Here is a 266,372-nt window from a genome sequence, read left to right on the forward strand (position 1 = left end):
TTTAAGTACCTCCTTAAGAATGAGAATCTTGTCCGCCTTGTCAATGAATTGAAGCTGATGGGTGACAAGGATCACAGCTTTGTCCCTCATTTCATGGAGAATGCACCTATTGGAAAAACAAATACAAAAGTTGCCATCTCTTGAAATGAGACGTTTCTGGAAAGATAAGTACAATTTGTTTTTATCCATCGTAGGTTCTCACTTTTCAAAGAGGTGTCTACCAACTGCTGGATCTACTGCACTCAGAGGATCATCAAGTAGATACACATCGACATCGCTGTACAGGGCCCTGGCGAGGCTAACCCTTGCCCTCTGACCTCCACTAAGGGTCACACCACGCTCACCAACCAGCGTCAGGTCACCTTCAGGAAGCAGTTCGATATCCTGTAAATAGGAGCTCAGGGTTACACAATTATTCTGCATACAGAAAAAGTGTCGAGTTTTCATCCGTGGCTTAAGAATTATCAAAAGGGTCAAGACAACATAGGATTTTCTTTATTTTGTTTGCCGGGATAACATAGTTCAATGTCTTCCCAAGCAAAACGCGGCCTGACATTAAGTCAAAGTCTCTCAAATCCTTTAAGTAAGGGCCCCCAAATTCTTTTAGAACAGAGTCTGTGGACGAAGTCAAGATTTTTAAAACCCAAGAAGTGTCATGCAAAGATCACCAGCGATTGAACAGCGCCACTTTCAATGGTCCCCACAAACTTACCCTGGTTAGCGCACACTGTGTGATGATTCGTTGGTACTTGGCCGGCTGGTATTCGTTGCCGAAGAGGATGTTGTCCCTTAGCGAGCCAGAAAGGATCCAGGGCTGTTGAGCCGTGTAGCCAACCCGACCATTCAAGACGTTAACTCCTGATACAGTAGGCATCTCTCCCAGAAGGGACATCAGAAGCGAAGACTGTTAAGAAGTAAACATCAAACACCTGAGATTGTGACGCCTTCATCATTGTGGGTATAAATTCACGTATTTCATGCGGGGACTCACACAAAGAGATCAATGATATCTATCGAATAAGTCTTTGACTGACTGTACCAGTCAAGAGAAATTGTAGAGAAGATGGAGAACAGGAGAACATGTCAAGCATCCCAAATTAAACCAATCCTTCAGGATGTAAACGGTAAGCCGCCCGGCTTACCTCGTGTATAAATATTGAAAGATGAACTACACACACTAATATGAAGGGGCAGAAAAATATGAACCTCTATATTGTAGCGAAAGTGCAACCCACGTGTTGACTTGTTTCATAGGAGACTAGCGCAATTAATTGTTGATTCAATAAGCTATATTGTTATTGCTGTGGCCAAAACAAGGTGTCCTACGGTGCTTATTTGACTTATTTGGGCCGAGTTACCTAATCAATTCATTCGGCGGTACATTTCTACCAAAACGAATTTGCATCCCTTAAACATTGCTTGCAACGTCTCGGGTCTGAGAAATGGTCTCATCAGGAGAATCCGCCACAATATGTCAAAGGAAGGATTCACCGGATTCTAATCATTTGGTTTACTCACCTTGCCACACCCAACGGGCCCAATGACGGCAAGCAACTCCCCTGGTTGAATTCGGAAAGTGACGTCTTGTAGCACTGTGTTCCTGATGTCCTTTTGATTGAGTAAAAACAATTCTATCTGATTGTGTTTTATACGATATTTCTACTTCGAATCAAATATAGAAGTCATGGAAAAACAAACAATGACACAATATTACTTCAATCGTTCCATTGGGTAATTATGTAGGTTGTGGGTTCGAGTCCAGCCTGCGGCCATGGTGCTTGTGACCTTGGGCAAGTCACTTTGTCACTCATTGCTTCTATTAATCCAGGAGTAAATGGGTATTTGTGAGGTCAGAGATGGTTATTATGGTAGATTTTAGCTGCTATGCGCCGAAATGGCATTATCGAGCTGTATACACCCCATGGAGCTGAGATGGTATTTTGAATGTTTTATTGGTCGCATGAGCAGGATGACAATAATGTAACGCCTTGAGCACCAACAATGGTGGATACGTACTTTTTATGAATAAGCATTATGGTCATAAACATTTTCTTGGTTAGGTCGACTAGTAGTACTGTCGCCCTATTCTTAAGGCCGCCATTTTGTCAAAGGCTAGAGCTACGTACGGTTTAAGTTTTTGGTTGCATGGCATGTATGTGCATGACGTCTCATATGCACGTCTTCTTAGTTTCGGTCACAAGTCTATGAAGTGTCAAACTGTGGTTGTTATTTATACTATCGCAAATGTTACCATTTGGGACACACTTTAGCCTGTGAGGTTTCCCATTGGGTAGACATGCGTAATTTGAGAGACGTTTCAATGTCTCCCTAATGCCTCAGCCGCCTTTTTAGAGGCGACATTTCATTGTCGCAAATACGCTAGATCGATCGTTCATGTTCCAATTAGCAAAAATACCGAAATTCATGGGCTAGGATGAGGAAAATTGGGTTTAGAAAAAAACGGATAATCGCGTGTGTGTGTGTGGGCGTGTACAACCACTGCCTTGTGGGGTACCGGAACAATGGGAGGTACCCCACAAGGAATGCCCACCAACTTGCGGGGTACCGTTTTGGTACCCCACAAGTTATTAACGAAATAGATATATAGATTTTACTCAAAAATTAGGAATTTCCAAGGTGGGTTGATAAGTCGCAAATAAAAGAGTTTTAGAAAAGGGATATTAAGTCCGAATTTCAGCCCAGGAAATTAACTATGGTTACAATAAGAGCATTTAAAAAAAAGTGTGCGACGTTGCGAAATTTTAGTACACTAGAACAAATGAAGTACCCCACTTCTATGCCTATGTAAGCGTCAGTGTGTGTGTGTGGGTGCTCTTGTATGGCATTACGATTGAGGACAGACCCACAAAGGATTACAAAAGATCCTTTCAATTCCTCGAACGACGGTGCTTTTTTCGAAATTGTCCTCGATCGCACGATTGCGTGCTTAGTGTAAGGGGAAGTGTTATAATACAAGGACAAATGAAACACAAAGCATTGTCCTCGGGCGTATAGAAATTCGCGACGGGGTGACTACAAATTCGTATCCTTGTGGAGACACACACACAATAGGGAACAAAACATTGTAAAGGTCTCCACAGGGCAATTTCTATAGATGAATAGGTCTCCACAAGGTTTTCACGAAATAGATATATGGGTTTTACTCAAAAACTAGGAATTTCCAAGGTGGGTTGATCTGTCGCAAATGAAAGAGTTTTAGAAAAGGGATATTAAGTCCAAATTTCAGCCAAGGAAACTAATTCTGGTTAAAATAAGAGCATTTTGAATCTTCACTTTCAAAATTGAACACTTTACTACATGAGAACAAAGGAATGTCTCCACAAGGATACAAATTTGAGAATGGGTGTGTGTGTGTGTGTACGCACAAATCTATGTGAATGTCTTCCCTGTATATGATTATCAATTATATTATTATTATTATTATTAATATGGGCAACTCTACCTTGTTCCAAGATCCGTGCATGTTCTCCACAACAATTCGTGCCCCATCTTCTTTCTCAGTATCGAGCTCGTTCGTATCAAGGTTAGTCTCGTCTGGTTCCTTTTCCTTGTTTACGGCAGTTCTAAGGTAGTCAACCAACTCACCATTGTCCACAGACTCATTAGACTACTCGTTCTCTCTGTTTGCGCGCTCTCTGAATGCTCTGAGATGTCCAATTCGTTCCCAAGAAAACCATCTGTTTTGATCTTTTCCAATAAGGCCGTTTGCTCTTCCAGGAAAATATTATCAATGATGTCCGTATTAGGCTCATTTGCCTGTCTCTGCAGCTCCTCCATCAGCAAAAACATCTGGTCAGAAGAACAAAGAAGTACCATCAAAGACAATATGAAAGACACCTTCGTCTGTGTACAGCATACCCAGCCAGACCTAGCAGAAACGAGTGTAGTGCTGGTCCTATTCAGTGAGCAGATAATAATTACCAGCCGGGACAAAGGATTTATTTTTATTATATCCATAATTTGTTTGTATTACAAAGTGTACTCTAATTATATTTGAGTGTACCCTTTCACCACGGTCTTTATCACCCGAAGTCTTTGAATAGAGTAAAGTACTCTGAAAAATTGGAAGCCAACAACCATTTATGATAGTGAACACTTAGGAAGACGATCTTCACAAATCGAGGATACATATAATCTTAACTTTGTCGGCCTGAGGATTTTCTGTTTGCAATTCTCACCTGAATCCTTCGAATGGAGACGAGTCCCTCTGACAAGTACATGACCCCGCTTGGGAAATTTTTGGACAGGCAAGTCCTGGCGCTGTAGAACAGTGCGAGGACGGGGAAGACCTTAGAAGGCGTGACGGGATTTCCCAGAGAGGCGTAGACGATGAATGTGATGAATGTCGTCAATAGAGGGACGTCGAACCGGAGGGCTCCAATTATTGCGCGCAAATAGGCACTGTGCAAAATTTTCCGTACCTCCTTTCTGTAGACAGGAAGAAACAAAACTGTCTACAAAAAAACTTATTTTTTTTTATTCAGCAGACTGCTTACTTAGATAAACTGGTTTATTTGCCGACCATCTCACCATCGCAACTTTGTAGACCTACTCACTGCACGGTACCAGGGCCCAATTTCACGGTGCTGCTAAGCAAACCAATTTGCTTAGCACAAGAAAGTCTGGCTTATAAAAGCAGCCTATCAGCCAAAACTCCGCGTGGTTTTCATGCTATAGCAAACAACAGCTAAATACTAATCAAGAGTAATATACATACATGGAGTTTTTGCTGGTAACCTGCTTTTATAAACCAGACTTTTTTGTGCTAAGCAAAGCCAAAAAATAGGCCCCAGTTGTCGATAATCACCTGAACAGACTGGAATTGCCAAAGGTCGGAAGGGCTCCACACAGCAGCCATCGGCCCCAGACAGCTGACAACAAGTCCGGTCAGCAGGTAAGCTCATTACACAAACCCTTTAGTTTTAAATTACACTATGGCAATAGCGTGCGATACTTCATACACTGCATTCCCTCCCCTTCAAGAAATAATAATACTCGAGCCATCTTCACCCCCCCCCCCCGAGAATCAAGTTCTGTATCCGCCCTTGCTCTGGGCAGATATATTGTATGAGGGAAGTCAACTTACTCTCGGCTTTCGGCGACAAGTTTTCCAAACGAGTGTTCCCACGCGTATATTTTGATGACGCGTATGCCAGATATCACTTCATTCATGATGCGGATCCTTGCATCCGACAACAAGGCCGTTTTGGATCTGAAAAAAGGAAAACGGCAAATGGGAAATTTTACAACAAAGATCTTGAGGTTGTTTAAAGTTGCATTACTTTAGAGTGAAGACAATTTAAAACAAAACACTCCTCACCTCGGAAATTAGTGTAGTATAATGTTAACCTACCTTTTTGGTTTTATAACGAAACATCTCACATTGCACAGGGTTTGTCTAACACAATATGCACATATGCATACCAGACAATTGTATATTTAGACGACATTGGTACCACGGGGTCTGCTCATAAGTCCGACGCCTATAAGTCCGACATTTCGGACTTATGAGGAGTCAGAAGTTCGTGAAAACAAAAACTGACGTGTTTTGGGAGAGTGCGCGCACACACTGCGCATGCGTGCGCGCACTCTCCAAAAACACGTCAATTTTCGTTTTCACGAACTGACACTCCCTAACGCTATTGCATGCGCACACTCTAAAAAAACACGTAAATGTTTGTTTTTGACGAACTGACACCCTGTGCAGGGTCACTTCGTGGTAACAAAAAAGACCAGAATTGACCAATTTCTTGAAAATTCATTAGTAAAATTTGCTTATTTTAGATGATTTCAGCAATTTAATCTTCGTCATGTTAAACTTCATGATACAAACTGCTAATATCGGCCAAAAAAAAGGAAATTTGAATTTTTAAATTTTTGTGTACACATGTGATGCAGAGGGTGTCAGTTCGTGGTGCCGGTGACGGTATGAGGCGTAGGATCTATGAGGCTGAATAAATGAATTTTGTGCCTCATAAGTCCGAAATTGTGCACTTATGGGGCGTCGGACCTATGAGGCGTCGGACTAATGATACAGCCCCGGTACCACAGTGTACCGAAAGCTGTAGCCCAGTGTTGTGGTAGTATAGTAGTTGTTGCACCAAGTGGTCATTATTATTGTACTGTGCACGTAATAGAGAGCAATCCCATGTCAACATTCAACACAGCTAAAGGCCTACTGCCTGTTGGTACAGGGGTCAAAACTGTCTTTAGTTATCTGATCGACAGTTTGCCAAAGAATAAGTCAAAACGGATATCACCATGTGTTTCTTAATGCATCCAGGATTACCTAAATTTGGAACATAGTTTCGCCATGTAACCTTGCAGGGGTGCCATGAAGATCAAAATGGAGATCCCGGCGAGGCAAGACACTCCGATCTCTCTCCATGCTAGGGCGACCACAGCAGTCAGCTGTAGAGGAGCTATCCAGAGGTAGTGGATGAACACGGCGACCTATTAAAAAAGAGACGATGCAGTTTGGTTCATTATTAAGCAACTCCTGACATACGAAATGTGGAAAGGATGTGGGATCGATGGGGGTATATATAGCTGCTACTACAGCTGGTGCACCATGACACAATGACACAAAGTTAACAGCCAGTCAAACGTAGTCTCAACATTGTGAAGAACCCATCGTGAGAATAAGGAGCATTAACCACGTCCATCAATTATGTTTTCAGGAGTGTCTTTTTTTATGACAAGTTTCTTTTTTTAAACGACACGCAATTGTTGGCATTGTTCCGCCAGGAAGAGCACCACCTTTTGTCGGACAGTACCCATGATTTGCCGCTTTTGGTCTGGATGCAAGACAGTTTTGCCAAAACCAAAAGATTCTGACTATTTCTGATGAATCTAAGGTCATGTAGCCGTCAGTGTCACGTGACCAAAACGGGAGTATTTTCGAATGCGTTTCGTCAACACTATCGGATAGCGCCTGGGTAGTTTTGGGTATAAAATAGGTTTTCTTTACCTGCCCTGCTTATTAACATTAAATAATGAACGTAATTGAACGTAAAATAAAACCCTTGTAATTCATTGACGACTTGATGTATCAAGAATGCACTCGGATCGCAAGAGGGGTAAGCTTTTCTGCTTCACTACGCATCACTTTTGTTGCAAAAAAAAATGTTCTTGAAGGTAACAAGTTGGTATATTGGTCAGACGCTGTCAATTTTTTTTTTAATAATTATCAGAGGATTTAGTACGTCAACAGCAATCGGTCAGGGTTGTTTTTTACATACTGCTCAATTTGTCACCACATTTTGAGTATCGTGTAATTGTAAGTCCCACTGGCAGTCACACGTGATCTCTTTTTGGCGCGTACCAAATCGAATCTGTTGACGTCATTGGATAAGATGTTGACCAGTTGACCGATTGTCGTTTCTCCCAAAGCTAGGTTGCTGAGTCTTAAGGCCTGCAATATTGAGAACAAAACAAGAATTAGCTAGATTCCTTACAATGTCATTTGTAAGGACATTTTGTAAATTTTGTGAAGATTCCTTTACCAATATCATATCGTGTTTAAACTAGCTGTGCTGAGATTACTCATGAATGATTAAATGATTAAATACACATCGTTGGAGTAATCATGTACTCTGCGTTTGCTACGCATTGATGGGTTTATTTATACTGTAATGGCGTTGTACTGACAACATGGTAGGGATTGGTCTTTTAATATCACATTATTTTTTGTTATAATTCAACAGTTGTGTAACCAGTTGTGTAAAAAACTGAACAAGTTGTGTACTATTTTACACAAGTTGTGTAAACAACAGTTTACACAAAAGGTTGCTAGGTTCATATAGTACACAATCGTTTGATTTTTACACAACCGAAATAACAATGAATAGCTTATACTGGTTGGTCGGAATTGGACCGTGCGGGGATAACACTAAGCTGGATTAACTCAATGAAGGGTTCACTCCATACTGAATTTTCCTATTTGGATCTTGAATCACCTTTCTGAAGATGAGACCTGAGCAGGACGTCCTTAGCCTCATTCCTGTGATCCCATAGCTGAAGTAGCAGGCATGGTGGGTGATAACCATGAGGAGGGAAGACAAGGACATGCCCAATGCTTGCAAGTAGGCTTCCGTGGTCGACACGAGATCCGTGGAGAAATACAGAACCAGACGACTCAGCATCACTGGCTGCGCCATCTTCAAGACGACCTCCTGTTGACAATGTCCACATCCAAAATACATGTTTGAAAATTAAGAAGAACATCTGAATAAACAAAACACTGATATAATAACGTATTTACGATTGGTTGAAGTTATATATTATGTAAACAGCATGGACCCTTTGTGGTTATTTTCCACAGTGAATTTTGTTCAATTATTTACAAACACGAGACCCACTCCAAATTACAAGTTGTAGGCGAAGATTATTTTTTGCATCAGAATCCCCGCTGCCGTTTTTGAGAAAATTATCGTTGATTATCAATCGGCCCTTTGGCCTCGATATCGATCCCCTGATCAGCAGCGATCCCCACCTTAAGGTAAATCAAGCCCATTAATTGCTGTAGAAAGTGCTCTCCGTCGTTTTTCAACATAAATCTGGTGTTGAATGTTTACCATTTAAAAGATGCGTTTTATTTAAAATGTTGTGAATAACCTAGGATTACATAACCCAGAATAACGATTTCGACTTTAGGTGACTAACTTCGAATCGGATGTCTTATTCATGTAATCAATGTCTAGCGTTTCAATTGCCAAGTATTTGAAAAATGTCTCCCTACATCTCTTTTGTGGAAGGTAGTAAACTTATTCACATCATACAGCTGGTTTTCGTTACCTCAATGAATGCAGGAAAGCCGTGTGTTGTGGAATACCAGCCAAAAGCTCTAACCAACGCCCATCGAAGAGACGGAGCCTTTCCAGTGGCTTCACTTTTCTTAATTTCTTTATTCCACTCCCTGCGTGGAGAAATGAAATTCAAAAGACCATACTCGACCTACCACCGATAACATACAATAAAGATTTACAACTGTAATATAGTCATTGTTTTCCCTCTCCATGGGTAGTCAGATGTAAATGTATTTGTTCGTGTTATTGTCATTGATCTGAAAGCTTATAGTGTGCTCAAATGCTATTGACACTTTGTTTTCATTTACACATTTCGTTTTGGGATAGGGTTTTGCATTAGCACATATTTTACCTCTCGAGTTTACCGACCACAAAAACAGCGGAGTCGTCAGGCAGAACGTCATACAAGTCTGTTTCAACAAGAGGTCTCTTGTAGCCCCGACGGAAGAAATTAAACATCCAGCTTCAAGAAGAAAACGATAATTTATTGTATTAAGGAGAAAAAAATTAAGGAGGAAATGTAGATAACAATACAGGGAGTATAAACAGGCGCGGTTCTACGGGGGGGGGGGGCTAGGGGGGCTGTAGCCCCCAAAAATTGTGTCTAGCCCCAAAAAATAAGTTCCGTAAAAAAAAAAAAACATTAGCAAAAAGAAGGATTGTGATGTACATGCGAACGGTCTCCCGCTAAAGAAGAAATAGCCCTGACAAGGGTGCATTAGTTCATTTAGTGTGAATGATTTTAGGATTTTATTGACGCTCCCCATTGAAAATATGGCATGAGCTCCCTATTGATTTTCGGAGGCCTTAGTGTCTGGAAAAAATAACCAGTCAACATTTCAGCACGCCTCCCTGAACAAAATTCTGGATCCACCGTGCTAGCCCCCCAAAAATATTGGTTCTAGAACCGCGCCTGATTATAAAGTAAGTATGGGTAAATGTGCAGGTATGGTGTATAGTTATCTTACATGAAAAATAGTTTAGAGAAGAGACCAGCTGTCTTAATAGGATGTGGCGGTCTTCTGACTCCGGAGGGTGCTTTGACGGGTTCGTCCTCAGTCTGCGTCGAATCTGGAACTTGGTTAGGGTTGCTGTCGTGACCCGACGTTTTGGACAATCCGCCGTCATTATGGGCCGCCATGACGGTTCTGGAAATATAATATGGAGTGAATAAATTATTGTCTATCGTGTCAGAATATAGGTGCTTGTTCTTACAGCTATTTTGTTGCAGTGACACGTACTTGCCGAACGATAAGGTCACCGATGCGTGTACACGTGTGTTTCCCAAAATACAAAGTTCGAGTGTGTCCATTGGACCAAAGAACAATAGAGTATATATGATTTGGGTCCAGGGTACAAAATCAGTAATGAAATGGACATTACGGCCTGAAATTCCCAGCATGTATTGGCATACCCATCTTGTGGCATAACCACAGACGTATGTCAAGTCGTGTCTAATCAAGGCCCGGCACGGCACACGTTGTGTATGTGGTACATAATACACACATTACCAATACACAAATGTTGTTTCTCACCGCTCTGCGGCTGGATCACAGCTCGATTTTTCGGAGACAAAACTGTGACCACCGAAATTCGTTCTTGCATGGTTTTCGCAAGAATCAAACAGAAACGCCCAGCTTTTAAAGGTTGGTGATTATTATTTCAAAACGATATTTCTAGTAAATATAATAAGGGAATAAATGTGTGCTCCGGAGGTTTTTATCACTCTGTTTAATACCACTTAGAGTCTGGGTGCTGATAATTACCCGAGCCGGAGGCGAGGGTAATTATCAGCACCCAGACTCTAAGTGGTTTTAAACAGAGTGATAAATACCGACGGAGTACATATTTATTCCCATTCATAAATACCTTTTCGGTAAAAAAAATCTATAATTCGTTCAAAACATCCCGATTTTGTTCAAAAAATTCACTTTATGCTTTTTGAAACATCCCTCCTGCAAAATAATGGAGTGTTCAGCTGGCGAGTAGGATGAAAACAACCCTTTTATGGAGATTGACGCGCGCGTATCATGTTCTACGCGATGTCGCGCAGAACGCACCTGGCGCGTTGCGTTTTGAATTTAGAACTATAAAATTCTAACTCCCTGGTAGTGTTGCGCATGCCTACGTGAGGATTGTGAACGTTCAACCAATGAAACGATAAGAGGCACTGGATTTTTAGGAGTCCACATTTTATTGTGACACTGGAAAAGTGTTTAGGACCAGCTAGCCATGTCTTTATCATCCGTTTAATACCGGCCACGTGACGGGCTCTCGACCAATAGACCGCTTGCAGACGCGTTCGATAATCGACGCGCGAAGGCGCGCGACGCCATGTTGTGGGACAGGCGTATATCTATCCACGCACATTTTGTCCCATAACATGGCGTCGCTCACCTGAGCGCGTCAATTATCGAACGCGTCTGCAAGCGGTCTATAGGAATGGCTAAACTGTCTGAGGTATTTATGAATTTCGTTTAAAAGGGTACTGCGTCCTGAAATCCCCAAAAATGTCATGCTTTGAATTGTTTGAATATCATATTTCAAACATTGAAAAGGAAAGTTGAACAAGGTTGAAAAGGAAACCAACTAATAATGTCTTACCGTTCCCAAGAAAAAAACCAACAAACACAAACTACGGTTTTTTTACATCGGACAAGACGGAGTATAAAACGTGTTTCCTGTCGTTTTCATACAATGTACGATACACGTTTGGTGTGTCTGGTATTCCACACTTACCCAACGCCGTGCTTACGAACAGCAGTGACCAATCACCAATGCACGGCACGGTATGTGATTTCTTACACATCCGCAAAACGCAAACCCTTCCGGATGGAATCACAACTAGCACGAACAGCCCGACTTTTTGGGGTCGCAAAAGAGGACCCGAAAGTCACAATAACACAATAAGACTACAACAGCGCCCAGTTTTTTTTAAAGGATAGTTGTGTGGTTGTTTTACTTTTAAATCTCGGTATTAGACACCCTTAATCATAAGGAAGAGCTTGAATTTTGCGATAAAAGAATCCAACCCAAATAATTGTATCTCAGAAATTGATAAAAATAAATATATATAACCATTACATTTAATCAACGCGATTCAGAAAACCGAATGATAAATTTTCTGGATTCGTAAATTAAATGATTTGGAATGCCACAACTTGTGTTGTTTAGTCTTTCAGCTTGTTGAAAAGCGCCACCAAGATAGAATCATCAATATCTACCAAATAGAATCATCAATCACTACCAAACTTATGAGACACGACGCGTAACAGACCGAAATGGACTTCTATATCCCATGTAGAAAAATAACTGATCTGATAAAAAGAGCTTATAATACTTCTGAAAAGGATGGTTGAGAAAGATGATCACATGCAACTTTCTGCACAGCTCAAAGCAAGTTGCGTCGATGCATAAGCTTTTGCGGCTGAAGGCCAATCCGAGCACGTTATAGCAATGGTATCACGAATGCCCCCCCTTCCGTGGCAAAATCGTGTGATAGCTGTTCAAGTAATCCATCACAGAGCAATTGCTGAGTACAATAGCGTGCACAATGGTTTTTCCATTGTAGGTGCCCTCATGAGTGTACAGCTACTGATCACGTGCAAGAATTCGTCGAAAAATTCTTTAAAGAAGTCGTAATTAAGTTTCGTTTGAAAACAACAGGGGGCGCAATTCATATTCAAAGGTGAGTCACATAAGTGACTTCCCGCCTCGAAACCATACCAACATCATTGGCTGGTACCAGGGGCTGATGGGGGCGCTGTTCAGAACCGACAGTTATGCACAACTACCAAAGTTTTGCCTTTCTCGGGAACGGTAAGACATAAAGCTTTGTTTCCTTTTCAACCATACGTTTTAAAAATAGTTGAAGTTAACTTTCCGGAACATGAAATATTCGGGGATTTCAGGCCGTAATGTCCCTTTAATTATCAATTTTATACTCTGGACCAAAGTCCTGGATACATCATTGTGCATATGTCAACTGTATTACACTTGAACTCTGTATTATGGGAAACGTAAGTGTACACGTATTGGTTACCTTATCTTTGTGCAATAACACCAAGGGAACGTACGTTTCACTGCAAAGAATAACTGTTACCAACAAGCCCACTACTGCTACAATATACAATAATAATTATTCGCATGTCATATTGCAAGCACCGTCATGGCGGCCCATAACGTCGACGTTTCGTCCAAAACATCGGGTTACGACATCAAACCTAGACATGTTTCAGATTTCGCGCAGACTGAGGATGAGCCCGTCAAAGCCCCCTCCGGAGTCAGAAGACCGCCACACCCCATGAAGACAGCTGGTCTCTTCTCAAAATTAGTATTCTTGTAAGATAAGTTATGCACCCTTTTATACCTGCACATACACCACATCAGGCCATCAGCCTGGGGGTTTGGTCGGTATCAAATCAGGACATAAATTATTATAGTGAGCATGCGCAAGGTGTACCGCCCTTAGAGTGGTAACAAGCATTTTGATGGACATTTTGAGAAAAAAGGTGATAACACCCAAAAGCTGCCACCGCTGCAATGCTATCACATATTTTTCAACTCCGGAGGTGTATACATTGCCAAAAATCGCTATGACGATTATTCCCCTCATTTGATACCGGTGGCCAAAACAATGGACCGAGGCTGATGGCCTACGTATCCCGTAGGCCTGCACAATGACGCGCCACTTCATTTCGTACAGTGTTTTTCTGTTACCGTAAACTGTAACCTTTAGTCAGTTAGTGAATGTGATTCTGAAGTGGAGTTTGTTTCTACCGATTTGCTTTAACATACTGGGGCATTTTGTGTTTTGTTGAAAATCTTAAGCGTATTTTTTTTAAGTTAAAAACCTTTTCAGCAATTTTCTGGTATAAAATACATATTTATAAGCAAATTATACATAACAATTTTTTGACGATATATCTTCTGATCTGTATCTGTATGGTTACGTTGCAGAAACCTATTCAGGCATTATCGCAATGGAGTATAGGTACTCAAGGCACTAGGAGTTATGTATATTATTAGATGAATGAAGTACATGAGAAATATGAGACCCATTATGTAGCACCTTATAAGGGTTTACAAGGCGCTGCGGCCACTGTCAGGACGGGGCGAACCCCTTCTCTTAGTGACAAGTTTTAATGGGTTCTTTAACGTGCATTACACAACACACGGGACCTACGGCTTTATGTCCCATCCGAAGGATGAAGCAGGAATGGTTAAGTGCCTTGCTTAAGGGCAAAAGTGTCCGCCGGCGGGCTTGACCCACGTCACTGTTGCCTCTGAAACACCAGAATATGAGTCCGGTGTTCTTAACCGCTAGGCCATGACACTCCACTGATTTTTGTTTCTGTCTAAAACCATCATAACTGTAAGTCTTCGACAATCCGCCAGGAACAATTACCCTTCCGTTTTGATATATGCTAGTTGCTGCTGCCTTGATTTGCATTTCACTGAGAAAAAAAAAACGATTCAGTAATTCTACATGGAAAGTAAGCAAATACTAAATCAAACACAAAGTGCGCATTAAATACTGACACAATCACGTATTGTAATGTTCATAACCTCCTTTGCTTTCAATTCCATACATAATCATTTTCTTCTTGAAGCTGGATGTTTAATTTCTTCCGTCGAGGCTACAAGAGACCTCTTGTTGAAACAGACTTGTATGACGTTCTGCCTGACGACTCCGCTGTTATTGTGGTCGGTAAACTCGAGAGGTAAAGTATGTGCCAGTGCAATACCCTATCACAAAATAAAATGTATGCAACAAAGTGTCAATAGTCTTTGAGCACACTAAGGGCTTTCAGATCAATGACAATAATATGAACAAGTACATCTACATCTGACTAACTATGGAGAGTGAAAACAATATGATATTTTACTATTGTAAATCTTAATTGTATGTTATCGTGGGTATGTCAAGTATGATCTTTGGAATCCCTTCTCCATGCAGGGAGTGGAATAAAGAAATTAAGAAAAGTGAAGCCACGGGAAAGCCTTCGTCTCTTCGATGGGCGTTGCTAAGAGCTTTTGGCTGGCATTACATGATACATGGCTTGCCTGCATTCATTGAGGTAACCAAAACCATCTGTTTAGTGTGAATTATTGCACTAGAGATCTGTGGAACTTTTTCAAAAGAAAATAAATGAATATAAAACCGACTCGAAAACGGTCACCAGAAAGTAGAAGTTGTTTTCCTGGACGTCGCCAGGATTTTTTTCCTAGAGGGAGGTGGGGGGGGGGGAGTATTTTTCCCCAAAACTTCTTTCGTTTTCTCGACATATTCTTTTTACCGAGCGCGGTCAAGGGAACATTCACCCTAACAGCCCCCATGAAATTAACAGCAACATTTTTATGCCCCGCGGCGAAGCCGAAGGGGCATACTGTTTCCGCCTTGTCCTTCCGTGGGTGGGTGGGTGGGTGGGTGGGTGGGTGGGTGGGTGGGGTGGGTGGGTGGGTGGTGGGTGGGTGGGTGGGTGGGTGTGTGTGTCCGGACAAATCTTGTCAGCGCGATAACTTGAGAAATACTTAACATATGAACTTCAAATTTGGTTTGTGGATTGTTCTTGGTAATCCTAAGAAGCCTTTCGCATTTGGGGCCAAAAGGCCAAAGGTCAAGTTCACAGTGGCTAAAACAATAGAAATCTTGTCAGCGCGATAACTTGAGAAATACTTTACATGTGAACTTCAAATTTGGTTTGTGGATTGTTTTTGACAATCCTAAGAAGCCTTTCGCATTTGGGGCCAAAAGGCCAAAGGTCAAGTTCACAGTGGCTAAAACAATAGAAATCTTGTCAGCGCGATAACTTGAGAAATACTTTACATGTGAACTTCAAATTTGGTTTGTGGATTGTTTTTGGCAATCCTAAGAAGCCTTTTGCATTTGGGGCCAAAAGGCCAAAGGTCAAGTTCACAGTGGCTAAAACAATAGAAATCTTGTCAGCGCAATAACTTGAGAAATACTTTACATGTGAACTTCAAATTTGGTTTGTGGATTGTTCTTGGCAATCCTAAGAAGCCTATTGCATTTGGGGTCAAAAGGTCAAGTGTCAAGTTCACAGTGGCTAAAACAATAGAAATCTTGTCAGCGCGATAACTTGAGAAATACTTAACATATGAACTTCAAATTTGGTTTGTGGATTGTTCTTGGTAATCCTAAGAAGCCTATTGAATTTGGGGCCAAAGGTCAAGGGTCAAGTTCACAGTGGCTAAAACAATATAAATCTTTTTTTATTCTGAGATTATAGGGATTAGGGATTAATTCATATAAAACCTACAGAAGACACTAATGCTGTCAATGAATGTTCCATGTGACCAAGGTACATGTAAGTTGATGTTAAAGAGTGGTGTTATGTCATGGGAACAGTCACGGTTGCGGGGCATTTGTGTTTGTAAACACACCTGACTTGTTGTTCTTGTTTCCTTGTCCCCTCTTTCATCACTTATTGCTTAACAGACGGCATATTTTGCCCGTTTCAAAGCTGACCTGTCCACACTCAAATGCCTTGTCCCTGGAGCAGTGTGCCGAGTCCACTGAACGGTCAAACCAAGGTTTGTCGTTTGGATATCGAGTCACTTTTTTCTTTGAAATGCACAGCTCCTCACACAACTTGATGTAGTCCATTGTGAACTCTGCACATTCATCCAAATCAGCTGCACTTTCTGTAAATAAGACCGATTCAGTTCAAGCAAAACATGCATGCAGTCGCTGAATACCCTCATATGTCCACCTTGGAACAAGGCATTCATCTGGTTTCTGGCGTTTAAGCTGTTGCTTATGTGCTGGAACCAGGAGTTCCACATTATAGTCTGAGTTGCCAAAAGGGGCTCGCTTCAGCGATCTGCAGGCTCCCTTAATTGTTGTACAACAATGGTCCAGGATTATATTTTGGCAAGTTGCACAATCCACATGTTAATAGTACTTGGGTAAACCCTTCTTAAGGTTACAATGATTGGAATCCCCGGGGACAATGAAAATGATAAAGCACAATTTCTACAGCGATTTATGAACTGTATTCACTCTGAGGTAGGTATCGCTGCTAATACGATGATGGTTGCCGTGGTCAAAGGGCCGATGGATAATCAACGATATTTTCCTTAAAAATGGCAGCGGGGATTCCGCAAAAAAAGAAGAAGTTATAATCCACCCCTACAATTTGTTGTCAGGAATGGGTCTAGTGTTTGTACATGTTTGAATACAAATCACTACGGACAATATTAAATGCTGTTTACATTATAAGAAACTTTTAAAAGGTTGTTTCAACAATAAATCGTAAATTCGTATATTCAACCCGTGTTTCGTTTATTCTGATATCTGTCTTACTTCTCATACATGTATTTTGGATGTGGATATTATCAACATTAGGTCGTCTTGAAGATGGCCCAGCCAGTGATGCTGAGTCGTCTTGTTCTGTACTTCTCCACGGACCTCGTGTCGACCACGGAAGCCTACTTGCAAGCATTGGGCATGTCCTTGTCTTCCCTGCTCATACTTATAGCCAGCCATTTTTGCTACTTCGGCTATTGGATCACAGGAATGAGGCTAAGGACGGCCTGCTCGGGTCTCATCTTCAGAAAGGTGATTCAAGATTTCAAGTAGGAAATTGGAGCATGGGGTGAAACCAACATGGAGTAAATCCAGCATGGTGTAATACCCTATAAGGCCTACCGTTCAATCAGTATAAGGTACTAATCCTCCTGCTATTTAAGAGGTCACAAACGGTCAAAATGTTTCTATCTCACCTCCTGGCATACTGTGTACAGACCAACGGGGGTTGACTAAAATTGACCCAAGTAATAGCAAGGTTCACAATGCATGTTTTCATTGGAGGGCTAAGGTGACAATACAAACCAAAACCCCATCATGTTGTCAAATACAAAAGATGACAGCACCAGTAACAAAAAACGCGCCCATACGTAGCAAACTCAGAGCACAGGATTACTCCAGCGATGCGTATTCATTCAATTAGTAATCTCAGCAAGGATATCTTAAGCACGATATGATATTGGTAAGAGGATCCTCGCAGTATTCTCACATTTTTATGTCCTTATAAAGTACAAGTGTTATAGCTAATACTTTTTTCCCTTCTCAATATTGCAGGCCTTAAGACTCAGCAACCTAGCTTTAGGAGAAACGACAATCGGTCAACTGGTCAACATCTTATCCAATGACGTCAACAGATTCGATTTGGTAGGTGCCCCCCCCCCAAAAAAAAAAAAAAAATCAAAAAAACGCGTGTGACTGCCAGTGGGACTTACAATTATCCACGATACTCCATAGTGGAAACTGTTTGTGTTGTAAAACTGTGGTGACAAATTGAGCAGAAATTGAATCCTCTGATAATTATTTGGGTGTGACCAATATATCAACTTGATACTGTAAAGAACACTTTACTAAAACACACTTTGGAACCAATGTGATGCGAAGTGATGCAGCGAAGCTCGTCCGTCGTGCAATACTTGATTCACAGAGTATTCATTGAATTACATTTTTTGTTTCATGCAAGTAATGAATTTTAATTATCAACTCATTTGCGTATTCTCTTTAATGAGCAGTGCAGGCAAAGAAAACCTATTTTATACCCAAAATTACCCAGGTGCTATCCGAGAGTGTCGACGAAATGTATTCGAAAATCCTCCCGTTTCGGTCAAGTGACACTAACGGCTACGTACTACCCCTTATATTCATCAGAAATAGTCAGAATATTTTGGTCTGGTAAGCAGACTAAAAGCCGTCGATCATAGGTACTATCGGACTATAGGTGTTGCTCTTCATGGCATAACAATGCCGACAATCGCGCGACGTTCAAAAAACACTCGTGAAAAAAATGTTGTTGGACAGGATAAATTATCCTTACTTGTTGGCTACACCACTTCGATGAGACATTGTGTGAGCATTTAATGTAACATTCTGACTGTTAACCAGGTACTGTGTCATCGTGCACCAGATGTAATAGCAACTCTAAAGTCAAAACGGATATCAATCGATCAACCCCAATCGATCCCACATACTTTCCCCATTTCGTATGTCAGAAGTTGCTTAATAATGAATCAAGCTGCCTCGTCTCCTTCTTGTTAGGCTTTCCGGCTCCTCCACTACCTCTGGATAGCTCCTCTACAGCTGACTATCGTGGTCGCCCTAGCCTGGAGAGAGATCGGAGTGTCTTGCCTTGCCGGGACTTCCATTTTGATCTTCATGGCACCCCTCCAAATTTACATTGGGAAACTAGCTTCCAAATTTAGGTAATCCTGGGTGCATTCAGAAACCTATCGTGATATTCCTTTTGACTTATTCTTGGGTAAACTGTCGATCAGATAACCATTGGGATAATGTTTGCTTATAAACGGCAGTTTTAGACCCCCCGTTTCAATTGGTATTTTAGCAGTGTCAAATATTGCCTTGAGAATGCTCGCTATTACTAGCATAGTACCATTAATCACCACTCGGTGCAACAGCTATTACACTACCACTACACCTGACTACACCTTTCAGTATAATATGGTACCAATGTCTTCGAAGTAAGCAATTGTCTGGTATGTGCATATTTTGTTATACAAACCCTATACATAGTGAAATGTTTTGTTACAGAAACCAATAACTTCATACTCTACTAACCTCCAATGCATGAAGAGTGTTTCTTTTTTTCATTTGAAACTGCAAACGACCTCAATAAAGTCCCCAGATCTTTGCAGAAAAGTTTATATTGTGCTTTCTCCCTTTCAGATCCAAAACGGCCTTGTTGTCGGATGCAAGGATCCGCATCATGAATGAAGTGATATCTGGCATACGCGTCATCAAGATATACGCGTGGGAACATTCGTTTGGAAAACTGGTCGCCGAAAGCCGAGCGTAAGTTGAATTCCCTCTTCCAAGATTTGCTCAGAGCAATGGCAGATCCACAACCAAATTTCGGGGGCAAAGAGGTGTGCGTAACTGGTGGCTTGCGAGGAAGATTTTAGTTCATTTCCTCAAAAATAAGATGGATATGAGGGATTAAAGTCAATGAGCTTACCTGTTGACAAGGCTTGTTTTCAACTGTCTGTGGCCTCTGGCTGCTGTGAGGAGCCCTTTCGGCCTTTGCCAATTCCTGTCAGTTCAGGTGATTATTTAGAACTGGCAGACCTACCGAGTACACACTCGGTAGGTGTTCAAATTCACGATGGTCAGACGATTGGCAAATAAACCGGTTTTCCCAAATGAGTACTCTGCAGAATAAAAAGCATGGTTTTTCGTACATAGTTTTGCTTCTTTCTGTCTACAGAAAGGAGGTACGAAAGATTTTACACAGTGCCTATTTGCACGCAATAATTGGAGCCCTCCGGTTCGATGGCGCTCTGTTGACGACATTCATCACATTCATCGTCTACGCCTCTCTGGGAAATCCTGTCACGCCCTCTAAGGTCTTCCCCGTGCTCGCACTGTTCTACAGCGCCAGGATTTGCCTGTCCAACCATTTCCCATTCGCGATCATGCACGGGTCGGAGGGACTCGTCTCCATTCGAAGGATTCAGGTGAGAATTGCAAAGAGAAAATCCTCACGCCGGCGAATTAAGACTATAATGAACCGAGTCTCAATAAATGAAGCTCACCTTTCTAAATTGTCGAGTTCCCAAAGTGTTCCCCGTCATTGGTGGTTGTTGGCTTCCAACCGTTCAGAGTACTTGACTCCATTCAAAGACTTCGGGTGATAAAGACCTTGATGAACAGTTACACTTGAGATAATTACAGTAGACTCTTAATAAAAACAATGTTAATACAGATTCATGTTATACATGTGTTACAACCATAAGCCTTTGGTCGCGGCTGTTAAAATTATCTGCACGGTGAACAGGACCCGCATTCTAGTAAATACAACACTCTGAATTACATGTGACACACCCTAGGTCCGGCGTGGTATGCTGTATACAAAAGAAGGTGTCTTTCATAGTGTCTATAGTTATACTTGTTTGCTTCTGACCAGATGTTTTTGCTGATGGATGAGCTGCAGAGACACGTAAACGAGCCTAATACGGACGTCATGGATGATATTTTCCTGGAAGAGCAAACGGCCCTATTGGACGAGATCAAAGCAGATGATACCTTAAAGAATGATAAGTTGGACATTTCAGAGCATCCAGAGAGCGCACAAACAAACAGAACGAATAGTGTGATTGAGTCTGCGGACAATGGTGAGTTGCTTGACTACCTTAGAACTGCCGTAAGCGAGGAAGAGGAACCAGTCGAGACTAATCCTCATGCGAACAAGCTCAATACTGAGACAGACGTACGGGCCCGGATTGTCGTGGAGAATATGTACGGATCTTGGAACAAGGTAGAGTTGCCTTTAGTAATAATTATAATATTGTCGATAATCATACACGTCGGGAAACATTCATATAGACTTGTGCACTGAAAAATAATTCGCTTTTTCCCACCCCTAACCCCAATTTCCCTCATAGTAACGCCTTTTTTGTATTTTTTTACTAATTGGAACATGAGCAATCGATCCAGCGTGTTTGCGACACTGAAATATTGCCTCTCAATAGGAGCTGAGGCATTTAAAAGACGTTGAAATTCCACACGTCTCCTAATGGTAAACCTCCCACGCTGAAGTGTGGACCTAAATGGTATAATTGCGATAGTATTACTAGCAACCCCAATAGGTGGACACTTCATAGACTTGTGCACAAAATTACCCTAGCCCTAACCTTAGCCCTAACCTTAAACCCTCAACCTTAAACCATAAACCCTATCCCTAGCACTGGTCCAAATGGCGATTTTAGGGAATAGGGCGACAGTACTTGATCTGTCGCCCTTATTAGTTTCATCGCCCTATTATACAAAAAAGTCGACCCAACCAAGAAAATGTCCATATCACCATAACGGGTATTTATAAAGCGCACGTATCCACCAGTAAGCGCTACATCATTATTATCCTGCTCGTTTGGCCAATGAAATATTCCAAATACCATAAGAGCTCCATGTGGAGTATACAGCTCGATGCTGCCATTTAGGCGCAAAGCAGCCAAAATCTACCACTATAACAATCTCTACCCTCAAAAGTACCCATTTACTCCGGGATGGAAAAAAGCAATAATTGACAAAGTGCCTTGCCCAAGGGCACAAGCACCATAGCTGCAGGCTGGACTCGAACCCACAACATGCAGAAGTACCCGCAGACCACAAATTCAATGTCTCAGGCCAGGTGGAGACCACGGCACTGCAGTATCGCCATAACATTGTCCGATGGAACGATGGAAGTAAAATTCGTGTCATCGTTGTTTTTCCACGAATTCTTTATTCGATTCAAAGTAAAAATGTCGTGTAAAACACAGTCAGATATAAAATTGTTTTTAACTCAATCAAAAGGACACCAGGAACACAGTGCTACAAGACGTCAGTTTCCGAATTCAACCAGGGGAGTTGCTTGCAGTCATTGGGCCTGTTGGGTGTGGCAAGGTGAGTAAACCAAATGATTCGAATCCGGTGAATCCTTTCTTAGACATATTGTGGTGGATTCTCCTCGAACCGGAGACCTACAAGCAGTCTAAAGGCTAAGGGATGCAAGTTCGTTTTGGTGAAAGTTTACCACCGAAAGAACTGATTGGCTAACTCTGCCTAAATAAGTCAAATAGGCACTGCATGACACCTGGATTCGGACCACAACAATGGAAATATAGTTAATTGAATCAACAATTGCCTTTTCGGATAATGGATAATGAATTTCACATGACCTGATTGAGCTTCTTGGATAAATCAATTTATTACTCCGACGTCCCGTTGATCCGACGTCCCAGTGGTCCGACGTCCCAGTGGTCCGACGTCCCATTGGTCCGACGTCCCATTGGTCCGACGTCCCATTGGTCCGACGTCCCATTGGTCCGTTGAAACATTACTGTGTAGTTCCACTGGTTCAGGTTGACTGACCCTAACCTAAACCCTTACCCTAACCCTAACCCTATGGGGCGTCGGACCAATGGGGCGTCGGGCCAATGGGACGTCGGACCAATAGGACGTCGGACCAATTGGACGTCAGACTATAGAGATGTCCCCTTTGCTCCACCCTGTGACATTGCTCACTGGGGAAAATTTCCCTACATTGCGCTAGTCTCCTAACCAGTCTACATGTGTGTCGCACTTTTGCCACATATTTACTTTACTCTTCATTTTGGTGTGTGTAGTTCAACTTTCAATTTTTACAGGTGAGGTAAGCCGCTCACATCCTGTTTAAGTGGTTATGAGATGCTCGAAGTGTTCTCCTGTTCTCCAGATTCTCCACAATTTCTCTTGACTGGTAGAGTCAGTCAAAGACCGATTAGATAGTTATGATTGCACTCTTGTGTTAGGCCCCCGCTTGTAAAACGTCAATGAATACACGAAATGAACAGATATAGGCGTCACAATCTCAAGTGTTTATTGTTTTCTTCCTGACAGTCTTCGCTTCTGGCTGCCTTACTGGGAGAGATACCTACTGTATCAGGAGTTAACACCCTGAATGGTCGGGTTGGCTACACGGCTCAACAGCCCTGGATCCTTTCTGGCTCGCTAAGAGACAACATCCTCTTCGGCAGCAAATACAAGCAGGCCAAGTACCAGCGAATCATTAAACATTGTGCACTAACCAGAGTAAGTATGTTGGGAGCATTGAAAGTGGCGCTGTTCAATCGCTGGTGATGTTTGCATGACACTTCTTTGGTTTTCCAAATCTTGACTTCGTCTACAGTCTCTGTTCTAGGAGATTTGGGGGCAATTTCTTGAGAGATTTGAGAGACTTTATATTATGCCGCGTTTTGCTTGGGACAACATTGAACTATGTCATCCCGGGACAAAGGTTAAAGAAAACTCTCACGTTGTCTTGACAATTCAGGTTTATTGATAATTCCTAAGCCACAGATGAAAACTCGAGGCTGATACCAAAACTTGAGCTTCTTTTTTTACAGGATATCGAACTGCTTCCTGAAGGTGACCTGACGCTGGTTGGTGAGCGTGGTGTGACCCTTAGTGGAGGTCAGAGGGCAAGGGTTAGCCTCGCCAGGGCCTTGTACAGTGATGTCGATGTGTATCTACTAGATGATCCTCTGAGTGCAGTGGATCCGGCAGTTGGTAGACACCTCTTTGAAAAGTGAGAATATCTACAATAAAAAAAACACACCAAATCTACTTATTTTTAAAGAAACATTTCATTATCTTGAGACGTAACGACCCTTTGTCTCCCATAGGTGCATTCTCCATGAAATGAGGGACAAAGCTGTGATCATTGTCACCCATCAGCTTCAATTCATTGACAAGGCTGACAAGATTCTCATCCTTCAGGAGGTAATTAAATAAAACGACCTCTAAAATATATATTTTTTGGCAGCCGCCTTCATTTCGCAGCGTTTCCGGAGATAATCCTACATTAACTTAGTTCACATTATTTGAGGATATCCTCTTTGAGTAGCTGTATAAAGTGATAGTACATGCTGCAAAGCTGTATTGAGAATTATTATTTTATAGAATCAGTTCACTGCACGTTAATAACGTCAGTCTTGAAAGAAAAGAAATGACAACATTATTTTCTTCTGAAAGGTGGTTATTGTTTTAAGACATTTGTCTCTTGTCTGAAAGGGCAAGGTGGCTGGATACGGAACCTACAAAGAGCTGCAGGAAGACGGCATGGACTTTGCATCCCTTTTGAAGAAGAAATCTGAAGATGGTGATTACGATGGAGAGGATAAGCAGGATGTAAATCCGGAACGACTTGACGACAAGGTGTCCATCTGTTCAGATGACTCGGATGGGGTGCGTTTCTTTGGTTCATGCTCAAAAACTATTCGCAAGTGGATTCCTTCTAAGCATACAATCTAAATGGAATTCATTGATATGATATTACATAAAATGATGCATTATCTAATTGCTTAGGTTGAGACACCTGTTGGTATCGTCCCGGAGGAGATGGCGGCCGGCACTGTGGAGTGGATGGTGTACATCCGGTTCCTCGTAGCGGCTGCAGGGGTCCCCTTTGCGCTCGTCTGGGTCATTGTCGTAGTCGGTGCACAGGTAGATTCTAAATCGCCAGGATAAAAAAAGAAGAGCCTGCTTCTGCCGCCCCAAACTCAATACTAGTCGTGAGGTTTTTTTGTATAATCTGTTTACTTACTTTCATAAAGGAAGTCATTCTAAATCATAAGTAAGCTTGGAAATAATCTGTTGGCTTACTATGGTACACCGTTGATGGACAACATGGTTACCATTGATACTGTGGCGGGGATCTCCCCGGGCCAAACCTAAGTTCGTTGGTACCAAGTCTGACACCTATTAGAGTGTAGCTGATCTTCCCGAACGCAAGCTTTCCCAAGACGAGAGACCACTCAGAGCGACCTCAAGGCCTAGGGAGCAGGTCCGTTTTGGAGGAAATATACCGCCGATTATGATGATTGTGATTACCCACTGTTAATTGCACAATAAACCAACAACAAATACACCTGGACAACAGGATTGTCGGCACAACAAATATGAACGTAATTTATTATACAATAATCAAGAAATAGGCAGTAGTGATTGAGTTTTGATGGGGTTGTTAATTATCAGGGTCACTTAATTACACTTGGGAGTTAACTGACAGCTCAACTAAGCAGCAACGCGCACAGCTTGAACAATGCGCCCAATGTAAACAAGGCACTGCTAAGTCAACAATGTACACTACGGTAAACAATGCACACCAAGTCAGCAACGTTCACTCAGTAAACAATGTACACTAAGTAAACAATGCACACCAAGTTAGCAACGTTCACTCAGTAAACAATGTACCTAAGTAAACAATGCACACCAATGTAAATAACACACGCCAATGTAAATAACACACGCCAATGTAAGCAATGCACGCCAATGTAAGTAATACACGCTGTCAGCCTTAACCTGATTTACGCCTTACCCATGCAAGATAGCGTCAGCATCGTTCCGTACATTCACTTGTACGGCTGCGCGTCAGCATAACACAGCGTAACTTCAGCACAGTCAGGGCCAGCGCCTTACACAGTGCGCGTCAGCATTACCTAAAACACAGAACGCGAGCAATACACGACCGTACCGTCCGCTGTCCACAGCACAACACCTTCGCGCGATCACGTGAATAGCCCTCACGTGAACAAGCATACGCCGTACAAACACATATGCATGTACTAAACCTATGGGCCTTAGGCAACCAATAGCGTACGCACATTCAGCCACTAGGCTCTTACGCTCCGCCCAGTCACCAACACACAGTGAATTTACGTTAGTGCAATAGGGATGACGTTGTAAATAAACTAGCTATAAGTCCCTACACTTTCCGTTACAATACTGTGTTTGTTTGAAAATAACAAACATAAACGGCATTCTATAGAATTGGCTCATCTAGGCTACAGTTTCTGCTTCTCTGCTTTTGGTTTAAGGCATTGCTCTCTTACGCGGATGTCTGGCTAGCGATGTGGACAAACGAAGAAGAGAACGATCTGGTGGACAGAAATATTACCAGTCAGGTTGGTTGACGGTTAGGATCAGTATCAGGAAAGGTATGGCGTACCTAGGCATTTACTAAAGTGCACTTGATCAGTCCAGTCCAGTCCAGTCCAGTCCAGTCCAGTTCACTTCACTTCACTTCAATTCAATATTACATTTATTTCCATACTAAAAAATAACATAATAGAAAGCAGAATACAATATTGTGGAGGCACAATCCTAATAAGCCAAGGCTTGTAGCGGAGTGCCTTTAGAAACGAGAACAAAGACATGAACTAATCAAATAGTTAGTTAATTAAGTCAAAGACAAAGATAAACAAGGGGACAAAGTATTCTGACCAGAACTTAGATCAAGAAAAATGACTGGGGAAAAAACCCCATAAAAATAGCGAAAAGAGATGGCAACGCTGGAGAACAAACCAAAGGAGGAAAAAAAACAATCTATGCTTCATATTGGGAGATAAGATACTCTTTGAAGGAGTTCTTAAAAGAGCCCATGGAGGTTTTGGACTTGATTGGTCAATGCTATTCAAAAGACTGGGACCGTAGAAGCGAAGTGTGTTCTTGTACTGAGATGTGCGCGTGAAAGGTATGTATAGGTTGGTGTGTGATCTACTCAAGATACGTGCAGTTACATTGAAAAGGACAGGAGTTTTGAAAGCTAGCGAGTAGGCGCAAACTTTAATTCTGGGTTTTTGTGTTTTTTTTAACTTGATCCCCCAAGAGTTCAACTGTCTGTGTAGACTACTCACGAGAGCAAGGGCGCCTCGAAGAACGTAGCGATGACATTGAATGCAATTCCAATCAGGCCTGAAAAAGTGATTATTGTAACAAACGATTACTCAAATGTTAGTAATGTGACAGGTAACACCTCCAAAAACGCTTGGCCTAGCTTACTGTGTTTTTTTTTTCATTTTGTCCTCTTTGCAGTATTATCAGGACGGTACGGAGTACGGCAACCGGTCATACTACATCAGGATATACGCCATCTTGTGTGGAGCTACCACCGCCGCCTCGTTTCTTCGGGCCTTTCTGTTCTATCATGTCTTTGTTACGGCATCAAAGGCTCTTCACAACCAGATGTTTGACGCTATCATCAGAGCGCCCATGCAGTTTTTTGATACAAATCCCGTGGGTGAGACACTGTCATAATCAATCACCGCGTTGGTCAAGTGCAATCGGTATCCTTGGAGGCAATGAGAGGTTCATGTTTTTGTAGTTTACATTTAAACAAAGAATTTTGTGCGTTATATATGTACATCATCGAGGCCCTGAGTTTGTTCAATCATACTGCAGGGCCTGCACACATACCCACATCACAGTTGGATGGATCATTATTAGACATTCGTGTGCACCGAATGGGCACGTGATCTGATTCGGGCTCTACGCCAACCTCGAAGGGGTTCATGGGAGATCTTTGATACCACATATTGCCTGCACGGTGGCAAAATGTAAACATCCTGCCACTAATGCATGGACCCGATGGATGTATATTTTGGTTTCAGGTCGGATTCTGAATCGCTTTGCTAAGGATATCGGCTACATGGATGACGTTTTGCCATCCACATTCACCGAATTCCTTGAGGTAAAGTACACATTACACAAACAATATTATCTGTATATTAAAAAAAAAAAAGTTGCCTTCTAATGACAATTTCTAACCAATTGTATTTACTTAAATATTGATTCTCTGAGTATCTTGAAAAGTCAATCAAAATACCTGATGGTCAATGCCTCCATTTCCTGTTGTTAATTAATGTCATTGTTTCATCTTCTTCTCCAGCTTTCTTTAGGTGCGATTGCAACTGTCATCGTGATCTCCATCTTCAATCCTTTTTGCCTCGCTTTCACATTGCCGATCGGAGTCGTCTTTCACTTCACAAGGAAGTACTACCTAGCCTCCTCTCGAGACGTTAAAAGATTAGAAGGAAAAGGTAGGCCAGTCTTGAACGTTGAAATGCATGATCACAAAACCACATGTAAAATGATGTACAATGGAGAAAATACCTCTGTCACAGTTAGTAACGTATCCAGCAGGGGGAAGAAGGCGCAGGAAAGAGCAGGAAGGAGCATTTCCCTTTGAACTTTTGCTTACTTTTTAAAGAAAAAAATACCATATTTACGCTCCAATTTAAATTTCCAGATAATTTTGAGCTTGGTTTTCAGCAAAATTATGTACGCCCCTTTAGATTAAATATACCATTTGCTCCTTTAAACAAAATTGGGGCCGTTAATTATTTTCTTTTCAGAAACATTACCTGTTTTGTCCCATGGACCCAAACCTGTTTGTTACGGCAATAGTTACTCACAGTTCTTGATGTAGCTTGTCACTAAACCTGATATTCTTTCCTGATGAACTCGTGAGGACTTCAGACATCAAACAAATTTTCAGTTGCGTCTTGTTAATGCGATATTTTGACGGTTAGTTATCATGTGCACCTGTTTCAGCTCGCAGTCCGGTATTCTCCCACCTGTCAGCCACCCTGACTGGTCTGAGTACCGTCCGCGCCTTCAAGGCTCAGCAGCGATTCACTGCGGACTTTGACGGGTACCTGGACGGCCACACTAGGGCATGGTTCCTATTCCTGTCCGCGACTCGATGGTTCGGTATTCAGCTGGATTTCTTGTGTGTATTAGTTATCACCGGAGTCAGTTTGACCTGCATCCTTGCCGCAGATCGTAAGTTAGTAACTACACCTATTATATCAGCCCAGTAAACAGAAGATAATGACATTTAATAATGAGTACACAAGTTTTGCCCGACTATATCGTGAACTTACAGTGCCTCAATCGTTTGTTGATTCGGATAACAATTTACGAACTTTTAAGAGGAATTCATTCAAGTGTGTAGGCAATTGGTATGTTGGCTAACATTTGAGAGTAAATCCGACTTTATAGGACAAGTTAACCTGGTATAAATCAAGACAATACAGCAGTTGAGGACAATTTCAATATTCATTCTTTTTTAGACTCTTTTGGGGTAAAACTAAACAAAAATGCTTCAAATGTGCTAAGGATTTGCATATACATGTACAATGGCTATTATACACATGTGTATGTACACTGCTCATGTGGATGCGTGTTTGCACAAGTGACACGTGTACAAATACCGACACTGTCACCCAAATAAGCACATTTGAAGAAAAAAAAATACTGTTACCAGGTAAACCCATTATTGTTCGGAATGTAGGGCTTAGACCAATCTACTAACTATTAGGGACAAAGTAATTAAAGAGATGTTAGTCCTTACTTCGTCTTCAAGCTTTGCGCATCCTTTTAATTACAAGAGGTACCATCTAAGAATTGAGCTGACCGCCATCTTGGATTCACCTATAACAGCTTTAGGTAATTAGTAATGATCAAAAGAGAGGGCTATTTCACTTTAGAAGGCGTAGCAGATATGCTACAAACAGCCACATGTGATGAATTTGGTATATTATTGGTTTGAACAAATTGCCAAAGTCCGTGTAGCGGATAACCTGGTTAAAGGAGTACATTCGATATGTTTTTCCCAAAGTTCTTGATCTCAACTCTGGCATTGTCGGTCTCTCCTTGATCTATGCCATGAGTCTCATGGGGGAGTTCCAGTGGGCGGTGCGACAGAGTGCAGAGTTAGAAAACCAGGTACGTCCGTACAGTATTCCCTCTTCCCAACGCCATTCTTCTGGCTATGGCTTTTTTCACCCTGTCTCTTTGCCAGCGCTAAAGCTGTCGACACAAAGTTTATCCCGTGCATTTGGACAAGACCCAAGTCGGATGCGAGACGATCAGCAATCATGGTGATATCATGGTCAGCTATCATGGTCAGCAGAGAGATGTCAGAGGAGGTGATAAACTACAATATTAATCTGGCGACCAACGTTTAGTTTGATTTAGTGGCAAGATTTCATTTCAAAGCGGGACACTTCCAAAGTCGATGCATGCAATTGGGACGGGCTCAAGTGCGTCTATGCAGGACTCGACGACAACATTCGAGCGTTTCATCAAAATTCAGTCTGCTTTGACGTCACAATATTTTGTCGACAGTACAAGCTGAATTTTTTTTAAAGCTATCTGTGTCATCATACACTGACACTCTGTCATTTATGTACATTCAGATGACTTCAGTGGAGCGTGTTTGCCAGTATATCGATATCAAACCGGAGGCACAGTTGCAAACCGATCACATGCCACCTCCAGACTGGCCACAAGATGGCGGCATTACGCTCCAAGACGTCTCTCTGAGATACAGTGATGATGGGCCATTGGTACTACGCGAAATTAACTGCGCCATCAGGCCAACAGAAAAGGTGAGACTACATGTCCATGTATGCAAACGAAGGTTCCACTTTACATGCAAACAAAATGTGAGTCAGAATCAGGCATCAGCCGAGGGATTGGAAGAAGGAAGCGTCTACATGAACTTTCCGATGTGATCGATAACCTCAGTCCTATCAATCTTCTTTTTTGTTTTTTTATTGTGTTATTATTAAATAAGGATAAGAACGTGTACCAGCATGAATTTTCAAGGAAGGTTGGATAAATTATCTCTCAGGATGACTCAAGACCTCCATCAACTGTAGCTTAGTTTAAGATTAACTGGTTGGAACACATTTGTGTAGAGTGAATTCGACCAAGTTATACCAAGAACAATTTCGAAGGCTTAAAAAAAATCGTCCTTTCACCCATCATATCGCGGCTTTCAGGTGGGCATCGTAGGCCGGACAGGAGCCGGCAAGAGTTCCCTGATGACAGTGTTGATGAGATTGGCTGAGCCCACAGGTACCATAATGATAGACGGTATCAACACAGCCCTGATAGGACTGCATGACCTCCGCAAGAAAGTCTCATTCATCCCACAGGTAATTAAGCCCTTTAACTTAGCAAACTGTACACAATTATGTTAAAGCTATAGTCCATCATTTGCAGCCATCCGAAAAGTAACTGGCGTAATTACTGTTGAAAAACAAACTTGGTTGAAAGATAGTAAGGGAACTAAACTCCCTGTGAAATTATTCTTTCTGGGAAGCTGTCATTTTGAAGTAATCAACGAAAGAAGGCATTTCCAACAGTGATTCTTAAGAAGCACCGTAGGAAATTTAAATTAGTAGTTCGTTTTGTTATTCAGCGCAGCGCGCACAAGTATTGGAACGACGCACACGCGCGCGCGGTTGTTATAATTCGTCGGATCAGTGCGCGACGCCGCGTATAGCTGCAATTCAAAAGAATTCAAAACATGATTCAGTAACTTTTGATTTGAAATTGAGATCTTAGAATGCTGCTTTTTCGGAATGTACAGCTGAAGCTTAGCTGAAACTTCATCAGGTTAGTTGCTCAGTATCCTTCACTAGATTTTGAATACTTTTGTTGCTTCAAACGAACAAAATGCACTAATTACAAATGATGGACTATAGCTTTAACAAAAGTGAAATAATCTTCTCGAGTAGGCAGCAGCATGTGTTTTGCTAGTTTTCTGGAACATGTTGAAGATTAGTTCTTTGTTAACGTCAAACATAATGTGTACCTATAAACATTATAGAATAGTTCGTGATATCGTAGATATCATTTTTCGTGTAACCTTGTTTTGTTTCTCTATGCCCAAAAGGACCCAGTTCTATTCAGTGGAACACTTCGCAAGAACCTGGATCCTTTCAGTGGGCACTTTGATTCTGATATATGGAGGGCTGTTGAAGAGGTATGTTATGTGTTCTGCTGTCGACTATACTCTGTTTATTCATTCAGACTTGTGAGATGACACAAAACATATAATTGCAGCTGTACAATGTTCCTTCTTCTCGCACATGGCTGTCGCTTGGTATCAATTTCAGCAGTTGATAGTCTAAAAACGTAAACCTACTAATTCATTATTCCAAGGTTTCCATCGTTGATGGTTTTACACGCATCGGGGCTTAAACGCTGTTACAAATCTTGCAACAGACAAATCTCTGGAAGATTGGGAATCTAAGAAAACTAGAAGTGGCTACATCTGGATATGATATCCACTCTTACGAGCGCCTTTTTGTGTCCCATATTAAAGGTTGAGTTGAAACCAGCGATTGAGGAGCTACCGGACAAGTTGGAGGCAGTCTTGACCGAGGGAGGCACTAATTTCAGTGTGGGTCAGAGGCAGCTACTCTGTCTGGCTAGGGCTATCCTACGCAAGAACAAGATCCTCATAGTGGACGAAGCCACAGCCAATGTGGACATCAGGTGAGTGTACATGCTTAGAAATTATCGAGCAACAGCAACTCCCGCTTTAATTAAATAAATGGTATTATCCACATGGTTAATTATACAGACAATCCGATAACCCGTACATAAACCACTGGAGCTTTACTCTAACCCTGAAACAAATCTAGGAAAGACCACTTCATTACCGTGTTCCTATCTTGCACCAGCACCTGTTTTACAGGGTACATGTTGAGTTGAAGAGCTGAGTCATTTTTCTCTGCGGGTATAGACGCATACCATTTATGGTCAAAGTGATATAATCTGCGGTTGTTTTAGTTCTGATGGAAAATTAAAGACGGCAAAACCCTCAGTCATATTTGGCAGCAGTTTGAAGTGATCTTAATATTGTCATATAAATAATGAAGTTTCTATTATATTATTTATTTCATTCAATCAAACAGAACTGACCGTTTGATTCAAGCAACCATCAGACGGCGGTTCAAACACTGCACAGTTCTGACAATAGCTCATCGTCTCAACACAATCATGGATTCGGACAAAGTTATGGTAAGATTAAATGTTATGTAAGATTTTATTATAATCGAGTTCTGATTGACCAAGTACAAAAAGTGTTCTTACATTAGTAATTCATTGTGAGGTGATGTGTCGTATTTATCTATCCTAAATATTTTCTTAAATCATTAATACATTCAGAAAGTGATGTATTTTAATTCCCCAGGTGATCATTCAGTCTTGTTGCTGTTTTTCAGGTGCTTGACGCAGGGCAGCTCATCGAGTTTGACGAGCCTTACGTTCTGCTCCAGAAGGAAGACGGTATCTTCAGCAAGATGGTGCAAGAGACCGGCAAGGCAGAGGCAGCCAAACTCCTGCAGATCGCCAGAAAGACATCAACGACCCTGAAGACTTAGACAAACCCATGTATCCCTTGACAAATTTGACATCAACAAACAATTAATGTTAGATTCACAGTGAAACTGAAAAAAAAACACGAGATGTGAACGAATTTGATCGGCGAGAAGATTGTATTGTCTTTAATAAGGAAGTTTGTCGTATTTGAACTTCTGGATTGTAGTAGAGTTTGGAAGAGGTGTTTGAGAATGAACGATCCCCCATTGGCGATAGTTCCAGAGAATAGTCAACTGTGTTGTTTAGCTCAACGAGTGATGCGTGATAGTCTGTACTGTTGTCTGTATGTACTGAACACCCTAGGACATAACAGAAAACAACGCCCCCCCCCGGGCTGACCTAAAAGCCACATCCAATCCCTCTGGTGGTGAAATAAACAATAAGTGGTTGTAAATAGCAGCTTGTAAAACCAAGGGCAATAAGAAAAACAGTATGAATCAATCAATCGAAAAATCATTAAGTAAAAAAAAAGTAATTCAAAAACTAGGGTAAACAGTTCTATAAGAAAGCACACAAATATCAAAGTAGAAACAGAAAAAAAAACATTTGCACTAAAGATACAGAAAGATGAACTACCCCCACCCCCCACCCCTAACCAGACCAGCAAGTGGCAGCAACCCACGACAATATGCAAGAAGAAATTAAGATATCAGCTACAAATTGCCAGCAAGCACAGCTTGTAAAAGTAAAAAATACATACATGTTTATATACTGAAAACATGTACATGGATGCGAAAATTTCAAGAGGGCCCAATGTCTGAACCCCATCAGATATACCTCTCGAGACTACATTTGGTGCCCGAGAAAGACTCCAATGGGATTGAAAACGCCAAATTATGTAATTCTTCAGCGTGTTTTTTACGACATTGTTGTAATTTTATCTTTGTACTTTAATTGTGTTATTTGATCCCACATCGCTACCCTTTGTATTGATGTGTTAATCATGTAATTCAGCCTGTGCATTGCCACATCGATGTCTGTGAAACAACCATTATCAATTAAATTCAATTCAACATTTTAATATTATTATTATTGATTTTGTTACTAAATAAGATATGAATAAAATAATGTCATCCTCGCATTGCCAACATCGGCCGGCTGTGGTGCGTCTCTGCATATCACTGATGATTATTCACGGTATCCTAATAGAAAGATAACCTACAAACAAATCATACAATACTCTCTTGAAGGCACTCCTTAGGTCATGCATCATTGAGCATCACTGTCTTAAAATTGTATGTAAGAACCCAATATAAGAAGAGTATCGTATGTCCAAGATGCTGCAAGACAAGTTTAGATGTGGTCTAAGAGGTGCGTGGGGTAGGACGCCCTCACCCAAAGTACGACCAAAGCGTGCTCCGTGCCGAGGGATTTTGATGGCATTCAACCAGGAAGTCACGTGCGTGTTCCAATTTCTTCCCCCTATTCCTGGTTATCACATAAAATCAGTTCAGTAGCTGTATATTGAAGGTCGTTGCCAGCCATCAGAAATCGACAAACAGCTCCAGCACTTTTTAAGTTCAAATGTACCTAGGGTTCTGAACCATTGTACTCTGCACAGTGTGTATCACATGTAAAAATAGTCTCAATGCACATTTAAACTTATTTGCTTTCAGTACAAAACCAATGGAGAAAAAGTTGGTCAAAGCCTGAAAATGTAAACCCTGTCAACCCCCCCCCCCCACAGCCTTTTATATCGCTGGTTAGATTCAACCGATCGTGGTCAGCACTGAACTATGATTGAAATAATGGAGATATTTCAGTAATTTGTAAAAAGGCAATTATACTTGTTTATTTTTGTTATGACAATCTTGCGATGCATATTTCGATTGTAGGCCTACCTTTGCAATTGTAACCTTGGACGTGGGTAATCATGTAAATGAAACTTTCGCATTGCTATTAGACCTGCCAATTACTTTTGATGGCACAAACGTGTATATCAGAAGTTTAATTAAATATAAAAAAAGAACGAAGATGTTTACATTAATTACTGAAATACAGATAACATGCAGTTAAGGCTAAAAAGCATTGTCTATAAACAATTTGAAATATTAAGATAAAACAATTTGAAATAACAAAACACTGATGATTTTGTTCATCAATATTGAGTCCACATTTTTTTAATTTCTATAATGCCATAATAATAATGGCGACTGAGTAATGAGACGCACAACTGAGAGGGTCTAACAACTCAGCAACCAGCACAGTATAATCATACACTAAATTCCTCCTGTTACTAGGTAAGTTCCACGTCTAAACGTCAAGGCTGTTTTGCTTTTTCTCTGTGATCAATCTGAAGGAGTTTCATTTCAGTCATGCCGAGAAAAATCAGGCGACAGTGCCTACAGTGCAACTTTGAGGAATCCCTGGTATCATTACGAGAAGTGATTAATAATAATGCCTTAAGCCACGCCCACTAATGGCGCTGGCCAATTGGATGCTAATATTCCAGCATGAGTTGCTTAGCACAAAGAATTGTTACTACACAATTTATGTTAATGTATACAACATATAGTTGATGACTCATCTCGTAATTATTGCTATTACATCTGTCATGTATGGTTTGGCTGCACCTGGAAAAACCGAAGAAACAGTCTGTTGCATTTAAACAATTAAGAATCCAGTAATTGTGTATCAAGTGACAAATGAGCTTCAGGAGCAGGTGCCGTTGTAAACATTATCTTCTCTGAAGAGCAACACCAGAATATAGTCTGCGAATTAAATCAATTTTATGCCAACATAACTTACAATATTATTGGCTTTAACAATTTGATGATTTAAGAACTTCAAATTACCCTTGCTATTCGAATAGATCCCTCAAAGGAGGTGGTAGGCCAGGAGAAATAGTAACGCACTCACTGGTAATTCTAATGGTTCTTTGCGGCTTAGTACCCTGTGTTCTAGCGCCGCCCAGACCTACAATACCCGCCCCGTCATCGTAGCTGTCCGTTCGCGTTACGGCCCGCCTGGCTTCCCGTAGTCAATCAAGCACACTGTTCAGCTAAAGCTAGATAACCACGGTCCTGTCGTAACCATTTATATATACACAGAGGCGTGGGGGCGTTAAGAGGGTATTTACCCCCGAATATTTTGTAACGACTGCCCTTTTCCATTCAAGTACCTTTTTTTCTTTTCCATTCAAGTGCCCTGTTTTTCAACATTGTTCCCTCCCCTCATATGTTTGAAGAGTGCCCTTTTGGAACAAGTGCCTTTGTTTAATAAACAAGTGCCCTTTCAAAAACAAATTGCCCCTTTTGACCACCAGCCTCCTGCGAGTGCCCCTTTTTGTATTTAGGGCGAGCCACGGCAATTTTGCCGTCCTGAGAAGCGCCATCTATTGCATATCGTCGGATTTAATCAGCGCCCCCATTACAAGGTGGAACAACAACCCCACCCCACCCCCAACTATTTGATTTTACGGGGGCCACGTGTTTTTTGTACGACAAACTTGAAGGCAACCATTGGACGCCATTTGATTGAATTGGAATATAACTGATCCTCTATTTCATGGAAATAGGACCAACAGAGGTTTTTTTTATTTTTCATCACTCGTCTACACGTTGAAAGCAAAATCAGCTGCTGGCATACGCTCAGTTTTTTCTGAATTGTTTTATTTCACTGGCAAGAAAATGCTATACGCATCATACGCAGGTTGTATACGGAATAAAAGGAAGTTCCTGTGTCAGCGTCTATTTTTTTCTCGGTAACCGTCATTTCAATCCATGGTTACGTTCACTCACTCCTCTATGTTTTGTACCTAGCAGCAGTTATAAGTTGAGTGCGTATACTACTCTGGTATTTTTTCAGACATTATCTTTTCTTCTGTATTATTTTGTCTTTTGTTCTGAAATGTTAAACTTTTTTTCTGCAATTGAACATTTTATCAAATGTATATAAGGATGTACATCTTCAACCCCCCCCCTCTACATTCTGCCCACCCCACCCCAACCAACTCCCACACTTTTAACCATATTGACGATAAAAAGATGAAATCTAAATCAGGGTCACTTTTTTTACAAATAACCCATTTTGTACCCCTCCACCCAAATCCTGGGTACGCCATTGCGTACGGATTACCGAACTGTGCTTAACTCTCTATCATGGCAAACACACGTGTTGGCGCATGTGTAACCTTGTCGTCATTAGAGACACACTCTTGGAAGAAATGGTCCGGTTAACATTGTTAACTTATTTCTTATGATGGGACTGCGGTTTGGCCGAAGTCAATTGAGCTGACTGATAAGGTTTACGTACAAAACCCCGAGCCAACGAGGTTTTTGTATAGAAAGCTGCCGGCCACTTTGCGCGAGTGTGTCCGTAATGGTCACTGGTGCGTGCTATTCCAACAATAGCACGTTTCTCACTGGCAAAGAATAGCTGTTACGAACACGCACTACTACTGCCACAATATACAATACTTCATATATTCATTCCATATATATTTCAAGCACCGTCATGGCGGTCCATAACGTCGACGGTTCGTCCAAAATATCGCGTAACGACAACAAACCTAGACATGTTTCAGATTCGACGCAGACTGAGGATGAGCCCGTCAAAGCCCCCTCCGGAGTCAGAAGACCGCCACATCCCATGAAGACAGCTGGTCTCTTCTCCAAACTATTTTTCATGTAAGATAAGTTGTTCACCATATTATACGCAAGGACATAGACCATTGTGCTATTCTCCTGTAAGCTTACAATAACATGCCACCTCTTTTTGTACTGTAGTTATTTGTGCTGCCGTATTTTTACACAAACATTAATTATTCATAAGATGGAATTTGCGTCAAGGTGATGTAAATCAAAATGGGGTTTTGCCCTTCACCGACGTATAAACAATGTGTAATTAGTGTGTTCACAGTGTATATACGTCAGTGAAGAACAAAATCCAATATTGTTTTACATCACCCCGACTCAAATTCCATCTCATGAATAGTTTAATTGCGATACCCGCTGCTACATGTACATCAGATTCAAACCAGATAACCGATCCTGCAAGCTCGGTGGTCGAGTACGAGGGGTAATGCATTTGCATAGAAATCAGGAGGTCGTGGATTCAAGTCCCACCCGAGTGATTTTTCCCAACTTTCACTCAGGAGGTAACACACTGAGTGTACATTGTATATACGTCGGTGAAGGGCAAAACCCAACATTGACCAACTTCAGTTAGTCTGTGAATTGTTTTTTTTTCGATTTGCTTCAAACTATTGAGGCATCTTTTGTTTCGGTGAGCATCTTAGGCATCTTAATTTTCGAGGGAAAAATACAATTTACATCAACTGTCCAGTACATAATTGTTAGCAGCCTATAGGTAAAAATTGTTAATGATATATATTCTTATACATTTTTTTGTATGATACAACATCATCAAAATTGTTTTAAAACCCACCAGGAACAACCCTTCCGTTTTGATATGCTAGTTGCTGTTGCTTTTACTCGCATTGTATTGCAAAAACACCATAATAATTAGGTTATTCAACCAGGAAATTAAACAAATACTGAATCAGTTACTTAGCACATCTTACCATTCTTCCCAAACTATGTTCCGTATAATCCTTGACTTACATATAGTGCACATAAAACATTGACACAATAACGTGACTTGAACATCACTGTATAACCACCCCATGTCATTTTGTTTCCTCCTCTTTTTTGTTGTTTACATGTACAATACATTTCCTTTTGTGAAGTTGGATGTTTGACTTCTTCCGTCGGGGCTACAAGAGACCTCTTGTTGAAACAGACTTGTATGACGTTCTGCCTGACGACTCCGCTGGAGTCGTGGTTGGTAAACTCGAGAGGTAATGTATGTGCCCATGCCCCCCCCCTTTCCAAATACGAAATGTGTAAACAAAATCAAGTCTAAAAACCCTTGAGCACACTTAAAGCTTCCAGATCAGTGAAAAAAAAATACAAACTAATACATTTATATCTGACTACCCATGGAGAGGGAAAACAACGATTATTTACAATTGTAAATCTTAATTTTATGTTATTGGTGGTAGGTCGAGTATGATCTTTTGAATTTCATTTTTCCATGCAGGGAGTGGAATAAAGAAATTAAGAAAAGCGAAGCCACAGGAAGGCCTCCGTCTCTTCGATGGGCGTTGGTTAGAGCTTTTGGCTGGCATTACATGATACACGGCTTGCCTGCATTCATTGAGGTAACCAAAAACCATCTGTATATTGTGAATATCGTACTACTTTTTATTACTAGAGATCTAAGGAAACATTTTCAAGGACTTGACAATCGAAACGCCAGAAAGCATTTACATGAATATAAAAACCGACTCGATGTCAGTCACTAGAAGTTATTATTAACATGTTAAGTGAAATGCAGCGTGTAAAAGAAACAAATTCCGCAGCAAATTACACAATGTTTTGATCTACATGACGCCCCCCCCATGAAATATTCCAGCCCCTCCCCCCCCAGCGGCCCCCCCCCCCAAACTGAAAAATTCCTGGCTATGCCACTGCTACGACTACCATTTCATTTATCAGGAGAAGGGCTATTGATTGTAAATTGTTTATTAAAGTTCTCTGCGGAACATTTCAAACCGCAAAGGGTGCATGCTGTTTGTGTATAAGAAACTACTAAAAGGCTGTTTCAAATACTCTTAATTTCGTCTATTATATCAGTGTTTCGTTTATTCGGATATCCGTCTTAATTCTCATACATGTATTTTGGATATGGACATTGTCAACAGGAGGTCGTCTTGAAGATGGCCCAGCCAGTGATGCTGAGTCGTCTGGTTCTGTACTTCTCCACGGACCTCGTGTCGACCACGGAAGCATACTTGCAAGCATTGGGCATGTCCTTGTCTTCCCTTCTCGTACTCATTACCCACCATGCCTGCTTCTTCGGTTTTGCTATCACGGGAATGAGGCTTAGGACGGCCTGCTCGGGTATCATCTTTAGAAAGGTGATTCAAGATTTCCAGTAGGAAATTGCAGTACGGTCAGTGGCGGTTCTAGGGTGGCTAGGGATGCTTAAGGCCCCCCCCCCAAAAAAAAAAAAATAAATAAATAAATAAATACATTCCATAATGAAAACGAAAGGCACTACCAAAATGTAAGAATGTGACGTACGTACATGCGAACGGGTCTTGCCCCAAATAAATAGTCGTGAGAAGGGTGCATTTTGTACACTTAGTGTGAATGATTGTAGGATATTATCAGCGCTCCCCATTGAAAATATGGCACAAGCCACCCCCTCTCCTTCCCCCATTGAGTTTTGTAGGCCTAAGTGTCTGGAGAAAAGAACCGGTCTTCATTTCAGCCCGCCTCCCTGAAAAAAAAATCTGGATCCACCCTGCTAGCCTCCCCTCCCCCCCCCCCCAAAAAAAAAAAAAAAAAAAATATATATATTGGCTCTAGAACCGCGCCTGAGTACAGTGTAATCCCGGAACGGCTGAATGCCAACTTGGGGCCTATCTGTATTTCAGTATAAGTTACTTTTTGAATTATAATAACTAAATAATCATTAGATTCCCAACATATTTGTATAAACACCGTGTACTCGATGTTTAAATTATGTAGCATATGAAAGTGAATAAGTGTGACATTGAAAACCAAAACCTCATCATGTTGTCATTAGAACACGATTTCAGCAAAAAAAAATATAACTTGCATGTAGCATGATTATTTCCTCTTTGCGAGTTTCAGAATTTCGTAATTAAAGCACGGACAACATAAGGATGATGATAATAGTAAGGGAATTCCCTTAGACACTAAAGTGATACAAATGTTTTCAATTTTGCAGGCCTTGAGACTCAGCAACCTAGCTTTAGGAGAAACGACAATCGGTCAACTGGTCAACATCTTATCCAATGACGTCAACAGATTCGATTTGGTACGTGCCAAAAATACACCGAGTGTTACTGCCAGTTGGAAATGATTCTGGAAAATAATGGTGTCATCAAACTGTGTTGTATATTAAGCAGTATCTAAATAACATCTGACCGATAGCTTGTGACGTTCTGAATTATCTGATAATTAGGCCTATGTCGAAACAATTATTGACGGTGTGTGACCAAAGTACCTACCTGTTACTGTCAAGAACAATGTTTATTTTGCGGCAACCATGTATTGTATCATCGGGCACAAGCCGTAATAGCAGCTCTAAGCTCCCAGCCATCCCAAATCCTTTTTGAATCTCATTTAACCTTCCTACAAAATTGGTTGTATGTATGTAAAGAATTGCTTAATTATGAACCCAGCTGCGTCTCTCTTTTTGATAGGCCGTTAGGTTCCTCCACTACTTCTGGATAGCTCCTCTTCAGCTTATTATTGTCGTAGCTCTAGCTTGGAGGGTAATAGGAGTGTCTTGCCTCGCTGGGATCTCCATTTTGATCTTCATGGCACCCCTGCAAGGATACATGGGGAAACTATCTTGCAAACTGAGGTGAGCATGGATGCTGTGAGAAACCTCATGGTCAGGAAAGAACGTTGCACCCTGATTCCACCTTTTTCTTCCTAGGTCATCTCATGATAGATCATTCATTGCAAATATGGTGAATAGACATGAATCTGGGAAAAAGAAACATTTCCAATTTTGTTAGGAAATACTTAGAAAGTGTTCTTGACTCTCCGTAGACTTTGTACGCAACTGCTGAAGTAGAGTCTTGAAAATACATTCTTTTCCATGGTTTATTTTATTTCTTGCTTATTCTTGAGCAAACTGTCAATCAGATATGCAATGGAATAATCTATGTTTTTAAGCGGCATTCACCCCCCCCCCCCTCGTTGTTCTAACGCGTAATAGGCCTATAATCAGAAATAGCAACAGTTGCTTTTGCTGTAGTTTTCAGAAATGGATGGATTTGGGGGTTCGTATCTTGAAGACAATAATTTATTGTTATACTGACCTGTTTGAAGGATGTGTTCGTGATGCAGGAAAAACCAAGAAAACAATCATGTTCTTGTAGTCTGGTTCCCTGACCCCACTTCAGATGAAACGGAAAAGTAAAACTAATCACCACACGGTGCAACAACAACTATCACAACACCTGGCTACAGCTTTCAGTATATTGTGGTGCCAAGCTCTTATAAGTGTGATATTGTCTGGTATGCATATCTGCATACTTTGTAATACGAATCACATACAATGTAGGATGTTTCGTTATAAAAACCCATTACATAGTTTAACAAAATACTCTACCAACTGAGGTGAGGAGTGATTTTTCTCTACTTCATTGTCTTCATTCTACATGTATAGTAATAATTCTAACAATCTTAAGCAAGCCCATAGATTTTTGTAGTCAAGTTTCCAAAGCGCTTTCTCTTTTCAGATCCAAAACGGCCTTGTTGTCGGATGCAAGGATCCGCGTCATGAATGAAGTGATATCTGGCATGCGCGTCATCAAGATATACGCGTGGGAACACTCGTTTGGAAAACTTGTCGCCGAAAGCCGAGCGTAAGTTGACTTTCCTCATTCAAGACGAAAAGAGGAAGGGGATTAAATATATTGTATTTCCCGAAACTAATCAGACGAGACTTGTTATCTATAGTGGGTGTCTGTTAGCTGATGTGAGGAGCTCTTACGGCCTTTGACAATTCTTGTCAGTACATGTGTAGATGTACCACTGGCACTATAACTCAGTCGGCCTGCAACTTTCCGATGGTCCGGTGATTGGCAAATAAACCTGTTCATTCAAGTGAGCAGCAGCACGGTTTATCGTACATAGGAAATAAAATAGGAGATTATACCAATATAATTGTTTTTTTTTACCTATCTGCAGAAAGGAGGTACGGAAGATATTACAAAGTGCATATTTGCGCGCGCTGATAGAAGCCCTACTGTTCGACGGCCCTCTGTTGACGACATTCATCTCATTTATCGTCTACGCCTCTCTGGGAAATCCTGTCACGCCCTCTAAGGTCTTCCCCGTCCTCGCACTGTTCTTCAGCGCCAGGATTTGCCTGTCCATCTTTTTCCCACTCTCGGTCATGCACGGGTCGGAGGGACTTGTCTCCATCCAAAGGATTCAGGTGAGGATGAGAATAAACCTCTGATCGACGATGTTTAGATTACAGGTGTCCTGTAATCTAAAGTCTTCCTCGTCAATGATGGTTTTCGGCTTCCAACTGTTCGGATTACTTGACTCCTTTCAAAGAATTCGATTGAGAAAGTCCGTATTGAAAGTTGCAAAAAAAAATAGCTGGTGTACAGAAACAAATGAATCTTGAAGTTTGTCTGTAGTCATACATTTTTTTCATCTTACCAGAATTTTTTGCTGATGGAGGAGCTTCAGAGACACGCAAACGAGCCTCACAAGAACGTCATTGATGATGCGTTCCTTGAAGAACCCACGATTATATTGGACGAGATCAAAACACATGGTATCCCTCAGAATGATGAGTCGCACATCTCTGAGCATCCAAACAGTGCTCAAGCAAAAAACACCAATTGTCTGATTGAGTCTGTGGACAATGGTGAGTTGGGAGGCTACCTAGGACCTGCCGCAAACGAGGAAGAAGAGGAACCGTACGAGCCTAATCTTCATGCGAACGACCCTGATACTGAGACAGAAGATGGGGCCCGGATTGTCGTGGAGAACATGTACGGATCTTGGAACAAGGTAGAGTTGCCCATAGTCATTCATTTGTCAATTGGTTTTCTTGAGCAGGAACGACAGAAGTAATTTCGTGTCATCGTTTGTTTTCCCACAAATTCTTTATTTGATTATGTCACAGTAAAAAATGTTGTTTCAAACAAATCCATCACTGTTTGTCTGTTTTGTGTTTACCTCAATCAAAAGGACACCAGCAACACTATGCTCCAAGACGTCAGTTTTTGCATACAGGCAGGTGAGCTGCTTGCAGTCATTGGGCCTGTTGGGTGTGGCAAGGTGAGTAAATCAAATGATTATAAGTCTGGGAATCCTTCCGTCTACAGGTTAATGCTCGTATTTACATGTCTTTGGTGTGTGTACTTTGAGTCCCAATAGGTATGCATGAGGTAAGCCGCATGCTGCCGCCCTCTCCGCACGCATCCTTACGAATGGGTTATGGGATGCTTGAAATGTTCTCATATTCTCCATTTTCTTTAGAATTTCTCTTGCCTGATTCGGTAAGTCAAAGACCGATTCGAGAGGTATCAAAACTCTTTTTGAGTGAGTCCCCCGCATGTAAAACGCCAATGCATACACAAAATGAGCAGATGAAGGCGTCACAATCTCAGGTGTTTGATGTTTACTTCTTGACAGTCTTCGCTTCTGATGTCCCTTCTGGGAGAGATGCCTACTGTATCAGGAGTTAACGTCTTGAATGGTCGGGTTGGCTACACGGCTCAACAGCCCTGGATCCTTTCTGGCTCGCTAAGGGACAACATCCTCTTCGGCAGCGAATACCAGCAGACCAAATACCAGCGAATCATCAAACAGTGTGCGCTAACCAGAGTAAGTATCTGGGGACCATTGAAAGTGGCGTTGTGCAATCGCTGGTGATGTTTGCATGACACTTCTTTGGCTTTCCAAATATTAGCATCGTACACTGGCTCTGTTTCAGGATGTTTTGGGGCCCCTAATTTGGGGGACTTTGACTTTATATCAGGCCATTTGCTGCATGGAAAAAACAGTGAATTATGTTATCCCAGGACATTTCTCATGTACTTTGGACACGACAGGCTTGTTGATAATTCCAAAGCCACAAATATGAAACAGAGGCCAATAAGCTATTTTTTTAATAACCCTAAGTTGTCTAAACTTGTAGTTATATATTTACAGGATATCGAACTGCTTCCTGATGACGACCTGACGCTGGTTGGTGAGCGTGGTGTGACCCTTAGTGGAGGTCAAAGGGCAAGGGTTAGCCTGGCCAGGGCCTTGTACAGTGATGTCGATGTGTATCTACTAGATGATCCTCTGAGTGCAGTAGATCCAGCAGTTGGTAGACACCTCTTTGAAATGTGAGAAGACAAACCATTAAAAACACAAAAACAAATCTACTAATTTTAAGAAACATTTCATTATTTGAAACATAACAACCTTTTGTCTCTCATAGGTGCATTCTCCATGAAATGAGGGACAAAGCTGTGATCCTTGTCACCCATCAGCTTCAATTCATTGACAAGGCTGACAAGATTCTCATCCTTAAGGAGGTACTTATTAATAGAAATACATCAAAAATATGTATATTTCGCACTCGTCTTCGTTTCACAGCATTGCCTGAGATAAACTTACATCAAGTTAGTTGGCGTTTTTTTAGGATACCCTCTTAAGTAGATATATGAAGTGATAGTACATTTTTCTTTTAGAGAAGCAGTCAAATGCACGTTAAAAGCTCTGTACAGTCTCGATAGAGAAGAGAGAGTAACATTATTTTCATTTGAAAGATGGTTATTATTGTCAGATATTTGTCTGATGTTCGAAAGGGCAAGGTGGCTGGATACGGAACCTACCAAGAGCTGCAGGAAGACGGCATGGACTTCGCTGCCCTCTTGAAGAAGAAGTCTGAAGATGGTGATTACGATGGAGCGAATGAGCAGGATGTAAATCCTGAACGACTTGACGACACGTTGTCCATCTGTTCAGATGTCTCGTTTTACCCAGACAGACATGGGGTACGTTTCTTTGGTTCATGCTCAAAACGACTCGCAAAGTTCATTGTTAGAAATAACTACAAGTGGAATTTATTCAGTTGATTTTACATACACCAATCCATTATGTAATTGTCTCTAGGTTGAGACACCTGTTGATATCGCCCCGGAGGAGATGGCGGCCGGCACTGTGGATTGGATGGTGTACATCCGGTTCTTCAGAGCTGCTGCAGGTGTCATCTTTCTGCTCGTCTGGGTCATTGTCGTAGTCGGTGCACAGGTAGATGCTAATCGCCACGATAACGAAAGCCTGCCCCTGCCTGTCTATCCTCAATACTAGTTTGGAGGTTTTTGTTATTATTTTGTGACTATGAACTTAAAGTAGGAAGTCACGTTAAGTCATAAGTAAGCTTGGAAGTAATCTGTTGGCTTACTATATGGTACACCGTTGATGGGCACTATGGTTACCTTTGATATTATGTTTGTTTGAAAGTAAACAAAAAATAAACAGCATTTTAGATATAGATATTTATCGAGACAAACTAAGCTACAGTTTATGTTTCTCTGCCTTCGATTTAAGGCATTGCTTTCTTACGCGGATGTCTGGCTAGCGATGTGGGCAAACGAAGAAGAGAAGGATCTAGTGGACAGGAATATTACAAGTCAGGTTGGTTTACGCTTAGTATCAGTACCAGAAGAGGGGTGGCGTACCCAGAATTTGCTTACGTACACTTGATCAAATCGTCAAGATACCGGCAGTTGCCTTGAAAAGGAGGGACGTTTTGAAAGCTAGCGAGTAGGAGCAAACTTTAGTTCTGGTTTAATCCATTGTTCAGTTGATCCCTCACGAGTTCAACGGTCAGTGCTGACTACTCACAAGAGAAAGGACGCCTCGAAGAACGTAGCGATGACGTTTGCGTGTAATTCCAATCAGACATCTGGAAAAGGTGATCCTTGCGATCTGCAAACGATTACTCAAATGTAAGTTATGTGGCAGGTAAAACCTCCAGAAACGCTTGTCCTATCTTACTTCTTTCATTTTGTCCTCTGTGCAGTATAATCAGGACGGTATGGAGTACGAGAACCGGTCATACTACATCAGGATATACGCCATCTTGTGTGGAGCTACCACCGCCACCTTGTTTCTTCGCGCCTTCCTGTTTTTCCATGTGTTTGTAACAGCCTCAAAGACCCTTCACAAACAGATGTTTGGCTCAATCATCAGAGCGCCCATGCAGTTTTTTGATACAAATCCTGTGGGTGAGACACGGGTCAATCAATTACTACGTTGTTCGATGGTAATTGGTGCCCTTAGAGGCAAGGAGAGGGGCTTGTTTTGTTTTAATCTACAATAAAGACTATTATGCGTTGTGCATGTGCATCATCGTGGGCGTGAGGTTGTTTAATCATACTGCATGGCCTGCACGCATGGCATGCCCAAAGTTTGATGGATTATTGTTGGACCATTTTGTGCACCGAATGTGCGCGTGACCTGATACGGGCTCTCTACCTTAAGGTTCATTGGAGATCTTTGATTCCGCATGTTGCCTGCAAGATGGCAAAATGTAAACGTCCTGCCAGAAATGCAAAGACCTGACAAATGTATATTTTGGTTCCAGGTCGGATTCTGAATCGCTTTGCTAAAGATATTGGCTACATGGATGACGTTTTGCCATCTACATTCACTGATTTTCTTCAGGTAAAGTACACAATACACAAACAGTTAAATATGTATATTGCATACTGCAGTTGAGTCACCTTCTCATTACATTTTCTAACAAATTTGTAACATGTTGAAAACATGAAGATCTAGAAAATCAAATCAAAATGCTTCACCATCAATGACTTCATTAATATTTTTTTTTTACTATTTATGTCATTGTTTAATTTTCTTTTCAAGATCACTTTGAGTACCATTGCTATTGTCATCCTGATCTCCATCTTCAATCCTTTTTGCCTCGCTTTCACATTGCCGATTGGCATCGTCTTTCACTTCACGAGGAGGTACTACCTAGCCTCCTCTCGCGACGTTAAAAGATTAGAAGGAATAGGTAGGCCAATCTTCAACATTGAAATGTATATCACATTAAAATAACACGTAAAATGATGTACAGCACCTTTGTCATAGTCGGTAACCTATCCAGCAGGGGGAGTCGATGAGGGAAACTGGCCCCTTGAGCACATTTTACTTTAAGGAAATGAAGGACAAATAAAGCTCCGATTAAAATACATTTTGAGCTTGTTTTTCATCAGATTTAGGTAGTAATATATACCCTTTCTCTCTTTTAACAAAATCGGAGCCTCTTTGCTTAAGAAAAATACCTAAATTGCTCCCTTATCCAAGCCTGGATAGGGTACTGGTCACAAATAACTCTTGGTGTAGCTTGTCACTTTACCTGATATTCAGTTGTGATGAACTCGTGAGGATTTCAGATACTGCTGAGCAAACATTTTCTAGTCCGTCATTTTTATGGGATGGTTTGACCGATAATTATGTTATCATGTGCACCTGTATTCAGCTCGCAGTCCGGTATTCTCCCACCTGTCAGCCACCCTGACTGGTCTGAGTACCGTCCGCGCCTTCAAGGCTCAGCAGCGATTCACTGCGGACTTTGACGGGTACCTGGACGGCCACACTAGGGCCTGGTTCCTCTTCCTGTCCACGACTAACTGGTTCGGTGTACAGCTGGATTTCTTCAATGTGTTATTTATTTCCGGAGTCAGTTTGACCTGTATCCTGGCCGCAGATCGTAAGTCCGTAAATATACCTTGCAACTCAGCCCGGTAAAAAAAGAAGATAATCACATGTATTGTGGATGAAATGGCCTTGTACCTTTAAACCATTTCATAATATGATACAAAACCTCACACTTAAAAAATAGCAGAGGTAATGTTATTTGCCCAACAATAGCATGAAATTACAGTACCTCAAGTGTTGTTGGGAAGTTTCATTTGGAGATTCAGGCCAAAATAGGGCCACTTCATTACTTAATCATATCTCTTGGTGTTCCGACTTCCATAATTGTTGAACTAAGATGGTACCAGCATGCAGATTTCACAGCAGTAATGCTCTTTTCAAATCTGTAAAAAAAAATTGACCAGGGTCGACAAACGACTCATTTAGCGGGATCGCATCACATATAAGTACAACACCTCAAATTCAAAACCATTGGTAATGTTATTTGCCAACATTAGCATGAAATAACAGTATCTCAAGTGTTCGTTGATTGGGGCAATAATTGACCGACTTTTAGGAGGAATTCACCCATGAGTTTAGGCAATTGGTATGTTTAGCAACATGCGGCCAGTATTGGGTAAGCACATTTAACTTTATTGGATAAGTTAAGCGATTACATTCGATTTCCCCCTATAGTTCTTGATCTGAGCTCTGGCATTGTCGGTCTCTCCTTGACGTATGCGATGGGTCTCATGGGGGAGTTCCAGTGGGCGGTGCGACAGAGTGCAGAGTTAGAAAACCAGGTAAGCTCTGACACTAAACCCTCTCCTAAAGAAACGCTTGTGGCTATGTTTTTTTCACCGTGTCGCCTTGCAAAAGCAGTACATGTAGCCACAAACTGCCTCGTGCATTTGGACACGACGGAAGCCGGATGCAAGGGATACGACTATGCCGGTGATCGGCAGAGTGATGTTAGAGGAAGTGATAAACTACACTATTGATTTTGTGAGCAACCGTGAATATGAGATTTGAAACTTTGTATAGTGGCCATATGAAGTAGTGAAGGTTTGCGGTAAAAACATGTGGAAAGGTGTAAGGTTCTGATAAGAACCGGTTGGTTGTAAGATTCGACGTTCCGATCAGTATGCAGTGTTGTAGTGCTTGTACTCAGTACTTTTTTCGAGTACTTTTTTTGGAGTACTCGTACTCGTACTCGTACTCGAATGTCAAAGTACTCGTACTCCAGATGACGATACTCGTACTCGGGCAGCAAAGTACTCGCACTCGACATGTTGAAATTGTGCTCGATCATCAAAGTACTCATACTCGAATAGCAGTACTCGGGGGAAAATGATGTAGCTTGACTATCTATCACGGCCTTATTTTATCGATACTTTCAATTTGAATGATTGATTGGCTTGTAGAGAAATCGAATTTCCTGATTTTCCTCTGTGCACGTCCAGACAAACACATTGAACAGCCAGCCGTGAGTGGGTCAATTACGTACAACGAACCATTTCCCGTATGGCCGTATTCGGAAATACAAGTCATTTGTACTCGTATACTCGTACTCGGAGACCCGTTCTTGTACTCGGAGGTACAAGTACTCGTACTCGTATTTGTACTCGGCAACCTAAGTTCTCGGCAGTACTCGGTACTCGGAAAAAAAGTACTTGACTACAACACTGTCAGTATGATCTGTTTAATATGATTTGGATGCAATATTTCAATTTTAGTAGGGCAACAGGTGTCAACAGTACAACTAATTATAATGCACTTGAAGGCGGTCTGTTTCAACAGGGACACTCTGTCATTTTATGTACGTTCAGATGACGTCAGTGGAACGTGTTTGCCAGTATATCGATATCAAACCGGAGGCACCATTGCAAACCGATCACAAGCCACCTCCAGACTGGCCACAAGATGGCGCCATTACGCTCCAAGATGTCTCTCTGAGATACAGTGATAACGGGCCACTGGTACTACACGAAATTACCTGCGCCATCAGGCCAAATGAAAAGGTGAGACTACATTTTGTAAAACATGTTTTTCCTTTACTTGTTATAGTTACTTCTTGCCAAAAAAAGAGTAAGAATCAGGCCTCAGTCAAGGATTTGAAGAAGGAATAGTTTACATGTACCTTCCGATGTGCTCCACGACCTCAGTTCTATCAATCTTGTTTTTATTATTTCAAATGAGGATTATTACGTGTAACAGCATGAGTTTTATAAATAGAGCTTGAATAAATTATCTCTCGGGATGACTGGATACTTCCATCAGCTAAAGTTTGGTTTAAAATGAAATGCCTAGAAAATATTCGTCTTTGGTGAAAGCGTTTAAGTTATATCTGGTACAACATCCGAAATCTTGTTAAAAATATATCTTTTCACCCATCATATTGCGGCTTTCAGGTGGGCATCGTAGGCCGGACAGGAGCCGGCAAGAGTTCCCTGATGACAGTGTTGATGAGACTGGCTGAGCCCACAGGTACCGTAATGATAGACGGTATCAACACAGGCCTGATAGGACTGCATGACCTCCGCAAGAAAGTCTCATTCATCCCACAGGTAATTAAAGCCCTTTAACTTAGCAAACTGTACACAGTTTTGTTAACAACAGCGAAATATTTTTTTTCGAGTAGGCTACAACATGTGTTTTTGCTACTTTTCTGGAACATTATAAAGCTGATTCAATATGATAGAGTTGATAAGTTCTTTGTTAACATCAAACATATGTCCAGGTATCTGCTTTTGAAAAAGTTTGTGTTATCGCTGAACTTTATTTTGTGTAACCTCTTTTGGTTCTCCTTGTCTGAAGGACCCAGTTTTATTCAGCGGAACACTTCGCAAGAACCTGGATCCTTTCAGTGAACACTCGGATTCTGATATATGGAGGGCTGTTGAAGAGGTATGTTAGGTGTTCTGCTGTCGTCTATGCTCTGTTTGTTCATTCAGGCCTCTGAGATAATGACAAAAAAATGTACAATTGCAGCTGTACGATTTCCTTCTTCTCACACCTGTTGTCGCTTGGTATATCAATTTCAGCAGTTGATAATCTAAACTGTGAACCGATTTTTTAATCCAAGGTTTCTATCGTTGGGACTTAAATGCAATGACAAATCTTGCGACAGAAATCTCTGTAAGATGGGGAATCTTAGAAAACTAGACGAGGCTACTTGTGGATATGATATCCACTCTTACGAGCGCCTTTTTGTGACCCAAATTAAAGGTTGAGTTGAAACCAGCGATTGAGGAGCTACCGGACAAGTTGGAGGCAGTCTTGACCGAGGGAGGCACTAATTTCAGTGTGGGTCAGAGACAGCTACTGTGCCTGGCTAGGGCTATCCTACGCAAGAACAAGATCCTCATAGTGGACGAAGCCACAGCCAACGTGGACATCAGGTGAGTGTTTGTGCTTAAGAATTATCCAGCAACACCTACCTCCGCTTAAATTAAATCAACTGTATCATCCACCTATTTAATTTCTCGTACAGGCAATCAGATAACCCGAAAGAAACCCGCTTAAGCTTTACTCTAACCCCACTTCATAACTGTCTGCCCCTGTTCCACCTGCTCCTGTTGTAACAGGAAGAATGTTGAGTCGAAGATCTTCTCGACGAGAGGCTTATATAATACCGCTTATGGTCAGAGTGATATAATATACAGTTGCTTTCGTTCTGATACAAATACAATATAGGGAAATCGTCAGTCATATTTGACTGTATTTTGGTGTGAACTTATTAATCGTTTTCAAAATAATCAGTTCATGTTTCCTATACATTTGATTCCTACAGAACTGACCGCTTGATTCAGGCAACCATCAGACGGCGGTTCAAACACTGCACAGTTCTGACAATAGCTCATCGTCTCAACACAATCATGGACTCGGACAAAGTTATGGTAAGACTTCAGGGCATGCGAGATTTAACAATCGGATGTTGATTTACCAAAAGAAAAGAGTGTTCGGACTAATTACTCTGTGAGGTGATGTGTCTCATTTATCTATCCAAAATATTTTTCTTTAATCAATAATACAATTATAAGATGATATGTATTTTAATTTCCGAAGTGATCCTTAAGTCTTGTTGTTGTTGTTGTTTTTCAGGTGCTTGACGCAGGGCAGCTCATCGAGTTTGACGAGCCTTACGTTCTGCTTCAGAAGGAAGACAGTATCTTCAGCAAGATGGTGCAAGAGACCGGCAAGGCAGAGGCAGTCAAACTCCTGCAGATCGCCAGAAAGACATCATCGACCCTGAAGACGTTGACAAACCCGTCTACTTCTAAACCTTAATCAAGGTGTATCTTTTCGGCTGAGACGGGAGACAAATTTCCAAAGTATTATATTCAGAACAAAACGGATTTAACTGGAACCATGTAGTGCATTTTAATTAATTAAATAATTCATTAATAATTATGAAACCTTAAGAAAACTTATATAGCGCCGGTATCAGCCAATTTAACGATCATGGCGCATTCTACATCAATAAACAATAACTGTACGATTTGCACAACCAAAATAAGTGAAACTCCAACTGAAAAACCAAAGGTGAACATATTTGATTGGTGAGAAGATTTAAATGCTACAATGAGGAAGTTTGTCGTGGTTGAACTGGTTGCTTGTTCCGGAGTTCGGGGTGGCGTGAGAGAATGAACGATCCACCAATAAGTGATAGGTCCAGGGAACAGTCAACTGTGTTGTTTTAGCTCAACGAAAGCTACGTGATGGTCTGTATTGTTGGCTGAAATCTGACATGTAAACTGGTGCGGGTCCATGGATGGTTTGAAGACAAGGAGGAGAATCTTGAAAGCGACGGGAAAATTAATAGGTAGCCAGAGGAGTGATTTCAATGCAGGTGCTATAATTAACTATGCATAAACACGTGAGGCAGTTTACCATTCCAATAGGCCTTTATTAGGGTATGTCATCTCAAAAATCAAAGCAAGGCATATAACACTATCAATCAATCATTCATTCATTCATTCATTCATTCATTCATTCATTCATTCATTCATTCATTCATTCATTCATTCATTCATTCATTCATTCATTCATTCATTAAGTTACAATTACATCACATACACATACATAAACAACATACACATTACTACAAGGGATATCAACATTAAGATTAAACCCGTTATACAAAATGAATTGATAAGTAGTTATTCAGAAAGTGAGCTCTATATTTGTATCCAATAAATGATTGACTGTAAACATTTTTTAAAGAAGTATCCAGTGAATTCCACAGTTTGGGACACTAATGTTAAGGTTGGCGTAGTGGTACTTTCCTCGCCTTCCACCGCTGTGACCCGGGTTCGAATCCCGCCTAGCTGGGCCAATATGTGGATTGGGTTTTCAGTCCCTACCTGATTCCGTGGGTTTTCCTCAGAATATTCCTCTGGGCTTTTCCTCCCACCTCTGAAACTGTAATTTCTTTTCATTGTCTTCTCTCTACAGGTTTCTTCAGGCTTTCGGGTTACAGTGCATAGGGCACTTTTGAGGGATCCTTGGTTTCATTACCAGACAGAAATAAAATAAATAAATAAATAATAAATAAATTAAATGGTGATGAATATGTATATTTTTGGTGTCATTGAACATTGGGTAGTTTAGAATGATTAAATTGATACATGAAGATAACAAGTTGGAAACAATAAATATCATTTACTGGTAACACTTTACATGTATGAAAAAGAGGATCACTGTGTTCCTGTAAAGTTGTGGAGTTGATTATTCTCAAAACCCCTTTTTTTAAGTCTTAGTATCCTATTTATCAGACCAGTACCGCAGTGACCCCATGCAAGTATACCATACCTTAAATAGGATAAAACTAATGTTTTTATATAAAGTCGTTAAAATATCAAATTGGAAATAATGCTCTCAATTTGCAAAAAAAAAGTGTATGTTCCTTGATATAATATAACAAATATGAAATTTTTATCTATATGAAGTCAAAAAACTTGACAGAGTCAGTCTGTCTGATTTATTTTTTATCAATAAATATATCAGTAATCAATCGGTTTTTCTTTTTGCTTAATATCATAACATGTGTTTTCCATTATTTTGACAGTTAACTTATTTGCTTTGATCCATGTAGAGACCTTACTAAGTTCAGAATTAGTTACATCAAAAAGTACCTTATGATCACTGTGACTATAAAATAAGTTGCCGTCATCGGCATGTGCAAAGCCAATCAGCAACACTGACCTTTAGCTTCTCACTGGATGTAACTGGTGTCTTAGACAACGTGGTGTGGAGTCAAAGAGGAACTACTATTGCTGACTTTCTCGGTGGAGTCCAGACACCTTATTCCGGCAATGAATGTTCGGAACTTGGATAATTATGTTGCTATCAAGGGATGATTCAATGAGTACTCTGACACTAGCACGTACTCAATGTTCTGCTGGTGATGGATAATATAGCTGTAGGGTAATATAAACAGCACGTTATAATGATCCTGAAAGCACATCAACCAGTCTTTAAGTTGTTAATGATAAGTTGAATTTAAAATTTGGATATTCTGTTGATGGTAGATGTACAAATACTGTCTTACTCTTACTGCATGCGCCTATAGATATCAGTATGCCTATGATTTAATACGGACCAACTGTTCATGGGAACAAAATGTCGAGGTGGAAAGGAACCGATGGCCCAATTGACAGAGAGTTATGAGGGAATATCTCGACTGTCATACAATGTTCATCCTTTCCCATTCGTTTTAATGTCAAAATTGCATTGCTGCAGCGGTTCAATACGTCCCATTCGGATAGCACTCGTTTCCATTAATAGATCCCAATTCTTATATTTCTTTTGACTGCTAAGGTCGAGTTGAGTTCATTCTTTTCAAAACCAGTTGCTGGTGTGATACTAACAATACGATCGCTTTGTAAAGTATTTTTTTCATATTTGTGTTCATTTCGAAAGCCCGGTTGTTTGAAGCATCAGCAGTCAGCACTCCCGTTCCATCCAGGGTAGTTTTAAGGGAATTAAACCAGGTAGTCACATTTTACTCTATGACCATGCGCTGCCTGGTTGTCACTTTAGTTTGTTGTTGTAATGAAGGCCGTCGTCACCGGAGATCGAGAAAAGAAGTCCTTGCCTGGAGTTGTACATGCGTGTTGGTCATGCAAAAAGTGTGAACAGAACTTGGAGGATAAACAAGAAACCTAATTGTTATCACAATTGGGCTGCATCTCCGTATTACGCGCGGAAATGGCTGCGTCTCTAGTCCAGAATGTTTGTCTTCTCTTCTTACTGATGTTGGCCTTGAGAGATAAGCGGAGAATAACCTAATTGTTTTACCCCAAAAAATAGACTTTTAATACTTGCACAAATTAAATCCCGAAAATTATACTGGAAAGAGAGGGATGTGATTGATAATTATTAATAAATAAAGTAGGAAACAACGTTTTTTTTCCAGCAATTTAAATCAATCACTATTTTTTAATTTTATAATGTGAATTCGTTTCCATTGGAGCATATTTAGAATATTCCTGCTTCCCCACTTAATATGCCTGATTGAAGTCAATGAATTAATATAAAGTTGGTTCCTAAATCTTGCTCAAGGCTTGAACAAATTAAGGAATTGCATATTACTTCTTCTGCCACTAATTTCAACGATCCATATCACGTGCAGGCAGTGGGCATCTTATTTACCTATAAATGTCCCTTCCTTCTTTATGTATTTTGAACATGCAAATCCAATTAATTAATAACCTCCCTTTAAAAACCCTGATTGTAAGATATTTCTTTTTTATTAGAAGTTTGTAATGCCCAACCAACAGTTTCCAGCGCCCCTTGGGTGGATGTCAATGAAACAGCACTACTGACCTGCGTGCCTGATGGAACGGCTCGTGAGGTCAATTGGAGGAAATATGGATTGGATGAAACGTCTTGTGATTACTCAACAACCTGCCTCGCTATCGTTCGATTTCTCCCCGGTGAATTGTATTGGGAATCTTCAAGTGATCGAAACCGATTCCTTCAGATGAGACTCGGTGCGATAATCATCTAACAATCACTTCAGTGTCTTTAATTGAGAAATTCCTTTAGATAGCATTTCTAAAGTTCAAGGTTATAAATGGAGATGTTTACTCCGAGCGTTAAGTGCAATTTAATATTGTGAATTCAAGGCCTCTGTTGCCGGAAATATACAACAATACAGTATAGGTGAACACCGGGCCGCAACTTGAATAGCACAAAACAAAACCACATGGGTATTGCTACTTTATATTTAGGGCCTCACACTTTCAACACATTTGGAAATGGCAGCGTTCTGGATGTCCCGTGCCTCCGCTCAACGCATTACTGTTGCCTTACTGCTTGTAATTCTAGGTAAGACATTTCGAAGAACGTTTATGGTGATTTATAAGATTAGTTGAGATATCCAGGTTCCCCTTAGCTGTTTGACGTCATTGCGGAGATTGTCAGTACACTGTTGTTGTCTATAATGTTTGTGCTCACTGAATACTTCATTGCCCATCATGGGTAATTGAGGGATTATGTCCATCAAAATGGACATTGTGTACGTCGAATATGTTGAAGAAGCACCTTATTCAAGTTTAGAAAATTAGACTTTTGATACCATAATGCTTCCAAAGGCAGAGAGTATGCGGTCTTTACCCTAATTTGGAAGAAAATACTTTTCAGAAAAAATATTTACCCTTCTGTAATGTGTGGAACGCATTCAGGAAACGTTGCATACAAATTAGAAATACTTTTTTGTCATTATTTTTCCCGACTCTAGCTTTACTTCTGACAAGCTATGCGTCGTGTACGCAGATACGTGCTTTGGTGATCTCAATGCATATCCCGGGTTACCTGCCTGTATGACAAGATATAAAAATGTTTTGCAGCAAAGTCGCCAACGACACCACGTGCCCCTTACCAGTTACCACCAATGCACACATTCCAAGCAAGTCGAATGTATTCGTTGACCACAAACTTTCCTTCTCAAAATAATGAATTAGAATCTGCATGCACTTTCAATTCTGCAACTTTTTTAAACTCACCCCTGTCCTTTGTAGATGATTTCTTTTTTTGTTTTACATCTTTTGATCTGCCAATGAGTGTTGTCCGTTTAAATGTCCAACAGATGATCTTTATGTAAGTTGTATTGTCACCTGCACTTTCAGGTTATTTTCCAAGAAATTTCAGTGATTAAATCTACACTATTAAAAAAAATGAAACTATTCAATAAAAACAAAAGGCCTTGCTGATGTGTATATCATTGTTAAATTCAGGACAAGACGTAAGATATGTATGAATGAATGCATATGCGCCAGGGAAACCTGTACGTACCTGGTTTACGATTGTTATTCAGTTATAGAAATCTAGGGTTCAAGTATATCACAAGTGCCACTGTGTATTTCTTTCCGAGACCAATGGCAGTGAATTGACAAATTATTTAAGTGCAAGGTCATGAAGCACATCTGCATCCTGGTTCAAAGTTTCAAAAAACTATTCGAATTGACCTAAAAATTAATGTATTGGAACGTTTATTTAAACAAAATGATATTATAGTAATAATATAATTGATATACTAAATGTTTCTATAACACTCTCCATTGGATAAAATCTGCGCTGCTCCTTTGAAATCAAACGGAAACATCTTCATCGAAGTCCCCCTCCAAAATGTGTCAAAGAAAAAATGGCTTTATTAAACTAAAGTTACTAAACTGCGTGGTATGTACCCGTTTGCTGCGTTTTGCCATTTTAACTTCACACTTTACTTCCTTGCTTTATCACAACATTAACTGTCCTCTGATTTAGGTAATTCTGCACGAACAATAATCGTTGGGATGAGCCTTTAACCCCCCCCCCTCCCGTCAAACATGTGTGGTGTGACGCATGTCATATTCATCACTGTCACACGAGGGCGCATTTGTCTTTATATTGAATATTCAAAAGCATTTCAATTTCATTTCACACGTATTCATTGCCAGTTTTGAGACCATGCACAAAAGAAAAAAAAAAAATCGAAGTTCACTTTAAGTATATTAAGAAAAACTCACAGCCAAGTAGGCTGCAGTCAATATACATAACGCGCAGGTAGATCTGATGTGAAATTAAGAAAAATATGCAAATATGCATTAAGAGTGACTCTGTTTCGTGACGAGTTATGCGGTACTTGTGTTTTGTGTTGATTCGTTTTCATTCAAAATATAGTGTATTTATTAAACTACAGATGCATTCATGGGCGTCGCCAGGATGTTTTTTTCGGGGGGGGGGGGGCACAGCACATTTTACCCCCAAAATCCTTGCACTTTCGCTAGCCTCTTCTCAATTTATCATTTTGTTTTCGAGGGATGGCAGGGGACGTTTGCCCCCCCCCCCCCCCTGATTGACACCCATGCAGACGCCCATTTAGTTAAAAGCAATTAAATTAATAGCAACATTGACTTCACACCTCCTTTTCCTTTTTTTCTCATGCTCTTTTTTGTGTGGCTTTTTCCGGAGGCGGGGGACAAGCGCCCTACCCCCTTGCCCCCCCCCCCCCGCGACGCCCATGGACGTATTCACTAAAGTTACTCGTATCAATCATTTAAAGAACCATGTCGTTATCAACTACCCAGCGAAACCAGGTCAAAAGAGAGGAATGCATCAAATGTTCAAACATAAGTCGGAATACTATTTTTATTGCGTTATGCAGTATGTATTTTCCCGCTGACAATCAATGTTTGCTCTATTTATACAAATTAGTTGAAAAATAACCATCGTGGCACATCACAAGCCAAGCAATTTTAAAGCTACCAGTCTTTTGATTAAAAAGAAGAAAAGTAAACTTTGTAAAGAAGAATTTTTTTTCAGATTTCAAACAAATGAAAGGCAAGGAAGCACTTTAAATAACTAACTAGAATGAAAATGTGCATACGTTTTCGCAGCAAAAACTGTCATCACACACATTTTCTACACGGGTATATGTACAGTCAAAACAGAAGGTGTTGATCAATCAATTATTAATTTTGAAGTGCGACAATTAAAGCCACGATCCCTATTAACCCTAAAGGGGCCGGGTTATTTTGACCATCTCTCAGGCGGGGGGGAGGGGGGGGGGCGGATTCCGCCCCCCCCCCTAAGATCTCGGCCATCGAGTAACGAAAAATTTTGAAACTCGGCACATGTATAGAGCAACTCTTCCTAAACATACCCAAGAAATTTCATGACTATAGGTCAAAGGGTTTTGGAATTATGGCTAATTATTTATTCATATGTACAAATAGCAATTCTGCTCTGTGTACACGACGTATATGCGAAAATTCAGTTTTCACGGCGCGTAGCGCCGGAAAATGTTTCGCTTCGCGGCAACCCGTGGTCCGATTTTTATGTTTTTGGTATCAAAAGATGCGCAAAGCTCGAGGCTAAAAAGTCATAACAGCTCGGGTCGCGAAAAATTTTTTTTAGAGGCTATCACGGAAAATGTTGAGTGGGGGGGGGGGCGGATTCCGCCCCCCCCGGCCCCTTTAGGGTTAAGGCCTCCTTAAATATAGTCTGGTCTTTGAATAATCCTTTGTTCTTCAGTTTCCCTGTTCACCCTTGATTTGAATTCCATCTCATTGCTTGATACTGGGTGGTAATGGACGATAATAATAACACTCATTATTGTTATAATTATTGTCATTTTAAAAGCGCACGTATCCACCAACACATTAGTGCTAAAGGCGCTACATTATACCTTGTAGTTGAAGAAAATATACATAGTAATTACTCGTCGGATTCCAACAGAAAAAAAAAACATCAGCAAAGCAGCAACATTAAAATACTTACAGCATATATACATTTATATTGAAATAAACTTGTTCATTTTTTGATATTTCTTCAATAATGGGCAATTCACGGTGCAGTGCGCCACTTGGAAATAATTGCGGGCATGTTAAGTATTCAACGGGCTGCGTTTTGTCCTTGCACACGCATGGTTCCAGGTTCATTCTATCTGTGAATAACGAGTTTTCACAATGCTTCCAAAAGCATTGTGACTTAATAAGTACCGCGCTTGAATAATGGTATACAAACAATGAATGTTAGTGAGTGCAATGGTAAGAATAATTTCATGAGGTGAGAGATGAATGTTCCATTCTACGAGGCGAAGGCGCGTGGAATGCAACATACATCTGTCACCGAATGAAATTATTTTTTCCATTGCACGAATTTGAAACATGTATTATTTGTTTTATATAACACCTGCATAAATCCTTGTTATCTGATTGTTTGGTAAACTGGTACCTACATCAATGTTCTACTTTTTCAGATGGCAATAACTGGCGGTTCACTTCCAATATCCGATTTATTAAAAATCTGTTCAAGACGTTCTGAACTAGCCTATCATTATTCAATTTATCTCGGTTAAAAAAGTTTCACAACTAAGTTCAGAACTTTCATATCCAATTTGTGTATTTTAGAAACTGTTCTCGAAAAGTTCAGAACTTCCCCATTTCTATTCTAATCGTTTGGCAGCATATCTTATGTGCTTGTTTGTGTTAGCAGCGTCAGAATCACCTACGATTGAGTTCTGATATTTCCTCTTCTATTTGGAAACCACACCGAGATTCTCGCGTATCTTCCGCCAATTTACCACTCTGAAAATTGGATTCGTGTTACAGCGCCACCGCCGACAGTAATGAAATCGTGCAATGTAAGTTCAATTCACCGTGCTGTAGAACTTGTATTTTTGCTTTGCGGCCGCGCAGTGCGTGGGGACGAATAATTCAACGACATGTGATCAACGATCCACCAATCGGATGACGGGGATTTGCTCAGGTTTTGTATAAAAACAAATGATCAACCAAATGGTAATATTTTCATAACGGTGTCGATCGTAAAGTTGAAAAGGGGGCGGTAAGTGGCGTCTTATTAAAAGGCGGCCCACTGTATGTGAATTGCTTTTATACAGAAACTTGTGCTTATCGACCCTATTGGTTATATAGGTAAACATAATGTATAAACCGAAATTAAGTTGTCTCAAGACCATCTCTGTAAGGCACCAACTTCCGACTGCTCGCACTGTGGCTGTGAGAGAAACAAATTAAGAATTAAGGTGAGGAATGACTGAATAATTTGTTTATGCGTAATTTTCATTTCAGCTGACGGTTGTTGTTACTGGGGCTAGTGCTTGGCTAGGAAAGTGTGGGTTAAAGGTTCAACCAATTTTAATTGGGCTTGCACGTGTAATAAACTCATGTTTGAATGGGGAAATTGTGTGCGAACTTTTGCCTCACAAATTGCAGAGTAATTAAGAAAATACGTAAATAAATTTCACATAATAGTACGGTATCTTTATCGAGGGTTTGAAAACAAAGTATTCTAGCTTTAACTTGTTGAGTGGATTGTGTTGGATTGGAATAAATTTGTAGGAGTCTTGTAGGCCAAGACATCTGCAACTATGTTTGGTGCGTCAGGAACTTTGAGTTATTTCAGTATGATGCATTTGTTTGCTTGGTTTGGCTTAGTTTGCTGGAGTTTGGCAGGGCTTATTAGATCTACTGGGCTGGCCTTGGGCTGGACTAGCCAAAAAAAATAGTCTGGAGTCCGGTCGCGAGACTGGGCTGGACTTGGCTGGGCTGGGCTGATTGTTTGCGTTGGTGAGCTGGATTGGGTCGATGAGGGCTTGTTTAAACTAGGCATGGTCAGCGGCGTAGCCAGCATTCTCACAATAGGGGCGAGTGTGGGGGCTGGATTACAGTTGGGGGGGGGGGGGCTTATTTGTGTAGCATCCGTGCTGAAAGGTAGACAGGCTTTTTCATCAGTCACCCGGCCGAAGTGTTTGGGGATGTCTCGCTGGACAACATTTTCCTACGGGGGCGCCCTGCAATGCGGACACTATAGGACAATGAGTGGCGGTCTTCGTGGCGATACAATTAAACACAATCGCGCGACTTTAAAAAGAGGCACTCGTGAAAAAAAGGCCGGTCGTACACAAAAGGGGGTGGAGGGAACTGTCCTTGGCAGCTGTCCTGGACAGGGCACCTCTGTGGGCTGGGTTTGGTTGGGTATGCTTGGTTGGTTCGGGACTATAGGTTCAATGCTGAGGGGTGTACATCCAGTATCAATAATCGTACTCACTTGAACCACGTTGAGTTTATCATTCCTTAACTGATATTGTGCCCGAGTCCACTGTCGTGTGTAACTTCGTAGCAACCTGCATTGTAACGAAGGAACGAGGTTTGAACTGTATGGAATATTTAGGAAAAACACACAGCGGAATGTATCACCTCAAGTTGTTGTTTTCTTTTCACTTGTTTCCAGGGGAGTTAATGTTTGTTTTTGTTTGTTTTATTTTCCATTTTTTTTTTGGCGAGAAAGCAGCTGAGGAAATTCAAACCTACGTCTTCTTCCAAGTAAGATTTGTCTTCTTCCAACAAACTGGTGTAAAACACGAAGAAAGCCTGTAAGAGTAAAAACGTTGTTTTTAGTATAAGAAAGAAAATTAAAGTGTCACTATGAATTAACTTCCTGCAATATGAGCGTCCAATCAGCTTCTTCATTTCATTGCCTCTATTGAATAGACTGTTTTCAACCATTTATGTCTTATTTACTATTCTAGTATTGTTAAAGTGCATTAGCCGAAATTATTTGAATTCTGAAAGTTGCATGGTGTTGCACTACTCCTCTTTTTGCATCAAAAATATGTAATTTGAGTAAAATTTTAGTAAAAATGAAAATATTTGACTTTTTAATGAATTATAACGACCAATGGTGTAGAGGATGTAAACATCAGCATGAAAATCAAATACTGTCAGATCGACAGAATACGTGCTAAAATACGCAAAATGCTTCATAAACCGTAAAAGCCTACCTGCAGGCTATTCAAGGTCACGAATGCATTGGCGAAAAATAAGTTGCCATCAGGGAGATAGGAATGTCCCAGTATCCACAACAAGCAAACCAACGGCTCAAGTACAGAGGCCACCTGTAGTCCAGATCTGTAAACAGGTACGTTCGGGAAATCATAACACATTAAATGACATTTCAATAGTTTGAATTTGGGAAACATTTTCTCCACAAATTGCAGGTTAGCCGTATTATCTGCACGATATATGTATACAGGGTGACCCACAAAAAATGCAACCCTAAAACATATGCTTTAAAAAAGAAGATCGGTGGATTTTATGTTTTGGGTACCAGATTAAAGCTGAGAGATTTTTCTTTCAAATACTGACAAAACCATAAAAATAGCACTTTGGGTTGCTGAGAAATGCCAATTACGTAAAAGTAGTCATTTTTCATGCTGTACACAACACTTTACCACATGGATTTTCACTGTACTTATTTGTGCATGTCCTAATCCTTACAAGCAAAATGGCACATAATATGAGAAAAATACATATGAATTTGATTGAAATACCTTTCATTTCCCACCTGAACAGGTATCTCATCCCTTTTAGTCCTTTTTAAAACCCTTTCAGCATCATAAATTTGTTAAAATACTAAAACTAATTGCACAAATGAAGGATAATTGCACACTAGGCTTACAGTAAAATGATGTACTGCTTGAAGTACTTGTGCACAGAGTGGAAAAAAATGACTACTTTTACATAATTGGCATTTTTTTGATAACCCAAAGTGCTATTTCCATGTTTTTTTCACTATTCAAAAGACAACGCTCTCAGCTTTAATCTGACACCCAAAACGTAAAATTCCATCAATTCCTTTTTTTTTAAGGCAAAGTTTTAGGGTTGCATTTTGTTGTATATGTAGAAAGAAGATTTGGCAATTTTGTTTCTGGACCCTTTCTTGGCTCAATTGTTACTTTGGCATAGAGTGAGCGATATCAAACATATATTGCCAACGTACAGCACGTGTTTGGTTCACTTCATAGTTGCTCAGTGGGTTTTTGGTTGCTAGCTTTTGATGACAGCATGGAGATAGCTTTAGATAAGTTGTTTAATTTTGCAATTTAGTTTCCAAATTTTGATTTCAAGAAAGATAGCATTTAAAATATTCTGACAGGTGACGTCCTTCACGATGACAAGAAAAAACGAAATCATTTCGGAAAATCAATGGGAAACTAATCGAACTACAGACATTGACACATAGCATTTTAAGAACGATGTACACAAAGCTTTTCCAATTGCAGTTTACAATCTCGTTATGAAGCTTGAAACAAAACTAAATCGGTGCATTTATTGAGAATGTGTGACGTGTGGATAAAGTTTATGCAGTCTGAAAACCTGACGATTCATGCGAATCTTAGTCCAATCTCAGTCCAACTCTGACTTTATTTTTCTTACCTTATTTTGATCGTCTCCTGATTGTTAAGTTTTTTCTCTTGCAATCCTCCCCACCTGGTCAACCGACAAGTTATCAAAGTTTTGATCTGAACAGCATATGAAACATAAAACAAACAGATGCGATAGTAGTTTTCTTTAAATATGAATTGCTGAATATTACACCACGCTGTTATAGTGGTATACAATAGATAATCATGGATGTTAGAATATTGGTTATTGTGTACAAACAAGACGTCTAAAATGCGTTTACCTATAATGTTTCTACTACATATTATTAAGGTGGAAATCCATCCAGTACATGTTCAGACTAACAAGGACAAGTAAGCCTGGTAAAGCTGGTCCAAGAGCGCGCAGAAGTATTTTCAATCAATTCCGAATGGCTATTCACTGGAGTCTTTCCATGCATCTAGCCTACACAATGGGCCAGATTTAGCCCATGCAATTGCATAACCGATACTCCTATTTTAAACCTTGGGGTTTTGCTGATATTTCAACAAGTTTAATTCACAATTGATAGTAATTGAGTTGGTTAGTCACGTACAAAGATGTCTGGTCCATCTCGAACCAGCAAACAATTATTGATACTTACAACAAGCATATATACAATGGGACCCATGAGTTCCCAGACGAAGGCCTCACCACTAGACAACCAGCAGCTTTAAAAGAAGAACATAAATAAAAGAACCTTGATATGTTTCTTATTAAACTAAAGATGGTGAAAAAGGCGTTGAGTTCATTGGTACAAATAATGTTATGAGGAACACAGAGGGCGCTATGACATGGAATAATTAGAAATTATGTTACACCAATTCCTACGAGTTGGGGGATATAATTATGTGCATCGCACATAATTAAAGGGAATATACATCATTTGCTTTTGCTGTAATTTTCAGAAATGGATGGAATTGGGGGGTTGGAAATATATAGCAAATAAGTATAGTTACACTGACTTTTTTGAGGTTTTGGGTTCGAAAATGCTATAAGAACCAAGAAACAGAGCAGTTTACATACATTGGGGAATCGTAAGGTCAGGGAACCAGTCTAGCTGGCTCGTACCCGTTCATAGGTTTGTAATCGATTGCAAACAAGTGTGATGGTCAATTGGGGCCAGTATTTGAAAAAAAGCCAGTTGTTTCCAACGCTGGTCGGCCGATCAGCGTTGGAAATTGATACAACAATACCACTTTTCTTGAAAATGACAGTATACCCGGTGCCATGATTTTACAGGATGCTTTACACTGTCATTCACTAACAGTCCAGCAAGGTATTTCAAAATGATTTGGTAGTTTAATTTTTTGATGTTTGCAAATGTTGTATTTTCCCTTTAAGCAAAAACAGTCCACGGTACAATAAACTGTCTTTGCTGGATTGCTCCTATTGTATTTTGCATTTTGTAAGGCCAATGAGCAATCCAGCCAATGGTCATGAGATGTATCTCTCTTGATAACTGTTGCAGAGAATGACATGAAATACTGTAATAGCACATGATATAAAGCCCAGTACAGCTGGTAATAGACCACACACAATTTCACTCAATTCATTCAGAATGGATTTTAACTGAAATTCCGTGCATGCATCTGGTCTACACACTGGACCAGATTAGGCCCATTACTAGGTAATCCTATGCAATAGCACTGCCCAGCACTCTTCACTAGTCTACAACCAGGTTGAGTCTCAAGTTATGTACATGTAGTTAGTCAGTCACTGTGTCATTCTGCGGGATAGATACGAAGAGGAAATTAGGCTTGCTTTTAAGAAAAACCAAACTAGCCTGAGTGACAGTTTCCAAGTCCTTGTGAATATTGCACATTACCTTCCTGTGCTTGTTGCGCAACCACAAAGACCACTTGCGAATGAAGCCACCATCCCTACTACAGCGAACCCTGCATTCAAAAAAAAATGGCAACGAAATAATTGGCCAGGTATTAATATTAGGCAGCATTTGGATAAGTCGAATGTTTCGTAATGGGAGTGCCTTTTGTTTGCCCGCAGGAAATTTTGGTGGCGATATGTGGCTAGGCTTCGCGTTCACTTACGAGTTAACAAAGGACGTGTGGAGGAGAATTTATAAAAACACGCGACTAATTGTATAGTCTCCGTGCCACACTTAACTCATAAACAAGATCGGTTTGCGCGGTGTTCTCTTCACTTAAAGGGAAAAGTGATAGACTTCACTTCACCCACATCTATCGACCAGCCACGCCACAACATTCCTTGTAGGTAAAATTAAGCAGATTTGCTCCGTGCACTCAGCGTGATAACTTACTTTTGTATAGCCACTAAACATGTTTTGTTCTCGTGTTGTATGCCATGCAGATATGTAACATTTGAAAGCAGTTTGTTATGTGGTTAATAGTATCACTCGTGCATCAGGGGGAAATGCCTAAGTTACTCCTATGTAATTGATAGTGTACGGTAATATGCTAATGAGCTGATTGTAATATGCAGATGTATTGACAGGATCCAGAGATGGGGGTGGTAATATGAACAATTGACCTATCGCGGTAGAATTGCTTCAACGCAGCTTGTAAAAAATATTGTCAAATTACATGATATACAAATGGACGCGGAACGCGCAACATCTGAGACAAACAAAACTCAGCGTACAAACATTCCATGGGGTTGTCTAAGGGGCGTTGCCAACTCGCAAACGGTGATTGGTCAATATCCTTCAAATCTCTCAACTTTTCATCATGTATTGTTTATAGCTTATTCACAACTTTAAACAAAAATAGGTTAACAATATAACAGTATTTTAATAAGGTAATTGTTAAATGACTTGTATATACTTGTTTTTATTAAGTGCTGTTGTTGTTTTTTCTTTCTAATGAACTGTACAGCGCTTATGTCTTAGTAACATGTAAAGCATTTTTAAATAATATTTATTATTATTATGGCAAAAAAAGTCTCCGGTTTCTGGTTTGCGCGCGCGTCGTCGTAGCCATGCGCGTCGGCAAAATTATTATTGTTTTTTCAATGTAAGATGATGTCTCAAAACTGCCAAACTCACTGGTTTGACTGGAATCATGCTGCTGCACAATTTTAACGTGCTTTTAAATGGGGTAGCGATGAATATAAGCTTTATGTGGCCTCTCTGGGCTCCCGTATATTTTGCACTAAATTTAGTTGGGCAGCATTTGCAGACGATGAGAACTAGTGTATTATTCAATTTCTTCTTCTAATTATTATTATTAGAAGTAGTATTCATCATTTCTGGTAATGAATCCGAGGATTCCTCAAAAGCGCCCTAAGCACTGTGCTCGCCCGCAAGCCTGAAGAAACCTGTAGAGAGAAGACAATGACATATCACTAACAGATAATGTAGCAAAAATTGGCTGAGAGTGTAGTAAAATTAGTATCCGATAATGTATCACGTGTCGACGGATAATGTAATTACCCCAAAAAAATGTATCCGATAATGTATCACCACGGAACGGATACTGTATCAACCGATAACGTATCAAAAATCAACCGATAATGTATCAGTATGAGAAAAGGTGGAAATGTTTCAGATTAATTGAGTGCACGGTCGGGCACGATTACCCAACAAGTGTTAAGAATTGTTGATAAATCTGTCTTTATTTCTTTTTCGAACAAAACGGTTAGTGGAAAAAGTGGGACCCAAAAATTATGGCATGGGGTTCGGGGCCCGTTTAAGGGCCCCGAAAAAAAGTTCTGGATTTTCTAGATGCTCTGTGTTGTGATTTGAGGCTATTTCTGACCACTTTAACCAAATCTTTTGGAGGAAAAGATGGTGGTAAAGGCAGTGCCTGCCTTTATTGCGACGCCACATAAAAGGAAAATAGTGTGTGTTTTTTTTTTTTTTTTTTTGGGGGGGGATGGCCCCCGTTGCCCCCCGGATCCGCCCATGGCTCATTATCAAAGCCACTTGGTGGGAAATACAGGTACCTTAAAAGCAGCGGTACCGCTACCATCGCCAGGGGTTTAATAAAGATGATAGTTTACCCCAGCCTGTCAGCAATAATGCACGTGGTCGGATCCGTGAAGTAGATGTGTGCTCATCGTGTGACGTCAGGTAGAAAAGAGCGCCTGCTAGTGCCATCCAAATGAAAGTAGCTTGCATGAAGAAGTGAAACAAAATGGCGACGGTGGTGCAGATAACCTGCAGAAAACAAAAACATTCATGAAAAAGAAGCAATTTTTGTATTGCTGATATATTATAACATTACAATGTGGCGACTTAAAACATAATAATAATAGTGCATTTCTTTTCCTGGAGTTCTCCTCCTTTGGATGCGATAATTTGCACTTATTTAGTATTTTTAAATGACTTGAGCTCCAAAACTCTATTGATTTTCTTTTATTCTTTTTTTTTTATAACGATTTTCCTTGTTTCGTGCGCAGTTCCGTTAGCGAACTAATGGATGTTAAAGCGTCACGTTTTCTTTCCTTACCGGCTTTTCATCGTCCCGGAAAAAGACCGTTGAGTATAAAGCCACCATTGCCAACGATAGACTTGCGTGGGTCACGGTACGAGAGCTGGTTAATCTGTAGAAAAGGTAAGGGTTTTTCCCATAAGAAACACAGTATTGCAAATTCGGTTTTGCCCTTCACCGACGTATTTTACAAACACTGTACGCTCAGTGTTGTCCTGAGCGATTGTTAGAACACAAAAAAATCGCAAACTATTCGGTGGGACTATGGTGGGGAACCGGAAGAAGATACAGAAATGTCCCCTCGTATCCACCATCCACGCAGTCCATGGGTAAAGACCCCGTTTTATTAACGTCTTATTAAACTTGTAAATCAGTTTCTGTATCACTTGACGAGCTAGAAAATTTGAAGGTATTTTGCGTCAAGTAAAATCCTGAACTATCGCTATCTGACATGACGTACTGATTTTTTTGCAGTGGGACATGACCCTGACTATACCGACGACTTCCATTCGTTGTACATTGACTAAATATGTACGCATGAGTAATTTTACGAATCTATACTTATTCACAAACACGGAGAGTGGGGGCCGGTGATGTGTGGGACTCATTTGAATAAACCTTTGTTGTTTGGAAAAACAAGGGAGAGAATAGACTCGGAACTGTAGGGTGTATTCGAAACTCCGTTCTCGGGTGACCCGCGAACAGTGTCCTCGGGTTGCGGATAACGCCAAATACCCAAAGGCGTGTGGAGTGCAGCTGGCCTTGCATTCAAGATGGCAGCCGCCGTATTAAAACGCCGAATGAAAAGAAGAGACAATTAATTGAAATAAAACTAACATAATTGAAATTTCGAAACAGCTATACAAATTGGCAAAGACAATAGGCTGACAAGCCCTATCTATGAACACTACATTTGTTGGTATCATTACTGCTCCTGCATTAAATTGAGTGCTTTCAATGTTATACACAAATAGAACCAGTAGGGGCCTAAGTCCGCCATCTTTGTTCTTGACGTTCTTCATCTACTCCCCAATAAGTGAAGAGTGAGAATCATGTTCGCGATCACCCTTCGCGTGTTGGTTATTGTCATATTTTGAAACCCTGTTCTCGTGTTCATTCAATACGAGAACGGGGTTTCGAATACGCCCCCTGAGTCGGGCAAAAACAGAAGAGGGTCCTATTTCCATCGGCCTTTGGCCTCGGGAAATATAAACCTCTTCTGGTCACTCACAGTCCCTTGGGGCGCATAGATGTGCACTAGTTACCTCATTGCCAGTCTATATGTGTATAATAGTGTACAGATGTACATATGTGTATAATAGTGTACCTCAGCTGGCTCTGTCCGAGTGTTGTGCACAGGCGGACATTTTTACCAGTATAATTGTCATAATTGTTTTTGGGTGTCAGAACGGGGGGGGGGTCGGATTACTTTCAAATATATTTCTATGACAAGAAAATTGAGTCGTTCCTGGGGGGGGGGGTTCAAATGTTGACCAATTACGTTTCAAATCAGAAATTATTTGCTACAGACACACATTTAGTACTCGCAGGGTCGACTTGTTCCCTCTCCTATCAGATCCGATAATGAAGGGCCGTCTACTTGCAAGGCGGATCCGATTGGGCGCAAAAGCAACCAAAAACAAGAAGCCTATTTTCAGAGGATTCAAGACTCCCAAAATAGAAAACATGTATGCCTAAACGTAGTATTTTTTATTTTTTTTTGGCAGAAAAAAAGGTTAACTGTAGGCCATGATTAACATATTTTATTAAGGAAACAATCCACAGAGCATATTACAAAGAGAAACCGCGCAGCACTTCGTAATATGTGCTAGACAGTTTCCATTACCAAACATTGTCTAATTAATTTAGGTCATACAAATTGAGTTGCATAACGACAACATTATGAATAAAGGTTACAATAGAAGTGCATTTCCCTTCGTTCCTGATAAATTATTTGAAAGATTTTAGAACATGTATACTAATACATCACATGCAAACATAGACGGTTGGGCATTAAGAGAAATAAACCAATGGCGATCATGGTCATTTGCTTTCCTCTACGTAATTGACCGATGCCAATGCGACGCTTGGCTTATAAATCGGCATGATGTGAAATACAAATTGAAACTCACCTAGAGTACTTGTAAGCCAGCAGAACTATGCAGAGAGATGCAACGGTCACAGTCATGTTGACGGATGTTAGAAGGTTCATACTGCGAGAGTTAGTCATTTCCACCTATAATCACGAACATGATTACCATAATAAACACTTGTTTATTTCAACGTTTACAATATTGCAGGTTCGAAGCACATGCAACCATGCCAGACGAGCCTCCAACTATCCGCTCTGTTTACCAGTACCCCCTCACCGGCAAAGAAAGTACAGGTGGGGGGGACCGACCGATGCCATCTTGCCTGACTGCAATTTTGCCGCGACTTGACGCGCTGCATTACCACTGCGTGTACATACACATCCACATGGTGTACGTACGGTGTAGCGTGAATATCCGACTCCATGAAATGTGGACTCATTGGTAGTATTGCGCATGCGTAAGGACGAGAATATGCTAGTTTATGATCACATACGGGAGAGTGACCTGTCACGTGCTAGGGATTAACCAATAATAGGGAAAAGGGGTCCGATTTTCATAGGAGTTGGATTTTCATATGACAACGGCACACACACAATGAACGGTACGCGTCAACCAGCTAAGTGTCCAGCCCATGGGACGTCGTTGCTAGGTAAAATGGCGCCCTCTCTGTTGACACACGGAGCCAATAGACCAAAACAGACACGCTTTGAGTTTTATCCCGTAGGCCCATTCAACGGCGAAACCATTATTTTTTTAGGATAATCTGTCATGCAATAGTTGCTCTGTACAATAGCCATTCAAGAGGCCCTCTTGCCCAGATTCGTCTAAACTCGGGTATCGACTGTCATCAGCCAAACAAATAACAATTTCCACGCAAGTCGATCTCCACACAATTTCCACGTGTGTGCTTTCCTATGGTGCTCAGTAGACCGTGGGCCCCCACTGGCTCCATTGGAAAGTGCACATGTAAACAAAGTGTGACGTCATCAGAACAGAGGTTTATTGGTCGGCCTGGTGTAGTCTCCGCTCAATCTGCTAGCTGCAGTCTGTATTTGTCACAGTCAAGTTTTCACCTTTAATCTAAAAGTGCAATCCATCCACAATTTACCGCCCACAATACCGTAACTACAAACAGAAGTTGATACAAGTTCTAAATATGCAAAAACAAACCCCACCATTTTCACAGAAACCTCTTTCGCTAAAACTTGTTTCCATGTACAATAAAGAAATACAAACATGGTTGGATTTTTAAAAAAAAAATAGCATGGGCGTCACCAGGATATTTTCTGGGGGGGGGGGGCAGGCAAAGCCAATTTTCCCCGAAGATCCTTGTACTTTCACTAGCATATTCTCAATTTATCTTTTTTTTCTTCCGAGGGTAGGCGGGAGACATTTGCCCATCCCACCGCCATTAAACAGCCATGCAGACGCCCGTTTCGTTAAATGTGTATTAAAGTAATAGCAAATATGACTTCACACCTCTTTTTGTTTTCTTTATGTTCTTTTTGTTTTCTCTTTTTTTCTTTTCCAGGGGGTTCCTTGCCCAATCCTGGCAACACCCATGAAGATGAGCAAATCTTGACGCACCTTATATGGTTGCAATAGCAGGGCATAATTCGCTAGGAAACCACAGCTACAGGTGACGTCATCTTTCGTGACGCTAGACACTCGACATCCATTGGCATACCATTGCCTGCAAACAAAAGTATAAGCAATATGTTGTGAATGGTCACTCTGACGTCATGCCGACAAGCAACCGCCCAAAAAATAAGCAATTATTTTCTTCTTCTTAGGCCAAAAAAAAAATATTCGGTCTCTGGTCAGACCAAAGTTCCGGAATTGACGCGGCCACGCGGCTTTCTTTTTTTTCTTCAAGCTTAAATGTACAGACAAGGTGGGGTACTATTTTGCTTTTTTGGTGTCCTCATGTACATTGGTGTCCTCCATAATTTGCCTTGGTGCTTTCGATCATTTGCCTTGGTGCAATTTCCCATTCCTTGGTGCTCTTTGGTAAACAAAATTGAGGAGGTGCGGAAATAGAGGGCGCTGTTGGAGCTACCGCGGAACATTTTGTGAAAAAAAAGATCGACGCGCATGATTAAAATCGACGCGCGCGCTGACCAGAGACCGACTTATTTTTTTTTTTGGCCTTATCTGACCAGATTTAATATGAAAACTAACAATATTTAAAGATATATTTTTAAGGACTCTGCAAAAACACTATATTGCCATCAGTTTATAAACATGATATACTATAGGTTTTTTCGGTCAATTTCGGCAAATGAGCAGCCAATTTAATTTTCGTGCGTTCGAATTGAAGCTATTTTGCCTCTCCAGTTGTTACTGCGTTTCAAATTCAGAATTCGGCCATTCAATTTCGTTTTGAGGCATTCAAATTCCTTTAGCACTTTGTTCAATTTAGCATATCATCATTCTTTTTTGTGACACACAATCATCATTCAATTTAGCAAAGCTGGTTCGACTGGAGATTTTACTGATTTAATTTTTTTCAATTTCGTAAAGAGGCAATCAATTTCGCTTAAAGAGAATTCAAATAAGTACGACTAAAGAAATACGAATAAACAGATAAACTGTACTAGGCAACTGTTTCGTATCTTCACTTTAATTCAGGCAAACCTTGTTTTCTTTATTTATGCTTCCAGTAGACTTTACATGGGGCCAATGAGGTTTTTTCTTCTTCTTTGTTTTCTTCTTCATTCTTTTTTTTTTGGGGGGGGGGGATCTTTATTGGTTTACTGACCAAGACCTAATTTTGTATTGTGTTTGAAGGGGTGTTTCTTTATGTTTTTCCTGGTTTTTTATTGTTTATGTTGTTTCTTCCTCAACCATCAATCTGTTGGCGTGCCAGACATCTTGGCATATATGTTTGGGTATGGTTGTACCACTGCATGCACTTCACTTGGGTGATGACATCAACGCTCTGGATGGCTGCTTGTTGAAGGAGATCGCACCTCCACTGCTGCATGTTCATTCCTGCTTGCTGGGCAGCCTGTCTGTCTCCGACACGTTGTTGCCACTCAGGTAACCCAAGGATGCGTTTAACTGCAGCCTTGAATGCAGAGTGTGCCATTTCCGTGCTGTTCAGGAATGGGGAGTAGGGAGGGAGGCGCTTCAGCTGGATCGTTGGGTTGGCACCTTCAGGGAGTTGGGCTCGCACGTGAGGCCTCGCATTGTCGTATATGAGGTAAATGGGTTCGTCGTCTGGGAAAACTGCATCACACTCTTGAATTGTGTCCGCAAGAAACTCCTCGAATCTCTCTCGCGTCACAGTTTCGAATGCGATTCGGTGGTGCACCAAGCCTACTTCACTAGAAACAGCGAAGGTGACATTGCAATTTCTCCCTCGTTGTCTGTCGACGACTCGTCTTGCAGCGATCCCTCGTGGAGCTCTACCTTGGGAGCGTCGAGTCCAGACGTTATAACCTGTCTCGTCAATGAAGACTAGATGCGCCAGAACACCATGCTGCAGGAACCACTCACCTTACTGGACGCGTTGATCAAGAACTTCAGGGGAATTTCTTGCATCAGGGACGTCCTCCACTAGTTTCAGTGTAATCACCATCCCATCCAAGGCCCTGGCTATGGTGGCAGTAGAAACCTGGGGCTTCTCTGGCAGATGCTCACTCAAACTAGCCTTCATTTGTTGAAGTGTCAAGACGGGATTAGCGTCAAGGATGCCTTGCAGATGGTTTCGCATGTCATCATCCATCTTGCTGTGGGTTGCTCCTCCTCTTGCCAGCATCTCTCGCCTTCCAGTCCTCAAATATGTTGCAACAATTGATCTGGCTGTGGACTTGTTGATGTTCAAATTGACCGCAAGCTGAAGGTAGTCTTGCTCGTTTCCCTCGAAGGCCTCAATCAACCTTTCTCGATCTACCTGGGCCACTCTAGCGTAGCGACCACGAGCTGCCATTTCTAGAAATATGCGTGTAAAACTGTAGCGAAAGCTCGTCTTCGAAGTACATCGGCAAAGTGACTCAAGTGCCAAAAAGTGAACCGTATTTATGCCTTCAACATTCTTAAGGAAACAACAATTTAACAAAGCGTTTTTTAGATTGCACAAATTCCAGAAATGACTGCCCAAAAATGAATTTGAATGACTAAACACACGCCTCAAAAAGCTCCTGCGAATTTGAATGCTGCTTTGTTGAATTGTTAAATTGCATGATTATTTTGTTAAATCGAATGACGCAACAGTACATTTGACTGGTCATAAAACGAAATCGAATGACCCTTTTCAGTAGCATTTGATTTCGCGCGAAATAGAATAGCGTAGTGGTTAAATTGGCTGCTCATTTGCCAAAATTGACCGAGAAAACCTATAGTATTGATTGGTGGTGTTTAGCAATTCACATTGATGTTTAGGCATTGGACACTATGTTTAGCTTCTAAACTTGTGTTCACACTGACAGCAAGATTGTGTTTAATTGCTAAACACAATTTTTAGAATGTGGAGCAGTTTGCTGAAAATCAGGATCACGTGACTACACAATAAGCCTACATTTGTGTAGCAAGTAGGCCTATGGCAAAGTCTTTAACGAGGTTTTAGAATTCAAAAAGGGTCATTCACAAAAATAAACATTGAATGATATATCTCCATCTCAGGCCAGCATGTACAGCATTTTCTCAAGAAAACTCATCTCCAATTGTCCCTCAAAAAAATAAGGTTCGTGGTGATTGGAAACGTTGCCGAAGTACGCGTACATGTGCAAACATTATCACATCGTCGGATCCTAATAAGCAGTGCTGTTAATATACGTACGTACTACGTAATATATCCAAATGATACCCAAACGTTCGCTGACTTTTGCTTTCAAATTCCAAGTCTATAAGTTTCTTCAGGGGAGACACTCGTTTTGTTGCAAAGATGCGTTTTTCACGTCATGTTACAAAGAATCCATTGAAGCGTAACAGTTACATTATTGATTGCTTTCTCATGAAATTAAGTGGGAGAAAATTAGAGAATGGAATCCATCAACAAATAACTTCACTAAACAGTGAATCAATGAATAAATGGAAGATGGATACTACATGTTTTTTTTTTCTGCTGTCCAATTAAAAATCATACATGGAGGTACCGCGTTTGTTGAGTGAATGTAAGTCACTTCGGCACCTAGCCAACTCGGCCCCACCAACTCGGCCCCTCGCCAACTCGGCATCTAGTCGGCACCCAGTTGGCACCTAGCCAACTCGGGACCTTTCCAACTCAGCACCTTACTTTTGCGTCCTGCTCGCGACTTGCTATACGGCACCTGAATGACCCGGCACCTAACCAACTCGACACTTGACCTCCCCAACTGAATAACCCCAAAACCATGATCCTTGCCCAAACCATCCAAACACAAAGTGCAGTGGTAGTTACAGATCTCTAATGGTACACTCTAAAAATTAATTCGTCATTGAGGCCTCTTTGTTTGTCAAAATGAATAACTTTGTTTAGTAATTGCTGAATGACTAATTATCTGTTATGGAAGACTAATATACCGTCAGTGATGACTAAAATAAGTTGTCATTTTGACTAATGTACATTAGTTACGTGTATAAAAATGTCATTGACTAACCCAAATTAGCCATCAGTGGTGGTTTTGACAAATGATGCGCAGTCAATGTCTCTGAAGAAAGATCGAATACTTGTCAAAATTAGTCATATATTCCTTCTGACTAATGAATTTTGTTATTTTCCCGCCGTTGATGTGTTTAAAAAAAGCGGGACTTATCAATGATGCTATTTTAGGCGTACGTGTATACGGATATGTTACACTCAGTTCGTCAGGCAGCCATTAAACGGACATCTTCCTTCCTCCATTTCAACCATGACGAAGGTAGGCAAACTATGATTTCGTAAGAAGTTGTTAATTGACATGAGTTATGAAATGAGAGTACGGTTGTGAGGGACGTAGGTTGAATCAGTAAGAATAAGCTGTAGCCTATAGCTACCGAGTGAGACTCTTACAAAATGTTATGCTTGTACTTAGACACATCTTTATGCTGCAAAAACGTGTGCGGTAGGCCTAATAGATACGTATCAGCCATGTCGTTGTGCAATTTCCTTGCAACACACTAGTGAGTTTGTTGTGCCAAACAATACATGTACCAATTCCTAAACTAAATATACTAAAGATAGGAGGGAAACTATAACATGATTTAGAACATTCCACGATTTTGTTGATTTGAAATATGGACATTAAATTTTGAGTAACAAAAAAAAAGAGGAGAAAAATAAATAATTTGCAACAAATAAAGAAAGATTTTCTCTGTGTGTTTCTTTTGCAGGTGTGATCATGATCATGCAGTGGTAGATGCAAAGAGCTAAACACTGGCCCTATGATCCAATTGCACAACGAATGAGATGCAAGTCAGCTGTGACCCGGAGATGTACACACTATGGTGTACCATTAAGGACACTAGAACGGACACAAAAAAATGCTAATCAGTGGATATTATCCGGACTAAAGTGTGATTAGTCAGCAATTCAGTTACAAATCGCGCAAGTCGCTTGACTACAGATTAGTCGTATCAAGCAGGTTTCTATTCTTGTCATATGACTATATTTTCTAGTCTGAGTCTGACTCTTGACTAATCTATAGTCATTAGTCATCACTACTCTGTGACTAATTTAGGTAAGTCGTACGAGACATATCACTGGACAATTTTTTTTTAGTCAAAATGACAAATTAATTTTTAGAGTGTAGTTATTTCATGAAAATCAGTAGTTCGTAGAATACAAATACAGCATTGTTTGAGGGGAAGTAGTGGGAATAACTGGTCCCGAGGTTCGCGTCGGGAGGTAGTCAAGCTGACCTACACCGAGGGACCAGTAATTCCAACTATTTTCCAGAAATAAACTATGCTTTACTACACCTCATACATATTTAGCAGCTTCACTGTCTTTTTAGTAGCCTCACTGCCTCGTCGATAACGGCCTTCGTAGATTTTGCATCTTTATTCAGCACAATTCAAGTTCTACGTCACAGTACATGAAATAGTCTGATGCCAACACTCCGTAAAGATTCCGTAAAGATTACATGCTGTAGACTACATGTCTACGAAGCGGGTTCCAGAGGGAATTTTTGGTGCTACCAGAAAAACTACCGCACAGCAGCAAGCGGGATACTCACCGGGATGACATCACCTGGGCGCGTATCATTTTTACTTCCCGGACGCGCGGTGGATTCGGCCAATGACGCGCTCCAATTTGATCATGAATATTTATGAGATGTAGTAAAAACGTTTACAGCCGGACATGTTGGCCGGCAACGGGTAGCGAATAATTTTTTTCCCAACAACATCTGCATTACATGGTTGTTGAGCGCCCTCTACGATACATTTATGATACGCACGCAGGTATATATTACCATGAATTTCCAGAATTAGTCGAGCAGTTCGATAACTCAGTTGGATAGGATCGTGATTTTGTACCGCGAAACCTCGCGGTACCATTTTCCTGATTTGTTTTTCGTTTCTAATCTGAGGCTTTGGATGAACCAAACGTTTTAATATAGGTTTTCCCAGCCAATTCCCGATTTTTTCTAATCATTTTCATTATCAGCCATTCTATTTCGCGTGATCTTTGCACGTGGGATCAAATTGGGGTTTCTTTTCATTTTAGGGGCATTCACTTTCCTTTTTAGGCAGCCAAGATTTTGCTCTGAATGTTCGTTTTCGTTTTTGGACATTTTATTTCGTTTTGGTGCTTTCAAGACTTAATTTGTAGCATTCTTAAATTAAGTCTTTAATTTAAGACGATTGAGGCATTCAAATTAGCGAACGTGAGTGCGCTTATAACGTATTACCATGCTTTTCGTTTCTTATTCGTTGATGGGAAGTCATCTTTCATCGGTTTTCCCGGCCAATTTGACAATAAACGCATTCAAATTAATCTTGATAGTGGCCGATTTGAAGCGAACTAGCTCCCTGCTGTCATTCCCGTGGCTCGTATTTTTTTTCAGACGTTCAATTTCGTTGTCAGACTTGACATTTTCATGTTTAACTTATCCTCAGTTGAAGTTATGTCATTCGGTTTAAATGATCATTCAATTTAGTCGTCTGTTTGGTTTAGGGTTATTTGCATAACAATCATATTTTCGTTTTCATCTCTGCGCATTCTATTTAGTACTTTCTTCATTTAAAATAATATGAAACGAAGGCAAGGTTTGACCAAAAATGGTATTTTTCACAAGTTCTTTTTTTTTGGTTTTATCCTAGTTTCATGTTCAAAGTGTCCGTTATCTGCCTTTAATCTAAAGAGGTAAAAATATAAACTGATGAGAGAAAATTAAAGATGATACATGAAAGTCGACATATAAACAATAAACGTAGGCAACATTCAAGCTATAGTCCATAATTTGCAGCCATCCGAAAAGTAACTGGCGTAATTACTGTTGAAAAACAAACTTGGTTGAAAGATAGTAAGGGAACTAAACTCCCTGTGAAATTATTCTTTCTGGGAAGCTGTCATTTTGAAGTAATCAACGAAAGAAGGAATTTCCAACGGTGATTCTTAAGAAGCACCGTAGGAAAATTTTAATTAGTAGTTGTTTTGTTATTCAGCGCAGCGCGCACAAGTATTGGAACGACGCACACGCGCGCGCGGTTGTTATAATTCGTCGGATCAGTGCGCGACGCCGCGTATAGCTGCAATTCAAAACAATTCAAAACATGATTCAGTAACTTTTGATTTGAAATTGAGATCTTAGAATGCTGCTTTTCTCGGAATGTACAGCTGAAGCTTAGCTGAAACTTCATCAGGTTAGTTGCTCAGTATCCTTCATTAGATTTTGAACACTTTTGTTGCTTCAAACGAACAAAATGCACTAATTACAAATGATGGACTATAGCTTTAAACTCAACGGATACTTGCCCCTTTTTTCCGCGTTCACAATATACATGTATATTTTTTGTTAAAATTATGTTCGTAAAGTATTTCCCTTTGCTCTTTTTCAGTGAGCTTTATCGAAAACATGCTTTATTTCAGTAACATCTGCTTTCTGTTTATGTAAAAAAGTGATTGATGAACATAATTATTTTTTGACTGCTGCTTTGTAGCCGAATCTTGTGGGAAACAGCTGTCATGTATTTTCAAATTGGAAAAAGGCAATTTATTGAATTCTGGCTCACTGCTATCTGCCTTTAATCTAAAGAGGTAAAAATATAAACTGATGAGAGAAAATTAAAGATGATACATGAAAGTCGACATATAAACAATAAACGTAGGCAACATTCAAGCTATAGTCCATAATTTGCAGCCATCCGAAAAGTAACTGGCGTAATTACTGTTGAAAAACAAACTTGGTTGAAAGATAGTAAGGGAACTAAACTCCCTGTGAAATTATTCTTTCTGGGAAGCTGTCATTTTGAAGTAATCAACGAAAGAAGGAATTTCCAACGGTGATTCTTAAGAAGCACCGTAGGAAAATTTTAATTAGTAGTTGTTTTGTTATTCAGCGCAGCGCGCACAAGTATTGGAACGACGCACACGCGCGCGCGGTTGTTATAATTCGTCGGATCAGTGCGCGACGCCGCGTATAGCTGCAATTCAAAACAATTCAAAACATGATTCAGTAACTTTTGATTTGAAATTGAGATCTTAGAATGCTGCTTTTCTCGGAATGTACAGCTGAAGCTTAGCTGAAACTTCATCAGGTTAGTTGCTCAGTATCCTTCATTAGATTTTGAACACTTTTGTTGCTTCAAACGAACAAAATGCACTAATTACAAATGATGGACTATAGCTTTAAACTCAACGGATACTTGCCCCTTTTTTCCGCGTTCACAATATACATGTATATTTTTTGTTAAAATTATGTTCGTAAAGTATTTCCCTTTGCTCTTTTTCAGTGAGCTTTATCGAAAACATGCTTTATTTCAGTAACATCTGCTTTCTGTTTATGTAAAAAAGTGATCGATGAACATAATTATTTTTTGACTGCTGCTTTGTAGCCGAATCTTGTGGGAAACAGCTGTCATGTATTTTCAAATTGGAAAAAGGCAATTTATTGAATTCTGGCGAACAAATTAATCACATGAACTGGTCTCGAATTCATTTGCTTATTATTCACAAATGCTTACTTCATGGCGAATTAGAACGACCAAACTGACGCAACGTGAAGCTGCGGTGAATTTGCATGACCCAATATAACATTGTAATTTGAATGCATTATTTTTGAAAGTGAATCGTTGAAAAGTGGAATCGCATGTTTTTAGATTTAAATTGACCGATCTGTTTAGTTAATTGAATGTTGATCTAAACGTGCATCCAAATTCGTGCAAAAATGGGTGATTCGTCATCAACCTGGCTGCCAAATCTATTAAACTGAGCGGGAAGACCTTTATTTTATTTGATATATTTTCCTATTTTCCTCAGAGGTTAATTTTCCCAAACAATTCTTGGTGACAGTAAAATGTACAATGTAAAAAATAAACTGATATGAGGGATACAATATGTACCAAAGTAATGAAATGGAAAGGGATAAGATCATTTCTTGTTCACTGTTGATATTTTCTGCTTGTTTAAACGTTTAAGCAAGGGGCATCTTCACGTGGATGATTTCATGACGTGCAGGACATCGGGGCATGTATGTTTGGCAATAGTTGTACCATCGGGGACACTTCTCTTGGGTAATTTCTTAATTTTTGTCTTGCATATGTCTGACCGAACACTTATTTAAAGGGCCCATGCAAAGTACTTTTCCATGCAAACCTTGAAAATGCATCTTTGAGTCACATTAAACCTTATTTACAAGTTTTCTTTTTCCATTTTGATGGTGTTTTTGGTTGTGCCTTTTCCGTTTTTATGCTAATGCAAAGTTACATATATTCATGAGCAAAACTTTGCCGGGTAGATTAATGTTACATGGCTATTTCAGCACACAAGGGTGCAAGATTTTTGAATATTTGAAAGTCATAAATTTCTTTTCTTTGGTGATTTATTTTGTTGTGTCATTACGTGGCAGTAAGCAAATGAGCAACCCTTTCTCACAAATATTTTCAATTCGCACATTTTGGGTGAATAATTTGAAAGAAACCCCCTAAACTAAATAGTATCTTCCTGTAATGACATCACAGCAACAGCGCGCTCGGTAGTCCGGAAAAGCATGGAAACTTTTAAGTGTTTAAAGAAGTGCACTTTGCAATAAGATTACCCAAAAAAGGATGTCAAATGTGTAGTTTTCACACATTTCAGAGCAGTAGAAAGTTGCACAAAATTAATTGCACGGACCTTATAATTTAGAAAGAGATGTGCGCATTTACGGATTGAAGTCATCACATATGATTTACGCCGAGAAAATTCAAGCGTCAGGCATGACTAGTTTAAATGAAAGCCGGTCCCATTCCTATTAGGTTGGGCATCTGTGTAACCGCAGCAGGAACCCTGATATTTGTTAAGGAAAAGAAAAGAATGCTAGCAACGTCAATGAAACGTTTCAATTTAAAAAAAATAACCTTTACGGGAAAGGTACTAACATTTGCCCCTTTTAAAAGTTCGAATAAAACTCTTTATTCTGGCTAGCATAAACAACCTTGCCACTATTGCCATGGCCGAGGTTCGTTGCTTTTTGGGTCAATAATTCACCTTGGTGTAACTCCACTGGCGCCATGATATTGCGGAAGCTGATAATATCATGGACATGTCATGATTTTTGAAATATCGATTCTGCACTGCCTGAAGATTTAAACTAACTTAAACGTTCGCTACGATCAACAAGTGTCCTTTGAAATATTTCTGTCCAGCAGAAGCAGTTTTTTTTCTGACTATTAGAAAGCACATAATATGAACTTAGGTGGCAATACACTGTACTTTAAAAGTGAAAGCAAACACAATTGGATTCATTACTGCACCATTCCCATTTTCGCTTTGATAAACTCTGCGAGGTTTTCTTCATAAAAACTAGACTGATAGAGCAACCTACACTCGCCTCAAACTTGCCATCTACCGATCATGAAGATGACTATGGTCCTTCAGCCTTTTATATTTGCCATTCTCTGTATCAAACAAGAAACACTGCAAATATAACTAGAGAACATCGAAAATACCTTTTTTTTGTTTATATAATTTTTGCATTATTCCCCTCAATTCGCTTGAGAAAACTTACAACCTGAATCGACAGTAGCAATTATCAATACCTAGAGTTCCCTACATAAAATATGTATAGTGGAATGTATCGGACCCCAAAAAGGTGGCACCGTGAAGGCGCGGCAACAACCATTGAATAACCATTAAAACAAATCGAAAACCGAATTCCAACAAACACCAACAAATATAAATTAGAAGTATGTCTGTTTGTTTTGAAACAGAAAACAAGGCTTTTCCGCATTTTTTTTGTTAAATGCATCTCAGAAATATTATGTATTGATGATGACGTTTTTAACAATCATGAATCTGTAGTGTATTGGGGTGATTGGGTATGGGTCGACCCGATGTTCCTTAATACCTATCAGTGTTGTAGGTCTCGAGACCGGTCTCGGTCTCGGTCTCGGTCTCGAGACCACTTTTTGCCGGTCTCGGTCTCGGTCTCGGTCTTGGTCTCGGTCTCGGTCCCCTTTGGTCTCGATATTTTGGCTGGTCTCGAGTCGAGACCAGCCAAAAAGTGAGGGGGTTGGATTCCGCCTCGGCCCTTTTAGGGTTAGGCCTAAGTAAAGAATCAGTTTAGGGCAAATGTGACTGCAGTGTGATGCTAATGGACATGTCTCTCTTCACTTTCTAGTGAGTGAGGCATAGTCCAATAACCATTGCTCCTCTTCTTATATTTCTCGTTTTTATTGTGGGATGATCTGTTGAAACAAGCACTTTATAGCCATCCTCATTAATTCCAAATACAACTGAGATTTTAATCTTATGAATCAAGACTGAAACATTATTTTTACCGTCAGATTTTGTATTTTGAATATGGGGAACAATTCAACTCTTTTTCACTAGAAATATTGGTGATATTTTTCTATTTTTCTTTTCAATTTTTCCTTTATTCGTGGAGGCGGGAACACGTTTTTTTTCCCCATTATATTTATTAATGGATATTCATCAATTCGTAGACCGTTAAATTGGTATTAGTGGTGGACAGCTGAATTTTGTGGTATCTTTATTAAAATAGACACGACTTGGGAATAGAGTATGCAAATTACGTGAAATGTTCACAGTTAATACTCAATAACATGTTCTTTATCCCAATTATATTTTCTACAAAATGGAGCGTGCCATTTTTTTTTCATACGGTCACTTTCTTTTTGACTCGCCATGTATTCATCTTTTCATCTGTGATAAACACAAATTAAGCTACTGCCATGTACACACAAAAATAGAGTCTAATTGCCTGCCTTGTCTCCTTCCTAAATGTCAATTGCATTTGCATGAGTCGAGAAGAATTGTGTTCCATTAATCGCTATATGCTGTTTACGGCCATCACAATGAACTATTAATAAATTGGCAACATGTCGTACTTATTAATCACTAAAATATTCAAGTAAATTTCCCAGCAAAGTAGCTGATGCAGGAGATACGCTGGCACGGTACAAAACACAGAGAGGCGTGCGCACTGAGCCATGAATCCCAAAAGTACATCTCATCCATCCTAAAAGTACATCTCACCCACCACATTCAGTTTGTGACAGCGCCCTTCTATTGTGTCGGCCATATTCTCAAATAGGCTAATGACGATGATGACGGCGGGCAGAAGATAGATCAGGCAAATATGGTTCATCAATAGTATATGTTACGTTATTGACATTAAACAAAAATAAAGTGGCATTACATTTCAGCCTTAGCCAGGCCTTCTTCAGAGGTAAATGACAGAGGAACAAGAAACAAACATGTAGGGGACACACAAACATGCAGGGTTGGAAGGAGAATCACAAAGAGGGATGGGGGGGGGCACACCAATCCATATCTGGCTAACATCTCTCAATTTTTTGGTCTACATGTACAAATCTATATTCCATGACTGAAATTTTAAAAAATAAATCAATATTTTCTTGCTCCAATTTTTTTTCGAATCAGGTTTACAAGGAGGTCCAATGTAATATTAAAGTTGCATTCAAATATCCGTTAGTGGTCATTGCTGAAACCAAGGGGTGGCTGTGGAGTTTAGGGTCCGAGTTCCTATAACGGATGAAACATCCACCTTTAACTTTTTACTTTTGTCAAGTTTCAACATGTTTAAGTTTTGTAAAAACTAGTACAAATTGTCGTACTCCTAAGTTAGAGTTTTTTCATCAGATTTACACTTTATAGTAGTCAAACAATATTTAAAAAAATATATATTTTTTAAAAAGTGGCAAAAATATATGGAGTTCATCAAATAAGGTTTCCCCCTTCTTTAAATTAGGTTGTTTCCAATTTTTTTAATTGATTGTGACAATAACAAATTCTGTTGCCATGTTGTAATTTATGGCATGAAGCAAACACGAAGAGCACTCGCATGACACAATTAAGCAGGTACAAGTGATTCCTATCTTTCAATCACTTCTTTCACATCCCCATGATCATCAACATCATAAGGACAGACTGTTCAGCTGTAATTAGTGTCTTATTGTTTATTTAGATTATTGTTATTTATTATCCGCGGTATCGGTCTCGGTCTCGGTCTCGGACCATTTCGGTCTCGGTCTCGGTCCGCCTTGAAGGGGCTGGTCTCGGTCTCGGTCTCGGTCTCGGTCTCGGTCTCGCAACTTCAGGTCTCGGTCTTGGTCTCGGTCTCGGACTATCCGGTCTCGACTACAACACTGATACCTATGTTCCCCAATACCTATATTCCCCAAACTCCCCAGGGTTAGGGTAAGGGTTGGGGGTTGGGGGTTGGGGTTAGGGTTATGGTTAAGGTTAGAGTTAGGGTTGGGGAACATAGGTATTGGGGAACTTAGGTATGCACAAAATCCGGTACGAGGGCTTTTTAGCTGTTCCCGATTTCAATCGGGTGGGTTAGGTTTTCAAAGTGGGTTAGGATTTCAAAGAGCGTAATTTTTCTTAGAGTTGTCAGAATAGTGATTTGACGTACTTTGGTTGTGATTATGGAACCTGCAGCTAAATCCTGTCCTTGCTCATTGAGCATAAAAACAATATCAAGTTGTTCTCCGGTGTTTTGATTACCGTATCGCATTACAAGGGCCAAAAGACGCATATAATATTGCATTTACTATGAACGTGGAGACCCTCGAGGTGTCATTGCTCCTTCGGATTTGACCTCCATCATTAACCATGATCGACTAGCATACATGTACACGTAAACACATACAATGTATTCATTTATGTATATTCTTATTACATCTCTTTACCCAGGGTTTTGCACGAACAGTTTAAAACTGGTAATTTTCATTGGGGCCCTGCATACATTACAACTGACTACATACACATACATATGTACGGCGCTTCATGAGTGCCATCCACTTCTTTATTTACTCACATAATTTATCACGTCATGCTGACATATCGCCGAGAGTAAGGCGATTTAATCACATAATTGTATCGCCAAGTCGACTTACCGAAGTCGACTTGACGACTTGTCCAGATGAATTATCTCGCCAAGTCGACTTAATAAAGACGACTTGGTGACTTGTCCAGATGCATTATCTCTCCAAGTCGACTTCCATAAGTCGACATGACGACTTGTCCAGATGTATTATCTCGTCAAGTCGACTTTCCGAAGTCGAGATGACGACTTGTCCAGATGAAATATCTCGCTAAGTCGACTTCCTGAAGTCGAGATGACACTTGTCGAGATAAATTATCTCGCCAAGTCGACTTACGATGTGGAGATGATGACATGCAAAAATCGCGTTCTGCATGGATATCCCGTTTTTTAAGCACTGTCGTGGATTCTTTCTTGTTCGTCGGTGCATTTGAGGTTTTCCCCACCCGTTGTTATATGAACAATAAACTGGCAGAGGAACAAGAGATAAACTGTAGGGTATTGATTTGATCTGGGTCGAAGTTGATTTGTGGTTTTTTTTTTATTTTCAACTTGTTTTAAATTACTCCCCCAAGCTTCCTAGGAAATCACACCTCTGCCTTGTTTTTCCCTATTTATCCCGTTGAAAAGTAATTCACTTCACGTTAAATATTAACAATCATAAATTCACAAAAATGTCTTTATTGGCAGGTTGCATAAAACTTGTTGCTTTCTTAAATGACACTAACAAATTCAAGATTTGATTTAAATCATTTTGAGATCATATTTAAGATTAAATGACACTCACGATATATTTCTCTGATATATTACGAGAAATTATTTGATAAAAAATCACTATAAAAGCTCTTATTGCCAACATTAAATCTGGGGCACTGAAGACAAAGACAAATTTGTGTTCATTTCAAGATTTCAAATGGGGAGCGCCGGGGGGGGGGGTATTTGTTGCAAGACATTATATTCTTTTACATTTCGTTTTTTTTTGAAAAAGCACGTATATAATTATACCAACAATAACCTTTCAAATTCCCAAAACAAAACAATCATGCGTTGCATGTTCGTCAAACTTAACAGCTTCTCCATAGATGATGATATCCAAACGCTTTGCAACAAAGCAAGGATACCTTTTCAATGAAAACAACACTAATGAGATCATTGATCATCATTCTCTATGCCACTTCATGTGTAGAAAGGAAATAGACGAGCAGACGTTTTGCATATTTTATGAACATCAACAAAAGAGACACAACCATTAGTTGCCTTTGCGCACCGCATTTTGATCAAATTTCCAGTCTCGGTGTCGTCGGGTATTAGTTTTTAGGAATGCTATTTAATAATTAAGATTATCAAGTCCGTTTGCGAAAATAATTTACACGTTTCAAAATGTACCACAATCGTATTGACACTCAACTTTCCTTTAGTTCTACTTTTACATGTCTTTGTGTGTGTTTACTCGACTAAACCACAGATGTCCCCGCTTCGATGCCCCACGAGCTTGTAAGCTGTATAAACACAATCTACAAGGAAATCAATCTCGTCGAATGTTTTGGTTTGTTGTTTTATATTTTGATAACATCATAATGATGTAAATAATAGTTGATGACTTATTTTGAGGTAAAATTAAATGTTCTTGTGGCAATACAAAAGACAAGTCTAGCCTAGCCAAGCTTTTCCCAAATCATAAAAAAATTATATTCAACTGGTTCCGAATGGCTATTCAATTGAGGCCTTTGCATGCATCTGTGTACACAATAGCCCATTGAACAGCGACCGCTTTGAAAGTATGGTACGAGCCCCCCCCCCTCCCCCCCCCCCCTATTGATTTTAAGGAGCCAAGTGTCCGGACAAAAAACCCTGTCTACATTTCAGCATTGATTTGCTGATGAACCCCCCCCCCCACACACACACACACACACACACACACACACCCACACACACACACACATACTTGTTTCACATGACTAGTGTGGACTTTCCATTGCTTTCGTGTAGTTAAGAAAAACCAGTGAAAAAACTAATTTTTCTCAAACTGTGAAAACTCTTTCAACCCAATTTTTTTTCTATGATTCCCTTTAGTGTTTCTCTTCATTCTGCTACAGATAAACCTAACCCAAAAATGCCTCTAAACCTGTTTTCCAGAAATGGGGAAACACTGTGTGGACGTGGGCAAGTCCACACAACGTCGGTGCTACCTACATTATGTGGACGTCTTTTGTTCGGAAGTCCACACTGCGTATGTAAGACAAGCTCACCCACACAGACATTCTGGAATTTGTATTCCTGTGGAGACATTTCTTTGTTCTCGTGTAGTAAAGTTTTCGAGTTTGAAATTGAAGTTTCAAAATGCTCTTATTTTAACCAGAATTAATTTCCTGGGCTGAAATTTGGACTGAATATCCCTTTTCCAAAACTCTTCCATTTGCGACAAATCAACCCACCTTGGAAATTCCTTGTTTTTGAGTAAAATCCATATATCTATTTCGTGAAATTCTTGTGGAGACGTATTCATCTATAGAAACTGTCATGTGGAGACGTATACAATCTGTTGTTCCCTATTGTGTGCATGTCTCCGTAAGGTAGTAAATTCCAGCACACACCCACACACACACAAATTCCTGGTTCCGCCCCCGATTGTTGATGTGCATATTCGGCAATTACTATCGTCTACAAGTTGATTCAAAATGCAATCAAATTTGATACACAAATTTGATACAATGAAGTATGTCTAATAGCATCTTAATCTACTCATCTGGAAAAAAAAGCAGTTACTGATATTGATCTATGCCAACAGAAGTTATGCATGTTTTACTTAAAGAAACCATTTTTATAGCTGTCCTTGGAGTGCCATTGAGCGTAGTGATAATACACGCAAGCATTCATTAAAATGAGATATTAATAATTGAAATCAAGACCACTGTTTTTACTGTCAGTTGTAATGATTTGCATACGAGGAACAAGTCAACTCTCATTCTTCTGAAATGTTGTTAGCGATATAAAAATCCTTTGCAAATTGTCGTTCATTCATCGAGGTGGGAAAACGTCCATGTTTCATAATACTCAATGTGTATTAACCAGTTCGTTGAATTATCAGGGATGGTCAGCCGAGTTTGTGATCTTTTTATTCAAATAGACATAACGTGAGATTTGAAGGTTTGCATGGTGGAAAGATACTAAGACAAGAAAAGTTTGCGGTAGCACCATGTAAATACCATTCTCCAGACGACGGGCAGAGCATACTTTTCGAAACGTTGAGTCCCTCGGTTCTTTTCAGAACCACACATACTCACAAAAGAGATTTATTCACATGGTGCTACCGCAAACTTAATCTTGCTTTAAACATAACGCGGGAATAAAGTATGCAAATGACGTGCAATTTTCACAGTTAAAAGTCAATAAGATGTACTTTATATTTTTTTAATAATGAAATTAAGTAAGCCGAATATTTTTAAATATTTTCAAATTCAGTCATTTTCTTTTTTGACACCCCTGCAAGGAGAAGCCGGTAGAAAGCCTTGCGAATCGGTATCGATTAAGCACCGCATGCATGGTTGTATACACGGTAGCCTCATCAGTAACCTCTACTCCGAACCGACCACTCGCATGGCGGTTTTCATCATGTCCTATTAGCCAATATATTCGGCTTTTCCAAAAAAGAGAGACTGACAACAACATTCCAAAGGGAAAACGTTCCTTTTGTGCAACTCACAGGCAGATGTGATAAAAGTATAATATTGTCGAATTAGCCGGTTATGCTGTGAAATATGGCCACCGTTTGCATGGTGATAAAGGAAGGATATTAACAAACATGCTGACATATATTTACAGTTATAATTCTTTTTCATTTCTTAAAAAAAGGTTAAAACATACAGGTATTATCAGTGGCGTAACTGGGTTGCCATACCAATTGGGAAGCCCACTCCAGCTGTCATTTAAAGTGCATGCCCTCTACTTCATGATTTTTTAATAATTTATATTTTAATTTAAATTTAAATAACATGTTTATACGTTTCTTTTGTTGTGCGTTTTCAACCACGTTTGTGTAATTTTTGTTTGGTTTTGTATCACTGTTTGTAATTCTTTGTTGAGGTCGAATAAATAATAATAATAATAATAATAATAATAATAATAATAAATACCCCCCCCCCGCGCTCCCCGTTTAAAATCTTGAAATGAACAAAAATTAGTCATGTGCCTTCAGTGCCCCATTACAAATTGTGTGCACCCATGTGCCCCTCCCCCCACCCACCCACCCACCCACCGGAATTAGGTTAAACCTCACGCGACTGACTGTTAATACTGTTACGAACCCAGAATGCTTGATTATGGAAATCTAGCGCCCTCTGGATTCACTCTGTCCATGAAGTACACAATCTTATTGTTGTCTTTTGCTGTTCCCTTATTTTACCTAATTATCGTAAATTGCCAACTTGCACTTTTATTCCCAGGGTCTCTTACCAAGCACAGCGCATGATGCAATACCACGCGCGCTACTGTATGCATTATCCATGTAGCGATGTACATGTGCGCGACTGACCACACCTCCCTTCGCCCCAGCGAGCTAAGTTCCTTTCCCCATAGCATGCGTGCTTTGGCGTTCTCCGAGAGACTGCTCAGCGGCATGAAGCATTTCTCTCCCCCGTGTGTTACCCATGAACACTAACCGGAGTTCTCGGTCCAGTTTTGTAGTCCCGTACTTAGCTCGAGGGAATGGAATGTTACCCTTGCGTGGTCGCGTAGCTGTGCGTGGTAAGACATCCTGCGGTGTCAATAACCTGTACACAGTAACCTTTTAGCTTGTCACTCACTCCATCAAGGTTGCTCGAGATGTTGTGTAAACACTTTTGCACTCTGATCTAACTATTTGCACACATCTCTCTCTGTATTTGTACACTTCTCTCTCCATGTTTTCCCTCATGTAAATGCACACGTTTCTAGTCTCTTGCACTAGGCACTCTTAGTAAATCATGTGACTAGTCATGTGACCCTTAGACATGGAAGATTACTATTGGTTACTTCCTAAATCAGTGCTCATGCATTATTTAATCCCGAGACTTCTACTGCCTATAAATACCGGAGGTTTTCCTCACTTTCGGCAGTGCGGTGAACCACGAAACCAATGTAGTGCGAACAAACTCTAAACCTAAACTTGTGCGGCGAACTTATATGTTGTGCGGCGAACTTAAATGTTGTGCGGTAACTCGTATGATGTGCGACGAACTCGACTCTGACAGACCCGGTGTTGTGCGACTCTAGTCACTACGAAGCATCGGCCTCCCTCGGTAGTTGAGGCGCGGTGAAGTAATAGTGCAATCACTAGTACTAGTGTTATTATGAAGCATCCTTCTCCTAGATCCCTCGAGGAGTGTGTAGAAGCTGGTGAAATAGTAATACACTAGTCCCAATGGTGCTGTGCGGTTTCGAATGGCCTTTGGACTGCTAGTCTTAGCTTGAACATGTTGTGCGGTTGTCTGGTGTTCTAGCCCAGCCAGAGCTAGTTCATCCCCGTCACCACAGCGGACCGCTCCCGCTGTGGCCAGCCGGCTCCCCGTAGCCTTTCCCCCCGTAGTTCTGCTATACTAGCCCGGTCTTGTCATACACACTATCCTTGGTGCATAGTGTCTCGATTGACCTTGGATACCCGATACGCCACATGAACACTTTGGTTCGAACTGTAGTGCGGCCTGGTACACTTGCTGGCCCCGTCCAGTTGCCGTTGCCTCCCCGGTCACCGTAGCGGACCGCTCCCGCTTCGGTCTGACCGTCGATAACCCGTACCGTGCCGGTGCCCACTCAGTTCGTATTGGTTGACATGGTTTTGCCATAGTACATAGTACATGTATAGACTTTGTAGACGCCAACCTATTATCTCTATAACGCTACCAAAAACTACCAAAAGGAGAAACCCTATAGGTTGATGAAATCTAACAAAGTTATGTAAAGTGAAGAGATGAATAAATCAGTGTATTGACATGTGTGACTGTCACCCCAAAGCTCTGTTTCCCTCCAACTTATTGAATTATTGTTGACTCTAATAAATGTTTCATGAACTGCTAATAGGGAACGCAACAATATCTATGAACAAAAAAGTACTCTCTTTTAACGTCTTCCACCTGGTGTCTTTCGTCGAGGAGGAAAGTATCATTAACTTATTAATAGGGAAATTGTTTAGGTTCTTGGGAATTTGAATGACATGTTTGACAAAATGTCATTCTTCCCGAGGGATTTTCTCAGCCTTAACGATTTAGGTCGATTTGGGATCTAAAATCGCTTGTAATTTCATACTTCATGACATCAGAATAACGTCACAGAATAACGTCACAGCGATATTGAGGGAGTCCGACGCCTCATAGGTCCGATGCCTCATAAGTCCGACAAAATCGCATCCCCTAACCAAATAAAGGCCCATAAGTCCGACGGCTCATAGGTCTGACGCCTTATAAGTCCGACGCCTCATAGCTCCGACGTCTCGTAAGTCCGACAAATGAAACGCGTCGTTTTTGCGACGTCGGACTTATGAGGCGTCGGACCTATGAGGTGGAATAAATAATTGTTATGCCTCATATGTCCGACGCCTCATCAGTCCGAAATGTCGGACTTATGAGGCGTCGGACCTATGAGGCGTCGGACTTAAGATACGGCCCCATATTGAGGCCGATGTCTCATTCAAAAGTGAACAACTTCTATATTGCTAGGAACAGAACTTTATCATATAATGTGATGATCACAGTGTGATTTTAGTGTGCAAAGGCTCATCATAAGCCAATGTCCTTTATAAAACATTGATTGAGTGTTGACAATAAGAGTTTTTATAGTGATATCTTTACCAAATCATTTCTCGTACAAGAAAGAATCCAGGACAGTGCTTCAAAACGGGATATCCATGCAGAACGAGATTTTTGCATGTCATCATCTCCACATCGTAAGTCGACTTGGCGAGATAATTTATCTCGACAAGTTGTCATCTCGATTTCAGGAAGTCGACTTAGCGAGATATTTCATCTGGAGAAGTCGTCATCTCGACTTCGAGAAGTCAACTTGGCGAGATAATACATCTGGACAAGTCACCAAGTCGACTTCGGTAAGTCGACTAGGCGATACAATTATGTGATTAAGTCGCCTTACTCTCGGCGATATGTCAACATGACGTGTTAAATTATCTGAGTAAATAAAGAAGTGGATGGCACTCATGGAGCGCCGTACATATGCAATAAAATACAAATACAATACAAAAAAAATCACATGGAATCAATGCATAACTATAAAACAGTTATAATAACTGTTTAATAAACAACATCGCTTGATTTCAGTCGGCTAGGGTTAATTTTTAAATTGAACTTTAGAATCCAGATCCAAACATTTGCAATGTTCAAAAGCTAAGCTGTTGAAATTTCAGCTCAATAGATATTACACTTTCCTAGAAAACACTGTAAACCATTTACAACCTTTTGATAATGAAACACGGTTTCGTACATTGCCGCTCTCTCTGTATTTCCAAAAATTGCCCTTAGATATTGCTTGGACAACCGCAAATGACTTTGAAAAGCTTCAGAATCAAGTCGTCATAATGCCAAAAGCTATATTACGTAGGGGAGTTTGACAAAAAATCAATTTCGTTTTTTTTAAAGTTCAAATCCGACATTAGATTCGTGTCTAATGTGTGTCCGTAGCAATAATGGTATCCAGTTCAATCTTGACCTTGGGCTGCCAAATGCTGTGACGTCAGCAAACCGCGGATTGGATAAACAGTTTTTAATGTTTATACATTTTGTGCAATTCAACCAAATTAAGCCTAACGATTCGCTGATTAGGGGGAGGGGCGAAAACCCAGCGAAAAACCCTGTGGGAGAAAACACGGCTAAATGTCCGTCCGCCTCCTTATTTCTATGGCAACCAAGTATGTCCAGTGTCCACTAAGTAGATCAGCACAGATTTAGATCTAATTAATGAAGACAATGGAAGTGCTGACACACTCAAAGGGAACACTGACACATTTACATGGAACATGAACTTGACATGATTGCTGCTTTGCACCTATGGTGATAAATTCGGTCTTGAGCCAGCTATTAGTCAACCAAGAACGTACGTCATCTATGCGTGCGTCCATCTACTGGATTGCTAAATCGACCTGATGTTGTTGAGGGTCTACTGACAGATATAGTTGGGTATTATCTGCATAACAATGATATGATAGACCATGCTTTCGAATGATTTCACCAAGTGGCATTGTATATAGAGAGAACAAGATGGGCCCTAGGACTGATCCTTGAGGTAGCCTAAGATCAAGAGAGACAATTGACGAACTTGAATCATTGACACGGACAAATTGAGATCGGTCATTACTAGGTAGGATTTAAACCAGTCCAATACAACTCCATCTATCCCAATACGAGTCTTGAGGCGGCTGAATAATGAGGCGTGGTCAACTGTATTAAAAGCTGCTGATAAGTCGAGCAACACGAGCAATGATATTTTGCGCTTGTCCATAGTGTGCAGCAGGTCATTTGGGATTTTGAGGGTGGCAGACTCGACGCAGTGGTCAGCACGGAAGGCGAATGATGCTGATCATGTAGATTGTTCTCAATTAAGAAAGATTAGAGTTATACAAGTTTCAGTATTATAGGTCCTAATAATCAATTGAGATATAATTTCCGATGCTTATCTGTATCGCCATATTCAAACTTTAAAGCGCATATAACGTAAAATACATGCTTTCAAAGACAATATCCGCGTCCAGGCCCCCAGACAGCTTTAAACGTACTTGTTTAAAACCGGTAAAGCACATATTTATTCGTATTCATCAATACCTTTCGATCAAAGAAGTGAGGAAACGAAATCACAAATTGCGATCGGTTTTGTGAAACGCCCCTATGGCCATGTCTATCGTATGTGCCTCGTGAGCGTGGTGCTAAACAAATCCTTATATGGAGCTTGACGCGCGCACGGTGCGCAATGTGCGTTTCCTTAGCAGAATACATCGGGGTTTTTTTACCGGCCGTTTAAAACCACCCAGGGCTGAACCAACATGAATCGGTAAACAGTGTCAGGTATTTATGAACAAAGCATCAATACAAACAAAAGAACCTAAGGGGCTGATGTTGTAGAAGCCCAGAAATTCTAAAGCAAAACATGTTTACAACCCATCCCATGTGAATATGTAGTTTTGTGAGTGGTTCTTATAACGAATATACTCCTTCCCCTCCCCCCCTCCAAAAAAAAAAACAGTCTTAAAATTTCCGGCTAAATTCCCAAACTCAAAGATTCATGAAAACTAAACTCACTTGTTTTCAGCTGGTTGGTGGGCACACACAATAGTTTCCTCGGAGAGACACTGTAGAAAAAGAGGGGGATAGTAAATTGCGACCTTGTTGAAAATAAGCTTTATGATTATTATTATCTTTTTTTTTAATTCTCAATCGTTTCACCACAATATTATTGACCTTAATACGCGTGTCCCCAAGGCAGGTATATTGCTGATTAGTCAACATTTCAAGGAGCCAACTACAAAAAAAACTTAAAAAAAAAAAAACACCAGCAGATGGACATCAATCCCACAGAGATGGACAAAGCGACAAAAAACTTTCAAGGCAGACATTTCAGTGTAAAATAAACGCCTTGCGTGCACTACTTCCAGCACCAATACCCGCGTGTTACATGTTTTTTTTTATTAAGTATTTTCAAAGGAACATGTGCAACTGGACTGTTGCCCCTTGAAAGTCGCTGTCGCAGGACTAACACAAAACGGGCAATGCTTAATCAATTGGTATCATTTCGTGAAGAACGCTTTTGTAGCCAAATTGAGCTCTTCCCAGGACGCAGTGCCCCTTTAACTTGACAAACATTATCAGATCTCAACTTTGAAACGTGTCTTTTATCGATACTGACAAAGCCGACATCTCGATATTGATTTAATCGATACTGCCATTAACCGACCTCTTGACGTGGAAAGATGACTTCAATGGGTGTCTCGTCAAAGTCCGCCGAAATCTTCTCTCCACTTGCGGTGATCACGTCTAAACCGATTACTGGACTGCCAAATCGAGTCGGTTCATCGGAATCGCTGTCAGGGATAATCGCCGTCTCCTCGCTTGGCGCGTCAGTGACGTTCATGACAACAAGCACTGCAGGAAACAGTTATTTATTTCAGTGTACATTATGCTGTTCCATTAAGGTCACTAATGCAGCGCGATGTCCGTCCATAACCGGCGCGGTGTGTGTGTATCGCGGCGCGATGTCCGTCCATTACACGGCATGATTGGTCAATACATGATTGGGCGGGGCTTAGTAGATAGGTCTTTTGAATTCATCTGTATCATCATTAGTAGTTTTAGCAAATACATTTAAGACTCAATTATGTAATATCAATATATCTCAGAGACGAAGAGTACCAAAGTGCGCCGCGTTTTCTGGTTCACACGCTGAGCGTAGGTGTAGACAGCACACAAACCAGCGCTTGAAGCAGAAAAAAAAAACACATCTGACGTCAGAAGTTGGTACTTTATTCTGGAAAGATGGATCATTTTGGAATTTCAAGTGTGCATGCGCAAATTAATATACTATTGTGATTGAATAGAAATAAACAATCATTTGATTGAGGGTGGGTCATATATGCTAGCGCGCTATCAACAAAAAAACGAAAAAGAAACGACAAGGAAATCGGTCTCAGAGCGCTAGTAGTGGAGGTAGACTTCTTAGTACGGTTTGACCTTGGGCCTAGAAATATGTAAAGGTCACATAAATATGTAAATATGGAAATATGTAGATATAAATATGAATTAAGGGATGTGGAAATTGTTAACACAGTTTGACCTAATGAATGGATGGGATGAATAGGGAATAGGTGTGGGTATAAGGGACTGGGTACAGTTTGACCAATTCTATGGGAAAGATTGCATAAGGTATGGAAAAAAATATATATATTTTTATGGTACATTTGGATCTTAGCCCGAATATGAGTTTCATACGTTAGTCCCTGTGAACGACCAGCTGGTCGGATCTTTAATCCCCCAACAATAGACGGGAGAGGGCGCGTGCCAAGTCAGCGCACTAGTATTGTTACGAAGTTAATCCGATCGATACAAAAAGTAATTGGATTTCCGAACGCTCGAAAGCAGAAAGCAGCGACAGATGGCAAAAATGAACTTTGCGTTGATCAGACTGAAACGAGTACGATTGTCTATTTGAAGAATTATTTTAAAGTCATTTTTATTGGGTTTATGGGTATTGTGCAACGTTGCGTTTTCCAAGGTATAAACAAACACTCACCGCAGCATACTTGCAGGGTACAGCCTGTGTCGGCCATGGGGGTATATGATAAATCCACGATCCATAATCCATGCGTCTGTACGGAGACCGGTGGTCGATCACCCCTCGATGATCGTACCGATCCTGGAGCAAATAAATAACTCCGTCCGTGCGCCTAGATTCCTCTTGTTAATCGATACAATACCAATTACACTCTTCTACACTGCCACCAGAATCATCCAAGTAAAAATATATGTCTGTGCGCGGTGATCGTAGAAAAGGGAAGGTTTTGGCATCAGCCAGAGCAAATGCTAGTACACATGCACACTACTGTATACATTACGGCCGTCCGATCAGATAGCGCTCAAGTTTTCTTAATCCGTGACGGCTAAATTATCGATTAGGCTCTATTGCAGAGGCGCGTACAATAAGGAATGGATTCAGTGGTTTAAAGCCATAACAAAACGTGAGGGTATGTGGTTTTTAAAGGGAACTACGGCCTGGAAAGTGCCCGATTGAGTGTATCGGAATAACACAATCATCATTGTGCATTTTGTAATATTTCGTACTAGAACGACCCCAAAACCAAGCTAAAGCCTATCCATAGTTAAAAATTCAGTCGTAACGTGGTAAAAATGGTGCCCCTTTAACGCTGTCTGTATAGGAAAGCACCGAACACTAGTTGTACCTCCGTGCCGGATTTGTTTACAAAATCGAGGATGACTGGGTTTTATCTACGAGTATTTTACGGGGGTTATTTAGAGGGCGTGTCCAAGCGCTAATTTTATGACTGAGAGTAGGCTTTTCCGATTGATAAGACAACACAAACAAAGAAAAATACAACTGCAGAAAGTATATACGTTATGACATTATTACTTTATTGACTTTATTATTGCTTTATTAAATCTCTAGTGTTTTTATTTGTCTGTCCCAATGTATTTCTTCGCAATTATATCGTCATTGTAATGTTGACTAGTCTTTAATCGTCACTGTCTTCCTCGCTGACGTCTTCTTCATCTTGATGGAACAATCCGTCAAATTTCATCTGGTGTTTAGGCATAATTCTGCCGAGAGCCTTTTGTACGCTAATGCCCTTATATATTTTTTCTTCGAGATTGTCCACAATATCTTGATGAGTATCGTTATCTTTCAGATGTAGGTAGCTTGACAGAAAATCCCTGTACTTGTCAAAAAAGATTTGCTTGACTGCCCAGAGGGTCTTCCTATCGGCCTTTTCCTTGGCCTGATCTTCACCCATACCCTCGTTGATGTACTTTTCATGTTTTTCACTCCACATTTCACGAGTCGCTTCTTTGGACTCTTCCAACCAGTCTTGGAAAGTAGCATTGTCTTCTAATTCAGAACTAGACTCATCTTCATCGTCATCTTCTACCTCCGAGTCCGTTTCCGAGCCCGATTCATCCACGTCAGGATGATCAGATTGAATAACCTCAATTTCAGAATCATCGTTAACCCCATTCATTTCAGATTCATCTTCAGCATGAGCGTTTTCGGTATGTCGCCAGAGATTATATCTCCGTCCAAAGCTTTTATCACACTGGTTACAAGCATGGGGTTTGACTGCAGAAAAAGTATTCATGTTGAAGTTATAAAGGCTGATTCACGAATGACAAGAAACGGATGAATTGGTTTAATATATATTGTGCCGAGACCTGTCTGTTTGAGCTCATCCTGCTCTTTACCCTGCTCATCCTACTCTTTACCCTGCTCATCCTGCTCTTTACCCTGCTCATCCTGCTCTTTTCCCTGCTCATCCTGCTCTTTACCCGGCTCATCCTGCTCTTTACCCTGCTCATCCTGCTCTTTACCCTGCTCATCCTGCTCTTTACCCTGCTCATCCTGCTCTTTTCCCTGCTCATCCTGCTCTTTACCCTGCTCATCCTGCTCTTTACCCTGCTCATCCTGCTCTTTACCCTGCTCATCCTGCTCTTTACCCTGCTCATCCTACTCTTTTCCCTGCTCATCCTACTCTATGCTGTAGAGTAGGATGAGCAGGGTAAAGAGCAGGATGAGCAGGGTAAAGAGCAGGATGAGCAGGGTAAAGAGCAGGATGAGCAGGGTAAAGAGCAGGATGAGCAGGGTAAAGAGCAGGATGAGCAGGGTAAAGAGCAGGAAGAGCAGGGTAAAGAGCAGGATGAGCAGGGTAAAGAGCAGGATGAGCAGGGTAAAGAGCAGGATGAGCAGGGAAAAGAGCAGGATGAGCAGGGTACAGAGCAGGATGAGCAGGGTAAAGAGCAGGATGAGCAGGGAAAAGAGCAGGATGAGCAGGGTAAAGAGCAGGATGAGCAGGGTAAAGAGCAGGATGAGCAGGGTAAAGAGCAGGATGAGCAGGGAAAAGAGCAGGATGAGCAGGGTAAAGAGCAGGATGAACAGGGTAAAGAGCAGGATGAGCAGGGAAAAGAGCAGGATGAGCAGGGTAAAGAGCAGGATGAGCAGGGTAAAGAGCAGGATGAGCAGGGTAAAGAGCAGGATGAGCAGGGAAAAGAGCAGGATGAGCAGGGTAAAGAGCAGGATGAGCAGGGTAAATAGCAGGATGAGCAGGGTAAAGAGCAGGATGAGCAGGGTAAAGAGCAGGATGAGCAGGGAAAAGAGCAGGATGAGCTCAAACAGACAGGTCTCGGCACAATATATATTAAACCAATTCATCCGTTTCTTGTCATTCGTGAATCAGCCTTTATAACTTCAACATGAATACTTTTTCTGCAGTCAAACCCCATGCTTGTAACCAGTGTGATAAAAGCTTTGGACGGAGATATAATCTCTGGCGACATACCGAAAACGCTCATGCTGAAGATGAATCTGAAATGAATGGGGTTAACGATGATTCTGAAATTGAGGTTATTCAATCTGATCATCCTGACGTGGATGAATCGGGCTCGGAAACGGACTCGGAGGTAGAAGATGACGATGAAGATGAGTCTAGTTCTGAATTAGAAGACAATGCTACTTTCCAAGACTGGTTGGAAGAGTCCAAAGAAGCGACTCGTGAAATGTGGAGTGAAAAACATGAAAAGTACATCAACGAGGGTATGGGTGAAGATCAGGCCAAGGAAAAGGCCGATAGGAAGACCCTCTGGGCAGTCAAGCAAATCTTTTTTGACAAGTACAGGGATTTTCTGTCAAGCTACCTACATCTGAAAGATAACGATACTCATCAAGATATTGTGGACAATCTCGAAGAAAAAATATATAAGGGCATTAGCGTACAAAAGGCTCTCGGCAGAATTATGCCTAAACACCAGATGAAATTTGACGGATTGTTCCATCAAGATGAAGAAGACGTCAGCGAGGAAGACAGTGACGATTAAAGACTAGTCAACATTACAATGACGATATAATTGCGAAGAAATACATTGGGACAGACAAATAAAAACACTAGAGATTTAATAAAGCAATAATAAAGTCAATAAAGTAATAATGTCATAACGTATATACTTTCTGCAGTTGTATTTTTCTTTGTTTGTGTTGTCTTATCAATCGGAAAAGCCTACTCTCAGTCATAAAATTAGCGCTTGGACACGCCCTCTAAATAACCCCCGTAAAATACTCGTAGATAAAACCCAGTCATCCTCGATTTTGTAAACAAATCCGGCACGGAGGTACAACTAGTGTTCGGTGCTTTCCTATACAGACAGCGTTAAAGGGGCACCATTTTTACCACGTTACGACTGAATTTTTAACTATGGATAGGCTTTAGCTTGGTTTTGGGGTCGTTCTAGTACGAAATATTACAAAATGCACAATGATGATTGTGTTATTCCGATACACTCAATCGGGCACTTTCCAGGCCGTAGTTCCCTTTAAAAACCACATGCCCGCACGTTTTGTTATGGCTTTAAACCACTGAATCCATTCCTTATTGTACGCGCCTCTGCAATAGAGCCTAATCGATAATTTAGCCGTCACGGATTAAGAAAACTTGAGCGCTATCTGATCGGACGGCCGTAATGTATACAGTAGTGTGCATGTGTACTAGCATTTGCTCTGGCTGATGCCAAAACCTTCCCTTTTCTACGATCACCGCGCACAGACATATATTTTTACTTGGATGATTCTGGTGGCAGTGTAGAAGAGTGTAATTGGTATTGTATCGATTAACAAGAGGAATCTAGGCGCACGGACGGAGTTATTTATTTGCTCCAGGATCGGTACGATCATCGAGGGGTGATCGACCACCGGTCTCCGTACAGACGCATGGATTATGGATCGTGGATTTATCATATACCCCCATGGCCGACACAGGCTGTACCCTGCAAGTATGCTGCGTTGAGTGTTTGTTTATACCTTGGAAAACGCAACGTTGTACAATACCCATAAACCCAATAAAAATGACTTTAAAATAATTCTTCAAATAGACAATCGTACTCGTTTCAGTCTGATCAACGCAAAGTTCATTTTTGCCATCTGTCGCTGCTTTCTGCTTTCGAGCGTTCGGAAATCCAATTACTTTTTGTATCGATCGGATTAACTTCGTAACAATACTAGTGCGCTGACTTGGCACGCGCCCTCTCCCGTCTATTGTTGGGGGATTAAAGATCCGACCAGCTGGTCGTTCACAGGGACTAACGTATGAAACTCATATTCGGGCTAAGATCCAAATGTACCATAAAAATATATATATTTTTTTCCATACCTTATGCAATCTTTCCCATAGAATTGGTCAAACTGTACCCAGTCCCTTATACCCACACCTATTCCCTATTCATCCCATCCATTCATTAGGTCAAACTGTGTTAACAATTTCCACATCCCTTAATTCATATTTATATCTACATATTTCCATATTTACATATTTATGTGACTGTGTTAACAATTTCCACATCCCTTAATTCATATTTATATCTACATATTTCCATATTTACATATTTATGTGACCTTTACATATTTCTAGGCCCAAGGTCAAACCGTACTAAGAAGTCTACCTCCACTACTAGCGCTAAAAACCCGTTGATTTGATTCAGAAGGCTATTCACAGGAGATGTTGTTCATGGTCTACACTTTAAACTAATCCCAAGATCATTGTCGCAACAGGGTAATCATATACAATACCACTGCCCGGCTCACGAGTGACAGTCACTCAGTGAGTCAGTCAGTGAGTCCGACACAAAGAGGGCTACAGGTGGCCCTCTGGGACCAGCATTAATGTGTTCTTGATCTGAAACAAATGGGGGATTCAGATTCACCGTGTTTTACAGTCATAGAGCTTCAATGAGTTGTAAGGGAACTATTATTCTTGTATTTTGATAACATCACAAATTGAAGATTGCCGCATCGCTTAAATACTATAAACTGTCCGAATTGTGACTTTCCATCATTTGCTTCGTCTTCTTTATTTATCTCGAAGTGAAAATCGTCGAATTCTGATGTCCAGGAAGGCCTTGTGATGTTATTCTCTAAGACGCACGTTCAATTAAATTCCCTTTTTTCCTCGTAAAATGACATTTATGGAACTTCTCTCTCAATGCTTACACAGCCAGATCAGTTGTTTTCAAAGAAAATAACTGGCCGATTATTTTGAATTCAATTTCTTTAACGTCCTTGAAAAAAAACGGTAGAATACAAACCTGTTTCTGCGGTCGGTGCCCACACATTGGGGATATTTGCCTCGTATACCGTTCCGTCAAAGGTTGCATACACCTTGTTAAATCGACCAGTGCTGGCGGTTAAGGGCAGAATCACCATACGCGCTAGAAAGGAAGAAAATACCATATGCACTCTCAAAAACATAAAGTGGTTGGGTAAAATAAATGATTATGGATTAAAACCCCAAAACGCATCACTTGTGTACTAATAAATGCCTGTGATACCCATTCACAAGGTAAAAATTGCTCAATAATACGTAGCCTGTGGATCTTACTTTGAAAGGTTTACTCCGAGTTGGGCAGACATTTACGCTGAGTGATGTACATGTACATGACACTATAATGCGCGTGCACGTTGTGCGGATGTTCAAGATGGAGAACGTCTGCGGGACTTTGACGGCGTGGGGATTGGCAAAACTCATCCCATTTTTGAAGGAAAGTTTGAACTTCGGGAATGTTCACTCACACAACATGTAGGCTTCTACATATCGTAGACTATTCCGGTGTGGCGAACGATCATCATGGTGTTTTTTGTTCATGCTTATTTCCCATGTTTTCATGTTCATTGCTCTTAAAGGGAATATACAACGTCTGCTTTTCCAGTTATTTTCAGAAATCGATGGATTTGAGTGTTAGTATTTTATGACAAATATTAGTACACTGGCTTGTATGAGGTTTTGGGGTCGTAGATGCTGGAAAGGCAAGAAAAGTAATCACGTTATTGTAGTCTGGTTCCCTGACCCCTCTTTATATGAAACAGGGCAATAAATAATAACAATAATAATAATGAATAATAATAATAACGGGTTCTTATATAACGCTTTTAACTAATATCAAAGCACTTTACATTATTATTACCCCTAATCATTGGGCCAATTAAACATTCCAAACAATCTCAGCTCCCTGGGGAGTATACAGCTCGATGCTGCCTGTTAGGCGCAAGGCAGCTAGAATCAATCACAATAACCATCTCTGCCCTCACAGGTACCCATTTACTCCTTGGTTGGGAGAAGTAATAAGTGTTTTAAGATGGAATTTTTGCGTCGGGGTGATATCAATCAAATTAGGTTTTGCCCTTCACCGACGTTTAAACACTGTATACTCAGTGTGTTATTTCCCGAATGAAAGTTGGAAAAAAATCACTCGGCTGGGACTCGAGCCCACGACCTCCTGCCAAGGGTGGATCGGGGGGGGGGGGCAAAGGGGGGCCATGGCGCCCCCCCCCCCAAAAAAAAAAAAGCGGGCCCCGAACTCCACGCCGTAACTTTTTTTGATCTACTTTTTGGGGGACCAATTTTTTTGCCCCGGCCCCCCCCCCCAAAAAAAAATGTGTTCTGGATTCGCCCTTGAGTTTGCATGCGTATTTGTAAGCGCAATATCTGCCGCTGACCTTTTAGTGGCCTCTACTTTCGGTATTTGGCAAGCCTTTGTTGAGCATCGGGCTGTTTTCGTCGGTCTGTGAACAACTAACTTTTGTTAGGCCAAAAAAAAAAGTCTCTGGTTTCTGGTATGGAGCTTGCCCCAAAAGTGGTGTGGCGACGAGTTTTTTTATTTTTTTAAACCCAACTTTTTTTCACTTCAAGGCCATAAGTCTTGAGAAGTATATTGAGCTGATTAAAAAGCGTTTACAGGTTCGAAATACACGACCATCGCTCCGTCAGTCTGTCAGATGGCTGTATCGGCAATGACGGCAATGACGCAGTTTTTGTAACCCTGTGATTCCCGACTTGTGTACCCTTGCAATGAAAATATGTATGATCACAGTCATTGATTGTATTATCCACTTCTATATTCCATTATATAGAACAGTAGTTCAGTCTGGATCCGCCCTTGCCTCCTGAGTGAAAGTTGGGAAAAAAATCACTCGGATGGAAAAATCACTCCTATAGTAATAAAGTTAGCCTACATTCAAGACATTTGGCTTAGATTTTATGAATGTTGAACCAGTTATGATACAGCAGCTCAAAAATGTGTTTACAAAACTACAATCTCCTTAAAATACCAGTTATGGTCAAATGGTCAATGGTTTGAAGACTAGTTGTAACGGCCGCCACCCTCTGCATGGCACGGCATCAGCGTGCGTTGTCCGCCATGTGGACCGGCCACCGCGTGCGTACATCGGCGCGATACTACGGAAAATCACGCTAATTCGCCCGATCGCTACAAACATGCATTAGACATCGAAATACATTGATAAAAACGGACCCTATACAGAAAGAGGGAGCCATATTCATTAAAAATGTCAATAGATTCGATCGTTTCTAATGCTGTTTTTGTGACATATTTTGCGTTGCCGAATTATGTTCAATGGTTCGAGCATGCTCCGCGTTGGCTAGGCTTCTGCCCCTTTCATTGTTCTTGCTGTTTTAGGGGCCATTCAGAATTTTCAATGATTTAAAATTTCGACTTTTTTTCCAAATTATTTTGACCCACCCACCCATAATTTCGATTAATAAAAAACTGAACATGTACATGTACATGCAAGTCTAGTTCAGTGACGGCGTGAAGTTGTCGGTCTTCCTCTTTTGCACTGGTGACCTTCAGTTTTTTTGTGTTTTGCCAGCTGATATGCTGTTGGGATTGACAGGTTGCAGTTTTGGAAGCCACAAAGATGACCGTGGTTTTGTCGTTTTCTGGATGAGGTGGATGACATGTGACATACGAGGTTGTGCCTATCACGTGAGTCCAGTGGTTGAATAGTCCAGTTTGATAGCGATTGGATACACGTAGGCCTTCATGACGTACATGTACAGTACACAGTGGCGTAGCCCCGGGGGGGGGGGGGGGGACAGCCCCCCCATGAAACCTTGTCCCCCCCCCCAGTCGCCCCCCCCCCCACTGAGATTTTGAGTTTCTAAAAAAATTATCATTGATCTACATGACGCCCCCCCCCCATGAAATGTTCCAGCCCCCCCCCCCCCCCAGCGCCCCCCACTGAAAAATTCCTGGCTACGCCACTGGCCCCGGTTGACTATGCACACCATGGTCATCGTTGGAGGGAAAAATCACCTAAAAGTCATAGGTCAACCCCCCCCAAAAAAAAAAAGATTTCTAAAAAGGTAAAGAGGATTAATTCAGCTTTCATTTGATGTATGTTTTGATCACCTGTGAGGGTTCAGAGTATGTTCCCCGATTTGTTTAAATTGGGATATTTATCTTTGGTGCCTATGGGAATTTATGTATTGGTGTGCACTTACAAACTTTTCATCTGGAAGGCTCATGTCACGGAATGTCCCATTAAATTGTTTAGAAATTATGTTGAAAATAACATCTTCATGGATTCCCAGCACAACTCCTCACAATAAGCCCAGTGTTAACAATATTTCTCGTTGTGGGTCTGAAAATGAAAATTGTCGGTTTGTGTATATGATCAAGTGAAATTATTTATGCAGTATTTTGCCCATTTCCCTCAAAATTGCATATTGTAATATTGTACATTTTTATCAATTTGCTAGAATATGTGATACCTCACCAACAAGTATCTTTTAACGAAATTCAATCAGAATATTTATCAATTTTTAAAAAGAAAATTAGTTGTGTTACTTGTTGGTGTCCCTGCCACACTGTACGAAGGTGTAGCCGTGCGTTATGCAAGTGGATTGTTTACTTTCGTTTTGACGGGGACTTTACTGAATAGAGTCTGGTGACTGTACATAGAAATTTCTTTGAATAAAAGTCGAATCGTTCATTCATGTGCACTTGTTATGCAAAGCAGGGGCAGTGGTTCAAGGATATCTATGTCGACATGAAGAAAGTGTGCAAGAACGCGACTTGAATGCTTTTATGTGTTCACAATACAACGACGCTGTTTAGTTATTTCACTGTGTGACACAGTGAGAAATTTTGGAATCATAATGGCGTCAGCGATACTTGCTGGGGAGCTCTTGCGTACACTTTCTGTACTTTGGGACTGTTGTTTCCAGGACAATTGTGTGTACGGTAACCCGACGTACCCAGATTTTTAAAGACGAAATTGCCGACCTCAAACTTGTTAGTGCCATATTTGGCAACTATATGTGCGTTATTAGTTTAATTAACCAAATGAACAGGTTAATTAAACATAGTACCATTGAAGGTACCTAAAAGTAAGCATAACAGCATAGAAGACCGACAGACGAACATAAAATGTTACAAAATAAACATATTTGTCTGGATAATTGTTTAGGGCGTTACCGGCAAGTTAACACAAACTTGGTGTCAAATAGATCATGGGAGTTACATTTCTTTGACATTTCATACAAGTTTACATAAACTTTAACTGTATGACCTGCAGTGGCGTAGCCACGGGGGGGGGGGGGGTGCGTGGGGGGCGACAGCCCCCCCCCATGAAACCTTGTCGCCCCCCCCCATTCGCCTCCCCCACTGAGATTTTGAGTTTCTAAAAAAAATATAATTGATCTACATGACGCCCCCTCGCCCCCCCCATGAAATGTTCCAGCCCCCCAGCGCCCCCCCCCCTCCCCCACTGACAGTACATATAGGGGACGAAGTTGGAAAAGAAACACGCATCGCGATATCGGAATGCTTGCGCGTAGTTCAGGCAAGTCAAAAGATATATCTTTCTTTGTTTTTTTTTTATCTTTTTTCCATGGAAAGTGAATTTCGATTTTCAGTTATTTAGCTTGACCCACCCACCCACAATTTGGAAAAAAGATCGAAATTTTAAAACATTGAAAATTCTGAATGGCCCCTTATAGCGGTGAAAACCAGTGTATGAATATTGCATAGTGGGGTCTACCCGATGTTCCCCAATACCTATGTTCCCCAATCCCGATGTTCCCCGAAATCCTTAAGATTAGGGTGTTAGGTTTAGGGTGAGGATTTCAGGGAACATCGGTATTGGGGAACATGGGTATTTGGGAACATATGTGTGTGCACCCTATTCATGGATGCCGTATGTTCTTTCACTAGACTCGCTGCGCCATGCGAAGAAAAACCTGCTTATCGTCTTGGAAAACGGAGTCATTTGTAGATTCGATGAGAATTTGTTTCAAAACACACTTTCTTGGAAAATAAATACACTTTTAGAAAACATTTACTATTGTGGTCTTGGTTTGTGCCAAGTTTGGAGTCGATCTGATAAAAAAAAGTGTCAAATTTGTTCGGCAAGTTGCCGAAACAGCAACAAAATCTTAACGAAAACAAAGGCTGTTTCATCAGCAAGTTGCCGAAACAGCCAATAAGAATTAAAAAAAAAACTAACAAACTATAATATTTTATATTGCATGTTTAGTAAAAGTTTATAATCACCACAGTACATTGAATTGAACAAATCAGCCTGGCAAATTAAAATAAAAATCCATACACTAGGATAAAAGAAGCGAATGGTGTTCATAGAATAAGAGGTGCGAGTGAATAGAACATATAGACTGGTCGGGATCTTGTGGAGTGCCTGTGTATGCCTCGAACTGAAGTAAAGAATGAAAAGATGACTCGAGGAAGAAGATTTAGGGATCAGTCATTGGCCCCCAAGCATTTTCCATGTATATCAGCCCGGTCTGTGATATCCTGAGGCAGCATAACATTACATGCCACATGTACGCTGATGACATTAAGTTTTATCTGGAGTTCGATCCCATCGTTCCCAATCCAGAGGAAAACACTCCACTAGAGAGAGTGACCCGAATTCCACTGCCTTTTCACTATTGACTTTTCACTATTGACTTTTCAACACCTTTCCCAGCTTTTTATCTTTTAAGTCCCTTCGACAAACAACTGCCTGTTATCCTTCACCAAACCCGTAGCTATACCTAGCCTTGACCACTGGATCCTGCGAGGGGGATCGAAAGAAGATCTTATCCCGCAGGGGGGGGGGGGGGGGGGATCGACGACAAGTGTAAAGGCGAGGTGGATCGAAGTCAGATCCGGATTTGATCTCCCGTTCTCAACCCCCCTTTCGGGAAGGATCAGATGCGGGTCTGATCCATCAATGCTGGATCATACCCCGCAATTTGACAACAACATCCGGTATGCGTGCCGCAGTTGAGTTTGGAGGTCCGAAAGTCCGCGAAAAACTTCTGTTCATTTGAGGGACGGCGTACGCTGCTATATATAGTGTGCCCGCCATTCTTTTTGGTTTGGTTCACGGCACTCACCCCAAAACTATCTGAAAAGTTCCTCTTGGTCGGTGTTCGAAGCCATGTCGTCCGATACGGGCAGTGATCTAGCAAGTATTTCGCATACAGGCAAGCGTGGAGCGATAATGCCATGATAAGTGCATGTATTAAATATTCGTGGACATTTTCGGCACGGCATCGGCAAGAAATAAGAGCAACAATAATTGGCAATCATCCATTTCGATGTGCCGTATAGTAACGGTGACGAAGTTGTAACGAAATCGTAAGCGAAGCAAGTAAAGGGCTCAGCGATTGTACAGCGCGCGAAAAATGACCCCAAATACGGTAATAGCGCATAATCAGTTGTAAAAGGTGGATCGAAGCAGGATCGGATCCAGTGTAAACGAGGAAGTGCAGGGGCGGCGGAACGTTTTTCAAACTGGGGGAAACACAAAAAAAAATGGGCAGTTGCTCAGAAAAAGGGGCACCTTCCGTCGGTGTGACAGTGGAGGAAAGGCATATTTTCCCGTTCATTTCGCTAAGAAACCATATGACGAGGTGCAAACTTAATTATGAATACGTTGTCCATATTGCTCGTTGTGTTTCTTTTACCTAGTGATGTAGAGAGACCTTTTTGATGGCCAGTTCAGTGACCATTTTTTTTCGCGTGAAAAGCTTTATTGTTTCTTTTAAGAAGCCACTTTTCCATCTTGAGAGGGGGCACGATTTTAATGTTGCGAGCGGGGCACAGTGCACTCGAGGGGTAGTTTTCCATCTAGAGAAGTTAGGCCAAAAAAGGTCTCCGGTTTCTGGTATGCGCGCGCGTCGCCGTAGCCATGCGCGTTGGCAAAATGAAAAAGTTTTTTCTTCAATGAAAGATGATGTCTCAAAACCGCCAAACTTACTGGTTTGACTGGAATCCTGCTACTGCACATTTTTAACGTATTTTTAGATTGGGTTATGGTCGAGAATAGGCTTTATGTGGCCTCTCTGGACTCCCATATATTTGCACTAAGTTTAGTCGGGCACCATTTGCAGTCATCAGCTGACATTTGAAGCAAAAAACATCAGGTAAAAAAAAAAAGCCGCGTCGCCGCACCACTTTTTGGGCAAGCTCCATACCAGAAACCGGAGACTTTTTTTGGCCTTATCGCGATCGGAGCACTATTGTTTTGGATGGCCAAAGTTTCATCTCGAGAGGGGAAAGGTGCAGAATCTCGTTAATGCGACAGGGGTACTTGTGTTTTTGAGGGGCAGTTCTGCATTACAAGAGAGGAGACAATTTTATTTGTAGCGCTTTCATATATATGCTTTCATAAGTGTGCAATGAAGGGGCAGTTCTGTTTTCATCGTGATAGGTGTTCAAAGTGAAAACAATATTTGTATTGCAAAATGACGAAATAGTTTTGCGACGTAACGCCATACATTTCCGAAATAACGCAATAGTTTTGCGAAATAACGCAATAGCTTTGCGAGTTAAATCATTATGACTTAAACATGACTTAAACATTATAGTTGGGGCTGTGGTGCCAATGTGATCACTTGCTGACTAACAGTATAGCAAAATACGTGCATCCATCCGCGTATTCAACAGTACATGTGCATGCATGAGTCACATATGCACAGTATATTTGTACCCCTGCGATTATAGTTCTCAGCTTTGCGATGATCATTTTTCATGATTAAAAGTTTGCAAAGTGGTAATACAGGAAAGAAATCCTGAACTAAGGCAGTTTTGCGATAAACACGAAGAGTTCTTTCAAATATTTTTCTGTAAATCTAACTCCTGTGTAAAAGAATTCAGACTAGGGCTTTGTGTTTGTATTAACTCGCTGGCAAAACCAACCAACAAAAGCAGCTCAAGCTAAAAAGGGTCAGCTTCATTGGTGGCCTTCGCGCGCATTGTGTAGTGGAATTTTGTTTTTGAAAATGCCGTGTACATGTACTCCTTTCACTGAAACGGCAGTTTTTTGGGGTCCAAGGCCGCCATACTTCATTGACATGTTAAACAGGTTAACATCATTGTTTGCCTTCGCACGCAATGCGCTGCGTACGGAAGCGTAGAAGGGCCGCGGTTAAAATACTATCTCGCCGCGGCGAGTTACTATTTCGCCGCGGCGAATTACTATTTTGTATTGGTGAACGTCGGGCACGACAATCGCGATCCCTCCGGGTCCTATGGAGCGCCATAGCCAGGGTTTTTATCCTAGGGGACGTGGGGGGGGGGGGGGGGGGGCTTGACGATACAATGGAGGGGGCCCCAAAATTTCATCCGTGCTGAAAGCACGTGAGACAGGTTTCTTCATCGGATACCCGCCATATAGTCTAGCGTCCCACATACTTCTCGGCCGGGCCAGTCTAGACGCACTACACTATTCCGTGTTCCATCTGCACTCGCGGGAAACTAATAATAACTACCGCTATTCAATGTTCAATAAACGTTACAATAAACAGCCACTCGCGAAAAAAAATGCGCGCAAAAAATGACCTATATAGCCTACTTCTAGCTAATCTCGGTAACTCATTGAGGGTTTTTTTTTCTACGGATGCCAAATTTTTCTGTGTGTTGGGGGGGACTGGGGTGCCAACTTTTTTATGGGGGGGGGGCGTGATAGGCTTTTGCGATCGGTGTTGAAATATCGCAATCGATGATGGATTTTCGCGATCGGTGATGAACTTTGCAATCGGTGATGGACTTTCACGGTGCAGAAACGTCAATACTGGTCACCGGTTTAGCTGACCTAAATTGCGCGCCTGGGGAAAATCCGCGTTCTAAAGGTTCCCCAATCTTTTTTTCTAGGAATCCCAACAAGTTGTTATTTCACGAGTAGTTGAACACTAATGATGTGACGATTTTAAGCTAAATACGTTGCAGACGCTTGTGTTACACCTCCTATCACCGAGGTCAAGCTCGGATTTTGCCGAGCAAGAAAACATGGTCAACCGGCACGCTATACCCTGGCCGGTTTTGCCGCAACGTTGACGTATGACGTGCGCGTTATTAGCATTAGCGTGACTCTGCGTGACTTCGCGTGGGCCTGGGTATAGACCAATCAAAACCAACCAAAACGAATTATATGTTATTGGTGGAAAACTCGTGAAGGAGGGAGTCGTAAACTTGGTAATTGCATCCATATGGCAAGAACTTTATCAATATTCGTGCCGCTTGACAATATGGAAAAATGACGAACTCAAAGCCTATTTTTTTTTTAATTGTAATGAAAAATATGGAACATATCGAAACGATTTTTAGCACATAATAGGATGATGATAGGGAAACAAACTCCGAAAGTATTTTTGAGATACGGTCTTCAAAAGGGAGAAATTCATGTACAAAGATTTTTGCCTGCAAACATCAAAATGTCTTTGTAACGGTAATTTGAGCTTGTTTCATTCAAAAATCGGTCGTAGCAATCGCAAGACGGTAATTACAGTATTTACTTTCCCGCACTCTGAGAGACGCAATTATAATGTTGAATAGTTGGCTGGTTCATCCTCATTCCGTACGCTACTCCTGTACTCCATGAACCTGACAAGTCGTTAATGTACCTTTTGCCGCGTATTGAACTTCGTTTTCTTTCTTAATTCATTCTTAACAAAAGAGAAAGGACAACTTAATTATTTCATAAATTATTTTATTTACCGGACGTGCTAAAGCAATTAGAACCCAGCCGTGTATTTGTGATTAGGGTGTTAGTTTTGCTAGAAGTTTATCACAGATCGCGAAACTCCATCCACACTCGCGAAAATCTATCACCGATTGTGACAGTCCATCACCGATTGCAAAACTCCACTACCTATCGAGAAAGTGCATCACCGATTCGATGATCACATTAATTGCCTCTTTGGCGTTCCATGGGATCCAAATAGTATCGCTACTCGTCGTGCCCGACGCTCGCCTATGCAAGATAGTAATTCGCCGCGGCCCGCGGCAAGATAGTAATTCGCCGCGGCGAAATAGTAACTCGCCGCGGCAAGATAGTAATTCGCCGCTGCGAAATAGTAACTCGCCGCGGCAAGATAGTAATTCGCCGCTGCGAAATAGTAACTCGCCGCGGCGAGATAGTAATTCGCCGCGGCGAAATAGGAACTAAATTTTTCCTAATTTCTTTTGGCCCTTCTACGCTTCCGTAGTTGCGCTATTATGTTATTGAAAATGTCATGTACATAGTGGTATGCATAGGCCTACGTGGGTAATCCACTCACTGAAACGGTAGGTTTTTGTGGAAAAGTACACTGACAGTGAAGTAAGGATTCAAAGCCGCCATACTTCAATGACATGTAAGACATGTCAATGAAGTATGGCGAACAAACATGTTCGCGCAGCACATTACGGTCAACCGCAATGTGCTGTGCAAATTATACGTGCAAACTCATACAGTTGTTGTGAAGCATTATTGTGTTTCCTTTGAATGTAGTCTCCGGCTGCAGGGCCGATTGGAATTTAAGTAATGTATTTGTCATGATCAGTCGAGTTGAGTTCTGTGCAGCGCCGGTCCCAAAAGGGACAGTTAAGTGAAAAGTGTACTTCTCTCCTTTTTTTCGTCCATTCTAAATATGGTATTGGATTTTCCTCCTTGAGGCTTTGATCTGACTTGCCGTGTGGCTTTTGAAACCGTATTCTCACATCAATAATGACTGGCCTTAGAATACGAAACTCTGTTAATATTTGAAGTGTTTATTTGCCAAATTCGATATACGCCATTGTTTTCCCTTTTAGAACCATCATCCTCTCCTGACTGCCCAAAAGCAACTTCGACGGCTGTTACATACCTAAACACGACTTAAGAATACAATAAGGCGAAATAACGTAGTTTACAAAACAGCCGTTGTACTGTTTTTACTAAGTTCTTTAAAGTTTCATAACCGTGCAACATGCTCACTTTTTTTCAAATGGACATATCACATTTTGGAAAGAAACTCTTTAATTATACAGGGTGAGTAAAAAGAAAGTGAAACCCAAATGTCCGGACTTCTGTGTTAGTAACGTTCTGCACGATAGCACGTTCCACATCTAGGATACAAAAGGATTCGTAAACGTTCTTTTAGTGCAAGTATCATTCAAATCACGTATGTACTTTTGAAGTTACAGAATTTTAAACACAACGACCGTTTTATAGTTCTGTCCAGGAATCACAAAAGAGGTGTGTGTTAATCAGCAAAACGAAACAATTCACATACATCCCTATGTGATTTGTTTTCGTTTTGCTGAAAAAAACACTGAACTTTTTTTGCGATCCGTGGACAGAACCTTCAAACAGTGGTTGTGTTTAAAAAACTCCCTAAGGTAAAAAGTACATAAGTGATTTGAATGATTCTTGTACTAAAATAAAGCTTATGAATTGGGCTTTCATATCCGAGATTTTGAAAGTGCTACATGCAGAACTTCACTAAAACAATGGTCCCGACTTTTGGGTTTCGGTTTCTTTTCTACTCACCCTGTATAGGGCGTGAAATGTTCTGAAATTTACCTTCTGGTTTGTTGTTGTTGGTATCTGCCATTGCTCCACCGAGAAGAGCGAGTAACACCATCAAGTAAACCATCTTTACCATTGATTCAGCACTGACACCCCCAAAACACGACGTTCAATTCTCGCGAAGAGTTCTTATGTTCGCTTCTGCTTGTGAGACTGGAAATCTGGGTGAATAACAAGTACTCGAGTGGTTGAAGCCAGTTAGATTACAGATCAGACAACGTTCGGTGTGTACGTGGCGAATATTATTTGCAACAACGCTGACAACAGAACAAAATTGACCTATATGCTACAGTGATCACTAATACCTGCCATCACCTGACGAGTATTGGCGCTCAAATACACTGATCCATATATAAGCCACGCCCCTTGACAAGTTGAACAATCACAGAAGGCTACGTGCAGGTCATATGGGACGCATGAATTGAAATCTTTACTATTGGTTGACTTTACCTTGGCTTGACCAATAGTGTACTGTGAGTGCACAAATTGTATTATTCAGGTCGAAACTTTGGGAATGACCTAGCCTTGACCAAGCCTTTCAGCTTGCTCCCATACGAGCTTGTTACCGCGGCGCGCCGCGACACCCTAGTATGCCGTTAGCCTCAGTCAACGACCCTTGCGTGTGCCTTGTGTGCATGTACCTAACTCCCACACACACTTCCGCTAACAGCCGTACAGTAAGTCGAGGCGGAGGATGGCCTTGACGCAACCGTGTATGTTCAATATGATAATTAGTACGCGCCCTGGTAAATAGTCTTCTCTCATTGGATAATGGCTGACAAAAAAATGAATATTCATTAAATTGCATAAATAATATTTATAAAGTGATACATAGTTTGGGTCTAAAATGAAATGAAAAGGATGAAAAATTAGACCATGGAAGAAGGATTCCTTTCTCCATGCATGATAAGACCCTCAAAAAACGTCGGTTTCAAGTCGGGTCGTTTCGGTTTCGGGTCGGGCTCGCACATCATTAGTGTAGAGAGGAGGTTTAGACATCGTATAGCGGCACTGCACTGCGCGTCTTTGCGCGGCGCTACACGATCAAGCGTGCGTGTGCAATCAGTGGCGTATCCAGAGGGGAATTAGCCCCCCCCCCCTTATTTTTTTAACAGTTATTTCAATAAATGGTTCGAGTGTGGACATTTATTGGAAGACTTACGGCATGTTTCCATTTTTCTACATATTGTTCTCATCATAACATAGCTGAAACACACATTTGAACCTTTGAGGCCATAAACAAATTAGATTTTTAACCAATGTTACCCTCCTTTACAGGTCAACGTTCGCTTCACAAACAAAAATGCATGTAGTAAACACGTAGTACATCCGAGTAATTCGTGCCCAGTAGAATTTTTTTTTTTTACTTTATATCCCAGGAAAACTTCAAAAACTTCAGCTGGAAATCTAGCGCAAAATTAAGAGAAAAATACTCTTTCGCAGACGCTTGGACCAAGGAGTTCGTCTGGATCCAAAATGATTTCGCTTGCACCCCGCCCTGCAAACAGGGCACTGGGACATGCTGATGAGCTTCACAGAGTTTTGTGAAGGAAGTGGGGTGGCATTCTGGGTAATTTATCATGACCTATGTATAAAGACATCTGGCTGCAGCTGTTTAAGTCCGCAGTTAGCCAATGCGCGCAAATGCTATCCGAAAACTTTCTCATAGAAATGTATACATTCCATACCGAATGTGAGTTCTTTTTCAATTGCGGACCATGTGGACCATTTTTGAGCGTCACTCGTGATGACTTGTGGTGACTTTATTGCAACGCCGGGTTTTGTTCTGTCTTAGGTCTTTGTTGATCCTATTTGTCGTGAAAACTTACACAAATTTAACAAAAATATATTCCGTCCTAAAGTGATGAATCAAGTGCGACAGAGTAAAATACGAATGAGCCGGCCATATTGGGCATCCAATAATTTGGTGTTCATATTAAAAGTTACATGAATACAAAAGTTTAAGTAAATTAAAACTAGAAATTGACTGGAGCGTGATTTGAGCCTGTGACTGCCAGTCCATTTCTTCGTTCCATTTTTTATTTTTGTTTTTGTTAGCTTGAGGGCTTATAAATTGCTATAGCAATTGTCATATTTCTACACTCTGTAACCAGCAAATGGCGTCAAATAATCATCATCCTAATTCGGCATAGACTTTCGTCCGTGGCCGCCCCGTCCTCAGATTGTAACGGGGCGTATCCCTTGGGTCGCCGCCATCACCTATTCTCTCTTTCAATAGCCGCTATTTTCAGCTCTTCCACACTTCTGCTACTCCACTACATTTCAAAATAATGTCGCTTAAAAGTAATGCTGGAGCACTTGTGCTATCCAGACTCGATTAGTGCAACTCTCTCCTCAATGGTAATAAACAATATGATTTTGATCGACTCCAACGGCTTTAAAACAATGTTGCTCATTGCACATGCACTCTAAAAATTAATTCGTTTGTTTAGTCATTTCTGAATGACTAATTATCTTTCATGACGCACTTATTCACCGTCAGCCATGATTATAAAAATAAGTTGTCATTTTGAATAACGCACATTAATTACGCGTACTTTGAGAACAACATTGACTAACCCAAATTTTCCATCGCTGGTGGTTTTGACAAATGACACGTAATCATTGTATATGAAGAAAAATCGTTTACTCGTCGAAATTAGTCATTTAGTCCTTTTGACTAACGAAGTTTGTTATTTTCCCGCCGTTGATGTGTAAAACAAAGTGGGACCCAGTCAATGATGTTTAGCCAGGCGTACGTATGGTATGGATCGGTAACACTCAGTTTGCTGGCAGCCGGTAAACGGACCGTCGTTTCTTCCTCCATTTCAACCATGACGAAGGCCTATGATCTCGTATGCAATTGGTAATGGACGTGAGTAATGAGATGAGAGTACGGTAGTGAGGGAAGTAGGTTACATCGGTAATAAGGCTTTGCCATATAGATGCCGAGTAAGACTCGCAAAATTATTATGCATATACTTAGACTAGGCACATCTGCATAATGCAGGCCTTATAATACAACCGTATTAGCCTTCCTTGCACACAACATGTCGTTGTGCATATTATTTGGAATACACTAGTGAATTTGTTGTGCCAAACAATAAAGGGCCAATCCGAAACTAAATATACTTAAGATAGGAGGGGAACTATGACATGATTAAGAACATTCCACGATTGTTGTTTGATTTTAGAAATATGGACTTTCTTGAAAAATTTAGGCGAGAGAAATAAATAATATGCAAGAAATCAAGAAAGATTATCCGTGTGTGTGTGTGATCATGATCATGTAGTGGTAGATGCAAGGAGCCGAACACGGGCCATGTGATCCAATTCAATTGCACAACCAGTGAGACACAAGTCAGATGCAGATGTGACTCCATCATCCGGGTATGTACACAGTATGGTGTACAATTAAGGACACTAGAACGGACAAAGTGCTTCACTTCAGTGGATACAATGTTGACTAAAGTGTGATTAGTTAGAAATTCAGTTACAAATCGCGAAAGTCGCTTGACTACAGATTAGTCACATGATGCAGGTTTCTATTATTGTCATATGACTATTTTGTCTATCAGAGTTTCGACTTATCCAGTTAGTCATCAATACTCTGTGACTAATTTAGGTAAGTCGTACGAGACATATCCGTGGCATTGTTTTAGTCAAAATGACAAATACATTTTTAGAGTGTAATAACAACCATAATACACACATGATTCTCCACTCCTTCAACAATTACATCGCAGTCGTGTGGTTTCAAAGGCCGATTTCTAAAGGTTACGTAATACTTTATTTTGAATGAAACAACATGCTCACAGACATGTTCACACAGTCAGCCAAAATATTTGAAAATTAATGTCTCCCATTTGGAAGACAGAGTCTTCATTCCACTTCCAGGGTTAGTTTCACTAATCATGATCCAACTATGTCCTAAAATGGTTTTGCCATGTTCAGTACTTTTCGTTGAAATTGGAAAGAAAATAGGCCTGGCTCCGTGCATTTGTAAAAGTTGTAACACTAGCGTTTGCAAAATCTGTCAATCTTTTCAAGCGTCACGATGTTAATCAGATTCCTATCCATTATGGACGTTCGAATTCATTTTGTTTTTATTTACCAATGTATTTAAGAGAAGTAAATTCAAAAACAACAAAGCGTACACCCCAAGCCGATGTCAATTGGGGACAAAATAATCACACAGGGGTGGGGGGGAGGGCTTGAGCTACGTGCACAGCTAAACAAAATTAACTAATCAATGAAAGCACAATGTTTTTCTTGGTCGGTGGGTTTTCTTTTATTGGGACAAACGCTAGCAGCTGTGGCTCGATTTAGGTCACAACAGGGGATATGGACTGTCAGAGGAATTATCGATAAAAACACATACTTGTTCTTCGACAATAGGGAGACACTGGTCATTAGCCAATTAACTAATTCCGCAGCCCCCCTTTGGAGGCAATTTTTTCCGTCGCAATCAAATTATATTTGTTGCTCGTGGTCTAATTAGTAAAAATACCGAAATTCGTGGAAAAGGGACAAGGGAATATTGGGTTAGGGCACATTTAAGTTTGAAAAATGTTGGGCACAAGTCTATGGGAATGTCTCCCAAATGACCCATTTGCGGTAAATTATCATTACACTTCGTATATATTTTGTTTACTCCATGTGATACTTGATTTGAGGAAACAAAGGATGAATGAACTGCCAATTTCAGTACAAACATCAAGACAAATCCAACAGGCCATTTGCTACGCTGAAAACTGATTGCTATGCACATAAATCTCCAGCGAAGGTTGGAGTCGTGTAGTCATTAGCTGACGCACAACATAACAGGATCCGCAAAGACACATGATAACCAATTAACTAAACTAAAGGTACAGCCGGATAAGCAGAACAAAACAAAAACTAAATCTAGACGAGAGACATTCATCATCTGTTATTTTCATTAGTAGACCTTGTCTCAGCCGGGTCGATTACAGGTCAGAGTAAAGCAAAATTGGGATTTTACTCTGAACACACAATCGACACTCGTATTTAACCTTTACCAAACGAAAAAACAAATATAATTGTATTTACTGCGATTATACTTGGATTCGAATGATATTTAATCTTGAATGAAAGAAGTAGTATAAGTAAAATATATAATGTTCATTTTCATTTTATCATCACGCGTACAGGTAAAGGTCTATCCAAAAAGACACAACCAAAGTACTGTAACGGAAAGTGTGTGGACAGTTTATTTCCTTTGCATTTCTATTGCAGTAGTGTGCATGAGCGCAAATTTGTATCCTTGTGGAGACATTTCCACAATAGGGAAAAAAAGATTGTATAGGTCTCCACAGGGCAATTTCTATGGATGAATAGGTTTCCACAAGGTTTTCACGAAATAGATATATGGATTTTACTCAAAAACTAGGAATTTTGATCCGTCGCAATTGGAAGAGTTTTAGAAAAGGGATATTGAGTCCGAATTTCAGCCAAGGAAATTAATTCTGGTTAAAATAAGAGCATTTTGAAACTTCTCTTTCAAACTCGAAAACTTTACTACACGAGAACAAAGAAATGTCTCCACAACGAGAACAAAGAAATGTCTCCACAAGCATACAAATTGGAGAATGTGTGCTCTAGTGTATGCGTGCGTGACGAGTGGGCAGAGCTCATCAGCCCTCAGTGACCGCCGCGTTCATGACATTGCTTAACAAAACCCCGTATGGTTAAGTACATGCATGCGTGTGTGCACGGTGTGCGAGTACGTGCATACCGAGTACACACGTGGCGCGGTGATCGCGGGCAGAGAGGAAGTAGGTTTACTTTTGCTTTGCGTTTGGGCAATGCTTATGCGCGATTTGTACAAATTCGTATTAGCTGTGCTGGGGATAAGGCCCCCCCCCCCAAAAAAAGTCTCCGGTTTCTGGTATGCGCGCGCGTCGCCGTAGCCATGCGCGTCGGCAAAATGAAAGGTTTTTTTTTTTTTGCCCACCCCACCCCATTGACGTCCTGCAGAGGCCCATTTTGTGAAATGTGTTTTCAATTTATATCAAATATGACTTTACACCTCTCTTTCCTTTGTTTCTTTTTATTTCTACTATAGGTATTCCCAGCTATTTTAACACTTTTATCACACAAATTCCCTATATTGATACTTTAATTTCGTCCCCGAACATCGCCAAGCTCACTTCTCAATTTGAATTTCAGAAAGCCACCACTAGATTTCATTTAAGGTTCAGTATAATTCAAATTGTTAGCATTCCGATTCGTCCAAAATCTTTGAAGTTCGTCTCATGAAGCCATTGGCGTTGAATTGACAAAGCAAATTCGTTTTTTGTCAATCGTTTTCATGTTGTTGTCATTACATTTCGTCCCTGGTGACTTAAATCCTATACGATGCGCCCAATGTTTAGACTTATTTGAAGAATTATGCGAATTAAAACAATGATAAGTCAACATATATTTCCTTATATGTATAAATAAAAGTAGTTAGCTGTAAGGCATGAATTTTTATTTCTGTGTTTCATAATTAACATTCGAGTAAAAATGGACATTTCACAATTTGCACTGAAATGACATGGGCACTAAGCATTAAGTTCAAAGACCTTCTTAATGCTGTTCTTTGATAGACAAACCTTATTTCTGTTGTTGTATTCATATACATATATCAAAGAGCAACATTACGAAGGAGTTTGATCTTAATGCTTAATTTCCATATGCTAAGCAAAGAGCATATTGTGAAAGTTCAATTTCTGATTTTAATGTTTATTGTCAAAGAAAACTCAAAATTTACAGCTATACTTTCATTGATAAGGAAATATTTGTTAAAAATTGAAATTTAATTAATGCACAAACAAGTCCAAAGATTGGGCACATTTTTAATCGTAACGTTTTAAGTCACCAGAGACGAAATGTAACGACAAGAACATTAAAACGAATGACAAAAAACGAATTTGCTTTTTCAATTTAACGCCGATTGCTTCACGAGACGAATTTCAAAGATTTGGACGAATCGGAATGCTAACAATTTGAATTATACTGAACCTTAAATGAAATCTGAATTGGCCAGGGGAGTTCCCGCCACAGTACACACAATAGAAACTACGAAATACAGGAATTTAGACTGAGATTATGCTTAAATTTCATTCGCATTTCATTTTAAATGAAAGAAACATATAACAGTGATGTACGCTCCACATACATTTACTTCGACGTAATAACCGTTTTTGTGACCTTGTTCTTATCTTGCAATGATGCAACGCATGAAGCGTTTGTTTAACTTAAGGTTAAATACACAGGAAACGGGTGCATATTATTCAGCAGAAGTGATTCCTTGTCAACATTGGGTAGTGGGTAGGGGGAACAACAGCTTCAAATTTCAAAAAGCGGAAGGGGGAACGGACACCACCACACAATAGAGGGCGCTGTTAAGTGATGTAGGTATAGACATAATATTCGCATTAACGCCCTCTATGAGTAATTTCCGTGAAAAGGCTGTTGCACATGCAGTATCCTACAGCTGTATGGGGAAACATACTGTGCAGATTTAGTTAGCCTGGGGTAAAATGTGTATACACGGTAATAAGTTATTTGTTTGTGGGCGGGACGGACAAGCCATTAGCCTCCTCCATAATTAATTTTACATAATTCATGTACGTAATTTATGTACATAAAATAATGCAAGACCCGCAACCAAAATTTGGTTTCGTAAGTTCCCATAAAAAAATTGCTGCTCTCGAGCATAAAAATAACTGGCGATGGCACTAACGGGCTTTCGTAATATCCAGACTCGATTATTGCAACTCTCTCCTCAATGGTAATAAACATGATGTTGATCGACCCCATCGGCATCAAAACAATCTCGCTCGCTTCACATAATCACAACCCAGATGCGCATATGCCTCTCCACTCATTCAACAATTGCATTTGTTATCAGTCAGACATCCATCAACTTCAAAACATCAGTTTCCACGCACAGAGCGTCACATAACACAATGCTGCAGTTCATAATGAGTAATCCCATGGGATCACTCACGAATCCTACGCGCGAGGATTAACGACTCAGCCAAACTCCTGTTCAAAGCCCTGTCACACTGTCACGTTCTGGCATGGAGTTCGTACCGCGACCAAGATAATTGACTAAAACGCGGTGGGAACGCAAATGACGACTTTGGGACCCATTGATACTAGTTGAGGGCTTCAAAGGGACTCCAAGGAATTCGCTAAAGGCCCTGTCACACTGTCTGCGATCTTATATGCGCTGCGTCCTTGAAAAAGAGCCCAATTCCACACTACATTGACTTAATAATTTCTTGATTTTCAAAATATGTCTGGGTCTACTGTGTGCTTTATGCAATATCATACTATGTCTGGGTCTATTGTGTACTTCGTGAAACATTTTACTCCTGGTGGCTGCGTCATCTTTCAAGGTCCATTTTTTATTTCATCAATTGATCTTACATTGTTTCAGCGTGTGCAATATTATTGTTTTCATTACGTTTAGTTTTTTTGGTTGGATCATTACTGTTGCCTCTTTTTTCATATTTAAACAAATATTGTTGTGTATTGTTCAATGTTTTTATATTGTAACAATCTTGCACTTTGACCTGAGGGCCACAAGTCAAATGAAAATAAACCAATATGAATACATATTTAACTGACCGTTAAAGACAATGTTGCTTGATAAACACCATGTTGATAAATGCAGCACGGCTCAGTTCCTAGGCGCAACAAAAGCGCAGGGCCCGATGGTCGTAGCATGTCGCGCGCGTTACTTACCATTCGAGTGACATGGCGGTTATAAGACGCAGCGTTGTGTTGTCGGATACACAACGTAAAAGCATATGTAAGTGAGATCTAGCTTTTTTTAGATGTGATCTGAGAGGTGTGTAAGTAGGGCGCCCTCACCAAAAGTACGTCGAAATGCGTGCTTCGTGCCGGATATTTTGATGGCATTCAACCAGGAAATCACGTGCGTATTCCAAATTCTGTCCCCATATTCATTGTTATCACGTTAGATCGGTAGCTCGCTAGCTGTGTTGAAGGTCGTTGCTAACAATCGGAAATCGACACACAGCTCAAGTTCTGGAAGTTCAAAGGTACATGTGATTCTGAACCATTATACTCCGCACAAGAGGGGGCCTAGTTCGTACGGATCACATGCGGAAATGGATATCTCTGTGCACATGGTCCACACGCTCCTACAGATATTTCTTTGGCTGCTATTGATTTTAAGCGGTAAGCAAAAATATATTACTGGCGATTTAGAAGCAATTGGATTTTATGGACTTGGGAATAAAGAGTATATTTTATTAAAACAGAGGTCAGAAAAGGGCTAACGCGAAAGAGCCTCAATTCGTTTAAATATATGTTAACAGAAATAAATGTTTAGTTTCGGTACAAAACCAATGGATAACTAATTAAACAAAAGTTGGTCAAAGCCTGAAACCTGAAACCCTGTAAAACCCCAACCCTATCACATTGGGCCTCCCAAACCTTAAATATTGCCAGAACACTTCACCCAATCCGGGGTCAACACTGTACCACGAGTAAAATGATGGGATGATCATTGTTGCCATAACAACCGATATCTGGAAACTTGGTAAAACACTTTTCAGTGATTTGTTTAATAACAAAACTTGGAAATTTGCAGTTTTGTCAGTCAAAACTCAGTTTTGGTTTTCCCAAACATATTTACTCAAGACTCAAAGCGTGACCACGTAATCAAATGAATACACCCGTACCCACGGAATGATATGAAGGCTCACGGACGACTTCGTAATTATCTACTTTCTAATTGCTATTCTCCAAGCAAATGATACTTGGTAGTTCTTACCCATATCATTATGTTGTTGTTTTTTTATTTTTGTTTTTTTTAAATTGCCTTGTGACGCCTGCAGGTTCTATGGCACTGACAGTTACCAGCGACCCATGGGTAACACCGGGCCGAAACGCAACAATTACATGCACGGATCTCCAGCCCTTTATGTTTCTTCAGTTTCACAAGAGCGATCCTTCTGTCGCCAATGTAAACTCTGCGGACACCATCCTGCAATATAAGTATGGAATGAACATCGACACGGCCAAATATTTCAATAACTTCGATCCTGGCCGTTTTATATTCCATGAATCTGGAGGGGATTACTTGTTAACCATTAAGTCAGTGACACTCGATGATGTTGGCAAGTATTGGTGTTTTACAATTGGAGATCCACCTTCGCCCGATTCGACAGGTAGATTCGTTGCATCAAGTGTCACACAAATCAGAGGTAAGTTATAACGTTGAACTTGGACTTTTTAATGTTCAGGTCAAACAATGCGGGGATACCTTACAGCCCTTACATTTTATTTTGTTGTTTCTTTGTTGTTGTTGTTGTTGTTGTTGTTGTTGTTGTTGTTGTTGTTGTTGTTGTTGTTGTTGTTGTTGTTGTTGTTGTTGTTGCTGTTGTTGCTGTTGTTGCTGTTGCTGCTGCTGACCAAGGGCGGATCCAGGGGGGGGGGGCCAAAGGGGGCCATGCCCCCCCCCCCCAAAACGAAACCAATTTTTTTTTTTATGTGACATCGCAATAAAGGCAGGCAATGAGTACACCACCATCTTTTCCTCACAAAAAACATTGGTTAAAGTGGTCAGAAATTGCCTCAGATCGCACCACAGAGCATCTAGAATCCAAACAAATTTCGGGGCCCTTAAGCGGGCCCCGAACCCCACGCCGTAATTTTTTTGACCCACTTTTTGGGGGACCAAACATTTTTTTTGCCCCCCCCGAAAATTGTGTTCTGGATCCGCCCTTGCTGCTGACTGACTCACTGACTGACTGTCACTTGCTAGTCGTGTAGTATTATCGTGTACGATTACCGCCTAACGCATATGAATGCGCTAAATCGAATGAATTGTGTACGTTTTGGGGCCAGTTACATTATAATTGCTGATCCTGTTTATTTCTTTGACCTTTCGCCGTTTGCGAGTGAGCCACGCCCCTTAGACATCCCTATCGAACTGTTGTACGTTGAGTTTTGTTTTGTCTCAGATTTTGTGCGTTCATTTGTATATCATGTAATTGGGCAATATTTCACAAGCTGTGTTGACGCGACTTTACTGCGATAGGTCAAGTATGTGACCGATTAAAAAATAATTCCAGTGAAATTTTCGTTGATTCATTGATGTAAATAAAGAGGAAATGCTTGAAATGTTGTTCGATGTTCACCAAACCGGTTTGTTTGATAAGTTACTTAACATTTGGAGAACCTCCGTCGACTCTTCAATACTTTGATTGACTCCTTTTGACGTGTAGAAAGGAAATAGAACCACAGGGGATTACTAAGTATAGGCGCACATACAATAGTAGCCGTCATTATCGACAACCTCAATGTGCAATATATTTTTATAAAAGAATCCAATATAAAAACTATAGAGTATCCACGAAGGTATTTAATAAAATGAAGATTATGTTTTAAGGTGCTTCCTTATGTTTTTGTGGTTATTTTTTGTCGGTTTGTGAAGTAGTATTGATACAATCTGAAATGTATGTAAAAGTAATTTGCATTGCAATCTGAACAGAATGTTGCTTTACATATTTTATTATAGTTTGACAATAATGTTTGGATCGTGGAGGGGAACAGCAAACTGTGAAAATAAGTAAAGTGTTTTGTTGGCTAAATGGTACTGTCATAGTGCTGTGAAACGGCTGTGTGCTTCGATAGATCGTATTTAGTTTCATTCGCCCCCAGCAAAAGACATTTCCGGGTTCACTACCGGTTAATGATTTCATCGATTTGCACAATTTGTGATGTGTCACATGCATGGAAATGGCGTCGGCAGTCCACATGTTATATATCGTTACAGGCAACGTGTTGTGCTATCTCGCAGGTAAGCATTGTGTCTCATCTCAGTAAAACAAATATCGCATCAAGTGATTGCTTTTGTGCAGTTTTGGGGAGTTCCTTGCCATTTTGATCCGTGCGCATGATGATTGCGAAAGGGATGTCGGCAGGAACACAGCAGGATCAAACCATTTTAAAACCCATGCATTTGGTACACCGTGCCTTACAAGGGAAGTAGCACTGTAGAAAGTTCACCGTTCTACATGTACAAAAGTTTGAAGCAGATTGCGAGACAATGAATGTTTATGCTCTCAGAAAATTCATTTCTTTTTCAAAATGTTAGACTTTCAACTGTAAAAAAGATTGCTGAACGAATTTGAAACCTGTTTTTCGATAATTAGAAATTGACTTTGCTTCACTTCTGCAATAAAAAGAGTTTGGAAAACGGAGGTAAAGTTCTCCCTGTAGTTGAGGGAACAATTAGGAAACTTCAAATTGATGCAGGGAAAATAATACTGCGAATCTAAGCAGAATCGATTAGCCATTATTTTTGGTTTCCATTGTTGTTATGTCGTTGGGAAAGTAAATCTTGTCTGAAATACCATTTTTTTTTAAGAAGAAATTGGTATCCAAATCACTTGTTAATACATTGGTACTTCCATTATGTTTTTACCCTACAGTTTCCAGTAGCCAAGATATCACGGTGACATTACCAGCAACCACATACACCAATCATGGAGCATTAGCAACTTTAACATGCAGTTTTTCAGTAACAGACGGTCAGTACGCCCTCTTTTATGTTTCTTGGAAGAAAGGAGATGAAAGTGACGATAACAATTCTGCCGATCTAATCGCGCACCTTGTGTCAGGACAGGCAATTTATCCAGGTGGAAACAAATATTCACTAACTGTAGACTCCGTGAATGGTCGGAATGTGCTAAATGTTACATCAGTAGACTATGCGACCGACGATGCCTGGTACTGGTGCTCAGTCATATTCAGAAAGGGTGTCTCGGATTCGCTCGTTGGCACAGACTCAACCAGGCTTTTTATTGTGGGTAAGTTAATGTTTCATTGTTGCTATAACCTATTTACTTTACTCTGTCGTCATGATGACGGTAACATATTTGACTTTTCAGATTGCACATTAGCAATGATGTTTGACCAAGAATTATATTTTCACAGCTGCCTATTAACATCTTAGATTGTACATGGATCCTTATCGTAAAGAGGTATTGATCTCGAATTACAACTAACTGACTCAATAAAATCTACTCACAATTAAAAACAATGTTTGTCGCACGCCCAAGCATTATTCCCATCAGGTTATTGTTGTGTTCGAGTGTGTACTGTTTGATTTGCCCCATCGACACATTGTAATTCGTTTAATATGTTCTTATATTGATTTCATATTGAATAAACTTTAAAAATGTAGAGTCAATAACTATGCATCTTATTGTGTTGTGATTGTAAGGTCATTTTTTTTTTACATAAACAGTAAAAAAAGACTTAATTTTAAAAGTTGCCTGAAGATTTTTACAAAGTAACGAGTGAGGAATGAGTGGGCATTAATGTTAACGATACAATAAAATGTACCTTATTAACACACGTTCGTCTTAATTTGCATACATACATGTTTTAACAGCGCGCTTATCGTCGGTTGTTTCCGCGCATAATGTAATTCCCAAACTGGTTTGATGTTCCGGTGTCGTGCGCGAACGCACATCCCAACTTGAAATCCTGCTTGCGGGCCTGAAGTATTAACAGTGGAATTAAAGTTGTCAATTAGCCCTTATTGAGATGAGGAATAAAAAGAAATACAGTTTTGAATTGACGGAAAATAACACAAGCCACTCGTTGTAATGTTTTCATAAGACAAAGCCATGAAGAACTTACAGCTACCTCATAGCAAGCCGGCATAGTTTTAAAACATTTAAGTTTAAATGGCTTTGTGTCCCGGGGAAATTTCAACCAGGGATTCCCCTATATTTATTCAAATTAAGGGAGAAACCCAATATTCTAAAGTAATAATTGCATTGAAAGCAAGGATCGGTGTTAAGTTCATTCATTTTAGAAATACTGAAAGCTCCATGGGAGTTCAAAGTTATTTAGGTCAGTATGTCCGGGTTCACCATGTACGTGTACTTTAAAGACAACCGGCATGCAGCACATCGATCCTAGGCAGCTGCCGCTCATGACGGGAATGTCACACGGCACGTGGAGGAAATGGCACGGGTAACCTTCACACTCGTCCTGGTGGTTGAGCTGTTGTGGTTGCTACCAGGTAAGAAAAAGCAAGTGTATTCTCTAATGAAACACATGCTATTATGTGGACTTAGAAAACACCAGGCAGTTTGCCGGCTTTTTTTAGCTTTTAATTTCCCCCTCCTTTTTGAACTTTTAAACAATTATGTAGAACATTTTAAATTTTAAGAAAAACTCACTATTTAAGTATACTATTTCGATTTCTCAAGCTTGGGTTTGAATTCAAAACATGCTTGATCTTAAGTGAATAATTTCATAGAAATAGTCTTGACCCCCCGTCCTAGTCAATACTCTTTCCAGATGCTCCACGCACGCAAAATATCGCTGCAACGCGCGTAGTCTGGTTCCCAGACTAACAGATGCTGACTATTTCTGATAAAATTACCGACTTGGCGAAAACGTTTTCAATTTAGTACCCAACATATGGGAGTATTTTAAATCGCTAGCGAATTCTATGCGAGCACTCTGATTGGTTCAGATTACAGAGCGTATTCTAGGCCGCCACGGAAGATCGTTCTCATTACTTCGAGGGTTTGTACTTTAAGTTGTGTAACAATACACAATTCATTATAGGGCATACACGACTCAAATAAATCAAGTATATCACAATGATGCATTTTATTCTTATACACAATTGACCAAGCTGAGTTTATTGGTCGTTATTCGCCAGATCTGCAAACATGTCCCTGACGTATTTAGAAGAATTCCACATGTAACGGAATGAATGAGTCCTCATTTGCATATCGGTGCGCGATTGTATCTCACCGCAAAAATGCACTGCATATGTATTGTGCTGCTTGCATATATGAATAACGGTGCGAGAACATCATCGTCAAGTCGCTAGATTTGTCGCAACGCGGCCGATTGCGTATTAGTCTTATACCAGCCGCGCCGATGGAGTTCGACTGAAGTTTACGGACAAAATACGAAAATCTAACGACTTGTCATCAAGTCTAGATGATTGATGGCATAACAACCGATACCTAAAAATTTGCCAAAACACATTTCAGTAATTTGTATTAAAACAATACTTGGAAATGTGCAGTTTTGTCAGTCAAAACCCAGTTTTGTTTCCCCCAAATGTATTCACTTAAGACTCAAAGCGTGGTCACGTAATCATATGGAATGCACTTGTACCACGGACTAATATGGAGGCTGACGGACGACCTCTTAATTCTCTGCATTCTAATTGCTATTCTCCAAGTAAATTATGATTGGCAGTTCTTACCAATACCATTTTGTTCTTTCATGTGTTTTCTTTATAATTGCCTTGTCACACCTGCAGGTTATATGGCACTGTCAGTTACCAGCGACCCTTGGGTAACACCGGGCCGAAATGCAACAATTACATGCACGGATCTCCAGCCCTTTACTTTCCTTCAGTTTCACAAGAGCGATCCTTCTGTCGCCAATGTAAACTCTGCGGACACCATCCTGCAATATGAGTATACGATGAACATCGACACGGCCAGATATTTCAATAGCTTCGATCCTGGCCGTTTTATATTCCATGAATCTGTAGGAGATTATTTGTTAACCGTTAAGTCAGTGACATTCGAAGATGCTGGCAAGTATTGGTGTTTTACACTTGAATTTCCGCCTCCACCCGATTCGACAGGTAGATTCGTTGCATCAAGTGTCACACAAATCAGAGGTAAGTTCTTAGGTTGGACAGTGAGTTTGTAATGTTGAGCTAAAAAATAATGCGCGTATACATTACAACCCTCGCATGTTATGTTTTTTTTTCTTTGTTTAGTTCTTGTCGTTGTTGTCATTGCTGTCGTTGTTATAATAATTATAATAATAATAATAATAATAATTTATTCGGCAAGTTGATATAGATACGCACAATTACAATAAATACATAAAATTTGATATTAAAACAAAAGGATATACAAACAACAAGAAACCAAGTAAACACTACACACGAAAGAATTTTAGAAATGCTGAAAGCTCCATGGGAGTTCAAAGTCATTCAGGTCAGTTTTTCCGGGTTCACCATGTACGTGTACTTTAAAGACAACCGACATGCAGCACATCGATCCTAGGCAGCTACCGCTCATGACGGGAATGCCACACGGCACGTGGAGGAAATGGCACGGGTAACCTTTACACTCGTCCTGGTGGTTGAGCTGTTGTGGTTGCTTCCAGGTAAGAAAAAGCAAGTGTATTCTCCAATGAAACACATACTATTATGTGGACTTAGAAAACACCAGGCATTTTTAGCCGGCACCTTTAGCTATTACTTTCCCCCTCTTTTTTGAACTTTTAATAGAACATTTCAAATCTTAAGAAAAACTCACTTTGTCGATTTCTCAGGCAATCGAGTGTATTCTCTAATGAAACACAGGCCTGCTATTATGTGGACTTAAAAACACCAGGCAATTTTGCCGGCATCTTTAGCTTTAATTTCCCCCTCCTTTTTTGAACTTTTAAGCAATTATGTAGAACACTTAGAATTCTAAGAAAAACTCACTATTAAAGTATACTTTTTTTGATTTCTCAAGCTTGGGTTTGAATTTAAATCATGTTTTGATCTGAAGTGAATAATTTCATAGGAATAGTCTTGACCCCCCCCCCCTCCCAGTCAATACTAATGACAGGTGCTCATGCTTGAGTGCACGATGAAAGGTCTTTTTTAGTAGGCATAATGTTAATGAAACAAAATTATCACAAATTGAGGCAAAGTGACTTTCAATATAGGATCGAGAAAACCCAGTATCGAGCGTTGATACTGGAATTTGTATCCCTGTGGAGACATTTCTTTGTTCTCGTGTACTAAAGTTTTCGATTTTGAAAAAGTAGATTCAAGATGCTCTTATTTTAACAAAAATCAATTTCCTTGGCTGAAATTCGGACTTAATATGCCTTTTCTAAAAAAAAATCATTTGCGACACATCGACATACCTTGGGAATTCCTGGTTTTTGAGTAAAATCAATATATCTATTTCGTAAAACCTTGTGGAGACGTATTCATCTATAGAAATTGCCCTGTGGAGACGTGCACAAACTTTTGTTCCCTACTGTGTGCATGTCTCAAGAGGGCACGGTGTATCAGATCTGCATTGCAGACCTCACAACGCCCTATGGACACATGGGGTTATATTGAATTGTTCTTTTCAATTAGCGATTTGGTGGGTTCCAAGAGGGTCAGCATACAGTTTGTTAGCCTACACATGCAGTAAAGATATCAAACGTGGTAGGTTCTTTACTCTAATCCATGAACCAATCATTCTCTTGTATGTTCTTGTTTCAACTAGGTACATCATCCCAGAGTATCGTTGTAACCACAGCATCATGGGTTGATATCAAGGAGCAAACAGTAATGACGTGCTCAGTGCAGGGTTATGAAATAATGGATCTACAATGGGTACAGACGGACTTCAGTGCAGTGAGTAGCGGCAGAGGTGTTCTGATCTTTGGTTACGACCCAACCACTGAACCACAAATCACCCACGGGCTCGTGGTGAACGCATCTCGTTATGAGTTTGTAGTTGGTGGGGACTTTCCTCTGACAATCAAGTCTGTTGAAGTTGATGACGAAGGAAAGTACTGGTGTGGTATCACCACGGACAATTTTCTCCCGCTGAGAGATAATTCGATCCTTAATGTGCGAGGTGAGTGACATGCATCCATCAAGGTGTATCATTATTTAGAGCATTCTTTGAATTGGTTTTGTAAAATTCCAGCATAGTGGGGAGTGTGGCCTAGTGGTTAGGGTTTGTGATTCATGATCAGATGGTCAGGGGTTCAAATCCAGCTGCTAGTCATATGTTGTGTCCTTGGGCAAGCCACTTCACCCCGCTTGACTCCCAACACCCAGGAGTATAAATGGGTACCGATATTACCTGGGGAGTAACCTGCGATGGACTGGCATCCCATTCAGGGGGAATAGAAATATCATCAGTAATTTCATGATGCTGAAATCGGAGATAAAACGCCGGCCTGATGGGCCACATTGGCTCGAGACAGACCTTGCTTTACAATAGTTCCAGCATCACGATATACCGGATAAAAATCGTTGAAAGAGTGCTAAACGTTTAAATAGAAAGCCACCCTTGGCGTATAAGAAATGTCCACTTGGTATGTAAGTTAAGTTCAGCTGCAGCAAACTACGTTCCAACTGGATTGACCTAAAATAAACAACTCGAACACAATTAGAGGGCCGGCCGTTTCGATCCCTGAATTAAAAAAGGACTATAATTGTAGTTGAGTCACTCGTTCGTTCTCTTTCTTGTGACTAGGCGTACATTACGGGTTGTTTTTGTTTTTTGGTTTTTTTTTTTTTGGTCTGAAGACACAAAGAAGAGTTTGGTGTTTGCATGAGAAAGAAACGTACCCCAAAAAAAACCCGGGATGGGTTGCCACTTTTTTACCGGGGGGGGGGGGGGGGGGGAGGCTATTGAATCATCCCCCCCCCCCTCTTTTTGTGATGAGAAAAAAACTGCGGATTTTTAGGTATGTTTCGAACGTACCAACAACTAAAATGTATTCAGTAGAACTGAAAAGTGGAGACACAAAGTACAACAGCTTTAAAAATGTAAGCGCGAGTCTATGACTTCCTATGATGCGGACAATACATTTCTAATCTAATATTGATACACATCTTTATTCTGAAGAGCGCCCCTTGTATAATGTTGTGTCAACACCCCCCCCCCCCCCCCACACCCCTCCGCCGCTTTTCAAATGTCCATGGCCGGGATATTTTAGCATTTTGGTCATCCCCCATCCCCCACTCCCCGGCACAGATTAATTCCACTGAGTATAAAGCTGATATTTAAGACGGACACTGTAAAACTAAAAACAAAAAGAGCGGGGGCATAAGAGAAAAGCAATACCTAAATTAGCCATAATTAGCACTTATTTAATTATTCAAATAATATCTACAGCACCGACATACAGTACAAAATCCCAATTACCTCCGGTTGCAGTGGTTCAATCCGTTAAGCCAATATTCGTTTCTCTACATAAATATAAATAAAGCCTTAGTTTGGCCTGCTTTACAGCAGAGTGTGCCGATTGTCAGATTTCTATTGTAAGCAAAGGTCAAGCTCAGTTCACCTCTTTCAGAGTCGCTGGTGAGGGAGTGAACTTGGTTTTTTTTAGGGTTTGTTAGGGTAGTTAGATCTTCAAAGCACACACAGTCAACTGTACCGACCAGGGTTCAGCAGGAAGTCACCTTGATGTTCCAAATCTTTTCCCCGTATGATCTCTTGGTTACACATTTACTCAGTAGCATTAGCTATACTCAAGTGCATTTTCCAAAGGCCATATATCAACAGACAACTCGTAATAATTACTGACATGATTGATCCTGAATTAGTTCCAACGCAACATTGAACTAGAATCTGTAGGGAACGACATCTGCACGACACAAGGAGGTTGCATGCATCCCTAATACTAATGCATGATTGCATCTTCCGTACATATACGTTCCTGCCTGCCATTTTACTTTGGCTGTTGTTTTTGTGAGGGAAGGGTCACATTTAATGCCTGTTTTGAATAAATTATTTATCATGGTATGACAACTGGTACAAAAACACACGTTTATATTCACTCAATGACGATCTCGAGGTGCATATTTAGATTGTAGGCCTACATTTGATTGTAATCTTGGACGTTGGTTACCATGTAAATGAAACTTTTGCCATGCTAATAGATCTGTCAATTTCCTGTGATGGCATAAACGTGTATATTGGAAGTACAATTAAACAGAAGAAAATAATAATGACGGTGTTTACATCTATGGTGAGCCAAAGCATTTTTTAAGCATAAACAACGTCTTTAAAACAATTTAAAGATATCTCTAAATCATTCAGAGATATCTCTAAAAGATTTAAAGATATATGTAAATGATTTAAAGATATCTCTGAATCGTTTAGAGATATCGTTATCATTTAAAGATATATTTTAATACATTACAGACATCGTCGATAGCACTAAATTGTTTTAAGGACTTAGTTAATGCTATATAAATATAACTTTTGCTCGCCATATTTATTACTGAATTACTGATCTTAAAAAAGACAATTAAGGTTACAAAGCATTGTCGTTTCAAATTTACGGTAGATTTATAAAAAAAATGAAACATTTATACAGTGATTACAAAAATTTTGAATCCACACTTTGTATCTTTCTTTTGCTCGTTATAAATATTTCAGTTACCGGAGAAAGCATCAATATAGGACTCGTGAGTGGCAGTAGGGGAAAATACTACACTGACTTGCACAGTGTCTCAGACCTAGGCCTAGTCGTATATGTAGTGGAAAGTGAGCAGTGTAGATGTTACAGACATCACCACAGCATCTCTACTTGTTGATGTTTTTGGTATTAACGGGATTGGGCACGAAGTGTGCGGCCCAAGCATTGAGGATTCTCATTTAGTATTCAATAACACTCTCCGTATAACAATACTTTGACAATAACGTTAGTGACACTTGATGATGTAAGAAAAACTGGTGTCAGGCCGTATTGTCTTATGGTGGACAAACACCAGTTAGTACATTCTACTTGAGAACAGGATCTGAGATTAAACTTGCAGTAACACTTACTATGCTGCAACATTTTTGTCACAAGATGTAGTAAAAGGGACGATGTAGTACTAAAAGTATCAATTCACTTCATTCACTTTATTGCAACATTATTGTTTACCTCTTCCATTAATTTTCCACGACGCAAAAACAACGAGCATTGCCACACGTCGATTGCTTGTTCAGCCACGACAAAGGGTAATTTTATTTCCGGGTCAAAGTCACATACTTTTAGCAATTCACACGACGATGTGAAACTGGAAATACTGGCGGTGTGGCGCTACCACCGTTGAAGTGTAAAATGGCGGTGTCAACAGCGTGTTCCCTCATCACGAAGCTGTACAGTTTGCAAGGTACGTTATAGTCACATTTTCGGTAGTATTTTTTTTTTCAGAAGTAAGATCTGCCGGGTAAATACATCAGCTAGGGGAGATTTGAAAGGTGTGGTACAAGTATAAAAATCAAGCAAGGTTCATATACAGTATATTACACTCGATCGGTAAAGAAGTTTAAACTAACTTGTCTACACACGTGGACCATACATATTTAATGATTAAGTGTAACAGATTTTCTTCATTCTTTCAGTTTTACTTGGCTTGGTCCACACCCAAACACTCACCGTCACCCTGTTACCAGTATCTACCATACAAGGCCAATCAGCAACACTCACCTGTACCTTCTCACTGGATGTAACTGCCGACTTTGACAACCTCGTATGGAGACAGAGGGGTATTCTGATCGCTGACTTCTTCGGGGGAACGCAGACACCGTACTACCAGAATGGAATCTCTGAACCTGACTATGTTGTGTTAAGGACTGACTCAATGAGTACCCTCACGATAGCAAGTACTCGATTTTCTGTTGATGATGGAGAATATAGCTGCAAGGTGGCGTATACACTAGGTTTTAGGGCTCCTGAAATCACGGCAACTAGTTTCTTATCTGTTAATGGTGAGTTGAATTTAAAAGTTGAACATTCTGTTGATGATGGATGCATAGATATTTTGTTACGACATACGCTTTGGGTATCAGTATGGCTATAATTTTAATAGCATATGGACCAACTGTCTGTTGAAAAATAAAAGATGAGAACATCTCAAATGTTATTTTGGGGGTTTTTTTTCAGTCATTTGTTTTCCAACAACATTGCATTTCTGCAACAGTTCTGTGCGTCCCCTTCGGATAGCGCCACTTTCCATAAATAGAGCCCACTTTTCTGAGGATAGGCGTAGTGATTGTACTGTTTCTATTGACTGCTAAGGTCAAGCTAAGTTCTTTCTTTTCAAAGCCAGTTACTGGTGTAATACTCGCAATAATATCCATGTGTAAAGTACTTTTATGCATTTACAAAGCGCGTTTTTGAAGCATCGGCAGTCAACACTCGGTACCGTTCCAACCAGGGTAGTTTTGAAAGCATTAAACCAGGAAGTCTCTTTAATCTTTTACCTTGTGCTGCCTGGTTGTCAGTTTAGTTTGTTGTTGCAGTGAAGGCCAAAGTCAAAGACCGGAGATCGAAATAAAAGTCCTTGCCTAGATTTGTACGTGCGTGTTGGTCATGTTAGCAGTGTGAACAGATCTTGGAGGATAAACTAGAAGCTCGTTTTTTTCACAATCGGGCTGCATCAATATATTAAGCGCGGAAATGGCTGCATCTTCGTTCCAGACTATTTGTCTTCCCTTTTTGCTGTTGTTGGTCTTGAGAGGTAAGCAGGAAATAGTATGTTTGTTAAGCAAACGTTATTTGACATTAGAAACTACAAGAAATTGAAACGTCCTAAAAACTGAGAATTTGGGGATGCGATTGAATGCTTATTTATTAAAAGTAAGGTGAAGTTTTCATAATTGAAATAAATCACTATATTTCTGTTTGAGCATGAACATAATATTCCTAATTAATATAATTGCCCGATTGAAGTTAATTGATTAATTTAAAGTTGGTTCCTAATTCTTGCTGAAGGAAAACAAAATTCAGAAATGTCCTTGTGGTTCTACCCAGTTTTTCCTGCCAATATTTTAAATGATCGAGTATGGCTTATGGGCATATTTTTTAATGTAGAAATGCCCTTTCCCTCTAAGGTGCACAGCAGGTTCGTTTTGATTGTGTGTGTGTGTGTGGGGGGGGGGGGGGGGGGCTTATGCAAAGAAGCACATTAATCATCCGTGCTGAAAAGAAGACTGTTTTTTCACCTGTCAACCGGCCTCCGTAAAATCAAAAGTGGTTGGGACTGGACGCGATCTTCTATATGCTTCGACTTGTATTTTCTTCCCTTTTTTACTTGAAAAGAGCTATAACACTTTTCAAATTGAAAGAAAACCTCACAAATGTTTAAAATGTATATTTTGATTTTTTTTCTCTTTAAGGGCCTTGATGGGTTTTACCTGCCCCTCGAGTTAATACCAATTAAACGTGTTAATGGTTGAATGTAGATGACACGTTATAAACTAATCTGACACAAGTGTCCTCTTTTCATTAGGCCTAATTTCAATTTAAAAGAAAGATCACAAATTTGAGGCAAGTCTGGATTTGAAAAAGTCTCAAACAATTTGTTGATTTTTTATATCATCGAGCAATATTATTCATCGAACATGTTCTGAGTTTTGTTTTATATTATTTTAATGTTTTGTTTTTCAGTTACTGAAGCAAGTCTCATTGTAAGAGGCGATTCACGGGTGAAGATCGGGGAAGACACTACATTGACATGTATAGTGTCAGAGACTTATTCCTATATAGAGTGGAAAGTAAGCTCATTGGATCTAACAGACATTAATGTGGCATCTTTAATCGTTAGTGCTTTTGGTGTCAATGCAACTGGCAACATTGTGTACAATGCAGACCAGTCTCATTATACATTTGACAATACTTTGCTTAATAACGCTCTGACCGTGATGTCAGTGACACTTGATGATGATAGGAAATACTGGTGTCAGGCCCTACTTTCTGCTGGACAAAAACCAGTTGGTACATTCTACTTGAGAATAACAGGTGAGATTGAAATTACAGTAGCATTTACCCCGATGCTTATCTGATATTACAGTGATGAACTTGAAGGGGCGAGGTTTTCCTAAAATCATGTCACTTTGAAAGAAGAAGTTCATTTCATTCACCTTTTTGCGATATTCTTGTTTATCGCTTTAAGTTTCCTCACCCCTTTAAATTTTCCAAATAACATCTTCAGTATGGAAGAATTTTATTCAGAAGTCGCCTTTGCATCTACTGCCAAAACAGTTCAGCAGTCTACATTGATTTCCTTAGCTTTTCTTGTATGCGCTTTGTACCTTGGGAAAAGGCGCTTTAGCAAATTCATCGTTATTATATTAGCTACCGAGATGTAGTCCTAAGTTGATTGCTTGTTCAGCCATGACAAAGGGTAAATTGATTTCCGGGTCAAAGTCGGATACTTTCAGCAATTCACACGACATTGTGAAATTGAAAATACTAGCGGTGTGGCGCTACCACCGTTGAAGTATAAAATGGCGGTGTCGACGGCGTGTTCCCTAAACACAAAGCTGTTCTTCTTACAAGGTACGTGAGGTTAATTTCATTTGCAGATTTTGAGAAATAAGATCCGAAATAGATTGGGCAGGTGGAGTAATAGGCCTATTCTGTGGAAATTAGAAAATGGTTTATATAAAAGTCGGACATTGTTTAACTGTATAAGATGCAATAATTCACAGACAGTGGTGATAATAGTATAATTGATTAAATGCACGAAAATTCTTTTTTTTGTTTTTAGTTATATTTTGCTTGGTCCACACCCAAACAGTCACCGTCACCCTCTTACCAGTATCTTCTATGCAAGGCCAATCAGCAACACTCACCTGTACCTTCTCACTGGGTGTCCCTGGTGCCTTAGACAACGTGGTATGGAGTCAGAGAGGCACTATTATTGCTGACTTTTTGGGGGGAGCCCTGACACCTTATTACGCAAATGGATTTTCTGAACCTGGATATGTTGTATCAAGGGATGGTTCAATGAGTACTCTGACGATAGCAAGTGCTCAATTATCTTCAGATGATGGAGAATATAGCTGTCGGGTGGTTTATACGATAGGTTTTAATGATCGTGAAAGCAGAGCAACAAGTCTTTTAACTGTTCATGGTGAGTTGAATTTAAAAGTTGGATATTCTGTTGATGGTGGCTGTGCAAATACTTTCTTACGCTTACTGTCATGCGCCTAGATATCACTTTGCCTATGAATTAATACGGACCAACTATTTATGGGAACAACATGTTTAGGCGGAAAGTAAGCGATGACTCAATACAGAGATTAAGGAGAGAACATCTCGATTGTTGTTAAATGTTCATACTTTCCCATTCATTTTTATTACCATCAACACTGCATGCTGCAGCGGTTCAACACGTCCCCTTCCGATAACACCGTTCCATAAATACAGCCCAATTGTTATATTTGTATGACTGCAAAGGTCATTTTCAGTTTATTCTTTTCCGAGCCAGCTGCTGGAGTGAGACTCACAATAAGATCAATTTGTAAAGTCATTTGTGTTTATTTCTAAAGCGCAGTTTTTTGACACATCAGCAGTCCACACTCCGATTCCATCCAGGGTAGTTTTAAGAGCATTAAACCAGGAAATCACGTTTTAGTATTTTACCATGTGCTGCCTGGTTGTCAATTTAGTTTGATGTAGTGAAGGTCGTCGTCAAAAACCGGAAATCGAGAAAAGAAGTCCTTGCGTGGAGTTGTACGTGCGTGTTGGTCATGTAAAAAGTGTGAACCGAACTTGGAGGATAAACTAGAAACTTAATTGTTATCACAATTGGGCTGCATCTCCGTATTACGCGCGGAAATGGCTGCATCTTTTGTCAAGAATGTTTGTCTTCTCTTCTGGCTGCTGTTGGACTTAAGAGGTAAGGGGAAAATGTCACAGGTTTTTTTTAACAAGACATTATATTTTAATATTTGCAGTAATTATATCCCAAAAAGCTGAGAAAAAGGGATGCGATTGATAGAAGGTAATGTAGTTTTTCTGTGATTTAAATAGGTCACCTTTTTACTTTGAATATTCAATAATTCAATGAAGCATGATTATGATAGTCATGTTTGTTCACCTAAGATGCCTGATTGAAGTTAATGAATTAAGTTCAAGTTGGTTTCTTTAAAAAAAAATCACCATTTGTGATTATACCGAAATCATATATTCTGCAATTAATCTAAGCAATTCACATCGTTGGCCGGCAGTGGGCATAGTATTTCTCTAGATATGCCGCTTTCTTCCATATGTATATTGAAGTTGTAAATGCAATAAATTCATATGTTTACCGTACTTTTATCAACCTGAACTTAAAATGTTTTTGTTTTTATAAATTGCAGCTTGTTACTCCCAACCAACAGTTTCCAGCGACCCTTGGGTGGATGTCAATGAAACAGCACTACTGACCTGCGTGCCTGTTGGAACGGCTCGTGAGGTCAATTGGAGGAAATATGGATTGGATGAAACGTCTTGTGACTACTCAACAACCTGCCTCGCTATCGTTCGATTTCTCCCGCCGGGTGAATTGTATTGGGGATCTTCGATTGATCGAAACCGATTCTTGTATGATGAGACTCGGAGCGATAATCGTCTAACAATCACTTTAGTGTCATTAATGGATGAACGAACATACGATTGCCGTACTTATGTAGCGGGGTTTGGAAGCCAAACGGGATCGACCGAACTGAGAATCAGAGGTGTGTGACAACCACGAAACGCGAAAGTGTGAAGAAATATTAAAACAGAACTAACATAAATCAATGAAAAAAAATAAAAGTAACTGATTAGTGGAATATAGCGCAAGCAAATATTTAGTGGCAGCGTTTCCAATATTCAGGGATTATCTATTTGCGTTGATGAAGAGGTCACATAGTAATTCTAATGAAATGTAGGCCTACTCATAATGTCGTTATTGCTCTATCATAGTAGGTTTTTAGTCAAGTACAGGTACAAATAGTCGGTACTTCTGCTCCAAACTAAAGTACTTTAGATGACATTTCTAAACCGGGAAGTACAAGTTTATAATGGTGATGTTACTCCGTGCCTCCAGTGAAATTTACTTTGTGAATTCAAGGTCTTTGTTGCCGGAAATAGACAACAATAGGTGAAACCCAGGCCTTCCATTTATACCACACACCACATCCATGGACCCTGGTAATTTGTATTATGTGGACCTCTCACTTCAACATTTCAAAATGGCACCGTTCCGGATGTCCTGTGCCTCCGCTCAACGAATTACTGTCGCATTGCTGTTTGCAATTCAAGGTAGGAATTTTTATGTAGAATTTGTATGATGATTTAATTAGGAGCAGTCGCGATATCCTGGTTTCGCTTACATGTTTGATGTCATTTGATGTAATGATAAAATTAGAATGAGCAAGAATTATTTCATGATTCGTAGGCCTACAGATGTACTTTGTAGATTGATTCGTACATTATCTTTCTCTGCGAGCTCATTCAAGCATTAACATGATACACGCGTGCATATTATTAACCAGAAACATACCATGCATTATCAAAAATTCGATCCTAAATCTTGATTTCATGGGCTCCGTTACTAAGTAATTGCAGCATACAGTGGATTGTTTTACTGCAGTAGAATTCAATGGATTGTTACGAAATTGCCGAAAATAATTGAGCTTCTGGACAGGAATTTTAGTATTATCAGTGTGTGGCTTACAACACAGAGGTAGTCTAGTATTTGAGACACGATTTGTGTACAGATGAATCGGCCAGTACAATTTATGTCATGGTGATAAAAAAAACTGACTTTAATTGTTCTTAGCTTAACTTGATGCAACTATTGTATAAGTAATGGCTGTACTTTGTTCTTTTTCATTTCTTGGGCGTTGGGGCAGGGTTTAATTTTCTTAATTATTTATTTGTGTGTTTTTTATTTTTTAGTGTTTTCAAATGAAGCTTGAGTTTAACAGAACTGAACCACAAGAGCATAGTGAACATTTGTCATGATGAACAAGTGTAGCACGCTTCTCGGTGTATGGCAAAGTGTTTTCATGTTCATCTCCATTTTGTGGCAAGGTAGGAAATAACTGAATATACTTCTTTATTTCCAAGAAATGTTAATGTGCACATCCATGAGTACACTTTTCAATTGCACAAACTGACTGTTTCAAAAAAGATCTAAACTCTACTTCTGTGGTCTTTCCTCCAAATATGTGTCAATGTGGCATGAACTAATTGATATAGGAGCTATAGTCATAACACCACAAAATACAAATGATGACAAAAGTTGTTTAAAAGGTTGTTTTGTGTAAAATAAAGATAACAAAAATAGGAACTTAAAATAAAAGAAATAAGAACTGTTATTATTTTATTTACCTAGGCAAGAATGTCAATAATCCTGCATGTCTTCAAAGACTGTAGCTCTCATACCATCTCAGGAATTGTTCATAATCCATTGTTCATAATCCATGGTGTTCACACAAGATTTTTTTTCTGTAAACTGAATTCCTTTTTTGAGTTACATTTTCTTGTTTCTGTTTTCCATGTCTTTCTTGCTTATTTTAGCTGGTGGCCAGGTGTTATCCGTGTCTATGCAGCCTGTCAATATTTATGAAGGAAGCTCAGCAACTCTGACTTGTGCCTTTACCATATCAGATCCAGACTATACTTTCTGGAATCTTGAGTGGTTTAAAGGAAATGGTCCAACTGATCAAACATCAGTTGCTATTGCTGATTTCTTCGCTGGGGTTACATCTCCAAGATTATACAATGGCTACGATGACACATCCAAATACAGAATATCTCGCGATGATGCAGCCAGCAGTTTTGAAATCATATCTGCTAGCTTAAGTGAGGACGACAGCCAATACGCGTGTCGGGTTTCGGCAAGGCCAACAGTAAGCACTAATGAGCGAGTCACTGTTACAGCACAATTGACTGTTTTAAGTGAGTATACATATGTATGTGGCTTCTTGAATTTAATATTTCATTATTGTTTGTGTGGAAACTTTGTTGTTCACCTATCGCGACACATACAAATGTACAAGCATGTTCATGTATGTAAGTGTCATACCATGTCAAATCACCAAATGGTTAAACACCGGAACGGTCTAACTGGTTCATACCTAATGTATGGGGAAAATGTTGCTGAAAAAGTGTTAGCGCCATCGGTCCAACGGTTCTTGCGCTACCGCCCTCCATTTCTATTTTATGATGTTGACCGAAATGATCTTGACCGCCAATTTTCAAATGACCATATTGATATCTACATAACATTAGGGCTAAAAGTGTTGATCGCGGTTACTTTGGAAAGATAACATCAATCGCAATCTAAGTTTAACGTTATGTTAATGTTTGAGTAATTTGAACTATGTTGACCTTGAACCTATTCACGTTTAGCTGTAGGAATGAGTGCAGAGGTTTTGTAGTTTTGCTGATGAAAATATAACTTAATAAATTCTGATTACTCTTATTCATTTCTTTTTTGTCATTTACAAGTGCATACAGTCAGCACTTTTGTTTCAAACTAAAATACCCTTTTTGATAAAAAGGTCATTTAACAATTCGGATAAATAGGCCTGATCATGTTATTAGTCTATTATAATTTATGTTTTGGTCACTTACATGTGCAAATATTTAGTCACCACTTCTGCTTCAAACTCAAGTACTTTAGAAAGCATTTCTAAACCGGGAAGTTCAAGTATATATATAATGGTGATGTTTACTCCGTGGCTCCAGTGAAATTTACTTTGTGAATTCAAGGCCTTTGTTGCCGGAAATAGACAACAATGCAGTATAGGTGAACCCCGGGCCGCAACGTGAATAGCAAAAACCAGATCCACATGGGCCTTGGTAATCAGACTGTATTCTGTGGCCCTCTCACTTCTAACATAATTCAAAATGGCAGCTTTCCGGATGTCCTGTGCCTCCGCTCAACGCATTATCGTCGCATTACTGTTTGTAATTCAAGGTAAGAATGTTTAGAAGAATTGTTATGATGATTGAATTAGGAACAGTTGCGATATCCAGGCTCCCCTTACATATTTGATTTCATTTAATGTAATACTAAGTAATAGAATGGGCAAGAATTATTTTATGAATGGTGGGGATATCTGTCTACGTTTTCCCTCTCTGCGAGCTCATTCGACAATTAACATTAAAATGAGTGCATATCGTTGATAATAAGCGTACCAAGATACCTATCCAAAATTCAATCCTGAACCGCGATTTCATTGGCTCCGCCACTACGTTCTTGCTTTGCTCCTAAAGAATACGTCAGGTTCTTATCGAAAGTAACGAACTAAATGGCTTCTTCACAGACAGCAACTTTAGGCAATTGTGTTCTGGATTAGTATCTTGATAAGATGAAGAGAAAACAGCCCCACCCCTAAGAAACTTGTGATGTGGATACCTTTGTAGGCCTAAGTCTTTGTGGTACGGGTTTTCAAAATTACTAAAACTGATGTAAACTCCTTATTGACTGAATCGAAATGAAACACAAATAAAAGAAAGTCAGAAGGTCTGACGTTACAATCTTATAAAAGCAGTATTTTTTTTCTCAAAGGTAATATCATTAAAAGCAATAACAGCAATTTTAATAGCAGTCCTCTGGTATACTCTTTATTCGGTGGGAAATTCTAGAGGTCAATATGGTATAAATACAACTACGTAGGATGCCCATTGTTCCCATGGCAACCAGTTCAGTTATTATAAAACGTTGATATTATATCAGGATGATTAGGATAAAAAGGTTTATTTTACCATAGTAAGCTCCAATTAATACCTCACAACCAAATACATGTACCAATGTAGCGGCTAATGAATCAAAGAATGGATGCAAATGCATTCCCGCTTTTTTTTTCTAGCAATAACTCCGCCCAACTCATTAACTTGTCATCTGAGTTTACTCACTTGCAACTAGCATTATACACCTGAGCAGTGCTTGAATTGCCTGATTTGCGTACACATTATAGACACCAAGGTGCATAAATGAAATAACGTAATATCTGTGCAGATGCAAATTGATGAGGCATTTTATGATCCTGAAGTTCATGAAATTATCTTTTACCTTTACCTTTCAGGTGTGGAATCAGTTACAGTTTCCAGTGCCCAGTGGGTGATACTCGGAACAGATGCAACGATATCATGCTCACCAGATGTAACTGGGTTTATTATCGTCCAGTGGCGCAAAAGTGACCCCACTGTCATAGATCACAATGCTGCCCAGACAATCCTTGATTACAACTTGAATTCAGACTCTATCATATATGCAAATGGTATGGATACTTCCCATTATGATGTACAGAACTCTGATGGTGGATCCAACTACGTGTACTCATTAATCCTGAAGTCTGTGACTTTGGACGATGATGACAAGTACTGGTGTTACTTCGTAAAATTTCCGCCCTTTAATCCTGAGGTACTCGGTACAAGTTTCATCCATATATGGGGTAAGTTCCCACCAATGACTGCGTTATGTATCAACGATTCCCCTATGTACCAACAATGCATCCTCATATCACAGCATGCTCATTGCATACTCATGACCGACTTCGTTTGCATGGGTACGATCTTGCTGCGCCATGTTGGGTCCCATCATGCGTTGCGCGATCTCCACCCCCAGGAATAGTGTTGCTTAAATGTTCCACTATTTGGGACATTTAAATTAGGACTTCGGTTGATGTATTTAACGCACAACGCAATGCTTAACATTTTGAAATATGTATTGTTAATGGAAATGTGTTACTCGAACTCTAAAGGAATGCCCATCTGTCTGAGACAACCAATCTCCATTTCGAGTGCAGGGTTCTTATGTTTGTATTTACAATTATAATGTTTTATATTATTTACATATTGAACTTATTAAATACATATTTTCAGTTTTATGCAGATAAATGAAAAAATTGCAAGAAAAGGTTAATTTGAATGACTTTGTTTACATGCAAAGATTACATTTTTCAAAATAAATGATAGTTACCATATCTAGTCAAAACCAGATGAGTACTTCCCATTTAGATTGAAAGCGTTTGTGCTTAACTTGATTTTATGGGGTGGTGTGGGTTAAATTTCAGTGGCAAAAATGGTACCTTTTCTCCAGTCAGTGGTGGAATTGAGTATGGACGCGACGCCGAGCTGCAGCTGCGTGCCGTCAAAGTGCAATGTGAGAACTGTCCTCAAATGTCCGACGACCATGCCCGCGTTCAGTGTATGACGTAATCGTAAACAACATATACGGGATCTTACTTGCAAATTTAGGATGAGTGCAGATATTATAAACTGTTGTTGATAAAAACGTCGCATAACTAATTCTGATAAATAGGCCTGATCATAAAATCGCAATTAATCTATTATAATTTATATTTTTGTCAAGTACATGTGCAAATATATAGTCACCACTTCTGCTTCAAACTAAAGTACTTTAGATAGCATCTCTAAACCGGGAAGTTCAAGTTTATAATGATGATGTTTACTCCGTGCCTCCAGTGAACTTTACTTTGTGAATTCAAGGCCTTTGTTACCGGAAATGGACAACAACAGGCGATCCTAGCCCGCAACGTGAATAGCACAAAGCTGATCCATCTGGGTCCTGGTAATGTGGACCTTTCACTGTCAACATTTGAAAATGGCAGCTTTCCGGATGTCCTATGCCTCCGCTCAACGCATTATCGTTGCATTGCTGTTCGCAATTCAAGGTAAGAAGTTTTCACGATGTTTTTTATTATGATTTAATTAGGAACAGTTGCGGTATCCAGGATCCACTTATATTTTAATGTAATTTTGATGGAATACTGAAGTAGCAGAATGGGCAAGAATGCGTTCATGATTTGTAGGCCTACAGATGTACTTTGTAGATTGAACGGTTCATTTGCCTTAACTGCGAGCTCATTCAAGCACTAACATTAGACTCTCTACCACATTATTGATCATAAACATACCGGGATAATTATCCAAAATACGATCTTGAATATCTGGATTTGTGACTGCTTGGCTCCAGCAGACCACGGTGGATTGTTACGAAATTGCCGAAAATAATTAATCACACGCCTTCCTGAGAGACAATAGTTTTGTGTTATTTAACTATGTTTTGGGTTAGGACCTAGTCATTTTTAGATTAAGTCCATCCCTAAGAAACCGGTAATGTTGATACCTTTGTAGGCCTAAGTCTTGATGGTGTATGTTTTTCAAATTACTAAAACTGCAAACGGCCTACTGACTGAATCGAGCTGAACTACTAAAAAAATAGAAGATCTGACGTTAATATTCTATAAAAGCTGGGGCTTCTTAAAGGGATTATGCAACATTTGCTTTTGCTGTAATTTTCAAATATTTTTAAAGTAAATATTGTTATTTTATCGTAAATATTGTTCGTAGTTGCTGGAAAAACCAACAAAATACAATCGTGCTCCTGTAGTCTGGTTCCCTGACCCCACTTAAGATAAAAGGGAAAAATAATACGTTGGGGAATTTTAAGGTCAGTGAATCAGTCTAGCGGGCTTGTACCGATTCGTAGGTGTAAAATCGATTGCAAACAAAATGCGGACTAACGAAATACGGTAAATTGGTGGCAGTCTGAAAAAAAGTCTTTCCAACGCTGGTCGGCCGACAAAATACAAAATACTAGTTGATACAAAATACCAGTTTTCTTGAAAATGACAGCACACCAGGTGCCATGATTTTACGGGATGCTTTACAATATCATTCGCTAACAGTCCAGTAACGTATTTCATAATAGTATGGTGGTTTTGTTTTTTGATGTTTGCAAATGTATATTCCATTTAAACACCAACAGTATGGAAAAGACATATTGATCACATTTTTTCAAGAAACGGGATGCACAATAATACGTGGGAAGTCCTTATTTTCTCCATTCCTTTAACAAATGCAAATAATGGAAATGCAAATTGCAAAATGCAAATTGGAAACTTGAAATGCAAGAGTAAAAAGGTGTTCAGAGTGGACTTCGTTGTTTGTCTCTTGGAATGAGGTTCCTTTACTAGATTGTTTGTAAATTGTATTAGATTTCTTTTCCATGCATTTTGTTGTCTTTTCTTGTCCCACAGCATCCGATGGACAGAGTGTAAGGGTAACGGTGGAGGTGCAACCAACAACCTATGTAAAACAAGGAACATCGGCTTCCTTAATGTGTAGCTACTCCGTCAGTGATGCTTCTTATAGTTTCAATTACCTTCAGTGGAAGAAAGACGGAACACGTATTGCTTGGTTCTTGACTGGAATGTCCCCTACTTACCCAGGAGGGGCAATGAAGTACGCAATGAGCACTGATTCAATAGACAGCAGTAGTGTACTGACTATCTCTTCTGTCCAGCTTTCGTCTGATGAGGGGAGTTACGAGTGTTTTGCTCAATTCCTAAAACCGGGTGTTGTATCCATTGACAATGAAACCTCAACAATGCTGATGGTTATTGGTAAGGAAAATGCTATTAAGTGGGCGTGACAGGAAAATACCATTAAGTAGGTTTAACAGTAACACGTAAAATGAAACTAAAATGGAAAACTACATGTGTTGGTGTCATTGAAAATCGTTAATTTAAACAGTTCCTATCCAATGACCAGTCTTTGATCGTAGTTAAGAGGTATATTGCCTATGCATTAAAGGAACATTCTGCCATATTAATACGTGTAGGTGTTAAAAAAAGTGCTGCTGAATACCATGGGCGTCGCCAGGATTGGGCGAATAGGGAGGGGTGCCCCCCAGAAAAGTACCCCCCAAAAAGGAGATAAAGGGAGGAAAAACAGAGGTGTGAAGTCATATTTGCTATTAATTAAATACACATTTAACAAAATGGGCGTCTTCAGGGGCGTCAATGGGGTGGGGTGGGGTGGGGTGGGCAAATGTCCCACCGCTCTACCTCGAAAAAAAATTGATAAATTGAGAATATGCTAGAGAAAGTACAAGGTGAAAATGTGCTTTGCTCCCCCTCCCCCACCCGCTAGAAAAAAGTCCTGGCGATGCCCATGGTCAATATTCACTCAAAATGTTGTTTATTTTTTGTTTATTTCATGTTTACTTTGATGTATTTTTAAGACGCTCTCTGATGTGTAATTTTCTTTTTATATCAAAGGAGGATCCCAGATCAAATTTGATGGATAATAATGATAGGAAACATTTAGTACTTTAAAATACATATAATTATATCAATTTAGATCATCACAATCCAGATAGATATTTGTTTGATAAATTTTCAAGAACATTACGGTCTCAGGTCAGTTTGAAACTCTGAACAAGGACATTTACCGTCAACATGCAGATGTACTTCGTGACATTGCACTTCACTTTGTCGATCCACCGCCTTTTATTGGCGGAAATAGAACACACAATGACACTGGCAATATACGTGAACCCCAGATATCTGTAGCAAACTAGGTACGCACTTGGTTCAGCACCACATAACCGAATAGGCCTCCATGCAGTTTTGGATGAATTGGGCGGAAATGGCTGGTCTCACTTTGCGCTGTTTCTTCGCACTGTGCATTTCTATCAGCTTGCTGTCTGTGATACGAGGTAAAGAGACATACATGACGTACATTATTTGCATTACACATGAATTTTCACATACTGTGATAATATCTGATATGTTAATTTGAGTGAAAATAGTCATGATTGTCAAATGTTGCTTTCTGATTCTTGCATCTATTTTGTTGATTTAATTATTTCCTAAGAAAAGAATGTAGTTAAAGCTGCATACTGTTTGCAAATATTATGGATAACAATAAGCTATGAAGTATGAAAAGTCCGATTATCTTAACTTGAATGACGTAAATCATAAGGAACACATGTTATGATTAGTAGGTTGTCTTCATGTTTTATTGTTTTAATATTTCAACTCGAACGTCCTTGAAGTTTGATTCTATTTTTCCCCGCAGTATCCGATGGCCAGAGCGTCAGGGTAACGGTGGAGATGCAACCGACAAGCTATGCAGAGCGAGGAGCTTCGGGTTTCTTAACTTGTAGCTACTCTGTCAGTGATGCTTCGTATAGTTTCAATTACATTCAATGGAAGAAAGATGAAATCAATATTGCTTGGTTCTTGACAGGCATGTCCCCTACTTACCCAGGAGGGGCAATGAAGTACGCAATGAGCACTGATTCAATAGACAGCAGTAGTGTACTGACTATCTCCTCAATCCAGTTCCCTTCTGATGAGGGCAGGTATCGGTGTTTTGCTCAATTCCGAAAATCGGGTTATGGATCCTTTGAGAATGAAACATCAACAATGCTGATTGTTATTGGTAAGAATTTTTTTTTTCGTGAGTAATGCCGGTAGGCCTACCAGTAGTACACATAATGATGAAACTAGAGTTTGATTGAATGCAGATTAATATGATTCATTTACGAGCCGATATCTCCAGAGTTTGTGTTTATATCTCTTATGTGGTTGTTGCGATGACGTCACACGCTGACCGCTTAAATAGCTGTTGTTCATCGGTGGAAAATTCTAATTATAATATGGCACTTGGATCTCAGCACACAGTAACTCGATTCAACCCCTGGCGGGCGAAATGGCAACATTTTGCCAATGAACTTCATCTAACAACATGATAACAGAAATTTAGCTTAATGTGAGTGATTTAAAGCGGGTTTGTAAGGTGTATTTTATCTGCAATTTGGATATTCGCTATAATATGTTAGAGGAACGTTTCTCTAAAAGTGTTGATGTAATATAATTGATCATGCATTTCATATGCGAAGGGAGATATCAAAGTAAAGTCATTTCACGTTTATAGTTGTAAAAGCCTCTTTAAAGCAGGACATTCGAGAAAACATTGCACATGTTTTCCCACTTCTCTCCTTGACATCGACTTTGTCAACTCAGGACTTTTGTTGCCGGATATAAAGCTGCAACAATACTCATAATAACCGCGCGGACCCTCTGACTTCCAATGTAGAACGCGATGTTTAACCTTGCACGTGCGAGTGTTATGCCTGGGTACCGGTATAGCGTATTGCATATGCTCTAAACTTTCGAAGGTTCATCAATGGATGTCCCACCACTGCTCGAATGCGTGCAACGCATTGTCATCGGATTGCTGTTTATTATACAAGGTAAATACACACGGGATTTATTGTCTATATTGTCGTTAGGCTTATGCTTAAGTAGATGTAATTTTGGTGTTTTCGGGTTATTGCTGTACATTACATAATTCTTTAAATTGGCCTTTGTCTAACAACTTGTACATTTATTTTGTACGAACCTGAACATTTGCAAAGTCTAGGCATTCATCGATGTGCATATGCACTTTTTAGATTTACTTTTAAAACGTCATCCTTTACTGTTGAGTTCAGTGAATTATCCTTTGCGTTTGGATGTGCGGAACAGCGAGACAAAAAAAAATAGGCGGGACGTCTAGTAGTAGGTAGGAACTATTGTAGGCTCAGTGAACATCTTCGTAAAAAATAATGATAATAATAATACTAATATTAATTACCCATAAGTAACTAGGGAGACATTCCCATAGACTTATGCACAATTTCCAATTCCCAAACTTTAACGAAAAAAAAACAATTGTTTCCTATTCTACAACTATGAATTTAGATGTGTTTACTAATTGGACGACGAGCAAACGATCTAGCTTAATTTGCCTCTAAATATGGGCTGAATCCTGAGGGAAACCTTAGGAAGACATTGAAATGTCTCCTTAATCTTACATGTCTCCTATTTTTGGTTGTAATAATATTTTTTTTAAATGGTGAGGTTTATATGACCAAGCATGCATTCCCACCCCAACTATGCTGCCCCCCCCCCCCAAAAAAGAAAAAAATCATGATATTGTAATTGTTTTTATTGTTTTTATTCTTTATTTATTGTCCAGACCTTCATTGGATATTTTTTTCTTGTTCCCTTTCAGGTGTTGTCTCGTTCACAATTTCCAGCGACCAATGGGTAATAATCGGAATGGATGCAACGATCACGTGCTCAACTGATGTGAGTGGCTTCACTGACGTCGTATGGCGAAGAAGTGACATAGGAGTCACGGACCAGCAACCCATACTGAATTATGTGCTCGAAACTAACAACACTTTCTATAAGCGTGGCATTGATACAAACCATTATAATGTAAGACAATCTAGTGATGGAGCTTACTACTCCTTTATAGTGAAATCTGTGACTTTGGACGACATTGCCGAGTACTGGTGTCTATTCTTTAAATTTCCGCCGTTCAGTCCGGAGCCAATTGGCTCCAGTGTTGTACAAGTTAGAGGTGAGGTAACAAATCCGGAATATCGGATGGTCTTCATTTTCAGTATGTAAGCCTATGGAACTATTGAGTGCAACCAAGTAAAACATGACCCCGACAACATTCTGTTGTGTGTGTTTTTCCCCTCAAACTCTCGAAAGACTTTTAATTTCAATTTACCTACCAAAATGGCATAAATGTTGCATGTGAAACTCCTCTCGCACTACAGGGGATTAAACAGTATACAAATAATGAATGTTTGTAAGTGCAATGGTAAGAATAATTTCATGAGGTGACAGATGAAATGTTCCATTCCACAAGGCGAAGCCGAGTGGAATGGAACATTTCAAACTGATGGAACATTTCAAACTGTTCGACAGGTTAAGAACAATCAGATTCAATTTATCTCGATTTAAAACAGCGCCACCACCAGCAGAAGTGACACAGTGCAATGGAAGTTCTATTCACAGTGCAATAGAACTTCCATTGCACTGTGGAATGATTCAATGACATGTGATCAACGATCCACCAATCAGATGACTGCGATTTATTCAGGTGTTGTTGTCATGGCACAGTTTCGTCGAAATGTAACTATAGAAATGCTGGATGTGTTATATTATTTCATAGAAAATGTATGTGGCACCTCATTATAAATGAGCGTACAGGTTGTGTAGACGCATTAGGAAGAAAGTTTATTTTTAATTTCAAGTTTGAATTGGTGGCTTAAAAAAACCGCCTAGAACCAGGAAGTCCACTATGAAAGCCAATTATTTTTCCTCGACTCTTTTAATGACTTTGTAAATTTTGACAATTTTAGTTTTAAAAGTCGCTTTAAACCAGGAAACTCACGATAAGAGGACGGATGTTTTTTTCCAACTTCCATCCTTGACACTTGACTTTTTCAACTCAGGACTTTTGTTGCCTGACATACTGCTGCAACAGAAGTCGCATTAACCGTTCGACACCCCCCCCGACCCGCTTCCAGGGTTGAACACATTGTTAAACGGCGCACGTGCGAGTGTACTATATACCAGGGTTCTGCGAATTGTGTAGGATCTAAACTTGGAATGTTCAGCAATGGCCATCCTACCGCTGTTGTATGCCTCCGTGCAACGCATTGCCATCGGGTTGCTGTTAATTACACAAGGTAAAGGCATGAACAACTTATAATCTATTTTGTGTCTAGCCCTATTTTTAAATATTTCACTACATTCGTCTTTCAAGTTTTGTCTCGCTTTAGATTACATTATCAGATAAATGTTTCAAATGGTTTGTATCAATTCCACCAAACAACAATCAACTAAAAACACAATCGATTTCTTCTCTTTTTTTATTATGTTGTTTTCTGTGTTTAATTCTGCCTTTTCTTTAATATTTTCTATGTTTTGGCAAGAATCGTTACTTATTAACTTATTAACTTTTTAGTTTATTTCTTTTACTTATTAAGGACATTATTTACTAAAAAAAAAATCTTTCCTTTTTTTCTCTTCCAGGTGTTGATTCTCTTACAATTTCCAGCGACCAATGGGTGATAAGTGGAATGGATGCAACGATCACGTGCTCAACTGATGTGAGTGGCTTCACTGACGTCGTATGGCGAAGAAGTGACATAGGAGTCACAGACCAGCAAGCTATCTTAGATCATAAGGTCGAAACTAATAGCATCGTGTACGGACGTGGCATTGATACAAACCATTACGATGTAAGACGATCTAGTGATGGAGCTAACTACTCGTTAATTGTGAAATCTGTGACTTTGGACGACACTGCCGAGTACTGGTGTCGTTTCTATAAATTTCCGCCGTTCAATCCGGAGCCTATTGGCTCCAGTGTTGTGCAAATTAGAGGTGAGTTCACGAGAGCGCGAAAATATCGGATTGTCAACTTGTCAACTATCAGTAAACAGGCCTATGAAACTATATAAGCTGTAGCTCAGTAAAATAAATCAATGATAACAAATATTTTGGTTTAATTTTTTTCAAAACCTGACTGGTTTCTGTGATTCCATATTTGAAGTATGGGTCTGATAATAGTAACACCTTAACCTGCTTTCAAATGGTACAGTCTGCATACATCTTGTTACACCATCCAGGGAATCATTTTTAATTTGTAACTATTTTAATGGCAAAGTTTCGTCCAAAATTAACTTTATCAAGTCTGGGCCTTTTGAAAGCAAAGCAAAAAAACCCACATTTTCATTTGATATGAAATTTCATTCTGACTTCACTTTTCAAAAGCGTTTTCATAGAGTTTGCGTTGAGACAAACGGAGGCACTCATTTTGCATCTGGTATTTCGCTACTGTACTTGTAGCAGGCCTAGTTTACAGCTGAACAGAACCAGGAAGTCCAAGTTCAATACAGATGTGTTATGGACTCTCATTGAATTTGTCAACTTTGTCAAGGCTTCCCTTGCCGGAAAGACAGAGGCGATAATCTGAACCCCGGGGTTTTAAACGTAACAACAATACTAAACCAGGCACATCACGTTTGTCTTTGTAATTTTGTATGTTGTCTTCCAACCTGCAGTGCTGTTTAAAATGGCAGCTTTGTCGTTCTTTTTTGGCTTTGCACAGCGCCTTTCAATTGTTTTGATGTTGATAACACCAGGTAAAGACACCTGCTTAAAGAATTTTAACAGTCTTATTTCTTATTTGTTTCCCCATATGAAGTAGGGCATCGTCAAGAAGTGATGTTACCTTTAAGAAAACACACACACTATTTTCATGTTTGTACCTGTATTAATGTGTAGGGCCAAACAATGTGCGACATGTTGTTTCACAACTTAGGAATGAAAATGCTGAATCTCTTTGCACTTATTGGCAACTTGGACATGACTTCCGTCGTGGGTCTTAGATGGGAAAGGGTTCGGGTCCCTGAAAAAAAAAAGAACATTGGAAATATTTTAGAAGGTATCTTGGACTTTGTTTTAGTGTCCAACTTTGTAAAAACAAGCGCGGAATGTACAGGTCCAATGGAACGTTTCGGCTGTCTTACAATTACTGCTCCGTTGTCAGTGCTAATGTAATACTTTCCCCAAACCGACTCAGCTCCCCTTCCTTCACGATTGTTAACTGTTCTCTCTTCTTTCTGAACGACCCCTCTGACTCTTTCAACGAACGAAGTTGAATCACACACCCACTATTAAAATGGTTCAACCCACTCCCTTTTCTTTGGCTTATTTGCATGTGAGGAACCCGATACACACAACATAGCAAGTGAGGGTTATTTGTCGTGAAATGATCATTTCATAGCCTAGCGTGTATATTGTAACTGAAGTTGCTACTGTAAAACAAGTATTAACATACATTTAGAGATAAAATAAATGATTTCTTATTATGATGTCACTATTCACAGAGTTTTTTTACAAGCATAGATACAAACAGACATTATCAACAATATAATTCTTTTTAAATTCAAGTAGTTTCCAATGTTGACAGCTACCAGGAAGTTCACGCCAGTGCACTTGTTTGCCTTATACATCGACCCCTTATTGTCACGCTACGTGTTCATTTTTATTTTATCAAGGCCAATAGCGGAAATCGACATACCAGCCAGAATAGTCGAAATGTGTGTGCAGCCTGGGTGGCAAATGATTTTCAGTGATAAACTTTGCAAACTTCTTCAACATTTTACGAGCTAGGTACCTGCCGGGATAGTGGCTATGGGAATGGTCTCATTCTCTGCTTTAGTGACCTTTCTCGCCATCGGGTCACTGTTGATACATGTTCAAGGTAAGAACTGTGAACGAGATTTACAAGCACTGAGAGACAGGTTTTGTTAATGTTGGCCAAATTTGGGGAAGGATTCGAGCATCACATTCAACAAATTTGATTTGTAATCTTCACTGTTCGGGAACTGTTTAAATACCTTTGGTTATATTGGTACTTCCCTTTGGCTTTTTGTTTATGTGTATTAACTTTTTAATTGCTTTGTTTACATAGAAATGATGATAATTTCGTTGGTTTAAATCTAACTTATTTCATGTATGTAAATCATATCTATATGACGAAAATGCAGTCTTGTTTCGTTTCTTTCTCAACGTGTAGTTGGTGCTCAACTGACCATCAGTGGCCCGCCCTGGGTGAATAATGGAACAAGTACCACCCTGCGGTGCGACGCACCTGCGACATTCGACAGAGTCCGTTGGCTCATCACTGACTTCAACGTGGATGCGCGGCTAAGTGGATCGTATATAATCACTGCGCAATATACGCTCTCTACAAAAGTGACATTAAACAGAGATCCCAGTCATTATACTTTTGATGTAACAGACCCCAAGTTTCCATTAACTGTAGCGCCTTTTACTCTCACAGATGAGGGAAGGTATTGGTGTTTCGTTAGAAATGGTGCGAATGATGCAGTAAGTTCGTTGGATGTACGGACAAGAGGTACCATGAACTCCAATCTTGTATTACATGATTATTTGCTGAAAGTTAAATAAAAGAAAGCACATTCATTAAAAAGGAGTCGTACTTTGTCATATCGAAGGGTCATTTCATAATCATTGATATACACAAGTGTGTTGAATCATGTTCGTGTTTGATCCTCTATGGCAATTTGTGTTGCGGTTTGTATTATCTGGCTCTGTGCATTTCATATTATTTTCTTTTGTTTCGTTAGTTTATTGTTGAAAGTGTTTAAATAGCATTAACCAAGTTATTGTGATTTATTGTGGATGAAGGTGACTTACAGTTTACTACATTTCAAAACTAATTACATAAAACAAAGTTGAATTGTATTACAACTGAAAGCATTTGTAGAATTTGATGAATGATCATAATCAGATGCAGATGTTAGAGTTTCTAGAAAGTTGAAATATTACTCTGGACCTGTTAACATTGGCCCAATCTATTCCTTAGGTTAACTACAATTTTTCAGCATTGACTGCACGTTGAAACTGTTCACCTTGCCAACGAATATCAACTTTTCATTCTCTATCAACCAGAAGGGTCCATACAGCACCTTTTCCGTTCAGCAGCTGGGACTTGTTTCGTTTTTTTAATGTAACACTAATGTCATAAAGAGTATACACTCATGCGTATTTCTCTGGAGCAAAATTAACATGATTCTAAACGAGGGCTGCATTGCAAAATATCCAATGTTGAATTTACCGGTTCTATTCATGCTATCGGCAACCCTATTTAGTTTTTTTTTCATGTTCTTTTCAAACAGTTCCACCGAGCACAATTGCAGTATCCTACGATGGTACATCATACGGTGATGGGAATATCTTTCCGATCGTGGCTGGTTCCAATCGTCAATTCACCTGCACAACACCTGGCGTCAAACCAGCAGCCAGCTTCACCTGGACCCTACCCACAAGCATCACTACAGACCAGCCACTAGGATCTCAGACAGATGCTCCTAATAGCGGTGATAGCAGGTTGACAGACAGCACCAACACGATCACTGTGGACATCGCAGAGACCCCAGCTACTGCTCAGCTGACGTGTGGTGCTACCAATCGACAAGATGGACTGACGGACACAGAGATTGACCTCACTGTGACCCTCCAAGTGAGAGGTAAAGCATGAACTGCCAATCATTTCGTCCGTTTTCAACATAATATTGATCTATCTTGAAGATTATGTTTCTATGATGTTATTATAAAGATTCTGTTTCTATAAGACTAGTCTCAATGTAATTTCAGACCCACTTGGGGGGTTTATTGCAAAGTTCCCTTTTCCGGCGTGTTTTTTTAAGTCGTTCCTATTTGTTTTATCATGACATAATGTGAAGCTGCTGAGCGTATGTTTTGTATCAAATCGCATCTTTTTGTCTTAAATATTCTTAGTAAATACTGGAATTTGTTTGCTTGTGGTGTTTCTCAACTACTGTACTATTTATGCTGGTGGTTATAGTTGTGTTTGCATTTTTGTGATTTGTTTTTTAAGTGCCACCCAGTGTAGTGAAGCTGTCAGACTCTGATGGTGAAAAGACTCAAGGAGCGACAGTAACTGTTGACCAGGGATCATCACACACTTTCAGTTGCTTGGTGCAGGGTACCAGACCAGCTGCTACCATCCAGTGGCTCGTCGATGACGTAATGCAATCCACCGGGGTTGGAATCCCGACTTCAACTGAAACCAACGAGCTGTTTGACACAACAGGCACCTGGACATTCACTCCAGTCAGAGCCAATCACAGACAGGAGGTGAAGTGTGCAGCAAACACTGCAGAGTCGCAGCCACCGCACCCTAATGTGGCAGTTACACTGGATATCAACGGTATGTAGCCAACTTAGTAACACCCAAATAATTGGTACACAGAAATAATTGGACGATTGCTTACATACTGATGGCCGTTGTCCTGAGAAATAAATAAAGCCGCCTCAAATCTGATAATAATTGTCTAATTCGGGGTGACGGCACGAAAAGTGATATTTAGCAAATTTTATAAAAAACATATAGAAGTATACTAATTTGTAATTCGTTGAGGTTAGATTTAATATGTTCAAATGCATTGTTGAGGTGTGTAAATAATGGTGGATCAAATGCTGTTGGGTTGACAATTATATATTAGTATATGTCTCTAAAAGACAGGGGTAAAAAGGGTCACAATTCCCCTGGTTCTCCCGTGTTCTTTGGAAAACACCTCGGTGACAGTGTCCAGCATAGAAAACATGCAATTTAATTGTCAGTTTTCGACACCCTGCCACCGAAGCTAAACTGCTACCTGAGACCCGTTTCAAACTGTCATCAGTGCCGAACAAAAAAAAAGCATACAGAGTGACTGCATTCGATCAAAAGAAAAGTTTGTTTCAGAGAGGCACTTTTTTTCGTCGGATTTTTCATCGACTAGACTCGGGGGTCGTTCCAAACAACTGCATCAGTCAATCCAAATCAATTAGCACCTACACGATCCTAACTGTTTCAAAGATCAAACCTAATTCAAGTTTTAGGCATAATGTGGTTCGTCGGTACTCTCCCATGGCAGTCTTATATCTTGATTAAATGTGATGCTGGTCCCAGAACACACAAAATGTTTATTCATTTAACTAAGAATGGCTTTTTCTATTACTGGAAGTCTTCCTGCATCTTGTGTACACGATGAGCTAGATTGAGTCAATTCATTGACGTAACGAGGTCACAGACGACAGCACTGCCTACGTCACAGACGACAGTCAGTTATATTCATTCATTCAGTCAGTCAATCAATCGGTCAGTCAGTAAGATAAATTCAAATAGAACACAATGGGCTTACCCTCTTAAAACAGCAGCAGCCACCAAAAATGTGTGCGATTCGACTAATGAGCAACTGAAATTTGTATTCAAACAGGTCCCCCTGACACTCCTGTGATTTCTGGAATTGCATCAATGACTGAAAATGTTCCAGGTACACTGACGTGTACAGCAGACATGGGATATCCAAATGACTGGACTCTGGTTTGGTCCAATGGAGACTCACCTATAACTGGACCAACTACGAGCTCGTCAGCATCAGGTGATCGCTTCAGTTTCACCAGCACGCTGAACTACACACCAATGAGACAGGATAATGGAAACATCATCACGTGTGTAGCACAGAGAGATTCAGGAACGCGTAGTAGTGAAGGGAGGCTGCCCATCGACGTACAATGTAAGTGTGGTTTCTTTCACATTTCTGTAGGGGCAAAGAGTTCTTCCGAAACTTCGCACAATGAAGGAGGCACATTATTGGTTGAGGGTTCACCATGGAATATCTCTTTTACAAAGTATGGGTCTTAAAAGAACAGTACAGCACTTCACAGAAGAGATATCTCAAGATGTGCTTTACATATAGTTGGCAAGCCTATGTGTTCAAGTTGATGCACCAATCTAGACACGGATGTTAGTAAATGTTAGTTGACTACTTCATAAAAGAAAACATTGAATAAGAAAACCTGTGACGTATGTAACAGTTAACTTTGAAAATGAATATTCGATCGGCTATTCCTCACTTCCTCTCTCACACCGTGAAGTAATTCGCTTTCCAATTTAAACTGATTCTGTTAAAAAAATGTTCTCCCATAAAGAAAAGATAGTCTATACGTGTTGCCATGTTGACGGCATGGTGTATGGTGAACAAAGTCGTTGACTATTTAGTTTGGTTATAGGGTACGATCTTATTTATTGACGCAAATAGCGCCGTTACTCTAATGTCTAATAACCGAGTGAGGGTCTCAATAAACATTGTTTTTCCAACCCATTTTCTTTAGTTTGTGCTGAAGCAGTGAGCGTCAGTTGTCCATCAAGTACAGCATCAGGTAGCATCGTGCAACTATCGTGCAGTTCAGGCAGCAGCAACCCAGCAACCTCACTTGTTTGGTCCAAGAACGACGTGGTCCAGTCTAACCCAAGCCAACCAGTATTTACTGATGGAGACTACGGTGGCCGAGAGACAACACTCAGGTTGACAACAGGGGCACTGACCAAGGCAGACAACGGAGCTGTGTACCAATGCTGCCTTATAAAGACGTCGCTATGCAATATGGATAAGTGCGACTCGTGTTCGTTAAATGTTGAATGTAAGTCGCCATTTTGATCTTTCCATTTAATGTTATCCAAATGTTAAACTGATATGGTTTCAAAGTGTGAACCAAAATTATGAGCTTTAAATGACAATCGTTTTGAGATATACAGAGGGAAACAAAACGCTGGATATGTAACCTTTTCATTATCTCAAACGAGTTAAAGTACTTGTATTTTCTTAGGCAAATTGTCGTGCCTATATAGTCGATTCTGTGATACTTCATGTAGTTGTTACAAATGAACCTTGTACTGATGTAGTGCATAAGAAGTTCTTGACACATCGACTATCGACCTGTCATTCCTGCAGTAGGTCTACATTACATCAACTTAGTTTAATGGCTTTCCTGGTAAAGTTCTGGAAAATTCATTGTTCTTTGTCTTCCCTTGTAATATTTCATTTTATCAAATAATATATTGACAAAGAAGTCAAATTCATATGATTCTTATTTGCAGACCGCCCGGAGTTTTCTTTGCCAACAATTATGCCAACCGGTCCTATCGTAAAGGGCGGCAGCATAGTACTGTCCTGCAGCGCAGAGGCCAATCCTCAGCCCCCTGATTTCATCACATGGGAAAAGGTCGGGTCTCCTGATTCCCTAACCTCTGTGTACAGCGATGGAACAAGCACCCTGACACTAAGCAGCATCAACAGGGACGACGCTGGGCCCTACAGGTGTCGCGGGAACAATGGTGTACCACCTGTTGTCTTTTCAGGCTCTGTTGACGTCATCGTGCACTGTAAGATTCTTTTTCGTGTTTGGTTACAAATGAAAGACTACGCAATTTTGAAGGATCCTATTTTTACCCTACTGCTGTGATTTCATTTTTTTTTTTACAAAATGTTTTCAACATGGTTCATTTGTTCCTTTACATTCAAAGATGAAGTAAGCATCCTAAATAAGGGCGACACATCAGTGGGGGCCAAAGATGGTTACGATGCTACTCTTGTATGTGAAGGCAAGGGTAATCCCCTCCCTCGAATGACATGGTTGCGTCCAGACGGTGTGGAGTTAACCAATGAGACCGAACCTGGAAGGATATTTCAGGTTGATACCATTCCTGAGGGGGATGATGTATTTGGATTCACCATCAGGAGTACCTTGCACATCAATCGAGTGACTGGGACTGGAGACTACGGGTCTTACACTTGCAACAGCGGTAATGGAATAGGAATGGTTTACACACTGACCATTGTGTTGAACGACAAAGGTAAATTAAAACAGTAAGAAAAAACTAACAATGGTGTTGTATAAAACAAAGGTGTTGTGTATAAAATAGGTGTGTTATATAGACCAGATAATGAATGTTTCACAATCGTGCAATGGAAAGAATAATTTTATTCAGAACAAATTGAATGTTTCATCCCACTCGGCTATGTCGCGTGGAATAGAACATTCAATTTGTTACGTGAAAATAATTATTGCAGTCACAAACATTCATTACTTGTACATTGTACAACTGCATATCAGCACCATACAAGTGGTATCGTTGTACCAATTGCTCTGCGGCTCCACAGTAAAGTGTAATCAGTCACAAATACAGGAAGCTGAATGAAATTATCACAAATTGTTTTTAACTCCGGAACAGGTATATATTTCGCCTGTTTTTTCAGGACTATGATAAGCAGAATATGTAAACGCTAGGTCCTCTATTTGTTTGTCATCTGTGCCATAGTCACACCGCTGCCACCAGAAGATGTGTCCGTCGATCAGGGTACAGTCACAGCGACATCTGTCGCAATAACTTGGCGTCCTGGCATCGACGTCGGCGAACCTCAGTGGTTTTATGTCAACATCCGGGAAGTTGACACAACGACAGGGTTTGATCTTAACACTCGGGTGAGAATCGCTGAAGGCGTCGTGATGCACGTGATTGAGAGTTTGAGTCCGTACACCAAGTATGAGATCGAGGTTTATGCTGAGAATGCTAACAGCGTAAGCCAAAACGTCAGAAGGACTGCGACAACTCTACGTACGTTCATCATTTTGTTTCTCTTACACCGTATTCATTGTTGATTTAACAAAATAACTTAGCAACGGTAAAATTACAGCAGTGTAATTCCTGGTAAGTCCCTTTTCGTGGATCTATAGGTTTTGTCATGCTATCAAAGTCCGGTATTGAACACAATTTTCTTCTTTCTCGTTCAATTTGCACACAGCTGATACGCCAGAAAAGTTAGGTGAGTGATTCAGCCTATTTGTTTCTTGGTGTTGTTTAAACGAGACTTGTTGCTGACATATCAATCTATCTGTTCAAACAATTTTAAATATTTTTGTTTGCATCTGATTTGCATAATACAATAACCAAAACTTTGTAGAAATAGGCAAATCGATAAAATATATGTATTTTTTTTTTTGGGGGGGGGGGGCTTTTAATATAATTTGTTCCGTTCGTAATTTTTTACGGAGATCTGTCTTGTATTTGACTTAGATATCTCTGTGACCACAAATCAAGGGACTGGAATCATCTCAGTTGATGGCATTCCTCAAGATGGCGACACTTCGTCGTGTTTGCGGCTTGAAGCACGTCTAACCAATCAAGATGATTGGTTTGACTATGGCGAGTGTCTCGAGTCAAATACAGACTTGGCTCTGCGCGACGCTCGATCTAGATACTGCAATGGAGACTTGTGTAGTCAGGCGACTACCGCAATAACAGGTCAGTCAAACCGGTTTGAGATCAGTCAAACCGGTCTAGATACTGCTTTGGAGACTTGTGTAGTCAGGCGACTACTGAAATAACCGGTCAGTCAAACCGGTTTGAGATCAGTCAAACCGGTCTAGATACTGCTTTGGAGACTTGTGTAGTCAGGCGACTACTGAAATAACCGGTCAGTCAAACCGGTTTGATGTCATTGGTCTTTGTGCTGGTCCCAAAGAGGGCAGTCTATTGTCTTTGCACCTGACTTATGGAATGACTCACTGACCGACTCACTAACTGACTGCGGCTTATGATTTGGGATGATATTGGCTTGTGAAGAAAGATGGGCAGTGTCATCTTGTAGGATGACTCCTTGATGGGCTAATTCTAGCCTAATTAGTAGACCAGATATATAAAAAGACTCCTAATGAGTCGCAATTGTGAAGCAAAACACAATGCGCAAAGCGCTAAATCGGTCCAAAATCAATTGGAAGTCACCTGACTCTACCTCCCCTAAAACACACTTCATGTCTCCATGAAGATAAACAATAATAAACAAGTAAACATTTCAAGTGACGGATGATAAGTTAAGAGATAGGTAAATTACCAGCAAAACAAAACCAAAAGGACAAATAACAATGGGTTTCACTATTTGTCCCTGTTTCGTTTGTATTTTTTGTGCTCAAATAGTTGCAGGACAGTCAAGTAATGCAGGATTAATCGCTGGCATTGCGATTCTGGCCATCATTTTATTAATCAGCGTTGCACTGAATGCTGTGGTAATCATGTACGCCAAAAGAAGAGCACCAAAACCAGGTAATTAAATTGGAGGTTTTTTAATCCTCAGTTTCGTCATCGACTTTAGCTTTGGAACATTTTAAACCCTTGAAGGACTCCCGTACAAAACAGTTGTTGTTCTATCACAGAAATGTCAGAGACCAATGTAGAAAATGTCATCCTAGAGTATCCTTATTCCTGTAGCTGTTTCATTCAGTCTTATGACAATCACTAACAAACTAGTTTCCATGCGGTTCTTTACAAAGCAGGTATGACTAGCATTCCTAATATATAAGCCAATATTTGTTTGTCACAATTTCGAAGTGAAATTAAATATTTGGTTTTCTTTATTGCAGAAACCAAGAAACGTATTTCAATACCGTAAGTATAATCACACTTGCACACAACGTGTAAGCAAGATGTAGCAATATAACGAAAGGTTTTAATATTGGCTTTAGATTAATATGGATTCAATGTCAACCTATTTCCCCAGGAAATTCAAGCCAGAACACAAAGGAGGTGTCACCAACGAAGCAGTGGAATACCAAGACTTGGGTAAGATGCTGAACAGGTCATGTTGGACTTTGTGAATGGAAAAAAGAAGGGAAACATTTTTGTTTTGTCTCTTTTTTGCTTAACACTATGCAGGTGTGAACGACCACACCTCAATGGACCCAAACACGAACGAGCTGAACATGTGTTCCCCAAAGTTTCTGGTAATTGGTCTATCCTTGTCCTATTCATGAAACTTTTTTTCTTCATGGTAATCTTTCTTTCTTCATTGCAATCTTTCCGCAGACGTACCCCTACAAATCCTGGCCGTAGGCGGGAGCCCCAACCCAGCTGCGTCGACTTACGCCAGCATTTCTGAAACTCTCGCGGAGTTCTCGCGAGAAAAGCTGACGATCGTTCGTGAACTTGGACAGGGCGCCTTCGGGAAGGTTTTACTTGGGAATGCAAACGGTATCGTCCAGCAGGGAACTGTAACGCAAGTTGCTGTCAAAACTCTAAGAGGTAAATCGACTACATCGATTAACAAGAAAACAACTACCAGTTCATCATTTACTTTTGAATTACATGTCACAGCATGGCTAAATTTCCAAATACTTTTGATATGATATTTCATCATTGTTAGTCCACGTTTTTCACTTGTATGAATGAGTGGTTAACACGAAGTAAGCAAAATACGAAGCCTAACATTCAATTTCGGACATACTGTTATTTGAGATAGATTATTCACATGTATTTCTAACGGCTATTTCATGAACAGACGACGCAGATATCACGGAGAGAGGCGATCTGCTCCGGGAATTAGACTTCATGAAAAAGCTTCCAAGTCACTCTAATGTCGTCAAACTCCTCGGATTCTGCATTGACAGAGGTAGATCATTAACACTTGTATTAAATTTGAAGACCCTTTTCAGCATCACTTCATTAGATATCACGATTGCATGCTTCAAAATATTAAGGGCTTTCTTGACAACTGTTTTGGGGAGATTACATTGTTTTCTTTAAAGGCACACTAGCAAAAAAAAAGAGTCTGTGAGTAGCATATGCTATTCAGCGATGCACCAGGACGTCCACTTAAAGAACAGTGATTATTGTCCATGGACATTCTCAATATTCTGTCAGGGATTGTTAGTTCTAAAGTGACTCAAATAACAACTCTGCTTTTATCAGATCCAATTTATATCATCATGGAGTACATGTCCAAAGGTCAACTCAAGGAACTCTTGACGAGTAGTCGAGGCAAAGGCAAGTTGCAGGTGTATAGCAACCTGCACGGTAGAAGCAAATCTCTGACGTCTAAGGACCTCATCAAGTTCGCTACAGACGTTGCTTATGGAATGGCATTCCTAGCTTCACATCAGGTTAGTGTTGAATTTTTGAAAGAGACATACATTAGTTTGCGACTGCTGTCTATAGTTACGTAGCCTACCAAGTTGATCATTATGCAATAAATTAGAAATCAGACGCCAAGTCACAAGTCAAACGGACAGGGGATGGACAGAGGATAGAGGAATATCTTTGTGAAATCCCACTTGAGTAACTTCTGATTTAACTCGGGATAATTACTTGTGGTGACTTGTGTTGCCTTGTGATGGAATAACTATACGACTCTAGCAAAATGCGATTTGAAAGAAACTGAAAACCAAAACCAAAGTGACGATGATCAACACGTATATCTGTATAAGGCTAGTGTTTAGGACTTTTTTCTTCGGTTCTGTTGGTAATGAAACAAACAGATTCTTCAAACTGCATAAAACAGTAAAAAAACATTTTTGTTTGTTTACGGGAAGAATATTTCAGGAAAAACCACAGAATCAAAGACCGAAAGCCCAATCCACTGGGGCATGGGTGGGATTCCAACCCAGGTAACATAGAGGGAGACAAGGAATGCAAAACCACGCCATTTATCGCGAATTGATGATATTCTGTTTTTATACACAGTGCATTCACAGAGATCTGGCGGCCCGTAATGTCCTTGTGGGTGAGAACATGATCTGTAAGGTGTCTGATTTCGGACTCGCTCGTGACGTCACGAATATGAGAGTGTACCAACGAAAGTCTGAGGTATTGAACTTCGACAAATTCATTTCCAGAAACTTTCCTTTTTCAGTTATATTTCTTTGGTACCTATAATTTCCTTCTGTTCCCCATTTCTATCTGTATGTCTAGCAGAAATATGTCGCAACGTTCAAAGTACCAGAATCCTCTTCCTTGTTTTTATTTCAGATTAGACTGTATTGAATCAGTTACAATCATGTAAAAGAGTGCAGATTTCCAACTGTGCAGGTGTTTATCAGAATTTCACGTTTTTTAGTCTGCAATGTCAGGTATAATCAAAAACGATTTGGGAAAATACTTCCAAAACTATTTGTTTAAAACACAGTGCAGTCAAATCTTAGATCGCATAATCATGATGTGCGCTCGCGCTCATAAAACCATATCGCGTGGCTGAAAAGTATTTCGGGATTCATGATGTAGTGTCTGAAGTTTAAAGCAAAAGGGGCTTTAGTCTCAACAATACATTGTCACCTTTTCAAGGCTCGGTTACCTGTTCGTTGGATGGCCCTGGAATCGGTTGTTGATGACGTATACACAACAGAGAGTGACCTATGGTCTTATGGCATACTTCTGTGGGAGATTGTTACTCTTGGTAAGTTGTAAAGTGTATAAATATCCATAACGTCGTAATTGCCACAGAGTTGTTCCTTTTAGAATAGCAGCGTAATACCTCCTCTCTAGTACTATAGTTTGAGTATCGTGCCCTGAAGTTGAAATTCCTGAGAACTAATACATTTGCGAGGGCGGAGAGGTTTTGGCTGACCAAGGTCCCTCAATAAGTCATCTCTCAATGTTGAAAATATGTAACACTTCTCTTTTATTGGTTGCAACGTCTAAACCATCTCTCTCCAACCTCTTTTAAAATCTTAAAATTTAACGATGATGAACTAACTTTCCTTTCGAATAAAATCATGTCTCCCCCACTACGTTCGGTTTCATTTTAAAAACACTTGAGATCAATACGAATCAGTTTCAGGTGTTTCAGCTTCGTCATCAGAGCAATTAATTCCAATTGTTCGGATTCTGTGATAATGTTTCGTTGCAGGTGCTCGTCCTTATCCCACCATGAGCTTCAAGACAATGATAAGCAAGCTGCAGGAAGGATACCGCATGCCAAGACCAGAACATTGCCAAGATGAACTGTAAGACACATAAAATCAGTTCATTTTTTGTACATTATATAGATCATTAATGCGATTGAAAGTTAAGATGATGAATCATGATGAATTTTAGTAAACAAACTCTTTGATCACAGGAGCTCGCAGGCTAAAAAAAAACTCCACTTGTGTCCATTTCTTTGTTCAACTTTGTTCACGTTTGAACCAAATAACTGGGCAGCAATATAAGCGAATCATGTCTTAAAATACAAAGGCTATTCAACCATTCGACAGAGGTATAAGGCATTCATGAATACAACAATGTCTTTTTTGATAACCGGTGCCGATATAATTAACTTGAATAAAAGGTTACATGTCTCACTTTATTGTTTCCATTAACACAGGTATCAAATGATGCTGGCTTGTTGGGAGGAAGAGCCCACAGCACGACAATCATTCACTGAGATTGGTCAGAAACTTGAGAAATTGTTGGAGGGAGGGCATGTAAGTAAATATGTGTTTACATCAAGGGACATTACAAAGAAAGAAAAGGCATCACGAAACACCCCTATTATTCGATCAAGGCCCTTGCCCCCATGCATATTTTGCTCAGAAAGTGGAGACAAAAATAGGTGAGACTTTGACGAAACCAAATCAGTGTGCCAAGTGCCCCAGTACATTTTGGGATGCGACACTGGTTCCCAGTCTACTAAGCCATTTGAAGCATTCCAGTTGGTGTAAGACAGGGTGCCAGTTCGGCAGTATCTCGAGGTTTTATCGAACCTTGCAGTGCATATATCTATATTTATATATGTAGCTTCATATGCCACTTTTTTTGTGTGGTCATTTGCTCAAAGGAAAGTCTCGAAAGAATCATGTGAAGTTCCTGTTTTACATCCGAATAAAATTATTTGAATGAAATATTCAAGCACTGAGCCAAATTAAGTTTACAGAAAATCAATCGGATGCTACTCTGTTGCTAGGTAATCTACCATGGTTTTCAATAGCAATACATGTAATTTACTGATATTCCCAACAAATACATTGACATTTAACAAACTGTTAAACAGTTCTGCTTATTCAAGAGCAACTTATCAAATACAGCTTTATGTCCCGACCCGACCCAGCACCTCCCGCAAAACTATGCAGGATCTCTTTAATACTATTACTGATAGATACATTTCGGCGCAAACTATTAGGCCTACGTTTAATACTGTGATTTTTTTGTCTTGCCAGGATTACATAACTCTGTCAGACTACCAAGAATTTGACTACGAAGTGACGATTCCTGATTCTCCTGATGAGAAGGTCTGAAAACACTGAAGATCATAGTTTACATAGGAAGACAGCGGTTACACTAGAACAGTTTCATCAAACTAGCTACTATTACATAATACCGTGGTCATGAGCACTTGTTCATGCATAAAAACTATAACCCTCACGGCAGTTTTACTTGTACACATTTATGTCATATCTCGGCCATTTTAGTTGCCTGACACAATCAAAATGCTAAATCATGGCACGTTAGATATGCTACTGTAACAGTGTATCACGAGGTGTCTGATTTATATACTATCGCACAAGCCCGAAACTGCCTACGCCGGCCAAATCACAATTTTCATTCTCAACAATTCTCCGGTATTAGAGTATTTTGAAAGGGTTGTGAGTATTTTTAGTAATTTTGGGAAGCGTGTTATTATCACTGACGTCTATGCCAGACTATTTACTTATCTGTAACCCTATGGTTTCCTTTTCATCCTGTGAGGGCGCACTATTATGAAACAGGATGTAGAGGCCCTGGAAGAACAACGATGCGTGATCTGCCGTTGAGATGTACAACAGATAGCTTTTTTGTTTAAATCAAGACTAATACCATCGTACAATCGTAGCTATAGAAGAGCCTATTAATAAGTTAAATTACCCCATGTCGATAACAGTTCCTGAAACTACTCGTTAATAACGATGATTGTTTCCCAAGTTTTTAATAGTTACTTATAATGTGGCCGCTATGGATAATGTATTTGTCCATTAATGTACAGAATGGGGAACCGTTTGTCACAACAATGCATTGCTTATCCGTTTCATATGTCGTAATAGCAACAGAGGCAGTTCATCGCTTTTAGGGAGAATACCTTACCCTAAGATGTGTTAATCGTGCAAAGGAATATAAAGATTCCACCTGCTGGAACCGGCAACCACGTTAAACGTCCTGGGGTTTAAGTCGTTGTTGCGCTTGGTGGGATAGGGTGATCCAAAACGACTTGGTATCCGAATGGTTGGCCTTTCATGTCAAAACTAAAGGAAATACTTTCATCAATGATTTAAAATCAGACATTTCGAAGGCCCTGTAGCAAATAATAATAGACTATAAATAAATAATAATAATAAACGAAGTCACGTTTTGAAAAAAGAACTTGCATATTCGCCTTGTGTAAACAAATATATATTAACCTTTTAGTGTTTGTCATGTAAAATTGTAGAAATTAACAAAGATGAAAATATTTGTGTCTTTTTTTTTTTTAAATAAGGAGGAAGTGTCACGTTTGAGGTTTACTTAAAAGTTTGCCGTGTTTATTTTGTATCGTTGATTATCAACTCTTTAACCATTCAATCATTGATAACATGTAATTCCTCATTTTGTAGGGATAAATTGCAGCGATTTATGTCTCTCACAATTGTTATCGGCTTTGAAACTGTGTAATTGGATGAAATGTTCACGTTATTCAATAAAAAAATATACCACGTAAACCTATTTTGACTGCCTGCTCTATTCTGTTCGACTCTCCGCCACCCGGCAGACACACGTAATAATTATCATCATGGATAATTGACAATTCCCTCCATTTAACTGCCCCATTTATATAATATGGGATATATTTTGAACACCTGCTGATTACAGATATAAACTATGTTTCATAAAAAAAACATTTATTAGGTCTGATTTTTAAGATAATAGAAGGGGGTCTGGATTTGTCATTTTTCTGTACTGGGAATTCAAAATGGTCTATATTCTGAGCTTGTTAGTTGTGAGTTCCTCCCAATGTTCTCACCCAACTCTCCCATTGTTACCGTTGAGGGGGTATTCGTACAGGGAGCCCAAACATCCTCCCAATGCCTTTGAATTCAGACTCAAAGCTTCAGGATTGTATTGCTCACCACAGCGAGTAATACAATGTTTCTAGAAATTCTTGTGGCTCCTACAAAATATGAAACGACACGCTTCCATTATTTCCCTTTAGTGTTTTAGGATTACATGCCCAAAAGATACATCGCGCTAATCATCAAAGAACTTTGACATTGCGCCTTTGGTCAGGCTACTAGCTGAAGCATTGGGGATGACACAGGGGTAAAAGGTCACATTGGTTGCTGTCATGACAATAACAAGGTTGGTGCAACTATTAGGAGATAATGTCTGGCGGTCACGAGAGTTTTACAAGCAGTGGCAGTTTAAAAATGCGAGCCAGAGATTGGAATTATGTGTGATGGATGCATTGACTACTTACGTAAACTGCGTCATTTATATCGTACAAAATCGTATAGTCAGCGATTGATCGGGGAAGGGGTGTCAGAAATCATCCCCTCCCCTCCCCTCCCCATCCGCTACTGGATTATTCCTTATTTTCCATCAAGCATAGGAAAACAAAGATGATGTTACTTGGATTTGATTTAAACTTTCCTAATTTGACTGTCAAACTCTTTCACGAGAAACACGACATTACCCTTTTCCCCCAAACGTATGCGTTATTAGCCATATGCTCTGTTCAATATGACTGGTTTTTGATACCATAGAAATAAATAAACCTTGAAACAATGAAACCTTGACATGACCGGAGAATGATATTTCCGGGTTCAATCGGAAAAAGGTTTGTGTGCACGGTAATGAAAACAACTTAGCAAACTCATAATGGCGTCGATAGTTTACACATGCATGTACATCATTGTGGTTGAATTGTCCTGCTTTCACGGAGGTAAGTGGATCAACTCTATCCATAAAGCTGTCTTTTGAGTTTGGTTATTTCAACTTTAGTGTCTATTTAGTCAGACAAACTTACCGGATGTGACAAGGGTTTTTTTTCCAATATGAAAGTATAATTGCTGGAAGTTCAGCAACTCTCATCTGCAGTTACATGCAGACTGAAACAGCAACAAAGTTTAATTGTATTAAAATGTTGGCGGTTTGGTGTCGTGGCCAACTTTATGGAGGGATTTCAGTAATGTGCCAGGCGGGGGGGGGGGGGGGGACAGGGGAGGGGGGACGGGGGACGGGGGGACGGGGGCGCAACAGCAGATTACACTAGGGAGCGCTATCCATGATACAGATGCACATCATTTTGTATACTCGCGCATACAACAAAACAGTGCATTGTAAGCTTTTGTGCTTTGTGTTTGGTTTTCCATAGAAATGGATAGAAAATACTGTTAAACCCCCCCCCCCCCGACACCGCCCAAACAATTAAACTGTTTTTCAGTACGCCTGTGAGCAAAATACGGGCAGCCAGATGTTATTGTGGTATTTCTACACTATTTTTTAAATAATTATAGGCTGGTTGTTTTGGGAGAAAAATCTCAAACATTTATTGTTAACCAGCTGCTCTCAGTCTGTTGCCATTCGCATCGTCATACTCTACATTGTGAAACATGTTGTCCTTTTTCAATTGCTTGTACCTGGTATACCATGCTCCTAATCTCAACATGTATGTAAATATCCAAAAATTATATTTATTTGTGATACGTATTTAGGAAACAAGAAGTTTCTTGTTAGTTTTCCTATGAAAGTAGCCAGGTATATGTAGGTTTGTTTTATCAACCAGAAATACAGTTTTAAATCATGATGCATGTATAAATGTGAAATTAGAAAAAGCAAAATGTTCGTGTACACATCTCCCCATATTCTTAGCGTGGCTACGTGTATGTACAGAGGCAGCCCAGTATCATGGGCTAATCTCATGATCACCATATCATTTTCCATGAGGCGACTGTTGTAGAAGACGCCTTTTTGAAATGTGTTCTATCTTTTATTCATTTCACCGACAGCACAAGGACAGATTGTTGTCAGTGGACCTGATTGGACAGACACTGGACAGGATGCTGTCTTCACATGCATCTCTACTGAAACTGTTCGCCTAGTACAGTGGTCCAAAGCCAACTTTAATGAATCGGCTAATAGTGCAATTCTACTCATAGGGTTGACTGTTTCCAATGGCATTGTGGTAAATAGCAATAACTCCAAATACGGGTTTGATAAGGACGCCCTAGGTTATCCATTGACCGTTAAGGCCGTCACATCTGATGACCAAGGAGCCTACTGGTGTTTAATTAACACTCTTGAAACTGGATACTTCAGGAATTCTGTTGAGATGCGAGTAAGAGGTGAGAACTCCTTGAAAGGGAATGCTTACAAAATGGACAAATGTAACAAATTTGGATGTAGGCCTATCATGTAATTTTGATCACTCAACATGAGAGTATAGCCTACGTACATGTACACGTGGGCCCGACGATTCAAGGAAATTAATGAAATTGTATATGAAATACTTACATCAGTGATATTATTAAGACCAATATTTTATCAAAACTACACATGTGGATTGTCTAAATGGTATTGTTTAAAGGAACTCTTTTGTCTTTTCTATCTAATCACACGAGCCAAATGTTTGTATAAAAAGTCGTATTAGCCCTACGTGCAATATGAAATAATGAAGGTATTGACAGTCATTTCTCATATCGAAGGTATGCGTATATGTGCGTGTGCCGAAACACCATAGCAGATGTGCAGTACTACAAACATGGACATGTAAATGCACATAATGCGATGTTTTAAATTGTACATAAGAGTCATTCCGTGTCAAATCAACACACCCAACAGGTGCGAATCTGACAGATTTTTTTTACATTTTCTGAAATGTTTAGGTCTTTGTGAGGAAACTCCAAATCCAAATTTTGAATGTTTTGGGTCATGCAACTTTGTGTGCGAACTTTTTTTCACTAGAACTTTGGGCGTTTGTACATGTAAATGTATTTCTAGTAAGGAATGTCCGACTTTCTTATTTACTTAAAGTTTAACAAACATAAAAGTAATTTCAGTGTGAGGTCATGCAAAATATACATAAACCTTTTACCCTGCTCGAGCCACAACATTTAACACTTGTTGAATGTGAATGTCTGTATAAACACTGGTTATTTTGTTTCTGTCATTAAGATGTGGGCCTAAAAGTACATGTAACCAAGGGTAGATGGTAGATGAAGTCACAGTACGGTATTACAAAATTCATGTTCAGGTCCTCCTGATGCCCCTGTGATCACTTTAAGTTCTCCAATGATTGAAGATGCTCCAACTACACTGACGTGTACAGCAGACATGGGATATCCTGATAGCTTGAATCTGGTTTGGTCCAATGGAGGCTCACCTATAACTGGTACCAATACGAGCTCGTCTGCATCAGGTGATCGCTATAGCTTCACCAGCACGCTGGACTACACACCAATGAGACAGGATAATGGAAACATCATCACATGTGTAGCACAGAGAGATTCAGGAATGCGTAGTAGTGAAGGGAGGCTGGGTCCCATTGACGTACAATGTAAGTGTAGCTTCTTTCACATTTCTGTAGGGGCAAGAACGGAAACTTTGGACGGTGAAGGACGCATGTTATGGGTTGAGGGTACACCATGGAATGTGTCTTCTATAAAGTATTGGTCTTAAAAGAACTAGAACAGCAGGTGAGAATGGTTCTCGGCCATTCCCACCTTCTGTTCTTTCAGTATAGCATTTCACAGAAGAGATATCTCAAGATGTGCTTACAATACTTGGCAAGCCTATGTGTTCAAGTTGATGCACCAATTATCTAGACACGGATGTTAGTAAATGTAAGTTGACTACTTCATGAAAGAAATGTTGAATAAGAAAACCTGTTACGTATGTAACAGTTAACTTTGAAAATGAATAATCGATCGGCTATTCCCATAGAGCTATATTAAATTTAATATAGCTCTAACGGCTTTTCCTCACTTCCTCTCTCATTCCATGAAGTGATTCGCATTCCAATTTAAACTGATTCTTTTACAAAGAAAATGTTCTCCCACAAAAGAAAAGTTAGTCTAAACATGTTGCCTTGTTGAAAGTATGGTGTATGATGGACACAGTCGTGGGCTATTTAGTTTGGTTATAGGGGTAAGATCGTTTGTATTTACGCAAAGAGCGCCGTTACTTTAATTTCAGATAACCGAGTAAGGGTCTCAATAAACATTGGTTTCCCAAAATCCATATTCTTCAGTTTGTGCTGAAGCAGTAAGCGTCAGTTGTCCATCAAGTACAGCATCAGGTAGCATCGTGCAACTATCGTGTAATTCAGGCAGCAGCAACCCAGCAACCTCACTTGTTTGGTCCAAGAACGACGTGGACCAGTCTAACCCAAGCCAACCAGTATTTACCGATGGAGACTACGGTGGCCGAGAGACAACACTCAGGTTGACAACAGGGGCACTGACCAAGACAGACAACAGAGCTGTGTACAAATGCTGCGTGATGACGTCGTCGCTATGCACTATGTATATATGCGACTCGTGTTCGTTGAATGTTGAATGTAAGTCGCCATTTTGATCTTTCCATTAATGCTGTCCAAATGTTAAACTGATATGGTTTCAAAGTGTGAATCCAAATTATGAGCTTGAAATGAAATCGTTTGAGATAAACAGAGGGAAACTAAAGGCTAGCTATGTAACCTTTTCACAGTGTTGTAGTACTCGTACTCGGTACTCGTACTCGAGTACTACTTGAGTACTTGTTTGGAGTACTAGTACTCATACTCGGACTCGAATGTCAAAGTACTCGTACTCGACATGTCGAAATTGTACTCGAGGGGAAAATTGTATAGCTTCACTTACCATGGCCTTATTTTATCGATACTCTCAGTTTAAAATGGTTGATTGGCTTGTAGAGAAATCGAGATTTGCTGATTTTCCTCTGTGCAAGTCCGGACAAACACATTTAACAACTGGCCGTGAGTGGGTCTGTATATCGGTCTGACTGGGCCTGGGCCAATTACGCACAATAAACCCATTGCCTTATGGCCGTATTCGGAAGTACAAGTACTCGTACTCGTACTCGGAGGTACAAGAACTCGCACTCGTATTCGGCAACCTAAGTACACGGCAGTACAAGGTACTTGGAAAAAAATACTCGACTACAACACTGCCTTTTCATTATGTCAAACAAGTACTTGTAAAGTACTTTTATTTTCTTAGGCAAATTGTTGTGCCTATATTGTCGATTCTGTCATACTTCCTGTAGCTGTTACACATGAACCTTGTACTAATGTAGTGCATAAAAAGTTCTTGACACATCGACAATCGACCTGTCATTCCTTCAGTAGGTCTACATTACATCAAATTAATTTAATGGCTTTCCCGGTAAAGTTCTGGAAAATGAATTGTTCTTTGTCTTCCCTTGTAATATTTCATTTTATCAAAAAATATATTGACAAAGAAGTCTAATGTATATGATTCTCATTTGCAGACCGCCCGGAGTTTTCTTTGCCAACACTTATGCCAACCGGTCCTATCGTAAAGGGCGGCAGCATAGTACTGTCCTGCAGCGCAGAGGCCAATCCTCAGCCCCCTGATTTCATCACATGGGAAAAGGTCGGGTCTCCTGACTCCCTAACCTCTGTCTACACCGATGGAACAAGCACCCTGACACTAAGCAGCATCAGCAGGGACCAGGCTGGGTCCTACAGGTGTCGCGGAAACAATGGTGTACCACCTGTTGTCTTTTCAGGCTCTGTTGACGTCATTGTACACTGTAAGATTTTTTGTGTGTTTGGCTACAAATGAAAGACTACGCAATTTTGAAGAATCCTATTTATACCCTACTGCTGTGATATCAATTTAAAAAAATGTTTTCAACATTGTTTATTTCTTCCTTTCCATGCAAAGATGAAGTGAGCATCCTAAATAAGGTCGACACATCAGTGGGGGCAAAAGATGGTTACGATGCTACCCTTGTATGTGAAGGCAAGGGTAATCCCCTCCCTCGAATGACATGGTTGCGTCCAGACGGTGTGGAGTTAACTAATGAGACCGACCCTGGCAGGATATTTCAGGTCGATACCACCCCTGAGGGGGATGATGTATTTGGATTCACCATCAGGAGTACCTTGCACATCAATGAAGTGACTGGGACTGGAGACTATGGGTCTTACACTTGCAACAGCGGTAATGGAATAGGAATGGTTGACACACTGACCATTGTGTTGAACGACAAAGGTAAATTAAAACAGTTGGTAAAAAAAAACTAACAATGGTGTTGTATAAAACAAAGGTGTTGTATATAAAATAGGTGTGTTATAGACCAGATAATGAATGTTTTACAATCGTGCAATGGAAAGAATAATTTCATTCGGTGACAAATGGAATGTTTCATCCCACTCGGCTTTGTCGCCCGGAATAGAACATTCAATTTGTTACATGAAAATAATTATTGCAGTCATAAACATTCATTACTTGTACATAGTACAACTGCATATCAGGAAGATACAAGTGGTATCGTTGTAGACCATTTGCTATGACTGTGGCTCCACAGTAAAGTGTAATTAGTCGCAAATATAGGAAGCTTAATGACTTATCACAATTTGTTTTAAACGCCAGGTATATATTTTGCCTGTTTTGCAGGACTATTTTAAGCAGAATATGTAAACAGTTAGGTCCTCTATTTGTTTGTCATCTGTGCCATAGTCACACCGTTGCCACCAGAAGATGTGTCCGTCGACCAGGGTACAGTCACAGCGAGATCTGTCGCAATAACATGGCGTCCTGGCATCGACGTCGGCGAACCTCAGTGGTTTTATGTCAACATCCGGGAAGTTGACACAACGACAGGGTTTGATCCTAACACTCGGGTGAGAATCACCGATGGCGTCGTGATGCACGTGATTGAGAGTTTGAGTCCGTACACCAAGTATGAGATCGAGGTTTATGCTGAGAATGCTAACGGCGTGAGCCAAAACGTCAGAAGGACTGTGACAACTCTACGTAAGTTCAGCCTTTTGTTTCTCTCACACCATATTCATTGTTGATTCAACAAAATAACTTAGCAAAGGTACAATTACAGCTACAGCAATTTCACAGTGTAGTTCATGATCAGTTTCTTTTCGTGGATCTATGGGTTTTGTTATAAATATCGTGTTGAACAGTTTCCCTTCTTTCTCGTTCAATTTGCACACAGCTGATACGCCAGAAAAGTTAGGTGAGTGATGTATTTTTTTCTTGTTTTTAAACACTGATATTATGAATCAATCTGTTCAATTATTTTTGTTTACATCCAATTTGCATAATACGATAACCAAAACTGTGTCGAAATAGACAAATCGATAAATTATATCCCGATAAAGTATATCAAACATTAATAATACTGCCATTTTGTTTATTTTTTATTTATTTTTGTCTTTTTATATATTTAGATATCTCTGTGACAACAAATCAAGAGACTGGAATCATCTCAGTTGATGGCATTCCTCAAGATGGCGACACCCTGTCGTGTTTGCGGCTTGAAGCACGTCTAACCAATCAAGATGATTGGTTTGACTATGGCGAGTGTCTTGAGTCAAATACAGACTTGGCTCTACGCGAGGCTCGATCTAGATACTGCTATGGGGACTTGTGTAGTCAGGCGACTACTGCAATAACAGGTCAGTCAAACCGGTTTAATGTCATTGTTATTGTTTTCTGGTCTTAGAGACTGAGGGCAGCCTATATAGTCTTTGCACCTGACTGATATAATGACTCACTGGCTGACTCACTAACTGACTGTCGCTTGTGAGTTTGGCTGATATTGGCTTATGAAGAGTGCTGGGCAGTGTTATCGTGTAGGATGACCCCTTGATCGGCTAAATCTAGCCTTATTTGTAAACAAGATAAATTGAGAGACTCCTTGTGAGTCGCACTTGTGAATCTATTTTTTTTTTACACAAGGCATATCCGGGCCTTAACAGCTAGAAACATTATTAATTAATAGAGACTGCTGATGGCTTGTCGCCCAGATAGCGAGTCACCTCCCTCTTGAAGCTGGCCAGATTCCTGTTAGTGGGTATGTGGGCAGGAAGAGAGTTCCATATTTGGGCCGTAGATGGTAAAAAAGGACCTTAGATGGCTGACTCGGTTTGATCTTGGTACCTCCACTGCCAGATTGTAACGAACTTTGGCTGCTCTGGATCATCTTAAGTGTGGACGTCAAGCAGATGACTTTACTAGACATGAACGGCAAAACACATTGCGCAAAGCTCTAATCCAAAAATGATTGGAAGTCACCCAACAAAACACACTAGATGTCTATATGAAGATTACCAATAATAAACAAGTAAACATTTCAAGTTACAGATGATAAGTTAAGAAATAAGGTAACACACCAGCCAGACAAAACAATACCACCAGGACAAATAACAATGGGTTTCACTATTTGTCTCTGTTTCGTTTGTATTTTTTGTGCTCAAATAGTTGCAGGACAGTCAAGTAATGCAGGATTGATCGCAGGCATTGCGATTCTGGCCATCATTTTATTAATCAGCGTTGCACTGAATGCTGTGGTAATCATGTACATCAAAAGAAGAGGACCACAACCAGGTAATTAAATTGGAGGTTTTCGTCATCGACTTTAGATCCATTTTAAATCCTTGAAGGACTCCGGCACAAACAGTTTTTGTTCTGTTACAGAAACCTCAGAGACCAAGGTAGAAAGATTTATCCTAGTTCAGAGTATCCTTATTCCCGTAGCTGTTTCATTCAGTCATGCTTATGACAATCACTAACAAACTAGTTTTCATGCGGTTCTATACAAAGCAGGTATAATTAGCATTCCTTTATAAAAGCCACTATTTTTTGTCACAATTTCGAAGTGAAATTAAATATTTGGTTTTCTTTATTGCAGAAACCAAGAAACGTATTTCAATACCGTAAGTATAGTCACAATTTTACACAATGTGTAAGCAAGATATAGCAATATCACGAAAGATTTTAATATTGGCTTTAGATTAATATGGAATCATAGATTAATATGGAATCATTGTCAACCTATTTCCCCAGGAAATTCAAGCCAGAACACAAAGGAGGTGTCACCAACGAAGCAGTGGAATACCAAGACTTGGGTAAGATGCTAAACAGGTCATGTTGGACTTTGTGAATGGAAAAAAGAAGGGAAACATTTTTGTTTTGTCTCTTTTTTGCTTAACACTATGCAGGTGTGAACGACCACACCACACCTCAATGGACCCAAACACGAACGAGCTGAACATGTGATCCCCAAAGTTTCTGGTAATTGGTCTCTCCTTGTCCTATTCATGACACTTTTTTTCTTCATGGTAATCTTTCTTTCTTCATTGCAATCTTTCCACAGACGTACCCCTACAAATCCTGGCCGTAGGCGGGAGCCCCAACCCAGCTGCGTCGACTTACGCCAGCATTTCTGAAACTCTCGCGGAGTTCTCGCGAGAAAAGCTGACGATCGTTCGTGAACTTGGACAGGGCGCCTTCGGGAAGGTTTTACTTGGGAATGCAAACGGTATCGTCCAGCAGGGAACTGTAACGCAAGTTGCTATCAAAACTCTAAGAGGTAATTCGACTACATCGATTAACAAGTCTAGAAAACAATTACCAGTTCATCATTTACTTTTGAATTACATGTCACAGCATGGCTAAATGTCCAAATACTTTTGATATGATATTTCATGATTGTTAGTCCACGTATTTCACTTGTATGAATGAGTGTTTAACACCAAGTAAGCAAAATACAAAGCCTAACATTCAATTTTGGACATACTGTTATTTGAGATAGATTATTCACAAGTATTTCTAACGGCTATTTCATGAACAGACGACGCAGATATCACGGAGAGAGGCGATCTGCTCCGGGAATTGGACTTCATGAAAAAGCTTCCGAGTCACTCTAATGTCGTCAAACTCCTCGGATTCTGCATTGACAGAGGTAGATCATTAACACTTGTATTAAATTTGAAGACCCTTTTTCAGCATCACTTCATTAGATATCACGATTGCATGCTCAAAAAATTAAGGGCTTTCTTGACAACTGTTTAGGGGAGATAACATTGTTTTCGTTAAAGGCACACTAGCAAAAAAAAGAGTCTGTGAGTAGCATATGCTATTCAGCGATTAAAGAACAGTGATTATTGTCCATGAACATTCTCAATATTCTGTCAGGGATTTTTAGTTCTAAAGTGACTCAAATAACAACTCTGCATTTATCAGATCCAATTTATATCATCATGGAGTACATGTCTAAAGGTCAACTCAAGGAACTCTTGACGAGTAGTCGAGGCAAAGGCAAGTTGCAGGTGTATAGCAACCTGCACGGTAGAAGCAAATCTCTGACGTCTAAGGACCTCATCAAGTTCGCTACAGACGTTGCTGATGGAATGGCATTCCTGGCTTCACAGCAGGTTAGTGTTAATATTTCTGTAATAGATATACATCACTTTGCGACTGCTGACTGGATTTACGAAGCCTTCAAGGCTGATCATTATGCAGTAAATCAACATCAGAAGTAATTCACAATTAAAGTCACTAATGACAGGGGATGGCCAGTGACAAGGAAACTCTTTGTCAAATCTTGCTTGAGTAACTTATGATTTGACACGGGACTGAACGACTTGCGGTGACTTGAAATGTACATGTGACTTAACTGCCACTCTTTCAAATGCGATTAGTGAGAGACTGAAAACGAAATCCAAATAGGTGATGCTGATCAACACTCATCTGTGCCAATTAGGCCACCGTTTTATGTAGTTTATTTTTAAAATGTGTTTGGTTATAGATTATATTCTGTCCGGTAATGAAACACACACAAAAGTCGTCAAAGTGCAACAACAGTGAGAGTACAATAAAGTACTGTTCTTTATAGAAGTGAAAGGAATATTCTAGGGAAAGCCACAGAGTCAAGAGACTGGAAACCAGTCAATGTGTGGGCATGGGCGGGATTCGAACCCGGGTTACATTGGGAAAGGCGAGGAAAGTACCACCACACCAACTTAACTCCCAACGAACTGATGATATCCTGTCTTTTGATACACAGTGCATTCACAGAGATCTGGCCGCTCGTAATGTCCTTGTGGGTGAGAACATGATTTGTAAGGTGTCAGATTTCGGACTCGCTCGTGACGTCAAGAACATGAGAGTGTACCAACGGAAGTCCGAGGTATTGAACTTTGACATGTTCATTCCAGACACTTTCCTTTGCTCTCTGCTTTATTGTTTGTCCTTTAATTTTTTTATTGTCTTTAATAAAAAATAAATGCTTTAGCCTTAAAAAATGTGTCTACTTGTCAAGGCTCGCTTACCTGTTCGTTGGATGGCACTGGAATCGGTTGTTGATGACGTGTACACAACAGAGAGTGACGTATGGTCTTATGGCATACTTCTGTGGGAGATTGTTACTCTAGGTGAGTTTTACAATGTGTAAACATTCAGAACGTATTTATTTATTGCCACAGAAAATTCCCGTTTTATTATGCATTAGCAGGGTAATGTCGCTATTTCGTACCTTCATATCATGCTCTTACATTGTGAGTCCTGATTGAAACAAGAGTTAACACATTCACAAGTAAATTATTAATGTAAACAAAAAAGCGGGGAAAATCCAAATCTATTACACGAAATTCCCTAAATACTGTCATCACTCAGTATTGCAAATCTTGATCTTCTGCCTTAATTTTTTTTTTCATTGACTGCAATGCCTCAACGAACCTCTCCCGCCGTCTGTTCGTTTATATATTTTTTTTTTACAATGAGCTCCCGCTGAGAAGAAAACGAATCGGTCCAAAGTATCTCAGCTTCATCATCGGAGCATATCAAACTGAATCAATTATTTCCGATTCTGTGATAATGTTTCGTTACAGGTGCTCGTCCTTATCCCACCATGAGCTTCAAGACAATGATTAGCAAGCTGCAGGAAGGATACCGCATGCCGAGACCAGAACATTGCCAAGATGAACTGTAAGAGATTTAAAATCACTTCATTCATTATAAATCCTATTGCATAGTGCAGTGGGATTTGAGATGGTCCTCGTGCATCACCGCAAACACACTCGTTGATCAAAGAGATTGACAGATAGGAGACCTGCAATCTTAGAATTTGCTGACTCAAGTAGTACAACGTCACTCCTGTCAATTTCTAAATGACTAGGCAGCAATGCAATGCGTAGGCTTTTCTTCTTCTTTTCTTTTTTAAAAATGTATTTCCAAAACAAATAAAGAAGATCTACTGATCTACTGCAACCTTAAATAAGGTGTTACATGTTGGTCTATACAACTAAAGATACATGGATTTACTGCTCATACATTCCAAAGAAAACTGTAGAGAAATCAACCTAAACAAATAGCATTTTACGATATCTACTTTGGAATGTTTACACATTCAAACATCCAACAGAGGCATTGATAAATCAACAATGTCTTTTTTTTTGATAACGGGTACCGATAAACTAACTTGAAAAAGGGTAACATGTCTGATTGTATTGTTTTCCATTCACACAGTCACCAATTGATGCTGGCTTGTTGGGAGGAGGAGCCCACAGCACGACCGTCGTTCACTGAGATCGGTAGGAAACTTGAAAAATTGCTGGAGGGAGCGCATGTAAGTAAATATGTATTCACCTCATGAAGGGACATTACAAGCATCAAGAAGGGAAACCTGTCTTTCCCTCGATTAAGGCCCCTGTCCCCTTGTGCCTCACCTTAGATTTTAGAAAGAAAATGTGTGAAATATTGACGAAACCCAATCAGTGTGCCAAGTGCCCCCTACATATTGGACAATCTACGACACTGGTTCCCAGTCTACTAAGCCATCTGAAGCGTTCAAGTTGTGCAAGGCAGGGTGTCAGTTCGGCAGTATCTCGAGCTGTTATTGTACCATGCAGTGCGCATATAGCTTCATACGCCATTGTGTGTCCTTTTGCTCATAGGAAAGTCTCGAACGATTCGAGTGAAGTTCCTGTGTTCCGAATATCCGAATGAAAGATTCACGCACTGAGCCTCAGTAACTTTACTGTAAACGAATATTGGATGATACTCTGTTGTTTGGTAATCTCCCACGGGTTTCAATAGCAATACATATATTGTACTGATACTCCCGATAAATACATTGAAATTTCACGAACTGTATTTAAACATTTTTGCTTATTCCAGGGTTACTAATCAAATACAGTTCTCTGTTCCCACCCGACCCAGCACCTCCATCAAAACTATACAGGATCTCTTTAATACTATGACAACCAGATACATTTCAGTGCAAATTATTACGTAAAATTACTTTTTTTTCTCTTTCTTGCCAGGATTACATAACTCTGTCAGACTACCAAGAATTTGACTACGAAGTGACGATTCCCGATTCACCTGATGAGAAGATCTGAAACACTGAAGATCATACTTTACAGGGGAAAACAGCGATAACAACTAGAATAGTATTATCAAACTTGCTACTATTACATAATAACGCAGAAACTATAATCCCAACGGCAGTTTTACTTGTACAAATGTATGCCATTAATGGCCCAACACAATCAAAATGCTCAATCATGGCGCGTTATTTTGCAGTGTATCACGAGGTGTCCGATTTTTCATACTATCGCACCATTGTTAGTCTATGATGTTGGTTTTTTAATCTTGTGAGGGCGCACTTTTATGAAACAGGATGAAAAATAATACCGTTTTGATTAACAACCGATAGTTTTTGTGATGAAGACTAGTACCATCGTACCACTGTAGGTATAGAAGAGCCTATTACTTAGTAACTTTAATTATCCTATATTGAGAACAATTCCTTAAACTATTCTTTAATAACGATGATTGTTCCCGAAGTGTTTAAGAGTTGCTTGTATTACGGCCGCTATGGGTAATGTATTTATCCTTTTATGTACAGAAGGGGAAACCATATGTAACAACAATGCTTGCTCATCCGATGAATGTCGTCATAGCAACTGAGGCAGTCCATTTTTGTTACTAAGGAAGAATGCCCAACCGGATGACGCCAACCACGTTAAACGTGCCGGGGTTTACGCCGTTGTTGGGCCCGGTGGGAGGAAGTGGCGTAGCCAGGCTTTTTTTCGGGGAGGGGAGGGAGAGGGGGAGCGGGGAGGCCCTGGGGGAGCGGGCGGGGGAACCAGAGCGGACCCAACAACATTTCCCCGATATGTCCAGGCCACCGGTCACCGCGAGTGCTGCAAATTTGAAAAGCAGGGGGGGGGGGGGCTGAACCGTTTTGGGCTTTAGAGGGCGCTCTATTTGCGTGTCAATGTACACATGTATTCACATTTAACAAAGTCGTACGGCCATAAGGGAAGACAAAATAATCATCTTAAACAAATACTTCAAGAAGACACTTCCATGAAAAGCGGCAAATTTCTGACGTGCCCCACCCTGACTACGCCACTAGTGGGAGGAGGTGATCCGAAATAGCTGGGTCTTTCTCTCATCCGTGAGGCATTTCATAGGCCTTTCATGTCAAAAACCAAATGAAAAGACTTTTATGTTTTAAGAACATAAAAGTCATGCATAATAACATGCATATTTGCTGTTTTGTCAAAAAAACACCTTTCAGTGTTTTCAATGTAAAATCGTAAAATTTAATAAGGATGTAAATATATTTTTTATTAAGGAGGCAATAGACGTTTAAATTTTACCTAAAAATTTGCCGTGTTTTATAGCTGATTATCAACTCATTTAAGCATTCAATCATTGATATACATGTATTTCTCATTTAGCAGTGATGATTGCAGTGATTTATTACTTGTTATTATAAATGTTTTTTTTTCTATTTACACACTGTGTTCTTGGACGACCCATTCACGTTCTTCAGTGACAAAATAAACAACGTGAAACCAATATCCCTGTCTTTTACGTTCTGTTTGACCCTCCACCACCAGAACTATGTAATAATAATAATTCTCACCATGCATTATTGGTCCATGCATAACCTGATGTGATTAATAACTTAACAGTCTGCTCACCTCACATAACATGGGATCTATTATGAACACCTGCTGATTACAGATATAAGCTACGTTTCTGATAAGCATTTATTAGATCTAATTTTCGGATATTTCAAGGGGGTCTGGATTTGCCTTATTCTGAATTGGGAATTTAAAATGTTGATGTTGTATATTTTGAGCGCAAGCCCCCCCCCCCCCCCTCCCCCAGATTGTCTCAACCAATTCTCCCATTGTAACCGTTGAGGGGGTATAGTCTTGTGCACGGAGCCTATTATGCCCATACCCTCCTCCCAGCTGTTGAAGTCAGAATCCAAGTTTCAGGATTTGTCCTCGTAGCCGTGAGGTCACCTCAAGGTCTACAGTTCATTGGCCGGAGGAAGCCGCACAGGCGTTTAGTTGAAGTTACGTTGAACTGCCGAAACCTGTCAAAGGCCACACAGCTAGACTAGTAGGCATATTTCTTACACATCAGGAAAAACAACAAATATTGAATGACTCATGGGCGTCGCGAGGGGGGGGGGACAAGGGGGGGCACTTGCCCCCCCCCCCTCCTGGAAAAGCAAAAAAGGGGGAAAAGGAAGGGGAAAAAAGAAAAAAAAAAAGAAAAAGAGGCGCGAAGTCATAGTGGTGTAAATTTAATGGATGGGGGGGGGGGGGCAAAATGTCCCTGTCCCCCTAAAACTGATAAATCCAGAATGTGTTCAGAAATACAGGCTTTTTTTGGCAAAAATATGTTTTGCGACCATCTAGAAAAAAATCATGGCGACGCCCATGGAAGGACTGTTGATCATCGCGGAGAGAATTTGAGATATTTTTTTTTTTATTTCTTGTTCCTTTCTTATCAATCAATCAATCAAGTCGGCTCGACTTAAGTAACAATAAAACGTAACGCTTTCACTGTATATATTAACTGTTTTCTTTCTATCTCTGCATACAGAAGATATCAATAATAGTGTATGACATCTTGCACTTCTTGTTCTGGTAATATTCTATCACATCAAAACTGTAGCTTGACTCTCTTTCGAGATTTGCCCTCTTTAGCTTGATTCATGATTTTGAGTCGTCAACAAGAATGAGCTCAATTCGTAACTGCCTGCAAGCGAGCACGTGCTTGTATTTTGTTAATAATTGTCGGACTTGAACAGCGCCCCCATTGAAACTATGGTGCGAGGCATCCCCCCCCCCCCCCCCCCCCCCCCCCCCCACTTGATTTTGCGAAGCCAAGTGTCCAGACAAAAGAACCTGTCTACATTTTCAGCAATGATTTGCTGAAGAAAACCTACCCCTGCAAAATTCCTGGATCCGCCCCTGGAACCCCACCAGCATCGGATTCACATGAAAATTGCATGTTGGTGTGGTGCTGTTTGGAAACATGGAAGCCTTAATTTTCTCATAATGTCAGCTGCACACGAAGATATTGAGTTGCAATGTATTACTGGCCAAATTTGTTTTTTGTATTTTGATTTACACGGCAAATAATTACAAACAGACTGTATCCGTGCAAGAAAATTGTATGTTTTTCTTTCTTTTTTTGAATTCTATTCCGACAATATTCTGAGCCGTTTTGAATATTTAATCCGGTCAACTCTACAACATTATTTACTGCTTCATAAGCATTGAAATAAAAGTGGTTTTGTTTCCCCCAGTTGTCACGAGCTGGGTGGGGGGTGGGGGTGGGGGGGGGTGCCAGAGCGGATCCAGGAATGTTTGCGGGGGGGGGGGTTCATCAGCAAATCAATGCTGAAATGTAGACATTTTTTTTCTCCGGACAATCGGCGTCCATACAATCAATAGTGGTGGGGGGGGGGGGGGGGTTGAACCATACTTTCAATGGGGGCGCTGTTCAAATCCGACCATCATTAACACTATATTACAGAATAGTAAATACCCCCGTAAACCAGCTGGCTGTGTCCGACCTTTGTGCACAGGCTGACATTCTTACCAGTATCTTTTTTTTTTGTCAGAGTAGGGGGAGGGTTCACATTATTTTTTTATGTATTTATATGGAAAAAAAATTGAGTCAGAGCTGTGGAAGGGGGGTGTTTGACCCCCCTCCCTCCTCTGGATCCGTGCCTGGGTGCTCAATATTAGGATTTTCCCCGCGGCTCCCCCCCCCCCTTGCCGACACCGATTTATGCCACTGATGTTCATTCCATTTCACTCATTTCATTTCTGCATTTATTTTGTACACATCAAAATCAAACAAAAATTCAAAAGACTTCGTCATTACACCAACTGCCGACACTCTTGTACAGATTCTTCCCAACACTGGAACAATTTTTACCCGAATTATTCCAACAATAAGGTAATTTAATGTCAATGTTGGAAATATAACATTGCCCATCAGTGTTGTATCCAACTTTTTATTATTGCCTTTGACTTCGTAGAATAATTGTTTCAGATAATGAGACGTCTAACTTCGCCAGATTGTTAAAACAGTTAGGAAATATGGATGTCCATGGAAGACCTGCTCGATATTCTCCATCTGTCAAACGTATTTAACACTCATTCAGCCCCGACAAAAGCAGACTTCCGGGATCATATACATGTAACATTACCTTCCTACTATGTGTACATGACTTTCAACAAGCTTGAACAGTGGGTTCATCAAATACACGATATTGAGCATCCGGATCCAGATCAAGAGACATTCCGACGCTCGGTCAACAGCCAAGGCTAGGAGCGGGAAATGGCGTCAGTAGAAAGTGTGTACCTGGTTGCATTTGTGTTGACCTGCTTTATGCCTGGTAGGAATTTACTTTAATTGATTGATACACAAGGAAACCAAAAATTGCAGCTGCTCACAATATTTGTATTTCAAGGACTTCGATGTATTGGACTGGAATGGATGTTTATTGAGAAAAGGTTCTAGACTTTTTAAGGAAGAATAGAAGATCATGACTTACCTAAAGATATTCAAACTACATATTACAGCAAATTGAATTGTACACACTGCTTTGATAATTGGTTTATTTGAAAAATGAACTGTTTTTTTTATCCGTACGAGGAATAGCTTTCCTTCCCTTGTCTTTGCAATTGTTTCTTTGGCAGTCGGCAGTTATAAAACAAGATTTTGGAAAAAGAGTGACAAGTAGCAGCGTGTTGACCATCCCTTCACTGGAGTTTATATTTGATTGTGGGAAGTACTGGTGCTCTGTTATGTATCAGAAATCTGGATTATGAACCAAATTTATGATGGGTCAACCTCGCTATAATTGTTGTCGGTAAGTATGCTTTGATTATTTTCCAGTTAGACTATTGTCTTCAATTTTATACTTGTTTCAGTTGATCATGACAACCGCGCGTGATTCGCTGAGGTTTCGACTTGTTACCTTTTGGCCTTGCGAACAAGTGTATGCACCTGCAATATACAGACCGGACGAACAACCAATGTCAGGTTACCAACGAAACAGAAAAACAAACAATCAATTGTCTCCTGTTAAACTAATTTCCCGTTGCGTCATTTCGCTGCCGTGACATTGACAAGGTCCCTCGATTGCGGAGGCTAGTTGCCAGTCCTAGCACGAGCTATGCATTAACTATTGCACTCAAACACACTCAGAACCAGTCCATGGTATATTAATGGAGTTGAGACCACAGTGGCTGTGTTGATTACCAATTCCCCCGGGCACACCAGTTGACGAACATTGTAGACAAATTGAGCGAGGAACCAGGAACGCGAACAGTGGCATCCCAAGATTTACCAAAGGGGTTGTTTGCAGTGGGTTTTAAAGTCAATTTATTTATTGATATTTGAGTGGGGGAATGAGGCTTGCAGTCAAGGTATTAGGGGACCTGTAGCAATGAATCAGGATTTGCAATACTGAGTGATGACGTTATTCCTGGAACTTAAAGGAAAATGTGCATTTGTTAGTGTGCATAATCAACATAGGTCAATGGTCAGTCGGAAGGAGGAGGTGGGAGTGACCCTTTCCAATACCCCCCCCCCCCGGCCCCAATGGATCTGCCAGTGGAGAAGTATCGTTTCCAAGTTCCAGCATTCTTCGACCAGAGACGATCGCACTTTGTAATCAGCGCGCAGGCGCAGCACAGCCTGGAATCAACCGCTAGTCAACCACAAATCCCCAATCGAACTTGCCTGTTGATTAATTTCTTTGCGCCCTTGCTGCCCATTAACAGGTTTTCAGTATCCCTCACAAGATCACCCGCCGGATGCAGGTCATACGCATGCCGCCCTCCATAGCTTCCTGTAAAACACTTTTGTCACGTGTGGTAACATAACACATACATGTACATTTATAACCCTGAGCCTAAACATTCTTTCGTCAAAACAGTTCAACACTGAACGCGACATATTTCCGGGATGAAAACGAAGTAGTCCCTTCTTTTGACAGTTTTCATTTGACAGGACGAATTAATAGAATAACGCGAAGACGGAAAAAATATTGTTGTAAAGGACTAAAGGTTCAGTTTTGTTGAACAGCCACAACACATTGTAGGAAATGAAGCCGGTAGCCAACATTAGCCTCCTAGCGGTAGGACTGTCCTGTTTACTTACAGGTGAGAACATTTTTTTTTTTTAATACATCTACATGTATAATTGTTGAACTCATCTAAGTTTCACATGTTTCACGTATTTTGTTTAGGTTTTGACATGGGAATTATGATTGAGTTAAATTGTCATCCCAATTGGCAAGGGGGGGGGGGGGCTGGACACCATCTTTGAATGGCGGCGCTGTTGAAAATAATTATACGCGTTACACAGGACGTTCAAATAAACAGCGGTTTTCGCCTAAAAATATATCTCAAAATGTCAAATGGGCACTTTTATTAAACCCGCTAATCATGGTTTCGGGATTTTTTTTCTGATTGGCAAATTTCCAGGGAGGGGGGAGGGCAGCACTGGGGGGGGGGGGGGGGGGGCGGCACTGGGTGGGGGGGGGGCGACAATTGTTTTTCATTGGAGGCGTGCGTCACCCTCAACACCCCCCCCCCCCGTAGCTACGCCGCTGCAATGATGGAAAATGCAAGTAGAATAAAATGGACTACGAATATAAGGCTAATGATTGTTCATCTGATATTATACATTGACTTCTAAAGTATACCTTTCAACCGATTTATATGATATATATTACAAATAAAATTGGGTCTGAATTTTGTGGGGTTTTTTTGGGGGGGGGAGGACACGAGATAATTCTGTCAAGAGTTTCAGGTTTTTGAGGAGATATACATTTGTTCATTACGAAGACAAAATAGACAATTAAATGGGTTTCTCTTTAAGTCATCTATTCTCTGTTTAATGGGTATTCACGTTGCTCTCTTTTATTTAAATCTCGTTTAATATCAAGTGTCTTTCCGTCAGCTGCTGCGAAAACAATGTTTTCAGGAATCCATGTGTCCTTCCGGAGATAGGTTAAGGCTAAATGGGTCACGCATACTCATTTAAGTTCAATCACATGTTATCCTCGTTAGGTGTTATTTTTCACACCATAGCTGTACTAAACTTCCGCTAGAAACCAAATACAAGTAGCAGTTGAAGGACAAACACAGATTCACACTGTGCAAGCCACTAAGCTTTCATATACATATACATGTAGATAACTAAAAATGCGAAGGAAATATTAAAACAAATTTAAATTCATTTGCGCCTTCTACCCGTCTTTAAAGGATCACTGAAGCGATTGTTTTTCTTTTCTGAGGAACATGTGCAATTTTTCCACACCAGTCCTCCTAAATGTATGAACAATATGTAATATCCCTTTTTGGTAAATTTTATTGAAAAGAGCGCTTTATGATTTAAAATTGTCCGTGCTTTTCAGGACAACTGTGGACGCGGTTGCTGTGACGTCATTTCAGGACACTGTCCAGTTTAGGAGTTTTCTGATCAAATTGTGAAACCAAAAATGTGCTTATCAATTTTTTATTTTTTTGGGGGTGGAAAAGATTGCTCATTGGATTTCTGTTTTGTACTGACACCCCAACAAATCACAAAAAAGTTACGATACTCACAATTTCGGCTACCTTTGGTGCTGAAAGAGCTGTAGTATTGAGGTCCAAACACCATTGTAAATGGCAAAATGCAAATTGAAAATAGAAAGCACGTTATTCTTGTCAAAAGCGTGGTTTATGGTGACAAAGGCCATGTGTCCATCATGTGTCCAGAGTACATACATGTAACCTCAGTGGCTAATCAATCTTTTTAGCTCAGCACGTAGCTCAGGTTGACCGCCCACGGTTAGTTTTAAGCCTCGCGAGGCGAAAGAAATAGGGGAGATATTTGCCTCGTGGCCTCGTGAGTCAGAAACTCAGCGAACGGCCTCGGAAGACTTTTTGTTCAGCACGTAGCTCTCGTGTGCGGCGGGCTCTTAGAGATAGCCGTGTGACTGTGATTTTTATTTCATTTATTTTAAATCTTTTGACTTTAAACATATGATAAAATGAACAGGGGATGTCAAGGAAAAAACTGTCATCAAAAAGATGTGTTCATCCAAATCCCTGTTCAAAAATTATATATATGCATATAAAGATAGAAAGATAATTGCACAAGATATGCATACCTAAAGAAAATGTTGAAAGTATATCAATAACGCGATCTTTTAAAATACGGGGACAATCTAACGTGCAGTGAAACCCATTGACAGATTAACAGGGACAAAACGGAAGGCTTGTTCGAAACATGATGTTTCTTGTGTCCGTACAGATGTAGTACGTAGTCCGCTGTACGTAGACTGGAACAGATTTGTTTATTTACCAAAACATCCGAAAACAGTAAACTGTAATATTATACAAACGTTTCAACAGAAAAACAACATGATGAGTAAATCATTGTCTTTACAGTGCGCTTTATTTCAAACTTTCATTTCAAAAATAGATTGAACTAAAGTTTGCTGAAATGCTTGACATAATAATTTTGTTTCTCAGTTCTTTAATCAATGTCGTCGTGATAGCGCCCCCATTCGATGCATTGGAAATACTTAAAAGTTGGCATCATGGAAAAACCAAATGATACGTACGCAGCTGTCATTAATACATAAAGTGAATACGGCCATATTTTTAAGCGATAATGGGTGTAATTTTGGGATATAAACATATTAGAATCCCATTTTATTAACATAAATTACATGTTGCTACACTTCCCAAATTACATAGGCCTATTGACAATATTCAATATTACTAGTTGGAGGTTTTCTACTGTTTGAAACCAAATAGTGGAGCCGATACAGCGTCCCCAATAACCAAAAGTGGCATATTGTTGAATGTTGCCTTTTCTGATTTCTCTTTATCTTTGCAGTTTCGGGACAGTCACCTCTGGTCGAAGGTCCTAACTGGACAGACAGCGGTCAAGATGCGGAATTCACCTGTACGTCTGCTGGGTCTATCCGCATCGTGCAGTGGACTAAGAGTGACTTCGGAGGATCTATAGTAGACGCAGATCTTATTATAGACTTCAGAATCTCCACAGGGAATGTGATAAACATGAATAGCTCTCGTTACCAGTTTGACAAAGCTGCCCCTGGGTTTCCGCTGACGATCAAGTCGGTCAACTTTCAAGACAGAGGGGTCTACTGGTGCAGTACCTTGAGTGATGGAGAATCAGGCTACGTCCATGCAAACAAGGAGATGAGAGTAAGAGGTGAGGAGAGGTTGTTACTGTCACAGAAGTGAAAGTATTTAGGTTAATTATTCATGTGGTAGAATTGATGCATTCATACATTATCTCGCACACATGGAGTTCACTGCCTCAGAAGGTTAGGAATGAATTCCTAATTTCATTTCTTTTAAATCGGGGGTTGGAACTAGTTTATGTAATAGACCCTGGCTCTGGCGAAGGGTTAGACAGGAGACTTGGCTCCGTGGATAACGGGTGATACTCAGACTAGAATCTGCAACCTCCGGATTGCCGTTCCGTACTTCCAAAACTGTAAGGTTTTTACAAACCTTTCAGATGTCACCACTAACAAATTGTATCAATCATTTACAGTAATGACCCCAAGTTCTAGAAAACTTAATGAAGAACAGCCAAGAAAGAACCAGCATGACCAAGAGACGTGGAATTGATATTTACAACTTGTATTTACCTTGAATGTTTACCTTGAAGTGCCACACTTCTGTCCTCTTCTAGCAGGTTGTGTGACAGGGTTAAGGGGAGGGGGCTATCATTGCCTCATTATAAACCCATGTCTTACTAGTTGGATTTTGAAAATAAGGGGTATATAGGGTGCAGATACGGCGCCTTTGGCAGACTATATTCCAGTCATCGACGACTCGCTGGCTGAAGTATTTTCTTCTGTAAGATTTGGTCTGGTTTTTGCAAATATCTAAAAGAGCGCCCTTTGGTTCCTTAACAGTTTGTAGTCGGCGTTCTCAGTTCAACACGGGTTGATTTTGCATATTTGGTTTATTATTCTGAATTTTTCGATGAGGTCACCCCGTCTCCTTCTGCCTTCCAGAGTTGTTAGAGTAAGTCTGGCTATTCGTTCTTCAAATGGCAAGTACGTGCGCAGGTTTGAGATCAATTTGGTAGCTTGGGCTTGGACTAATTGTTGCGCAAACCCGACCCGAAACCGAAACCGACTCGACCCGAAACCGACTTCGGGTCGGGTCGGGTCGGTTTGTCCAACATTTCAGTCGGGTGGGGTCGGTTTCGGTTTTGCGTTTGCGATTTTCGGGTCGGGTCGGGTCGGTTAAGCCATTTTGGAAAAACCCGAAATAAACCGAAATGAACCGAAACAGAATGGAAATTCATATGGTGCACAATTTGTGCAGAGTCACTGCGCGCGGTGCGACTAAAAATGGTTTGCGGTCTGTCTCGATCGGTCTATAACATGTAGGCCCACCAGTAAGGCACCGTCGTAGTGAGTGACGCACGGCATGATTCAGATACTGAAAGCCGATATTTTTTTACGTGAAGCAGGTCAGTTCAGGCGCGAAAAGCGGACACATTTGCAGAAGCCAGATATACTCGTTTTTTCGGGTCGCGTCGCGGTTTCGGGTCGGCTTTCTTTGAATTATTGTCGGGTCGGGTCGGTTTGAGGTAGTCGAGGTCGGTTTCTATTCGGATTCGGTTCATAAAATAAATGTCTCGGGTCTGTTTGGCCGGATAGATCCTCGGCTATTTTAACGCAATTCCACCGGTTTTTGTTTTAAGCCAAACGGTCTCTTTATTCAAAAAAAAGTTGTGGGGTCATATGTTAATGACCTCGCGTAGAAATTCTCACTGTGCACAGTCAAACGCGAATTAATTGCGTCCTCTGTCGTTCTGTCGTCCTCTGTCGGGCCAAACGAGTGTTTATTCGTGTATATTTACACCGAGTACACCACCCACAAAACTCATCAAAAGCAATACATTGGAACCCTTCTAGCTAGTTTTCATATTGAAATTTGGGCGGAAGTTTTGGTTATTCGGGAACAAAAATACATGCCCCCCCCCCCCCCCGGCCAAACAAATAAATTGTGTTCTACCGGCGTTGTCTGGGAGTGAGTTACGATTGAATTAATTTGTATCGTTTCTTTTATGAGTTCACGGTGGTTTCAGAAATCAATGAAATCACTTCAAAGTACACTTTGCTGTCTGTCATCGTTAGTTGTCGACTGATGAGGGCGCTGTTCGGAGCACAGCGCCCTCAGTTGACGGCTAATGACGACAGACATCAGGAACTTCACATTCTGTGAACTTGGTGAGCGAAATTCTGGTAAATGTCACGGTTTTGTTTGACTTTTCAGAGACTTGAACCCACGCTAGAGATACCTAACCATGTCAAAATAACACTTGTGAAATACTGAGACCAAACATTTTGGGACAGGACTCGGAGACAATTTTTTCTGCCCAAGGCAACTACCTTTTCGACATTCGCAATGCATCATGGGAGTGGATGACAAACATTGCCCGAAATGTACGTGCAAGTCTATGGCGCGGCACGTATGTTCTAGATTTTTTCATGTGTTTTTCTCAAATACCGATGGAGTTCAGCAATGAAATTTTCACACAAAGTTTCTGAAGGTACAAAGAGAATAACTATCTTTGGTAAAAACATGACTCATGAGATGATGAGTAGCCTAGCTCTGGAGAAATCAGTGGGGATTCCCTTCCGAATTGGATGACCGTAAAATCCCTCCATCGGCCTAGCTGGAGTTACCCAGCCCTGAGTTTTATCATTGGGTTGTCTATTAGGGCTGGAGCTAGTTTTTCTCGTAAACGATAGTATAGGCAAAAAAATTTGGAAAATGTTCAATTTTGTCCCCGTTACACACTAATTGCAACTGCAACTCACCCCAAACTTGCCTGGAATAACCATTACACAGGTCCTTGAAGTAAAAAACGATCCACGATGAAGATTCAGCCTACAATTGCAGTGAAAACAGGAGGAATAACCGCTAACCTGACAACCTTGCTGGCATGGCCAGGACCGCAATTGGTTTGTGCACACAAACAAATTGTGTACAATGAATGGCGGTCGATTATCAGGCACAGAGCGCTGTCAACTACTCGTTTTTGCCGGCTGCGCTGGCTGTTGGCGCATGACGTCACGCGGAAGCGTAACACCCGATGACTGTTTCATGCACTAATATGAGGTTTACCACTCAGGTTTACGCAACCGATTGTGCATGAAACAGCAAAGTTGTCAGGTTAGCGGTTATTCCTCCTGTTTTCACTGCAATTGTAGGCTGAATCTTCATCGTGGATCGTTTTTTACTTCAAGGACCTGTGTAATGGTTATTCCAGGCAAGTTTGGGGTGAGTTGCAGTTGCAATTAGTGTGTAACGGGGACAAAATTGAACATTTTCCAAAATTTTTTGCCCATACTATCGTTTACGAGAAAAACTAGCTCCAGCCCTAATAGACAACCCAATGATAAAACTCAGGGCTGGGTAACTCCAGCTACCATCGGCCATGTGTGCGGCGTGCGTGTGGCTGGCCGTGCACAGCTAGCCACAGCACATGCAAGATCTTCACATGCCACGGTGAGCCTTCGTTGGAGATTTTGATACGAACACGAAGGGCAATGAAGGGTGGAAAACAAGTGTTTCTATGATTTTAATTTGATCCTGAAAAGAATTTGGATGACAAATGCAAATATCAGTTCAACGAAGATGTCCATGGCTGATTTCTTCCTCTTTCTGAAATTCTGTATTACCAGATTTTACAGCTTCTTAAATCTTGGGGATTTTTTTGTAATTTCTTTATGGCAAAGTTTTACAAAGCCAAGCTTTGGGTTTGGCTGTTTTTTTTCTGAGCTGTTTTTGTTCATACATATAGGTTTTATCCATTTAGTTTTTTCATGATTTCGATGTTTTGTCAGGAATGTACATAATTATGTCATGCCCAGTGTTCCTTTGATGGTCCCTGGGAAAGATTTCCATATACAAAGTTCACTAATTTTCCTCTGTATTGACTAACAAGCCCCCAGATAGCAATTTCATGTCATCAAAGTCAATTTGAGCAGTGAGAAAATACAAGCATTTTCTTAGAAAACACTTAGAATTTTTCAGTCCAGTCTCATAGGGTTTGTACACAGGGTGTTGAGTGAACTTCGTATATGGAAATTTTAGTAATCCTTACTTTTAGGACCCCGTTCCTATATAGGAAGGGAAAGACTCACCAAAACAGTTGACTAAATGACACTCAAAATTGACATTCTGATATTTCTTGGCACATCTGAACAATTGGTACCTTCTTGAATATCAGCAGGTTTAATTTTGTGGAAAGAGGGCAGGGCTTTGATTTATGAGGGAAATTCAGGGGTAAAAGACGACGATGACAACCAGAAAACAGACTCAAAAACCAAGATGGCAAACGTGAAAGCTCGATGCGATGAAAGCTCGATGCTGATTGGCTGATAAAAAATAAACTTCTTATTTATTTTTTTTAGCAGCCAATCAGCATCGAGCTTTCATTATGTAGGGCTTTCACTGTGTTGTGAGAACTACAACATGCACGTCTGACTGCGAAAAAAGGTAGGAAAGTCACATTTTCTTTGAAAGTGCTTTCAAAATTACAACAAACATGGGTTTATATGAAGAAAAAAGATTGCTTTAGCCTGCAAAAGTCACTTTGGTACTGGACAGTCATCTGCAAAAGTCAGTTTTGAACAGAACTCGAAAAAATAGAGGTGTCCTAAAAGTACATGTAAGGATTACCGGAAATCTTTCCGGTCCCTGTATCCCTAGTGCGATTCCGTTACCGAGCGCAATGCATTGGTGTATATGATAATGAGGAGACTGGATCTTGTTTGTAAACATGAACTTATTTCAAACGATGATACGGAGTCGAGAAGTACATTGTGTTCATGTAGCTTGAACGGGTTTCCGCTCATAAGAGCTGCCCTACATGTAGTTCCCGACTCCCTAAACGAGATCCAGTCTACTCATTATCACAATCGATGCATCGCGCTCGGTAGCGGAATTGCACTTGGGATACAGGTACCATCAAAGGAACGCTGGGCATGACGACATCGCATTGTTCAAACACGAGTTGGAAATTTAATGCGTTCACGATCGCGAGGGGAGCTCTCGGAAAGGAACGGAAAATTTCACTTTCATCCCGATCGTAACTAAACTGGTCTCAATCTTAATCATCGATCTCTACTTGCACCTCAGGTGGGGTATTTAGTTATTTGGAGGCTGTTTTTAGGGTGAAATCTGATGTTTTTGTTGGGCAATGTTGGGTTTTTGGGAAAAGAACAGAATTGTGTCCAGCGATGGCAGCGGTTTAGCTGGACCCTGCTATCGCCAGACCATGTCCGAATGTTAAAAAGGCGATTAAAGTTGGGTCGAGTTGCTGAAACTCAGACTGAACATACCTCAAACGTCAGGCTCATAATAGACATACGATTCAGCAGTCATTCACGAAGCTACTGATCGACTCGAAATAGACCAAAAACAACTAACATACAATGTATGAAAATTGTTGCTGATTTTGGTGGCTTGTCCATAAAAAAACGTCCAGTTTCAACGGCTGTGTGGTTAATTATGCAAATGCATGCATCACGTGATGACAATCGAACAGTCTGTGCATGCGATGTACAATGTATGTGGGTACCACACCGCTTTCAGGCGCCGCTAGTGGGTTCAATTTTTGTCTGGTGCGTTGTCGTGGAAAGCTGTCAACTTTCCACAACACAATAGCAAATTTTAGGTACATATATTATTGCAGCTCAACAAAATGTTTTATTAACTTTTGTTATATTTTGTTGTCTGTTTAAGTATGTTAATGGACTAGTTTGTTATGATCAAAATGAGGGAATGTCTCCCAATTCACATCCCCTGTCCCATGTTTGCCTCCGGGCATTCGATATCTCATTTTGGGAAGATTTTGTTATTTTGTTGTTTTTGTGGCAGTGTTTCCAAAAAGCATCACCCTATCCGACTCAACTGGAAGTTACCCATCTTCTGGCGGTACATCATATCTTATTGAAGGTGTGGACCGTCAGTTCACCTGTGAGGTACCAGACATCAACCCAGGAGCATCATTCACTTGGTCTCGTGTCGATGGGAGCCTCACAGAGGGTAACACCGTCAACAATACAAATGCTGATCGTTTGACTACTAGCACCAGTCTGGTAACCCTATCACCAAGATGGAGCCATCATGGAGAGATGTTGCGGTGCCAGGCTTCCAACAAAGGTGGACATGCCGGTATCAGCATCAGCATACTGCTCGATGTTACAGGTAAGAAACAATTTCAAACAAATTGAAACTTATTGAGAATGTCCTTTTTTATTCAGAAAATTTTGGATTCTAAATGCTCTGTGGTGTGATCTGAGGCAATTTCTGACCACTGTAACCAATTTTTTTGTTTAGCGAAAGATGGTGGTGTACGCAGTGGCTGCCTTTTTTTGCAATGTCACTTTAAAAAAAATGGGGTCCTTTTTTTTGGGAGGGGGGGGGAGGACATGACCCCAATTAGCCCCCCTGGATCTGCCGTTGGTTACGTCTACTGTCATCATGTCCCAATGTGATCGTAATAGTCAAAAACCAGAGATTGATTGAGATTGGAGATTGGGACACGGCATGTCTTTCTGTTTGTTACCAATATGGATAACCTGAGTCCATACGAGACGTGAAGCACATGGACAAACAAGATTATGGTACATTTGTACATGTACTTGTTTTTAAACAGCACTAACGTTGTTCCTGTTTGTATTCATTTCAAAGTTCTCCCCAGTGTGTCTTCAATGTCACTGTCGGATGCCAGTGGTGCAGTAAGCGGTGCCGTGGTTCTTGACCAAGGAACACTACATTCGTTCCTTTGCACGGTACATGGTAGCAGACCTGGTGCAAGGATCGAGTGGTACCTGAATGACGTCATGAAACGCGCTGTCAATCCGTCGCCTACAGGAACAGATGAACTTGTTAATACAACAGATACTTGGTCCTTGAGACCAACTAGAGCTCATCACAGACAGGAACTGAAATGTGTAGCGAGCACCACTGAGTCACAACAACCATACCCATCACTTAGGGTGACACTAATGGTCTATGGTAAGAACTCCAATAGAAAATGATCTGGTGCATCATAACTAGAAAAGGAGAACGTAAATTATTCAATGAAACGTTATCATAGAAACAGGTCGTGTCATTTTGTACACCGATCCAATTTTGGAATGGGGGTTGACGATTCTGGTAGGCATTACTGGGATGCTTCCATGACTGAATGCCCAATTGCCCATACATAAATATACTAGAGGTTCGCGTTTGTTGTTACAAACGCAGAGTGGTCGGGCAGGCAATTTTTTTCATGAAACACTGCCGAGGTAAGTTATGAATATTTTAATGAAGAACAAAGCATCACGAAATTAAATCCTTTCCATCACAATAAATTATTATGTTAAAAAATGCATCTTTAACGGTATGATAAATTTCCATAAACATTTTATGTACACATACGAGTTATTTCTGGCTTGATGACGTCATTATGAAAAATCGGAAGGTGAATGCTGATTTAGTTCGGAGTGGATAAATGTTTATTGTGAAGTTAAATTACGTATGGAAATATGGAAAATATAATTGTATGCATTTATAATATCATCTAACTTCCGGTTTCATGACGCCCCTAGTATTTGGAAGCAAAATGTGAACATAGTTATGGATATCGGTATTTGGGCTACGAAGATATACGACATGAATCAAATGATAGAATATGATCGTTTTCATCTTCCGGTCTGACGACGTCATGAACTTGAAACCTTGCCAAGTCATCTGTGGTTAATCGAAGAATATCAAGGAGCGATTTGGTAAAATTAGAACCGATGGACTTCGGATTAAAGAAAACAAACACTACTTTATGTGCCGCTAGGGGGCGCCCTTTTGGATGATGACGTCATCACACTGTTTTTTTTTGTGACTTGCATTTCTCACTAAACACTTGCATGATATAAATGTCTGTAGTAAAATGCTTCCGCTTTTGAGTTATATTCCAGTTTTTATTGCACTTCCGGTAACACCGGAAGTAAAGGTCAAGCAGTTTTGTGTCCGGGCACAAGAAATGTTACTCACGGCATAGTCTACAACTTCACGAAAAAAAGAACACGATAATCTATTTCGTTCAAAAGATATAGCGTAAACTATTTTGTCAAAATTTGCCCTTAAATGGCTTGTAATTTGATACCCGATGACGTCATGCTGACGTAACAAAATGTATAACATCTTCGTAACATGGTACAAGTTCACACAAGGTTTTGTGATTGTACCGTAAACCGTTCGGAAGAAATTTTGCTTTGTTTTTATTTCAGGCTAACGTCTTCATTTTGAACTCATCTAACTTTGACCTTCCGGTAGACCCGGAAGTAAAGGTCAAGCGAGTGTACGTACACAACAAAAAATGTTGAGCAATTAATGGTCTATCTCATATACAGAATACAAACATCATTGATTATTTAGTTCAAGAGTTATAAGTGAAAGTAATTGGTCACTTTTCCACCTAAAATCACTTGTAATTTGACACCTGATTACGTAATCATGACGTCAGAGTAATATGCACCACTTCGGATGAGGGTCAATATATATTGAAAGTTACAAGTTCATACCCTATACCATTTAGGAGAAAACCCGCGGAGAAGTATTGTCCGGAAAAAAAAAAGAAAGAAAGAAAGATTAATTCTAACAGATCCAAAGAGTGGTCGGGTTGTGCCCGACCACTCAATAACTTTTGCACTACATGTATGTTGGCTTGCTGTAATAAGAGGAGGATGTGTTTTTCAATGCGATGTTAACTTGACGTTTTGGTCAGTTTCCAGTGACTGTCACTTATTATTTCCAACACTCTAGTCATTACTCTGCAAACTCGGAGTGCTTGTTGTTTTTATTAATCAGCAAATTAAATTGGAATGTTCCACTCGTGTTAAAAATGCAGGTCCCCCAGATGTCCCGGATGTAACTGCTGCAACGTCCATGATTGAGAACGAATCTGTCTTGCTGACGTGTACAGCAGACATGGGATACCCTGATGACTGGTCACTGGATTGGACCACGGGAGGTAGGGTTATATCAATAGCTACGATGTCATCACAGTCAGGTGATCGCTACAGGTTCACCAGCGAGCTCCTCTTCACCCCGTCAAGAGAGGAGAATGGGAACACCGTCATCACGTGCACAACAAGCAGGGTTTCCTTGACCCAAGGACCAGTGGGATCTCTGGGTCCAATTGATGTCCAGTGTAAGTCATGACATTCCAGTTTAGAAAACTTTCAAAGAAGGGAGAATTCTCTTCGGTTATGAACAGTGGCACTGTAGTAAAAAGTTCAACCCAATGCTTGATATTGCTTCTTGAAAATGTCAGCAACATTCCAAGATTTGCGCTTAATCACATTCTAAATAACCATCTTCCCAGAGATGCTCACAAATTTACAACTATATGAGTACTAAGTAGGAAAGCATTATTCACCAGATTATTTAAATTGATTGGACAGTTTCCTGTAAGGTCAAACTGTGTTAGGGGCCGTTCACAATTATCAACATTTTCACGAGCGTACAAACCGTTTGATGAAATGTCGATCTGTTTTCACGCCCGTCGCCAAAGTCGACAGCCGCAACTGATGCCGATCGAGCACTTGCCGAGCCGGTCGCGCCCCGCGCCAGGCCCCGCATTGCATCCCATGAACTTTTTTGTGTACAGCATGCGCGGCATTGTCCTACACACGTACGTGAAAATGTACATGTACATGTATAGTCCGTATCCACTGCGTGTTTTTAACTACAGCGGAATGCAGACTGTAAAAAGCTGTTCGACGAAGTCACATGCAAGTGTCTATATATAGACTTGTGAGAAAAAAATTAACATTTTTTTCCTACACTTTTAGGGGGGGGGGGGGGTCTTGAAAAAGTGTACGCTTTGTACCCTTGTGAAAATGTTGATAATTGTGAACGGCCCCTTAGTAAACTGTGTGAGTAAACGTGTGACCAGGAAATAGTTTTGTTCTTCTATTTTTCAGTCTGCACAAGGAATGTGAGTGTGACACAGAGTCCCTCAGAAGCAACAGAAGGCAACAGAGTGTCGCTGATCTGTACCTCCGAGAGCAGCAACCCAGCTGCTACTCTAACCTGGTCCAAGGGTAACGTGTTGCTAACCACGCCCACTGATCAACCTAACGCTCCTGGAGATAATGGAGGCAGAGTGACTACAGTCATCTACACAAGTGATGTCCTGAACAAAAATAACAACGGAGATGTGTACACATGCTGTGCCACAAATCCAACCATCTCGTCATGTGCTGAAGATCTGTGTGATATGTACATATTAGGCGTTGGATGTAAGTAACTACTTACGTTGTTGTCCATTTTTGGGGGGTTTACTTAGTTTTTTTTCCGTATTGCCATCATGCGCATTGCCCCATTGCCCAAATGTAAACTGTTAGAGACCCAGGGTCAGCCCCGTTGCCAGATCCGCAAGGGGGGAGGGGGGGGGGGGGGGTACCAGCTAGGGGTGCACTCCACACAAAAACAAAACACAAAGAAGGCTTTTGCCGAGGTGGAGGGGAGATCGCTTGCCAGGGGGTCCCCCTTTACAGACGGGCCTACCCATAGTGGTATTGGTCACGGTTTTTGTTTTTTAGATTTCAGGATTTTTTTTTTCTGAAATGGAGAATTCCTGAGATTTACCAGAAAGTTGTCATTAATTATTATAAAGGTTTGTGTAAAACAAAACAAAAACAGGTATTTTAATAGTGCTTTAAGGCAAATACAAACATATACCATTAACCATTTGTTGCTCTGAGGCTTTTGGTAGCCCAAACCCTCTGCCGATTATTTCGTGGATGTGTCATTTTCTCCCAATTGCAACCCTGAGAAAATTGAGCAGATCTAAACGGTGTCTCATAGAAAAATCCAAGCACCGTAACAATGCTATTACAAAAGTCGCCATTCAATGGCAAAAGCATTGTGCTACATGTAGTTATTGTTCAGATAATCCATCATGGGGTAGTTGCTTTTTACAATAGCGTGCAGTTTCTCCGTTGATTGGGCCTTGTGAGTGTCAGTCACTGATCTCTATATAAAGACTGGATGCGGATATGCATACAACATTCACACAGTAGACTTTGCATATTGACCAATTCGCCCCCGGTCTCACGAAGATGGCCACATATAATACGTACGTTCTACGCGTAAATACGCACACGTTGTATCAACAGTTGACGCGCATTTTGGTCACGTACACATATTATGATGTTCTAAAAGGGACACATTTCTGTAGTGATTATTATTTCAAAACGCCGAAAAAGTGATATTTGCGGCATTTTAGTAACCACGACGTTAGAAAAATTGTTGTTAACCTTGGTCAGTGGTGGTGGTCAAATTATAAGTCAAGTGAACCGCGACGTTACAAAAGAAATCATGCTGTATATAAAAACGGTAACTTGTCCTTTGTAGATCACCAGCCGGTCTCACCAATATGGCGTCAAATTCATTCATTGTGCGGCTCTTTATTAGCTATCCAGTCTTTATATAGAGATCAGTGGTGTCAGTGATCACGTGCTCTGATTCGTCCATATTTCCCCTTAATCCCTCAGACGCTCCTGAATTCACATCGGTGACACGATCCTCAGACACCCCCGTCACTGAAGGCGGGAATATAACCCTGACTTGCTCTGTAGATGCCAATCCTAGGCCTAGTGACATCACTTGGAAGAAGCGAGACTCAAGTGAAGCATTCAGCTCAGTGTACAATGACGTCACTAGTACTCTGACTCTGAGTAACATCAGGAGGGAGCAGGCTGGGTACTACATGTGCCGAGCTAACAACGGGGTGCCTACATCAAATCCTAGCGACGATGTGGTGTCAGATCCTATTACTGCTGTTGTACACTGTAAGTTTGCATACGATTCTCACGCACAAAACTAATCTTCCCTTTTTTCATTTTGTTTATTACTTAATCTCTTTGATGTTGTGATGTAAACTTCTTCCAACTATAAAACCTACAATAACATCAACAGTACTGGACGTATGCTTTGGTGTAACCTCCAAATCTTTAAGGTTGGTTTTATGCCCTTTGGCATTTGATTTGATAAACTTAACCCCCTAATAATTCCTCAGGACTACCCTGCTAAATTCAAAAGAGTCCGACGGTTACTCATATGAGTTTCCTGCTCAATCCAACACAGTCCCACACAATCCAACATGCCAAGTTGTTGGGTACCTGAAAAGTTAAAACGACTGGCCTGCTCAATCCAACAGAACCAAACTGTGCCTTGTTTTTATGTTGCCTGCTGAATCCAACAGAGTGTAACACAGTCTGTCCATATTATTTATTAGTTACCTGCTGAATCCAACAGGTCCAACTTGGCGTTATTTACCAGCACTCAACAGAATTTGACCGTGAATGTTTTCAGTTGCCTGTTGAATTCAACATAGTTCAAGAGGAATATATACAAGGTGTTTACTGCCCAATCCAATAGGATCCAACAGAAATGTACAATTGTTGGATCCTGTTGGATTCAGCAGGCTAGGATTTAATCACAATTAAACATTACGATGACGGTTCAAGAATTACATGGCGAAGTCAGCAGTAAGGGTAGGCCTACGTTAGGCATGTGAAAGCAAAAATCTGTTGTGAGTTGGTAGTTTTGGGAAGATCAAGTGGGAGACTTCGTATTCCGGACAGTGTGATTTTTATAATGACCTCTGAGGATATCCATGGGCATTGCGAGGGGGGAGGGGCGCTTGCCCTCGCAACGCCCATGAGGATATCTGACTAAACAGAGAATGTTGTCTGAAACGTGGTTAACATCTTGTTCTCAGATCCGCACAAACTCGCACAAGATGTTTAATTCCACACGGGGCTAACACAAACTTACTCTTTACCGTAACGGCTTGAGTAACAACATCGGTTCAATACTGAGTGGTATGAAAAGTAGTAGCAAAGCTCAATATGGTTGGATTCAATACAGTGAAATGTTTTACTTCAAATGATCAAAACTGTGATTTTTGGTTGGGAAACTGATGCTGAACATCCCGTATTGAACTGCGGCATTCATGTACTTTATGCACTGAACGGTGAAGTGTCTATCGCACTAATCTGGTAAACTCTCGAACCATAAACCTGCGGTTTTCACACCTTCCGCGGTGGAAAGCTGGACAGCAGTGTACCGTTATGAATAACAATAGAACCTCGAGTCTCCAGAAATCCAAGGTAAAAACACCGTGAAACCGCCGTAACATAATCCTCAATTGACTTCTCCAATTTCGTACCGTGAAAACGGGCTTACTTTGCAGTGTAAAAAAGTTTCACTGTAATTCTAGGGGGAAATTTTTTTTTCACGGTGTTGAAATTCATAGTGTAAGGACTGATGTAACACCGCAGCTTTACAGTGTAATAATTGCCTAATTGAACAAGGCTTGTATTTAAGGGTTTTTGTTTCTTATTTCAGATGAAGCCAACATCACCAATAAAGCAGACAGTGTGATCGGTGCCAAGCCCGGAGGAGTAGCAGTCCTAACATGTATCGTGAGAGCCAACCCTGCACCCACGGTGTCCTGGCATGACCCCGACGACACAAGGATTTCCCCAGACTCGGGTAGTAACAAGTACTCGATCCACACTGCAACCACGGCTGGAGATCAAGTCTACGGATTTACAGTCACCAGTACTTTGACTATTCGTGGAATCGATCCTCTGGTCGACTATGGCGTGTATACTGTCAATAGTTCGAACGGAATCGGAGTCCAAGATTCCCTGCAGATCAACGTCACAACACCAAGTAAGAGAGTACAATAATTCACCGTGCCGAAAATTTAGGGTTTTGGGGGGCATATGCAACCCCTTGAAAAAAGGCTTTAAAGAGTTCCTTTTGAACACAAATGAATATCTAGTCTGCAAATAGACTGGTTTCCAATCCTTTTGTTATCGATTCTGATAAGGGCAGTAACCAATGTGATCTACGAGAACCAAATTATTTAAGGTCCGCAAAATATGTTATTCCAAAACTAATATTGGGCCGATATTTTCCTTCAATGTCTTTTTATTAGAGGCCTAATAGTGGAATATTTGTCTAGTGTAAGACAAATTTGATTTCAGAAATGAAGTATATATATTTTTGGCTGATAGCTTAAAAGTAGCTTAAAAAGATGATTTTTTGAATGTCACTGCGACGTCATCTCTCACACAGGGATACCAAATAAGCCAACCAGTTTAGGATTAACCGACCGGACGGCAGAGTCTCTGACTGTAAACTGGACAGCAGGTCATGATGGCGGTGAGGAGCAGTCATTCCTTGTCAGCTACTTCAACACGACTGACTCAGAGAGTGTGGTGACATGGAGTGAGCCAGTTAGATCCAGTGATGGGCAGCGCAGATACACATACGCGGTGACATCCCTCCGACCGTACACTGAGTATAAGATCAGAGTCTATGCTGAGAATGTGGTTGGCAGAAACCCGGACTTCGGCAACGTGGTAGGATACACATTGCGTAAGTTGATTGCAATTTCAAAACGAAACTTCTCTGTTAATAGTTTGCTTGTGTGTGAATTTTCCTGAGCTTGTTAACATAATTATTGCAGGGATTATCTCCATTCCATAATTGTTGCACTCATAGCATCTTGGAAGTGCTTTTGTTAACCCTTTGCATGCTATCGGCGCATATTTGCGCCAACGCGCGGTATTCCCTCACCGCTAACGGCGCACATTTGCGCCCGATTGGGCGCTGCTTTTATTAAGCGAATATCTACGTCATCCGTAACCCCTGACCTTCATCCGGGTATTTTATGATAATGTCGATACATGGATGCCATTTTCAACGTGTGATCTCCGAAAGTTTTCTTGAAAAATCTCTCAAAAACGCTGTTTGAACATCGCGTTTTCGGTATCAGATTTGCATAAAAACAAAAGTAGCGCGTCATGTATGCTGATGATGCATTTAGGGAGATTTTTGAGGACGCAGACTCCGGAGAATCGGACTTTGAAGAGGTTTTGGCAGGCGATGAAATCGATGGTGATAGCGATCATGGCGATGTATACGTGTCCGAATCTGAATCGGACAACGAGGTAGTAGATCCAGCGCCAGCACCGGGCAACAACGGACCACGGGCGGGTGGAAATGGACAGCAAGTGCGGCCGCGGAGAGTGCAGGGTGGCGGAGATGTGGCTTTCCGCGCTGCATTGCCGAGGGCTTACCAGCATGACTGGCTGATGGATTTCAACCAGCCACATGGACAGATGATTTTTGCTGAGGATGGTGTGATTGGTGAGGATGACATCTCAGAGTACGCAATTTTTTCCCACTTCTTTGATTTGCTTGTAACTGAAACGAACAGATACGCCGCAACTACTATCGCTAGTAAAGGGGGTGTGGATGGCCTTAGACGACACTCAAGACTTCGTAAATGGCGAGATGTTGATGCCGGAGAAATGAAAGCGTTTCTCGCCATTCTACTTCTCATGGGTATGGACAGACGGCCAAATTACGATGCCTATTGGACAACAGAATGGACTATTCAGACCCCGGGTATCCGCGCCATTCTGTCTCGTGATCGATTCTACCTGATTCTACAAGTCTTCCATACTACGGACAATGCGCTACTGACACAGGCTGGTGACCCAAATCATGATCATCAAGGCAAAATAAAAGAGGTAATGGACATGCTGGTGTCCCGTTGGCAGTCGGCATACTACCCCGGACGGGAGATTGCAGTGGACGAGACGATCATCCCCTTTAAAGGTAGAAGCTCAATGAAGGTGTACAAACCAAATAAACCTCACAAATGGGGCCTCAACTGTTGGAACATTGCGGAATCCAACACGGGTTACATCTGGAATTCGGAACTGTACCAGGGCAAAACCAACAACGAGACTGAAGTTGGGTTGTACAAGAACGTGGTCTTGCGTTTATCGCAACCCTTCAATGGTAAGGGCCACCATATTTATATGGATAACCTGTTTTCGTCCCCCGAGTTGTATTTTTCACTCGCGGAAAATGGTATCGGAGCATGTGGCACATTGCGTGTAAACCGGGTCGACACCCCAAATGAGATCAAAGAGACTAAAACGAAGAAAGGAGATCCCTTGTGTGCAGTTAGGGACGGCGATCTCTTGTTTTTGTCATGGTTTGACAAACGGCAAGTCAACGTTGTGACCTCAGTCCACAACCAGTCAACATTCCAGAAGGATGTTCGTGCCCGTGGGCAACAGGACCCGCGAAAAGTGGACAAACCGGTAGCCATCGAGTGCTACACACGCTTCATGGGTGGAGTAGACCGAGCCGATCAAGGTATGTGGTATTACCTGAATATCCACAAAACCCTCAAGTGGTGGAAGAAGGTGTTTGTGTACCTGCTGGAGGTCTCGTATGTCAATAGTTGGATCATTTGGAAACGCCTTCATCCTGCAACCAGACTGAAACCGGAAAAGTTTCGATACGCAGTCATCCACGGTCTTCTCGAGGGACATGTTCCGCCAGACGTGAGACCTGGGAGGAGATCCATCGACCAACCGTTGCGTCTGACCGAGCGGCATTTCCTGAAGCATATCACCGCAGTGACGGCAGCCGGCCGCAAGTCCAGACCAGACTGTGTCGTCAGCTCTAATCGCAGCGTCAAGCGCCACCAAATCGAGTATGCCTGCGAGGAGTGCAACCTGCCAATGTGTCCCGTCCCATGTTTTCGCAGATATCATACACTAGTTGACTACAAAGCAAACTGTGAGCCAGGATACCACTGACTTCTCCACCAAGCATGGTTGACATGGACATGTAAAGCCATGAAATATGAACAAATGAACATGAACAGTGAACAGTTACTGGCTAGTTTGTGTAATTGTACATGTGTTTTTTCCAAGCGTGTGTGCCTGATACGTGTGCATGTGTACGTACATGTACATGTACATGTACATGTGCCTACATGTATACGTGAACTGTAAACTCTCGGAATTTCAAAATTCTGTATCTTGCATATTACCCATCATAAAAACATGCTTTTTGGACTGTTGTATTGGAAATCTTATGCCCTACAAATGATTCACAGCAAGTTTTACTATACAGATGTTCCTTCATTGAGAAAAAAATTAGTTATTGAATTGACATCTCTTGAATTGACATCAGTGTGTGTTCATAAAAACAAATTATGGTGAAAATATTTCAGGCTAAACAACCATGATTTTCAAAATTATGTAACTTCAACAATAAACATTGCAGAGACACCATTTTTGAACAAACATCTTGTCCATCTTTTATTCTACCAATAATTTATTTTGTGTTTTGTGATACAAAAACTCCTTCAGTGAGAAAAAACAAATTGAATGCGCAAGGGCCTATTTTGAGTGTGTATGCACAAACAATCCAGCGGGGAGGAAATACACAGTGCACTGATTCGTAGCGTGCAAAGAGTTAATTGTCTAAATGACCGGTTGAATGAAAATATGACATTGGCAATTATTATTTTTGTTTAAACCAGTTGGATTTGCAAGTGAACTTTTGAAATGTAAAACTAGTTAAAAAATATTACCAGACATCTAGTGTTTTACTAACAGATTATTTGTTTCTTTTTTTTTCCATTTCACTGTTTCTTTGAAACACAAATCGGCACTACTACCTGTGAATCAGCCAAACCTCCAACTAGTAAGTGGAATTGCTCTTCATTCTGTATTAAGTTTTCAATACTTAATACTTTTAACATTTATTCAATTTCATATTACTACTTAATTCATGAAAAGTGCAGTGCCATTTTGAATAAAAAACATTGGGCACTTTTTTTTTTAAGATGTCAATTGGACAATAAATGAGGTGATGAAACAAAGGTTTTTTTTATTGCAATACTGTTTCCCAATATTTTCTATTTCTTTGTTTATATTTGACAATCTCCAAATCTCTACTAACATCTCACAAAGAAAACAAGACAGCAAATCACAAATTCAAATTAAAATAAACAAACTAGGACATCTTTTAAAGAGTTGGCTTGCGCAGACTAACATATTGAGACGTAGGGGAACTTGAGGTAACTTTTGCCAGAGTTTAAAAGTGCAAATATACTTGCGTAACACTTTCTTTTGGTTTTACACATGACAGATTATGTATTCTTCAAAAAAGCTGGCACTGTTCAAGTCATTGGTTTAAGGAACGAGGGAGCATGTATCCAGCTTGAAGTCAGATACGACCCGAGTAATCCATGGATTAACTGCGGGGAATGTATGACAACAGACATGACAGTGGTGTTATCGGTCCGGTGCCCACAACCGCGGTCACGAAGGAGACGTGGCGCAGGAGCTGTAGAAGTAAGAGCCAGATTATGCTATGGAGACTTGTGCAGTGAACCAGTTGTTGTCGAACAAGGTAAATTTCAAATCTGACAATTTGTGCTGTATTGTTTTAGTGCTGTAACTTTAGCTCCTAAAACAAAAAATAGTGCAACAACTATAACAATTTGTATGAATTATGGCATGTTCAAAGTGTCTGTAGGCGGGTGTTGCTGTGTGCAGCCAGAGAACAGAAAAATATATGAACAAATAATGAGTTTTGTTTTGTAGAAACGATTGTCGGTTCCAAGGAGAATTCCTGCCTTGTATAAATTAAATACTATCGTACCAGATGTCTGTTGATACTAACACACTTGCTTTCTGGTTCACTTTACTCGGCCCCTACAACTTAAAGTCGGCAATAATTGTTTTTCCTTTATTTTCACGCAATGTTCCCATTGTATCATCTTTGACTGTCCATCTGTATTTACCCATCATGATGATTGATCATATTTGCATTTATCTTTTTTTTCTTTCATATCGCGTGCTTTTTCAAGTTCAAGTCGCAGCTCCACCGGAATCCACTGAGTCTATCATCTTTATCGGTCCCGTCATCGGCGCGGTGTCAGGCCTTGCCGTGCTGGTTCTCGTTATTGCGCTTGTAGTTCGTGTTAGGAAAGTGCAAAGCTATGCTGCTGGTGAGTTGATAGAGCTAAGGCAGTATTGATGCATGTAACATTATATGAAATTATCCTTCTGTAAACAAGATTACATTTAATAGGAATACCAGTGACCGTCTAGTGTCTAGAAACTGGTCTGAGTGGTCCATCTCTTTCCAACACTATGCTTGACAGGGACAGTTGGGCCCAACTCATCAAGACATCATGAAAACGAATGAATGAAGAAGAAGAAGTCTAGTGTCATATCCAAATTTAGTTACCCAAAAGTTGCTTTTCCCCTAAATATTTTAGTCAAAGGGGTTCATTATAGACCAATCCGATGGAGCTCCCTATCAATACACACAAACAGAAGCCCCCATTAGGCCTAAAAGCAAAAGCATAGTGCCAGTCATTGTTTAGATAGTCCGTCATGAGGTAGTTGATCTGTACACTCGCTGGTACAAAGCTTTCACCATTGAAGGGGGCCTATGTACACAGCGTGCACGATTTGGTTTTAGTTTGAAGTTTGTCTTCAGGACAAGTGTCATACATTAAAATATACCGTTTGAATTTGGAGAAAAATGTCAGTTAACAACAACAAACCTGTTTGATTCAGTTTCAGAAAGGAACAGGTCAACTACCCGTGAAGGGTAAGTACTTGATAATGGTGTTATTTTTGTTTGTGCTTTTTTTGCCCCCGCCTTTGTCATTGTTTAATAATGAATTCAGAGGGTTTTGTTTGAAGGTTAGACCGACATTGTTAATAAAAAGAAGAAGTATATTCTTGAAATTAAAAAAACCCGCTGCTTATTAATTCCCACTGCATTTGCATAAGTGATTGATTTTCAAAGATTGTATTGACTGTGTTCCTAAACAGAAGCTGGCGCTTCAAATCAAGCGAACACCCAGACACGGGGGCAACCAATCGGTACATGACAGGTCTGTTTGTTGGTTCATCTATTTATTCATTGCAAGCAAAGGACGTTAAACAAATAACTGTATCTTTGTAGTAACTTTCGGGTATTTTTTTTGTGATGTGATTTCAAGACCGTATTATTATTATTATTATCAAAGTAAATGTTGATATTCATTACTTTTAAAAATTCCCATGTCAGATTAACCCAAAATTCGAGTTCTGTTTGGCCTGACACATGCCCGGGTCAAAAGGATATTTCCCCAGGTCAAAATTTGACTTTGTCCGAGTCATTTCGACCCGAATAGGGTCAGGCCAAGTAGAACCCGAGTATTCCGGGTAAATTTGACCAGGAACTTTGAGAGAGTGCTGCAAAATATTGTTTCGCAGCACTCTCTTAAAGTCCCTGGTCAAATGCACTCTGATGATATCTAATGCATGACATGCACTCTGATGAACATTTATTATTTCACTTTGTATATGCAAAACAGCTGCTGTGTTTTTACTTTCTCCTAATTAATGCAACCACTATGACGTTTCAGAACTAGATACAGTACGTGGAGTTTCACAGGAGCAAGGCGTGGCTACGTACACGAATGTACCAACCAGACACACTGCCTTCCCACGTGATCAGCTCCAGTTTGTGAAGGAGCTTGGGCATGGCGCCTTTGGTCTGGTGATGCTAGCTAAAGCGACTGGAATCAACAAGAAGTCAGAGGTCACAGAGGTTGCTGTCAAGACACTGAAGCGTGAGTTAAGACTAATCATGTCTGAATACAGCCTCAAAATATCTCATGGATATACAGTCTTAGAACGGCTGGTGTAAAGGTCAGCTTATTCTAAATAGGCTCCGAAAACATCCTGTGTGGCAGGTAAGCATGTTGTAGACTTGTTTCCAGCTCTAACTTTGAATATAGGGATCGGTCTTTCCTTAGGTAATTAACATACACTTTAATTAGCATGTCAGTACTCCCATGATGCAATATGAGCCTGAGAGACTCTCTCTCGGACTCTTGACATCGAGATCAAGTTACATTTCCGAAAAAAATTGTCAACCCGGAAAGGATGTGCACTTTCAAACACTGCTGTCCTCACTGAGGTGTTTATGAGAATATACCTGGTTTCTCAACAAATGAAAATGGGACATTTCAAAAAGTATTTGCTTTGTAATTTGAGTGTGTGCGCACATTTTCGTCTCAACAGAAGGAGCCGGTGCCCTGGAGAAGAAGGACATGCTGCGAGAGCTGGAGTTGATGAAGAAGTTACCAGACCATCCTAATGTGGTCAAGCTCCTTGGGTTCTGCATCGATAAAGGTACTCGTAAAGCTTTCCTATCTCACCTACTTGAAGTATGGCAGACACAATAGGAGGGCGCTGTTTGATTTGGCAAAGTCTTTGGTATTTACCCAAACCAAATAGCGCCCTCCTATGTCTGCTGGATGTGACGTTTTGAACACCCGAGGGGCGCATAGCAACCCGAGGCGAAGCTGAGGGTGCTATGCGCCCCGAGGTTGTTCAAAACGTCATATATCCCACATCACAGCAGTCAACAGTTGTTTTGTTATACCTCTGTCTTGGATTCTTTGGATTTTGATATAAAAATCACGAAAACAAACAGCAGTAAACACAACAATCATGACAATCAAACGCCAACTCACATGCATGTCGTGTGCTCGAAACAGCTGATCTTCTGCTAGTTTGCTGCTCCCACTCATGTGTGAAAACATGATGAAAATAGTGTGGGTACCAACAATACAAGCGTTTCACTCGGCACAGGTACATGTACCGTACGTACAAAGTCATAGCACACTCCCTCAGGATATTACGTACTTGATATCCCACAGGGAGTGTGCCATGACATGTGATCGTTCTAGGCCAATGGAAATACAGTATTCCAGAGGTATGACAATAGTATAACAATAAAAAAATATCATAGAATATCATGCAGTGGCCGCCATTTTGAAATTTTGAAATCTTATGATTTTTTTTCAAAGGACAAATCTGCGATGGCCCTATAGCCAAATATCTTTCCCATGACATACTCTGACTGTGTGCCAAGTTTTATGCTTTTATCATCAAACTGAACAATCTTATCACCAATCTGCTGTACTATAACAAGCTTTTTAATATTGACGGTCTTGAAACTCTCAACCAGATTCCAAAGACAGTGACAAACCCACCTGCAAAGTGGTGGATGGAGCCGATTCAATGACTGTTTTGCTATCGATAGCCACAAATTGCAGTGATCGTTCTCTTGCAAAATATACTGTTTTGTTATATTGGTAGCATGCAGTACTTCGCCAAGTTTCATGAACTCGATCGTAAGATTAATGTGCAGTTTCGCACAAAATTAGTAACGCAAATACTCGAGACGTGAGTTACGAATCAGTGAAATTGACTGGTAATGGTTAGGCCTGCCCAGTTTCATCATTAAACCAAGCACTCGGATTGAATGGACTTTCAACTATTCTTTTCTGTTTTTTTTTTTTAGATCCTGTCTATATCATCGTAGAATATCTTTCCAGAGGCAATCTCAAAAGTTTTCTTGAAGACAGTCGCAGCAAGAGTGGGCGTGTCTATACGAATCTGTACGGGGAGAGCAAGACACTGACTGCTACAGATCTCATGATGTTTGCAAAGGATGCAGCCGATGGAATGAAATTCATCTCTTCTCAAAAGGTGGTGTTCATCATTGTAGTATTGATTATAATCAATTGAAGATAATTATTGTTCCTTGTGTGTACCATGATGTCCAGGGTATCAATGGGTCTCAAATCTTTGATCAAAAATTAAGAAATAACAAAAGGCTATTGGAGTAATCCAATGTTATCTCAATACATTAAAGGCATATAAGATCATCCTTTCATGCATTTTGTTCGTGTCCAATAATAAATAAAAGCCTCGAAATCCAAAGACAACTTTTCCCAAACGAAAACTATTGAACTTTGGCTCAGTGAATATAACACTTTTCAAGAACATTCCGAAAAAAAATGTACAGCTTTTGAACACAAAAAAACGAATTCGTGTACACAACCGTTTACTTACAAAAATCAGTCAAGTGACTGATTCTTGCAAATCAACTATAATTCTTGATTTCTTCTAATCTGTTTTTTTTTCATGTGGTTTTTAGTACCAAAACCATTATCAATATAACTGTTTGATTAACATCAGTCAGTATATGACTTGAAGCTTTGCATGGTGGATGAGATAAAATAGAGGAAGTTTTCGGGTAACACCATGTGGAAAAAAATCTCTTCTTGGAAGAATTGTGGTTCTGGAAAGAACCGGTTGGTTGAGTGTAGAACTCGACGTTTCGGACAGTGTGCTCTGTCCATCCTCAGGAGGGTGAGTGATGAGACCACACCTCAGCGCATCCTACATCCGACACACCCCAGTGCACAAGCATCCAGTCACACCCCACTGCACACGCACAGCCATAAAGCTTCCAGCATCATCCACATCTCATCACTCACTCAAAGCAAAGTTTATCGGAGCTACACACTGAAGTTAATTATTATTATTATTATTATTATTAATCATTTCTGGTAATGAAACCAAGGATTCCTCAAAAGCGCCCTAGGCACTGTAGCTCGCAAGCCTGAAGAAACCTGTGGAGAGAAGACAATGAGAAGAAGTTACAGTTTTAGAGGTGGGAAGAAAAGCCCAGAAGAATATTCTGGGGAAAACCCACGGAATTAGGCAGGGACTGAAAACCCAATCCACATATTGGCCAAGGTGGGATTCGAACCCGGGTCACAGCGGTGGAAGGCGAGGAAAGTACCGCTACGCCAACCTGACTCCCCAATGGTGCAAAGGGCACACGAGTGCTGTAGGCACCAGTCTAACCTACATCAACAACAACATCATCACTCTCATTCCTGGGGATGGACAGAGCACGCTGTCCGAAATGTTGAGTTCTACACTCAACCAACCGGTTCTTTCCAGAACCACAGTTCTCTTTCCACATGGTGTTACCCGAAAACTTCCTCTATTTTAACATCAGTAAGGTGAATTTTGGGGTAAATGCTAGTACTCCTAATGTGCCTTCAAAGGAAGAATATTTGAGTAAGTCAATTTCAGATGTTTCGTTAAGTTCAAATTATGTTGATTTCAACACCATTGTTGGAAAACATAGGCCCTCACATCCTGCAGTTATATTAAGGACTTTTTCTTGCCGTAATTACCTGGGGTTTTTTTTCCAAAATGTTTTCATGTTTGCCTCCATTTTGATTTTTTAGTGCATTCACAGGGACCTTGCAGCCCGTAACGTGCTTGTGGCTGAGGACATGACGTGTAAGGTGTCTGATTTCGGACTCGCTCGTGACGTCATGAACATCCGAGTATATGAACGAGAGTCAAAGGTCAGTGTCTTTGAGCTTAATGGAAAAGGAAAACATGTTGGTTTTATCATATCCAATTAAAATAAATGAAGCCCACACTTATGAAGATTTGTTGTGATTGTGAGCAATTTGAATTCTGCAGGGTCCATGCCCCATTCGTTGGATGGCTATTGAGTCCATTCTTGATGACGTGTACACAACAGAGAGTGACGTCTGGTCTTATGGTGTACTTCTATGGGAGATAGTTACACTTGGTGAGTTGCCTTGTTAAGATGGGCCCGGAGCGTATAAAATCATATTCAACTGATTTAGAATAGCAAGGAAGTCTTAGGCCAAAAAAAAAGAAAATAAGTCGGTCTCTGGTCAGCGCGCGCGTCGATTTAAATCATGCGCGTCAATCTTTTTTTTTTCCAAAATGTTCCGCGGTAGCTCCAACAGCGCCCTCTATTGCCGCACCTCCTCAATTTTTTTTTACCAAAGAGCACCAAGGAATGGGAAATTGCACCAAGGCAAATGATCGAGAGCACCAAGGGAAATTATGGAGGACACCAATGTACATGAGGACACCAAATAGCAAAATAGTATCACCTTGTCTGTACAATCCAAGCTTGAAGAAAAAAAAAAAAAGCCGTGTCAATCCCGGAACTTTGGTCTGACCAGAGACCGAATATTTTTTTTTTTGGCCTTATCATGCATCTGGTATACATAGTCAGACGGATTTGTTGACAGTCAGTCAGTCAGCCTTGTGGAGTCGGGGAGTCGGTCAGTCAGTCAGTCTTAGTCAGTCAGTCAGCCTTGTGGGGTCGGGGGGTCAGTCAGTCAGTCAGTCTTAGTCAGTCAGTCAGCCTTGTGGGGTCGGGGGGTCAGTCAGTCAGTCAGTCTTAGTCAGTCAGTCAGTCGGCCTTGTGGGGTCGGGGAGTCGGGCAGTCAGTCAGTCAGTCAGCCTTGTGGAGTCAGGGAGTCGGTCAGTCTTAGTCAGTCAGTCAGCCTTGTGGGGTCGGGGAGTCGGGCAGTCAGTCAGGGGGAGTCAGTCAGGGGGAGTCAGTCAGTCAGTCAGTCTTAGTCGGGGAGTCAGTCAGTCAGTCAGCCTTGTGTGGGGAGGGAGTCTGTCAGTCAGTCTTAGTCAGTCAGTCAGTCAGTCAGATTTGTACAAAAAAGACAAAAGAATGGGATTCTAAGACAAGCAAAAACAATCAAATTTGATTTACATCTACTACATGTTGACGGCATTTTGTTCTGGCTTCAAATTATTCAAGAATTGAGTGAACTAAGGTGAATGGTGCTTAATATTTCAATGTCATGTGTAAATTATTTGTGTTAGCATTTCAGTAATGTCCTTGTTTTCTGTCCCTCTATATCCTCCCTCCTGTCAAACTGTCCCGCCTCCCTTCCTTCCCCCCCCCCCAACCCCCCCCCCCCCCCCACCCCATTCCTTCTCGCATCCTTCAGTCCCATCAGTCTTGTCTGGTCATACTTTTCAATTTCCAGTTTTTGTTTACTTTATGATATATATTTGCTTTGTCATTGTACATTTGTTCATTTGTTGGCCAAATAAATAATAATAATAATAATAAAAAAACTATAATAACCGTATAACAAAATGAAAATTACAAAAACTTGTCTTTTTTCCCAATTTGTGCAGGAGCTCGCCCATACCCCGGCATGTCAGCTAAGATTTTGTTTAAGGAATTGCAGAAAGGATTTCGGATGCCCAAACCAAAACATTGTCAGGATGAACTGTAAGACATTTTCTTTTATAATTTTGAAACTCAAAATCATATTTCTGAACTAAACTTCATTCATTGAAAATGTAATTGTTTTTTTTTTTCAATCTGATAGCATTGTTAACAAACTGTAGCATATTACGGACTCGGTGTACGAACTTAAAGGGCGCTATTTAATATCGTAACGGTGTAAGTGGATGCAGTACCCTGTGCTGCTTGAAGTATCATTCGTTTCTGAAATTCGTTTGTAGCTCTTTTGTAATACATAGTACAATTATTGATTTGTTTTAACAAGGTATGAGCTGATGTTGGGATGTTGGGATGAGGACCCAGAGAGTCGACCGACATTTAAGATGATCAGTAAGGAGCTGGACAATCTTATAAGTGAAGGCAAAGTAAGGATGTCAAAAGTAGCACTTTCATAAAACCACATTCACAATAAATTGAGTGATGTGAAATTTCTAATCGTGCTTATTTGTATACTTTGGATGAACAAATGCAGTGTGTTATCTCCCATATTTAAACCAGTTCTAGTCTGAACCTGTGCTTACTAGATTTGTGTGGCTTCACAAAATACAAGATAAGCTTTGGTTTACACCAAAGAAACGTACAGTTGTACATAAAAAGAAACAGAAGTCTTGAAAACAAATGTTATTCGTCCTTTCCAATGTGCAATGGATAGTGAAGACCTTTGAAACCAAGGCCGACCGCTTCGCTCTCACACACTGCACTTAGACAGGGTGTTGGGAAGGTCTACTTTCTCCGGGATGTATGAAGTAATTTCTTTGAGCCCTCATTGGATAGAATTTATTGAACAATAACGCCGGTCAAGTTTCCGCCTGCGTACGACAATATGCGCACATTGGATGAGGCGGTAGGCTGCCCACAATGCTTTGCGCGCCAATGCTTCCTTCACACAGAATTTTGTGAAAGAGTTTAGCCCTTCCCAGCGCCCTGTTTGAGAGCGGTGAGTAGGTTAAAGGCACACTGCATGCAGTTCTATCTGACCATTGAAACAATATCTTCAATAGCTTTTAACTGTTGAGTGCACTGTAGCGAGTCACCGTGCAGAGCCGTATATAGAGAGAGTTGCGACAACTTGAGACGGTTGAACCATAATGGCCGTTCATTATGTGTACAGTGCAGCGTGTGACGATTGTGAACGAATTATGTGTGTGCACTGATGCATAATCCACCGTTTTGGTTCCAAACAGTTGCAAGCAGTTGCAACTCTCTTGTGTTGCAACTCTCTCTATATATGGCTCTGTCACCGTGTTGTCATGGGCGGATCCAGAACACAATATATTTTTTTGGTCCCCAAAAAGTGGGTCCCCAAAAATTACGGTGTGCGATTCGGAGCCCGCTTAAGGGCCCCGAAAAATGTTTGAATTCTAAATGCTCCGTGGTGCGATCTGAGGCAATTTCTGACCACTTTAACCAATGTTTTTTTGAGGAAAAGATGGTGGTGTACTCATTGCCTGCCTTTAGTGCAATGTCGCTAAAAAAGAAAAAAAATGGGTTCACTTTTTTTTTGGGGGGGGGGGGTGGCATCACTATAAAAAAAAATTGGGTTCACTTTGGGGGGGGGGGGGATGGCCCCCCCCCCCCCCCCCCCCCCCCCCCCCCCCCCCCGATCTGATCTGCCTTGTGTGTTGTACGACATTTAACTAAAAGGTTTCAAGGTGTGTTAAAACATAAACTGCTTCAATAAACATGATTTGTCACGTGATTGTACTCACTTTACCCACGTACAATGCTCCCATTTGCTTAAAAGGATTAATTGAACTGATTATATTTACATGATTTATATCTTGCTGACAGGATTACATTGCGATCGATGACATTCAAGACACGATTTATGAAGTCACGATGTCAGGAGGCACCATCGAGAGGCTCTAATTGGTTCACCTGCTACATCAGCCTGGACGTGTATTTGATAATTCCATTGAGTATTATGATCGATGATTTTTTTATGAAATAAAGGTATTTATACATGTAACGGTGTTGAAATTTGCCTAAATGGACTCCTTTAGCGTCGTTTTTAACTAAAAAAAAACCTTAAACTGAAAGGTTTTACTTAAATAAAAAAGAGTAATTGTTCAGAGAGTAAGTTTGAGTAATTGATTTGAATAATAGATTATCGATTTGACTCGAATTTGATTTGAAGACTGTTGATTTTTAAGTAAACAACTCTTTGTTTAACGTCTCGCATATCCAGGCATGCCAGCATCGAAATGGGGAAGTATTTACTGATGTTTATTCCGAGCTTTACCTCTGGCATAATTGTGTCATCAGCAACGTTGTTTGATTAATGAAGGTTTTTTTTAAACAAAGATATTTTATTAACAAGGGGGAAACTGCACTTTAAATTACAAAAAACTTATAATAATCTCCCCAAATCTGTATTTCTCAAAAAGGTATCACTTAATTTCTATAGACTATTAAAATGTCAGCTCCAAAAGAAAAAAGTGCTTGCTTGTCTTATACTTTTATATTCATATTTATAGCTGTGCGGAGCAATTCAAACATTCCAGCGTAAACGACTGGAATACATGTTCCAGAATTCAAGTATAGAAAGCTTCAGTTGAGATTAAATACTGTTATGCCCCTATAACACTCTGGGATTCATTTGAAAGATGCAGAATTGAGCATGGTTAAAAAAATAACCTTGGTTGTGCACAGCCCTATAGTCTGTGCGTAAACTGCATATTTCAAAGAGCGCCCTCATTAAAAAAGTTGTTCAACCCACTCAATCGTCCTTAATACAAAAATGCATTATCGGTTGTGAGCTACAAGCAGCCCCAGAGTATGGAAGTGTAGATAGGACATGGTTAAAAATAAATATAATTCGTACGAATTACTAATTATTTCGTACGTACGATTTAGTAATTCGTACGTACGGTTTAGTAATCCGTACGTACGGTTTAGTAATTCGTACGTACGATTTAGTAATTCGTACACACGGTTTAGTAATTCGTACGTACGAATTAGATTTATTTTTAACCATGTCCTATCTACACTTCCATATTAGGGGAATATTTTTTTTAAAGAAAAATGGGGAAGACTAGCCGGCATGGCTAGGAGGATTTTTTTTTTTTTTAAGAAAAAGGAAAAATTTTGGAAGACTAACCAGCATGATTAGGGGGATATTTTTTTAAAAAGAAAAATGGGGAAGACTAGCCGGCATGGCTAGGAGGATATTAAAAAAAAAAATTGGGAAAGACTAATCGGCGTGGCTAAGAGGATATTTTTTAAAAGGAAATTGGGGGAGACTAGCCGGCTTGGCTAGGAGGATTTTTTTTAAAAAGAAAAAATGGGGAAGACTAACCAGCATGGTTAGGGGGATATTGTTTTTAAAGAAAAATGGGGAGGATTAGCCGGCATGGCTACGAGGATATTTTTTTAAAGGAAATTGGGGAAGACTAACCAGCATGGCTAGGAGGATATTTCTTAGAAAGAAAAATGGGGAAGACTAGCCGGTATGGCTAGGAGGATATTTTTTAAAAAGAAAAAGGAAACAAATTGGGGAAGACTAACCAGCATGGTTAGGGGGATTTTTTTTTTAAAGAAAAATGGGGAAGACTAGCCGGCATGGCTAGGGGAAGATATAAGAAGAGGGGTAGATTGAGAAGACCAATTATTATCTGATCAAGGCGAACGAGGATGACTATTATTCGAAATTACCGGAGGAAGCAAGCTGAGGAAATTTAAGAATAGAAAGAAGCGACTGAGGTGTGTAAAGCCCGGCTGGTACAGAAATGTTCCTTCAACTTGGGGTTGTCACAGCTGCGATGTTCATAAGAAAACCTGGTTTGTGTAGAGATCTATATTTTCTGAAAATTTTCTTGGCCATTGGAATGCAGTTATTGGCTTTGTTGAAGTGCAATCTTGGTCTAGTTGCGCCATCGAATTGCAAGAAATGTTCCTTTATGAAATGTATGTAACGGGTATCCGCATTTCAAAAGTCTCAGTTCAAAGAGTTTAAGCATGTGAGTGTAATCGTGGATATTGGAAGAGTGAGATTTGTAGCGGTGGCACTCGCCTCTGATTACACTTTTGAAGATGCTGGGATGATGGCTTGATTTGTAGTTGACGTAGGTCAACTTCTGGAACGGCTTTTGGAAGATGCGGTAGTGTACCTGGTTATAGTTTATAGTATGGTGGTCGATGGATAGTGTAAGGTCCAAAAAAAATAAACACTTTTGTTGTTAATCACGAAGCTGACGGGGATCGACTTCGGATGCAGAGTCGCAAGAACATTGACGACATCCCGGCTAGTGGAGAAAGGTTCATTGCGAAGGATAATAAGTCCGTCATCGATATAATGCACGAACAGGAGTAAGTTTCTTTTTCCAAAAGAAGACCAGAACTTGAACTCTTTGTAAGCAAGTACAACGTTTGCAATTTGTGCTGAATGACAGCTACCCATCTATACTCCTTTCTCTTGTTTGAAAAGGCGTTTGTTGTTTATTTGTTGCCATCTTTGTGTCGGTAAACATTTGTATCCCCTCGTGCCGAGCTTGGCAATGATTGGATCTTTATAACTGGTCGTCAGGCTCATTTATAGGCACTTTCCGTACGGTCTAAACCCCCTTTCTCAACGGGGATCGTCTGATCGTCTGACGTATCGTGAGGTACGCCTAGGGACAGCTATAGACCTTATGTTTGTAGCAATACAAAAACTAGGAGGATATTTTTTTTCAAAGAAAAAGGAAACATTTTGGAAGACTAACCAGCATGATAAGGAGGATATTTTTTTTTTAAAGGAAAAATGGGGAAGACTAGTCGGCATGGCTAGGAGGATATTATACCAACTGCCGACACTCTTGTACAGATTCTTCCCAACACTTGAAAAAAATTTACCCGAATTATTCCAACAATAAGGTAATTTAATGTCAATGTTGGAAATATAACATTGCCCATCAGTGTTTTATCCAACTTTTCATTATTGCCTTTGACTTCGTAGAATAATTGTTTTAGATAACGAGACGTCTAACTTCGCCAGATTGTTAAAACAGTTAGGAAATATGGATGTCCATGGAAGACCTGCTCGATATTCTCCATCTGTCAAACGTATCTAACACTCATTCAGCCCCGACAAAAGCAGACTTCCGGGATCATATAGCATTGCCTTCCTACTATGTGTACATGTACGTACTTTCAACAAGCTTGAACAGTGCGTTCATCAAATACACGATATTGAGCATCCGGATCGCGTAATTTTTATTCCTAGGAGGGTTAGGGGCAATGTCATGAATAATTCATGTTTATCCATGAGAACGGACAATGACATCAACAGCATTGTTGTTAGTTACTCAAATAGTTACAATACATTAAAGCATTTTAAAGAACGGTTGTCGTCGAGCTACCACACAGTAGCCTAGTGGATAGCGAGATGAGCTATGGATACAAAGATCCCTGGTTCGAATCCACGTCGTCGCTGCTCATTTTCATCAGCTATTTTTCTTCTCCAAATTTATCACTGAGATAATTTTAAATTAAGTGGAAAATAGAACAAGAACCTAAGTCTTGCAATGATTCAAAGGAAAAACTGAATTATTCATGACATTGCCCCTAACCCTCCTAGGAAAAAAAATTACGCATCCGGATCCAGATCAAGAGACATTCAGACGCTTTTGTCAACAGCCAAGGCTAGGAGCGGGAAATGGCGTCAGTAGAAAGTGTGTTACTTGTTGCATTTGTGTTGACCTTCTTTATGCCCGGTAGGTATTGACTTTAATTGATTGATACACAAGGAAACCAAAAATCACAGCTGCTCACAATATTTGTAGTTCAAGGACTTCGATGTATTGGACTTGAATGGATGTTTATTGAGAAAAGGTTCTAGGCTTTCTATTAAAGGTAGAAGAAAAGAAGATCATGACTTACCTGAAGATATTCAAACTACATATTACAGCAAATTGAATTATACACACTGCTTTGATAATTGGTTTATTTCAAAATAAACTGTTTTTTATCCGTACGAGGAATAGCTTTCCTTCCCTTGTCCTTGCAATTGTTTCTTTCGCAGTCGGCAGTTATAAAACAAGATTTTGGAAAGAGGATGACAAGTAGCAGCGTGTTAACGTGTTTGCTGTAATATTTGGTTTGAATATCTTCAGGTAAGTCATGATCTTCTATTCTTCTATTCTTCTTGACCTCCTAGTCAAGATCCCTAGAGGATGTTTTTCTGTTTTTCATGGTATATTAATGGAGTTGAGACCACATTGGCTGGGGTTGATTACCAATTCCCGGGCACACCATTTTGACACACATTGTAGACAAATTGAGCGAGGAACCAGGAACGCGAACAGTGGCGTACCAAGATTTACCAAAGGAGTTGTTTAGGTTTTAAAGTCCATTTATTTATTGATTTTTGAGTGGGGGAATGAGGCTTGCAGTCAGGGTATTAGGGGACCTGTAGCAATGAATCAGGATTTGCAATACTGAGTAATGACGTTATTCCTGGAACTTAAAGGAAAATGTGCATTTGTTAGTGTGCATAATCAACATAGGTCAATGGTCAGTCGGAAGGAGGAGGTGGGAGTGACCTTCCCAATACCCCCCCCCCGCCCCCAATGGATCTGCCAATGGAGAAGTATCGTTTCCAAGTTCCAGCATTGTTCGACCAGATACGATCGCACTTTGTAATCAGCGCGCAGGCGCAGCACAGCCTGGAATCAACCGCTAGTCATCCACTAATCCCCAATCGAACTTGCCTGTTGATTCATTTCTTTGCGCCCTTGCTGCCCGTTGATAGGTTTTCAGTATCTCTCACAATATCACCGGATGCAGGTCATACGCATGCCGCCCTCCATAGCTTCCTGTAAAACACTTCTGTCACGTGTGGTAACATAACACATACATTTATAACCCTAAGCCTAAACAATCTTTCTTCAAAACAGTTCAACACTGAAAGCGGCATATTTCTGGGATAAAAACGAAGTAATCCCTTCTTTTGACAGTTTTCATTTGACAGGACGGATTAATAAATAACGCGAACTTCAAGACGGAACAAATATTGTTGTAAAGGACTAAAGGTTCAGTATTGTTGGACAGCCACAACACATTGTAGGAAATGAAGCCGGTAGCCAACATTTGCCTCCTAGCGGTAGGACTGTCCTGTTTTCTTACAGGTGAGAACATTTTTTTGAATACATCTACATGTATAATTGTTGAACTCATCTAAGTTGCACACGTTGCACGTATTTTGTTTAGGTTTTGACATGGGAATTATGATTAATTTGTGTTGTTCTAGAGTTAAATTGTCATCACGATGAACACGTGCTCAAAGGTAGACATGGGTTTTTTTTCACCGCACACCGGCCTCCGTGAAATTAAATAGTGGGGTTGGCAAGGGGGGGGGGGCTGTGGACACCATCTTCCAATGGCGGCGCTGTTGAAAATAATTATACGCGTTACACGGGACGTTAAAATAAACAGCGGTTTTCGTCTAAAAATATATTTTAAAATGTTGAAATGGGCACTTTTATTAAACCCGCTAATCATGGTTTCGGGATTTTTTCTGTTTGGCAAATTTCCAGGGAGGGGGAGGGCGGCAGGGGGGGGGGGGGGGGGGGGGGAGGGGGACCAATTGATTTTCATTCCCTTCCCGAATAATGTAGCCTTTCCCTACCCACCATATGCGTAATTTTTTTTCCTAGGAGGGTTAGGGGCAATGTCATGAATAATTCAGTTTTTCCTTTGAATCATTGCAAGACTTAGGTTCTCGTTCTATTTTCCCCTTAATTTAAAATTATCTCAGTGATAAATTTGGAAAAGAAAACTAGCTGATAAAAATGAGCAGCGACGACGTGGATTCGAACCAGAGATCTTTGTATCCATAGCTCATCTCGCTATCCACTAGGCTACTGTGTGGTAGCTCGACGACAACCGTTCTTTAAAATGCTGTAATGTATTGTAACTAGTTGAGTAACTAACAACAATGCTGTTGATGTCATTGTCCGTTCTCATGGATAAACATGAATTATTCATGACATTGCCCCTAACCCTCCTAGGAATAAAAATTACGCCCCGGAGCTACGCCGCTGCAATGATGGAAAATGCAAGTAGAATAAAATGGACTACGAATATAATGCTAATGATTGTTCATCTGATATTATACATTGACTTCTATAGTATACCTTTCAACCGTTTCATATGATATATATTACAAATAAACTTGGGTCTGATTTTTTTTGGGGGGGCACGAGATAATTCTGTCAAGAGTTTCAGGTTTTTGATGAGATACACGTTTGTTCATTACGAAGACAAAATAGACAATTAAATGGGTTTCTCTTTAAGTCATCTATTCTCTGTTTACTGGGTATTCACGTTGCTCTCTTTAATTTAAAGCTGGTTTGATATCAAGTGTCTTTCCATCAGCTGCTACGAAAACAATGTTTCCAGGAATGCATGTGTCCTTCCGCAGTTAAGGCCAAATGGGCCACGCATACTCATTTAATTTTAATCACATGTTATCCTCGTTAGGTGTTATTTTGTTTGGTTTTTCGTTGATACTAAACTTTTCACACCATAGCTGTACTGAACTTCCGCTAGAAACCAAATACAAGTAGCAGTTGAAGGACAAACACAGATTCATACTGTGCAAGCCACTAAGCTTTCATATACATATACATGTAGATAACTAAAAATGCGAAGGAAATATTAAAAACAAAATTAAATTCATTTGCGCGTTTTACCCGTCTTAAAAGGATCACTGAAGCGATTTTTTTTTTTCTGAGGACCCTTTGCAATTTTTCCACACCAGTCCTCCTAAATGTATGAAAATATGTGATATCCCTTTTTGGTAAATTTTATTGAAAAGTGCACTTTATGATTTAAAATTGTCCATGCTTTTCAGGACAACTGTGGACGCGGTTGCTGTGACGTCATTTCGGGACACTGTCCAGTTTAGGGTTTTTTTGATCAAATTGTGAACCCAAAAATGTGCTTATCAATTTAATGTTTTTGTTTGGTGGAAAAGATTGCTCATTGGCTTTCTGTTTTGTACAGACGCACCAACGAATTACAAAAAAGTAACGATATTCACAATTTCGGCAACCTTTGGTGCTGAAAGAGCTGTAGCATTAAGGTCCAAAAGGTACCAAACACCATTGCAAATGGCAAAATGCAAATTGAAAATAGAAAGCACGTTATTCTTGTCAAAAGCGTGGTTCATGGTGACATAAATTACAAAAACTCTCATAATAATCTCCCCAAATCTGTATTTATCAAAAAGGTATGACTTCATTTCCATAGACTATTAAAATGTCAGCTCCAAAAAAAGGAAAAGAAATTGCTTGCTTGTCTTATACTTTTATATTCATATTTATACTGTAGCTGTGCGAAGCAATTCAAATATTCCAGCGTAAACGACTGGAACACATGATCCAAAATTCAAGTATAGAAAACTTCAGTTGAGATTAAATACTGGTATGCCCCTACAACACTCTGGGATTCATTTGAATGATGCAGAATTGAGCATGGTTTAACAAAAATAACCTTAATAATGAAAGGTTTGCGGAAACACCATGTGCAAATAATTTCTCAACTAAGAGAATGGTTCTGAAAAGAACCAGAGGTATAAACTCGACGTTCCGGCCAGTATGCTCTGACCGTCTTCAGGAGAGGAAGACGGTCAGAGCATACTGACCGGAACGTCGAGTTTATACCTCTGGTTGTTTTCAGAACCATTCTCTTAGTTGAGAAATTATTCGCACATGGTGTTTCCGCAAACCTTTCATTATTTAGTATCTCCACCATGCAAAGCCTCAAATCTTACTTAAAAATAACCTTGGTTGTGCACAGCCATAGTCTGTGCGTAAACTGCATATTTCAAAGAGCGCCCTCATTAAAAAGGTTGTTCAACCCACTCAATCGTCCTTAATACTAAAATGCATTATCGGTTGTGAGCTACAAGCAGTCCCAGAGTACGTGTGTAGAGTACACTGATTGAATTTCAATAATCATCAAACAAAACATTTTAATTTGATGTCATCGGACTGTAGGAGTGAAAATGAAGTACTGTCGCCGTGAATACATGCATATAGTGTCTTCGTTTATTCGTTATTGTTTGTACAGGTGTTTGTTTTTTTATGTGGACCTGCGATACAAATGTATGCTGTCCAAAAGTACAAACACACCTTGTCCACTGTTACAACTTGCAAGCATTTTTAACTTGGATTTAAAGGTCTGCCAAGGTCGCTAGCAAAACCACGTCGTGACAAATTACACGTAAGCCCATAGACCTTCTCTGTACCTTGTGTGAATGACTAAGCACCATGCACTCTATTGTGTGGGTTTTGCGCAAATATCTGACCCGTGCCGTTTCAATGCAAGTATTTATCCTTTCATTTGGCTTTATAATTTGTTCAGTAGGCTCGCAAAAAAGGGAATACCTGGTTCAGATTGGGTGGAAAATGATTCAGTAAGTTTAATGCACTATACCCCGTAGGCCTGGCATTCGTCTCGTCTCGTTCAGTGAAGTTGCCTACGTGCGTAATTCGGTGCGATGGCGTCGGCACTCATTTTTCACATTTTTGCAATTGGGTTATTAAGTTTTCAAGGAGGTAAGAACAACTTCATTGATTTTTTTTTTTTTTTTTAATTGTAAGTCTAAAATATCTGATATTCTATATGAGTTGTAAGGTTTTTGAACGGATTATGATTGAAACATCCCAGATCATCGGTGTTCATACCGTCAGCCGCTAATCTTCACATACAAGACAATTTTGAGGGAAACTGAAAGCCCTCTTTACAAGATTCAAACATTTAAAATAGTACTGAATTCCACGTATAACTCATAACATTATAACGCCTCGGCTTAAAAAAAAGTAATGTAGCTATGGAGTTATATCAAACTATGTTTTTTTGTATTTTCTGTTACAGAGGCGTTCGTGGAGCTTGTTTTAACTGGACCCGAATGGGTAGATCCTGGGCAGGACGCAGTATTCACATGCACACTGAACGATACTACTCCGATATTTGCCCTAAATTGGCACATAAGTCCCGTTGCGGAACCACTCGGTAATTATAACGCAGTGCCATTCTTAGAGTGGTCGGTGCTTACGGGTCAGTTTATTAACCACAACAGCGTCCACTATTCCTTGGACAGGGACTCCCCAGGATACCCAATGACCATTAAGTCGGTGACATTTGATGACGAAGCAATGTACTGGTGTGAAATTTACACTCGGAGTCCATTCCAAAACCACATAGCCACCAAGGACATGCGCGTAAGAGGTCAGTATTCGTTATAACTTTCCTACCGTTTTCAGGTTGTCTTATATTACAGCCAGAGTAAAAGTTCGTTGATCGTGGAAAGTTGTGTTGTTGCCTCCAATTACAAATGTCAATATCTAATTTTGCAAAAATTGTTTAGCCATTTCAGAATCATGGTGTTGGCTCTTAATTCTTAGGCGGAAGGAGTGGGGGAATTTTGATCTTAAACTATTTTAAGCATAATCATTTAATTTGTAATTTCAGTAGAATGTTTTCATTTGAAATCGACACAATTGAAACTGTCAATTAAAAGAATGTGTTTTTAAGTATTAATTTCCCTTGTTATGTAAGCATTATTTGAATGTAAAATAACATGGTCTTATCGTTCGCTACCCATTGTAAACATGAGAAACATGGTTTATGTTAGTCCAAAGTGTAGAAAAGGTCGGGCAACACAATTAGGGAAAGAGATTTTTTGGACAAATTAAGTACAAATAATCTTAGTGCGACTGGATTTGTTCCATGTTAGGTTTGGTTTTATTCCAATCTTACATCTTATCACTATGTCTGAAACCCTCAAAAAAGACAAAAAGTAATCACCTTAATACGAGCAGACTGGCTCCAGGTCCATAGATAATAGATACTGATTGTGGGCGGGAACCAGCCTACCTCTACACCTTGAATAAAATGGATTTATTGTTTGGCCGCAAGTAATTCAAAAAACAAAGCAATTAAGGACAAAATGTGTTCGTGTTAAAATACGAAATACAACGGGAAATACATCTATAAAATAAAGTCCCGTTTGATGGTGATTTCAGTAATGCAAAATGTTCACCTCAGTACTTGATTGGCAGAACTGACGAAAGCCCTTCTTATTGCTTGTCCAGGTCCCCCTGCAACCCCTGTGATCATTGGAGGCGCAGCAATGATTGAAGATGCTCCAACTATACTGACGTGTACAGCAGACATGGGATATCCTGATGACTGGACTTTAGTTTGGTCCAATGGAGGCTCACCTATAACTGGTACCAATACGAGCTCGTCTGCAGCAGGTAGCCGCTTCAATTTTACCAGCATTTTGAACTTGACTCCGAGAAAGGAAGATAGTGGAAACAACATAACGTGTGCTGCACAGAGAGCTTCGTGGACGGTTAGCCCTCAAGGAACGCTGGGACCTATCGACGTACGATGTGAGTTTATGAAAAGTAAACGCATACTCTATAAATTCCAAAGATTGAAAAGGGAGCAAACAATTTTTCAATATTTTTTTTATTGAAATACACTGGAAAAAAAGAACCCATGAAAACTCAATCAATCCGGGTTAGCTACAGCGGTACTTTCCTCGCCTTCTAACGCCCTGACCCGGGTTCGATCCCTATGGGCATGTGGATTGAGTTTTCCTACCTGATTCCGTGGGTTTTCCCCAGACTATTCTTCTAATCTATGGTGTTCCTTCCACAATCTGAAACTGTAATTTCTTCTCATTGTCTTCTATTTACTGGGCCCCATGGGAGACCAGTTGATCCCACTGAATGGGCTACCCAGTTGAAAATCAGAATTAAATAAATTCCACTGAATACATTTCACTGTAGATTCAGTTGTTGGGAGTAAATCGTGACTCGAAATTAGTTAATGTCCACTGTTATACGTAGCGGCCATCTTCGAAGACATATTTTGTTATTTTGATTCGGTGAGAGTGAATGCACAAATCATTTATGCATATCCCGGCAAAACAGCCATTGCCCTGTTAAGATTTACTACGCATAATAGCACGTTACCCACGACCTCAATGATGACGGTTTTAATGTATCCTCATTTCAGCATAGGCGTAGCAAGCGGGGGGGGGGTATTTCTACCCCCTCCCCCAATATTTTGTAAAGACTGCCCTTTTCCACTCAATGCCTTTTTTTTACCAACGCTTACCCCCAATAATTTGTAAAGAGTGCCCTTTTTTAAGAAGTGCCCTTTTTTCTGAACAAGTGCCCTTTTTAAAAAGATGTGCAGCCCTTTTTGTGCCATCGGCCGTTCCTGGTACCTTTTTTTAAATATCACGCATGTATCGCCCTGAAGAGCACCATATATTGTCCGTTCGTGTGCATAATCGTCGGTTTTGAACAGCGACCCCATCGACAGATTGCCCACCCATTCCGCTTGTTGATTTTACGGAGGCCAGGTGTCCGGAGAAAAAAAACCTGTTTAAATTTTTCAAGAAATGCCCTCCCCCCAATAAATATGATGTACTACGCCACTGTTCAGTGTATCTAAGGGCCTTCAATACACACGTTTCAGGTCGTTTTTGTGTCCAAGTAATTAAGCTGTAAATTAAAGAATATAACAAATGAATGCCTGACTGACTCTTATAGCTGTCACTTTAGTGCTAAAAAAGATGATAACGCAAATGAATCGGCCATATCCTGCCCATTGTGGTCACACGTGCAAGAAAGGAGTTCCAGTGGATAGCCATTCTGTCTTAAGTAGTCGAATTTTACTGGGCTTTTGGTCAAAATTCACCAAACATTGCTTTGTTTATTTTATGTTTGTCTCCCTTGAATTTGATCACATACAGTAGTTTTCACTGTGTTCGAATTATAGCATTTTTTCTTTTTTTTACACCATCAGATGTTCCTGTATTTTTAGCAGTGTCATCACCCGCAAACCCTGTTTTTGAAGGACGCTATGTGTCAATGTCCTGTTTGGTAGATGCCAACCCAAGACCCGATGACATCATTTGGGAGAAGCAAGGTCCTGGTATTGCACCAAGTTATGATATGTCCGTGTACAATGACATTAGTATGGCCAGTGTACTGACTCTTGGTAGAATAACAAGGGAGCAGTCTGGGTACTACTCCTGTAGAACCAACAACGGTGTACCTACCGACGATCCCAGTAGTGATGTGGTCTCAACTAAAGTCCCTGTTATTGTGCAGTGTAAGTTATGATGTAACGATATTACCATAACACTTTTACATGTTACCTGTCTTTTTTTTCATTGTGAGGATAAACAAACTCTTTGCACGTGATCGCCGTAGAATCAAGAGGACCCCTGCGGTGAAGAAACCATTGCCGTAAATTATATTGTACAATTCAACATACCCCATGATGGATTATCTAAATGATAGCTATAGTTCAATGTTTTCGCCAGTGGAGGGGGGCCTTCGTGATGCAATCAGCGGCGTTTCTGCACCCCTCCCCATACAAAATAATGCCCCGGTCCCCCCCCCCCCCCACCACTGAAAATGTGCTACTCCTTTTCACGAACGGGTGTATTTTTTACGGTTGTGCCCCCCCCCCCCCAAGCGTTTTGATTGTACGGAGGCCGGGACCGATGTCCAAACAAACTATCTACCTTGGATACTTCCAAACTGCCCCCCCCCCCTATTGTTACCTCCAGCCCCCTCCCCCCGCCCTCCAATGCTGAGAACACTAGCTGCGCCGATGGAATTGATAGCGTGTCTGGATTAAAACAGGTTTCGATTTATTACATTTATCGTCTTACTTGTTCAAGTTATCTTCTTACTTGTTTGATGGCCGTCTTGAAGGTATAACACGCTCGCTTTCTGAGCTTGGACAGACAAATGAAAAACGACTTTAGTTACTTCCATTATTTTATGGACATAGACATCATACTTAGATTGACACTGCATCTGTGTCTTCAGATTTGGTATATTTAATAAAAAGCACTTTTTTTCAAATTAATGGGACTGCATAAACTAGACACGGTGCAGTTAAATTAATTACCTGTATCATTTTCCCACACAGACGAGGTCAACATCACCAATAAAGCAATGATCGAAGTAGGAGTCAACGATGGCGATGATGCTGTCTTGACCTGCGTCGCTGTGGGCAATCCTCGGCCAGTCATGGAGTGGTATGGTCTAAACAACACGGATATAACTACTGATTCTCAGGACGGAAAATTCCTTGTTACAAATGAGATATCTGGTGGAGACGGAATGTTTGCACTCGAAGTCACCAGCACGTTAACCATCAACGCCGTAGATTCCGGAGTTGATTACGGGGTGTACACCTGCAACAGTTCGAATGGCATCGGAAGAATAAACTCACTGACCATCACACTTACTGGAATAAGTAAGATAATTTCACAAATTCGGGATTACAAAATAACGTAGATAATGAAGTATTCCGCTATAAGATGTCTTGTCATGTTATATCGATCACTGAATAATCTGACATGTATTAAAATTGGGGCGTAGATGATACAATTAAATGATGAAGTCAATTATTAAATGATTGGAATATCATTTAATAATTTAAATAAGAATAAAGACCGACAATATACTGCCTGTGTTTTCTATAAAGATTACTGTTGTCCTCCTATAATAATCCACAGACAACATGTATATTAAAGCCGATCATTTACAACATTCTCTTGTTCTGTTATTGATGTGCGTTTTACTCATTTATCTGAAGTTGTCTTTACACATTCCTGTTTCCTGCAGAACGACCAGACAAGCCTACTAGTGTTGAGATAACCGAGAGGACGGCAGAGTTTCTGACTGTGACATGGACCGCGGGCTATGATGGCGGTGAGACTCCGTCGTTCCGTGTCAGCTGCATCAAGACATCAGACTCCACAGAGGTATTCACTGAAGAGACAGGTGGGAAGACAACATCCACAGCGACGGGTCTGGATGACTACACAGAGTATGAGATCAGGGTGTATGCCAAGAATTCCATTGGTGAAAGCATTGGATATGGCAACACAATGGGATATACACTGCGTAAGTATACGGTCTAGAGTTCCGCTTTTATTTTGTTTTCAGATGTTCTTATAGAAACTTTTGAAATCAACAGGTTGTTTATCGTTATGTTATATGAGCGAAGAGTAATATACTAATAATGTCTCTTGAATTGTGTGGTTCTGAGAAGAACCAGTTGTTTTAAGTCGACGTTTCGAATAGTGTGCTCTGTTCATCATCAATGCACACTCTTTAGGATATTATCTGAGCAGATGTAAGCATGTTTTCATTGCATTAAATTTGATATCTTCAAAAGTGCATTTCTTATGAAAACGATCAATGTAATTCATTTTTCTCAGATAAGTCAGCTCTTTTTTCTTCTTATTTTCATGATTTGCTAAACATATCTGCATCCTTTCAGCAAGCCCGCCCTCACCGGAAACAGGTAAGCGAACCAATCGGTATATCAACTGGCTGAATTGGTTTTCTGTATTTTTTACTAACTCCGACCTGGACTCTACTCGATGACAAAATTGAACAGTTAACGTAGCGGCTCAGTTGGGTTTGTGTACTTGCTCCCCATTCTGAAAGAAGTGATAGGGATGTAGTCGAGTCCGTCACAGATTCAGCCACAAGTCAAGTCACAATTAGCAGTGGATGAACAATAACAAAGGAAACTATCTTTGTAAACATGCATTGGAATATCTTGCGAGTTGAACTGGGACCGGATGACTTGTAATGGACTGGACTAAAGGCTTGGAACTTATGGCTCTAAATTGTGGCACATCTTTCCAGGGATCGTCATCGAGTTTAATACGGATTCTGGTTCCATGAAAGTCGAGTGGTTGAAGGAGGAGAATGGATGCATCCAGCTGGAAGTCCAATACCAAGGCAACGACACCTGGCAGGAGTGTGGAGATTGCATTGAGTCTGATCAGACAGTGACGCTCTCTGAATGGTGTGCGTCATCACAGAGGCGAAGAAGACGAGCTGTAGGGGACATTGAAGCCGTCCGCGCCAGACTTTGCATTGGTGGCTTGTGTAGTCAACCAACGGATGTTAGGAAAGGTAATCAAATCTTAAGTCTCTCACTTTACAGATAAACGTTGGTAAGGATGTCATGTTAAATTGATTGGCATTTAAGTAAGGTAATGCGTTCAAATCGAATCCAAAAAAAATATTTTAGTAGCAATACAAATTTCAAATGCTGTAGAAGTGTTTGAAGTAGCAAAACTTTGATTAGTTTGTTTGTTGGGTTGGTTGTTTGTTTGTTTCATATTTAAGTGAAAGATCCGCCTGCACCCGACATGCCTGGTGACAATCCTGGGATCAGTGTCGGTGTCATTGTCGGTGTCATCATCGGACTTTTCGTGTTAATTGCCATCGTCGTGCTCGGAGTCTTCGCAAAGAGGAACTTTGGAAATCACGGCAAAGGTAAGATTGAGAAGTGTGAGATGCTTTCGTAACGGAACACTCTCTATTGTCTTAGATTTTTGTTGACTACAACTGTATTGTTTTTTTAAATATGCTTCTACACACAAACATGAAATTTAAATTGAATTGAAACAGAAACAATCAATTGTAATGAACTCACAGTCCACAATATAGAAGACGCCCTGGCCTGCCTTTCACGTTCACCTTAAATATAATTTAACCTATATTGACTTTTAATTGAGATAATTGCTTTTAATTGCAGAGGACAGAGAGACCGTGGATTTGTCAATGTAAGTTCAATGACCCATAAGCCAAGTCATCGTTAATTTAAAATGCCCGCGACTGAATAACAGATTGCCCTCCGTTTTGAAATGTGAGTGTTTGAGTATCATTCCGACACAATACAAACTTATATAAAATCCTAGCGATTATGGTTTCTGGTTGAGTATCAATGCTGTTGCAGTGCGAGAAAACAGGAAAGAAATGCAGCCTTCATTACTACACGACCTGATGCTCGGTCGTGCTTGATTATCCATTTTGTTGCCGAATGCAAGTCGGCTTATTCTTGTTTTTTTTTTTTTTTTACAGGACAGACGTGCAACGTCATTCCACAATTCCACAATCCGACGCACAGTCACCCTACCAAGAAATAACGGGTATGATAGCACCCAATAAATTAATTTAAAAAGAAGTAAATTGCTTAATGGATACCTCGGCCAGTAATGACGAGAATAAAATCAAGCAAAACATGCCGCATTAAAAACAATGAAAAACATAATTACAGATATTAAAACCTGAACAATTCAAAATTGATGAGGTATTCTCACATTTATTCTCGGCAACATAGCCGAGATGGAGAACTTTCTTATGTTACCGGATAGCTCAAAATAAAATGTGTGAATTGTGAATAAAACGAATTACAGTCGAGTCTCGTTATAACAAACTCGTTCGGATCTAGCCAAATTGTTTGTTATATCAAAATTTTGTATTAAGAGGAACATCAGTCCCATTTATTGTGCACATAACTGCACAGTCAGGACTAAGGCTTTATGTTTGTTATAACCAGAATTTTGTATTAACAGAGTTTGTACTAACGAGAGTCGACTGTATACATTTGCAACTATTTGAGGTGCTAATATATTTTGAATTAATTTATTTTAGAATTAGCCATCATTAGTCGGCCAACCAATCAGGAACCAGAAAGGGTGGATTATGCAAATGTCCCAACTGCACATAAGTCAGTCCCACGTGATCAGCTGAAGATTATCAAAGAGCTCGGACATGGCAACTTCGGTCTTGTGCTTCTAGCTGAAGCCTCGGGGATGACACTGGGGTCAAAGGTCACACTGGTTGCTGTTAAGACACTTAAAGGTTAGATGTAATGTTATGAGGAAGATGTTGTAGTCTTCCTGGTAATTTGCTATATTTTGTCACTTTTGCCAGTTTGTAGATTGGAGCATCAAATTAAGTCAGAGTTTTAGGAGAAAGTGAGAAAAATCGTGAATTTTTGACTAGTCAAACGATAACTACTATTTTTTTCATGGACTCACTTCCGCAGAGGGAGCCGGCCAGAGCGATAAGGCTGACATGATGAGGGAGCTAGACCTGATGAAGAAGTTACCAGACCATTGTAATGTAGTCAGGCTCCTTGGGTTTTGTGTAGAGGAAGGTAAAAAGCAAAACAGTCCACTAACGTGATTTTGCAAAGAATTGGAAGTTATTTCATGGTTTTTGTGGGGACTTTGTCAGGAAACAGTTAATAGTGCTATTTAGTATTTTTGTATTGTTATAAGCCAAAAGAGTGAGTTTGAACCATCTATATCCTTTCAATTTTAATCAATACAACTAAGCCTGATGTACTGATGGTGTCACACTTTGTTTACGAGGCTTATTTAGTGCAAACTGATAGGGTGCGTTAGGTTGAACAGATAGTGCGCGGAGCCTTTTGCTTTTATTTGTGCTTAGAGTTACTTGTTTCGAATACGGTAGTTGGACGAGTTGTAAGATGTGAGAGTTTTGTAACATGGTGTTTCTGAACATCAGTCATATTGTCTTTAGAAGGCTAAACTGATTGATTGTTGCAAAGTAGACCTAAGCTTCCTAACTTCTTGTTATTTCACAGACCCGCCATATATCATCGTGGAATATCTGTCTAGAGGCAACCTGAAAGACCTTCTTAAAGACAGTCGTAGTAAGGGAGGGCGTGTCTATGGCAACCTGCATGGTATCAGTAAGTCACTTACCTCCAAGGATCTGATGAAGTTTGCTAAAGATGTTGCTGATGGAATGGCTTTCATCTCATCTCAACAGGTACACTCTAACTAGATAAAACTAGATAATTTTATGATCAGGAGTTTTGTTGACAAAAAAAATCAAGACAGCTTCCGTAAATAAAGTGAAATAATATTTGTTGATACACAGTGCATTCACAGGGACCTTGCTGCCCGTAACGTGCTTGTAGCTGAGGACATGACGTGTAAGGTGTCTGATTTCGGACTCGCTCGTGACGTCATGAACATCCGAGTATATGAACGAAGGTCAGAGGTGAGTGTGGCGAAGACAAAACAAGAGAACAAAAAGTCAGGATTTTTTTGGGGTTCCACACAATTCCAAAATCGTTAGTTGTAATAATTGTGGACACATTAATTTTGCAGGGTCCCCTACCCATGCGCTGGATGGCTCTAGAGTCTATTTTGGATGACGTGTACACAGCGGAGAGTGACGTATGGTCTTATGGCGTACTTCTGTGGGAGATAGTTACTCTAGGTAATATTTTCGGCAATTACGTCTGAAAAATAAAACAACAAGCAAAAGAAGTTTCCATTTTTGACAAACGTTCAGGCAAAATACTGCATGAGTGGGTGTGAGCTAGGCCATACAATGTTCGTAAGTTCATTCCAAAAGATCGCCATTCCATGTTGAATACATTTTACATCTGCATCAAAACAATCCTGTGGTTCATGGTTTGAGTTTCTCGGGAAGACTGCAGAAAAATGTGCTCGTTCTCTTAGTTTTTATACAAATATATCTTAATATCGCTTTCAATTTGAAAAAAAAAACCTGCAATTTTTTTTTTTTTGAAAATGTTATTTGCATTGTGTATATAAAGGTGCTCGTCCATACCCCGCTATGACAGCGAATGTGATGATTGGTAAGCTTCAGTCTGGCTACCGTATGCCCAAACCACAACACTGCCAACAGGAACTGTGAGTACTATCTCTCTAAATTATTTTTGTTTCCCTGTAATAGTTGGACTCTTTTTCCTGAATCTGTTTAAATATTGTCAAAAACGGCTTATTATAGCATACCATTTTTTCCTGCAGGTATGCAATGATGCTTAGATGTTGGGATGATGATCCAGACAACAGACCGACCTTTACGATGATCAGTGCCGAGCTGGAAAAATACATCAACAAGGGAAAGGTACGCGATTTCTATCATCAGGACTACTAGAGAACCGCCATTGGTACTCCTTTTGAAACAAAAGGAATTCAAGTAACAAAGCAACTACATTTCTGTTAAGGCCATTGAGAAAAAACTTTACTTTGCAGGCAAATCCTTCCTATTTGTTATTCATTATTGATTAAAATATTGCCTAGATAAACTGTCGGTACCGCTGGCATCTTAGTGTAATTATATGTCAATGCAAACAACAGATTGATGAGTAAAAACAGTGATTTTCCCTATCTTCCGAGTGAGGGCGCTACGCAAATATAATGGTTGGTTCCCGTTTAATTTGGTCGACAGGAATTCATATCAATCAAGGATTTCCAAAGGACCGTTTATGAAGTGGTGCTGGAACAAGGAGCAGGCGAGAAGGTGTAAGATGGACTGGGTCGCATTAAGATGGAAGACATCGGAGAATTCTTTGATTTATTCAATTGTATACTTATGTTAATCATGTTATGTTACTGTAAAAAAAATGTATCCGGGAAAGGAAGAGACAACTGTCAACGTAAACAATTAATATGAAAGTTGGTATCGGGAAGTATGTAACAGGTTGTGTGATAGCACAGTAGTGACCGTACTTATTAAGTTACAGTGGTGAAGGGCAAACAAAACCACATTAAAGTTTTACGGTTTTAATATATATAAACTTACATCTTACAAACAAACTTACATTTCGAATTTGATTACTTTTTGTGATGACACTTTTATCATATTTAAATAATATGTTTTTAGTTTCACTAAGCATAACATTTGTAAAATAGAAGACAAAAGCTGAATAGACAAAAAGTACAAGTGTTTGAATAATCTTGCATTGTACATAGAAGCAGTGGCAAAACAGTACTTCTTACTATCAATCCTACGTATTAGATGAAAGAACCTTTGATTTCAATTAGTATTAAGTTGTACTTTTCGTTTTCTTCTAGCATTCAGTTTTACTTTTTGATTTCAATTAGCGTAAACTTTTACTTTTGATTTCAACTAGCATTAATTCTACTTTTTGATTTCAATAAGTATTAAGTTTTACGTTTTTGTAGTTAAGATCCAATGTTAGTCTGACAGAACACACTGGCAGCAATTTTCAATAAGGTTCAGTCCCTGCTCAGAGGAAACAGAGGGTGAGATAACGCGATGATAAATAAAATGTACAGTTAACATTGCCATTAAATTACACTTTAAAAAGTGCCGTAAGAAATGCATGTGGTATATATTTCGATGCACCACGTATAGCGAGAATATTTGTAAAAGACAGCACAGTCTTTTTTTCAATGACATATTTGAAGAATACTTTCAAGTTCTCGGTTGTACATTTTTCGCACGATTTCGTGAAGTTTAGAGTAATTACACTGCCACAGTATGCGGGCAGGAGCGATTTTTTTCGTCAGCGGGTGAAGCGATTTTCCTGAATATTCAGTAGTTTTGATGGGAAAATTGTGTTTATTCATAAAAACAAAACACTGACGTAAGCAATATTGTTATATAATCAAGACATAGCATTTCAAAAAATGGATGTCGTTGAGAAAAACAATCAAAAGGAACGAAAAATTTCATTTTTGCCCGTATTATTCTACTTTTTTTCTTCAAATTTCAAATTTTCATTGAGGGGAAATAATTCGAGAAACTAATAGGTGTCTTGCAATGGTCCCATCGAAGCTGCTTAATGTTCATGATATAGCTCCGCTCTCCTAGAGAAACAAAACGCGGGCGGGTACTGGAGGACAATCCATTGGTCAATGAATACGATCTGGATAAATGAACTTTACATTTATGGCTTAGGCTGCAACTTTTAATGCACACAGACTAATTGTTTATAATTTACGCAAGTTAAAGGAGTAATTTAAAGCACGAACATTAATTTGAAGAAAAAAAGTTTGACAGAATGGCTTGACAGAATAGCTGGTCACTGCCACTCGCCGAAAATAACTTTTATGAACACGCATTAAAAACAAGATATTAAGTATGATATAGTAACTTACAGATTATTTTATCAGAATTTTTGTTTTGTTTTATCAAATATTCAAACTAGAGTTATTGCTTCACATAATCTTTTTTCTTAACCTGAACATAATATAGGAACATCGGAACGAAAACTACGGTAAAATTCGGGCATTTTTTGGAATTTGGTTAGTCACGTGACATTGGCGCTTTCCTAATAAAAATAGGCAGAATGTTCAGGGTCCAGGAACCCGGTCATTTCGAAGTCACATTATGTGAAGTCATAAACTCTTCATTACAATTGTAATGGCATGTCTGCACTTTGGCTCAAAACTTTATGCCCATGGGCGTCGCGAGGATTTTTTTCGGGGGGGGGGGGCAAAGCAAAGTTTTCCCCAAAATTCTTTAACTTTTTCAATGTACTCTCAATTTATCATTTTTCCGAGCGTCAGCAGGAGAGCCTTTGCCCTACCTCCCCCCCCCCCGCCCCGCCCATCAAATTTGCAGTATGGCTTCGCTGCAGCACCTCTCCCCCCCCCCCCACCCCGTTTTTTTCCTTTTTCTCTTTCCCCCTTTTTTCGTTGGGGGGGGGGGGGGAGTGCCCACTTGCCCCTCCCTCGCGACGCCCATGTCGATGCCCTGACAGCTGCAAGACTCCGGTGTACAGAATGTATTCATTTGGTTTTTTGTGAAGAGTTCTGATTAACAATGCGTCAACTGACTAATAACAGTAACGTGTAATAAAAGTTCGATCCACGGTTCTCAATTTCCACATCTATTTGAAAACAAAAACAATTTCAAAATATCTGGGTTGCAAGTAAACATTCCATTGTAAACTTTCGTATTGTTATAAAAACACACAAGCAATGTATATAATGTATAGCCATCTTTCGTTCATGTAATGTTTAGTTATGACACTCTATCAAATGGGCCAGGCGAGTTTGGTTGGCCTTGATTCTTCCTTACAAAAGCAACAATTCAAAAACAAGCAAAACGAAACTTCTGAAACTTTGTTGATTTTGAACTTTATCAAAAGAAACTTCCGGGTTCATTAAAAATGGTAAGCGTATTCCAAAAAAAAAAAAAAAAAGAAATATATACGTCAGACTGTGCGAGTACAGCAGATATCATTGTAGTGTGTCGTCGGTTAAGGATATAACCAACGAGAAGGTCTGTGTGGTACCGCAATATGGAGCCAATATTTCCTATATTCATCATTGTAGTTGGATTGGCATGTTTTCCCAGAGGTATGTAGATCAAAACGTTGGTTTTATATTTTCCATAATTACAACCTTGTTTTCATAGAAATGAAATTAAACTCACAATCGAGTATAATACAGTGTGTTCACATCGTAGATGTGTTCTGTTAATTAAGTTATATTTGCATTGAATTCGTTTTACCGATTTCGTAATTCTGATTGCTAAAAACCTGTTCTGTAGCGTATATCATGGAATGGTCATGTTTCTTTCTGTAAATTGGAGCGCATGCCCTCGTTTCAGTTAATCCCGTGATATGGTAAATGCGGTAATACATGTAGGCTTTTACCATTTTATATTTTATATTTCCAGCTTTACATGATTGTATCATAATATCTCTTTATGCTCATTTGGGTGTATATTATATTGCTGTGCATCAAGCGTGAATAACAGTAAAGAACTTTAGATATTCGACGTTCGATCTAAACAATGTCGCCATAATTAAGGGATATGCCATATTGTTAATTTGTAAAACGAATATGCATCCCTTCCTGCCTTCATAGACCTTATACGCCAAATAATAAAAATAGTTTTTCATGATACCGTACACTTTGTACGTGAAACGGAATATTCTCATTGTCTCATATTTTGTTTTATCCTTCAATAAATCTTTATCCGATGAATATGATTTGTGATGTAGTTTGAAATTCCATATAGGCGTACGTTTTGAACAATGAGTACAGCATGTTCATTTTCCCGTAACATCTGTACACGACTGTGAAAGGTTTTCAACTTCCGATAGATTTTGGTACACGTAGGCCTATGCAATGATTATAATATTCAGACTCGGTTCCTGGCTATAATGTTGCAAGTGTTAGTGCAGGGGAGGGTATATGATCGCCCACTCAACCCGACCTTTTCAAATGCAACGCTTTTTCACATCTGACAACTTTTTCGAACTAGGAAGAATAATAATGCTAGACAAGTTCGCGTTTTCGGCTGGACTTAAATGTGAAATTAATTTGTGTAAACTCGACGTGGACGAAATTACCAGTGGAGCTTAAATATAAAGGAGCCGGATTAAATTGATCATCTCAGAACGGGGGGGGGGGGGGGGGGATTCCCCCCCCCCTCCCCCTCAGAACTCGGTCATGGAGTGACGAACAATTATGAAACTCGGTGAATGCATGTTACAAATATGAACATACCCAAGGTATTTAATGACTATAGGTTAAAGGGTTTTGGAATTATCGGCTTATTTATTAGTCATACGCACCTATGGTAATTCTGTTTTGTGTACACTACATAGGGGGAAAATCACTTTTCACGGCTCATAGCACCGAAAATTGTTTGCTGCGTGGAAACCCTTGGTCGGAATTTTAAGTTTTTGGCATCAAACGATGCGCAAGACGCGAGGCTTAAAATTCGGGAAAGCTCGGGTCGGAAATAAAGTGGCAAGGGTATCGCGGAAGAAAGGTTGAGGGGCGGATCTTACCCCGGCCCTTTTAGGGTTGATGACTTTTCTGGACAAAATCAAAGAATCTGTCCATGGAAATTGAATGCAACAAGTGTAAGGAAATCGTATATCTTATTGACGTGCATTTATTCAAACCTGTTTTGAAAAAGAATTAAGAGACAATTACACAAATTGACGAACGACTGACAACATGCTGATAGTAGACGCTAGGCTTGCGATAATTTCTTCTGATTTAGAGGTTATAGTCTCATTTACTCTTTTCCTCACCCATTCTTTACAGTTTCATTCAGCCAAGACTCAGTGTCAACAGCTCCTGCCATGACAGTGTATGAGGGCAGTCAAGCTACTCTCATCTGCAATTACACTGGATCCTCAATACAAAGTCTGGAATGGATGAAAGATGATGACGGCGCCATTCAGTCGCCTACACAGATTGCTGAAATCATTTACCATATTGGCAATGAACCTATTTATCACAATGGTTACAACTCGTCGACTTACACCGCCTCAATAGATTGGCACACAAACACATTCAACTTGCTTATCCACTCTGTTGACGTGGCTGCTGATGGAGGGACGTTCTGGTGTTTTGCTAGATATTGGGTGGGAACTCTCATTATATCGTCTATTGATTTGACTGTAATCGGTAAGAATTGTACGTATGTTTATACGTATTTGATTTTGAATTTTTATTCACATACAAAACTAGTCTTAGCTTTCGCTTTCATCATGTACTTTTGACAATGCATGCTGCCAATCACCTTCCACGTGTTTGGTTTATAATAACATCGTTTTCCCTTCTCGCACACGGTTATCGGGAAATTGACTCCCAATATGTCGCCTGTTTGTTAAGGAATCCAATTGGATTGTGTCTTAGACTAATTAATAAGATGGAATTTTGCGTTGAGGTAATGCATCAAATTAGGTTTTGCCCTTCACCGACGTATAAACACGGTATACTCTTAGATTAAGTTAATGTTCGACATGTTCGACAGCTACTATTTTGATAGCGCACTGCGTTTCTTTCTCACGACGTACACTTCCGCTGCATATATAAGTTATTCATTTAAGATAATAAAGTACCAGTGCATTGACTAATCATTTGTTAATCTAATTTGTTTGGATTCAGTGCTACCTAAAACCATCGCCTTATCGGACTCATCAACAAGCTATCCTTCCGCTGATGGTACAGCGTATTTGCTAAAAGGCATGGATCACCGATTCACTTGTGAGGTACCAGACATAAACCCAGGAGCCTCATTCACGTGGTCTCTAGGTGATGCGACCATCACACCATATAACACCGTGAATGTCACAGGTGCTGATAAGCTGACTACCAGCACTAGTATGGCTACCTTCTCGCCAACATGGAGCCATCATGGAAAGACGTTACGGTGCCAGGCTTCCAACGATGAAGAATATGAAGGGATAAGCGTAAACATCAGGCTTTATGTTATCGGTATGTAATCGTGTTTCTTAATGAGCAAACAAAAGTGTCTAGTGATGGAAATCATGTCTCATATTTTTTTTGTGGAGGGGGTTGTATTACTATAAAAGGAGCACATGAATGTTTGCGAACATTAGGATTTTCATTAATAATGCAATTAATGAAAACATTGAAATTTAAATTTTGGCGTTATCTGTTATCTTTTAGGACCCACTGAGACTCCTGTCATAACCGGTAGTACATCCATGACTGAGAATGAAGCGACTCTGCTGACGTGTACAGCAGACATGGGATATCCCGATGACTGGACTCTGGTTTGGTCCAATGGAGGCTCACCAGGTCCAACTACGAGCTTGTCAGAATCAGGTGATCGGTACAGCTTCACCAGCACGCTGGACTACACACCAAGGAGACAGGATAATGGAAACATCATCACATGCACAGCAAATAGGGCCCCGTGGATCCCTGGACCAGTGGGATCTCTGGGTCCGATTGATGTCAAATGTAAGTTTGCAAAACACTTTGAATAAAATGACTAATGATGAAATAGATCAAGGAAGAGGAAGTATGTCATTCCGTTTCTTTTGGGGGGGGGGGGGCGGCATGCACCTCCCTGCATTATGCGGTGGTGTAAGTGCAACGCAGTGTACATTTGTTTTAGAGACTGGAGAGGTGGCAGTTCTAGACCAAAGAAATTACAGTATCTAGACACGATTATTATTATTATTATTATTATTATTATTTCCATAAATGCGAAATGAACAGTGGATTGTGTAGCGCGTCTCTATTCCATAAGCCAAGAGGCAGAGGCCTGTATTGTTTCGCTGTTTTTTGTTTCACTCATAGACGAAGTCAACATCACCAATAAAGCAATGAATGAAGTAAGAGTCAAAGATGGTGAAAATGCTGTCTTAATCTGCATTGCGGTGGGTAATCCTCAGCCACTCATGGAGTGGTATTGTACCAACAACACCATGATTACCAGTGACGTGGATGAAGGAAAGTTCCCTGTAACACATGAGACATCTGGTGGAGATGGAATTTTTGAATTCAAAGTCACCAGCAAGTTGACCGTCAAGGCAGTAGATTCCCAGGTTGATTATGGAGTGTACACCTGCATCAGTTCAAATGGCATCGGAAGAGAGGACTCACTGAACATCACCCTCACTGAAATAAGTAAGAAAATTTGAAGAATAGAGATGATGTATAGAACAGATCAAAAATGGTTTTACTCTGTTTTAAAGGGAAAATACAACATTTGCAAACATCAAAAAATACAACTACCAAATCATTTTGAAATACCTTGCTGGACTGTTAGTGAATGACAGTGTAAAGCATCCTGTAAAATCATGGCACCTGGTTTACTGTCATTTTCAAGAAAAGTGGTATTTTTGTATCAATTTCCAACGCTGATCGGCCGATCAGCGTTGGAAAAAACTGGCTTTTTTTCAAATACTGGCCCCAATTGACCATCGCACTTGTTTGCAATCGATTACACACCTATGAACGGGTACGAGCCAGCTAGACTGGTTCCCTGACCTTACAATTCCCCAATGTATGTAAACTGCTCTGTTTCTTCTTATATGGAGTCAGGGAACCAGACTACAGGAAAATGATCGTTTTTCTTGGTTTTTATAGCATTTTCGAACCCAAAACCTCAAAAAAGTCAGTGTAACTATATTTGCTATATATTTCCAACCCCCCAATTCCATCCATTTCTGAAAATTACAGCAAAAGCAAATGATGTATATTCCCTTTAAAGTAAAATCGCAGAGATTCTTACCATAACTGAAATTTTACTGACGCTCTCCTTTTGTTCGTTCCACGATGTTGTTAAATTAACCTTTGGATTACAATATTTCTTAATTGAACGACCTGTCATTAATACATGTTTGTGTGTGATTGTTTACAAGTGACCAATGTACCTCCAACGACAACTGTGCCTGATGACAAGACAGTGGTCATTATTGGTATCATCATCGGGTTTGTCGTCTTAACTGTCATCGCGCTTGGAGTCTATGTCACAAGAAGATCGAGGAAAGCTAGTGGCGGTAAAGCGTGATAGTAACAATATTTTGTTTCAGGACTTATTACTGCATGTCAAAATGCAAGAAAAAAGTGAATAATTTATGATAATATTCGGCAGATTTAAAAATAGTTTCCAACACCTCCCTTGTTCTTCTGCTAAAACAAGCCATTTGCCGTTCTGGACCCGGGCCGCCCTCTTGCTCTAATAATAAAGCGATTGACCTTTTACAGAAATTACCGTTTTTTTTCTTTATTGCTTTCAGAGGCTGCATCAACCATAGACATTAGAATGTAAGTCCATTGCCTTTTTTTCTGAGAATCATGGCTATTTACATTGTGCATTAGAGATTAACTCAGAATAAGTAATATCTTGATATATTTTTATTAACGTTTGATGATGTTCTTTGCAATACAAGTAAGCATATACTACTGTCCCTTATATTCAAAGGCGCCCTCAATCCACACCTCCGCCACCAGGAACACAGTCAGCTTCACAGGAACTAAACGGTAGGCCATCAAATCTATTTCTTTCTTTCTTTCTTTCTTTCTTTATTTTCATTATTTTCCCCATTACTATATTTATCCTTGGTAAACCCAAACAGCACAAAGCTGATAATTACACCTCACCAAGCAAGGTCATGTCATGAGGATAGTCATGTTTCTCATTGAGGAGCGCAGTGCAATTGTGTTCCCAGCTTAAATATTTGAGATTGTAAAGACACCTGACATAGTCATATAATACTCATAATATGCCAAGATTTGGATTCTCATTAAACTCACTGTACCGATCGAGCAGAACCTTGACTTCCAAGGGATTGCACCGAGAGTGCACATCCTAAGACGAGCGGTTAAGCTCTGAACGATATACAGCGCGGGTGTGAGTCACCAACGATCTACCTCTCGCTTCAAATACTTTGCTAAATAATAGGTAATTAGACGTTCACAAATTGTTTCAAAATGCTCGAGTATTCTGCTATTTATATTGCAGAATTGGACTGCATAAGTCAGCCAGCCAATAAGAAACCAGGGACAGTGGATTATGCAAATGTCCCAACGGCGCACAAGGCCTTCCCACGTGATCAGCTGAAGATCATCAAAGAGCTCGGACATGGCGCCTTTGGTCAGGTGCTTCTAGCGGAAGCCTCGGGGATGACACAGGGGTCAAAGGTCACACTGGTTGCTGTTAAGACTCTAAAAGGTTAGTTGAAATATCAGGAGATAATAATGTAGCCATGGTAGTTTTAAAAGCATTGCCAGTTTGAAAATTGCAATCAGGTAAGTTTAACTTAGGGCAACAAATCAGCACTATATGCTTTTTAGGTTGTATAATGTCTTTAATTAATATGCGATCATCATCTCTCGATGTAAATTATGCAGACGGAGCAGGCAATAGTGAAAAAGCCGACTTGATGAGGGAGCTAGACCTGATGAAGAAGTTACCTGACCATTGTAATGTAGTCAGGCTCCTTGGATTCTGTGTCGAGGAAGGTAATTCAAGCAACTATTGTTTTTATTGGTTTGTTTTGTTGCCTTTTGTTTTGTTGCCTAGAAAGTGTTAACATACTGCCTTCGTTTTCTCACAGATCCGCCATACATCATTGTGGAGTATCAATCTAGAGGCAATCTGAAAGACCTTCTTAAAGACAGTCGTAGTAAGGGAAGGCGTGTCTATGGCAACCTGCATGGTATCAGTAAGTCACTAACCTCCAAGGATCTGATGAAGTTTGCTAAAGATGTTGCTGATGGAATGGCCTTTATCTCATCTCAACGGGTAAGCCCAGTTCAGTTTGTGATCATTCGGTCAAGGAATTCGTTATGTCTTTAGGAGCAGCATTAGTCAGTGAGTTAGCAGCGAATTTGTTTTATTACAAAAGTGTGACTCCGGTACTGCCAGAGTTACTGAAGTGACGTTATCTCGAATGTATTCTAGTGCATTCACAGGGACCTTGCTGCCCGTAACGTGCTTGTTGCTGAGGACATGACGTGTAAGGTGGCTGATTTCGGACTCGCTCGTGACGTCATGAATATCAGAGTGTATGAACGAAGATCACAGGTCAGTATTGTGTAGAATCGGCGGGGATAAGAAATCTCTCTTTTTATTGATTAAAACAGGTGAAAATTATATAGATAGGTGGTAATTATGTGGATACTTTCATTTTGCAGGGTCCACTGCCCATGCGCTGGATGGCTTTTGAGTCCATTTTGGATGACGTGTACACAACAGAGAGTGACGTATGGTCTTATGGCGTACTTCTGTGGGAAATAGTTACACTCGGTAAGTAATTGCATTAATGCAATCGACCTGTGTGTGAATTGATTACTGAACTGGCACAGTGATTAAACAAATTCAATGGAGTGTCACGTGGAATGTACTTGGTAGCACACACACAAAAAAACAATCTCTTACAGATTTTAAATCCCTCACATATTTAAAGCGGTACGTAACAAATGGTGATGATGCATACGACATGTGCAATTGGGGTCTTTACTCTGAAGCAGGGTTTCAATAGCTCCAAGAGATTATTGCTAGTGTAGGGGAGTTGCTGTAGTATTTAAAGCGAATCCCCTCGATCTACATAATTACTTCCGTTGCCCACCAGGTTGTGCTTGTTTTAAAAAAAATGGTGTCAAGACAAAACCAAATTCTGTTCTTTTTTTGGTCTTCATTTATTTGCTCAAGGTGCTCGTCCGTACCCCGCTATGACAGCAAAGATAATGGTTAACGAGCTTCAGTCTGGCTACCGTATGCCCAAACCACTACACTGTCAGGAGGAATTGTAAGTTTATTACATGCACTGCAAATATTACTTCACGTTTCTGTTAAAGATTTTAAAACCATCCAAATTGTACTGTAATGAATGGGCTCTATTCACGAGTCGGACATATGAAATTGAAAGCGAGGTACAAACTTCATTTGTTTTGCATTTGCGAAGAGAAATGAAACTATAAAAGAAAGTTAATTACAAATTAACACCAATCTGCTCTGATGAATAATTAAACATTTATAGATAAACATACCATATTGTTTAAGACAATTGAAAGTAAGATAGTCTGTCACCATCCCTTTCAACAGTTCTCAATTTAAACAATATATTCAGAAAACACGACCAAAAATGGATTCCTCGTGGATAAAGTCCATTCTTGAATGTTTCTAAAGATACAAGGTCGAAAAAGGAAATCTTAATTTTCAAAGTGAACCCGTTATGTTCGAGTAAATCAGGTGCTGTGAAGACGCCAGTGTTGGTCACAATAGGATTGCAAAGTTATTGATACACTTTTCATGTTGTTTTGATCTAAAACTGCATGTTGCAAATATTTTTTTATGTATATGTAACTTACATTTAACAGAGAATTTGCTTAAATGACCGCATTTCTACTGTGTCTACTTCAAAGATTGAGACATTACAGCGCCCTCAGTTTGTTCACAAAATATGACCTTGAACTGTTTTCTGCACAATCATCCTGGAGAAATTAATTGTCGTCCTGCGAAAACCAAAGACTTGATCAATTGTTTAAAATTCATTGTATCTTCGATGTCAGGTATGTGATGATGTTGAGATGTTGGTATGAGGACCCAGACAGTCGACCGACATTTAAGATGATCAGTAAGGAGCTGGACAAACTCATCACCAAAGAAAAGGTGAGAGTCGGAAAAATTACGTTGTGATTAGATTCGTCAGGTTAACCATAAAAAGGCCTGGGGCGGACCTCCCCCCGTACTTACTCTGATATCGCTCTAACGCATTTTCGTTATCGTGCCGAGCATTTAGCATTGTTTTCTAGCTATTGTCGTGCAGTCATTGTAACTCCAATTCTATGAAAATGGGATAAACCGTTTTCGCGAAATGTCCATTTTCCAGGTCGAGTAGGCCAAAATGTTAATCTTCCCATCGACCGTGCTTGAATCACACGCCTGAGAGTGTGAACTACATATATGCATGGTAAATGACCATGGTAAAACATTTTGTCGGTTTGAATAGAAAGTTATGTGATGTACTAATAATGGATGTGTGTGCATGCATGCCAACTTTCAAAAATATTTGTAATGAGACAACCGATATCTTGGGGAGGGTGTGTGTGTGTGTGGGGGGGGGGGGGGGTCGCTCCTCCCCCGCTTCTGAGAACTGTAAAAAAAAAAAAAAAAAAGCCGGGCCCATTTAGGGTTAACAACGGAGTAGTGGCGATTTATGTTTCACTTTGTCTGCCGTACCTTACCTTTAGAACAAGGATGTCATTTTGAATTGGTACTAAAAATCAATTCCCCCCCCCCCTAGAAAAAATGAGTTTGAAACTACTGTTAAATAGAGTTACCGTTTCTAAATGAATAGGCTCTTTCAAAAACCATCCATGAGTATTGAAGTAAAAACCTGCCAGAAAATATGGTAAATTTCAGATATTTTGAGTTAAAAACAAAGTTTTCTTGAAATTTGCTCTTGCTCAATATACATTGGTCCATTTGAACTAAACCAAAGAAGGCCTTTTTTATCATAATAGCAAACATGAGATAGGATGTTGCACTTAAGTCTTTAATTCCAAACAAATCAGATACATTGGATATCATCATTTGATTTACAGGAGTACATATCACTCGATGATTTCGAGGAGAGCATCTATGAAGTCGCGCTGAAAGATGATGCCGGCGAAAAGGTGTAATTATGGTGGGTCATGTGACAATCTTCATGGCGACATTTGATAGAGCCGCTTAACATAAGATGTTGCATAGGAAAGTATTTTGCTTAGCCAAACCAGCGGAGCGATAGTTATTAATAATTTACATGACATAACATTTGGCGGATGAGCCTATACTGTTACAAACAAAACCGCTTTTTTCTTTACATTTGGGATGCCAGGACCATTTTGTAAAACGCAATGACATATTAGACCTAATGACACGTCAAAACACAAACTCAATTGAGAAAAGCGTCATGTAAAGTATTAATAAAACAGTAATTTTAGGTTCGAAAACTGTGAAAAGAATGATAAAGGTTAATTTTTTTCAGAAAAGAAAACCGGGTGTTTTTTTTTTCTACATTTTAGTGTTAATTATACTGAACACAATTTGCTTGAGGCAGTTTCCCAAAATGTATTTATGTTTGCAAATAGTCGGAGATTGTTAATTTTAAAGTTTCGTTTTAAAATGAATGTAATGTCAATCTATCAAAAAGCAAATGTATCGTAAACGTATTCGGGGATAAAGTATGTATAGTATGCATAAAAGTCCCATTCAATGAACGATAATTATAATTTTATTACTCGGATGGCGCGGATTTGGTTGCTGTAGGTCAAACATATATTCAATTTATTCGATCAATCAACCAAATTTGTCTTAATACAACTGATGATGTTGACAGAAGCCAATGCTTGTACGTGGTAATGGAACCAATAATTGCACGATTCATAAAGCCTCTTGCGAGATACTGCCTCATGTCAATATAGAGTAGTCGTTTGAAGACAGGATGAGATTATTGGAATGAATTCCTATTGAAAGCAGGAGTGAGTACTTGAAAATATATAGTTCCCCTCAGATTTTATTTAATGACCATTTTTTTAAAATGTAAATTATAGACATCGAGATATTTTAACAATGCATCATTACAAAGCACGTATTAATGCATATTTGATGGGGATTCGTAACAGTCTTTTAGAGTAGTCTTTTTAACTATTTAGAATGAACCTGAACCATTTTTTTTTTATATGGCGAAAGAAAACCTACATTTACTTTGGGGGGAATGTAGTCTAGATTAAAACAAAACTCGCATAATAAACACGTTAGATATGATTTGAAGGTTTACACTGTAAAGTAAGCAGTAAGAGTCAGTTTACGGATGCACCAGGTGATACGAAGCGCTTTCGTGAGTTTGTGAGGTTCTGAAAAGAACTAGGAGTCTGAGAACTCCATTCATTCAGCTATAAAGGACTGCAATGCATTGCATATTTTGAAGAGCGCCCTCATTAATAAGTGATTCAGCCATAGTTTAAGAAATAACGATAGTGAGTGCAAGAAAAAAAAACAGAGAAGCGTGAACTGATGAAATATGAAAAAAAAATGATATGCTAACCATCGGATTACGGATTAAAAAAAACCAAGAATCTTAGTCTGTTAAGATAATGTCCCAGTGGGTAAACTGTAGCAAATCCTTATTGTTCCCAACTTCGCCTGACACATCCAGTTCAAATTAAACAAAGTTTACTACCCAAACTTGCCTCAGAGTCATTCATTTTAGCGAGAGTTTGAATGCAGTAAAGAACGTCAAATGTAGGAACCGCCCCGGAGGGGTAGATTTAACTCCTGTAAAAGTGGATGGAAATACAGATGCACAATTTATATATGTAGCAGAGCCTTGAGAAATAAGTTTATTAAGTTGTGCTGCTCATTCAAGAATGACATGCATAATCAATGAACAAGCATTAATCAAAATTATACAACCATGCAATCAACGAACGCTGGCTTTATCATTATTATAATCTGAAAGAGACAGTTCAGTCGTAATTTGTACCTAACACTGAAATTTTTGTAAACACAGTAAACAATTTAAAGAACATCGTTAAATGAACTAACAACTTTGAGCTCATTTTTTAAGGGATCCATTTAGTCGTGCCAGCATTTACTTTCGATTCCAATGAAATACGATAACTTCCTGCGAAACTTTGCGTCTTAGGTTGCGTCATCGGAGCGCCTGGCCTTGGAATATTTTAAAAACCAGGCATTTTGTGTGGACAAGAAATAGCAAACGATGCAGCAGTTGACTTTTGAAATTATTCACTATACATGACTTGAAGCTTTGCTTGGGGATTAGTTAAATTATAAAATTTGCGGGTAACACCATGTGGAAAGAAATCTCCTCTTGGAAGAAGTGTGGTTCTGGAAAGAACCGGTTGATGGAGTGTAAAACTCGACGTTTCAGACAGTGCGCTCTGTCCGTCCTCAGGAGGGTGAGTGATGAGATGTGGATAATGCTGGAGGTTTAGGGCTGTGCGTGTGCAGTGGGGCGTGACTAGATGCCTGTGTGCTGGGGTATGTTGGAGGAAGGATGCAATGGTTGCTTGTGCGCTGAAGTGAGTCGGATGTAGGATGCTGCAGGTGCGCTTGGGTGTGTTGTCCTTGTGTGTCTGTAGTTGGGCTTGTATATTTATTGTGTGGAGCAGTGTGGTTGACCTTGATGTAGGCCTGGCTGAGGACGCGTTGTAGCTTGTGGGAGATGTGGCCGATGCAGGGTAGGGTGTCAGTTGCGTTGAATTGAGGGGGCGCTGTTCCTGTGCGGTTGCTGGTTTGGGATTGTGGGTGTTGGTGTTGGTGTTCTTGTAGCCTTTGAACTTGAGGGATGTCCTGATGTGATGGAGCTCTTTTTGGAGATGGGCTTGGTTGCAGGTGCTGTAGGCTCGGCATAGTAGGGTGTTTCTGACTGCGGACTTGAAGCGTAGGTGGTGGAAGGATGTCCTGTGTAGGTGGCGGTCGGTGTGTGTGGGCTTGCGGTGTACTGTATGGGAGATGGAGCCATCCAGATGCCGGGTAACTTTAGACATCGAGGAAGGCTAGGGTGTTGTTCTGTTCTTGTTCCATGGTGAACTTGATAAGGGGGTGCTGCTGGTTGATGTGGTTGAGGAAGATGTGGAGTTGCTCCGTGCCGTGTGACCCTAAATTACGAAGGTGTCGTCCGCGTAGCGTAGCCACATATCTGGTTTGAAGTCTGCAGCCTCGATGGTGATGGTGCTCTCGAACTCTTCCATGAACAAATCCGCCAGTACCGGGGATCGGAGATCCCATGGCGGCCCCAGTGGATTGGTCTTAGAACTGGTTCCTCCACTGGAAACAAGTGGAGGAGACACAGGTGTGGATGAAGTTGTTGACCTGTTCCCGTGATAGGTTGGCTCTGTCTTGTAGTGTGGGGTCCAGTAGCGTATCCAGCTTTTGATGTCGGGGGGGGGGGGGACCGCACATTCGCGCCAAGATGTAGACATGTTTTTTTCTCTCCGGACACTCTCCTTCAAATCAAAACGCGGGGAGCGGACCCATCTTCTTAATGAGGGCGCTCTTCAAAACGTACCATTATTAATCATACTGCAAATTATATCCCCATTTTCACGGCGCATTGTAATGGTTTTTGAGCGGGTTTTCTTTATTTGGGATTGATGTCAGAACTCACGAACCATTTATTGGAATAATTGCTGGGAACAAAATATTTCTCAAAAAGTCCTGCCCCCCCCCCCCCCCTTCTGGATACGCCGCTTGTGTGGTCATGCTAGAGACGTTTTGGGGCAATAAGGCATGATTCATCGGTAGAGACGTTATTTAGTGTCAATTAGAGTTAATATAAAGTTGTAAGCAAGTGCCAAAGTAGCCTTGACCAAGGCTATCAGCTTGTTCCCATTATGAGCTTGTTCCCGCTACCGCACACCGCGCGCGCAGCAACACAATGCACGTATGTTTCAGCCCCATAGACCGTGCGTGCATTTAGTTCGTCTTCTCACGCATGCGCAATGGTTTCCTCCGCGTCGTCGGCTTGCAAACCGCGGTAGCAGACGACGCACTGAACGATTGTCTGGTTTTCATGTCTTAAAATGTATCCTTCTCAAACGTACTTAAAAGATGATTCATATCCTTCTCAAACGTACTTAAAAGATGATTCAAACCAAAAATTATCAGTAGACCAAGTGAACAAAGATATAAATTGTCTCTACAGTGTGGTAACGGCGCTAAAAACCTTTTCAAATATTTAAAAAAAAAAAACAATAATTATGGACAAAAAACGTACAAAATGAAAAGGAAAAACATCGTTCGATTTTGAGTTTGGTTTACACATTTTGACAATTTGCCGGGTTTACCTTAGATCAGCCGTAGTACCATCGGAAAGGATGATAGATTATTATCATTTTACAGGTGATTTGATGTAAGAAGGAAAACTGTAGCTTATAAAAATCGTCATTTTTCGAGTAAACCCATTTTGAAAGCTTCGTGCACAAATACACTGGTCCCAGTACCCTCTGACCCTCTGTGATCGTACTTAACTGCATCTCAGGGCCGGGAACCAGTCAGTTGTAAATCGTTTCAGTTAAATGTATACATTTATTTGCCAACGCGTCGAAAGATTACAAACGGAGCGCCGCGGCGCGTGGCGCGTGGCTAGCCATGTTTACGGGCCAGATTCCCGTAGGGTCTGTGTACAGGTACGTGCACACTAACGTTACATTCAACGAAAAAACGTATAACGTGAGACCTTACTTTTCTCATTGAAACGGTTTCCGACTTAAATGATATTTATACATCGCACTTTCCGTGGCATCTTTTACCATTTTTCAGTGAAGACAAGTTTACAATTACTCGGCAAAACTGAAAAATTATCCCCTAAACTGTCGCCTGTTTTGAATTTGTGACCCAATATTTTCGTACTACACGACTAACGGAAAAACAAAAAAAATGCATCAAATACTCTCTCTTTTTTTGCGCTAAGGTTTGCAAAAGTGACTTTGATTGCCTTAAATTCCTGTCCACGTGGAAAGAAAAATTTATCAAAGTTCTTCGAGCGTGATGTTGACCGATACTTCAGTGGGTCAAACTGCGACCGCAGGCATCCATGTTTGTTGATTATCAGTATTTCATATTTTGAGTGCGCATGCGCGCAAACTAAATGAGCAGCTGAAACATACGTGAATGTTGTACTATACCGTTAGCCCCAACGACCCTTGCGTGTGCTTTGTGTGCATGTACGTACGCCCCACACTCACTTCCGCAAACAGCCGTACAGTAAGTCGAGGCGGAAGATAGCCTTGACGCAACCGTGTAGGCTGAATATGATAATTAGTACGCGCTATGGTAAATAGTCTTCTCTCATTGGATAACGGCTGACAAAAAAATGAATATTTATTAAATTGCATAATACGACCAAAGGTTTATAAACCAGACGGCCTGTGGTAACAATAATTATTGTAAAACACCCCCTTAAAATCTTAAATAATAGTAGAATAATATTTATAAAGTTACACATAGTTTGGGTCGAAAATGAAATGAAAAGGATGAAAAATTAGACCTTCAAAAAACGGCAAACGGTACAAAACTTCACGTCGGCAAAAACGATGTCACCTTGCACAGAGGCCACGTTGGGGCCGTCCACTGTAGGCACCGGCCCGGCTGGCGCCATGCAGTGAGACACGCTGCGCTTTCACGTTCAGCGGCAAAAAAAAGCGCTCACACTATTGAGTATATCTACCGCTGACTTTTTTTTGGGGGGGGGGGGGTATTTCTTCTAAGCTGTCAAGGGGATATGGGAAAAAATATCTCTCCTTCAGCAAACTTATTCTGTAAGACTGATTTTAACTTGTATGAACAACTTATAAGTTATATGTCGTATGTACCACTAATATCATCGACAGGGTACGACATATTTCGACAGGGTACGACTAATATCATCGACAGGGTACGACATATATGTCGACAGGGTATGACATATCAAACATATGACATAATGTCGACAGGTGCCGGTACGACATATATGTCATGCATAAGTCGAGTCGACAGGGTACGATATATGTCGCATACGACAAAGTCGTATATAAGTACTACTTAATATCTCGTGTGTACAAAATATGAATTGTAACTCGTATGTTCGACTTGTTTGTCGATTATGTCGTACACAACATATCTTGTGAGAACGACTTGTATCTCGTGCGATTTACATCGACGACTTACATGTCGTACGTATGTCGTAGGTACGACATACGATTAATTCATACGTACGCGTTAAAATACATGTGTCGTACGTATGAGATGTATGTTGCTCATGGAGTAGTAAGGGAGGTGGGGGAACCGGAGCAAAATGGAAAAAATCTGCGGCAAGCCTGAGCACGCCGCTCTTGATTCTAAAAATAGTTGGGGAAAAAATAGGGGAATCCCCCGATCTCAAAAAAAAAAAAAATCTGACGCCGGGTGTGGGGGAGAAAAAAAAAAAAAAAAAAAAAAAAAAAAAAAATCTGGCGCCGGTTGTGGGGGAAAGAAAAAAAAAAGAAAAAAAAAATCTGACGCCGGGTGTGGGGGAAGAGAGAGAAAAAAAAAAAAAAATCTGACGCCGGGTGTGGGGGAGAAAAAAGAAAAAAATCTGACGCCGGGTGTGGGGGGAGAGAAAAAAAAAAAAAAAAAAAAAAAAATCTGACGCCGGGTGTGGGGGAGAGAAAAAAAAAAAAAAATTGTGTGCCAAGTCAGGGCCTGTCGCTCTGGAGTTAAAAAATAAAAATCTGTCGTCACTAAAATGAGGTGATGTCACCACCACGTGACCATGAAACTTGATGTAAACCACGTGACCTTGAAACGTGTTGAGGCACGATAAAAATTTGGCGTAAACAACGCGACCTTGAAAAATGTGTGAGTCACCACCACGTGACCTTGAAAAATGGGTGAGTCACCACCACGTGACCTTGAAAAATGTGTGAGTCACCACCACGTGACCTTTGGAATTTTTACTACAGTCAAGCTCTCATGGATTATTAAATAATTGATCGCCCTCCAAAAAAAATGAGAAAAAAAATATTATATTTCTTATAATAAAATGGAGAGTAATATGTTCAGACCGACCGTCAAAGGATATTCTAAATGGAACAAAGCCACGCTGCGTGATTACGTGCAGCGGTATAATATACCGCACAATGAAAATGTTTCTCTTACTCGTAAAGTCTACATCGAGGGGATAAAAAATTATGAAAGTCAATTTAAAAACTTGAGGAAAAAGACACTACATGAGCTCAAACAGATTGTAGACGAACAAAATCTAGAATACGTACCGACGGGTTATAAAGGACGATTTTTGAAAAAAAGATCTAATCTCGGCGATTAAAACATACAGACAACCCGAGTATTTTCAAGAGGCTGAGTTTAGAGCGACGAGGAGATTTAGAAACAACTTTAGAAACTGGGAATTAAACCCCAGACTTTATAACCACGATTTAATCAAGTTTTTTGATTCACACAAGGAACAAATAGTCAATAAAATAAAGTCTGAATTGAGAGAGCTCAGAGGTTTAAAAGTAGAGCTCACAATCAAAATAAAATACGAAAAAACCAAACCGGATGGTACGATCGAAACGATCGAAGCTATTCATTATAGCAAGCCGAAAGCCGTTTTAAATCAAAGTCAAATAAAACAGGTTTTAAAAGAGGAGATCGAAGAGCTATTCAAAAAGGATGAAAGGTATACGAATCAAGGATCGGGTTGGGTAGTCGATACAATACTCGCGTTATACATCAACATCAACAGATATAATCCAGCGAGAGGTAGTTCTTACATAAACCTACCCGAACATCTTAAAATTAAACAGGCGATGATCAACGTACAAAACAAAGACAACGAGTGTTTGAGATGGTGTTTGAGATCTGCCTTGGGGTTATACACAGACAAAGTAAAAAATCAAATAAGAAATAATCCTAAATATAAAATCAACGAAAGCAGACCGTCGATTTACACCAAAGACGACGGACTCAAATTTAAAGGCGTTGACTTTCCAACACCGGTCGATCAGATACCCAAGATAGAAAGACAAAATAATGTATCGATAAACGTATACGGTTATGAGGGTGAGATATATCCATTATACGTGTCTAAAAACTATGGGTCACGAGAGATTGATCTGCTTTTGATTTCTAAAGGTGACAAGCATCACTATTGTTGGATAAAATATTTTACGAGGTTGATGTACGACGTTACGAAACATAAATGTAAGAAATATTTTTGTCGAAGATGTCTATGTCATTTTACCTATCAAAACAAATTAGACAGACATATCGCCGATTGTAAGGGTATAGATGCGCATCCATCAAAGATTGTATTTCCTTTGGGTAAACCAAAATACATAGACGGGCAACCAGGCGAAAGAGAGGTACCGATATTAGAATTTAAAAACTATAGGCACAAACAAAAAGCACCATTTGTCATTTATGCTGACTTTGAATCCATACTACAAACAACAACACCCACACAAGCACTAACATCTAAACCTACTCACTCAGACAAAGAGACAAACACAAAAAAGATTAACGTTCACAAAGCTAGCGGTTATTCGCTAGTTGTTGTCCAATGCGACGGTAAAAATGTGTATCAAGAGACTTATAGAGGCAAAGACGCTTCAACTAGATTTATAACAACGTTGTTACAATTACAAAGCGATATTAATTGCATATTTGAAAAACCCCAAACCATGAAATTTAACGAGCGAGCTAAAGACCATCACGATAAAACAAACGCGTGTTGGATTTGTGAAAAACCAATTTATCCCAATTACTCGAGCAACTGTCAGTGCCAGAAACCCAGAGAACCCAAGACGATAAAACAAAAGAAAGAATATCAGTACAAAAATAGTAAGGGATTTATCGAGTCTAAATGTCTCGACTGCAAAAAGAGCATTAATACATTTAGAAAGGTGAGAGATCACTGCCACGTCACTGGTAAATATAGGGGTGCCGCACACGCTTATTGTAACCTCAAACTACAAATTAAACCCGGTTGTACACCGATACCAGTCTTTTTTCACAATTTACAAAATTACGACGCTCACTTGATCATGCAGAGTATTTCAGAGTACGATAGCCAAACAGAAATACAAGTGATCGCTAAAAATTCAGAAAAGTATATTTCGTTTTCGATAGGAAATCTACGATTTTTAGACTCGTTTAGTTTTATGGCATCATCGTTGGATAAATTAGTGAAAGCTTGTCCAAAAGAGTCGTTTCAGCTACTCAAAAAGCATTTTAAACATCCTGACTTGCTATTACAAAAAGGAATTTATCCCTACGAATATATGAACTCGTTTGATAAGTTTCAAGAGACCAGCCTACCACCCATCGGCAAGTTTTACAGCAGACTAAAAGACGAACATATATCGCAACAAGACTACGACAGAGCTCAACGCGTGTGGAACGAGTTTAATATACAAAATCTAGGAGAATATCACGACTTGTACGTGACGACCGATACGTTATTACTTGCAGGCGTATTTGAAAACTTTAGAAGAACGTGCATTACAAACTACGGGTTAGATCCAGCCAATTATTACACCGCACCCGGATTGTCGTGGGATGCTCTATTGAAACACTCGGAAGTTAAACTCGAACTATTGCAAGACGTAGACAAACATTTATTTTTTGGAAAAGCAAAACGAGGAGGCATATCTAGCGTAGGTGGAATGAGACATCACAAAGCCAATAATCAATATCTTGATGACTACGATTCAAACAAACCCTCGAGTTATATCGCTTATCTGGATGCCAACAATCTGTACGGTTGGGCTATGAGTCAATATCTACCGTACAGCGATTTTAAATGGACACCCTCGAAACCGTTTACCGAAGAAAGAATATTAACGCTTAAGAAAACGTCCAATACCGGTTACTTTTTTGAAGTAGACCTCGATTACCCGCACGATCTACACGCTAAGCATAACGATTATCCCCTAGCGCCAGAAAATATGGTCATACCCCAAGATTGGATGTCTGATTATCAAAACGAGTTATTGGATACCGAACCTAGTAGCGACGTACAAAAATTAACGTGTACCCTTAATCCTAAACAAAAATATGTGTTGCACTACGTTACGTTGCAGATGTATCTCAAACTCGGCTTGAAACTAAAAAAGGTACATCGCGTGTTAAAATTTAAACAAGCGCCTTGGATGAAATCTTACATCGATAAAAACACGCAACTCCGAACAAAAGCGACCTCTGATTTTGAGAAAGACTTTTTTAAACTGATGAATAACAGCGTGTTTGGTAAGACGATGGAAAACGTTAGAAATCGAATAGATGGTTACCTACTGAGAGACAATAACGAGAGCGATCAAGAAAAATACAAAAAAATAATTCAAAAACTGAGCTATAAAACAACAACGCCGTTTCCAGAATGTGACCTGTCGTTTGTCGAAACATATAAAACGACAACCGTGTTAAACAAACCCATTTACTGCAGAGTGAGCATCTTAGATCTCTCAAAGACGCTGATGTACGATTTTTATTACAACCGATTGAAAGACAAGTACGGAGATCAAATCAGGTTGATGTATACGGATACGGACAGTCTGTTGATTGTAGTTTACACGGATGACATATACAAAGACATGCAATCTCACGGGCAACACTACGACTTTTCAAATTACAATCTGGATCACGAGTTATACGATTCAACCAATAAGAAAGTGATCGGTAAATTTAAAGACGAGTTTGGAGGTAAGGTCATTCAAGAAGCCGTTTGCGTAAGACCTAAGATGTACTCGATTTTAGCGGATGACAACAACATCACTCTTAAAAAAGCCAAGGGGGTCACAAAATCGGTCACTGACAAAAAATTAAAACACCGGCACTACTACGACTGCATCTTTAAAAATAAATCTAAAACAGAAACGATGACTCAAATTCGATCTGAAAAACACATCCTTTACACAATATCTCAAAATAAACTATCGTTGAGTCCGTTGGATACCAAGAGGTACATTTTACCGGATGGAATACACACGCTCGCTTATGGTCACCGTAATCTAGATCTTAATTAGGCGGTAATTGCGTGTCCTCGGGTACGACTTGAAGCTCTTGTCTCACAAAACTCCTTTTTGGGCCGTTTTGAAGGTAATAAAGAGTAGGACCCGTCGTGACTTTTTTACCGTTAATCATTTTAAATTGACTCGTTCTTTTTTCCACGTTGAAGATGTCTACGCTCCAAATGGGATCCGTGGCTCTTCTCGAGGTTCCACCCTCTTGCTCGCCCGGGTAATATAAATATCTAACCATGGCATCTTGCGGTAATTGTTGCTCTTTTGTTTTAACGGGGTTAGCCGGCGAATGCCGGACCTGTTCAAGTTTAACCGCCTCTGACGGTGCTTTAGCTATTAATCTCGTCGTTTCATCATTTATTGCCTTGACCACGCTGGGTAATCGCTCGACCCATTGCGTGTTTCTACTCTCGGGATTTAACATTTCTTGAGCGTACTGATGACCAAACAGTCTCTCGGCTAGCGTTCGGTTAAATCTTTCTACGATACCCTGCGATCGGTGGTTTCCTGGTTCACCTACGATAATCTCGACGTTTTTTGAGGTCATCCATTTTTTAAATGCGCCTTTAAATTCGTAACCGGCGTCTACTCTCAACGTTTTAGGGTAACTCAAAGGAGATCTCGCGTAAATCTTGACGATAGCATCTTGGGTGGAATCCGCCGTTTTAGAAACCAAAGGTTCTGCTTCGTGGTATCGACTCGCTACGTCGACAACCGTCAAAGCGTATTTATAAGTCTTGCGTTTTACTTTATCCCAGGGTAGGTATAGCACATCCATTTGGTGAAAGTCGTTTGGTGTTTCAAACTCTTGCGATGTACTCGTAGGTCTGGGTACATACGCGGGACCCGGTAGATAAATTTGCCAGATCGCTTGTTTTTTAAGCCAATCTCTGATTACCTTTTTATCGAATTTGGTTTTATCGTTTAAATGGTCGACGGCGCTTTCACCTCTCCAATAACCACTCGGGCTATAATACAGTTTAGATAATGTTTGCATATTATTTAATATAAAAGACGTTTATAATAATATGGCTAGCGTTGCTATGATGTTAGGAGGCGCAATTGTCAACGCCTTAGCTTTTACGGGTTCAAACTTTTTCTTTTCAAATCTGAAACAGAGAGATGTCGACGAGGAGCGTAAGAGACACGATTTAGCGATAGAACAACTCTCAGCCGCCAAAGATAAGTGGCAACGAGAACGAACAAAATATCTAGATTTTCTAAACGAACGTATCAGAAAACAAAATGTCTCTAAAGAAACATTTTCCGACGTAGACCGAGCGTTGCGTTACTACAACGAGGTGAGTGGTCAATCTACCGAACTACCCGTAGGACTGCAACGCGAACCCAAACTCGAAGATTTTTACGAGCCTAGCGACGAACAAATAGAAAGAGAACTCGCGTTTATCGCGGGAGGAACGCTTTTGGTGAGCTTCTTGGCTTACAGATACCTTTAAATTTAAAACTCGTATAAATAAAATGAATGCGTACGGAAAAAAGCTCAATCCCAGTAGGCTATTAAAAATACCCAGATCTATCAAGGGCGAGAGAAAAGAGGTGGTCATTACCCACAATCCTAGTAGTATATCGGCGGGGCAAACGCTGAGGGTCAAGTTTACTCAATTGGGTGTAGACGACGTGATCGTACCCGACACTTGTAAACTAGCTTTCAATTTAGAACTCGAAGGTGGAGGTGACAACAATAGAACCATTTTTGGCAATTTGGCCAGAAATTTAGTCAGCGAAATCAGCGTCAGACTTCAAGGTCACGAAATTATAAGTTATCGTAACGCCGACGTGTATCACAACTTTAAAGACAATTGGATCAACAGCTCGGCAACTCGAAACATGGCGTACTCGGGCATAGAAAAAGAAAACGTGTCTAAACTAAGAATTGGGGCTCAAGATGCTAACGCGGGCGCCAACAACGGTAAAGATCAGGCTATCGCGGATGCCTATGGTAACAGATATTGTATTCCCCTAGACATTGACATACTGACTTCGCATCACCCTTTTTACCCCAGCGGTTTAAAACAACCTCTGACGTACGAGATAAAGTTTAACGATCACGATAAAGTAGTCAACAGTTCAGATACGGCGGCGATGTATTCTATCTCAGACTTGTCTCTCGAATACGAAGTGGTGACCAACAGAGACCTAGCCATCACCATCAGAAATAAACACAAGGGGTTAATGCAACATCTGTTTGATAAAATCCACTCGCTAGAAGTTAGATCTGTCAACAAATCGGACACGCTTTGGAACGTCAGCGTCAATCAACCCATCAGGAGTCTCAAGGGTATTTT

At 40.2% G+C, this 266,372-nt stretch overlaps 10 protein-coding genes and 1 long non-coding RNA gene across 13 annotated transcripts in view; 8 read left to right on the forward strand and 3 right to left on the reverse strand.

The window, feature by feature from the left end:
- Positions 1-9,287, reverse strand: part of LOC119735318 (multidrug resistance-associated protein 4-like) — a 17,557-nt gene extending 8,270 nt beyond the window's left edge. The window contains exons 1-12 of the mRNA XM_038209017.1: positions 9,181-9,287; positions 8,818-8,938; positions 7,980-8,195; positions 7,346-7,435; positions 6,311-6,474; positions 5,108-5,233; positions 4,200-4,449; positions 3,607-3,810; positions 1,519-1,608; positions 713-904; positions 203-384; positions 10-106 (exon numbers count right to left, since the gene is read on the reverse strand). Coding sequence (XP_038064945.1) covers positions 10-106; positions 203-384; positions 713-904; positions 1,519-1,608; positions 3,607-3,810; positions 4,200-4,449; positions 5,108-5,233; positions 6,311-6,474; positions 7,346-7,435; positions 7,980-8,195; positions 8,818-8,938; positions 9,181-9,287 — 1,839 coding nt within the window. The remainder of the gene's footprint in view (positions 1-9; positions 107-202; positions 385-712; positions 905-1,518; positions 1,609-3,606; positions 3,811-4,199; positions 4,450-5,107; positions 5,234-6,310; positions 6,475-7,345; positions 7,436-7,979; positions 8,196-8,817; positions 8,939-9,180) is intronic.
- A 3,283-nt stretch (positions 9,288-12,570) lies between these two features.
- LOC119735738 (multidrug resistance-associated protein 4-like) lies at positions 12,571-33,482 on the forward strand. Its single transcript, XM_038209656.1, has 27 exons — positions 12,571-12,647; positions 12,990-13,169; positions 14,441-14,551; positions 14,788-14,908; positions 17,200-17,412; positions 17,935-18,024; positions 18,913-19,076; positions 19,558-19,683; positions 20,096-20,345; positions 20,795-21,145; positions 22,183-22,272; positions 23,248-23,439; positions 23,754-23,935; positions 24,033-24,129; positions 24,421-24,594; positions 24,715-24,852; positions 27,223-27,427; positions 27,798-27,877; positions 28,076-28,226; positions 28,741-28,971; positions 29,810-29,916; positions 30,390-30,581; positions 30,978-31,133; positions 31,877-31,966; positions 32,309-32,481; positions 32,904-33,009; positions 33,213-33,482. The coding sequence occupies exons 1-27, from the start codon at positions 12,583-12,585 to the stop codon at positions 33,369-33,371; spliced, it is 4,194 nt and encodes a 1,397-aa protein (XP_038065584.1). The 5' UTR covers positions 12,571-12,582; the 3' UTR covers positions 33,372-33,482.
- Positions 33,483-37,774: 4,292 nt separating this feature from the next.
- On the forward strand, positions 37,775-53,975 carry LOC119735739 (multidrug resistance-associated protein 4-like). Its single transcript, XM_038209657.1, has 27 exons — positions 37,775-37,997; positions 39,059-39,169; positions 39,412-39,532; positions 40,076-40,291; positions 41,131-41,220; positions 41,609-41,772; positions 42,659-42,784; positions 43,110-43,359; positions 43,596-43,949; positions 44,130-44,219; positions 44,577-44,768; positions 45,096-45,277; positions 45,373-45,469; positions 45,743-45,931; positions 46,050-46,187; positions 46,488-46,574; positions 46,963-47,167; positions 47,527-47,606; positions 47,808-47,958; positions 48,427-48,657; positions 49,281-49,387; positions 50,414-50,605; positions 50,996-51,151; positions 51,402-51,491; positions 51,813-51,985; positions 52,378-52,483; positions 52,689-53,975. The coding sequence occupies exons 1-27, from the start codon at positions 37,825-37,827 to the stop codon at positions 52,872-52,874; spliced, it is 4,257 nt and encodes a 1,418-aa protein (XP_038065585.1). The 5' UTR covers positions 37,775-37,824; the 3' UTR covers positions 52,875-53,975.
- Positions 53,976-60,037: 6,062 nt separating this feature from the next.
- LOC119735542 lies at positions 60,038-63,407 on the reverse strand. Its single transcript, XR_005272187.1, has 4 exons — positions 63,376-63,407; positions 62,906-62,965; positions 62,643-62,718; positions 60,038-61,589 (listed from the first exon to the last, which is right to left on the reverse strand). It is a non-coding gene; the product is annotated as an uncharacterized LOC119735542 (long non-coding RNA).
- A 1,399-nt stretch (positions 63,408-64,806) lies between these two features.
- LOC119735319 (putative adhesion G protein-coupled receptor E4P) lies at positions 64,807-115,377 on the reverse strand. Its single transcript, XM_038209018.1, has 11 exons — positions 115,088-115,377; positions 103,543-103,665; positions 96,647-96,834; positions 95,995-96,044; positions 72,888-72,993; positions 71,340-71,443; positions 69,226-69,319; positions 68,777-68,933; positions 66,624-66,693; positions 65,400-65,466; positions 64,807-64,896 (listed from the first exon to the last, which is right to left on the reverse strand). Exons 1-11 carry the CDS (start codon positions 115,167-115,169, stop codon positions 64,807-64,809), a joined length of 1,131 nt encoding a protein of 376 aa, XP_038064946.1. The 5' UTR covers positions 115,170-115,377.
- Positions 115,378-124,979: 9,602 nt separating this feature from the next.
- Positions 124,980-171,112, forward strand: LOC119735320. The gene is made up of 38 exons (XM_038209019.1): positions 124,980-125,343; positions 127,576-127,953; positions 130,446-130,678; positions 131,209-131,311; positions 132,421-132,777; positions 136,276-136,536; positions 139,425-139,559; positions 141,022-141,111; positions 143,210-143,494; positions 144,552-144,614; positions 145,726-145,920; positions 147,274-147,336; positions 148,705-149,070; positions 150,530-150,895; positions 152,513-152,589; positions 152,792-152,871; positions 154,361-154,689; positions 156,890-157,231; positions 158,016-158,366; positions 158,738-159,070; positions 160,122-160,421; positions 161,020-161,328; positions 161,786-162,070; positions 162,212-162,541; positions 163,007-163,303; positions 163,491-163,511; positions 163,763-163,990; positions 164,663-164,788; positions 165,106-165,130; positions 165,243-165,304; positions 165,548-165,763; positions 166,020-166,130; positions 166,430-166,620; positions 167,201-167,323; positions 167,798-167,909; positions 168,363-168,459; positions 168,819-168,918; positions 169,651-171,112. The coding sequence occupies exons 1-38, from the start codon at positions 124,980-124,982 to the stop codon at positions 169,726-169,728; spliced, it is 7,782 nt and encodes a 2,593-aa protein (XP_038064947.1). The 3' UTR covers positions 169,729-171,112.
- A 1,206-nt stretch (positions 171,113-172,318) lies between these two features.
- LOC119735322 lies at positions 172,319-185,379 on the forward strand. Its single transcript, XM_038209020.1, has 20 exons — positions 172,319-172,382; positions 173,449-173,784; positions 174,693-174,995; positions 175,689-175,997; positions 176,930-177,214; positions 177,349-177,678; positions 178,147-178,443; positions 178,637-178,657; positions 178,872-179,099; positions 179,905-180,030; positions 180,335-180,359; positions 180,490-180,551; positions 180,800-181,015; positions 181,277-181,387; positions 181,669-181,859; positions 182,492-182,614; positions 182,747-182,858; positions 183,315-183,411; positions 183,952-184,051; positions 184,749-185,379. Exons 1-20 carry the CDS (start codon positions 172,319-172,321, stop codon positions 184,824-184,826), a joined length of 3,414 nt encoding a protein of 1,137 aa, XP_038064948.1. The 3' UTR covers positions 184,827-185,379.
- Positions 185,380-193,660: 8,281 nt separating this feature from the next.
- LOC119735836 (tyrosine-protein kinase receptor TYRO3-like) lies at positions 193,661-222,284 on the forward strand. 3 transcript variants are annotated; one of them, XM_038209775.1, is made up of 21 exons: positions 193,661-193,998; positions 199,704-200,033; positions 200,520-200,846; positions 202,717-203,019; positions 203,795-204,112; positions 205,370-205,666; positions 207,228-207,557; positions 207,966-208,268; positions 211,395-211,409; positions 211,857-212,120; positions 212,581-212,721; positions 213,299-213,332; positions 213,560-213,621; positions 214,138-214,344; positions 214,799-214,909; positions 216,087-216,274; positions 217,834-217,956; positions 218,078-218,189; positions 219,578-219,674; positions 219,955-220,054; positions 221,481-222,284. In XM_038209775.1, the coding sequence occupies exons 1-21, from the start codon at positions 193,842-193,844 to the stop codon at positions 221,556-221,558; spliced, it is 3,897 nt and encodes a 1,298-aa protein (XP_038065703.1). In that variant the 5' UTR covers positions 193,661-193,841; the 3' UTR covers positions 221,559-222,284. The 3 variants fall into 3 exon arrangements, with proteins under 3 accessions (XP_038065703.1, XP_038065702.1, XP_038065701.1); XM_038209774.1 differs by lacking the exon at positions 193,661-193,998 and adding an exon at positions 195,990-196,042 and having other exon boundaries at positions 221,481-222,282; XM_038209773.1 differs by lacking the exon at positions 193,661-193,998 and adding an exon at positions 195,998-196,057 and having other exon boundaries at positions 221,481-222,282.
- Positions 208,293-211,006, forward strand: LOC119735837 (piggyBac transposable element-derived protein 4-like). Its single transcript, XM_038209776.1, has one exon. It carries the CDS (start codon positions 208,697-208,699, stop codon positions 210,512-210,514), a length of 1,818 nt encoding a protein of 605 aa, XP_038065704.1. The 5' UTR covers positions 208,293-208,696; the 3' UTR covers positions 210,515-211,006.
- Positions 222,285-230,734: 8,450 nt separating the features above from the next.
- LOC119735839 (tyrosine-protein kinase Mer-like) lies at positions 230,735-241,982 on the forward strand. The gene is made up of 18 exons (XM_038209777.1): positions 230,735-230,903; positions 231,770-232,072; positions 233,502-233,810; positions 234,642-234,971; positions 235,343-235,624; positions 236,004-236,027; positions 236,378-236,650; positions 236,867-237,016; positions 237,279-237,306; positions 237,605-237,672; positions 238,178-238,387; positions 238,575-238,685; positions 239,139-239,326; positions 239,438-239,560; positions 239,671-239,782; positions 240,126-240,222; positions 240,340-240,439; positions 240,764-241,982. The coding sequence occupies exons 1-18, from the start codon at positions 230,795-230,797 to the stop codon at positions 240,839-240,841; spliced, it is 2,895 nt and encodes a 964-aa protein (XP_038065705.1). The 5' UTR covers positions 230,735-230,794; the 3' UTR covers positions 240,842-241,982.
- A 3,408-nt stretch (positions 241,983-245,390) lies between these two features.
- LOC119735323 (fibroblast growth factor receptor 1-like) lies at positions 245,391-253,200 on the forward strand. The gene is made up of 13 exons (XM_038209021.1): positions 245,391-245,718; positions 246,202-246,531; positions 246,727-247,023; positions 247,366-247,695; positions 248,433-248,570; positions 249,536-249,745; positions 249,925-250,035; positions 250,131-250,318; positions 250,478-250,600; positions 250,711-250,822; positions 251,228-251,324; positions 252,088-252,187; positions 253,123-253,200. The coding sequence occupies exons 1-13, from the start codon at positions 245,391-245,393 to the stop codon at positions 253,198-253,200; spliced, it is 2,442 nt and encodes an 813-aa protein (XP_038064949.1).
- Positions 253,201-266,372: the final 13,172 nt, after the last annotated feature.

This window comes from Patiria miniata, unplaced genomic scaffold (assembly GCF_015706575.1).
Source record: "Patiria miniata isolate m_02_andy unplaced genomic scaffold, ASM1570657v1 HiC_scaffold_29, whole genome shotgun sequence".
NCBI classification, from domain to species: Eukaryota; Metazoa; Echinodermata; class Asteroidea; order Valvatida; family Asterinidae; genus Patiria; species Patiria miniata.

What these genes read in the sequence shown, in the direction of transcription:
- LOC119735322 (XM_038209020.1), top strand. Translation starts at nt 172,319, where the DNA reads ATGGCGTCGATAGTTTACACATGCATGTACATCATTGTGGTTGAATTG. An exon ending in GTGTTCGTTGAATGTTGAAT is followed by an intron (nt 175,998 to 176,929) that starts GTAAGTCGCCAT and finishes TCTCATTTGCAG; the next exon opens with ACCGCCCGGAGTTTTCTTTG. An exon ending in AAGGACTGTGACAACTCTAC is followed by an intron (nt 178,444 to 178,636) that starts GTAAGTTCAGCC and finishes ATTTGCACACAG; the next exon opens with CTGATACGCCAGAAAAGTTA.
- LOC119735320 (XM_038209019.1), top strand. Translation starts at nt 124,980, where the DNA reads ATGGCACTGACAGTTACCAGCGACCCATGGGTAACACCGGGCCGAAAC. An exon ending in GTTTTATATTCCATGAATCT is followed by an intron (nt 130,679 to 131,208) that starts GTAGGAGATTAT and finishes CATCGATCCTAG; the next exon opens with GCAGCTACCGCTCATGACGG. An exon ending in GTGTTCGTTAAATGTTGAAT is followed by an intron (nt 161,329 to 161,785) that starts GTAAGTCGCCAT and finishes TCTTATTTGCAG; the next exon opens with ACCGCCCGGAGTTTTCTTTG.
- LOC119735839 (XM_038209777.1), top strand. Translation starts at nt 230,795, where the DNA reads ATGACCATTAAGTCGGTGACATTTGATGACGAAGCAATGTACTGGTGT. An exon ending in AGTCCCTGTTATTGTGCAGT is followed by an intron (nt 233,811 to 234,641) that starts GTAAGTTATGAT and finishes TTTCCCACACAG; the next exon opens with ACGAGGTCAACATCACCAAT. An exon ending in TGGGTTTTGTGTAGAGGAAG is followed by an intron (nt 238,686 to 239,138) that starts GTAAAAAGCAAA and finishes GTTATTTCACAG; the next exon opens with ACCCGCCATATATCATCGTG.
- LOC119735323 (XM_038209021.1), top strand. Translation starts at nt 245,391, where the DNA reads ATGACAGTGTATGAGGGCAGTCAAGCTACTCTCATCTGCAATTACACT. An exon ending in CCTTTATCTCATCTCAACGG is followed by an intron (nt 250,319 to 250,477) that starts GTAAGCCCAGTT and finishes AATGTATTCTAG; the next exon opens with TGCATTCACAGGGACCTTGC. An exon ending in AACTCATCACCAAAGAAAAG is followed by an intron (nt 252,188 to 253,122) that starts GTGAGAGTCGGA and finishes TTTGATTTACAG; the next exon opens with GAGTACATATCACTCGATGA.
- LOC119735739 (XM_038209657.1), top strand. Translation starts at nt 37,825, where the DNA reads ATGGCGGTCCATAACGTCGACGGTTCGTCCAAAATATCGCGTAACGAC. An exon ending in AAACTATCTTGCAAACTGAG is followed by an intron (nt 41,773 to 42,658) that starts GTGAGCATGGAT and finishes TTCTCTTTTCAG; the next exon opens with ATCCAAAACGGCCTTGTTGT. An exon ending in TGGACTCGGACAAAGTTATG is followed by an intron (nt 52,484 to 52,688) that starts GTAAGACTTCAG and finishes GTTGTTTTTCAG; the next exon opens with GTGCTTGACGCAGGGCAGCT.
- LOC119735738 (XM_038209656.1), top strand. Translation starts at nt 12,583, where the DNA reads ATGGGGGCGCTGTTCAGAACCGACAGTTATGCACAACTACCAAAGTTT. An exon ending in ACAGCCAATGTGGACATCAG is followed by an intron (nt 32,482 to 32,903) that starts GTGAGTGTACAT and finishes TCAATCAAACAG; the next exon opens with AACTGACCGTTTGATTCAAG. An exon ending in TGGATTCGGACAAAGTTATG is followed by an intron (nt 33,010 to 33,212) that starts GTAAGATTAAAT and finishes GCTGTTTTTCAG; the next exon opens with GTGCTTGACGCAGGGCAGCT.
- LOC119735837 (XM_038209776.1), top strand. Translation starts at nt 208,697, where the DNA reads ATGTATGCTGATGATGCATTTAGGGAGATTTTTGAGGACGCAGACTCC.
- LOC119735836 (XM_038209775.1), top strand. Translation starts at nt 193,842, where the DNA reads ATGAATAGCTCTCGTTACCAGTTTGACAAAGCTGCCCCTGGGTTTCCG. An exon ending in CAAGGAGATGAGAGTAAGAG is followed by an intron (nt 193,999 to 199,703) that starts GTGAGGAGAGGT and finishes TTTTTGTGGCAG; the next exon opens with TGTTTCCAAAAAGCATCACC. An exon ending in ATCTTATAAGTGAAGGCAAA is followed by an intron (nt 220,055 to 221,480) that starts GTAAGGATGTCA and finishes TCTTGCTGACAG; the next exon opens with GATTACATTGCGATCGATGA.
- LOC119735319 (XM_038209018.1), bottom strand. Translation starts at nt 115,169, where the DNA reads ATGGTAAAGATGGTTTACTTGATGGTGTTACTCGCTCTTCTCGGTGGA. An exon ending in GGCACCGACCGCAGAAACAG is followed by an intron (nt 96,835 to 103,542) that starts GTTTGTATTCTA and finishes TGTTTCCTGCAG; the next exon opens with TGCTTGTTGTCATGAACGTC. An exon ending in CCATTGTATATATGCTTGTT is followed by an intron (nt 64,897 to 65,399) that starts GTAAGTATCAAT and finishes TATGCTGTTCAG; the next exon opens with ATCAAAACTTTGATAACTTG.